Source organism: Solea senegalensis, linkage group LG12, assembly GCF_019176455.1.
Source record: "Solea senegalensis isolate Sse05_10M linkage group LG12, IFAPA_SoseM_1, whole genome shotgun sequence".
NCBI classification, from domain to species: Eukaryota; Metazoa; Chordata; class Actinopteri; order Pleuronectiformes; family Soleidae; genus Solea; species Solea senegalensis.
In genome coordinates, this window is record NC_058032.1 from 12,594,057 (window position 1) to 12,882,414 (window position 288,358).

At 41.2% G+C, this 288,358-nt stretch overlaps 11 protein-coding genes and 2 pseudogenes across 16 annotated transcripts; 3 read left to right on the plus strand and 10 right to left on the minus strand.

The window, feature by feature from the left end:
* Positions 1–26,519: 26,519 nt before the first annotated feature.
* Positions 26,520–29,517, plus strand: LOC122778369. Its single transcript, XM_044040173.1, has 2 exons — positions 26,520–27,652; positions 28,426–29,517. Exons 1-2 carry the CDS (start codon positions 26,670–26,672, stop codon positions 28,661–28,663), a joined length of 1,221 nt encoding a protein of 406 aa, XP_043896108.1. The 5' UTR covers positions 26,520–26,669; the 3' UTR covers positions 28,664–29,517.
* Positions 29,518–31,671: 2,154 nt separating this feature from the next.
* Positions 31,672–41,899, minus strand: mapk9 (mitogen-activated protein kinase 9). The gene is made up of 12 exons (XM_044040172.1): positions 41,677–41,899; positions 38,172–38,318; positions 36,827–36,956; positions 36,665–36,723; positions 36,334–36,472; positions 35,571–35,736; positions 34,271–34,342; positions 33,520–33,702; positions 33,107–33,231; positions 32,946–33,009; positions 32,375–32,446; positions 31,672–32,266 (listed from the first exon to the last, which is right to left on the minus strand). The coding sequence occupies exons 2-12, from the start codon at positions 38,285–38,287 to the stop codon at positions 32,130–32,132; spliced, it is 1,263 nt and encodes a 420-aa protein (XP_043896107.1). The 5' UTR covers positions 38,288–38,318; positions 41,677–41,899; the 3' UTR covers positions 31,672–32,129.
* Positions 41,900–42,324: 425 nt separating this feature from the next.
* On the minus strand, positions 42,325–59,855 carry gfpt2 (glutamine-fructose-6-phosphate transaminase 2). Its single transcript, XM_044040779.1, has 19 exons — positions 59,711–59,855; positions 58,076–58,183; positions 56,460–56,567; positions 56,214–56,339; positions 55,579–55,637; positions 54,300–54,434; positions 53,231–53,292; positions 51,516–51,595; positions 48,853–48,970; positions 48,040–48,203; positions 47,722–47,817; positions 47,197–47,294; positions 46,958–47,078; positions 46,704–46,861; positions 46,442–46,556; positions 46,203–46,330; positions 45,928–46,095; positions 45,169–45,330; positions 42,325–43,891 (listed from the first exon to the last, which is right to left on the minus strand). The coding sequence occupies exons 1-19, from the start codon at positions 59,715–59,717 to the stop codon at positions 43,847–43,849; spliced, it is 2,058 nt and encodes a 685-aa protein (XP_043896714.1). The 5' UTR covers positions 59,718–59,855; the 3' UTR covers positions 42,325–43,846.
* An 8,794-nt stretch (positions 59,856–68,649) lies between these two features.
* Positions 68,650–77,735, minus strand: LOC122778626 (putative monooxygenase p33MONOX). 2 transcript variants are annotated; one of them, XM_044040685.1, is made up of 8 exons: positions 77,497–77,735; positions 76,531–76,640; positions 76,200–76,387; positions 75,508–75,619; positions 75,208–75,326; positions 70,919–71,058; positions 70,598–70,755; positions 68,650–69,775 (listed from the first exon to the last, which is right to left on the minus strand). In XM_044040685.1, the coding sequence occupies exons 2-8, from the start codon at positions 76,556–76,558 to the stop codon at positions 69,576–69,578; spliced, it is 945 nt and encodes a 314-aa protein (XP_043896620.1). In that variant the 5' UTR covers positions 76,559–76,640; positions 77,497–77,735; the 3' UTR covers positions 68,650–69,575. The 2 variants fall into 2 exon arrangements, with proteins under 2 accessions (XP_043896620.1, XP_043896621.1); XM_044040686.1 differs by lacking the exon at positions 77,497–77,735 and having other exon boundaries at positions 76,531–77,225.
* Positions 77,736–78,790: 1,055 nt separating this feature from the next.
* LOC122778669 (C-X-C motif chemokine 11-6-like) lies at positions 78,791–79,903 on the minus strand. The gene is made up of 4 exons (XM_044040739.1): positions 79,701–79,903; positions 79,492–79,612; positions 79,264–79,341; positions 78,791–79,114 (listed from the first exon to the last, which is right to left on the minus strand). Exons 1-4 carry the CDS (start codon positions 79,762–79,764, stop codon positions 79,027–79,029), a joined length of 351 nt encoding a protein of 116 aa, XP_043896674.1. The 5' UTR covers positions 79,765–79,903; the 3' UTR covers positions 78,791–79,026.
* Positions 79,904–81,903: 2,000 nt separating this feature from the next.
* On the minus strand, positions 81,904–82,996 carry LOC122778211 (C-X-C motif chemokine 11-6-like). Its single transcript, XM_044039847.1, has 4 exons — positions 82,795–82,996; positions 82,585–82,705; positions 82,357–82,434; positions 81,904–82,227 (listed from the first exon to the last, which is right to left on the minus strand). The coding sequence occupies exons 1-4, from the start codon at positions 82,856–82,858 to the stop codon at positions 82,140–82,142; spliced, it is 351 nt and encodes a 116-aa protein (XP_043895782.1). The 5' UTR covers positions 82,859–82,996; the 3' UTR covers positions 81,904–82,139.
* A 991-nt stretch (positions 82,997–83,987) lies between these two features.
* LOC122778787 lies at positions 83,988–85,051 on the plus strand (annotated as a pseudogene).
* A 1,750-nt stretch (positions 85,052–86,801) lies between these two features.
* On the minus strand, positions 86,802–95,861 carry LOC122778210 (C-X-C motif chemokine 10-like). Of its 2 annotated transcripts, XM_044039845.1 has the most exons (6): positions 95,696–95,860; positions 87,899–87,961; positions 87,691–87,801; positions 87,482–87,602; positions 87,254–87,331; positions 86,802–87,104 (listed from the first exon to the last, which is right to left on the minus strand). In XM_044039845.1, exons 3-6 carry the CDS (start codon positions 87,752–87,754, stop codon positions 86,975–86,977), a joined length of 393 nt encoding a protein of 130 aa, XP_043895780.1. In that variant the 5' UTR covers positions 87,755–87,801; positions 87,899–87,961; positions 95,696–95,860; the 3' UTR covers positions 86,802–86,974. The 2 variants fall into 2 exon arrangements, with proteins under 2 accessions (XP_043895780.1, XP_043895781.1); XM_044039846.1 differs by lacking the exon at positions 87,899–87,961 and having other exon boundaries at positions 95,696–95,861.
* LOC122778788 lies at positions 89,239–90,302 on the plus strand (annotated as a pseudogene).
* Positions 95,862–97,485: 1,624 nt separating the features above from the next.
* On the minus strand, positions 97,486–99,690 carry si:dkeyp-72g9.4. The gene is made up of 2 exons (XM_044040612.1): positions 99,503–99,690; positions 97,486–98,526 (listed from the first exon to the last, which is right to left on the minus strand). Exon 2 carries the CDS (start codon positions 98,522–98,524, stop codon positions 97,757–97,759), a length of 768 nt encoding a protein of 255 aa, XP_043896547.1. The 5' UTR covers positions 98,525–98,526; positions 99,503–99,690; the 3' UTR covers positions 97,486–97,756.
* Positions 99,691–102,675: 2,985 nt separating this feature from the next.
* LOC122778359 (A disintegrin and metalloproteinase with thrombospondin motifs 2-like) lies at positions 102,676–205,064 on the minus strand. 2 transcript variants are annotated; one of them, XM_044040143.1, is made up of 23 exons: positions 204,805–205,064; positions 202,911–203,335; positions 155,070–155,238; positions 129,472–129,677; positions 120,996–121,079; positions 118,491–118,647; positions 117,596–117,701; positions 117,171–117,314; positions 116,716–116,848; positions 116,046–116,075; positions 114,809–114,922; positions 114,198–114,343; positions 113,636–113,811; positions 111,778–111,911; positions 111,558–111,681; positions 111,096–111,176; positions 110,821–110,984; positions 110,571–110,727; positions 110,345–110,480; positions 109,974–110,181; positions 109,592–109,721; positions 108,995–109,081; positions 102,676–105,778 (listed from the first exon to the last, which is right to left on the minus strand). In XM_044040143.1, exons 1-23 carry the CDS (start codon positions 204,890–204,892, stop codon positions 103,704–103,706), a joined length of 5,274 nt encoding a protein of 1,757 aa, XP_043896078.1. In that variant the 5' UTR covers positions 204,893–205,064; the 3' UTR covers positions 102,676–103,703. The 2 variants fall into 2 exon arrangements, with proteins under 2 accessions (XP_043896078.1, XP_043896079.1); XM_044040144.1 differs by lacking the exon at positions 116,046–116,075.
* A 61,358-nt stretch (positions 205,065–266,422) lies between these two features.
* cnot6a (CCR4-NOT transcription complex, subunit 6a) lies at positions 266,423–281,249 on the minus strand. Of its 2 annotated transcripts, none has more exons than XM_044040243.1 (12): positions 281,150–281,249; positions 279,977–280,098; positions 278,668–278,854; positions 277,089–277,174; positions 276,887–276,991; positions 276,669–276,737; positions 276,240–276,397; positions 275,622–275,776; positions 273,557–273,711; positions 273,092–273,325; positions 271,893–272,095; positions 266,423–271,197 (listed from the first exon to the last, which is right to left on the minus strand). In XM_044040243.1, the coding sequence occupies exons 2-12, from the start codon at positions 280,086–280,088 to the stop codon at positions 270,982–270,984; spliced, it is 1,680 nt and encodes a 559-aa protein (XP_043896178.1). In that variant the 5' UTR covers positions 280,089–280,098; positions 281,150–281,249; the 3' UTR covers positions 266,423–270,981. The 2 variants fall into 2 exon arrangements, with proteins under 2 accessions (XP_043896178.1, XP_043896179.1); XM_044040244.1 differs by having other exon boundaries at positions 281,164–281,238.
* Positions 281,250–281,590: 341 nt separating this feature from the next.
* simc1 (SUMO interacting motifs containing 1) lies at positions 281,591–286,982 on the minus strand. 2 transcript variants are annotated; one of them, XM_044039451.1, is made up of 10 exons: positions 286,566–286,982; positions 285,015–285,530; positions 284,668–284,915; positions 284,497–284,566; positions 283,558–283,718; positions 283,305–283,397; positions 283,044–283,175; positions 282,347–282,503; positions 282,056–282,140; positions 281,591–281,900 (listed from the first exon to the last, which is right to left on the minus strand). In XM_044039451.1, exons 1-10 carry the CDS (start codon positions 286,695–286,697, stop codon positions 281,689–281,691), a joined length of 1,806 nt encoding a protein of 601 aa, XP_043895386.1. In that variant the 5' UTR covers positions 286,698–286,982; the 3' UTR covers positions 281,591–281,688. The 2 variants fall into 2 exon arrangements, with proteins under 2 accessions (XP_043895386.1, XP_043895387.1); XM_044039452.1 differs by lacking the exon at positions 281,591–281,900 and having other exon boundaries at positions 282,072–282,140; positions 282,463–282,503.
* Positions 286,983–288,358: the final 1,376 nt, after the last annotated feature.

Here is a 288,358-nt window from a genome sequence, read left to right on the forward strand (position 1 = left end):
TGGAGTGAATCTATAAAGGACGGTAAAATCTGCAATTGGGAAACCACAGGTCTAATGATGAGGGAGCATCAGACGGAGAGAGAAAGGTAGTCAGATCGCGTGCTTGTGAAAAGAGAGTGAGACGGAGGGAGACAGAAAGTTGTGGCATGGAGACACTAATTGAAAAGATGTATGATGAAGAGACATCTCATCTCATTATGTGTGATAATTAACCCCTCTCCTCACCTCCTGTCCATAATTACTAACACACTGCTCCATTAGTATTGGGACAGATACAAACTGGGCAACAGATAACTCACGTGAGGACATAAAGAGAGAGCCACATGTGTCAGAGCCTAGTCATGGTCTCCTATGACTTTCCTTGCTTCTTTAACCTCGCTCGCTGGCATGGATACATTTACAGTATCGTCAAATAAATCCATATCTATGATGGATTTGATGTCATCTCTTAGCCAACAACACCTTTGCCTACTGTATGAGGAAAGCTACTCATACTATCAGCCCCTGCTCCATCATATTGCCATTGTTTGTTTGTGTGGGTTTTTTTTTCATACGTTTTCACAGGGCTGTTGGGTTTCCTAGCAACAGGTCTGCATGAGGGCTCGCACATGGGGGCCGAGGGTGGCTCTGTGCCCATCCTGATTACCCTCTAATTACTTTAATTGAAGTAAGGTTCTCTGGATACTCACCTCCCACCATCTCATAGATTCTTTAGTTGGACGGCCATAGATTGGCAGCTATCAAAGAGTTCACCCATTAGACTGTGACTCAAAGCTGCAGGAGCCAATTTAAGCTGCTGCTTTTCTCTTTGACTTTCATTGTCAAGTGCAGTTCTACAGTGAAATGATATACTGTTGGACATACACATTGACTAAAGTCCGCTCTGGTAAGTACAGCCCTTTGTCTAAAAGCCATTGAACAATCTCCAATGTACAAAAGTCCAAAGTACACCATTAAGGTTCACAGTAATGTCAATTAAAATAGCAATAACACATCTAACAATAAAGGCCATTGTCAACGCTATTGGAATGGTTGACGTTTGGTCACCTGCAGTGTCCAATGCCTCCTAGTTTATGTGTTTGACCCCTTCCAATCAATAAGGTGACTCATGACTTTCCCTAAAGAGAGACAAGGCTAACTATTAAAAATGGATTTTTATTTTATCTATTTTGTATGGAATGAAGTAGCATTTCAAATTATTTCCCTCACTTTTTTAGTTTAAATTTTGAAGGCAGAGACTGCAAAACCTTCAACAATAATTTGTTAATTTATCTCCTTTAAAATTATAAGAAACACTTTGCAGAAAATATTGATGTTAGCTTATAACAATGTAGTTGGTCGTTAGTCTGCTTTACATGCACACGTGAGTTAGTCTTCTTTGCTAAAATCAGTGTAATTCATCATGTCATAATGTGACGGAAAAACGAGTAAAACATAGATATAAACAAAGAGAAAAGCAAAAATGAGTGTGGAGGAGCCGGGGAGGATGAAAAAATGTTTAGCCTGAAAGACAAGAGATTTTGTGTATTTTTAAATGTGTGGTGTGGCCTTGGATGCGAGTCTTTGTACAGTGAGTGTGTGTGTGTGCTGATGAGCACATGTGTGTCCGATTCAACGTTGCGTGGGTGAAGACGTTGCCCAAGCTGTGCCGTAATAAAAGACGGTCCTTCAGGCAAATCCTTCACCTCACTGTGGCCCCACTTTCTTTTACAACAATAAAACTCATCGTGAATTAAAAGAACCTGACATAATAAAAGCGGCATAATCCATATACATCACACTCACAACTATTAATGATTTCTTTTGTTATCCAGAGCAAAGAAATGAAGAAAATATTTACATTTAAGAAGAGTAAACAATCAGAAATCTTATTTTAATCATGAAAAAAGCTTCAAACCGATTCATCGATCATCAAAATAGTTGGCGATTAACCTAGTAATCGATTAATAATCTATAAATCAATTAATTGTTTCAGCTCTAGGTAGATGTATGCTCAGGAATGGGCAGCATTTCTGATACATGGATGTGAAAAAAAAATCGCGTTTGTTTTGACGGGAGATGGCAGCCCAATAGTTCTGGCTCATATTATGGGCTATTTAAGCTACTCCTCAGATAAGGTTGTGCTATTGACTGTATTGACACATTATTTACAGTGGACAATGTGCACAAGTATTTTTACTATATTGCATTTTAGATTGTGGCTGCTTTATTTTATAGTACATTTATTAGTTGAGTATTTGGTAGGGCTGCAACTGGAGGATTATTTTCATAATCGACATAAACTGTTGATTATTTGCTGGATGAATCGAGTCATCGCTTGGTCCATGAAATCTCTCAAACCTGGAAATGATGATGTTCTCAAATGTTTTGTACCTCTCTTGTTTTGTCCACGAACATAACATGATTCAGTTTAAATGATTTCTTTGTGGAGCAAAGAATCCCAAAAATATTCACATTTAAGAAGCTGAAAAATCAGAAAACGGGTTTGTTGTTGTTGTTTTTTGGTATTTCATTTCTAAATGCATTTTGATGTATTTTTGCCCATGCGTGTGTATGACAATCATACTGTAAAATATACTACTGCATTTAGTCTGCACACTGGCTATTATCTATTATGTAACACTGAAAAGCCCACATCCTGAAGGTAAAAAAAACTGTAAATGAACACAGGCAAAGAAAAGACCACTAAGCTTCTGTCATTTCCACTCAGCCTCCAGCTACAGTCCAACTTCCGACAGAGAGTGGTTTCTATGGTGAAACGCTGAATAACTGTGTTCGCCAGTGTGTCAATACATTCTCATCTACCAGTTTTCCACAGTGCCAGAGATTTACTGAGAGACTTTATAGCTGCATTTAAGTGGCACAGCGCAGATTCCAACAGTCAATTCTGATCTGGTGTTTGGGCCAGCTACATAAATCGTGCGGCAAGAAGAATGTGACACAGTAAACTGCTGTTCACTGACGACAGCCTTGGATCGTCTCTCTCTGTCATAATGTATGACATGTATAAAAATGTAGTTTTACATCGTACTATTTTTTTCTGTTGTCTAGACGTGACGATTCTCCAATGACCAATCAACAGACTGATTTGTACCTTGCTCCGCCCTTTATGGGCTGCACCACTGTTCTAGGTAGAAAATGACACGGTAACGATTTGTTATAGTGGTAAAACTAATTGCGTAATGTTGATGAAAAGTGTATTTCCTTCACTGAAAGTTGAACAAATAAAGTTAAACAATTCTCAGTTAATAATTAACAAACAAAATAGAAACACACCATTTTCTACACAGCACGGCTGCATGAAAATGCCGTGACTTTGTTTACTGAATCATTAGAATCAGTTCATTAAAAAGATATCTTCAGTACTTCCTGCATGACCGAAGCACATGTGGCTTTCAGCAGTGCTGTCATTGTCAAACGTAAATAAACCAGAATCCTCTGTTAAATATTGGGATTTTAGATATTTCCACGCTAAATGTTTGCTAAAGAGATTGATGCACGTTTTTAGGACTTTTAAATCTTTTTAACTGATCTAGAGTTTGGCTTTGTTCACTTTGATTATTGTCTCGGACTTCTTGCTCATTCCAGTCTGACGATGTCACACAGGTACCAGGTCCTATCGCTAATGGAAAAGCAAAATAACCACGTGTCGAGTCGGGCTGGGACCATGTATTGTTTGCCTACTAATTAGGTGCTTTGCTTGATGTCTGGCCTCTTCTGGTGTGAATCTAAATTACAGAGCATGTGAGGTTTTGGAAAAATGACACGCAACCAAAAGGAAACGGACATTGTCAGTTAATTAATATATTCTTCACTGGTTCTTAATTCTCAACGGCAATTAATCAACAAACAGTGAACTATCAACATCCCTAAATGTCCTAAATAAGAAGACTATATCATTTTAGAAGGCCAGCACAGTGAAGTTGTTACTTCAGTTCAGTCTTTAAGACAAGGAGACTCGGCTGGTGAGTCACAATGTGTAGGCCTGGTGCAGGAGGAACAGAAAGAGGCGCCTATGTATAGAATGTTGCTTTGCTTCCAGCTGAAGCCTCCAACAGATCCAACGCACAGCTGATTACATAACAGAATAGCTGTCATAGTTCTATAGAAAACATATATGTACACGGATGAGGCGTACAGGGTTTCAATCCTCGACACAGGGATTTGATTTAGTGCCTACCTCATCACTAAACAATGACTCTTTGAGGATTCTGCGCCTGCTGCTACCCACACCAATCAGTCAGGGAAGCTTATCCAACATACTATTCAAACCCAGTGCTGCTGGCTTGTGTAATAAGCAGATGGGATGATAAGAGGAGGTTCATCTTCTGTGCATGTGCCACTGCGTCTTCTCAGAATCCCCCTTATTTACTCATGTGCGCTACGGAATACTCGCGCACATGATTGTGTTTGTGTGAACATGTGCATCTGCCTATCGCTGTGCCTCAGTCACTGCCAGCCTCCTGCTTGTGCTTTGTCTACACTACATCTCGGAGAGAGTGTGTTCAAAAATCAGCAAGGTGTCACAAATGTTCCAGCCACAGTTATCCAACGTTAGGATGCCTCCTCCACAGATAACTGGGAGCCTGACTGTTTTTGGTGTTCACCAGTGGCTGCTCAACTTGATTTGTGGCAGGGGAAGGACTGAGCGAGGGATTACGAGCAGAACATGTGCGTGTGTGAGCCTGTGTATGACGGAGTGTGTGCATGCATGCGTGACAGCTGTGCAGTGTTTGCGTTAAGCAGAATTCTGTTGCTTCGTCAGCAGAGCTGAGCCTCTGAAATGTCCCTCAGGTGCAAAGAGTGGAGGGAGCATTTAAAAAAGGGCATATCCCCATTCAACATTCCATTTATTGCATAACAACCCAGCCTCCTCCTCTGTGTCATATGTGTTTTTCTGCAGTGACAAGGGGGAGGTCGCTTATCTATCACTGCCTCATTGATATACAAGGGAAACATAAATCAGAACAAACAGCAGCTAAAAATGCTCCTATTGCCATTTCATGGATTACCTTTCCAAACAAAACATCAAAATGTATTTTCTTTTTTTGTCTGACATATAATTTTTCTATGCATTTTGTTTTTGCTGTTGACATCCAGCCATGAAAAGAAATTCATTTAATTTTAAGTTGACTCCTTGATAATATGGAGGACTGTGAATGTGGCATCTGGTGCACCACACATGTACTCAGATGGTGTGTGTGGCTCGTTGCCACGGTGTCTCAGTGCACTGCCACAATCGCATTCATGAATATGGCCACATGACATTTAAAACAACATTGTTTTGTGGCGGTGAACAGGAGTCTGAAAGCATCATCGTCATCATCATCATCAACATCATCAACATAAACCACAATGTCATTTTGTAAAATCACCATTTACTCTGTGGCCTTGTGTTTTGAATGAGGAGGCAGCAGCAGGAAAGACATGGAGTTTGATACACGAAAGACGATGATGACGTCAATCGTCACATCACATTTTGAAACAACACAATTAGCATACCGCAAAGGCCTGCAATTGAATCATTCCATTTCAGACTGTTCCACGTTGAGTGCTGAATAAACTAATTGCACTGGACATAGCATAGAGCTTTGATCTGTCCAGCTTTGCATTGTTGGAATCTGCAAATATAACTGATTGTGTACCCATGATCCTTAAGCGTGTTTCGACTTTGGTACACTGGTCCCTGGTCGACCTACCTAAGAAGAGTTTGCCCGTGTGTTCTTCTCAATTATGACAGCAGCGAAGAGCAGAGTGGCGCAGCGGAAGCGTGCTGGGCCCATAACCCAGAAGTCGATGGATCGAAACCATCCTCTGCTAAGGCAATGCTGTGTAATTTCTCTGCATTAGTTCATTATTCTGTTAGAATTACTGACAGTAATAAGTTTCTTAACTTGCCTATACAGGGATCATGAACATCTGTGTTCATATATGACAAACTGGTCTGTTTTTATATGATAGTTTGCTCGTCTTGATGACCTCCCAAAGTTTACCGTCAGTAAATACCACAGACTAGGCAGAGAAATGACATAACATTGTCTTATCAGAGGATGATTTTGATCCATCGACCTCTGGGTTATGAGCTCTGCAGGCTTCCACTGCACCACTCTGGTCTTGGTCGCCATGGCAAATGAGAACAACACACGGGCAAACTCTTCTTATGAACAACTAATGAGACAAACTAATTATAATGAATTATTTATTTTATTAGCAACGTGGCACTGTAACATCACAACTATGTTTTGGTAACATAATAAATGCCACTTTTATTTGCACTTTTCACTATTTCACTGTCTTTTATCGGAAACAAAATTACACTTTCTAATGTATGAAAGTAGAATGAAAAGTGAAACGAGACTGTACTGATCAAAAATTACTCTGTAATTTGAAGCCAGTGTGCTCAAACAAGAATAAACGATTGCTTTCTTTCAAGGACCTAAACCAGCAGCATTTATTACTGTGAGTATTTCAGGCAATAGGAATAGTCGTCTCTGTCCTCATGGTGTCTCTGCAGGCCCCGGCTGTGCACACAAAAAGCCTGAGGGAAATGGCCTGTGAAAACAGCATGGCTCGCTCCTCTCTATCACTGCTCTCCAGCTGGAGCACACACACACACACACACACACTTTTTCTCTTACACTAGCGAATGAATTCCCGCCCTCACTGATCACAGCCATTCACTATCATCTGTCTTCATTGCAGGGGCTTGGGAGACAGCTGGTGGTGCTGTATTAGGGTGAAAGATTAGTCTCCACAACGTTCGGCTCCCTACACGAGGTCCCACATCAGAGAGGGGATAAATAGAACTTGTTGTTGTCCCTCGCTCTTAGCTCGGTCATGAAACCATTCCCTTTAAGGCATAATACGTCACATTTCTGCATTAAAATATCTATAAATGATGAGAGTGTTTACTCTTTAAACCCAGCCTTTTTTGTGTCTGATACCGATATCATAAACTTGAGTATCTACTGACATAATTCTCTAACTGTGTAACAAATATTGTTCTCATTAAAAGAAGAAATAAACAGCCCAAACATGACTCAGCTTAAATTCTTTTGCTGATTTTGAAGCATGCACTATTCATGGAGCTTTATGGATTGTATCAGATTTCACATTTTTATCCGATCCAGTGATTTTGACCAGTATTAGGCCGATACTCATCCCTAATTTAAACCCATAAGAGACTGTCTTAAAGACGTCACCTGCTGTACATGTCTCAGCAATAACCTCAGAGTTCATTTGTCTTTTCTTTTAAAAAGAACACATATAAATCACAATCTCTGATCTATGAATAGAAACAATGTACAAACTGAACTGAAGTGGACAAGAAAGCATTTAGATTTTCAGCACCAAATGCATGGAACAAGTTTATCTGCCCTCTTGACCAGGTCTCCCTTTCAAAAGAGAGCTTTTCACAATAACACAATGGGACCAAGCTGGCTAAATAAAGGTTAAATAAAATAACTAAATAAATAAATAATGGAAGAAAATTCACTCATGGATTACAACTACTTATTGCAATGTGCTGCACGTTTTGCTCCCGTAGCTCTCACACTTTACTGGAAGAGCTGGCACAAGAACAATTCCCATGAGCCCACGCTGCTTCTCGACATCATCAAACTAGGTCTTTTGTTATCGTTTTGGTGGTAGAAATCCCAGCAGATAGAAACATCCACATTAAAAAAATAAAACTATACAAAATAAATACATACAGATGAAAGGCACGCATGTGTAATATCAGAACACTTGTTGTACGAAAGCTATTCATGGAGGGGAAAATGCAGTAGCTCAAATCTGTGCTAGTACAACATGTCCTTCTTCAACCCCAGTGAGTGAGGATGATGTGTAGGAGGAAGTGTGCAGGCCCACAGGCTGCTCCGTCACTTGGTATGGAGAGGAGAAAGAGCCTGCGCTGTGCCAACTCGTGTGTAAGAGAGAGAGAGAGATTTATATTCTGTACTTTCAGTAGTGTGCTCCTGTGTGATTTATTATATGATCCGGTGTAGCAGAGTATGGGGTTACACACTGACGACAATCTGGCCCTTGAAACAGGGCAAACACGGAAACTAAAAGCTGCTCAGTTCAAAGAGAAAGAAGTTGTGGAGTATATACTGAGATACATTTCACTCCCATTTCTTCTGGACAAATTAAAGATGGAAAATCATATCGCTGCACTTTTCCTTTGCAATCACAGATTAATAATTTCAAACAGTTAATGTACAGCGGTGTCAAATTCAAATGACCTGGAGGCCAACAAGTGTCTCGTCTGGGAAAAAACAATATGAGCTTAAAATTATAGCACACGATTGTGCCATAATATCACAATAATGATACTCATGATTATATGCCACAGAATATCAAAGTAAAAGTGTGTCTTTTGATATGGAACGATGCATACTTTACAATAATAACATGCTTATGATGGTATATGGATCTAGTCATAGCAAAAACAGAGAAATAAATCTAAAACTATATATATACACACATTTATATATGTCATTTAATGTTAATAATGTGATAATTACAACCAAATATCTATTATTACAATTATAAAACTAGTCTGGCAAGTGCTGGGCAACATGTGGCCAGTGGCCAGTTTGACACCACTGGTTTATGAGAAGGAAAAGTTGCATTATGCAGAATTGGTAGGAAATAATTTTGCCAAACATAAAATAAACTATGGCTTTTTTCAGATTCAATTCTGTGTTTGTCCGTGCATTTTAATATAATTCCATTCAAATGGCAACATCCCAGTTTCTGCATACATTTCTGTTAAATATAAAGACCTAAGCATTTGTGAAGCACCAGTAAAGACTTTCTTATTACCTGCAGCAACCTTTTAAATGCGACATCCCCTCTAATGCTTTGCTAACCTCGTTTTGTATTCCTGCTCGTTTTCAATTTGTCATCATCATACTGTAGTTCATTATGTTGACATTTCCGGTGTGTGGTCTCCCTCACAGACATGCAGTGCATGTTACTATATTTGTACAGACCCTCACTGGTATAATTATCCATATTCCTAAACCTTACGGCCCAAAGAGCTCAACTGTACATGACATCATCGTGACAATAATGACCCTGTGGATGATATAGAATTAAATGAACCTAATTTAATTCATTTCTATTACGTCATCTATGACATAACTGAGGGTCTTCGGGTTTGTCTTCTTCTGCCACTGACTCTCTTTTGACTTGCTGGTTGTTTTTCAGTTGCCGCAGATTGGTAAGGGGAACATTCACTGAAGATCTCAGCCTTCATGATCTCATGTCCTATGACGAATGAAACTGATCTGATTATTTATTTAACATAGGAACAAAAACATAGTGACATACCACACACCTTGCAGGGAAACTCCACTGCTTTTCTTGTGAGGGGGGGGATATCATAGCATGTTGTTAAAATAGGCTGACGATATCTTCTGTGGCTTTAGTGGTCCTGGTGATGTCATCAAGATTATTGTGGCTTAGTCTACACAACCACAACCATTTGGCAGAAAGCTCAAACAATGATTCAAACTGGGTGTATGAAGTTTGAAATTGTAGGCGTTCACCACTAAGGGCAGGACTCTGAAAATATGGTATTATCGGAGAAATGTTTAGAGAAACTCAAGATCCAGTGTTTTTGGAGCCTGAACCACAATGCAGCTCCGATTACTGACGTTACACAATTCTCAGTGATCATTTCATATCAGAATAGCTTTAATACAGTATCATGTTTGTTGTGCATGTTTTACTGTGTTGTTTAAGCATTCTTCGTAGTAGAAGGAGAGAAAGTTTCTCAGAAAATGAAGATGTGAGAATACTAAAAGCCTCTCACAAAGTAAGATACAAACACACACAGTTATGTATGTCTCATACTGCAGTAAGGGTACAGGACAATATCCTGTCACTGGCTTTGACATGTCTCTCGGACTGTGGGGGCGCTTGGTGTACAGCCTGCCAGATATCATTAGACGAACAAGGAGGAGGAGGAGGAGGAAGAAGAAGGAGAAGAAGAAGACATCAGTGGTGACTAAAGGGCTAACTGCAGGGGGAGCAATGGAAATTCTACTGTGACAGATGATGAATGAGCCCACACGCTAAAGCTGACATGTGCGTGTAAATAGCTTCAAGTCATTAAGAGCTTTGTCACAGGACTATTTACAAACAGACTACATGCTTATCAGATTCTCAAACAGTGCTGCATTGGGCTTGACACACAGAAGCTGGAAGGATGTTGTGAATGGCAAAGTAAGAGATGTGTGACCACAAAAACCTGAACTGAGGTAGATATTCTATTAGCCTACAGTTATCACAAAAATAAATTAAAAAAATCTAATGTTCTGAACAACAGACAGTTATCAGTGACGCTGCTTTTAAATACCTCCACAAAGTGTTCATAGCGTATGTATCTGAAACATTTTCAGGTTATGATAATATCTCCATATCTCCTGTTGTTACAGTCCACAAAAAAACTATCCACAGGATCAATGTCAAAGTTTAACTATGCACTTATTTCAAATTATCTGCTGACAAAGATATTGGAATGTAAAAAGAAGTAAAAGAACAGACATTGTACAAAAGAGAGTAAAGCCAAAACAAACTTGACTGAGTGACTGATCAGGTACCACACACCCAAGATCCTTCATTTTCTAAACAATTAACCAGGTACTCAAGTAACAAATGAATCAGCCTGCCCACAAACAGTTGCATCATTCATGATACATATGATCATTTAAGCACTGAATTACTTTTCTGAATGCTAATTAATCATACGTAAGAATCCTGCACGGATTTCAATCACAGTATGAGATGATATGTTGATATCAGGTCAGACCTTAAGTGTTGAAGTCCAATGTATACAGAAATTCACACTCTGGCCCTCCAACACCTGTTCTATGTACCCATCTCTTTAACTTCCCCACTGTAAAACAGCATACATTTCAATGACAAATGTGTTACATCACAAAGAAATTGATGATAATATTTGTAGGGATGACAAAGACTCAGTTCTACAGATCTGTGTTCATCTGGAAACTTACGGTTGAAAATAACATTGTTCTGGCAGAGATGTGATGTGGGGGTAGGAGAAGCCTATTGGGAGGAAAGAGAAGGAAAAATGATCAAATGTGGGCGTATGGAAGGACATGTGCACAGGAAAGGCAGATATGTTTGGAGACAAGGAGGAGGCTGAATGAGTACGAATGAAAGTCAGAGGGAGGTGAGAGGATGGATGTAAGATCTTCTTCTGCCTTAGCGAGGCCCTTACAGAGCGGGTCAATATCCCTCAGCTTATCCTTCATATATAGTGTATTACATTTTGATTATGTGGAGGATATACTGTGTGTTGTTGCATGCAAATACACTCATTCTGATAGACGTACACACAAAAGGGCACAAAGAATAACCAAAGGCAAATTCATCTTGGTGTATATTATTTGTTTACTGTACGTGGCCTCCCTGCATTATTTGTTACTGTGAAATGTTTTGCTTCCAGCCCACTGTGATTTACAAAGCGCACCTGAATCTCACATTTGATATGTCTTTATCTTTATCAGGACATAAAGACAAAAACAAATGTCCATTTAAGATTGCAATCCACACACAGCTCTGAGCTACTCAGCAGTCTAACATCCATTAATCTTTTTTGTATGGAAGTCATTCTTTGTGACTTTTTTACCTTGTATCATGTTGCTATAGCAACCGTGTCTGCCAGTAATGGAGTTTGAAGCCGTTGCTTTGGGTTAATATACCCTGTAGCTACACCATCACACATTCATAAATGCAATCAGCCCTTTTTTAAAGTACTGAGCTTCTAATCAAAGTCTACTTATGTGAAAAAGGAGGTAAGATTTTATTTTTCAGATTACAGAAAGGGAGAAAGGGGAAATAAACGAAATCTAAAAGCTTTAACCACAGTCTAAGAGGTTACTGAGGAGGAGGAGGCTGAAAACCGTGGAGGAAACAGAGGCAGACAGCCTGAGTGTGTCTGGAGTCTGAACCCTGATCTGCATCGAGGAGCAGGCTACTCACTGCCATCTGGCTCTGGCTGCACACCAGAAGAGAAGAAATCCCTCCCTTCAAAAATCCAGTAGTAGGGCTGAATGATTTGGAATAAATATCAAATTGTGGGGCCACATGTGCTGGTGTTGGTGTAGTGGTGAGCACTCTTGCATTTGTAGCAAGAAGACCTGGGATTGCGACCCAGTCGGAACAAGGGCCTTTCTGCATGGGGTTTGCGTTTTCTCCCCGAGTGTGCATTGGTTTTTTTCTGGATTCTCCGGTTTTACATTGGACACTCTAAATTGACCATGAGTGTGAGAGTGAATGGTTATTTGTCTCTAAATACGGCCCTGTGAAGGACTGGTGATCTGTCCAGGGTGTACCCTGCCTGTCGCCCTATGTCCGTTGAGATTGGCACAGCGCCCCTGCGACCCTCATGTGGAGGATAAAGTGGTAGAAGATGGATGGATCTAATTGTGATTATTTTGACAGAAATTGTGATAAGATTCGTGATATCAGAGGGAATGGTTATGTTTTACATCATCATGCTCATTTTCATTCAGAAAAACTTGAATGAAAAACAATGATTACTGTGTGATATTTGTGCAGATCTGTGAGAAACAAAGATATTCTCTTCAGCCTGTAGAATTGGTTGTGTATAGATCAAGACAATAATTCATCTAAAGTCATATTTCGACACACATTTTTCAGCTTTAAAAAAAATATTGTGCCTCTTGCGATTTGAAAATTGCAGTAGGCTGTATTGGGATTCAAAAATTCCGATTAATTGTTCAGCCCTAGTCAGTAGTCTATTCAACAGTTTCAAACAGGGAATACAGTACATTTTGTAATGGTGATAGTCTCAGTTCTGGCCTCCACTGGCCACACAGTGTGCGTGTGTGTAAGCGTTCTTGTCTTTAATTAGACAGTATTAGATGTAGAACCTCTGCTCGGTCTCAGAGGGTGACAGCAGACTGAGATTAAAAAAGACACCGGCAGTGTGGTGAGGTGTGCACACGGCCCAGTTTCTGAGGCATGACTGAACTATAAATTCACTCTGCACTGCAGGGACACAGTCAAGTGTTTTATGTTCCTTCACAAGGGCATCATACCTCAACATTTGACATCCAGAACACGCTCACAACAAGACAGAGACACATATATGACATGGGCTATATCGATGGCAACCTTCTCACATGATGAGTCAGAAAAACTTGAACAAGAAGTGAACATAAGTGTGCCAAAAGTCCCTGTGTAACTTTTAAATATGAATTATATTGTGTATAAATATAGTGTTACATTAATTGTCAATAAGTTCACACAAAGCTGATTGGCTTAACCCTGTGCTGATTTGTTTTATGTAGAGCTGTCAAAGTTTGCGTCTGGTGTGCGCTGACCTCAGACATGAAAGCAGGGAATTATCTGCACGTCAGATAGAAGAGACAAAGATGGCGATACAGAGAGGTGAGGGATTGTTGGGCGGAAGGTTTCATTTTAAGAAGCTTTTTGCAACTACCCGAGTGTCACGGCACAATTTATTGACAATGACTGGAAGTGAACTGCGATCCATTGCCTTGACTGTCAAAAAAACACTGATCAAATGCACAATGTCTGATCACTCATTCATTTAGTCATTAGAGGAAAAGCAAACTTTTAATCTCGATTAATCTAGATGAATGAATTTCAAAATGTGAGATTAATTAATTTCTTTTAATCTATTGATAGCCCTAGTTTTATGTCAAGACAGAGCAATATTGTGCTCAAGTGCTTCTTTCTTGCAATATAGCTTTCCTATGCTCTGTCAGATTCATTGAGTTAATGAGTGACCAGCGACTGGGATTGGGATATGGCCAAGAGGAACAAAGTGACTGACATGGCAAAAGTGGGTCACAGTGGTATATTTTCTGCATCACATTTTCACCCATACAGAGTGCCAGCCATCCGCCTCATCCAATCTACCACTTTTGAACCCTTCTCTACATTGTAACCCAGTTCTCCCTCTCTCCATGTCCTTCCATCTTTCAGAAAACTCCTTAAACAGAGTGAGGACCTTTTCCTCTAGTCCTCCAGGCATCTCTTTGGCGGTTAATGGATAGTTGAGAAATGACTGCCTGCAATGGGGGATAAAGTGGGGAGGCAGAGAAAAGAAGAGGAAGAGGAGGAGGAGGAAGACTGCCACAGCTTCTCTTTTGTCTGTATAATACTGTGGACAGCAGACAGGCAAAATCATATCATAGCCTTTTGAAAAAAAGAGCTCAGGACACATTATCATAAAGTGCATACAGTGCTCTATTGAATTTGGTTTCTGGATATAAAAGCTATGAATCTTGGTTTGAGGAGTCAAGCTGTCTGAAATGATGGCTCACTCAAATGAGCTTTACCTCGGAAAGAAGACGCATGACAGAAACCTTTAAAAGGACTTGGCCCACATATTCAGTGCTTTTTCTCTCTCCCTTCTTCTGCTTCCCTCGAGCACTATACAATAGGCCAATTTAGATTTTTCACCCTCTGACAGCAGTCAGTAGTCTTCCTCGCTCTCCTCTTGTCTTCCTCTCTCTCCCATCATTACTCCTGTGGTACTGGAGCTGGCCTGTTGCCTTCTCCACTCCTTGCCTGTCTCAATGTCTATCTAATGGTTAAATAATGACTACACAGCTCATCTTTAACTGCTGTCTGATCAGGGTAAGACATATCTGTCATCTTTCTCTAGGTCCTAATTGATTTCCTGAATGTGAAGCCTAATAAGACCCAAGGGAGTAGTCATTATGGGTGTGTGAGACTGGGTGTTGCCTCTCCTTAAATAAGGCCTCTTATGAAACACAGACAGCAATTACACAAACCAAGGTAAGAGGATCCATGAAACAGAACAAACTGGAAAGAAAGGCAGAATGTGGGACACGAGGAGAAACTGTACTCGAAAGTGTAGAACGTACGCAACGCAATTTATGACTAATACTATTATGGTACTAAAATTGTATTATTAAAATCAATTATTGTGATTAAAGCATACATCACATGTCCATGATTCCATGATACAAAGCCTCCTTTCCATCTTTAATGTTATATACACAGACAATAGTTTTGTAAAATCAAGTTGAGACTTCAAAAAAAACATCCACAGGGAACAATTAGAGCAGAAAATGATGGTGCCAAAAATGTGCCAATAAAACAAAACTAATCCTGACGGTAATAAACATTAATTTTCATTGAAAATACCATTTCATTAAGTCGGAATGCTCATGGATCTCATTAAACACTACGGGTCTAATGGGGCAAGAAACGAGAGCGAGGTGTGAGAAATCGGCTTTTGAAACCTGAGTAACACTGTGATGAAACAGAGGGGAAACACCTCACAGATAAACTCAGAAATCATCCATCTATTCATTACCTATGCCATTTACCCCATCAAATCACAGATGGCCAAAGCAAGCCCAGCCAATCAGAGAACAGGAACTGTATTTACTGTATATGCACTTTTCTAGTCTGGACCACTCAAAGCACTTTAAACTGCAGTTTTGCCGTTCACTTATTCACATTATGAGCAGCACTTTTCTATCACACATCTATCATATCCATTTACACACCGTCTGGCCCGGGAACCCATCAGCACAAAGACCTGCAGGGATCAAACCCCAACCTTCTGGTTGGAAGACAAACCACTCCACTACTGATCCACAGCTGTCTGTAAGAAGAAGGAGATGGGGGAAAAAAGAGAGAGCTACAGCACTACTTGTTAATTCTCACATGTTTTTTCATCAAATCAATCAAGTCCAATTGTAGTCGGACTATGACAATAATTTAGCTTTCTTAAAGTCATGTCAACAAGTTAGGCCGAATAAAATCGAGCTGGTCTTTCATAGTCAAATTACTTCTGCATGTATACGCTTAGTCGGACTGGAGTCGGACTGGAGTCGGACTTCGTGTTCTGCACATGTACCAAAAATTCCTCCCCGGGCCTTGGACTCGGAAGTAGAAGGAGATGACGTATAAATTGCAGTACTGTTGCCAGAAAAGAACAAACAACACAGGACCACAATCCATCTCACCGTCCATCTCGCCGTTTTCTGTATGTTTTTCGGTGACGTAAAGGTCAACAGGAAACTGATTCAATATGCACTAGCTTATAGAGATACAGTGCCACCTACAGAGGCGGGAGTCAGACATACATGGTGAATAAATTGATTTTCTTCTTCGCATGTATACTCAGGGTTGACAACTTGTCTGATTGCCTTGTCTTGGTCGGACATGCTCGATTAAACTGTGCATGTAAACGTACCAACTGCTACAAATCAGTTTGGCTTTCTTGTATTGTGCCCATGCCTGCACTGTGACATTTGTATAAATGTTTGCTGTAAAAAAAAAAGCCCATTGGAGTGGTATTGGAGAAAGAGGAGTGGAGGTTAAGTATGAGAGATACACCAGAACCTCTTGACTGTCCTATAACAAGGACCTGTAATGGCAGAGAACATGATCATTTACAGACAACCCTGTGAATGAGGTGCCCTTCTATCCACAGAGCACGTCATAATACTGTATAAATCATTGTGGAGTAGAGGAATAGTGAACCTATATTAAAATATGAATGGCCTCATGCTTTACTGCTACAACTAGGTCAAAGATAATCACTTCTCTCCTATATATTTTTAATTTTATGCTAAAAGAAAGACTATTTCTATTCTTCTGCCTGAAAAAAATCCCGACAGGAACCGAATCTGATTAAAAAAAACAACCTTGCTCATAAAGAAGAGCGTAGAATTTGGGTGGGACCAGTTGGAAGCGAGAATTGCAAACGAAAGACAGAGTGATGAAGGCAGAGTAGGAGGGGGATGAAAAGCATTATATTCTATAATTTGATCTTAAAGGGATACTCAAAGCATGGATGACCCATTCACTGTCATTGTGTGAGAGGATTTAAAGAGTATCTGATGAATGTGGACCTCTGCAGCAGCAGGTACATTAAAAGCACATTGTCTATTAAATCCCTGCTTTATGGTCTCCCCTCTCACTCATGACCATGTCTTGTAGAAGATAAGTCTCTTTTTATTTATACCTGGATGTGTGCCCACGGAAGGATTGATAATGGTTTTGGAATTATAATGTGACAGATGGGGTATTTTGTCTTGTTTGGAACATAAAATGCTCCAGTATCCTTTACGGTAATTCAAATGACTATCTAGAGGAGGAAGCGAACAACTGTTCTGTGGATCTTTTTATTATCATCATTTGCAGCTCAAGTATCCACAGTGAGATTGAATTAAAGAGCAAGGACTCGTTCTATAGATAGTAAATGTCTGTGCCTGCAGGGCGGTGCAGGATGTGCAGAATAACACACACACACAGGCGTAGACAGTTGACTATGTGATGATCAGCCTTCCCACAGAGGGAGACAGTGGTGTGAAACAGAGACACGCAGCTCTTGCCTCTGGCTCTTCTTGACATTACTTACTAAGCATTACCCATGCTTAAGATTTGCTTTCCAATCTCTGTCTCTACTCTTTTCTTCTCTTCCCCAACACACCGATTACTGTTGCACAGCAGTGAATTAAAAACTGCCATAAATGAAGGAAAACAACTGCCATGGATGACAGCCATCATGAAGCTTATGGAAGTAAAACAACACCTGGTATGGTGTCATCTTTACTGTCACACCAACTATTTAACAGGAAGCTAATAATTTTTTATTTCATTGTCCGGTAGTGAGGGGACTTATATTTAGTGTAATGTGACAGGAACTTCCTCGTAATGTTTCCTGTTAACAGTTGAATCATTAATATTCAGCTCGGTGTTTCAAAAAGAGTGGAGAGAGAGTGAGAGAGAGCGAGAACAAGTTCCCCCTGTAGCCACTGTGCTGCTAACGAGGATCTAGACTCTAATGAGATCATTAAATTGTTGTAGCTTGTACAACAATAGAACCCACAGATGATTGTGTTAAGATTATACTGAGAGACGTGGGTTCCAGAAATTGCCTCATCTATTTCTCCTCATTACAAATATCAGCTTCCTTTTTTTATGAACTTCCCACTTCTGTTCTTTTGTTCACGCTCACACATGAAGTTTTAAAGCTGCCCCCCTTCTTTTCAGTGTTGTTTTAAGTCAATTCTCATTTTCTCACCTCAGTGTTGAAGGGACAGTTCAGGTTTTTTGAAGTGTGGTTGTACTTTGCAACACATTGTCATCTGTGACTTTGCCAAACATGCCCACCGTTTCCATGTACCAGTCTGGAACCTGGACAATAAATAATAAGAATAAGAATTAATCCAAGAAGTTTTAAACTGCTCACTCTCCCACACCAAAGCCCAAAGCAAAAATCAACATTTTTAGCTTAAGGGAGCTGCTGGTCTCCTGCTGCTTTGTTTGGTAAGTTTTTACCACTTAACTAAATCTGAAAACACAGGACTTTAAACACTGATGTCACAAAATTAGACTTTTGAATTTATTGATAGAGGCAGCAGTGAATTAGCAACCCCTGTTCGCCATGGTAGGAAATTGCTGATTTACTATAAAATGGACTTTGGTGCAGATGGGAGAGTCTGAGCAGTTCACAAACTTAAGTTTCCAGCTCTTCTGTTACTAGTAGCTATGCTATCTTACTTTATGAGATATAAGATTACTTTTTTTTTTAGGGAACAACCAGAAAGAGTTGGCTTGCTCCCAGATCTCAGCGAGCCAGAGCTGCTGCAGAAGACGACGAGAGGAGTTCAGCAAGTTGCTATTCACATTTTTGCATTAAGAAAATCTCGGGTTAATACCATGTGTTGCGTGGGTTACGTGTGAGACGGAGCATCAACGGTTTGCCAACAGACACAAAGGTCTGCCACTACAATAATAAAAGCCACTCACAGCTCCTGACCGTTTACAGTGTAAACACCACATAAACGGCCTTCCACTGTTCTCAGAGGGGGATGGGACTCTAGCAGCTCTGGCAACAAAAGCGCACCTATGGTATAAACACACATACACACCATCACAAAAAAAAAGAAAAAAAACATCAATGGAGTGATTATGATCATTTGCTACATTAATAAAAAGCCCTTACAGAATGTAAAAGCAGAACAGAAACACATCAATATCTATTCATAAAACACTGCAGGGCTCATTTTGATGACAGTCCAATGATAAAACCACCTCATGTTAGTCCAAAGCAGTGACAGAGATATATCCAGCCCGTGTCTTGTAATATTTGCTTCCTGTGGTGACATGTGTGGGGACCATGATTGGCAAACGATTAGAATAACAGTCTGCAGTTCTGCTATCTCAATGTGTATCAGTTATATTTATAAATATGAGCTGTGGCCTTCTCTGAGCCTATAAATAGAAAAGGACCCTTACAATCGCTGCATGAAGGCCAAGAATGTGGATCGGGCAAACACACACAGGGAGAGAGATTTGGGGAAAAAGCCAAGAATTAAGTGCTCATAATAAAAGATTGACATTCATGAACATTAAAGACCATGGTGTGTGTATGAAAATGTCCTGGGAGACGGAAGACGGTGACTGGTCTTACATTGAATCCACCCTGCTCATCTTTGACCCTCGTACTGGTTATTCCCATTATCCTATTGTTTATTCTCCCAGACCCATTTGGCCATCCCAGGACCGTCTCCCATGGCGACCGCAGGTCTGGCCAACCAGCCAAGATTTCTGTGCTCTGTGCAAACTGGACACATTTCACAACCACACCCACAGCTATACACACACACACACACACACACACACACACACACACACACACACACACACACACACACACACACACACACACACGCACACACACGCAGTGGGTCTGTGAGCCAACACTGTGATCATCCTGAGAAATTGAGAAACTGTCGAGCCTCTGTTTGCTCATTAGCCACCGGCTAGAGGGTCGAACATGTCCTCGCTCCTCACAAGGGCATGGCAAGACGATGGTCCCCTCAGCTCCTGAGGTGCAATTACATCTGTCCCCAGCATTTATGGATAAGCATTTTTTATGTTGCCTTTTTCCTTTTACCATTTGTTTTTTTTTTTTATTGATTTACACCTACTTTTTTTTTTCATTGCCTGCAGTCCCATGCTTCATCCTTCCCTACTTTTCTCTTTGTTCCATTGCTTCCCTTTGCCTTTTTGCTCACATTAAACATTATCATGCTCTCCTTACATTTATTTTCTGCAATATAACGGCAAACAAAACAAATGATTATCTGCCCCTTTTAAGGTCCATTTTGTAAGAATTATAGAGACTGCAGAGTGCAACAAATGGAAGACACCTCCTCTAACCCCTCCTTTCAAAAGCATGTTAGAGAGTGACATTTGCATACCAGAAAGGATGTAGACACACCTTCTAAACAATCTCCACTCTCTGTTGTTTTATCCTTCTTCTTTTTCATTGATTTATGTGATAAATGAATGCAAGCCATTCTTTTTTGTTTGCCTAAGTTTCCATTTGACTCATTGGTTGCCAATGATGTCTGATGAAAGAAGAGCATCTATTCTTTCTTTTGGTAGTTTCAGTGTTTACATAGTCACTGTTTTGTGGGTGTTGGACAATCAGTCAAAATGCTGTAAAACGCTTGGCAGTTCTGCGGTGAAAATGGCTGGCAGCCAATGAGTTTGGTGAGTTAAAAACACCAAACCCATGTCCCTTCGGGCTGCTATAGAAACATTGTTGTTCCTAACAAGATGGCAGCCTAGAAAAAGCATAGCCATTGCCTAAATGACATATAAAATGCTTATTCGGAGGCTACAAAAAACGTTTTATTTTACTATAAAAACAATTATACACTCTGTACCAGTCCCATTTTGCATTTTTAGCCCTGTCCCTCTTGCCACAAGGAACTGAGAACATATATGACACATTATCAAGTAAGCAGACGCAACACGTTTTTGACGTTGATTCGCCATGCCATTGTAAAAATAAATAAATAAATAAAAATAAAAGCTTGGGAATTCAAGTGGGTCCTTTTATGTTATGTTATGCTATTTGTAGTGGTTGACATAGCATCATAACCCTACTAGCCCGTGTTAGCTGTATCCATCCATTATCTACCACTTTACCCCGATATCCACTCTATTTCCAGCAGTCATTCTCCTTCCTCTTAGCCTTCTCTCCCCCTCACACTCCGCATCTGTGTTTCACTGTGTTCTGCCACCCCCTGCTCCACCTCCCACTGGCACACAGTCTATCTCACATGCAGACACTTCAAACATGCTCCTTCTCAAAGAAATCCTTGAGAGCGCTGCAGAGAAACCCTGAATAAGTCATCAAATCAGTGGCATTTTTCATTTTACCTTCCATCTCCTGGTCTGTGTGAACTTGTTTTCTTTCAACTCACAAAAACATCACCCAAGTTTTAGGTTGGGTTTTTTTCTGTCTCCACATGCGCTATACCGGTCTACCCTCAAATATTCCCCGTCATACATTTATACCCTATGCTTACCCTATTCCAGTGTTTCCCAACCCTGGTTTTCAGGGAACACTGCCCTGCATGTTTTAGATGTCGCCCTGCTCCAACACTCCTGATTTAGATGAACAGCTCGTTATCAGGCTTCTGAAGAGCTTGGTGACCAGCTGACCATTTGAATCAGGAAACACTGCCCTATTCTGTGTATTCTATTTACCCTCTTATCCTCACCCTCTCCCTACCTAGCCAATGTGTCTGTAATAAATGTTTCCTGTCTCGTTTCCTGATTTCTTCCTCTCAAAAAGAAATCTGACAGCAGGACTTCCAGTGAAATTCTTCACCCCCCATTTCATTTTCAGCTCAAGGAATATAAACATCTGTCTCTCTTTGGACAACAGCTGTATGATGCACGCTGTATGTAAATACTGTGCACACATCAGCTGCACACCGGGCTGCAGCGAGACAGACGGACAGGTTGATTGTTAAGGTGTTGAGCAGGGGAGCACTCTTCTCCCTTGTCTACTCTAAAAGAAGTTGTTCCCATGGTTACTCTACAGGCTTTTAATTGACAGTCAAAATGTGTATTGAGATTTTTTTTTTAAAAAGTCTTTCGTCCTCTCACTAAATATATAGTCACACTGAATAGCTGCCTTTAGGGTAGCACACGCCATCTAATCAAAATGTTAATAATATCAGTTAGAGTGTGTGGATGCACACACACACACACATGCGTTAAAATAAGAGTGCATATAGAGGAGAGATGTTTTTTAAAAAAGTGATTTAATCCAATTTAACATGGCAACAGCATAACTACCCACACATGGATACTGGATGACGCACATCTCTAGTGTATGAGAGGGACTGTGTGAGAGGGAGAGCAGCAGTGTGCATGCACGTGAGTGCCATTTGTTGCTCGAGGACACTTTGGTTCGTGCCACCAAATAATCCACTATGGTGAATGAGGCCTTGGCAGAGATACTTGTTTTACATAAATGAGAGTGAGGCATAGACATTGCATAACATGAACACCCACAACTCTATTCAGTGTGGTCTGGATTAATGGAGCAAATAAAGTTAAAGAGCCAACCTTGAGCAATTCAGAGATGAGGTTAAGAAAACCTGATTAACCAGAGTGATGGTTAATCACGGCATATGGGGTCACTGAATGATGAGAACGACAACGACGTGAATCATAAACCAGTTGAACGCCTATGTGAGATTTTGCAGCGATATGTCGAGCAGTGCTCTGAGTAAACAACAGATGAGGGGAATAACAGCAATAGGGAGGATTCATCCCATAGAAGTCCACACATCTGGAGAATCTATCCTGAGTAGCACACTAATCCTCACTGACCACTTAATTAGGTACACCTGTTCTACTGTTTAACACAAATATCTAATCAGCCAATCACATGGCAGCAACTCAGTGCATGTAGACATGGTTAAGAGACAATCTGCTGAAAGGCCCACTGTGCATTACAATGGAGAAAACTTCAAATGTGGCATGCTTTATGGTTGTTGTTGTTACAGTCTTACTCAAATAACAATTAATGTCACTCCAACCACTTCATTAGGTGTCATGTGTACCTAATAAAGTGAGCAGTGAGTGTGCATCACTGAGCTGGTGCAGCAATTTCACACATTAAGTTAAATTTACTCATCATACAGATTCCTATTGGGTTTCAAAGGTTTGCGAAAATAACCATGCTGATTTGGGATTAAGCCAAATATTGATTCAATTTAATTGAATATGCGTAATTCCAAATTAAGAATATAGGGTTTCTTACAGACTAAAGATGTAGCAAGGGTTTAATAAATAAAAAAGAAGAACAAAAAATAAATAGTAAATGAAGGATCCAGGTGGTTTGGAGCTTGGTCCATAAAAAGTACTTAATGTACACCAAGAGAGACATAAACATAAAATAAGTACAATTTGCTATTTAAGCATTTTCTATACATCCTGGTCACATGTCTTTATTTCAAGAAACAGGATTTAAGCGCATTAAAATGACCAGTATATGTGGCTGTTAAGGGCAATTATTATTTTCCCCTTAAAAACCAAGCTACACTCAATTCAACTTTTAAGCTAACAGAGAGAGTCACAAAGCACATTTATATACTTTCTGTTGCGAATATGTTCATGTAATATCTAAGTGGAATTTCCTTCGCTGTGATATTGATATTTATTTTTGCTATATAGTAAAAAATAAATAAAAAATGAGATAATGGTGAAGCAGAAAGAAGTTAGCAACTTACCTGTCAGTTGGCGGCCATCTTGTCTCTGTCAATGTCGTAAAACGTAATATGTGACAACCAGGGCTCATTTTGATGACAGTCCAGTGATAAAACCACCTCATGTTAGTCCACAGCAGTGACAGAGATATATCCAGCCCGTGTCTTGTAATATTTGCTTCCTGTGGTGACATGTGTGGGGACCATGATCAGCTGATTGGCAAACGATTTGACCAATAAGTTCTGCACAGACACACCCAGGAGCAAGACAAGCCAATCAGCATCTCCGTTTCAACTAATTCACTTAGTATTTGTTTGAAAACGCTTCCCAAATGCTTCACAAATGCGGATTTATTTATCTCAATATTTATTTTTAATCAAATATTTAAATTATGGTGATTCTGAAATTTCTCCATGCACAACTGTACCACGTTATATTGTTGTGTTGCCTTTGTGAGAGGCTATTTCTGAAAGGCAAACCATGGTTGTTATAATTCAAAGTGAATGACTGTTAAACAGCACACATACAGGGAGAGGTTGAGAATCAGAGGAAAAACAGTAGGAATGTTCATTTCTCAAAAACACACTTGCATGCAAGAATACACGTCTGCTTTTGCTCTTTGTCCACTTTCACCTGATTTCTTTGTTTTTATGTACATAATGTATTTCAGTGGTCAGCAATTGGTGGCCATGGCCCACCAGCATCAGTATCTGGCCCGGCAGATGATTTTTTTTAAAAATATGAACTTTATTCAAATAAATTCTATTGCTAGAATTGACAGTTAACCTAAACTAAATGTTTGATTTTAAAAAAATACAAATAAAAACACTGTTGTTATCATGTTAACAGCCAGGTTCGGGGAGTAAATGTTCGTAAAATAACTACTTGTATAATGTTAGGCTTAAAGATGAAGCACTAATACTTCAAATCGAAATGATGCACATTAAATTTTAACAGTACGAGTACATATCTCACACTCAATCATTTGTCTTCATAACAAGCTTGTGATTAAAGACAACGTGCACATTAGTGTTAGTTTAAGGCAGCAAATGTGGGTTTTTCTTTGTGACTGAAGATGTTTTAAAGCACTTTAGAGCCTGATAAAGATATTCAATTGCTTAGAGAAGATTTGGCCCTGGGCCACATTTACTTGCTGATCCCTGATGCGTTTGCATATGTAAGCAATATGCATATGTTGTGCCTGTTGTTACATCTCTCTATAACTGCTCAGCTCTTCAGAAAATATACTGCCTCTGTACTGCATGTGGAAGCTTCACTTCTTAAAGCAGTCTCTTTTTAGCAGAGGCCCTCCCCATTACTCTCCATCAAGAGACTTGCTAAAATAGCCACAGAGACCACTCCCCCCGCCCCCCTCATAGAACTCCCCTCCATCCATCCACCTTTACTTTTTAGAGCCATGCAGATCTGTGTTGCCATGGAGTCTGTTGTTATGGCTACAAACAGCTATGCAGATGTACAGGAAGCAGTGATAAAACTCAGGGTATAGAGACAACACGGTTGACCATCATTTGTTCAAAGACAGATGAAGGTCAGGGGCAAACCTTTAAAGAGATATATACACGGGACTAGAGCAAATGTGGGACATTCCAGATGGTGGTTTCTTTCTGGGGGAACAGCTGTCTTATTTCTGAGCATCCCTTTAGAGTGCTACGATAACACTTCAGAAAAACGAAAAAGCAACGCTCTGCCAACATTTAAATCCTGCACACTGTGCGTCTACAAACATGACAAAACACTGTGATTCCTTCTCTATGCAGACTTGGAGCAAGCAGCGATTTACATAGAGCAGATAAGAGTTTTATCGGCGTGGACAGACAACTGACTGTTTGAGAAATTTAGTTTGCAGTGTGTCCCTGGTTTATCTGACATTGCAGAGACACTCTTGGTCTTTTCATGCAGCATAATGTTCTCAGTAATGTAGAGAAAATCTGTGACACTGCCCCCTGAAAATGGCATCAACAGGTGGCTCACGGTTAAAAGACAGGGCTAAACATCCCAAAAAAACAATTAAAAAAAAATGAGACTATTTTCTTAAATAGCACATTAATATGTGTGCATGAATATATCTATACATTGTGTTTGTCGGGATATAAATGCTCTAAAACCTCATCATTGTTTTCAAAATGTCATTTCAAGGGCCGCCACGCATGCGCTTCTCATGACGTTGTCTGCAGCTCCATCTTGTGGCGTAAACACACAGCAACCACTAAAGTGCTGGTGTATTTCTTTCCTTTGATGTTCTCTCCCTTTTATCTCTGCCTATCATCACACAGGGTCTTTCACCTCTACAACCAAAAAAGAATTCCCCAACAGTGTCTTCAGGTTCCCCACCTGTGTCTCCTGAATCTTATTATGACTGCGTGTTCTTGAAAATGTGCAAAACAGTTCCCAGAGGTGATATAAACGCACTGAGTGCACTGCTATAGATTTCCCTCTGTCTGAACAGTGATAATGCAGATGGAATGCATTAAAACAGGGAAAGGAAATCAATGATCCAGCTTAAATGAAAAGGCTCGAGCAATATGTATGATAAAATTCAGAGTAATCCGGCGAAGATCTGTTAAATTGTATACTGTATGCAGGTGTGAGCCTTCATGAAACTGACTGCAGTGATATTGAGTGCAGATTATGTGGTTAATTGCCAGTCTCACTCTTTGTGCTTATGGCCACTGTCTATTTCTGTGGTTGCAGTTATGTGTGACTGTCTTTAGGAATGTAACAGACTGTATTACACCCTGGTCCCTCCCTCAGACGCTGTGCTAAAGTAACAGCTGATGTCAGTCTTGCTTAAAGACACACACACAGAAGGGGAGGTGAGTGAGTCCCCATTGGCTACGCCCACACTACAACCTGTCTACCATGAGGTAGTGGCATCAAGGGCACAGTAGAGAGCCACCCTCTTCCCCTCCTACACCTTCATCTCACCACGATACATCAGCACTTGACACAAGGAGGCTCCATACCACGCCCTGAACCACCATTTACAGCAGCAGGAGGAGGGGAGGGCTGTTATCTAGGGCACCCAGCACCCCCATGCGCTTGTTTGAATTATGGAGCTGCACTGTCTTCCTGCCGAGACCCCAACCACAGCCAGCTCCTGCTCCACGGACCGCTTGTACGACAACTGCCCACCTTTTGCACAGCGTGGGAGGGCCAGGCCAAAGAAAATGGAGAGTAGGGTTGTGTGCCCGGCTGTAACCAGACTCACAGGCCCCTGCGGCCCTCTGTCTGCTCTGTCCCCAGCTGTGGCTGAGGTTCCCACACTAGACGGAGCTCCTGGCTCCTGGCCAGATCACAGCTACTGCAGCTGGGTAGAAGGTCTGGGAAGACGGGGCTGGGTAGCAGGGCTGGGACCCGGCATAAACACAGGAAGAGGAGGAGAGAGAGGTGGAGAACAGAGAGGTGGTGGGGCAGTTGAGGACAGAGCTCATCTCAACCAGAGTCCCAATCCATCACAGAGTGAGCAGCACAGGAGTGCTCTGTCTCTGTATGACAACATCCCTGATGCTGTCACCCCGAACAACCCCCGGGAGATCTTTGAGATAGAAACAAGTTTCCAGGAGCACGCGCAGGAACAGATGTGCCAGGCATGGGCCCCTGAGCAGATCCACGGACAGATGGAGAGTGAGGGTGTGAGTAAAGACAAGAGCCCCTGGTCATCCTGTGAGATCATCCTCACTGAAAGTGGTTTCTGTGAGCAGGACCAGAATCCAGACCAAGAAAAGAAGCAGGAACAGGAGCCAGAGTTGGACTCAAGATCCCAGGGATTTAATCAGCATGACCAAACACATCTCCAGCTCCAAATATCACCTCATGTCCCGACAGAACGCTCACCTCAGCTGTGTCCAGCTGACTGCCAGGGCCTGTGGCCTCCAGCCGAAGCACACAGCCTAGAGCAGCCATCCTGGTCTCCCAGAGTACCTCCTCCCGTACCCTTGGCTGACCCCTCTGCCAGTGCCCTCCGCAGCCTCCTCACCAGCCTCCAGCAGCAGATAGTCCGACAGAGAGAAGAGTACGAGGAAAGAATAAGCAGGTAATTTTAATTTTGCCTTGTCCAACATTTCCCTTTTTACACTTCACGGTGCACATAATTACATTAAGCAGATAAGAGCTACCATGTATGAGAAAAATGGTCCTAAAATGAACATGTTTTTGCTGAAGGCTTCAGTAGTAAACTTTCAGCCCACAGACTGAACTCAAGCGTTTCGCAGTTTTGTGTCGTTTTTCCAGTGAAGGGTCACACAATGTTCCCAGGCTCGGAGAATTGTGTCCAGTCAGCTGTGCTCCTCTGGTCACCAAGTTGACCCTAAGTTTGACCCTATATCCTGTTTGCTTCATGTTGCACAAACAGCTGCTCAGTCAGATCCAAACAAAATCTCTCATGAGAAACACTGTATATTTTTATTTTTAAGTGCTGTTTCAAGGGCTGTTTGCTTTCGCAAATGTATTTTCCATCAGTATAGAAAAAAAATCTACATTTTGAATGGTAAAAGGAGGCGTCTGACCTATAGAAACAGCTCCTGCAGTGGAAAGAGAGCTAATTTAAGAGAGCATGCTGTTGACTCAGACAAAACACATACCTCATTTAGTATCGATATAAATATACATATACGCACAACAAGCCTCAGTGTAAGGTTAGGTCATATCCATAAATCCTATCCAAATCATTTTTTTTATCCCCAACTTAAGTCACCTGTTCTACCTTTACTAACAATATCTGGCTTCAAGTAGCAACAACCAGACAACCAGCTGAACTGTGAGTGTGACGACACATTAGACTGCTGTCTGTCTCTCTCCCTTCATCAGCCTCGAGCAGAGAAACGAGGAGCTGCAGGTGGAGGTTGTGCGTCTGAAAACGAACCTCACACAGCAGCGACACTGGTACCAGGCCATCCAGGCTAAGATTGTGGAGTCTGAAAGAGCCCGTGCTGCCGCCGAACTACGCAACGCAACACTGCAAAGGGAGATGGAGCAGTTCTTTGACACCTTCGGGGAGCTCAACAATGAGGCCAAGAAAACAGAATATATTGTGAATGGCTTTTGAAGAATGTGTTTTGTTTCTTATGCTATGAAAGAGAATGCTAGGTGAAGGAATATAGGTGATACACAGCTGTTGGGTAAAAAAAAAAAAAGAAAGAAAATAAATCACTGATGTCCAATTTATTATAGTTGCGTAAGGGCCAAGTGACAATGTTGTGATCATTGCAATCACAGAGGACATCTTTGAAAACAGAAGGAGAGTCAATCTGAACGAAAATGTGAGATGGACATTGTACAACAAGCCTTTCTTTGATATCATGGTAAACACACAAGACATTCTGATGACGTCGTTGATACTCAGTCCTCATTTGACAGGATGTCAAAGGTAATTTAAGGCATGGCTAAAAAAGGAAAACATGGCGCACCAGTCCTTAGTGACTCCATAGTGTCATATTTCCACATGTCCATCACACTGTGCAATCAGTTCAGCAAAGAAAAAAAAGGCATCTCCTCAGTCCACTTCCAGGTTCATCATTCAAGTTTCATTCTTGAATTGCAAGGGCAAGATTTTGCTTCAGTACACATCATCCGCAGCCTATTCTTTGTTGCTGGGTCAACATCCGCCATAGACACTGCTGACGGGGCGACTGCCGACATTAAGGGCAATTATATGCTTACAAGGAAGAAAGAAAAACATAAACAGGCATGAACAGCTTTTCAGAATCAAGCATCAAGGTGCCGTCAGTAAACCTAAAACTGAACTGGTTTGTCTTGTAACCATTATTTGTGTTCGACTACCTTTGCAGTACACGATGACGGAGCCATGAAATATTTTGAGACTGTCCCTGTACTAATGGAATGGTTTGGAAAAAGGTCCAGCCCATGCGTTGATCTGATAATAAAATGATTTGACATTTATTTTGAATGGGCCTCTCCATATGAAAACTGTGCAACATTTTGCCAAGACATAAAAACTAATAATACTTTTGCAGCCTCTTCACAATCAATAGGACTACATCAGTCTTTTGACATACACATTGATATTTTGTACCTTATATCAAATTGGGATGATTGCAATATATAGTTCGACACATACTGTATTTGAACTTCTTAACAAAATAAGCACACTGTATTTACTGTATTTGAAATAAAGGGGTCAACAGTCACTGTGAGCGTCAGATCTTTACATACAGTACAATATATCAGGAAATAAAATGGTAACACTGCAATCACAATATCCCCCTAACTGAGAGGAGTAAAATCTCAAATCCACATCACTCAAGCCAAAGAATCAAAACCAAAAACACTGCAGCAAGCACCACTATAGAGATCAGCGTTACTGTGAGCGAGCTACAGGATGCATCAAACATCAGATTAGTGTTTGATCATTATACAGACATCGGACGCTTAGTGTGATCGACTTATGGGAAGCTTTTGTTCTTATCGGCGTAACATGCATGAAAGCAGCTGGCACCTGTGGTCTACAGCGGAGAAAATAAGTATTGAACGCGTCAACATTTTTCTCAGTAAATATATTTCTGATGGGGCTATTGGGATGAAATTTTCATCAGATGTCAGTAACAACCCAATTTATCCACACATACAAAGAAATAAGAACATTAATGTCCATGACAAAAGTTATGTGTAAGTAAGTGAAATGACACAGGGAAAAAGTATTGAACACATGAAGAAAAAAAGGTGTAAGAAGCCACAGGAAGCCAGTATTTAGGAAGCAATCCTGCCCCGTATCAGTGCAAATTAATATCAGGTGGATAAGTCCATAATTGGTGGCCTATAAAGGTTTCTCTTTACCAAGGTGACACTCAAGAATCATTTCAAGATGGGTAAAAGCAAAGAGCTGTCCCAAGACCTTCACAAGCTTATTGTAGACAAACATACGGATGGCATTGGTTACAGATGTATATCTAAACTTCTGAATGTTCCAGTGAGCACTGTTGAAGCTATTATTCGGAAGTGGAAAGAACATCTTTACACCATTAACCGACCGCGACCAGGTGCTCCTCGCAAGATTACTGACAGAGGAGTCCATAGAATAATTAGAAGAGTTGTCCAAGAACCAAGGACCACTCGCGGAGATCTTCAGAAAGACCTTGAAGAAGCAGGTACAGTTGTTTCAAAAAAACAATTAGTAATGCACTCCACCGCCATGGCCTCTATGCACGCTCACCACACAAGACACCACTGCTCAAGAAAAGGCATGTGGAAGCTCGCTTAAAGTTTGCTGCACAACATTTAGACAAGCCAATGTTATACTGGGAAAATATAATCTGGTCAGATGAGACCAAAATTGAACTCTGTGGCTGTCATAACATACAATATGTTTGGAGGAGAAATGGCGCTGCACATCAACCTAAAAACACCATACCAACAGTGCAGTTTGGAGGTGGGAGCATCATGGTGTGGGGCTGTTTTTCAGCATCTGGCACTGGCAGACTTCATGTAATTGAAGGAAGGATGAATGGAGAAATGCATCGTGATATTCTTGAGAAGAATCTGCTGCCATCCACCAGGATGCTGAAGATGGTGGACATTTCAGCAAGACAATGATCCCAAACACAAAGCCAAGGAAACAATCAATTGGTTTAAGAGAAAGACAATCAAGCCGTTAGAATGGCACAGTCAATCACCCGACTTGAATCCGATTGAAAACCTCTGGAAAGAACTGAAGATCAGAGTTCATAGAAGATGTCCCCGGAACCTTCAAGATTTGAAGACACTTTGTGTGGAAGAATGGGCAAAAATCACAACTGATCAATGTGTGTGACTAGTTTCTCCATACAGGAGGCGTCTTGAAGCTGTCATTACCAACAAAAGCTTTTCTACTAAGTATTAAATCAATTTCAGCAAGTGTATTCAATACTTTCTCCCTGTGTCATTTCACTTTATTACACACAACTTAATTTGTGGACTCATTTGTTTTTATTTCTTTGTATGTGTGGATAACTTGGGTTGTTACTGACATCTGGTGAAAATTTCATTCCAATAGCCCCATCGGAAATATACTTACTGAGAAAAATGTTGACGCGTTCAATACTTATTTTCTCCGCTGTATGTCCACGAAGTGTCTGCACTAAATTGATGAGGACAACCCCTGGTCTCAACTTAATATTTGCTAAAAAAATAAAACTATTGAAATACAGGCATACAAAACAAACAATAATCCTCCACTTTCTCCTGGTGACCTGAAATTCAGTATGGGTGCATACACCAGTACAACAATATCCACAAAGGGAAGGAAACTTTGACCCACGAATAGTATAGATAGCCTTGACCTCTCACCAGCAGTCCAATTGGAGCGTTCCATTAGAGCATACAGGGAAAGAAAATAGAAAAATAGACCTTTTCATTGAGGTTAAAGAGGAAAGAAGAAACATACTGAGGGGGGGAATAATACAGGAAGGGAAGAAGTAAACAGAATAAAGGAAGGCAGTAAATGATTGATATTTGGACATTGTAAATGGGAGGTGGACTGAGGCAGGCAGACAGGCAGATGTGGCAAAGGATTGTGTTCACTGACTCTCGTCCAGTGGTCCCGTCAGTGTGTCGATGCTGCTGCTGTCTGTGTCTGAGGCCAAGGTGTGCTCCGTGGACATGGACGAGATGTCGTTAGCCGAGGAGGACTGGGACGCTGAGCCTGACACCACGTCTGAAACACACAAAGGAAACACAGTCTTGATCTGAGGCTACACTACTTCTTATAGCGGTCTCATAACCAGTGTGGCTAATAATGAATTCGGATGGCGCATGTACTGACCAGAACAATCTTCTTTCATTAAGCCATTCTTGTTCCTCTCTTCCCAGTCTATCACCTCTTCATAAATTAGTTCTGTGGAGAGAAAAAGTAATAGTATATCATATTCTACTCATACTCTAACAAGTTCTAGCACCCATGTTTCAACCTGAATGTGTCTTCAGATCAGTAAAAACAGACATTTATAGGTGGTTTGAGCATGCATGGAATTTAAAAACATCTCTTCGTTCAGTATGTCATTGAATAAAGAACGGGGAGGACTGACACGATCATATGTGGTGATGCATGCCAGGTGTGAACAGTCATATTACAAGATCAGTGAGGACGGATGTTAACAACAGGTCTGAACAGAGTCTAAGAATGAAAAGACATGTGTTCACATGAACAACTGGACTGAAATGCTCATACCATTCTGACTAGTGAATTCTCACGAGGAAAACTCATAAAGAATGAAGGGGATGTTTAGCCGTGACCTCAAGTACTTGAGACAGTTCCATACTGAACATTCAATTAAAAGGTAAATGAGGTTAAACTGCATTGCTGATATAATGCATTAGAGGGCAGTGCATCCTACCTTTCCACTGCTCAATGGTGTGCTCTCTCTCTTCCAGCTGCTTATCTGAAATCTGGGGTGGAGGCTGTGGAACAAAGCAATTCACTCATATCACACCGAGGACAAACACAACCACTGGTAAAGAGGTAAACCACATGTTTCAAGTGGAGCAATCGCCTCACCGCATCTGCCTCTGCAGGGTCATACCACACGTGGATGTAGGGGTGGTTGAGGGCCTCCTCTACTGAGATCCGGCACTCGGGATCAATAACCAGCATTTTGGACAGCAAGTCCCGTGCTTGACAAGCTGTTATGGCAACAGAGGAAGGGCTATGTAACTATGGAAACAGGCATACATTATCACAACTGAGTACTTCCCACGTGGTATTGAGTAATATCTCTGGGAATGCCAAAATTTCTCTCTTTTCAGTGACGTGACGTCCAGGTTTTAGTGTCACAGATAGCATAAGATACCTAAGATAGCATAAGAACCTCTAACCTGCATGGTCATGGTTGTCTAAAGTAGCTGACATCCAGTCCTGTGAGTACATTTACATTTCTATCACAAGTGTATTTAAATATTCAAAATTCTTACTCTTCAGTTTGTCGTGCTCCGAGTCAGAGGGGAATGCCCAATCGGGGAAAAGCTCGGCAAAGCTGACGCCTGGATATTGTGGCTTGTTCATCACATAGTTCCTCACAGTCTCCATCAGTCTGTTCATAAAGTCCAGACTGGGTGTGCCCAGAACCTCAATGACCTTATTCCACTGGTCAATGTCTGGACATCACGTTTGTTAGGGAAAAACCCTGCTGCATTATATTTAACTGAATATGAAGAACGAAAGGGGACGAATCAAGTGAGAAATACATAAAATGGATGCACTTCGCAATCTATATACTGTATAAAAACATTTCTGAATGACAATTGCAGTGAAATGGTTTCCTCCACAGAAGATGATCTATACCAGAATCCTACTGCACCAGGCAGGACCTGAAGTGAAGGTATAGAAACATTAGAGACTGGAAAACAGCCAACATAAGTGCAAAATATCAAAACCACTGCAGTTTGATTCCCCTTATCAGTTTCGGGAAGATTGTAGATACTGTATTTGGACAACAACTCCACAGATTAATTATCACCAGTTAAACTTAGGTCTGCTGGAAATATTGAGTCATTCCACTCAGCTGCTGATGCTCATTGCTCAGAGGGCGTAACAGGGGAAGCATCTCAACAGATAAGTCTAAGAACAAGAACAAGAAGAATGTCAAGATGAATGAGGTATTCGGTGCCAAATCATGGTCTAATGAAGGGTGAAAAAATGCAGGACAGCGAGAGTGAAGGATACGGTCGGTGCCCTGGAAGATCACGCTGCCCTTAACCATCTCTCCCATGATACACCCCACTGACCAGATGTCCACTGAAAACAGAGAGTACACACGTTAAAAAGGCATGAAGTAGAGCGGAACATATTTACAATGCAAACTAAATACACAGTAAAACAACACACCTGTGTGAAGGCCGCACTGACGAGCAACATTCTCCATGATTATATTTTAAACAAACATCAAAATGTGTAAGAGCGGCTCTCGATATTTTGGTTCATCCTCTGGCTTCATCGTGACTGGATGCTTTCATCACATTCATCTCGAGGCTGGATCTCTGTTCCCTCTCTGGCTTGAGAACTAGACGCAGCCTTCCAGCCTTTTCTCCTCAGCTCAGCTTATCAGTTTGCACAGCTGTTGCTCTCTCTCTCTGTGTGTGAGTTTGTTTGTCTGCTGAGCAGAGTAGGCTCAGTTCACTCGCTACTTCAGAGCATTATCACGTGGCAAATAGCCATTAAGTCCTCTCATCCTTCTGATAATGGCTCCAGATCACGACCAAGCAGATAAAAACTAGTCTTAGCAGACATCGGTCTTAATGAATCATAACTTGGCAAGAGACAGAAAAGAGAACGGTTTGATTACTTGTTTGATATCCTGAACAGACAAACAGATGACGTGAAAAACTAAATAATTTAACTGATCTTAACTGTCCGATTTATCAACACTTTGATTACGACGTGACCTGGATGCCCCTATATATTCAAATTGAGTAGATAAACTATTGCCAATTGTAAAAACCAAACAACAGTTATGTCCACTTAGTGTCTCCTGTTTCCACTCTGAAATGTCAACTGGTGAGTTTGAGATAAATGAGAATGTGGGTAAAGTCCTTTCCAAGAAAGAGGATTTTGTGAGGGGTAATTTCAGCCATTATGCAGCCAACCAACCACTGCAGTGGGGTAGTAGACTATTAAAGACATTCATCAGTGACTGATCAAGCCTGGTTCAAAGGATTCCAACAAGTGAAAACCATCTTAGCAGACTGCAGTGTCTGTTCACATCTGATATGCTCCTTTCTCATTTGAAATGTTGCTGTGTATTGTAAAAGAAAATCAAGTCAAGACAAACTACTTTTTTATCTTCAGCATCATGTTATGTAAAACATGTTTTCCATATTTGCTGATCGTGTATTTATAATGTAATGTCCAATAATGATGGCTTGTTCCACAGCGAACCAGTTACCTGTATCAACATCATTAATGTAAAGAACATCAGCTCCAGAGAATGCTAATTGTATGATTGCTGCTTGGTAACTCTGCTCACCGTTCTCCTTATACTTCATGCCCAGAATGACTTCGGGAGCACGGTAGTATCTGGTCACCACGTAAGGTGTCATCATGAAGTTAGTGCAAGCTGTTCGTGCCAGGCCAAAATCCAAGATCTTCAAAGTGCAATCGGACTTCACCACAATGTTACTGGGCTTAAGGTCCTGAAGGAGACAGAAACTCAATAAATCTAGAGGAACAAACAAAAACATTTGGACACAACTGGTGCCTTGTGAAAGATTACCATGTTATTTTGGAGTCAGGTATTTGACCGACAGACAAAACCAAACTGAGGTTGCTTCCCAACCTCAGTTTCCTTTGAGAAATATCTTCATTCTTTTCTTTGTTACGTGCCCACCAGTGACACTTGTTCCTGTTAGCGTAACTGTTAGCAAAGATGGCAAAGATGTAAAACACTGTTTACATTCTGGGAATGAGGTCCCGTCCGTCTACGAGTGGGTCTAAAAAGTGTGGAATTAGCATGGCAGATTCAAGCCTCGGACCAAGCATCACTGGTGGGCACGTAACAAAAAAATAATAAAGATATTTCCCGACTCAGGGGAAACTGAAGTTGGGAAGCACACTTTTTCAAAAATACTAGCCCTATTCTAGTAATACAAGGCCAAATGCAAATCGGTGAAGTATTCCTTAAAGAGCAAACTGAGCAAACTAGTTTTGGTCACAGGTGCAACACAACAAACCTGAAATTCTCATTAAGACTGACAATAACATGGAGTCATTGTCATTATTTGACAAATTACCCTATGAATGATGCCAACAGAGTGTAAGTGTCTGATGCCACAGAGAATCTGGTAGAGCAGGTAGGACATCCTCTCATGGTCCAAGTCCATGTGGATCACCTGGCATAGGCTGGCATCCATTAGCTCCATCACCAGGTACCTGAGAGCAGAGGAAGTGAAGACACACGACTAGAATAATTAGTAAAGAAAATTAGAAAAAAAATGACAAAAGCCAAGAAGCTTAAAAAACATAGTAGAGAACACATACACTTTAGCTATATCTTAAGTAGAAAAAGAAACTCAAGAGTAGATTGATAGAGCCAAAAAACAACAACACTGCACCACCACTCACAGATCCTGGAATTCCTCCAGGGACTTCTGAGGCGTGAACACATTGATCAGACGGATGATCTGCAGCAAAAAGACAAGCCAACAGAGGTCAGAGTACATAGAGTCTGTGTCTGAATGTCTGGGCAGTAAAGTGCATCAGCAGTGCGATCATCATTAAGCTTACATTTTTGTGGTTGACGCATTTCAGCAGCACCAGCTCCCTGTAGGCGCGCTTCGCATGGGTCTGGTTCTGGAAGGGCCGACACAGCTTTTTCACAGCTACAGGTATACCAAGCACTGTATCTATTGCAGAGCTGGTCACACGCCATGCAGAGGAGGGCACATGAAAAGACATAGTGGAAAAAAATAAAGTGCAGATGTTTTTCTCTCCTTGCTTTACACAAAAAAGGGAAATAACTAGTATGCAAAATGTGCAGGTTATTAAAAAAAAACAAAAATGAGACCCATTAAAAAAAGAGACTTCAGTCTACTGTCCTGCTCACAACATGATTATGCTGAACTGATCATTCAAAAGTGACGTTTTTCTGTAGCCTTACAAGTCGCACACACTTATTTCACTGTAATGTAGTTTGCATCTGATGCTGTCATTTTGGCCTTGGTGTAGAACATAGGAAAAACTCATCAAGTGACCAAAAAAAGGGAAGGTCTCTTATGGAAATGTCATAAAAACAAGGCCATTAGATCCATTTGATAACTTGTCATAGACCACTGTGTTATCTCAGGGGACTATGAATATAAACGTAAGCCCTTGATCCCCATTGTTGGTACAAACAAAAACAAACAAACAAACAAAAAACCAAGTGAAATATAACGTTTTTGAAATTAATATAATGATTGTGGCATAAAAACTAAATAAGCAGAAATATTTCAATCCGTGTATATGTTGTAAAACATTGAAAGAGAACAAGAAAAGGTTCATATACAAACTAAATATGAAATATCTACAGTATTACATGGTTTTACATTACAAACCTTGAAGATACACAGTAGAAAATGAAAGTTATAAGACTATGCCAGACTCAAACTGCTTTTTCAAATGGCCGAAATCATTTGTCTCATTTGTGTCGTAGATTGATTAGATCTGATTACTATATTATAAAGAAAACAAAAAACTCTTGACACACATGAGTCAAACATGAGCCAAAACAAAAAAACGATTTGGGTCACTTAAGTCTGCAGTCTGAAGAAAACCAAATAATTATAAAGTAAGTTATATTAGATCGAAGATTAAGGCAAATAAATACAATTTATAAAATCACATTGTTTTGGCACATCATAATTTGAGTTATAAAGTTTCAAGACAATCAAAAAGAGAACAATTAAATTGCAGTTTTTGCAATATGTAAATTACCGAGTTTCGTGTTGCAATTTTTGATTTGAAATTGACTGAACATTTGACAATATAATCACTTGTTCAGCCCTAAATACATGCAATCAAAATACCCATTGGCTTGGCTGGTGACCCAATGAGCAAAATGCCACTACTATGCTACGGCGCAGTCTCTCACCAGACGATGCCCTGGGCCCCGGAACCAATTGCGCGGAGCTGCTGGTAGCGCTTGAGTACAGTGAAGGTGGAGTCGCCCACCTGAACGCTGTAGAACTGACCCTCTGCCTCACTCATCCTGCTGAACAGTCAGGACTACCAGCACTGTCTGCACACACAAACATACAGATAAAGAAATACAGACAGATGAGCTGTAAACAAACCCCTGCCACCCCCATATTGTAAGACGGGATGGTGAACATTAATAGGTGTACATGAGTGCAATAAGAATATTACAGTTTTTCTTTAATGCCACTGAATCACTCAAATGATATGTCCATGACTCAATCCCTGGTATGTCTCCTGTCATTCTGAGTCTGGTCTGAAACCAAACACTTCATCACTGCTTCCTGTTCTTTCTTCTGTTGTTTTTTGTCGCTGTCCAGTTTGCTCATCTGACAAAGGTAGCAGCGGCTGGAGCCCGAGCAGAGGTCGTAAATGCTTTGGCGAGTGTGTAGTGGAGAAGAGAGGCAGCTGACAGCTTAGAGTTTCCTGATGCTCTCACTGCTATTTCTAAATTCATGCTGACACACGTAAACAGCATTAGACTAGTACTATGGGCATTTGCCAGTTCAAATATGTTAATCAAAGTTAATAACAATAAATATTGTTATTGGATTATACTAGGGCTTCAACGATTATATATCAATAATTAAAACAAGTGCTCTTATTTCTTTTTCCAGCTTCTTAAATGTGAATATTTTCAAATAAATAATTTGTGGACAAAACAAGACATTCAAGAACATAATCATTTCCAAGTTCGGTAAACACTGATCAACCCTTTCAACATTTTATGATATTTTAGGGACCAAACAAATACTTGATTAATCGAGAAAATAATGGACAGATTAATCGATGATAAAAAATAATCCTTGAACTAATGGAAAATTACTTGTAATTTAACTGGCGTTCAATATTATTTACACTATATTACACAGAAAATGTTCTTAGTATCACATTAATTATGGTAATGTTTACAGCAGGAAAAGGTGCAGCCAATTCTTTTTTTATGGAAAAATAAACTTGTAATTTGTATTTTTCCAATTTAATGAGGATTGGTAATCATTAATATTTGTTTAGGAAAAACAATTTAGCATGGAGTGTAATTTAAGTTATTCTTTCAATGTTATGTTCCTGTATGAGAAAATTAAATTAAAACAGTCCCACGTCACCTGTTTGAATAGCTCATTAAATTGACCACATTGTATGTTTAAAGTCATCATTTATTTTCATTACAATTACAGTATTTTCCATCATTTCATTCATCTAATGAAGCATTTCTCTCTGTGCTTATGTCCTCATTTGTTCTAATCCCCAGGATTTCTGCTTCTTGTCTTGTTTGCTTCCTTCTGTTGTTTTTTTTCTGAGTTAGTTTCTTATATAACACAGAGTTTGTATTTTCTCTTCTCTGTATCACTTTGTATATAAGACAAAAGAAACCTTCATATGTAGGAGGTGTGGGTCTGCAACGACACCATTAGTCAGACGCCACAGCAATTGATTCCACCATCTCACCAGCTACTTTCTTCTTGTGTCTTGCCAGTTTCTCTTCTTCTCATCCCACTTGTCTTTGTATTTCTTTTATGATCCTACCATTCCCTCACTCTTGTACCCTTTTCTGTTCTCCTCTCATCTTCCCTGTGGCCTCCTCATCTATTGGAACTCAAGGACAGAGGTCCTGACAATTAGGTTTTTGATGAATATTAAAATTATCACATGCAGGTAGATGCTTACCCTATATGATTACCTCAAATGTTTTAAATGCAGGTGCACAGGAATCATTTGCCTTGACATGCAACACGGTTAATGATGTGAAGGTCCAGTGTGTAACATTTAGGAGGGTTAATTGGCAGATACAAATAATTTGGTGTTCTGGTGCCTTAATATAAACCTTTCATAAGAACTATACCTGAAGGCATTGTTTGATGGAGACGACCATCTTGCACCACTGAGTTTCTTTCTTCACCAGCCAGAGTGTGCTGTGGATTCTTGAAGCAGAGGCATACTGTACATATTTAGAAAAATTGCATCCTCTCTGCAATACGAAGGTCACACAAACTTCACCACCCTCAACTCCACGCACACTGTTGCGACAAGGGGTGGGTCATAATATCGATTTGGTGATACTGTCTTCCTTCCTCGTGCAATATGATAATCAGTTAAGCCAGGGCAAACATTGATGTTTTCATTTTATTTTATTTAATATATAGATTTAAAGTAAACTGCCAGCTGCGTGTTGTTACTTCATGTCCCCTCACGGTGCTGCTGCTCAGGTGAATGAGGGAAATTAGGTGGAAGGTACCTGGCCGAAGAAGAGGGAGTTTACATCAGGATATTGGTGGAGAATGCTACGTTAAGAGATACTCCATCCATGTTCAATATATATACTTTATGCAGCTTGTTCTCTATGTTGTGAATTAATAGAGAATTCTTGCATTTCTAACTTTTCATGCATGTTTTGTCTTCTTCAGTGAGACAGATATTGTGATGTATGGCTGTCTTGCAATATATTGACTATCACAGAATCGTTGTATTGTGATATTATTGGTATCGTGGACCATGTTTTGCCTCGCGTATTGTGACGTCCCCTGTGGTTCCCATCCCTAGTTGTGCCAACTGTCCATTCCAGTCCAGTGCAGCCTTGGGGTCTGGACATCTCCTTATTTATGAATGCTTATTTTTCATTTCCATTTATGAATATGGATCCTTGGTTAATCCTAGGATTTTGTAACATTCATGATCACAAACATGTTTGTTTATGAAACAATAATCTCACCTGTTGCCTCTTTGTATCTGAAGCTGTAAGGAAAAACATTTAAAAGTTTCCAAATACTAAAGCGTTGTAATAAGTAATACCGTCAGAACAATCGTGAGAACCGTCAGAACAATCGTGACAGGATTTTTTCATATCGTCCCGCATGCTTCAGATTCCAGCTATGACAGATGAATCCATACATGGCTCGTGTGACGTGTTCTTGACAGGCACAAACTTGCCTCTCGTGGATGTGGCACGAATCCATCCTAACTGAAATGTGAGTTTGGAAAGCAGAACAAAATATCTGCCTGGCCTTCTGAAATGTCACCTGACAGGCTAAATCCGGGCTAGGTTATATACCCCGACAATTCTATACAACGCAATTGGGACGATTTTGTACAATTATATAATTTCCACAGGCAGTGGCATGTCTGCTCATAGCGGTATGAAGTCATCAGGGTGACTGCAGAGCCGACACAGCCAGAGACCATCACAGGTCCTCACAGCTCCAGTCACACTAACATAAACGCCGGTTACATTCACATTCTATCAAAGTTACCGAGGCCTGCTCTCCCCGTTTTTCCACTGCTGTCGACAGCAATGCGGTACTTGGGCCGGGGGCTCAACTGAGAGCCGGGACGGACCAACGGACGACCGCGGAAGCGAGAGCGATAACAGTAGCAGCAGCGGCGGCGGCGGAGGCGACACTTACCGTCTCCCTTCGCCGTTCCCACGGCATTTAAAACACAGACAACACACTCTCTCCGTCCTCCAGACACAACCGACACTGGAGAAAGGTTTCAGAGAACGGCCGGCAGGGCTGTCACCGGAGAAAAACGCCTCCTACGACTCCTAGTTTCCCTCGAGCAGCAGAGGCAGCGCGGAGCGGAAGAACGGGTGCGGAGGAAGACGACGACGCTACAACAAGCAGAGAGCGAGAGTCGTCATCACGCTCAGTTCGCGACAGCTGCCGTAAACTTTTCTCTTCACCAAGATTTCGTGGTCAAGTTGTAAATTCCGGCCACCGTGTTAAAACAAAGCACAATTATAAAAGAAGCATTTATAATGTGACTTAAAATCTAAACATAATGTCATACAATTTCAATATTTAGACTTTCTGTCTCAAAAAAGACTATCTTAAAATAAGGACTGACCATCTAACAGTTTTGAATATCTTAAAATAATGATTTACTATCAGAAAGTGTCACGATGAGTTACTACTCTAATATTTTGACTTGCTATTTTGAACAAGTGACATACTATTAATAAAATATTTAGATTTGCTTTCTCAAAATGACTCACTGTGTCTGCATTTTGACAAAAAAAATGCATCTATGAGCAAGTAACATCTCCAAATGTGTTTTTATTTTATTTATTTATCCTTTATTTATAGCCAGGGAGGTCCCATTGAGATGCAAGATCTCTTCTTCCAGGGAGTACTGGTCAAGATAGCAGCACAAATACTACAGATAATACATAGACAAAACTATTTAAGATATAAAACTCACAACATAATAAAAAAAAGCTAAAGAGAAGTAGATACAGGAGAGTCAAAAATAAAACAGAGACAAGTGCAGAAGTAAGGCCATACACTATCCTTAACCCGAACCCCTGAAAAAGGCTCTGTATAACAACATGTTTCCTTCATGACGGTGCATGCAACACCTTTGAAGGTGCTCTAGTGACATTTTTATTTTTAACATCCAGGATATTACTAGTCATCAATGAAATCTAATGCTTTTTCTGATGATATTATAACTGGTCATGAAGGGCCCACTTGTTGGCATGCAATGATATGACTGACATACTACAAGTAGAAAAAAAGAATAACTGAACGCAGATAGAGCAGACTGCTTAGCCTTTTTTGTTTATTGATTGATAGTGTCCGTCTATAAAACATACAGTATAAAATACAATCATAGTTATAGATATAAATCAAACCCTCTCTTTAGGCCCTATAAAATAAAATCAGATAAATACAGATTATCATTATGATTAACCCACAGAAATGTCAATACAAAAGTAGTAAAAATCACGGTAAAAGGTTCCAGTTCAACCATGAACTGACTTTGGAAACTGCAATTCTGTTGAACAGCATAGACATTCAATGTGTTTTAAATTAAAATGGAATGTAATAAATGAAGCAGAAACATCTTTTTAAAAAAAGAATGAATGCATAAAAGTTGGAGTAGAAAAAAGACGACTGAAATTAGTGGGTTAAAAACCCACCCGGCACAGTGACTGCAAGAATGTCCAACAAACATATAAAATTTATATATATATGATTACGATAACTATAGATCTAAAACAGAAAGTACTACATTTCCCCTTGTGCAACAAATGTTTAAGATGCTCCGTACGGACATACGATATTCATAAAACAGGAAGAGTATGAATCATCTCATTCATGATTGTGTACATTCATAATGCACATTTGGTCCCAATATTGCACATCTGTAAACACTGCAATATACCTTTTGCATTTTTTTTTTGGCTCAACTCGAGATTTGGAAAAAATAAAGGCATAGCATGTTTCTTTGGATGTTTGTGATTGTTTTCATAGACTGTTCCGCAAGGCCTGAGTGGCACTGACACGTCCTCAGCAGTATATCGGTCAGACTTCACATTTCTCTCTTCTTATTCTTTTTTTTCTTTTTTTTTTGCTACTGTACCATATACCACCCTCTTTACCACCATTCACTCGTTCAGTCACACACACACAAACACAGGCCCTGCTTCACCTCATCCCACACTCACAAGCGTTTGTATGTACACACACGCACACACACGCACTCAGACTCACACATTAAAATTTCAAATGTAAAATTGCACTGTAAACCTATGAGCCTCCTCTCTCATTTTTGGGGTTCTATGAACTGTTTTTATTCCACCGTCACTGACTTGGCCAAGTTCCTGGGACAGTCAACCTGCACAGAGAAAAAGCAGTTTGTTTATGTGGCCACAGAGAGTGGCTGTACTGCAACATCTCGCTGAATTGCCATAGGCGGTTTAACAACAATGTACACTCACACTTACTACTCATTACAATAAAACAAGTTAACAATTTGGAAAAAGTTAAATTCCACTGAATTGAATCCACGGATATTTTTTGTTAAAAACAATGGCAGCCTCTCCTCTCCTCTCTCACTTCAAAAACAACGCAATCTACATATGATCAATGGACTAGACTGTTAAAATGTGGATAAGTGGATTGTTCTGGGAAAATGGGGGCATGCACATGCTCTAAATTGTGTATATAAAGTCAATTTCAATATTTGACTGTGGAGCCTAACATGTGCAAGGGACCTTTGGATGATCAGGCAGTGTGTTGAGTTAAATGTTGTTGTTTTTTGTGTGTGTTGTTGTTTATTTTTTGTTTGTCTGTTTATTTAGTTTTTTTACTTTTTGTTGTAAAAATCTTGTAAAAAACACTACTTTTATGTGTGATATCCAAAACTCATCCTTGTTTTCAGATAGCTACAGTTTGATTAATCTGACCAGTCAACATTGTAGTTCATGTGATCTACTTCACCACCAGGACTGGTTCCGACTTAACGTAGGACTATCATGAGTTGCACATAACTTTGAACTTGAATGACGACGGATCAGAATTAATTGGAGCTACTGCATCTAAAACTGGAGTAGGTTTCCTTCAGGCGAAAAACATCTAATCTCCCAGACTTGTGTAGAAATGTAAACACAATTGTGAATGTTGAAATTAAACAAAATACTTTATACTATAATTAATATGATTGATTTAATTATATTGTAAACATATACACGTATGATGCTAACTGATGCATCAGTTAGAACCGTCCCAACCAATTAAATAATATGACAATATCATCAGGTTTGCTGTAGGCCAATTATAATTAAACATGCACTCAGATTATACAGATTAAATATGTTTGAATAGCAAATTAGATTGATTGTAGAAGATATTTTCCAGTGAATGAACATTTAAATGTGCATTTTTCTTTACTGTTGTTTTGGTTGTTGTGTGCACAGGTTCAGATATTTTGACATGATTGTTCTGATGCACCAGATCCTCATATGGGGATTTTGTTTTATTTTGGTGTTCACAGGAAGTGAAGTGTTACTTTACGTTAACTATTTTATAGCAAAGATTATCTGAAATTAAAAGATGTGTGTACAGTACATCTCAACGGGTTTTAAATAAATAAATACTGTGTTGACTACTTACATCATATCCTCGCAAGACGGCCAAGTGGAAGGACAGCATCTGCAGAGGGATGATACTGAGGATTCCCTGCAGACAGTCCACAGTTTGTGGCAGTTCAATTGTCTGGTAGGCATTCTTAATCACCTCATGGTCGTCCTGGCAACAGAGGATGATGGGCCGACCCTGATGAGAGTAATGTTAACATGAGTTGTGTCAGTGTCATATCATTAGTTATGATGGAGGGTTGTTTTGTGATCAGACCGTGACAATACCATACACCATTTTTAATCATACTGTTTCGTTTTTCCACATCAATCTAAAGAAAGTTACATCATACGTATGCCTCAGGTCATTTTACGTGGAAAGTTGTTATTTGCATAAGAATGGAGTCTGCCAATATCAACAAACTACCGACTCCCAGCACAACACAGGCCAAACAGCAAAATGACCAATGCCGAGCAAAGACTAGGGTGTTGCTTTTGTTAGCTTATCAGCATCTGTGAGAGGAACAGTGCGGTCTGTTCTGTCACTGTTGTGACTGGAGCACAGGATGTGAGGTTGTGGCTGTCGCGAGAACCACACATAATGAAGCTGCAGTTCAGTTAGGGCCAAACATGTCACTAGTAACAACTGTTACTGTGGAAATTAGCCTCTTCAAGAAGATTACTGAAGTAATAATGGGGCTAAATGCTCTTTGTACTTCTAAGGGCTTACTGTTACAGCTTTATGACCTACAAAGTGCACTATAGCGTCCACTACTGTGGTTTTTATGGGACTTACCGATCTAGCAGTGACTTGCTGCAGAGCATTCTGGCACTTCACATAGCAGGAGTCCTTCATGATGACCATGATGACTGGCATGTCTTTGTCTATGAGAGCTAGAGGACCATGTTTCAGCTCCCCGGCCAGGATGCCCTCTGAGTGCATGTATGTGATCTCCTTTATTTTCTGCATAACAATAAAAAACAAAACAAAAAGAATACGTTTATACTCTGTAAAAAAAGCTTTTTTATTTATTTTTTTTAACCAACCACTGTGTGGTGGTCTCAACTTACCAGTGCCCCCTCCAGGCAGGTGGCATAGTTGAAACCCCGGCCCATTACCAGAAGGGACCTTTGCTGATACAGTTCATTGGCAATGGTCTTGATCTTCTCATCCAGAGTCAACACCTTCTTAATCATTTCTAGGAGATTGTAAGAAGACTGAGGTGAGGTGAAGCCATGTGCTCATGCAAGGACCATTATAGACAATTTACAGCATTCAGTGTGATGTGTTTGTGGGTTCGATCACTGACCAGGAAGCACCCGGAGGCCATTGAGGATCTCAGTTCTTCTGTTCTGTAGGGAAAGCCTGTCCTCACTCATCATCAGGCAAAACATGATGAGAGACACAATCTGACTGGTGTAGGCCTGAGTCAAACACAAAGGCAGAAAGTGCTGAACAGGGACACTTTAATAGATTTGGCTTTTTCCCCAAAGTTAACACAATAAGACACCACATAGTAAGTATTTTATTTTGCATTTGAAAACTGTTACGATGTACATTGTGAACTGTACCTTGGTGCTTGCCACTCCAATCTCAGGTCCTGCATTAATGTGGACTCCACAGTCTGTTTCCCTGCAAATGGAGCTGCCCACTGTGTTGGTTATACCAACTGTCAGAGCACCCCGGTTCTTGCAGTAGTGCAGTGCCATCAATGTATCTGCTGTCTCACCTGGGTGAACAGGGGGAATGAAAAGATACATTAAAAATGAAGAATTACAAAAGTGACATGCTTAACGTGAAACATGTAATCTATTATTATTGTCACCTGACTGGCTGATGAAAAAGCAAACGTCGTCTCTGAAAACAGGGGTGTTCCGGTCCAGGAAGTCACTTGCCAGCTCCACCATCACCGGCAACTCTGTCAGCTCCTCCAGGATCTGTCTTGTCTATATTAAAAAAACAACTCACCATGATCACAGCTCTCATAACACAGGGCAATTTTATGACACTTGATAAACAGTGGTCGTCATCAGTCTTATCATAACTCATAACAGATGAACTCACAGCCACTGTAGCATAAAAGCTCGTGCCACAGCCAATCATGATAAGCCGCCTGCAGCGTTTGATTTCTTTCAGGTGATCCTTCAACCCGCCGAGAACCACTGGGAAAACACACAAGTACAATTACATCAGTAAGAAGACTACTTCGCTTCAATGCATGTTGATTTAGTACATGACATTTACTAGTACATTTACTTTACATTCAGTACATGGCCATGTCATGATTCCCTCCGGCGCAGAGGTTGTTTTAAGTCTCTTTGTTTGCTTGTCTGTATATAAGCAGAATAACTCAAAAAGTAAATTGTGTATGTTGATGAAATTTTCTGGGGATGTAGGGAATGGCCAAAGGAAGAAATATGTCGATTTTGGTGGCGATCCAGATATGGGGTGCTTCCCCCCACACATTTAACATGTGCTACATATTAAGGAAGAACACCTGGCACCGACAGCATGACTCCATTCCAATATGTTAGTCACCGCTTCAAGGGATCAGATCAAACAAACACAGAGAAAAGATTACAAATTCACCTTTGTTGGAATCAAAACAAATTCGGCCTCTCATAGTGTTGACGACCGACTCTGGCTGCTCGAAGATTTCCTTCTGCATGAAGGCATCAAAGTTTCCTGTAAAGTGAGGATCGTACATTGACATCAGATTATCTGGTCAATTGAAACATGCTGAAAATGGACAGCAGTGTTGTGTTTTCACGTCTTCAACCAGTAGAGGGCAAGCAAGTGTACGTATATGCTGTGTGCTTTAATTTTCCAGCTTAGCTTAAAAATAAAAGTGAGTTTTCCCGTCATATCTAACAGATAGCACAGTGGTCTCTGTGATAATCCTCTGACCTTTCATGATCTGCTGCATCTCCATCTGCAGGGTCTGGATTGCCCTCACAGGATCCTCACCGGCCTGCCGGCTCATCCTGTGGATGGACAGCTTCCCTCCTGTAACCGCTGCAATGTCATTATCCTCCAGGTACAGCACCTTGTTGGTGTGCTCAATGATGGCACTGTAGTAAGAGAGAAAGGATCCGGGTGTGTGGTGAATTAACAGTGATGTGCACTCGACACCAAAACACATTTCTGTTGAATATTTTTAATAGCTAGAGAGGGAAGAGACCAGTGATTGGAAGTGACTCTTCTGACTTTGTCACCCCACGAGAAAATGCATCACTCTTTGAATGATTAAAAAAGAAATTGTTTAAAATAAGGTTTGAAATCATGTACAGCGCTCCAGTATCAAACCACCCGTTCAAACATGTTGAGAAGCTAGATTTTTATCATTCTGGTCACATTTTAATATCTTACACAAACAAAGTGGTGTCTCTTTCCCTCATTCTCTCTGTCAGCGATACCTGCAGCTTCACAGAGTCTACTCCTCTTTCGGTTCTATTTCTACTTCTACTTCTTCATTCCCTCATCTTTAGGAATGTTAAACAAAGTGGCATGTTTTTGCGCTTGTGGGACAAAGACATCACATCTACCTAAACAAACCCAAGGCAACAGTAGTAATAGTAATAGTTCTTGTTACGCCTAAGAAATCCTGAACAGAATGTTCATTCTTTACTCATTATAAGATGCTCTCAGACACTCTTTTTGATCATCGACTGACAGACATTTTAGATTTCCCACAAAACACAGAGACAAATGGTTTCCAACCTGGCGTCAGAGGCGAAGTAATACTCCACAGCCCTTCCATCCCCCACAGAGTTGATGGAGTCTGAGCAGTCAGGTCGGTTATGGCTGTTCTTCTCGATGACTCCCTCCTTCGAGTGACCTACAAGGTTAAGAGTCAGAAGCCAAGGGTCAGAAGTCACACTGGGACTTTGAGCAACTAAAACAATCAAGATGTGCTCATCACTTGAATTCTTTCGCTTTATAGTCGGGTCCCCGCAGTGAGAAGTGATTAGCCACATCAAACGGTAAGAATCTTACGTAACAAACAAACCAATAAAGTTTAGGAGTTAGTTACAGGCCACTGGGCTTGCTTTATTTAGGTTGTGAACTTACTGAAACCTAACCAAAGCACGCACCAGTTACCTAAGTTTACATTCACAAATTGTGTGCATTCACAGATTATTTACGTGTTTTTTACCAATCTGTCATTGGTCCGTCTGTCTCTCTGCAGTGTGAGAACTCTGTAAGCTGCAGTCACAAAACAACAGGTGTGACGTCACGTTTCAGCATTAAAGCTGCTGTGTTTGAAGATGGGTGTGGTCTGACCCTCAATAACTAGATACTGATCATTTGTGTGCCGTTGCACTGATGGCTGCTCTACATTCGTGGATTGGAAGGTCAATATTTTCTTAAGTTCATTGTCTCTTGCTTTATCCTGCACACGAGGGTGACGGGGAGCTGGAGCCAATCCCAGCTGAGACTGGAGGACTGTTTGGTTCATGGGGTTATCAGCAGTTATCTGCACTTATCTGCAGTGCATGTTTCTGATTCAGAGTCTTGCTTGGTGCTAACAGTTGGGGGCACCAGGGCAAAAAAAAAAGAAAAGGAAGAAATGCATTTAAAAGAAGAGGAAAATCCAAACTACACATAGAGGGCCTTTAAAATCAAATATTATAGAAATCTGCCAGATAAAATAAACAATTAAAGTTTATTTATTGACTACTTCCTTATACGTACATAGAAATAATGCACATTTATTTCCACACAGCTTTCTGTGTTCAAGTTAAAGATAATAGATCAGTTTTAAATAAATGTGGAGCTCAGTATCATTTGTTGTTGTTTTGACGGATGCAAAAAATACCATAATGATGACTGCTGGCTTTCTGCATATGTGGACTGCTCAGTGAAAAACCCATACTGGTCAACCGCTATTTCCTTCCTGGTCACAGACCACTAAAGTATGCCTTGGACTCTGGACTGGAGTCACTATTGCTATTTGTACCATAACATGATAAGACACGAAAGGATTTCTGGAAATAATGACCATATTCTTTTCAGGAAGCATTTGAATTTCCAAAATGTCAGTGCCTTGTAAAACTACACACAGAAGTCCCGGGTAACAATAAAGGAAAACTGCTTTCAAAGTTTGCTTTGAAGAGAATTATTGCACAGTAAAAGGCAGAACCATGGTTAGCCAAGAGACGGATGTCTGTGTGGATTAATGTCAGAGAAACAAAGCAGCTTTACACCACACCACTAAGGCAATGCTTGCCTTTTTAGCAGGTGTATTTAAAATAACTGCACTTTATGGGGTTCAGGGTGTGAAGCCACTGAACATTAAAGTTAATATAGTTGAGCCTTTTGTCCTATGTCAGCTGGGATTAGCTCCAGTGGCCCCCGTGAAGGATAAAGCCGTAGACAATGAATAAATGAATTGATTCTAAAATAGTATTCCCGTATAGTCACAGTAGGAAATATGTCCTGTGGTTATTTACTAGCAATTTTACAAACACTATCCAGCTACTGCCAATACTTAGCATCATTATGAAATAAATGGTCTGTATAGCACTTTGTTATGAAAGTATGAATCCATGGTAAGTGCACTGGATTTTGGTTTTTGTTTCCCAAGACATAATCATCATTGTCTGTTAGTGCAAAGAGTGGCATGCATTCTCCTCACATACTAGTCAAGCTACTTTTATACTTTTGTGCTTTGCTATAACTAAGCAAGCAGTTCATCAGGTTCCTGTGCTTATTTGACCAAGACCGTTGACGTATCTTTGTGCAGCTCACAGACACAGACGCTGCTCGGTGACAATCAGCAGGCGCAAGGCTGATTTTAGCTTTGCATAGCATTTGGATAATGGTCTGGCTGCACCCATTCTACCACAAAAACTGCTCTGAATTGTTTGGATTTCTTAACCGTTTAACGCCTAAGCCTCAGAATGTCCGTCTGGACTTTTAGACTTATTTAGTACATTTCCCCACTGCAGGACAAATAAAGGACTATCTTATCTTATCTTATCTTATCTTTTAACCATAACAGGGCCAGGAAATGTGCCTTGAGTAAGTGCTTTTGCCCATTTTTCCAGAATAACTTTCAATATCTGGCAGCTATTTACAATTAACCAAGTTAAAATGAAGAAAAAATAAAAGTTGTATTTAGAAAAAAACACTGTAGTTGTACACAAACACCTGATTTTGCATGTTCATTTTTTTCTTGAACAGTACAAAACATCAGCGATTCGCTCTGTGTTAAAGGGTTCATTTAATCTGAATTTTCTAGGCAGCACCAGGATGTAATCCCTGACAGTGTGGGTGGTGGTGGTGGTGGAACGTTGGCTCACTGGGAGTTGTGCAGTGCTATAAAAAATCACTTTACGGTGCAGTATAAGCAGATAATGGCAGACAGGAACCCAGCTCACCACTGTTGTACTGGACAGAGATGTTTTCAGTCAGCAGCTCATGCTCGCTTCGCACCCCGATGAGCAACGGACTTCCTCTCCTGATGCAAGAAGAATGAGAAGCAGAGCGAGAGAGAGTGGATTAGACTTTGTAGATACACAGAATGTCAGACCTAGTCATGTGGTCCTTTGTGCAAATATGAAGTATAGACAACCGGACATCCTGTTCAACTCCTGCCACTCCTCATTCATCTCCATCTATTCATATTTACCAATCTATATAGCTGTATATTTGTTGTTCTTAACTATACATTAAATCCAAACTATTCTATCTTGAATTATCTGTCTCTCTAAAGTCCGTTCACAGTTCCTGGACTAAGCCACTGCTTCCGGATTGGCTGCTGATTCTAGGTGGATGTCTCCTATTGGCTATGAAAGTGCCACCAAATTTGACAGCCGGCGAGGCTGAGGTGAGAGGAGACTAATTACACACTCATCCTGTGACGAGGGCTCGACCAGTATGAGACTGTGACTCTTGAGAAAAGTGTGTTTTGCCTCTCCTTATTTATTATCCTTTTCTGTCTGATCCCTTCTTTCTCTCTAGCAGGTCTCTGGGGCACAGCTACACTGACGTAAGAGTCCTGGTTGTTTTAAAGGGTGTGGGGCTTAGAAAGAGAGGTTTGCAAACAGAAACATGTGGTCACTATCCAACACAGTATTTACCCTGAGGGAGGGAGAGACAAGAAACCAAGGGATAAAATAAAAGTCAGAGCAAGTAAGAGAAAGCTCAAGAGGTGGAAAGAAAGAGAAAAGGGAGGACAACAGAATGAGAGTGAAAGGTCCTTGGTGACAAAGAGTGAGTGCTGACAGGCATCACAAACATTACAATTACAAACATTCCTCCATCCTGGAAAACAATGCCGACTATTCAACATATCGACCGCAAAAGTACACTGAGCTGAGCCAAAAGTGTGTGATATTGATATCAGCTCTCAGAACCGTTACTGTAGAAACTAGAAGAACACAAAACACATATGACACTCAATGCCAAAGTGTCCTGACCTTCAAAGCAAGTGTACTACAAAGCAACCTCTCCATAACTGGTACTGCCTGGCAAACTATCAGCATTTCACACCAATTATGGCTCTCTTTATCAGTAGTGCTCTTCCCTTTGTTCTTGCCCGCTCTCTCCCTTACGCGCTCCAAGTCTCTTTCCCTTAATTCGTGACAGCTCCCTGATGAGGTGAAGTTATACAGTTAAATAAAATAATCATAAGTAACTAACTGGGATTACTGGCAGCTGCATTTCTCGGACCTAAAACAGGAAACTCTCCAGTGTCTTCATTAATGAGTCACAGGGAAACCGGTGTAGAGCTGGCAGTCCAGAGGCCAGAGGCCCAGAAGGGAGGGAAAGAACCCGAATTCAATTTCTACTCTACTCATCTCTTTGCCTTGGTCTTAAGACGCAAGCAGGGCTGACACATACGGACTCACACGCGCACAGAAAAAAAAGGGATAATTATCCTTTAACGTAAGCAAAGCCAGAGTCATAACATGTCACATGTAATGGATGCAAGTTAAGAAAAGCCACAATGACTAAATCAAGGAGTCTCCTAAAAAATTGTATTTGGTAGTTTGGTAGTGGTGAAAACGGGGGTGAGTCATAGCACAGATAAGGGTCTCTGTGTGTGTGTGTGTGTGTGTGTGTGTGTGTGTGTGTGTGTGTTCATACTAACCTGGTGCACACAGCATCTGCAGGGAAATGACGGCTTTTAAACACCAGAGCAAAGGCCCCCTCCTGAGACAGAGAAAAGTAGAGGAAACAGAAACACAAGAGTTTACGTTTGCGTGATGAAAGAGAGAAAACATAGCAAGGTTAATGAGGCTGTGAAAGAGGAGTAGGGAAAAAGTGTTTGAAAGAAAAAAAGAAAAGAAAGAAAAGCTGCGTGTGTATTCCTAGAAAGAGTGTGTGTAACCTTTAAGGGGAAAAACATTTTGTGAACACAAGCAAATGTTTCTTTGGGCCTTGTGGGGTCTGGTAGTTGCGGTGTGGGTGTGGGTGAGTGTTGGGAAATAGTGGGGTACGGGGGGCGTGGGGGGGGTGGAGTAAGAGAAATAAGACCTTTATTGTATAACGTCATCTGTATTTCGAAAGCAGCAGTGTTGCCTGTGGTGGTCACTTAAAGCACAACTCTACGTGTGTGTGTGTGTGTGGTGTTAACAGTGGGTGGGGTTAGCATGGGACGCGAGTGGGTGGGGAGGGCGTCATGGTCATGAGTCTGTTCGTGGGTTTAACTCTCTGGTTCCCATTACACCAAATCCAAAATGGCTGCTTTTGCCGACTCTGAAGAGAGACAATGTTTTCCAGATGAGAAGTGTGAAGCTCTGGAGCAAGACACTCACAAACGGGGAGAAACTGTCCTGCTGCGTCTCACCCAAAGTGGTGAGGCGAGTGATGATGTCACCTCTGATGCAATGAGAACGGTTGCCATGGGGGCTGTTGTTGTGATGTGTACTGTGTTTTCTTGCTCACATTGAGTAAGAAAATGTACGTGCGCATGTATGACTGGTCAGTGACACTTTAATGACTTGCTGTTACTCTTCATCGTTACCAGGAAACGGGTTGTAAGACATTCGCATCTAATTATCAACACAGTTGACGCATACAATAAAAACAAGAGAAAACATAACAAACGGGAAAAAAAAAAACACTGTAAAGACCTAAAAAAAACCAGTTTTTCCTTCACTGTCTCTGCTGACATAAAGTGGGTTTGTGTGTGTTGCGAAACTGTGGAAGCGTCTCACCAGCTGCTGAATGACTCTCTCCACCAGCTTGGAAAAGGAGATGTTGTCACTCTCGCGGTTGTCATACACATACTTGATCAGCTTGGGGATCACTTCTGTGTCCGTCTCTGACTCAAACTCGTAGCCTTTGTTGATCTGAGAGAGAGAGGGAGAGACAGTGTGAAACAGTTTATGTAAATAAACACGTATACATAAAGACACCAAGAGCGCACTATACGAAATCCATACAAACACTGGAAAGAGAAAAAGAGAATGAAAATGAACGCAGCCTTACGGTTTGGAAAGTGAAGTCAGTCACCAGTTATCTCCACTAGTTGCAAACAGAACTCAGTTTATGGGAAAATAAGTCTAATTCCACTTAATTTATGACACTTGTGAAGATTTTCCTGAGAAGTGAATGGTCCGTCATTGCATTATGTCAACTTTCATACAATCCAGGGTATTCTGCATTCGAGTTCTATACGGAGACTGGTGTAGGACGTGCATGCCAGGTTTTTATATAAATAGTCTGTCAACTTTTTTTGAATTTAGGGAGCACTGTTTTTAAATCAGCATGGTTAAAGTCCCCTGCAATGATGGGAACAGAACAGCCTTAAGATAAATACTCAGCTGACTGCCAACGATGTCATATGAATGTCCAAGGGGCCGAGCTCGCATTAGCATCCGGTGGAATAAACACAGTGAATTCCCAAGGAAGATTTTGCCTCCTCTCCCTACGCTGCCTTCATCGCCCTCCCATAGGGATGGTAATCCGTGGAGAGCCAGGGGCCGAGGCAAAAATCTACCGGGATGTCGTGAGAGTGGAGAAACTCAGCTGTGACTGTCTGTTTACTGTTTAATGCCGGCTGAAGACGTTGTTCCCCCACTCAGTATGTTCTGTATAACACCTCACACACAAGTAGCCTCTTTTTCTTTGTTACGTGGCCATCAGTGACACTTTGTCCTAACCTTGGTTCGAGGCTTGAAACTGCAACGCTAGTACTGCACTTTTTAGAGCCACTCGGGACCTCATTCCCAGAATGTAAACAGTGTCCGCCATCTTTGCTAACAGTTACACTAACAGGACCAAGTGTCATTGGTGGACACAAAAGAAAAAAAACAAAGAAAAAAAGAATGAAGATATTTCTCAACGCCCTATTCTAGTAATACAAAGCTACATGCAAATCTGTGAAGTATTCCTGTATGACATCTGCAGAGAACACAGCAGAAAGACCAGAGTAGCAGTGAACAGCACTATTGAACTATACAACAGGATTTTCCTGACGATAACGTGACTCACCAGGTAAGCCTTCAGCTCTTTGTAGTTGGTGATGATGCCATTGTGGATGACAACAAACTCTGGAGAAAGGCAGTGACGTGAAAAATAATTAGAATGATTATACAGCCAAGAGCAGTATAGTCATGTGGCAGTAAACATACTATACTAAACCTCATTGAATAATATGTTCAAAAGATAATTGGTGGGACAAGTTTGCAGGCTTTCACACTTTGTACTCATGAGCATATAAATGTCTATTCAAACCAGGGTACACCATTGACACACCTCAACATGAAACGGCTGACAAAGAAATTAGAGTTTATATATAATAGAGAAAATGGAAGGTGTGTGAGGGTGTGTGTAAAAACACTGGTATCTAGCATCTTAACCTTTAACAAGCCCTTTGCACAGCAGTCATTTTGACAGTATGAAAAACATACGTGTCCTCGTTTCCAGGGTGCACACAGTTTCGCTGTCACGCTGTCCTGACTTACACGATCTGATCAGATCCACAGTTCATGTGAAAACCTGTCAAAATGGCTGCTGAGCAAAAGGCCCATTGGAACGATTCTGCGTTACATAGATTCATAGTTGGCTAATCGTGTGTATTTGAACAGTGTGTATATTTAAAGGGCGAGTAAATGGTATTTTTTTACCATTATCCTTGTCGGAGCGATGAGGGTGGCTGTTGACAGCGCTGGGTTCTCCGTGCGTGGCCCAACGAGTGTGAGCGATGCCAAAATGTGTGAACAGCTCTGCGTCCAAGTCCAGTGTGTCTTTTTCTGTCCAGGTCAAAACCAAAAAAGGCCAAATAATGAATGATACTAATATACTATACTGACAACGGGGACAGCAAATGCAGCAATCTATGCAAATGTATGACGAAATGTGTATAAACCCACTGTATAATTCCTCATCCAGAGCCTTGACCTTCCCCGTCTTCTTGATCAAGCAGATGGTGTTGCTGTTGATGTCCGTGCTGGTCTTGTCAGGGCCATCCACAGCAATACCTGCACACACCGGGGAGGAAGTGATTAAAGATAAACCTTTACAGCGTCATAGAGAAAGGCACTAAACACGCATCTGTCACGAAAAAGAAATTGTCACAGTAAAACTACCTGAAAAGGCCATTTTTATTTGTCGATCATTGACATTTGGATTGAACTGATGTGACTGAAAGTTCTCATCAGCAAACTGTCACTGAGTTCAACTCGAACAACGTGTGCATGCAACGCTTGAGTATGTCTTGAATAAACCTGTTTTCAAAGCAGATAGAGATTTCAACCTGAAATAGTAGGACAAACACAGGTTTGCTAAAACAACAAATCAAAAAACACAGCACTGTTTATACTTATTTATAATGTGCAAACTTGTATTTGTTACTTCTTTAGGGGCTTTTCTGGCATAAACATTGACCTTGTCAGGACTATTAGTCTTCATGGAGACCAAAACCTGGTCCTCCTGAGACAGAACCTCATGTCTGAGGTGTAAATGGCTGAATTGCATTAAAGTTCTCCAATGCAGCGATTGCATTTTTTATTAGAGATGACAATGTCATTGTTTTGTTTGTTTACATGCGTAAAACTGTCTGTCAGGCTTAAAAGCAGTATGTATTTCATTCGGAGGAGTCATGTGATACATTGGCCATACATGTGCCGTGAAGGCTTTGGAAGTATACTTACTTTGGTATTTCATTATTAGCCTGTGACAATGATTTGTACTGGGTGTTTAACATGATTTGTGACACTACATAGAAGAAATTAGTATTTCCTCTGTTTATTCTGCAGTTGTCATGCCTTTTGTGGTGCTGGAGAAGAAGAAGGAGCAATCAAAAAGACAGCCGTTTGAAATTCACTGCGTCTTGTATTCAATCCAAGTGGCAGCTACATGAGGAACTGGTTAAGTTTAGGGCTAAGACTTGGATTGTGGTTATAACACTTTATTTAGGCTATCCAAATGAATGGTTACAGTGTTGTGTCCTAAGAAGAATAGCTATGCAAGTGTGTGTGTGTGTGTGTGTGTGTGTGTGTGTGTGCCAGTTGGACACAATGTGTAACATCCATGAAAGGATCCTTTACTTGCTCCTGCTCAAATAGGATAAACAAACAATAGAATAAACAAATACAGAGCGTAAAACAGGAATATCTCCAAGAAACAACGTGGCATGAATGCATGAAGCATGATTCTACCTCTGTGTTTGCAGAGGTGTGTCTTGGCTTCTCCTGTCATACCAGTTTCTCTTCATTTCACTTTAATAGATGGCTGGGCATTTATATATAAGACACATGGGGAGACATCTCAGTGGAACAGCATGTGCTTGTTTTCAATAACACACTGATGTAAAAATTAGATGACAGCATGTACAGAATTTAGATTAATTACGCTGCTTCGACATAGCATTTCAAATTGAATATGGTGCGAGGACACAGGTGCCGCCAAGGAATATTAGCATGTGTGTGTGTGTGTGTGTGTGTCTGAGGGTGTATGTGTGGCAACTCTGTGAAGCTGCGCGTCTCACCTGCTGAATCGTACCCTCTGTACTCCAGTCTCTGCAGTCCCTTCACCAGCGTCTCAAATATCTCCTTTCTGGTGCGAGGCACTTGGTAATTCAGGTAGGCAAAGATTCCTTTTAGAGAGGAAGAGGCAGAGACTTAACTTATTTCCTCGGAAATGCTTAGAAGTCCACAGAAACTGCAAACCACACAGTGGGGTATTTTTTCATTTCAAATACTTTGTTAGTGTAAGTGGTGGTGGGGGGGTGTCACCAGTCACCAGGTGACATTTTAATATTCTCTCTGGTTGTTAACAGGTCATATAATGGCTGTTCATTGAGGTCATCCTCTTCCTTACAGCTGTATTACTTTTATTGCCTATGATTTTCATCTTGTAATTTATCGTGGAAGGACAAGAAGACCCAGGAGGCGAATGTTGCTCGTTTCCCCCTCCTCTCCTTTCTCCCTTTACACCCTGCACATCTGAGTCTCGGTCTGCCAGAGATTTATTCCTGTTGAAAGAGCTTTTTTGTCTCCACTGATGCCATTAGTGTTTGCTCGCTGTGAGACCTATTGGGTTTCTCTGTCCCTCCATATATTGTAATCTCATTGCAGTGCCACAAAGTACAAATACTTTGTAAGTACAAAATTCAAATCGCTGTACTTTACTTTGTTATTTATAACAAAATCAGAAGAAGAAGAGTTGTTAATGGTCTGTATTAATAAATTATAAAGTGTGCATTTTATATAAGACACTTAAGTACAGTAAATGTCATATACTTTTTAAAGACTTTTACTGAAGTAATATTATAAAAAGTGATAAGATACTTGTAATTTACTCAAGTATCCCTTTCATGTACATTATATTTTATACAGTTTACACAGAATACTGTAGTCATCTTCAGGAGTTAGCTGTAGGTGACTGGACTCGATTGAGTTGAGTTTGAAGAGGTGAAACGTATCCAGAGCTCCCTACTGAAGATACACTGTGCGCAGGAATGTTCCGCTCAGCTCGATCTCCCGCAGAGACAGAGCGGCCCATTGACGGATGTACATTGCGCGCACTGTGTTGGAGCAGCCAGGTATATGTTACTCCACGCGCATGCTGCAGCGGACCAAACACGGCCTCTTCCTTGGAGACAGGAGGAGAAGCCGTGGGGACAGTTGGCCAGTTACACGAGTGGTCAGCGTGCCACCTCCAGAGGTGTCAAAAGGTGCGAGATGCACCAACGCGTCCGCAGTAACTGGGGTCGTTGTGAAGGACAGAGTGACTCCGTTTATTCTCTCACTACAATCATCCCTATGTGTGTGTTTGAAAAGTAAAAGCTGCTTCGGTTGCTGTGTCTTCGCCCGTGGCCGAGAACACTGACACGTTGCAGTTGCGCCTCAGTATCCGCACAGATCGGATGACATGGACCCGACTGTTGCGTTTGACGAGTGACAACGCCACTAAAGTTGTAACAATGTCCCAGAAACGCCCAGATAAATGCTCGACATATGATCGTGAAGTCCCCGTTTTATCGGCCAGTTTACACAGAGTCACGTCGGAGAGAAGTCACTTCATTTGTCGTGCGTAAGGCTGACAACTCCTTGCAACAACTCCAGGAAAAAGGATAATAACTCGGTGGAAAAAAAAGAAAAGAAAGAAAAAGGAATCTTACCACACATCGCTCAAGCTGTGGTGTCCTTTCTGTGAGAAAATGGCTTATAAGTTCCTGGCTTGGAGTGATGATTGTGCTTGAGTCGTGTTGAATCCAGAAGAACTGCACACTCTCACTCTGCATTTAAATGGTGTTTCCTGACGAGGCTGCAGCCACACCTCCCTCCTCTGTCTTCACCTCCTTCTCCTCTGTCCTATCAAGGCTGCTGCTGCTCCTCTCTGGTGCTCACCAATTCATGTCAGAGGTGGATGGACACCTTATTGTTTGATAATATACATTTGTTTACTATAGGCAGTGTTGTTTAAAGTGCATAAAATGGATACATGAAAAGTCACTTTTTTAGAATATTACTTGTAGAACTATCCAGCAGGTGAAACTATTACTCTAAATATTATTAGATGTGAATAGATGTTATGATTAATATGACCCCAGTCTGTGTGTATGGAGAATGCTCAGGCCATAATCATTCATCATTATTGTAATAATAATAATAATAATAATAATAATAATAATAATAATAACAATACCAAATGTTTTCATAGAAATGTCATAATATGATTCTCTTGTAGTGGATGACACTTGCTTTTCAGCAGAATCAAGTAGCTCCACCTGACGCAGGTATGCAGTGAGGTTAGGTTCAGTTTGTAAAGTTTTTGTTTTTGGCGATGGTTTGATCTGTGTATCCATGTGTGAACTCTTTCCTCCAGGAACTTTGAAGTTGTGGGTGAAGAAACAGGCTGAGTAGGAAACAGCGCTGTGTTCCTCAGTAGATTCAATGTTGATAGGCTCTAAAATGAAGTCATTACAGTGGAGGTATGACTAGAAATACCTCTGTCACTAATTCTTCTGCTGACTCTGTTCAAAATGTGCTACTCTGTGAAAGTTTAGAAATACCTCATATTAACAGTAACACATCTTCTTTTTATATAAGGGTAAGAATTATGGAAGAATACATCAGTTTTATTTAGTTGTTTCTATACAGTAGTGTTGTTATTGCTGCTGTTCAGTCATATGCAGAGGAATAAATGACACAATTACAGAGTAACAAGGAAGTATTAACAGAACATTGTGTTTTGTGTTTTATTTGGAGCCTGAACAAGACCTGATCATATCTAAAGTTTACAGATTCCTGTAACGACTGAACTGGTTTGTGAACACAGTGCACATCCTTTTATACAAAGAGCATAATTGCCATCCATTGATATTTATTAATAGTTGTCCCAGAATGGAAGGTTCATTTAGTTCCACTGTCTGTGCTGGTGGCAAATCAGGTCATCCACCGTTTGTGATGAACATGTTGGTTTGGCTTCGGTAAATCGGTCACTCTGTATTGACCATAGGTGTGAATGTGAGAGTGAATGATTGTTTGTCTCTATATGTGTCCCTGCGATGGACTGGTGAACTGGCCAAGGTTAACCCACGCCTATCGCCTGATGTCAGCTGAGATTGGCACAGCACCGAGGATGGATGGATGTTGGTTTGGCTTTCAGCAGGCGCTGTTTGTATCCACTGGAAACAGCATAGACATGAAGGTTGGTCATGTGATCAGTGTGTGTTGATTTCTCATTTACCTGATTTATGTCCTAAGTATTCCACATGACAACTGAATCTAACCTTACTGCATACCTGCGTCAGGTGGAGCTAATTGATGCTGCTGAAAAGCAAGTGACGCACACTACAAGAGAATCATATTATGACATTTCTATGAAAACATTTGGTATTATTATTATTACAACAATAAACTCCATTTGAACTGCATTTTCCACACTAAGAACCAGTGTTGTACAAATACTTTGTTACTGTACCTAAGTACAAAATTCATGTATCTCTACTTTACATTATTTATATTTCTAGCAACTTTTACTTTTACTCCACTACATTTCCTCTAAATATCTTTGCTACTCATTATTGCCAAATAAAATCAGAAGAAGAAAAGTTTATAGAGCTTTTCTAGTCTTGATGAGCTGCTTTACACTATAGTTTTGCCTTTCACGCATTTTTCATAAACCATCACACGCTTCAACATGGGGTTAAATGTCTCGCTCAAGGACACATATAGACTATCCGAGCCAGGAATTGAACACACACGCTCACAGTTGAAAGACAACTTGCCCTACCACTGAGCCGCCGTACTTTTACTTCTTAAAACTAAACTTCTTTGTCAGAATGACACTGTAACATGTCTGACTGCCATACAAGACTAAGTGTGGCTCTTATCTCAGTTCCTTCTCTTTGTCTCAGTTGAAAATATTGAAATGGGTACAACTGAATGATCACAAACACAGGGAATTATGAAGTAGATACACGTGTAATCTCTCTGATGACACGCTCTCCGCGTCACTGTGAGTGGAATGTGTCAATGCGTCTCCGGCCAAGTAACACGCCTCACTCCGCTTTGTCCAAACCACCTCAGCCCAAACACAATGACGATAAACAGGGAGGGACTACTTTACCAATGGCCAACAATTAGTGCATGAAAAACTTTAAATCGCAGTGTTTTCACCGAGCCCCACACATCTGCCATAAGACTCTAGTCATCCTAAAGTGTGCTGCTTGTGCTTATACAGTGTGCTTATGTTTACTTATAGTAATAATCGATACACAGATATTTGTGCACACATTGTCATTGCGCACATCCTGGATAATCACTTTTATGGCATCCTCCTGTTCATTTGTTCAGTCGTGGTAAAAAAAAAGTGTGCGTGAGTGAGAATCATTACACGGAGCCAAAGAACTGCATTCCTACCTTGGCTGAGAGGATTATTGTGTGCATCATTACCTTATTAAAATCCACCCCACACATCAAAGTGTCCTTAATTACTATGGTAATCTAAAACGATGAGCAACCGCAGGGCTTTGTCATGGATTGTTAAAGTAATTGAGAGTTTCTACATTTAATGAATTGTCATTTTTTTTTTGTGTTTGAGTCTTCTGTTGCATCCAGTTAGTCAGGACTTCACCTGATGCTACTTGCGTTATTCGTCTTTGTTAACGGTCACATTGTAATTATAAATGAAAACAGGCTTTTGTGTCATGGTGTCAGATCTACGTGAGAAGGAACGACCCAAGGTCACCCACTGGAAATGTCACAAATAGCAGAAACATGTGATGAGTCCTTGATTGGGGGTTATTCAGTGACTGTGTTTATTTCTCGGGAATCTATTTCCTGATAGATTCCCATGAAACCGGAAGCAAACCTCCATGCATATTTGCATCAGGTGGATCCTCTCTATTCTGCTGAAAAGAAAGCAACAGCCATGAGAAGATAATCATATTAGAACAGCTCTAGTAAAACATTTGGTCTTTTTATTTCCTGTAATAACTCTGCAACTTATCACTTGTTTTCCAAGGAACCTGCAGAGGCAGGATGACAAATTTGTCCGTGTTGGTCATGAAATTGTACTTTGTGAGGAATAACAAGCAAACAAATAACACTTTCCTTACAATGAAAGTGATCAGAACAAGAGCAATAAGGCATGATATGATGTAAAAGCTCCTGGCATGAAGCAGTTACACCGCGATGAAATGTAACAACGGTAAATTCAGAAAGTCAGATTTACATTTGTTTTAATTACTCAACCAAAAGTCAGTCACCATTGCACTTTAACTTTTCAACCATATCACTTTGTCACTTTTTGTGGAAGCACGACTGACGAGATGAATTGAATTAGTGATAAAAAATAAAAATAATTTTAAGACAATGCTCTGTGTCCCCCATGTGATCTCTGGCGCCCCCTGAGAGGGGCTTGGACCCCAGGTTGGGAACCATAGACTTAGACAATTAATTGGACAGCTAAGGAGGCTTAGTTCTTGTATGAACTCTGATTTGATAATGTATTAAAGGAATATTTCACCAATTTGCATTTAGCTTTGTATTAGTAGTAAAACAAAGCTAAATGCAAATCCGTAATAAGTATTCCTTTAAAATCCATTTCAACGACAGCTTCCATACTAATAGAACATATGAAAGATATATACGTCTCAGTTAGATTGGTACCAGCAGTAATTATTGAGCGTTGGTATTTTCAAAAACCACATTACTCTTATCATCATTAGTAAGATACATCGCTTATCAACTGACCACAGATAACGACATCATATAAAACTATTAGCGGCTATTTCCATTAACACCCAGCTAAGCGTGTTGGAATGAATGATGAATACATATCGGCTGCCAAGTTTCAGAGATAAATTGCTCGGTGGATTCAGCCAGAAATCTTTTTCATGTGATTCAGATTTAATAACATGAAACACACACACACACACGCTGGGTTTGAATTCTTTGTGTGGACACTCGGGTTAACCCTAACCCTAACCCATAGATATAATGCATTCTAACCTCAAACATCACAACTGAATGCCTAACCCTAACCTTAACCATCACAAGTGCGTGTCGAACTCAAACCCTAAAACCAGGTCTTAACCCTGAAAAAACCTTTCAGAGTTGTGTGGCCCAGACAAAATGTCCTCACAAAGATAGATGTTTAAGTTTTTTTTTTTTTAGACCTCACAAAGATATAAACACAAGTACACACAGAGGCAAACCTCCATCAGCAGCTCTCTGAATGCGTGTGGCTCCTACTTGAATGTTTGGCGAGTTGAGCACCTCCAGCTGACTGCTCCAACCTTGTTGTAGGGTGATCTCCTCTTCCACATCTGCTTCATGTTAGGGCCTGGGGGCCAGTACAGGAGGGCCCAACACCACTCTCTGCCCCCCTCCCTCGGTGGGGGGATGGTGGTAGGATGATGCAGCACAGAGCACAGAGACGGGGACAGAGCCTGGAAACAGGGTTTCACATCTAACAGTTTTAGGTCACACACTTCCAGCTTTTTCAGGTTCTTAAGGTGTTTGAAACACACAAGACGTGACTTTGGTGTATATGAATGTTGGTGTAGTCTTTGCTCTCGTCGTCATTTCTATTTTTAGACTTTTTATAGTTCACACACAAACACACACACGCGACCTCGTAGCACAATCTCGGAAGAATTGCCAGAGTCCAAAAGTCCCCATGGCACTTACTGGCACGAGGAAGTAAGATTCATTTACTTCAAATCAGATTTGATGTTCACTGACACTATATGAGTCTGTGTGTTTTCAATGGTCACGGCTGCAAAAGCAGAATGTAGACGCACACATTTTCTGCAGGAGCGCTTCAAGAATGAACGGGAGACGCTGTGACAGAGGCCCCCGCTTTATGAGGTTCAACATCTTGCTGTTACATAACACTCTCCGATTTGATTTGTGCGTGACCTACATGTGCGTTAACTGCCGTAACACTGTAACTTATCTAGGTAGCGGGTATGATTTAGGTTTACTTACACAGGATTCAGTGCCTCCCCACAGCTGTAAGTTCGACTCAGGTCTCTGTGCAACCCCCTCCTTCGTGGGTTCACCTCTGGGCCATGTCACTGTGAATCAGCACCAGATGTGTTTCTGGAGTCAGTTGGCATCGGATATGACACAGAGGACCCACCCAGCAGTGAAGCGATCCCCCCACACAAAAATAAAAATCTTTTGGTGAGTTTTGTCACCAGCTTTTCGTGTCATGGTGTGAATAATTTCCTCTCACCAATGCTTGAAGATACTTGAAACACAAGCCAATGAAAACCAGAGGTTTCGACTTTTTAAATATGTCCATATGATGATTTTTAAACATGACACAAGACACCATGAAGTAGCCCATAAAAGACTGTTTCATGAGGTTGCTGGGATTAAACAATGTTAGTAGAGGGACTTTAATGGAAAGCTTTATAGCAGAGGTCTCAAAGTCGCGGCCCGGGGACCACATGTGGCCCTCCAATTGATTTCATGTGGCCCTCCAAACAATATAAAGTTTTAACGAGTCATCTCTATATGTTTTTATTTTTAAATTAATATATTATATTATATTATTAAATTAATTTTGTATCATAATTATGTTTTTTTTATTGTTGCATAATAAAACAACCACTTATATTTTGAAATTATCCAATCCAATCCAACTTTATTTGTAAAGCACTTTAAAACAAACACAGTGGACCAAAGACAGAAAAGCTCACACGAGGCAATATAAAAAAAGGAATTAATACGGCATATTGACATGTAATTTTGAGCTCATAACGTCCACCTCAACTGTTGCTTTTCGACTGGCCCCCGACTGACCAGACGAGACAGTCAGTGGCCCACAGGTCATTTGAGTTTGAGACCCCTGCTTTACCACATGGAGGCTACACATGTGATAATAGTCGAGTTCCTTTGGTGTTCTTTAAGTAATCAACCCTAGGTTTCTTTGCAGGTTAGTAAATGCATCCACAGTGGATAGAGAAAACATTAAAATACCACACACTATTCATAGTTTAGTGCCTTTGGAAGTGGTTTTATCTTTGCAGATCAGGTAGCAATCTGTCTTATAATTGGATGTGTGCACTCAGAGTTGGTGAGTGGATTTTTTTTGACATGTTCCTGGAGTCATCCTGACATCGAGTGCTACACTCCTACACTGATCAAAGGGCTTTTATGCATTTTTACGCCGTGTTTTTAGACATAGTATCACAAACACATTTAACCCTGGAGCAATGGCATACGAAGATAATAAAATAAGTCATGGATACTCGAGAACTAGAAATAGTATTGCATCTTTGCAATACCAGTTTGGCCAGACTGAAAAATCTAGGATCTCGGTTGTGTCACATGGGTGTGATGAGTTACAATTCATTCAGCAGAGGGGAATGTTCAGAAAAGAATTTGACAGGACCAGTTCTGAAAAATACAGATGAGTAACATGAACGCGTCACGTCTCACTGCAGATGATCACAGCCACTGTGGCAGGGGGAGGAGCTTCTCACATCTGTGCGAGAGCTGAATGATTTCTGTGGTTGAGGTGGGGAGCAGAAAGGAGGGGGGGGGGTTTCACAAAAACTACGTCATGATGGACCCAGAGAGAGACAGAGACATCTGTATTATGTCATGATTGCCTGTGGACTCCACCCTTTGCTCTCCGCGTCCCTGTTCTTCTGTTTCACTCACTCCCAGACGTTTCAGATTAGCGTTGCTGACACAGTTCTGTCTGTTGTAGGTTGTAAACATGATGCACGCATCAATCAGAAAAGTCAACCAGGACTGAAAAACGTTGTCCGAATACGGAATCCAACTAAACTCATACACCAGATTCATTGTACTAACTTCTGTCAAATGTTCTTTTTTGCCACCGATCATGTGCCCTCCTGTGTGAATGATCTCATTCATCTGGGTCATAGTCATCTTCAGCAGTTAGCTGTAGGCAAGTGGACTTGCTTGAGTTATGTTTGAAGACGTTACACCTCTGATCCAAGAGGCTTCTTCAGTCCCTTTTGGATGAGAGGTGTAAACATCTTCAAACCTCACTCAAGCACATCCAGTTGCCTACAGCCAACTACCTGAAGCTTTTGTCTTTCTTAATGGCAGTTCACGTCCAGCTTTGGACGCGCAGTTCTCTGTCTCCACTTGTCCACCTCATTTGTCGGTCACCTTTGTTCCTGACGCACCATCTGAAAACCAGACATGAACTCTCCAAAGCCTGTAATTAGGTCAAAGGGAGGTTTCCTTCAGAAAGGACCTGTAATTTACGAGTAAATGAAAGTCAAAATTTAAATTCAATGAGAGAAAGAAAGTGAACATTCTAACGACAGTACTGCGCAAATGTCTCAAGGCACCATATCCGCAAACCCTCCATAAGATGAACTCGTACATCATATGTATGTAATGCTCAAGCATGTGTTGAATAAAACTGGTGTAATAGACCTTTTCCACAGCAGATGTTTGACACCATGCAATAGTGCGGGTTGCATATCTATTGTTTAAGTACAAGGGTCGGTCACATAAATACTTGAACTTTTTTTTTTTTTCCCCATAACTCTGGATGCTTTCCAATAGAGTGATTGAAAAACAATTGTACTGTATGGTCATAGTAGCTGAAACAACGGATTGGCCTAAGACTTTTGCACATCACCAAATCCAAAGCTCACACGATGTAAATGTTCCGTGTCTGTATTCTGTTGCAAGAAATTAAACAAGGGCAATCAGCACACCCTGTAAAAGTCCCCCGACTCTCTCTCTCACACACACAAACACAAACCGTAAACAGAGCATCAGACAGTACGTGGTGAGAGCTTCAACAAGGCTGTAAATATCTGCAGGTCATGGCAAGGCTGCAGGCGATTGGACTCTGCTCTCTATTGTCTCTCTCATGGCTCATTGTCTGACGGCTTAAATGTTTTCTTTGATGTAGAGAACGCGGGGGGAGTTATATTATGAAATACAATTCATTCAATCTCACTTGATAATCAGCGGAGAGATACCCTCTTTTTATCTCACTCTGTCCTTCATGTGCGAGAGGATAAATATAATTTCCAGATAATCAATATCACACTTCATTTCAGGGAATATACGATAATAGCTACATAAAGCACAATTTAAACGCAGCATGACTCTCTTACATAACAGTTAAGATATCATATACTGTAATTGAGGAGTCTAAATACCAAACTTGTGACAACCCAGTGTTTTCATGGTGAACTTATTGTGCCATCTGGTGCCCAAAGACGGAAAATGACGTGCTGATGTTGAGCAGTTTCATGAAACATGGAACAACCAGGTGCAGGACATTCTAACCACAAGGTGAGGCCTTTCTCACATAGTGATAAGAACATCTAAGAATTCTCGAGGCATTTAACGTCTTGTTCTAGTTATGATTTTTTTTTAATTAAATTAAGCCATATTTCATGACTCTTTACTGCCAGTACTAATCCGTTTACTGAGCCATAAATATGTAAAGGCATTATGCCTTCTTGTGCAACACCCAAAACTACATTTCTGTTCCAAATACTACGGTCAAAACTGTGTTTCTTAATAATAGAGATTAGGGATGAGACAATCTAACCATAATGTTTCCCTCAACAAATGAATGTAACAATTTTTGGACTTGCTTGTTACCATCAGATTTATTTACAGACGTGAGATGGAGAAAATCTCCCTTGTGCAATTAATCAAGTTTATCTAATAAAACAGAGTAGATTCTTAAACCATCTCTCCGTGTCTCTCTCTCTCACACATACACACAACTGAAAATGACCACTTCAAGCAAGCATTAAACAAAAATCATACAAACCTAACAAATGACCTATTTAGAATGAACAATGTTGAATTAAAGCAGGTCAATATGAATGAAACACTTTCAAATAACAATAATAAAAAAAAAATGATTTCAGGCTATCAGTCATACTGTCGAAGTAAAATTAAACACTCTTGCATATGATACAAAAACAAAAAGCTCAACTTGTACAAGAAAGTCACAAGCAGGTTTAGGCATAATTCAGTCATACCGTGCTATACCCTGCATGCCAACAGACAAAAAGCACTGCACAACTTGTGAACTTATCTAAAATAAAAAAGGTTCAAACGAGGCGACTGAGCTTTTTGAATGAGACGTGATGATTTCAGCAAGGGAATGGCATGATGCTTCCGTGTCTTCAGTCTCATGCCACATCTGACAATAAAATGAGGTTACCAATGCATTTGCATGCTAGTGCACCCATTATATAAGAGTGCAACAACAATAATAATAATAATATCAACAATAATACAGCCTTCTTTACAATGACAAATGAAGGTAATTTGGTGTTTTAGTTGGACCAGTTAGGTAGAAGGTGATGATGTGGACTAATTGCTGCTGGGAGAAGCAAGCGTGTGGTGACGTCTCTGGGGCAGGTGAGCTAATGCTACAGGTGATCCTTCTTATTCCTCTCAGCCTCACTATCTCACAAAGGGGATATAGGAAGCTACCAGACAGAAAGAAAGAAAACTGAGAGATGTGGTAAAGAAGTGGAACTGCACGCAGCTGGTCCAGCTTCAGAAGCCTGACGGTGTTAAGACATTCATGTCCCGAGGTTTTAGTTTGTGTGGCCGTGGAGGCTTGCCCTCGATACCCAATAAATCAATCTTTTGGGTCATGAAGTTGGCAGGGTCCTGCACCTTGAGGTTTATCTGTGTGTTGGTGCCATCCATGGTTGAGGACTTCTGCAGGCCGAAGTAGGATTGTAGTGAAAAGCCTACAGGAGTGAAGAGGTAGATGTTGTCATTACTGACATTTTTGGCTGTTACAGTGAATCATTAGATCGGCTGACACTTTTAAAAGAAAGTCACATTTTATGACTTTCTTTTATATAAAGGCTTTTTAATCACATTTTATTTCTAGGGTTGTTGTTTACATGTTTTTACTATTCTAAACTTTCCTACTATTTGAACTATTATACACATATTTGTGTGAGTTTATGCATGTATGCAAATTGTCATGTTTGACCTTTTAATGTTGTATGTTTGTTTTATCCTATTTGCTTTAAAAACTGCAATGAATCATGATCATTATTATACTTGTAAAGTGCATTGAGGATCTTGAATCTTCTGGTCAGAGGTTGAAAAATGTACTGTGGGACACTATTTCCAATACGTTTGGGTTGTACAAAGGAAAACCTATAAACTAAACCAATAAAATAATGTTAAAGGTTTTTATTAAAAAAAAAAAAAATCAAAACAACTAATCTAATGCAAGATGTGAAGCTGGTGGTGTAACCTTTAAGTTTAGATTTAAATTGCAGCTTGTGGCTTTAGCATATCAGTGGGAATTTATCACCGATTGCTGCGCACAGTTCACTTCTGGCAGTGGAACCACCCTAAAAGATAAGTTTGTCATGGTGCGAGTTGAAAGTACTGCTAAGAAAATGTATTCAGTTTTAGAGTTTCTTTAAATAATTCTTCTTCTTATGTGTGAATGTTTTTTGGTTTAATTGCAAGGAAATCAGTAAAAACTGAACATTTTTGGTTTGTGGACGAAATGAGAGAACATCATCATTTCCGGATAAAAGATCTCTCACCTGTGCTGGTGTCAGAGCCTGGGTCAGTGGGGGACTTCTGTACCACAGACCGAGTTCCAAAGAAACTCCACCTGTCTCCTCCTCCTTCATTTCCTCCCATGTCTGTGCTGAGGTTTGGACTGAGTTCTGGGGTGGCAAGAGATGGCTGGAACCAGCTCCTGTACTCCCGCCAAGCAATGAGCAAGAAAAACAATATGAGCGATGAGCCATATGGCACCTTACATAACAAACTGCCACAATATCGAAACAGTTAGCCGTGCTGGTTAATTAACCACAATATAAAGTTCGGTTCTGCTCATTTGAGATTTTCTCATTTCATACCTGCGAGTAGCAGCCGGTGACGCGTAGGGACTGACGCAGGGGGTGACGTTGGGGGTGACAGAAGGGGTACAACTTGGGGTGGATTGTGCTGATGTTGGAAGCCTGTCCTCTTTGAAGTCCCCACTTGGCATTCTCAACTTCTGCACAGACAGAAAAATAAACAAACCATGAAGAAATACCCTGCAAAGATCTCAAGTCCTCCTCTGAATTAGATAATGACTAGAAAAAAAGGTCTAGTGTGTAACATTTAGGATGGTTTATTGTCAGAAATTGAATATATACACGTTTATATAAATGTACAAGATTTCAGTTTCTGTAGCTTTTGGAATAAAGCAGGACCTTGCTTTACCAAGGCCTTCATACAGTGTAACCCCACCACACTTCATGTTTTTGCATTTTGAATCAGAGGTTTACTGGGCAAACAAAGAGGATTGACTCATCCCACACAAACCCAACACATTAAGTGAAAAAAAGGAGGAGGCAACAGAAGAGGACCCTAACCCTGGACGACTGGAGAGAGTTGTGAAAGACTTTTGTTTACATCCTTTCTGGTATGTGAAGGCCACCGTAGCTCCCTGACACACTTGGACAAGGGAGGAGTGAGCACTAGGGCTGAAATAATTATTCAATTTATCTTTTACTAAACTAATCATCAACGACTTTGATAATCCATTTAGTTGGTTTGACTGTTTTTTTTAAAGAATTAAAACAAGTTCTCAGTTTTTAAGCTTCTTAAAATGTGAATACTTTCTTTTTTGTTTGTGGACAAAACAAGACATTTGAGAACATCATCATTTCCAGGTTTGAAAAACACTGACCAACATTTTCTGAACCAAACTCGATTACTCGAGGAATGAATTGACAAATTATAGATATTTATGGATATCACAAATTCTTGACACCGGGGTTGAGAGGTTGATTACTGCACCCTGCACAAACAGCAGCACACCTCCAAACATCCACATTACACCCTGAGCAGTTTGGCACAGATAAAACAGGCACACAACATTGATCTTATTAGAAGAGCAAACAACCCATGAACACACAATGCAAAAGGTCATCAGTGTTTTTCTGGACCTGCTGATTATAAATGAAAAAAAAAACCACAACATGCGTCATGGACCCACTGAGCCTATCACATGCGACCTTGTGGTGTGGGTGGGGAAAAGGGAGGGAAAGACAAAGGTCTGATCGTACGGTGAAAAACACTGTTACTAACGATCAAACAAGCTGCCATTACATCAGCACTGAGTTTAAGAAGCTTTATTATTTAAAAGGTCATTAATGCAATAAGTTTATCGCTTGCTTCAAACCAACTCCACCTGCAAAACTACTAGCCCATGTGGATACAACAGGGTTTGAGTTTCCTCTTCTAACCACACAATGAAAGTGCCCTTTTAGATCCTGACAACTGGAATGCGCTCAAAACATACTTGCCTTAACTGTTAAATGTATTTCAGCGATGATCTCTGGAAGAATGTTTTCAGTGTTGAATTTCCAATCAATGCAGGCATATTCCCATCCATGAATTGAACAACCTTCCAAACTCATATTGGTCTCGCATATGTGGTCCTGAAGTCTGCTCAGGGTAGTGGTCATTGTGCAAATGAATAACATGGCACACCCCCATGGCCTTTAATACCCAGTGAGTTATTGATGAGGATCTCAGTGCCCCAGTCCTGCTGGACTTCAGTCAGAATACACCATATCCATAAAATATGTCCCATTATTACATGACAAATGCAAGGTGGAGGCAAATAGGCAAGTAGTGTGGAAATGTGTGTGCACAAATGTCATGAAGCAAGTGGAATTTGAATACTACTATCCAATACTACTGTAGTTTCATTGAAGTGGCTGGGGTTATGCAAGGGCACAACGTTAGTTTAAATAGTGTGTGGGGGAAAAAAATAATATACACTCATTAACTCTGTAATGGTTTTCCTGTCTTATTTCCTTTCACATTAATTAATTAAAAATAACAGGCAGAAAATCAAAGCAGTAAACACTTACTGACAACGAAGACGGTGGACATTAAAATCAAAAAGGAGACAAGACTCACAAATATTCCAAGCAAAAATCACAATCGGCTCAATTTGATTCAAAATGATATAACCAGTTTTTAGACAACACAGAAACAATATCTGATTTGTTAACACTGCTGTGGAGCCATTTAACAATAGCATACACTCATTGGCCACTTTATTAGGAACAGTCTTCTGGTTAATGGATTGACATGTTACGCATTCAGAGATGGTCTTATGTAAACCTTGGTTGATACACATAGTTATTATTTGAGTTAGTCCAACCTTTCCTTCTGGTCATTCTCCTCTGACCTCTGGCATCGACAAGGCATTTCAACCCAGAGAACTGCCACCTGCTGGATACTTTCTCAATTTTCAATTACTTTAAAATCCCAGTAGATCAGCAGTTGTGAAATACTCAGACCAGAGGACATCGGACCTTCCATCTGTCACTAATGTCACCCTTTCCTCATCCTATTGCTAGGTTTGAAATTCAACAGGTTGTCTTGACCTTGTCCACACTCATTGAGATGCTATCGTGTGAATGGAGTTGCCATTACATGATTGGCTAACTCATTATTTGCGTTAAACCGTTGAACAGATGTACCTAATAAAGTGGCCGGTTACTGTATATGCTAAGTCATATTTCGGTTCGTCCGGTCTTCCTGAATAACAAGACATCTGCACACTTTCTCCTTTCTCCATTTTAGCCTCAGAGGACATCTTTTGATCTTCTCGACAGAAGATGCTCCCCCTCTAAATGTACATCGGAAAATTAACCGTACCGTTTATCACTAACGCTGGTTAGCGGCGGTGGCTAAGCTAACGGTGTCTGGACTGCTCCTGAATGCCGTATATAGCATCATTCAAATTAGTTAACATTATAACCGGTTACACATAACGTGACTTTATCATGGTTGAGCTATGTGCATCACAGTACTTTAAATTTGACGGCAAATGATAACATCAGTCTGTTAGTTAAATTGAGGAATCAGTTTGTTTACTATGGTCAGCTCAGAGACCAGCTTTAATCGTTAGCCGTCACGACTAAGGCCTTTCCTTCGTAAGTAAAATTAGCTTACTAATAATTTAAAATTTGACAAACCTTTTAATGATTTGTTTTCTTTGGCGCTTGAGTCCGTTGTAATCCTTAATTTGGTCCATAGTTTGCAGTTTTATAACAAGTTTCGGGGTCGCTACTTGAAGAGAACACAGACAGGACACCGTGTACAAACAGCAGCAGCAGGCCCACGTAACGTCTATTTGTAAGGACGGCTGTGATTGGTCCGTTTCACAAAATAAGGGGGCTCGATTCAATCATGGGCGTTGCATAGCAACACACTGCCAGTATGGAACATTACGTAATGATACACTTTTCCAGACGTAGAAAACAAATGTAGCCTGTGTAACATGGAACCAGCATCTCTTGCACATTCATTCATCTATTGTACATACCCACATTCTTTTCAACTGAAAAAATAAAATAAAATAAAATAAAATAAATTAGTTGCAAAAAAATTAATATATAAGTAGAATAAAAAGTTAATCTTGTATGGTAAATTTCATACATAAATGTAGGGTTAAAGGTTTCTTTCTACCTTTCTATACAAGTTTCTCTCTATCATATTCTCTTTGTGAAGGATTAATGTTTTTGTCATTGTTTTTTGTGTTTTTCTTTTGTTGGTTTCTTATTTCACTTCTTTTCTGTTTTGTTTCTCTTTCTTTTCTCAATTTATTGTATGATTTTTTTTTGTATATACAAGGAGTAAGAACAGTCTGCTGTTCTGTATATTTGTTATCAATAAAGTTTGTAAAAAAAAGATGACGTAATTTGTTTATCAAGATTTTGTAGCATGTTCAACCTGAAAAGATTGTGATTGTGTGCAACAATGCAGAGAATGTTTTTTGAAGGTAATATCTTCAGTAAAAGACTATGTGTGTGTGATTTAAATACCAGAAATAATGAAAAGTCATTTCCTCACTCACATTCTCTAGTCTACTGGAATCTAACAACTGCACCTCTACTCCCAAGACTTCAGCAGACCTGGCTTTTTAAACAAGCTTTTAGTTGAACAATTATTTTAAATTATTATCTGTTTTTATGTATTGTAGCGTATGGCATTGATTTTATATCTGTTAAAAATGTATTTACTTACTTAATATCATTATTGTCAAATGTTCATTCTTGGTTGTAGAGAGAAAAAAAAGCCCCACCTGGAGTCATATGCACATATCACATTTCCATAGCTCATATTTTATTATACTCACTGGCACCGTGTGTCGATGAAAGCGTGTCTCCTCAGTGGAGAGGCCTTTGTGGGGGGAATATCCCGTGTCTGTCAGCCCAGCCTGGTGCTCAAACCTCTCAAGATTCTCCTGGCTTTGCTCTAAGTGAAGGTGGGAAGAGAGTAAAATGTTGTCTTTTTTAAATTGTTTTACAGTAATGTAGCCTTACTTCATCACAGCCTGCTGATACTTGAGCTTGTTTACTTTATTATAAATATATAAAGTATATTAACATATTCATCAACATGAAACACACATTTTCTTCACCGTTTTGTTACTTACTTATCATAAACGAGGTCATTAAAGAGGTGGCCTTAGCTTTCACCACCGGCACAGGGGACTTGACTGGTGTTGGTGCCTCAAAAGTCACCAACTTCCCACTCTTCTCTCCCTCCTACAGCCACACAATTATATGTCAGTACTTAAATAAGTAGGAAGAAAACTGTTTCAAATATATAACAACAACAGTTGAGTCCTCACAAAAGAACATAAATGTAGATGAGCAGTAACTATTATGCTGTTAATAATTTAAGAATGATTTAACACAGCAGTATAGTAATGTCTGAGCACACACTGCTACACAATTTGCTATACTCAATCATTTTTACTAGACGTATAAAGCTGGGGCTCTGTGTTTTCCATCCACATTTATTTTTGTTTCATTCTTTATGGGCAAGGTGACATGACGAGTATTAACAAGTGTGTCGATTGAGAAGCAGGAAAGACATAACATATTATTTCGAGGATCCGGGTAAAATTTCATGGTGGGCTAAAGGTGGCCCGCAGGCCTTGAGTTTGACACACATGGATTCATTGGTTAAACACAATGTACCTTCAAGTGAACAGGTTTTACACAGAAGAAGCAAACACATGTTTGGTTTCATAGTGCCATAACAATGTGGGCCAGGCAGTGGCAGTGCAAGCACACAAACAAACAAACAAACAAACAAACAAACAAACAAACAGGAAAGCACCTCTGCTCCATTGCGGAACTTGTGCTGTGGGATGACTGGGTCTTTCCACAAGATGTTAACAGTCAGGTCTGGAGGCGGTGAATGTATGGGGGCGTCCATGAGCGCATCGTAGCTGATGCTACGCCGAGTCATTCCAACGGGAGACGACGAGGCACCAAAGAATGTGGATGACGAACCCAACTCAAGAGCTGCAATATCACGGGGAAAAGGTTCTGCAGCTAAAGATCTGTTCCTCATACCTGCTGTCATTTCACATGCTTTATCATTCAAGTCTCAGTATCTGTTATATATATATATATATGTATATAAAACAAATCAGAATGATGTTTACCTGGAAGGTCTCCTCGTCTGGAGGCCATTTTGACACAGAGAGACACTGACGCTTAAGAGTGGACTGACACTGTGATGGTCAGCAGCTCCGCTTGACTTTGGACTCCAAACCTAATCGCCTCATCACATGATATGACACAGAGGTACAGGATGACATGACAGACAGAAAGGTCCTGCTCCTGTCTGACCACATTATATTAGAGGAACCAACATGTGAGGCTGATCACCACAACACAACAATGCACTCATGGTTTCATGAGCCAAAGCACGTTCATGTCAGAGAATATGTACACAACAGACTCTTGTATTTACTAAGCACAGTGCGCGGTGTTCTTTTTCTGACTTACTCCAAATAGAACCTGAGCTCTGGTTACAACAGCGTCATGAATACTGAGTCAGTCGGTCCTCACGTACCAGCCTCTACTTCTCTACATGGTTCAGCTTTTTGAGAATGAGGAAATGAATGTGTGACTGCAGCCTGTTCCAAAGTGAAGAAAATAGAAATAGAGGTGAACCCGTCCACCTCTATTATCAGGGCTCACTCTTATCTACGCTCACTTTCCACTCACTGGAATTCACCTGCATCTCCAGCATGCAGTAACCTAATCTGAATCTGAATTCAGAGAGTCAACAAATTAATGTTGGGGACATTTCTCGTCTGCTTTGTAGACTGGGGAACACATGCATCTGCTGATGACGTCAGCACCGGGGCAGACTGAGTGACATTGCAGAACAGAAACTGAAGTCACGCCTCAGCTAAATGGCAACATCTAAAAAAAACCCACAGTGAGGTCTCCCGTACTTGTCCTATAATAACAAAAACAACGCTGGTGTGACGAGACATTTTCATGCAAATCCAGTCGGTCACAAAGTATCTGCGTCGCATCGTGCGCTCTTTAAACAAACATTGTTCAGGTGTTTGCGTCACTCAGCAGCAGCAGTCAGTCATGCTCGAATTCACCCTTACCGCAAACTGTCAGAGTTGATTTGCTCGCCTCTCCTGCCGAGATTAGTCCACCGCCGCAGGAATCTGGAGTGTGACTCGACAGCTGCACAGATTGGACGGAGTGGACCCACAAATGCTGCTGTGTTTGATCAGCGGACGTTCCATGCCGGACCTTTGGACGTGCAAAGAGTAAACATTTGGCCAACTGAACTCAGAACTACTGCAGCAGCAGCAGTAAAGCCGCTGAAAGCTCCGGGCGGAAGTGATGATCCGAAACTTCAAAATCCGGCTCTGGCAGACAGTCAGTGAACGCAGAGCAACAGTGTTGTCAAGTGCGTAATTGCAATAAAGTCATCAAGTGGGAAGAAAACAAACAATTCAAACACATTACAATCATGATTACAGACATATTTAAAGTTGATGCTGTTTTAATTACATTATTATTTAAATGTATTGGACCACCTGTCATAGAAACAAGAAAACATAAATATTTTTGATTCTTTATTTGGCAAATAACAATTCACCTTTTTATACCCAAATATGTGCCGGCTCAGTGGGTTTCTTCTCTGAGAAGTCAGAAATTAAACTCACTTTTTTCTGTTCTGGAATCCCAGTAAATAACTATAATTCGACATAATAATCAAGAAATAATAATAATGTGCTTGACTATTTTTTCCTGTTTTTTGTAAAACAGTGCATTTGAACAATAATTATTATATTGTAGCATTAAAAACATCATTTTGGTTTAAAGAGCTTCTAAACACTGCGGCTTTGGGTGGTGGTCTAACACATCTGTTAATCACTGTATGTAAATATAAATATGGCAATGAAAGAGAAAGACAATACAAAAAGAGACACAATCAAAAAATACACAAGTAAAACAAATGAAGTCTTGCATAGCTCTTGTTTGAAACTGAGCAGGGAACAGTTTTCACTAAATAATTCCTGCCCCCTTTTCACCTCCTCAGTACACAAGTGACACGACCATTATCCCATAAACAACCTGATGCTGTAGAAGTGTAAATATTTTTTTATATACAATTCAATACCATACAACATTCCAAAAATAATGGAAAATTAGAGAATTAATTAGTAGTTAGTTTTGGTTAGGATTAGGGACGAGGCTTTATTTCTACTGTCCAAATGAATAGACGTCAATGATGGGTCCTCACAAGTACAGCTGTACAAACGTGTTTCCTCTCCTGTCTGAGTGAGAGCATAGTGTGGGCTGGTTGTTGACTTGGCATGTAATACACACACCTTTGTAAGACCAGTTCAGTTTCAAACATGAAACAGAAAACAAGTGACTCAATCCTCCATTGAATTTGATTTATTTAAAAAGAAAACAACAACCCTGAATTATACAGAAAACCAAGGCTATAGAACAAACTAAACGTCACAAAACAAATACATACATCAAATACAGATGTGATGCAAGTGCAAGATAAATAGACAAAGTGCAAGATAAATAGACAAAAGCTTTCATTCCTTTCACATCTACATTCACTTTATGGGGTTGGAGGTCACATGTTGATGTCCATGCCTGAAGATTCAGTTGTGAGCCGTGCTGGAGCTGTCAGGGTTGGAACTGGGACTGGAAGTGGACTGAGCTCGTCTGACTGTAGGGTTTTTTTTATTTCTAGAAATAACAAATAAGAGCAGAGCAAAACAATTAGACACATTCCAGCCGTGTGAGAAAGGTGTTACCTTATTGCCTCATGTTTTGTGTAACAAAGCTCAGCGTACTCTGACGATAGAGCTCAGACTCAGGTCTGTATGTTCACTCACATCATATCAAGCACGAGGTCTTGCACCGCTTTCTTGTCTGGGTTCAGACAGTAACGCCGGCCATTGCTGGTTGTGACACTGGAGAGAGGAGAAGTTCAGATGAAGGGATTTCATTTCACATAACAAATAAACTGATTATATAAATGAGTCAGACAGGTATAGACTAACTGATATTGTGAGCTGTTGTAGACATAATAGTTTCATTGAACATTGTTAAATGTTTCTTACACAATCTCCACTTTGTTACAGAACATGGTTGCCGGGTAGATCTGGATGTCCCTTTGTCGAGAATTTTTCATAATGGAATCCCTGACGCTCCGACACAGGCAGCTCTGCTTTGATTCTCTGACTATAGAGAAAAACAAGGAAAAAAACAAAGATTTAATTACAATCCATTTTTATTCAAAATGATGAGATCAAAAGAGATAAAAACTTACGTTGTGCTTTAGAGATGCAGATCAGAACAGCCAGGAGCAGAAACACTTTGATGATGCCAGACATTTTTGGTTTCCTCTTTGATCAAGATGACGCCAGTGCTGCAGAACAAACTTGGTGTTTGTGGGTAAGAGGGCAGAAAGAACCTCTGTTAAGGTCAGTAAAGTGTGTTGACAAGAGAACTGTGAGGGGTAGAGGCAGATGGGTCACCTTAAATACGTTCTTTAACCGCATCCTTCATCCTTCCTGTGATCAAGGGAATTTTTTACAAGTGGAAACTGAAACTTCTGAAACCCCCAGAGGAAGAAAAAAAAGCTTACTCACTCCATTAGATTTCACTCGCCTTTCCATCTAGCTGTTATTAATTGTTAGATAGAATTAAGATTTTATAAACTATGTATATTTTATACATTTGTTATATTTATTGGTATTAGTAATTATTAGTATTTTTTTTTTTTTAAGTAGTTAACCTGAATTGATCTTGTAATGACCACTTCTGATTTTGAGGTGATGTGTCATCCCTCTTTGAGTCAGTGAGAGTTCTTGGTCACAGAAAGAGAAGATGCATGTCAAAGGCTTTCTACGTAACGCACGTTTTATGCTTTAAAAGAGAGATTCTTCACTCACTCATTCATCTTCTAGCACTTAATCCTCTACATGAGGGTCACAGGGGACACTGGTGCCCATCCCAACTGACATAAGGCGAAAGCCTGGGTACACTGTGGCCCTTCACTACAGCCTACATATGATGTTTATGTTTACATTGTGGAAAAAGGGTGTAAGAAGGTCCTTGAGGATCAGTCTTTTGGTTTGTGTACCCACTTTAAACATTAGTGTCTTACATAGAGCCCCACAAAATGTTGTTTGTGTTATTTTCATCCGTTTTCAGTATAGTGTTTTAAACTGTGTCTGAATTGGGATTCATTTGGATAATAAACATGTTGAGGTCATTTAGTTCAACTGAATTTGAGTTTTCCCTCATTATGAGGGAAAAAGAATGACAAATGAAACCTCTTTAATTTTGCTTAGTGTGAAATCTTGTCTTGTTTGACATGTCATTGTTCTGCTTCACTTTTTTCAATTTGGTTTGTGTGTGTGTGTGTGTGTGTGTGTGTGTGTGTGTGTGTGTGGGCTATTCCATATTTGACAACACAAAGTGTAGGTGGCCGTGTTTGTGGTTAAAACCTTTCTAGTGTGAAACCTTTCTAGTGTGAATCCGAGAAGGTGTGTGAGTGCATGGAAAATAAAAGAACATTTTACTGTGTTGCTGCTGGTGAAAATGGTTACCTAATATCGGCCTCATCTCACAGATTTGTTTTCATAATCTGACATTAACACCATCTTTAGGTCCGATTACATCACAGGCCTGAAAGCTATGGTGGCCCTCACATACCAGACAGGGAGGTGTTCCTGGTTTGCGTCGTAAGACTTTGCTTCAAAATGTGAAATGCATCCTCTGATTGTTTTGTCTGTTCAGGCTGGTGTAGAAATGTTGGCACACAATGGAGGCCTCTAACAAGCCAGGCCCTTGCCTAAAGTACATATATTATATTATAAATGATCTTTATCTTTACTGTCTTTGCTGCTGTAATGTGGGACAAATAAATGACTATCTTATATTATATTTGCTCTTGTTTGAAACTGAGCAGGGAACAGTTTTCACGATATAATTCCTGCCACCTTTTCACCTCCTCAGTACACAAGTGATATGACCATTATCCCATAAACAACCTGATGCTGTAGAAGTGTAAATCTTTTTTTATATACAATTTAATACCATACAACATTCCAAAAATAATGGAAAATGAAAGGTGAGAATTAATTAATAGTTAGTTATGGTTAAGATTAGGGACGAGGCTTTATTTCTACTGTCCAAATGAATAGACGTCAATGATGGGTCCTCACAAGTACAGCTGTACAAACGTGTTTCCTCTCCTGTCTGAGTGAGAGCATAGTGTGGGCTGGTTGTTGACTTGGCATGTAATACACACACACACACCTTTGTAAGACCAGTTCATTATGTCTGAGAGACCCTTCAGACCACAACGCCCTCCCCTGATATCTCATGCTATTGTAATCTATCAACATGTGTGAGATCACAGGATCTGACTCAAATGCACCGACACCCCCAGACCACAAGATAGCACTGTTGGCATGAGACACAAACAGTTTCAAACATGAGACAGAAAACAAGTGACTCAATCCTCCATTGAATTTGATTTATTTAAAAAGAAAACAACAACCCTGAATTATACAGAAAACCAAGGCTATAGAACAAACTAAACGTCACAAAACAAATACATACATCAAATACAGATGTGATGCAAGTGCAAGATAAATAGACAAAGTGCAAGATAAATAGACAAAAGCTTTCATTCCTTTCACATCTACATTCACTTTATGGGGTTGGAGGTCACATGTTGATGTCCATGCCTGAAGATTCAGTTGTGAGCCGTGCTGGAGCTGTCAGGGTTGGAACTGGGACTGGAAGTGGACTGAGCTCGTCTGACTGTAGGGGTTTTTTTATTTCTAGAAATAACAAATAAGAGCAGAGCAAAACAATTAGACACATTCCAGCCGTGTGAGAAAGGTGTTACCTTATTGCCTCATGTTTTGTGTAACAAAGCTCAGCGTACTCAGGTCTGTATGTTCACTCACATCATATCAAGCACGAGGTCTTGCACCGCTTTCTTGTCTGGGTTCAGACAGTAACGCCGGCCATTGCTGGTTGTGACACTGGAGAGAGGAGAAGTTCAGATGAAGGGATTTCATTTCACATAACAAATAAACTGATTATATAAATGAGTCAGACAGGTATAGACTAACTGATATTGTGAGCTGTTGTAGACATAATAGTTTCATTGAACATTGTTCAATGTTTCTTACACAATCTCCACTTTGTTACAGAACATGGTTGCCGGGTAGATCTGGATGTCCCTTTGTCGAGAATTTTTCATAATGGAATCCCTGACGCTCCGACACAGGCAGCTCTGCTTTGATTCGTTGACTATAGAGAAAAACAAGGAAAAAAAACAAAGATTTAATTACAATCCATTTTTATTCAAAATGATGAGATCAAAAGAGATAAAAACTTACGTTGTGCTTTAGAGATGCAGATCAGAGCAGCCAGGAGCAGAAACACTTTGATGATGCCAGACATTTTTGGTTTCCTCTTTGATCAAGATGACGCCAGTGCTGCAGAACAAACTTGGTGTTTGTGGGTAAGAGGGCAGAAAGAACCTCTGTTAAGGTCAGTAAAGTGTGTTGACAAGAGAACTGTGAGGGGTAGAGGCAGATGGGTCACCTTAAATACGTTCTTTAACCGCATCCTTCATCCTTCCTGTGATCAAGGGAATTTTTTACAAGTGGAAACTGAAACTTCTGAAACCCCCAGAGGAAGAAAAAAAAGCTTACTCACTCCATTAGATTTCACTCGCCTTTCCATCTAGCTGTTATTAATTGTTAGATAGAATTAAGATTTTATAAACTATGTATATTTTATACATTTGTTATATTTATTGGTATTAGTAATTATTAGTATTTTTTTTTTTTTAAGTAGTTAACCTGAATTGATCTTGTAATGACCACTTCTGATTTTGAGGTGATGTGTCATCCCTCTTTGAGTCAGTGAGAGTTCTTGGTCACAAAAAGAGAAGATGCATGTCAAAGGCTTTCTGTGTAATGCACGTTTTATGCTTTAAAAGAGAGATTCTTCACTCACTCATTCATCTTCTAGCACTTAATCCTCTACATGAGGGTCACAGGGGACACTGGTGCCCATCCCAACTGACATAAGGCGAAAGCCTGGGTACACTGTGGCCCTTCACTACAGCCTACATATGATGTTTATGTTTACATTGTGGAAAAAGAGTGTAAGAAGGTCCTTAAGGATCAGTCTTTTGGTTTGTGTACCCACTTTAAACATTAGTGTCTTACATAGAGCCCCACAAAATGTTGTTTGTTTCATTAACACATCTCTATCATCTGGTTGCTTTCCGGACTCTCTTAAAGAGGCCATAGTGACCCCCCTCCTTCAAAAACCCACCCTTGACCCATCTGAAGTAAATAACTACAGACCTGTCTCTCTTCTTCCTTTTCTCTCCAAAACTCTGGAGCGTGCTATCTTTAATCAACTCTCCTCCTACCTTCATCAGAACAACCTTCTTGATCCTCTTCAGTCTGGTTTTAAAGCAGGTCACTCAACCGAAACTGCACTTCTTGCTGTCACTGAGCAACTCCACACTGCCAGGGCTGCCTCTCTCTCCTCTGTGCTCATCCTCTTGGACCTTTCTGCAGCGTTTGACACAGTTAACCACCAGATCCTTACTTCCTCCCTTCAAGAACTAGGTGTCTCAGGCTCTGCACGTACCCTACTCTAGTCCTATCTTCAAAACCGAACATACAGAGTAACCTGGAGAGGATCTGTGTCGAAACCCTGTCCTCTAGCTACTGGGGTCCCTCAGGGTTCTGTCTTGGGCCCTCTCCTCTTCTCTCTATACACCAACTCTCTTGGTTCTGTTATTCTCTCTCATGGTTTTTCCTATCACAGCTACGCCGATGACACCCAACTCATTCTCTCTTTTCCCAGCTCCGACACACATGTAGCAGAACGGATCTCCGCTTGTCTGACCGACTTCTCTCAGTGGATGTCTGACCATCACCTGAAACTCAATCTCGACAAGACTGAGTTTCTTTTTCTCCCAGGAAAGGGCTCTCCCACCACAGATCTAACCATCACCCTCGACAACTCTGTGGTAGCTCCTTCTCATACCGCAAGGAACCTGGGTGCGACACTTGAACACCATTTCTCCCTCACTGCCAGCATTGCTGCAACAGCTCGATCTTGCAGATACATGTTGCACAACATCAGAAGGATTCGGCCTCTTCTAACCCAGAAGGCGGCACAGGTTCTGGTCCAGGCTCTTGTCATCTCACGCTTGGATTACTGCAACTCCTTCCTGGCTGGTCTCCCTGCGTGTGCCATACGACCTCTGCAACTCATCCAGAATGCAGCAGCTCGACTGGTCTTCAACTTACCAAAATTCTCCCACACTACACCGCTCCTCCGCTCCCTTCACTGGCTTCCTGTAGCTGCTCGCATCCGCTTCAAGACCCTAGTGCTTGCGTTCCATGCTACAAACGGATCCGGTCCATGATCAAAACCTACACCCCAGCTCGCCCACTCCGCTCTGCATCGGCAAACCGGCTTGCTCCCCCCTCACTGAGAGGATCCCAGAGGCATTCGCAGAACTCGAGACTGTTCACTGTCCTGGCTCCCAAATGGTGGAACGAGCTCCCCATCAACACCCGGACAGCGGAAAGCCTCAACATCTTCTGCCGCCTTCTACCTTGACTAAGACGACGGCGACAAAAAAAAACAAAAAACCAAAAAAAAAACGTATACATCGCACTTATGACTAGCACTTCATAGTTTGGCTTACTTGAAGCTCTTACTTACTTCTAGCTCTTATTTGTACCCAAATGTTTAAATGCACTTATTGTAAGTCGCTTTGGATAAAAGCGTCTGCTAAATGACATGTAATGTAATGTAATGTAATGTAATGTAATGTTTGTGTTATTTTCATCCGTTTTGCAGTATCGTGTATTAAACTGTGTGTCTGAATTGGGATTCATTTGGATAATAAACATGTTGGGGTCATTTAGTTCAACTGAATTTGAGTTTTCCCTCATTATGAGGGAAAAAGAATGACAAATGAAACCTCTTTGATTTTGCTTATTGTGAAATCTTGTCTTGTTTGACATGTCATTGTTCTGCTTCACTTTTTTCAATTTGGTTTGTAGATGTGTATGTGTATGTGTGTGTGTGTGTGTGGGCTATTCCATATTTGACAACACAAAGTGTAGGTGGTCGTGTTTGTGGTTAAAACCTTTTTAGTGAGAATCCGAGAAGGTGTGTGAGAGCATGGAAAATAAAAGAACACTGTATTTTACTGTGTTGCTGCTGGTGAAAATGGTTACTTAATATCGGCCTCATCTCACAGATTTGTTTTCATAATCTGACATTAACACCATCTTTAGGTCCGAATACATCACAGGCCTGAAAGGAAACTCTTAGTTTGAGCCGAAAGCTTTGTCTGAGTTTGAGTTTCACTTTGATATTCTGTTTCCTTTTTCTGGATGAAGTGAAATCCAACCACATTTTCCCACTGTTATATTTAGGAGTGATTATTTGTGCGTGTTCTGCATTTAAGTAAGAACTCTGGAAAATAAGTTAGAACTGAAAGAAGACTTCTGACTCGAAAGAGCCAGAGGTCTGGCCTGCACCAGTCCATTGATCCTCCAGGTCTGTCTTCATGAAAACACCTTCTAGTAAACATCATTCTGATCATGTGATGTTTGCAACAGGTCCAGTGAGTAAGAATTAGTGGCATCTAATGTGTAGATTGTATTCTTACACATCAGAAAGCTATGGTGGCCCTCACATACCAGACAGGGAGGTGTTCCTGGTTTGCGTCGTAAGATTTTGCTTCAAAATGTGAAATGCATCCTCTGGTTGTTTTGTCTGTTCAGGCTGGTGTAGAAATGTTGGCACACAATGGAGGCCTCCAACCAGCCAAGCCCTTGCCTAAAGTACATATAATATATTTTAAATGCTCTTTATCTTTACTGTCTTTGATGCTGTAATGTGGGACAAATAAATGACTATCTTATATTATATTTGCTCTTGTTTGAAACTGAGCAGGGAACAGTTTTCACTAAATAATTCCTGCCACCTTTTCACCTCCTCAGTACACAAGTGATACGACCATTATCCCATAAACAACCTGATGCTGTAGAAGTGTAAATATTTTTTTATATACAATTGAATACCATACAACATTCCAAAAATAATAGAAAATTAAAGGTGAGAATTAATTAGTAGTTAGTTTTGGTTAGGATTAGGGACGAGGCTTTATTTCTACTGTCCAAATGAATAGACGTCAATGATGGGTCCTCACAAGTACAGCTGTACAAACGTGTTTCCTCTCCTGTCTGAGTGAGAGCATAGTGTGGGCTGGTTGTTGACTTGGCATGTAATACACACACCTTTGTAAGACCAGTTCAGTTTCAAAAAATGAAACAGAAAACAAGTGACTCAATCCTCCATTGAATTTGATTTATTTAAAAAGAAAACAACAACCCTGAATTATACAGAAAACCAAGGCTATAGAACAAACTAAACGTCACAAAACAAATACATACATCAAATACAGATGTCATGCAAGTGCAAGATAAATAGACAAAAGCTTTCATTCCTTTCACATCTACATTCACTTTATGGGTTGGAGGTCACATGTTGATGTCCATGCCAGAAGATACAGTTGTGAGTCGTGCTGGAGCTGTTAGGGTTGGAACCAGGACTGGAAGTGGACTGAGCTCGTCTGACTGTAGGGGTTTTTTTATTTCTAGAAATGACAAATAAGAGCAGAGCAAAACAATTAGACACATTCCAGCCGTGTGAGAAAGGTGTTACCTTATTGCCTCATGTTTTGTGTAACAAAGCTCAGCGTACTCTGACGATAGAGCTCAGACTCAGGTCTGTATGTTCACTCACATCATATCAAGCACGAGGTCTTGCACCGCTTTCTTGTCTGGGTTCAGACAGTAACGCCGGCCATTGTTGGTTGTGACACTGGAGAGAGGAGAAGTTCAGATGAAGGGATTTCATTTCACATAACAAATAAACTGATTATATAAATGAGTCAGACAGGTATAGACTAACTGATATTGTGAGCTGTTGTAGACATAATAGTTTCATTGAACATTGTTAAATGTTTCTTACACAATCTCCACTTTGTTACAGAACATGGTTGCCGGGTAGATCTGGATGTCCCTTTGTCGAGAATTTTTCATAATGGAATCCCTGACGCTCAGACACTGGCAGTTCTGCGCTGATTTACTGACTATAGAGAAAAACAAGGAAAAAAACAGATGTTTAATTACAATTCATTTTTATTCAAAATGATGAGATGAAAAGAGATAAAAACTTACGTTGTGCTTTAGAGATGCAGATCAGAACAGCCAGGAGCAGAAACACGTTGATGATGCCAGACATTTTTGGTTTCCTCTTTGATCAAGATGACGCCGGTGCTGCAGAACAAACTTGGTGTTTGTGGGTAAGAGGGCAGAAAGAACCTCTGTTAAGGTCAGTAAAGTGTGTTGACAAGAGAACTGTGAGGGGTAGAGGCAGATGGATCACCTTAAATACGTTATTCAGCGCAGCCTTCATCCTTCCTGTGATCAAGGGAATCAAGTGAAACTTCTGAAACCACCAGAGGAAGAAAAAAATAAAAGCTTATCCACTCTAGCAGGCAAAGCTATTTATCTTTTATTCTATTTATCTGTTTATTGTTGTAATTGGTATCAAAGCACCGTTGCCTTTAAAGTGCCTTTAAAGTACATTGTCAAAGCCCTTTTTTGTTATATATTACCTTTGTGTGTGCCTTTGCATCTATCGATCATTAGAACCTGTACGATTTGTCAGTTTTACAACCTAACTTCTAACTAATTGTCTACTTACAGACTAGTCTAACTGCTGTTTAACTGCTGTCTAGCTACCGCTAACTGTGTGTGTGAAATAAACCTTCAGAAAGACAGTCGAGTTGTGCCCGCCGTACTTGTTCTGGTTGCCCCTTCCAGAAGAGAATATTGAGCTGAAAGGATCGGCCAGTAAAAATCTGGACACTCGCCTTTCCATCTAGCTGTTATTATTGTTAGATAATATTAAGATTTTAAAAACTATGTATATTTCATACATTTGTTATATTTATTGGTATTAGTAATTATTAGTATTTTTTTTTTTTAAGTAGTTAACCTGAATTGATCTTGTAATGACCACTTCTGATTTTGAGGTGATGTGTCGTCCCTCTTTGAGTCAGTGAGAGTTCTTGGTCACAAAAAGAGAAGATGCATGTCAAAGGCTTTCTGTGTAATGCACGTTTTATGCTTTAAAAGAGAGATTCTTCACTCACTCATTCATCTTCTAGCACTTAATCCTCTACATGAGGGTCACAGGGGACACTGGTGCCCATCCCAACTGACATAAGGCGAAAGCCTGGGTACACTGTGGCCCTTCACTACAGCCTACATATGATGTTTATGTTTACATTGTGGAAAAAGAGTGTAAGAAGGTCCTTAAGGATCAGTCTTTTGGTTTGTGTACCCACTTTAAACATTAGTGTCTTACATAGAGCCCCACAAAATGTTGTTTGTTTCATTAACACATCTCTATCATCTGGTTGCTTTCCGGACTCTCTTAAAGAGGCCATAGTGACCCCCCTCCTTCAAAAACCCACCCTTGACCCATCTGAAGTAAATAACTACAGACCTGTCTCTCTTCTTCCTTTTCTCTCCAAAACTCTGGAGCGTGCTATCTTTAATCAACTCTCCTCCTACCTTCATCAGAACAACCTTCTTGATCCTCTTCAGTCTGGTTTTAAAGCAGGTCACTCAACCGAAACTGCACTTCTTGCTGTCACTGAGCAACTCCACACTGCCAGGGCTGCCTCTCTCTCCTCTGTGCTCATCCTCTTGGACCTTTCTGCAGCGTTTGACACAGTTAACCACCAGATCCTTACTTCCTCCCTTCAAGAACTAGGTGTCTCAGGCTCTGCACGTACCCTACTCTAGTCCTATCTTCAAAACCGAACATACAGAGTAACCTGGAGAGGATCTGTGTCGAAACCCTGTCCTCTAGCTACTGGGGTCCCTCAGGGTTCTGTCTTGGGCCCTCTCCTCTTCTCTCTATACACCAACTCTCTTGGTTCTGTTATTCTCTCTCATGGTTTTTCCTATCACAGCTACGCCGATGACACCCAACTCATTCTCTCTTTTCCCAGCTCCGACACACATGTAGCAGAACGGATCTCCGCTTGTCTGACCGACATCTCTCAGTGGATGTCTGACCATCACCTGAAACTCAATCTCGACAAGACTGAGTTTCTTTTTCTCCCAGGAAAGGGCTCTCCCACCACAGATCTAACCATCACCCTCGACAACTCTGTGGTAGCTCCTTCTCACACCGCAAGGAACCTGGGTGCGACACTTGAACACCATTTCTCCCTCACTGCCAGCATTGTTGCAACAGCTCGATCTTGCAGATACATGTTGCACAACATCAGAAGGATAAGGCCTCTTCTAACCCAGAAGGCGGCACAGATTCTGGTCCAGGCTCTTGTCATCTCACGCTTGGATTACTGCAACTCCTTCCTGGCTGGTCTCCCTGCTTGTGCCATACGACCTCTGCAACTCATCCAGAATGCAGCAGCTCGACTGGTCTTCAACTTACCAAAATTCTCCCACACTACACCGCTCCTCCGCTCCCTTCACTGGCTTCCTGTAGCTGCTCGCATCCGCTTCAAGACCCTAGTGCTTGCGTTCCATGCTACAAACGGATCCGGTCCATGATCAAAACCTACACCCCAGCCCGCCCACTCCGCTCTGCATCGGCAAACCGGCTTGCTCCCCCCTCACTGAGAGGATCCCAGAGGCATTCGCAGAACTCGAGACTGTTCACTGTCCTGGCTCCCAAATGGTGGAACGAGCTCCCCATCAACACCCGGACAGCGGAAAGCCTCAACATCTTCTGCCGCCTTCTACCTTGACTAAGACGACGGCGACAAAAAAAAACAAAAAACCAAAAAAAAAACGTATACATCGCACTTATGACTAGCACTTCATAGTTTGGCTTACTTGAAGCTCTTACTTACTTCTAGCTCTTATTTGTACCCAAATGTTTAAATGCACTTATTGTAAGTCGCTTTGGATAAAAGCGTCTGCTAAATGACATGTAATGTAATGTAATGTAATGTAATGTTTGTGTTATTTTCATCCGTTTTCAGTATAGTGTATTAAACTGTGTGTCTGAATTGGGATTCATTTGGATAATAAACATGTTGGGGTCATTTAGTTCAACTGAATTTGAGTTTTCCCTCATTATGAGGGAAAAAGAATGACAAATGAAACCTCTTTGATTTTGCTTATTGTGAAATCTTGTCTTGTTTGACATGTCATTGTTCTGCTTCACTTTTTTCAATTTGGTTTGTAGATGTGTATGTGTATGTGTGCGTGTGTGTGGGCTATTCCATATTTGACAACACAAAGTGTAGGTGGTCGTGTTTGTGGTTAAAACCTTTTTAGTGAGAATCAGAGAAGGTGTGTGAGAGCATGGAAAATAAAAGAACATTTTACTGTGTTGCTGCTGGTGAAAATGGTTACTTAATATCGGCCTCATCTCACAGATTTGTTTTCATAATCTGACATTAACACCATCTTTAGGTCCGAATACATCACAGGCCTGAAAGGAAACTCTTAGTTTGAGCCGAAAGCTTTGTCTGAATTTGAGTTTCACTTTGATATTCTGTTTCCTTTTTCTGGATGAAGTGAAATCCAACCACATTTTCCCACTGTTATATTTAGGAGTGATTATTTGTGCGTGTTCTGCATTTAAGTAAGAACTCTGGAAAATAAGTTAGAACTGAAAGAAGACTTCTGACTCGAAAGAGCCAGAGGTCTGGCCTGCACCAGTCCATTGATCCTCCAGGTCTGTCTTCATGAAAACACCTTCTAGTAAACATCATTCTGATCATGTGATGTTTGCAACAGGTCCAGTGAGTAAGAATTAGTGGCATCTAATGTGTAGATTGTATTCTTACACATCGGGAAGCTATGGTGGCCCTCACATACCAGACAGGGAGGTGTTCCTGGTTTGCGTCGTAAGACTTTGCTTCAAAATGTGAAATGCAGGCCCTTGCCTAAAGTACATATATTATATTATAAATGATCTTTATCTTTACTGTCTTTGCTGCTGTACTGTGGGATAAATAAATGACTATCTTATATTATAGAACAGGGTCATTTTAAGGCCATTAAAACCAAATGCTTTTTTTATTTTAAACACATTTCTAATCATATTTATGGGTAGTAATATTACATTTCTGCAAATAAACGGCTTTGTGGAGGTGTAGGAGAATATAAGGATTGAGGATTATTTGAAATCATCCTATTTGTAGAAAGATGGATATAAACTTCTTCATTTACTTCTTCTCTTCTCCAAAGAAGAAGTTTTTCTTTGGAGTTTTCTTTTTATTTCTTTGCAGCTTCACTGAACTGATTTCCAAATTCTTTTGAAAGCTCTCGGAAGCCAGACTGTGCTAAATTAAGACCTGGGGGGTTCTTCCGTGAAAATGGAGCAGAGTGACAGGGACTTTCATCACTTGCATCATCATGGCACAGCCAAAACAATGAAGGTCAGCTGATCGCAAGACCACACGTGACGTTTCCAGAGTGGTCATTTTCACACACACACTGCAGCTTATTATTTATATTAAATCCTTTGAGAATTTAGAGAACTCTAAACTCTCATTCTGACTGACGGACTACACTTAGCAAACTTGAATTTTTCACTGTTTTGCTTGACTTGAGGACTCACTCTCCAGCATAAGAACAACAAGTTCATTACATTTATGACCACAAGCAGATTTCATGGAATTTATTTTTTTGTCTTTCTGTTGCCCTATAACTGTTGGGGGGTGTATGTGTGTGTGTGTGTGTGTGTGTGTGTGTGTGTGTGTGTGGGTGGGTGTGGTGGATGTGGGTTTGGGTTTATGTGAGGGGATTACCAGCTCTCTTTATTAATTTAAATTTCCTTTTGTGGGCTCATCTCTCTACAAAAATGGCCAAGTGTGAGAATAAACCCACAGGAACTAATAGCGTCAGCGCCTCTTCCTCTGTAGACTTTAGGTATACACAGCCTGATGTGATTGCACTTCTCCTTTCCTTTTAAAAGTGACTCAAACCATCAGTAGACAGGCTATGGTAAATAATAATAAAGAATAATCACTGGTATGATAACTGTAAAAATATGTTAAACACACAGGGTTTGAGTTTCATAGTAAATGAAACGGCGTGAGGCTGTGATGTACAACAAATATTAAATGTGCATTTTTTTTCCAGCTGTAGTTAAACTATTTTAACTTCAGCCAGACTTTGAGTTACAATCCTCCTCTTACAATAAATCACAATCACAATTTTTAGAGTTTGCTGTTTGCTCATGTGAATCATCTGAAATGTGACCTGACAAACAAAAACCCTGCTTTTGTCACCCCATCTCATTCTTTTACAAATGACAATTAACACTTTAAACATTTCAATTAAAAAGATTGTAAATTCACGTGTCTTAGTAATAACTACAGATTTAAATCTGAAACGTAGTAAAGGAGAAATAAAAAGTTTCATAAAAGGGAAATACACAAGTTAAGTACAAATAGCAACTTAAGTATAGTAAATACTCCTTCTAATACTGTGCTACTTCCTCCACAGAGCCACCATATCTCTCGTTTCTGCTCAAAGCAGGGACAGAAAATGATTGTTTCTTAACTCATAAAGAACTCAACATTGCAGGAGACTTTTCCACACACAAAGATAGATAGAACATTATTGTTTTGTGTTGCATCGTGTTGGTCGTGAGGCCATACCTTAGTTTCACTTGTGTCGCTGTGGTTTTCTTTCTCCCCCACACGATTGAGCTCATACTTTCGTGTTAAATGTTTAGTGTTCAAGTTATTTGCAAATGGAAAAGAAAATAGAAAAAAAGAAGTAGTCAACCAAGTCTAAATAAAGTTATCACTTTTATCTAGCAGTCCTCAACAGTTCAATCAGTTGACAAGTATTTATATCGACTGTTTTTCACTTTAATTAGAACATCCTGAATTTCAGATGTAAGTGTAGTATCACTAGCCTGTTGTATTACATACAGATAATCAACTAAGAATTTATCTTGGGGTGATTTACTTAATTAAAGGTTAAATTTCAAGTGACAGATTAACCAGAATTAGATTAGATTAGAAAGTCTACAGCAAAGTAGTTAAATGATGGTTAATAACATGGCAGAAATAGTTTTTATATTTCTATATTCATATTTTGTATAGTTTTAGGGTTATAGTCGACTGCCACTTATCAGTTGAATGAGTGTCAACAATGGACCTAATCAGTTAATGAACATTTGTGAAAGAACAACTGTCCTGGAAAGTGAACAATATCATTTTAAATGAAATGATATTGTACACAATAATATAAACAAGATATAATAATGTAATATAATATAATGTAATATAATATATGTACAAGATCATCTTATTGCCTTCTCTGTCTCCAGAGGGAACACAAGTCCCTCTGCCTGACCCCAGTGATCTCTGAGCAGACTTTGCCGATGCTATACAGACGGTTCTTATCTTTAATGAATAAAACATTAAACTGATGAAACAGATTTAAAGAGAATGTTGACTTCAAATCCTCTCCCAATCAAGTGAATTCTCTTTTGTTCACACTTCACAATAGACTTAGTGTTGGTGTCCAACTTAAGGTGGACACTGGATTACTAAGACTAAACAGTCTGGACGTTCATGTCTTTGCCACGTGTCACACTAGCTTTGCTGTGACACTGCTGTGTCTAAAATCAGGCGTCATTCATTTTGTTTTTGATGCACTGAGGTTGCGGTAATTATCAGCTCGTGCAGGACTGTGATGAGACCCTGAATCTGTGTCATCAGGAAACTAAAGAAACTGAAGATGTTCTCCGAAGAAGTGCTACATCTGTCTGTGTGTGCAAAACAAACCGAATATGGGGGACAACACGTGGTGAGCTGGGTCTTTCTCAGCGCGGATACACATTATACACAACATTCAGTTTAAACAAATCTATGGCAGAAGATTTTCCATTTATAAAATATATGATAAATCTTTGCGGATGTGATTGTAACTGTTGTTATGGCTATATAGGACTGTATTTGTGACACGTGGAGAAGCCTGGTGAAGACCCCACTGAGCACAACTGAGCTGAGGCAAGTGTGAAAAGGAAGACAGAGGGTCTGTGACACTTGTGTCTTTTCCTGTGACAGAGAAGGTGCTATTTTCTCTTACTGGAATCACTGACGCTCATATTGCCCCTGTTCCAGCACGTGCAGGCTCATTAACAAGCCTCTCATTAGTTGTTTCGCAGGACACCTCTGTTTATGGGTTTCAAAGTCTGTGCCCATGTATGTCTGTTGGTGGGCCAGTGAACCAAAAAAGGAAGAAGTAACAAACAGATTTTGAGGGTGATCTGAACACAGAAAGTGAGCAGCCATTGTGGAGGTTTGTGCGCTCTGTGTGCTTCCTGTAGCCCTGCATTTCTGATCCAAACAATATCTTATCTGTCAAGTGACAGACAGACGGACAAATGTGGGTTGAATTAATAGGGAGATGGTGACATGAGGACAATGAACAGTCAGACAGAGAAAACGCTGTTAAAATGCTGTTAGTAGTCTCTTGTTATGACTTTTGCAGATACTGTGAGTAGGATGACACCTTAGTCATAGCTTATTTGACAGAGATTTCACGGCAGATTAACTTAGTATTCACAAAAAGGAATGTCGGCAAATACTGTATGACAACAAAACCATCAACATCAACCAGTTTATCAAAAAGAAGTAGAGTGATTATTGAGGAGGAGCTCAGTGTCAGTGCTTTTGTGTTACTGAGACTTGGATTTCTCTGATTTGGTTAGCGCTTCATTTTGTCTCATGTCTTATTGTTACTGATGCTGTGTTTTTGTCCTTGTTGGTTTTTGTGGATTTCCTATTTTAGTTTGACACTTCCTGTTTCATGTGGACACGTCATCGATCCCTGTCTGGTCTAATTAGTCTAATTAGTTTCACCTGTGTCTAGTTGCCCCGCCCTTCTGCTAGGAAGGGAGAGGCAACCAGACACAGGTGAAACTAATTGCCTCTCCCTTTCCCTTTGTTGTCTCTGTCTGTTTTGCTTTTGCTTTTCATTTCACAAAAATGAAAGGATTCATTAATGAACTTGTGTGCGCGACGCTGACAATTAAAGTTGGACTTTCCCCACAGACTAAGGATAGACCTGGACTATAGCATTTATGGTCCCACACTGACCCACACTGAGGTTCTGAATATAGTTTTTAATAAATCAGAAAAAAAAACCAAACAAACAAACTCACCCTGCTCTTCACTGTGGTACATGATGGAAGCTGCAGTCGAATGGACGAGATGAAGAGGAACAATGAGAGAGAAACTTGTATATTTTCCTCCTACAAACATCACTGTTGAGTTACATTGTTGCATGACTCTGCAGTGAGAGACATGCAAATGACTCAGTAATATTATGGGTTTGTTATGACTGTGTGTCACTCACACACTCTGGTCTGACTGGTTCATGGAGGTTTTGGTCTCACTCTGTTTAAACAGACCTGACCTTAATTGACCATGTTTTTTTTGTTTTGTTTGACCAATCAGAGACAATGAATGTAATAAGAGTTAACTATGGACTTTATCCACCTGATGGATTTAATGTTTGACTTTTGTAATATTGTTGAGGTTTAATATAGACAATGGAGACAGTGAAAATGCTGAGACATGATTTTAATGAGCTTTATTTATTTTTTTCTATTTCCACCTTTCAGACATTGTCTGAGACAAAGTTTAACAAAGCTTGACAGTTAGCCTGCTCCAGAGCAGACTTGTTCACTCAGCACAAGTTACTATGGTAACTGGGCAGTGATTCATTTAAGCCACGATGATGGAGCGATCCACTCTTTTCACATCGCTGGCCGCAGCCAGTCGTCTCTTTTTAGCACACCATGCAGGTTCAAAGGTCGGTTTGATTCAGAAGTAAACTATGAAAAATTCACAGTGAACATCAGGTAAACACTGTCCACAGCTATACCATCTTTTTGTTGTTACTTATCTATTTAATGTGTACATTTGTATTATTTATCCATTCATTTGTATTTCTTATGTTAAATAATTTGTTCTGTTTTACTTTTTTATTGATTTATTTGTCTATTATTTTTCATAATATTTTGAATATTTTTTATTTTATGTTATTGGACTTTAACCCTTAGGACACAGAGCTTTTAGGCTGCTTTTTTCCATTACTGTGTTTAAACCTACAGTAAATACAGATGCCTTCCTTTTTTTTTAGCAATCTGATGAAAATGTTTTTATGTTGACCAACTATATAACTATAACTATATAAACAAACCATAGGCAAAAAGATCTGTGCCACATGTGCACTTTAGTTTGTGTGAGAGGGATGACCACTTGTATTTACTTATATGTTTTGGATTTTGTATAGGTTTATTTATTTTTTTAGAAAAACTATCAATTTTGTTTATTGTACTTTTTTTTTTTTTTAAATATGATGTTTACATTAAGACCATCAAAATCCTTTCTTTGGGTAGAAATGAGAGGAAATAAGAGCCTACATGTGTTATTTTATTTACGTATTATACTCTTACCAAAGACAGGAGGGGAAGTCCCAAAACATCATAGCTGTGACTAGTTTCAATGAACTGAACCGCTTTTGATTTGAGGTAATAAAATGTATGATGGTGGTGGTTATGCAAAGTATTTTTCATGAATAAAACAGGCGCCTCCTGCCCTCTAGTGAATCACAGTCACAACTACATCCAGGTGTGGCTTTATTTGTTCCATTCAAAACCACGTTTGCAACGTTATAATGATTATTACATTTCACAGAAACGAGCAGGCGAGTCAGAGGAACAGCAGATGCTGTGTGAGCGTCTCGTCTCTGTGCTGCCTGTGTTTCTCCACACTTGCGTGTTTACCAGCACAGGATCCCACGACAGTTACCATAGAAACTCCAGCCGCTGGCACCAGCAGGGCTGAGCGTGGAGTTCCTTTTTCAAGGCTTCACACATGAAAGGAACACAGATTGTATAGCTGGAAGAAAAACACTGATCGCCCAGTTTGATATTCAAAATATTGGTTTATTTGTTTTTCAGATGCAGTTTCACAAAACACAGAAAGGTAGAAAAGAGTTTTGCAGATTTGGTCATTTTGTACAATTTTGTATGATTCCTGCATACACGAAGAGAAAATAATGACACGGATATGTTACAGTTGGACAATCATGACAACACACTCTGCTGTATGTTCTCACACCTGTATTTAATCACTTTCACTTTATAGATCTGCATAATACACGTCCACATAGTGTCCACCAACGTCTAAATGTCTTCCGTCTGTCTGTTTGTACACTACATCTCAGCGATGGCGGGCAGCATGCAGGCACGCGCACGCACCTCCCTCCATGCTGACCTGCAGTCAGAGATCCACTGGGAGATGAAGGACAGCTTGATGGTGGATTTCTGATTCTCTCCCTCTGCTCCTCGTATAACTGGACTCCTCCTCTGGGCCTCTAACCTGGAGAATCTGTGTTTTGGAGAGATATTTGGAACCACAGAGTTAGTGCCAGGTTGCACCTCCGGGCAGCTGCTTTTGCGCTCACGTGGGAGGACTGGACTTGAAGCATGGGGGATGCTGTGTGCTCTGGAGCGAGCCCGGCCCTCCCATACACTCCCACGTTGCCCTATGCATTTTCCCTCCACAAACACCCTCCTCACACCTCCTGAGAGGTTGTTTTCGTGTCCATAAAGAAACTCAAGAGGGTCAGATTTGCCAAACATCAGCTCAACACTCAGTTCCTGCTGATCTCTCTCTCTCTGATCCTCTTCTGTGCAGTTGAATCGGGAGCCGCTTGATGTTTTGCCGCTGTGCTGGGGCGCCCTCAGCCTCTCGTGCACAGCTTCCAGCTGCCTTGTGTGGATGTTATGAGTGGGAGTGTCTCTGGTGGGGAAGGTGGGGTGTGCCAGGTGGCAGATGGAGAGGAGGTAGTCCTCCGAGGACAACGAGTGGCTGTGAAGTGTGTTGGCCTCGTTCATATCCCGCAACGTTTCCTCTGCGCCCTCTCTGATTGTGGGCAGCAGGAGTCTCCTCTTCGACAGCAGTCTGGACCTCGGTCGCATCGCTGAGGCAAAGACAAAGAGGAAAGCAAAGTCATGTTTACATCCAATCGATTATCGGTACACAAGTGTCATGGCAGTCACTTCATATAATATTCCACACAGCCAGAGTCCACGAGCAATCTTTCTAATAATTAGTTGGCTTTTATGTCTTTTCATACTCTTTAAAAAGTAAATTAAGTGCACTTACAGAGCAGATGTTTACAACGCTCTCAGTGGACAGAGGATGATGTTCATTCATATAATAAAAGCAGTTCAAATGAGCACACTTGTGTGATATCCTCCCTAAAAAACACTATTTGATTCAACAGCATTCCCAAGACTTATATTTGAGGCTTGTACCTCGTTGTGTTTGTCGATGAGAGCAGTGTTTGTTCTCGTGAGAGCACACGTTAGTGTTTTTCCAACCACATAATTGAATCACCTCAATTTGACGTCTGGATCTGGAGACACTCCTCTTTATAAATGACAAGTTGCCTGGGGCTTTTTTTTTCAAGCACAGCGATGTTCTATTTTGGTCTTTATTGAATTAAACGCGCTCCTGAATTCACTTTTTTCTCCTGACTCTCCTTTTCAGACGCCGTCTGGTTACTTTGCAGTGTAAACAGCCTAAAATACACACAATCTCTAAAAGGAGCCTACACAGAGGACTATTTTGAAACGTCTCCTCAGTCATGCAAAGCCACAGAATGTGTAAGTCGATATTTTGTATTGTTGTAACCCTGAGTTTAGCCCACAGCACATTTCTGTCTCCACCTCCAAGCCAAAAATAGTGGCAGCCAAACCAGAATACCAGCCTCTCCCTGTTTCTTCCAAGGTGTAACCATTGCTATATTTAGACCACACCTTAGGCACACAGCAGCTAAAAATGTTTCCACGACAGCAGGTCTGAGCAGCAGCACAGAACAGCCACCGCGAGCTCATTTTCACCTCGTGCATTATCATGATCCTCACCACAATTTTGCTTTTTTTCACACTCACCTGCTTTGTGAGTCCTCTCGTCGTTCCTCTTCTCTCTCGCAAGCACAGATTTAAATCTGCAGATCTCCTTCTCCCTTCCTAACTGAGTGTTGTTGTTGTTCTCTGTCTATGGACGATGCTGTGTCTCCAGCCAGTGATGCTGCTTCCTCTGGAGCTCCAACTCTCTGTGACAAGAGGCAGAGTCAGAATGCAGATCTCTCCTCTCCTCACACCCCGCCTCCATCACCAACACCCCTCCCATTCTCTTACTTTTGGCTTGCCCTCCTTCTCTAGTTTCTAAAAATAGATACACCATCCATTTCCTCAGCTCCAACACTCACTGTCATTGGTCGACCATATTGATGGAGAGAGAAAAAAACACAGGCAGGGAAGGAGCGAACAGAGAACTATGAACTGAAAGGAGACAAGGGAAACAGGAGACAAGATGGATGATTATTTTGATATATATATGTATATACTGTATATATATGTATATATATATATATATATATATATGTGTCATTTCTAAAAATGTCACCCCTTGTAATTCAAAATGAATGACACACTGTGGAAACATAGTGTAAATCGTTTTGAGCTCAGTGTGTTAAGCATATAATGGGCATCACGCAGAGAGTCTGATGCACATGTGGGAGCTTTGCACATGTTCACTTGACGGCAGAGTTCAAACAGCTCCAGTTCATTTTGGAGGACAGCCTCGTGCACACCATCAGACCGCGTTTGTTCACAAACCATATTTATCAATGTAATGAGTTCCACGTTGGTTATGTTTTTTCCCCATACACAGATTCTGCCAACGTCCCCAGTGGAATGAAGCAACCAACATCCAGGAGAGGGAGAATCCTCCCAGGACAGATAATGAGTTAAAAAGATAATCCATTAAAGAATTAAGCTGGGGTTTAAGTCTTAAATGCCTCAAAAATGACTCACAGACAAACTCTGGGTAGAGTCTCACAGAGGAGCAGAACCACCCATGATCATAGCTTTTCAAAGCAGGACTGTAATTCGATCATTTGAGAAAGGGTTATTGTCTGCATAAAAGTGGAATTCAATTCATTGTAGAGTTGTAATTTGGACCAAAAGGTGAAACATAAACAGAAGAAGAAGAAATTGGTTTCGGTCAACCAGTGAGGGGAATTATGGAATCAAAGGATGGAGAAAAAAACATTCAGAAACATTCTTGAGGACTGAAGCTGCTGCAATACAGCACTATAGAGATAAGGCTACTAATAGTAATAGTAAATAAATGTACCAAGGTCAATTTGACAACAATTGTGAGATTAAAGGCCAGAGTTCTTCATATTTGACATCAGTTTACAGACTCAGTTATGGGTCTGTAAACTGATGTCAAATATGAATGACAAGAGCGACATTTAATGATAGTTATTTGATCTATTTATAGGAGGTTTTGCAGTAAATGTGCGATTGTCTTAACCAATTAGATGCACACGCTGTGAATATATGCTGTGTATATAGTGTGACATCTTAATGATGAGCATTACACGGTGTGTCTATATTTGTGGTTCATCACAGAAGCAGGATTTATACGCATCCTCCTTCAGACATTCAGTCAACAATCTACTACAGTGACATGTGTGAGTGTGTCCCGGAGGCAGCATGACCTCGATCCCCCTCTGTGAGTCACATGCATGTCCTCTTTGCATCCAACCCATAAAAAGACTGCTGTCTTTTTTTTTTTTTATAAAAAGACTTCTGTCCTTTTGTGATTCTCTAATGGACAAGTTACAACGAGCTAAATTTGCCTCAGATACACACACACACACAGACACACACACACTCTTACATCTGCAGCATGAGTCCGACAGCACAGACGTGACAGACTCTCAGACACCACACTGACTGCATTCAGTGATTGAACAGCAGGGATTGAAGATATGATAAAAAAACAGGTTACAAATGGGTCCATTTGTTTAGTAGAGGCTGAAAAGTAAAACACGGTGTATGCATATGTAACAACTCTTGCCTTGAATCTCTTGTTCTGTCACTTATAGTTTGAGTTTGTGATTGATTTGGGAGGATTCTTGTGTTTTATGATTTGTGTAGACTGAGCTGAACACTTTTAATCAAAGGATGGATAAACGTTAAGGCTCTGATTGTTGAGCCTGCTTATTGATTTTTATCTCTGAGCAGTCAGAGGGTTTCTGAGAAACATCCTTCATATCATTTGAGAGGCAGAGAAAAAGGTGAAAAATCAAATATATTATTAAGTGATACAAATACATGAATAATTAGTGAGTACAAAGCAGAATTAATAAATCAGGAGAGTTGTCATGATTTGTCTTAATGAGTAGTAAACAGTGAAAACCTTTAATATCATAAGACCAATGAATCACAGGGCAGAATAAACATCATCATCGTAATTTGGAGGCTTTAAAGGTTGACGTCACACTGCACTGGGGGGAAAGTAAGTGTGGTCATTTTCATTATAATTAATATAACATAGCAAAGATCACAACGCAAATGTGACACCGTTAGAAACGACCTGTGAGTTCAGAATCCAAAATGGTAACACAATTCACTCTATTGGCCACGCAGACCTCTTTCTTTTTGCTGTACAGTGTTTCCTTCCAAGAATTCATGAGTAATCTAATATTCTGATGCCTTTTCAGCGGCGTAACGAGAGTGGCGTGGTTACAGAGGCCGATTTGAGGCCAGCTTATGAAAAACAATGCAAAAGAAATACTAAAGACTCCAAACCCAAGAGTCTGGTGAATGAGAATGAAAAACAATTAAGAGTTATTGTGATGTGTGATGTTTCTTGTGATGTGTGATCAAGCACAGTGTAATTGTTATGGTTATCGGCTTCCTTAGTTCCTTATCTATCTGTCTGTCTGTCTGTCTGTCTGTCTGTCTCTCTCTCTCTATCAATCTATCAAAAAATACAAGACTGAGTTTATTTGAGTCAGTTTTGTTTTTTAGTCACAGTCCAAATACAGCTGTCCTCTCATCTAAACATGAATATATGAGCTGTGTCTCCCCCTACATGAAAGATATGGCACTACTCTTGTCTTGTATATTTAAATTTAAACAAGTGATTGTTTATGTGGTACAAAGTCTTGTGTCCGGGTTGACCAAATTCTGCGTCCCAAGTGTCAAAGACATAATATCCACGGGTTGATGCGAAGAACAACAAGAAAAGCACACGACAATGGCAATTTGCAAAATTCCACAGGCGCTTAAACTTTAATAAATATTAAACATCACGTTCTTTTTCATATGTACATATATTGTACAGGAAGATCCTTTTGCAGTTGCTGCAAGTTAGAGACGAACCAGTAAAGAAACCTTTATAAAGAAATATACTGACCCTCGAAGCTTCCATGTGGATACAGTTGATACAAACAGGCTTACTTTACTTTTTTGTACATACATACATACATACATACAGGAACACATGATGGAAAAGTGACAAAATATAGAATCGAAAATCCACAGAGCACCAGGTTTTTGGTAACGTCCCTCACCAGACGGCTCTGAAAAAGAGTGTAAATTTCCCCAATGCAATTAAACCAAAATGAAACTAAAGTTCTGATTGTTTTGGTGTGACCGTAGTGATGTCAGGCCTACAAAAGCTTCAGTTTGCAGTGTGTGCGTTTAGTATTCAGATTACACACAGTTTGCAGTGTGTGCGTTTAGTATTCAGATTATACACAGTTTGCAGTGTGTGCGTTTAGTATTCAGATTACTGGCCACTTAACAAGGAAACATTTGCATTTTGTGCTACAGTAGCTGTTCATATGGGTGTGCTGCAGTCCTGGGCTGGAATATGAAATAACATATCACATGGAGATTTGAAATCTAGGTTGTAGATTTTGTGCCAGTCCAGATAATGTCATTTTACATTTTACAAACTGCATTCTATCTTATCTAAATCACCCTTGGAGTGAATCCTCCAACAAGAGTCTAGGTAGCTTACAGGGATTAAAGCTTGGCTTTAGTGCTGGTCAAAGATGGAGGTTTCATTTCTCCTGGTTTGTCATCGTTGTGTTTAAAATCTGCATTCGTCTGTGATCTGTCAACATTTGATCATGGTATTCTCTCTTTGCAGCAGGTCTAATAGTCTGAATGAATGTGATCTGACAGAGTTTGTCTTTGCGGAAAGGCCTGATGAAAAGGTCTCAGAGGGGTTTGGAAACACAAAGTTAATCTCTATAAGAGAAGAGAAATGAGAAGGCTTGGTGTATCATGCAGCGTGGCCTCTCTTCATCCGAAGGAGAAAGTTTCGCTTCTCCTCCAGAAGCTCCTGAATGCGTTTGTTCTTGGTTCTCTCTCGGAGGTTGATCCGGCGCTTTGGGATCAGGTTGCTCTGAGAGATATCGCTGTCCGCAATGATCCTGTTGAGCAAAATGTCGATGGAGTTATTGTCGCTGTTCTCCTCGGCTCTTCCCAGAGGTCCCAGAGTAGAGCCTGTGGTGGTTGTAACGGGTGGTTTTTCTGTCGTCTGTGCGGCGACGGGGTCTGGGGTCGCCGTAGCGACGCTCACAGGGATGTACTCGGACAGGTCAAGCCAGGGTGAGGAGGCAAGATCTACCATATCCTCATTGGCGATGGTCGGGATCACCATGGTGAGGCCGTCATCCAGCAAAATAGTGTCACTGATCGCGGCCACATTACTGTAAGACACTGTGATGTCATCGCCACTGAGGATGGTTCCACTGGTGACTGTGACATCACCAGAGGACAACATGGTTCCACTGGTGACTGTGACATCACCAGGGGACAACATGGTTCCACTAGTGACTGTGACATCACCAGAGGACAACATGGTTCCACTGGTGACTGTGACATCACCAGGGGACAACACGGTTCCACTGGGCACCGTAAGCTCAGACTTCATGGTACCAGTGGACGTTTGGAGACCATCAAATATGGCGGGCGTTACGGCCCCAGTGATGTCATCGTACCAGAGTGGAGTCTCCTCTGTGACTGCTGTGCTGTTACTGATGAAGGTGACATTCACTCTGGAAGTGGGAAAAGGCGATGGATTAAACACAGTTGTGCTGGACGATATCGTTGAAGTAAAGTACTCCGTTGACGGTGCTTGACTTGAATATGGAGAGGGAGTTGGGGTGTAATGAGAAATTTCTTTCACTTTATTTGGTGTTTTCTTTTTTGAATTTGTCTTTTTTACTTTGTCCTTATTCAGATTAACCTTGGTTTCTAAGGCCTTTTTGGGCCCTTGCTTTGGATTATTTTTGTTGGTTGGAAGCTTTGTCACTTTTGTCTTAGGCTGAATGCCTTTTTTGGGAGTTGACTTTTCTAGATGAATCTTTTTCAAAGTCTTTTTGGGTGTAACTTCTTCTAGAGGAGTCTTTTTGGGAGTAGCCTTTTCTGGAGGAGTCTTTTTTGGAGGAGTATTTGATGGAGGAGTCTTTTTTGGAGGAGTATTTGATGGAGGATTCTTTTTGGGAGTAGCCTTTTCTGTAGGAGTCTTTTTTGGAGGAGTATTTGATGGAGGATTGTTTTTGGGAGTAGCTTTTTCTGGAGGAGTCTTTTTTGGTGTTAACGTTTTCTTCTTTGGATTGATCTTTGCTGGGACATCTTTTCTTGTAGTATTTTTTGGTGCCATATTCTTTTTTGGGTTGATCTTTGGTGGAATCACCTTTTTGGAGGTTTCCTTTGGAGGAATATTCTTTTTGGGCTTGGATTTTATTGGGGCATCTGTTTTTGAGCTACATTCTGTTGGATTTGAGTTAGTTGAGCTGGTGGCTGCAGCGAACTCTGTGTTAGTTATCAAACCAGATGTTGTTAGACTATAGTACTCTGTAGTGCTCTGCAACTGTGTATCTGTGCTTTCGTCCATGTCAGGAACAGGCAGAGGCTGTGGACGAGCAGTACTGGGAGAGGTGGTAGAAACCGAGGCGGTTGTTATGGAAAAGGTGACGGATGATAGATGGCTTGCGATCATGTCTGTGGTTCTGAATGAGGTTGGAGTAGAATTAGGAAGAGGAGAGCTGAAGGCAGGAGGGTGGGTGATGGTCCAGGGGCTGGTGGTAGAGGATGAAAGTGTGGTGATGACAGGCGTAGTGGGTTGAATGGTGGTGAAACCAGAGCTGACGGTGCCAGTGGGTGGAGCTCTGATGCTGGGGTGGATAGTGGTGACGTGGATGGATCTGGAGGTGGGGTTTGGTGGAGGCTCTGTGTGGGTGAATCTGCTGCAGGACTTGCAGCACATGCGTTGATAGTCCGGCAGAGAGCAGTGGTGTTTCAGCGACTCCATACGACAGAACATGGAGCGGTCTCCATGACAACGCTGGCCTGTAAAGGAGAGAACAGAGAGCTGAGACTGGGCGTAGCCAGTGGTAGACACTGTAGAGGTGTGTGTGTGTGTGTGATTATAGCATCGAGAGTGTTAAATGAGTATAAAACAACAAGCATACATAGAGTTTGAAGCTGGATCATTAGCAGAGGATGCAGGGAGGAAGAAGAGGAAAAACCTGAAGAGCAGTCACAAGATTAGTCGAGAGCAACTGAAATAGAAAAAGAAGGGTTGCCGGTCATGTGTTGCAAATATAGCTGTCCTTCAGGTGTGACTTTTACACCGACAACATTGCTTCTTCACTACTTTTGACTCCTCCTTGTTCATAAAGCTTTGGGTTGCCTTCAGGTGCCCATCGTTGTTTCAGTTACATTTTCAACCTCTACCACCAACACCAGTGATTTTCTGCCATGCCAATGAATAGCCATGTTCTCCAGGTAATATTTCACCCTGTGACAGATAGTCAATGCATCTAGCCAGGGAACATGTCTAGTGAGAGAAAGATCACACTTTTTAAAACATTTTTATTGATACAACTTTGCTGTTGAGAATGACAGGAACTGAAACAATGAGATGTACGCCCCCCCGCATAATATATATAGATATATTCTTTTCTTAAGAAAAATAATTCAACTGTATCGAAAGTTACAAGTTCACAGTCACTTTGGTAAAACACTTCATTACTTGGAAATCAACCAGTCAATCTGTTTATCGATAGGAAAAAACAAACAAAAAAAACAAACAAACCAAAACATGAAGTACATAAATGACATTTGCTGTTTAAATAAAATACATAATTTCCATGTTGATGTAAAAACTGGAATGGCACATTAAGTGTCATATGAAACATTTACAAAACATTAATAAAATTTCCCTGATAAATCAAAGTGCATATAGACGCAGTGCACGTAGTCCATCTGAATGTTTCTTCAACGTTTGCCAAACGTTAGCCAGCCCCACGCAGCAGGCCAGTGAAGCCACAAAACAGTTACCCATAGTATAGAATATTATAGAAGAAGATAACAGTCATGAACATTATTAAATACAGTCAACACCAATGTTATATACAGTATCGCACTGCTAGGTCTGGCTTGGTCTCATACAGTCCAACTCCAGCAGAAGGAAACCTTGGATAGCTCGCTACATAGTCACAACAGAAATATGTGATCACAATACAATGACAAGTCTGAAGTGTTTTTTTTTTTCTTTTCTTTTCTTTTCTAGATGCCATGTGTGTCCATACCCTTGGCCCTTTGTAAACCCTTTCCAGTAGTCGGACATTTGGTCCAACATCACCTTGGTAGGTTTGATGGTTGGCGGGTGTGAGTTTGTTAAGTTGGTTTGAAGCTGCCTCTATTCCGAGTGAAACTTTGAATGAGTAAAGCCATCTCTTTCACAGATAAATGCCATTACATTCAATCCAAGATAAGGCATTGTTCATGTGATTAATGTTCATCAAACTAAAATGAGATCATCGGACGCTCTCAAATCAAAGTTTATGAGGTATTTCTGTATCTGATTGCGATGTGTAAAAGCCCAAATGATGAAGCACCCTTACACACACACACGCACACACACACGCACACACAAAAATACTCTTTTTTTTGGGGACAACGGACAAAGACGGCGAGTTCTCGTCACTCAAATGTTGATTTACTTACTCATCGGAGATTGCACATGAATGATCTGCTTCCATCGACATACACGGACAAACGGATGCACACACACACACACACACATGCATTCACACACATGCATTCACACAGGAGTGATGGGTGCAAATGCGCATGACAATACATGATCCTATCCTTAAAGAAAACAAGAAGAGACAGTAAACCACTGATCCATCTGAGATAATGGAGAGGCAACTAACTGACCAAGTCCTGCATAATATAGGTCTAACTCCTTCCCCTCGAAACACTTTACCTTTATTAAATATTCATCTGTATTCATGTAAAATCAATAAAAAAATACACATAACAGTCAAGGATCTAAGCGATCAATAGCAGTCCAAAGGTTTTAGGCAAATAAGCTACAGCTTATTCATGGTAAAACATTATTAATATTATTGTTACTCATATAGATTTAGATTTATAGGTATATATAAATACAAATATATCTATAGATGTATTTGTTTAAAGTCTGCAAGCACAAATAAGCTGCATTTATTGAACTTTAGTATAACAGTCAAAGAGAGGATGGCTGATGGTGAGGTGAAATGGGAAGCAACCTCAAGCGGTCAGACTACCCTGTTTTTTTGTGTTCTTTTTTGTTTGTTTTTTTAAATTAGCCTTTACTTCAAGATTCTTCAAGTTCCCTCCCACCGAAATCAAAATGTTTGCCTATGTCACTTCCTGTCCCTGTGCTGAGTTCCTGTCAATCTGAGAATGGAACGTAGAATGAGAAACCGTTCTCATCCAATGGAACCAGGATGTCAGATGAGCACTTTAGCAAAGATGTCCTCATTGTGACAAGATCACATTCACAATAAAGCTTTCATATTTTTTTTTATATATATTTTTTTTCTCTATATGTTTATTTATATACCTTTGATTTATTTTCACACCTGTTCCTCCCTGCAATGACAGTGCGCTGTAAAAAGAAAAAAAGCGCAGCTGCATCTCAGGAGTACGGTAACCCATGACAACACGCAGCTAGCTTGCGCAAACACGGCTGCCAAATGTGGAGGGGGGGGTCCCCTCACACACAAATGGCTCTTTGACACATTTCAGAAGGTGTCACAGAAAAACCTGTTCACTTTGCCACTTGGAATCCTTTTAACATCTAATATTTTGTTGATCTTTTGAGTTTTCAACTGGCCAGCGGTTACAACACAATGCTCCACAAAGGAGAGAAAGAGAGAGAGTGAGAGTGAGAGAGAGAGTGAGAGAGAGAGAGAGAGAGAGCAAGAGAGAACCAACTAGCACACACAGGAGCCAGAGACCTCCCCTCAGTCAGAGCTGTCTCAGACAGAGAGAGAGCGAGAGAGACAACACCCCCCTCCCCCCCCACCACAAGAGAAGCAAAAGCTTTGCCGCTCGCTCACGGGCGTGGGCACAGGCACGGGGCGTGGGGGAGGGCGGGTCAGGGGGCCAGCCGGGGCCAACCCTGCAGAGACAGGAGGACAGAGATAGGCAGGGCCCAGCAGAGGACAGACATGCAGCTGCAGCTGCTGCTGTGGAGGCCAGACTGGGAACTATAGAGGGAGGTTTTACGTAAGGAGGTCTTCGGGAAGCTGGGGTTGGGGCGGGACAGCCACTGGATCAGGATGTTGCCATTCTTGTTGAGGTCCGATGAGCCCTCTGTAGAGAAACAAGGAGTAAAGACGTTCTTAAAGTGAGATGAGAACTATTTGACATGTTCTTTTGGCAGGTAAACTGTGAGTGTGTACGTGTCCCTGCGATGGACTGACGATCTGTCCAGGGTGTGGCCCCGCCTTTCACCCTATGTCAGCTGAGATTGGCACAGTGCCCCGCTGTGACCCTCATGTGGAGGATAAAGTGCTAGAAGATGGACGGATGGATGGATGGTCTTTTGGTTTGATCACCTATCAATAACATATAATTTCTTCTTTTGGTGCTGATTCAAACACATTATGTAACTTTTAAACTTGTCTGGAAACACTGTCTTCAAATAAAACCTGTGTGCAGAACCTCAAGATTTAGACTCTCCTGCTGCCTGACATTACTAGTATCCGTGTGGTCAAGAGGTTAAGGCCTTTGTGTGCAATGAAATAAAATAGTGTGCCGACTTCCACAGAGTATGATTTGTCATGGCAGGCTATGTGTGGGTGGAGGTTGGTCAGCACTCACTGGGACATGGATCCAAGCGACAGACTCTGATGGTGTCTGGCTTACTGTCCAGACAGAGGCCGATGGTGTTGTCCCTGGTGTGGCACAGAGCCTGTCTCTGCTGGGTCCCATTGCCACATGTAACTGAGCACTGAAAATGAAGAAGATTCACACAAACACGTTGTGAATACATCTCCTGGTAAATGTGGCTACTGTGGTTTACTGGAAGTAGAGAGAGGTGAGATATCGAATGATCTGTTGCACAGATGCTTGTCAAAGCTGCCAAGGATACAATTCTGAGGAAGTCTTGAGATATTTAAAACACTGAATATTGGACGAAACAAAATATCACCACAGTCAGATCCAAGGAAAAAAAACTCTTTTCAAATGTTCACTTCCCCACCTGCGACCAGGGGCCGACTCTCCACTGGGTGGGACACTGATGTCTGTTGCAGGACCTGCGAGACTCGGGCCGGTCATCGTTGCAGTGTTTGTTGTGGATGGGGCGGGTGGAGTTGTCATCTGAAGGCTGGACACAGCTGACTGAGCGGATCTGCAAGCCCGTCTTTCCACATGGTTTGCTGCAGTTCTGCCACTCCCCTGTCACCCAGCTGCAGAACAACACAGAGGAGAGACAGGTGGATTTCTGAGGGCTGAGGTGAACATCGGCAGTAGGAGGATAACGGGCTGACTTAATGCTAATGAAGGCACCAATTATCTGTATGTCACTGTTTTCAAATTCCTCCGTTATACTTTAATACTAGAAATGTGTACATGGGTGGAGGGCAGGGCTTCTGGTTGCAGTCTCTGGTGTCTCCTCTCGGCTTCATGTTGGACTTGTTACAGAAGCTCTTGTGGACCATCTTGCTGTCAACTTTCCTTCTGCAACCATATCGCAGGTACTGCTTCCCTACAACGGAGGCGAGAAAGAAACTTTCAACACATAAACGTATACACACATAACGGTTTCAGAGAAGTGTTCAGCTAGCGCTTACTGTACCTCCACCACAGAGCTTGGAGCAGTAGGACCATCTTTTTGGGGCCCACTCGTAGGCACTGTCTTCTACCAGCATGTTGTTCTGAATGGGGGAGTCACTGTCCATGTTCATCATGTACTTATAAGACAAATTCACGTCCTCGTCTCCATGCAACTTCATCTGTCAACGGAGAGCGATCATCATTAAATGACTCGTTCCACATTTACGAGTGTAACTGAGCTCAAATTCGGCGAAATATCGTCATTTATTCACCATGACAAGAATCCCATGTCTGAGAGGGCCAGTTGTCTGAAGGGTCTCTTTGTCATCGTCGTTCTCATATTCCCACTCCACGCCCTTTTCGATGACCGAGTGGGATTCTGGGTATTCATTTTCACCGTTTAAAAATAACAGTCCCGATGCCACGTTCTTCACAGCTGCAGAGGTGTGACAAATACGTGTGGAGGTTTGCATAGTTTACCTCGAACGACGCACAGAGTCAAGGGTGCAGACGTTCACATGCAACGTAGTGTAAAGTGTCCCCTTACCTAAAATGTGTGAAGTCGCTTTCAGCTCCTGGATCAGCAGGTGTCTCGCTCCTCTTGGGATTTCGAGCATTTTCAGGAAGCCTGTAAATGAAAGACACATGAAAGAGTCCGTACTCATTTCAACAAGCATGCCAGCCCACTTACACAGCAGATGTGATCTTCACAAAGATTTATCATCTTGTGCTCTAATGCAAGTCTGTAATCTGAGCATGGGCAGCGCTTGTACTCACATGGAAACACTTACATTTGAACCCAAGTGGGGGTTTGGACATTGTTTTGATATGTCCTCTAGAGGGCGATGTTTAGCTAAACATGAGTAAACAGGAGCCGCTTGTTGACAATCAGCACAGTGTTTACCTTGTGATCACCAGCACAATTAACAGTTGCAGATAAACCGTGTCCAGCCTGTAGTCGATGAAGATGAGGAATGTTGTAACTGTGTGTGTGTGTGTGTGTGTTTACCTTGTTTCTTGGCTGTACGTGTGATAGTGTCTTTGAAGGTTTTGCAGCTGGAGTTGTCGCCGCCACACACGCCGCACTTGTCCTCCTGCTTCGAGGAGCCGACCACATTGTCACAGCCCACTTTCTGTTCACGAGCAAATGGGGGTTAAAAACGATACAGAACTTCTGAACGCACACACACACAAATCTCTTTCTCTCATACAGCACACACACTTATTACCTCACACTCTCCACGCACACACACACTGTACGGGTCCTTGTATGAGCAGCGCGTGCCGTCCAACACGTTCCTCTGCATGAAGACCACATCTCGAGTGTCCTTGGTTTGGCAGTGCAGGTGGCAGCGTTTGTTAGCTGGCAAACAAATAGACATTACTCATCTAAATAACATGACATTCATGATTGACTCATTTTACTATCTTTCCCTGTTCTGAATGAACTCTCCATACGTCTCCTCCCTGTCGCGTTGTCTTATTGTGTTTGTCTGTGTGAGTCATACTACAACTACATGAGGCTCTAGAGACCAAATCTGGCAGTTCATCCCAGTCAGAGTAAATACTTGTACTTCATCACGTTTACTACAGATGGACATAATTCAGAGACCTTTTTTTATTGCAGTTTTTGCACTAACAAACAGGCAGCAGAGGTGCAGTATATAGTTGAAGAACACATTTTTGTCAGGCTAAAACTAAGAATGCAGAAACACAGTCCATTACCCTCCTTATCATTGTTGTAATTGTAGCATATTCAAGCTATTCAATAGGCTCGGCTAATAAAATAATCAGCTAATTTGCAGGTATTTCAATAAAAAAACAACTACAAACAGTAGACAATTTCATGGTTGCACAGTGGTTGCACAAGTGACAGATGAATATCTTTAACTAGTCGGTTGAACGGACACACAGATATTCGGAATAGAGTCAAAAAGAGACAAAAACATCAACCGTGATCAAACAGTGCTAAACAAATGCTCCCATTTCACACAGGGTCTAAGGAGACACTCTTCTCACTCTTCCTTAACTCAGGAGATGACAGACCACAAATGGAATTCAATTTCACCTCCCTGTTCACTTTTTCTCTCTCACACACCGACATACACATCTGTGCTCTCCCTCCCTCTCCCTCTCTCTCTCTGTCAAACACACACACACACACACACACACAGACAGACTTAAGTGATCCGAGACTGAGAAAGTCTTGCAGAGAAATATGGCATTTAGCAGCAATAAGAACAAAGAAAAACAGTTTAGAGAGGCCCCTCTTAACAAAGTGTATGTAGCCTGACCTCTGTTTAGATATGGAGACAGCTCCACACTTTCCTCTATGGCTGCCCTTTAGCTGGATGATAAATGAATACATATCAGGAAGACAGTGACACCTCCACTTAGAGACAAGGGAGGTCTGACACACAAACACAGGGTAACAAACTCCAAATCTCAAAGACCTGAGAAATATTTGGAAACACACAAAAATGATGCCTGTTGGGTTCATTCATTCATTCATTCATTCATCGCCCGCCGCTTCATCCTCCCCACAGGAGGTTTGCGGGGCCTGTTGGGTTCAGGTCAAGCTAAATGTTATCCCATTGGTAATCTGATAGTTTATCAACTGTTAGCAGCTACATGGAGTAAAAGGTAGAGGGAGGGGGGTGGTCTGGTGGGGGGGTGGGGGGTGTTGAGGTTCAAATTACATCAGCAAATGGCTGGAAAAGGAGAAGACACCAAGTTCAAAGATTGTTTTCAAAGAGGATTTTCAAAGGCATGGCGTGTTTTTATGGGAGGGCGTCGACATACCTCACAGCTGTACTCGGGCTCAGCAGGACAGCCAGATGTTAATGACCAGAACTGAACACAGCCTATATATAAAAACCTCGAAAACCAAAACACATCCAAGAATGATGTGTTTGCTATGCCCTTTTTTTTTGTTTTAGCTTTTATCCATACAACTGCTCCAGTGTGGGATCTATTGTGGTTGGTCATTCACAGGTCGGTGTGCGTCTGTTTTGACAGCATCGTTCTATGCCCCGCATTTCTTCACCATAACTCCTCCCCCTGTTCCGTATGTGGGTGAATACTCACAGTCGGGGTGTTCATAAGGCAGCCAGTGGTGCTTGTTGCTGTGGAGTTCAAAGCGAGGGTCTGCAGCGTGGCATTGCTCCTCTCGCAGGTCGCTGTAGAGATCCTCACATTCATTGGAGTTGCATATCTGAAACTGGTAAGTCGCCCCTATACAGGTACGGCCCCCGTTGGCTGGTCTGTGAAAGCGGCAGAGCGGGCAACACACCCAACACGTTTACATGTGTCTAAAATGAGGTTTTATTCCAATAATTAATAGGAGTACTTCACCACTTTGCATCTAGCTTTGTATTACTAGAATATGGGTAGCATTTTTGAAAAATTGTCCCAACCTCAGTTTCCCCTGAGTTGAGAAGTATCTTCATTCTTTTCTTTGTGACGTGCACAATTTTTCCAAAATACTAGCCCTATTCTAGTAATAAAAGGCTTAATGCACATCAGTGAAGTATTCCTTTAATTTAAAACAGAAACATGACACATGTAACATGGAAAAGGAATTCAATCAAGAGTGAGAGAGACTTTTACATGATGAAGCCCAGATAGGAAACATGATATGATCTCCTACCTTGGATTGTCACAGTCACGTGTGCGAAACTGTACTCCTCCCCCACATGTGCGGGAGCACTGGCCGAACTCACTCCAAGAACCCCAGTTTCCATCTTGCTTTATGATGTCAGGGGTCAACCAGATGCAGTGACCCTTAAAGCAGTGCTGCAGAAGGTCAAGAACAAATGACAGACGTTGTTTCAGGTTGGGGGGGTGGGGTCATCAAATGATCCGACATACTGTATGCGACACGCCCTGCTCAGACCTGATATTAACATCTGTCCTCGGGGAACAGTTTGCATGCGGCTGTGTGCACCTGGCATTAAAATCCTCCCGTGACCACATGTGGTCGGACCTGGCCTCCCCACGCCCTTTACTCAAATACACACTAATGTCCAGACTGTTGGAGAGAACGAGAACTGAGGGATGTTTGTAAATGTCATCGTGCTTGTGTTTGCACCTGTGTGCGTGTGTGTGTGTGTGAGAAACATTTGAATCATTAGAAAACAATAAATCACATGGTGATCAGGGTTAATATTGTGGGGGGTGCCTGTGATCAGATCACTTAAGACGTTATTAATATCAGGTCTGAACGGGTTCTTAAAGTACAGCATGAACATGTATTAATACCTTCCCATTTCCACACGTGGTGCCATCAATGGGTGGTCCTTTCTTGGTCTTGCAGAAGAAGGGATTGTCTGGGTGGCTACACCACAGCTGCTTACATGGGTCAAATGTGCGATACTGTGGGTAAAATAAGAGAGACTCTTGCTTAGAATCAAAAGCCTAAACACACAGTATACACACCCAGCACAACATAACTGGCCTTCGTTAATACGAATCAACCATCATGAAATAGCTGGAATGAAAACAGGAAACAAAAGAAGGATATCAGGAAACAAAAAGAGAAATCACAACAACAATAACCACAACTGTGTTGTACGCCACAACAAGAACACTGACCCGCAACTGTGTCACTGCGTTGTACACTACGCTCCAGTGAGAAACACACACTTATTCATGCAAACTCAACCAAAGGATGGACGAGAGAGACAAGACTCTCAGAATGAGACAGCCGTGATTTAAACAGGTCACAAGGGAGGGCAGAGGGCAGAGGGCAAACGGCCAAAAGGTGAGGTCTCAGCGACCTCTAAAATGCCCCTAGACACAGATCAAGTTCCAAATTCTCCTCCTTGTCTTATATGAACCATTGATGAGGATGCCACCATAGTAACCTACAGTCCAGTGTATGAGGGGCCATGCCCTCCTCTCTCTTTTTCACAATTTTCCCTACACGCCAAGACCCTGGGGAACCTTTGCAGGTCAGAGGGTGAGTCGCAGTCAATGGCTCGACTGCGGTAGGTAATCACAGATGACATCAGACTGGAGGATCCTAAAAGCTGAGTCGAAACATGGAAAAACAGCCTCTGTTCTGGCTTTTTCTCCTCGGATGGGAAATATTTCCAAAGTTTTCCACTCGTTTATAGTCAAGAGTGAGCCAATATAATGAGGCTTTTCCTGCCAGTGCTGCAGTGATTTAACACAGACTTGCAGGAAAAGGGTATATGGTACAGCTCAACTGCTGAACTGCACCAAGGCCACTGAACCAGTGAACTCGTGGAGTCAATGTGTTTTCAGGGATTTTAACCATAAGCCTTTTTTATCTTGAAATGTGAGCATTTTAGAATCCTGCAGACAGACGTCCAAAAAAATGACGATGGGTAGAACAAAGAAACAAAGTACAGTAAAAAGAAAAGCAAGGAGCAACATTACAAACAACTACAACTTCAGAGGACAAATAGAAAAATTAAAATCTGAGAAAACAAACGACGGGCCACATGTCTTCCAGAAAGTGGTGTCACCTTACCTGCGTTCCTGACTGGCCCGCCTTTTGTAGCTGAGGGGAATGGGTTTGACAAGAGAATAGAGGGTAATCTAGCAATGTGAGCAAAGCCTCGGAACAAGCCCTTTGTCAATCAAGCAACAGCTTCCCAACAGCGTGCCACAGTGGCTTCACAGTCATAGAGCGGGTGAGGGTGACAGGTGGGAGGTCAAGATGCCTGGCAAGATGCTGAGTGAAGCTCGTCTACTGTGTGATGTTGTGTTTAGAAATATATTGTTTGTATCAAGGCACTGTGGCATCAAGCTAAGTGTGATGTTAAAGTAGATGTTATACTTAACATAAATAACATAACAGAAAAGAAAGAGCTATCAAAACCAATTACCTGCTTTTAAGCAAGATGTCAATCCCACCAGTGGCCGGGAAAGGAAAGCAGAGGACATCAGAGTAATGTGAATAGTTGTGTATGTGTGACTCTCATGACAGTAAATATCATAGGGTTCAGTTACGATAGGAAGCTCAAAATGTAGCTATCCTACAAATTTCAACAGCGGATGATGCTCTTTCAAACGGAAGCACCAGCTGCCTACACCATCTCATTGAATTAAAAACAAAAGGCTGCTTCTCACAGATGTGGTCTTCAGTGTGTCATGGAAAGTGTTCATGTTAGTAAAGTCAGACTATGGGGATCTCTTACCGCGGTGCACATCGTGTAGCCCACGCCGAAGTCAAAGCGGCACTGTTCGTTCATGGAGTAGTGCAGACCGGGGAGCTGAGGCAGTGACGGCCAGTTGTGGTCAAAGGGGTCGTCACGGAGACAGTCATAGGAGCTACAAGAGCAGACGGAAGAGACGGGATGAGATGCTACTTTCATTTACTTTTCCAGGTGCTTGTTTCATTACAAAATTAGAAATGGAACTAGTTACGAGAAAAAAAAAACAACGGAGCCCCTCTGGTGATATGTGATTAAAAAAAGAGATAATAATGCAGATAGGCTCAGTGGATTTATGCTGACCGCACTGCTGTATCACTTCAGCCGGGTCATTTTAATGTCGCCAAAGAAGAGACCCGTACAACCCCGTACACATTAATCAAATACTCATATCAGTGTGGAATCCTCTGTATGTGTGAGAATGTGTGTTTGAGTCTCACTGAAGGTAGCGCCCCAGCTCTTGCATGCTACATCTGGACCAGTGAAAGCGGTGGAAGGCAGCTTGCACCAGTGGAGCCATGATGCTGCCCATGTGCACCTCATCTCCACAGCGGTTCCCCTGGCCATCGTGCTCCATCCCCAGCCTGGACGGACAGAGGGAGGGAGAGAGGGAGGGACAGAGAGAGAGAGAGATGGGAAGAGAAAAGAGATGAATCAGTGGAGACAGTTTGGGAATGTGTGGGAGGAGAAGTAAGAACATAGCACAAAGGAGCGAGGCAGTGGCAGTTCTCTCATCAGACGTTGGTCGAGGTGACCAATGGACCGAAACTGTGATAAATCAATACAGACTTGAACTAACTGCTTTGTTGTCTTTTGCTGCATCATGTAAGGAAGCTTGAAGACATTATAATGGCAGAGCACTTACACGTGTCCAGTCTCGTGTGCCACCACAAAGGCAGAGGAGAAACCGTCCTCGTGGTTCAAAGTGCAGCTTCTCACGGGATGGCACATGCCTGTCACTGGGGCGTAACCTAGATAACCAGGAAGAGACGCTTTAAAAAAAAACCTACAGACATGTTATTCCACTGTACAGAAAGCATGAAACGATTAACTTGAAGAGAAATAGGGATCTCTATGAATTCAAAAAAGTGTTGGAAGCACTTTGGCTATTGTAAGTACACGACTTATATACAAAATATATAGCATTACAATGGTTGTTTATACATATTTTAATGCAGACATTTTGCATATTATATCTTTAACGATAGATATATATATAGATAGATAGATAGATAGATAGATAGATAGATAGATAGATTTACTTACTGTACAAGCTACACTACACTACACATGAGACACATCTTATTAAATACATGTTTATTGCTTTCTTTGTTGGGCAAACCCCTGGATCCTAACCCCAAACCCTAGCCCTCCACTCCCACACATGCCAATCTCCAACTCCCTGTGTGCTTGTCTGTCCTGTACTGCCATTAATTGTGGAGCTGTGGCTGGCCCTGCACTGTCTATTGATTTCCTGCTGCTGAAGGCTGAGCCCAAGGGCAGCTGAAGGGCTTCTGGATAGCACGGCCACTGCCCTCAGAGGCCTCTCCCCTGAGCCTGCCTGTTAGTCTGCACTCTGCTGCACAGCAAACCACCAACAACCAAACCCACAGTGTGCAGTGAAACAGTACAAGGAAAACGAAAAAAAAAGAGGAATTTTGGAGTTTTCATGTGTGTACTCACAAGTTGTATGTCCTTTTTTTTCATGCAACTTGGACACACACGTATGAACACATTATTGTGAATACGGCCTTCATTACCCTGCATTCCCGTGGGGCCAAATTCCTGACGAGTGAGGAAGATGGCGTGGTCATGATACTCAGCATCTCCTGTGTCCTGCTTCTGCTGCAGGAAGGCCCAGCGACACACATTTTCCAGACTCTGAGATGGGTTCCCCAGTTCAATCAGACTCATGGACTGGAAAGAAAGAAACACACACATGCACACGCACACAAACACAGACACACACACACGGAGTGTAAGCACTGGGCAAAAACAGGGAAGTATACCTGCTTATATAATGGCTGGTACAACCCTGTAGAGGGCAGTGTCACAGTGTCATCCAGTATACTGTGAGCATGCAACTGCTGCGGCGTGAAACACACTCACACAAACACTTGCACAGCATTCTTACCCTAACCATAACAATCGTAACTAAATGCCTAACCTACGCATGTCCAAAGTCCAACCCACGGACCAATTGCGGCCGTCGGTCAGATTTTGTACGGCCAGAAGCTTCGGTTTTATAATGTACTATTCATAGTCCGTCCCAGATGAAACAAGTCATGAAAAACATGTCATCCCCATTAGTTCATGTGGTAAAGATTTGCACTTTGAAACCTTGAGTCCTGTGTTCAAAACTCAGCCATGACAGACAGATACATCCATCAATCCTTTATTATGATTTCACTCCTGCGTGGCTTAGATTTGGTTACATTGCCATTTAAAAATGATAATTGTCAGAAGAGTATTTGTATGTAACTTTTAGTGTCTTAAGGGACCATTGCCCACCGGACATCTGCACATTATCAAACCAAACTTTATTTAAAAAGTTAAATAAACCTAATTCCAACCCTTAGACCAAAATTAAACCCTCAACAAGCCCCGACAAGGCCAGTGTTAATACCAGAGAAGGTCCAAAAGAGTACATGAAAAATACATGAACACAAACCAGCACACTGGTTTCCATGACTAACCATAACCTAAACCTAACCTCAGCATTACTTTAAAAAATGACTTCGCCCTAAAATGTAGTAATTTACATTATGGGGACTTGATTTTTGTCCCCATATGGAAGACAAGTTCCCATCATGTGAGTGTGTGCACACACACACGTTTAAATAATGAATATTAAAACTGAAAGCTGAGTCAGTTCATTAATTACCAATAAATTGATGACAGAACATTTACTTCTGATAAACTGTGTAATGTTGACACCCAAACATCTACACAAATACTAGCATTTTCGCATTCACCTTTCATGCTTTTTCCCTTCATTAGGCCGTCCACTCTCCTCCCCTACTCACTCCTCAACATGGTCTGCAGTACACCGTACTCTGTTCCATCTCTCTCCTCCACTGCTTCCCTTTTTCGCCTCATTTCCTATACTTTTCCTGGCTGTTTGCACAGTTCACAGCTGAATCAAACACCAGAGTGTGTGAAGAGAGTGAGCACTGCAGCAAAGACATATGGCCTCATACCTCTGCACATATGACGGATTGTGAAGTCTGAGTCGCAGCACGCACTCACTGTACACTACACACATGTTCATTAAGTGCTTGAGCGCATTTGGTGTATTTTTTTATGATTTTTCTGAAATTTGTAAGGATGAGTACTGTGTGAACATGTTGTGTTGGTGTGTGTGTGCGTGTGTGTGTATGGGTGCGCCCGCATTCAGGGTCACACAGGCAATCTGCAGGCTGTCTGGGTGCAGCTCTGTTGCCACGGTAATTGGGGATGATGGACAGCCAGAGCTTTAGCTGAAGCTGCATAGGGGCTGGTCCAGAATGACCAATGTAGGTGTGTGTGTGTGTGTGCGTGTGTGTACGTGTGTGTGCGTGTGTGTGTGTGCTCCACTGGGACTGCAGACATGCAGAGGAGAGAGGAAGAGATAAGGCTACATCATAAGTGTATCACAAAGCTCCTCTCCAGCAATAAAATCATTTGTACCTTCCTGTGGGGTAATCCCTGCCCTCGTCCATTCCTCCCATCTCTAGCTTTATCTGTTTTTCCTTCTCTCTCACTCTTTCTCTTCCTCTCCTCAGCTCAGACGAGCAGATTATGTTACAGCGAAGAAGAAAATGATGCCACCCCCATCGTCCGGTCTCTCTGTTTATGAATGAGGGAGGGCCATCATTGATTGTTTATCTTTGCCTGGACTTCCCATGATTCTGTGCTGCAGCCTACTGGGAGGAGGGCTGATTGCATAACGGGCAGAGTTTCTGTGTGCTTTGGTGCTGAACTGTGAAGGCGTGTGACTTAAAAACACTCCCCTGGGACGCTGCATGCTTTTAGTTCCTCTTTTGCTCAGTCCACTGAAATAACAGGCTCCGGGCATCAGTGCGCGCTGATGAGGATGTGTGCTTCTGTATGTTTGTTTATGAGTGTGTGTGTACTACTCAGCTCTGCTTTCTCTAGGTACTTAAAGTGATTGTAGCAAAATCCTAGTATCAAAGATGGCGCCAACAGAGAGCGTAAGCCTGCACTTTCCAAGAGCTGCAGCTCAGGACACTTCTCAGTAGAAACTGTGTCTTGTGATGTCTTACCTTGCCGTAGCCCAGCATGATAATCCGCACCAGCACCACGTTGATCTTTGCTCCTAAAGACTGGTCATGGTAGATCTCATTCACCTATGTCAAAGAGAAAAACACGAGTGAAGACAAATATCAGCAGCATGTCAGAGAATAAAGGTTCTTATGAAGCAAACTTTCAAGTTGTGAGGTTGTGATGATGGTGAGCCATTAATTAGTAGACATTGATAATATATTGAATATTAATAAGATCCACCAACAATGGACCTCCACATATCCTTGTCCCCATATATGGTCAAAGCCTGTCTACCCTCCCTCTCATCACTTAAAATGAACATCATTCATTCCTCTCTCATCTCTGGCTGTGTCCCTCCTGTTCTTAAAACTGCCGTTATCACTCCCACACTCAAGAAACCCAGCGTGGAACTCAACATCTTGGACGACTTGTCTAATTTACCATTCATTTCAAAAAAATACGTCTCCAAGTTCACTGCGCCCAAACTCAGTCCATGTACTGTGATCAGATGAGTCAAAATTTCAGGTTGCTTTTGGAAAAGATTTGTCTCCCATTGAAAATGGATGGTGCATAACGAAGAGGAGACTTATTTATGTTTAACAAATCGCATCAGGTTTTTCAGAAAAAATAAAAAAATGTTGTCCTTTTTTCTGTTAAATAAAGGTTCAAGTGATTTAAATAAAACAAAAAACAAAAACAAATCTTAAGATTTTATTGCATTTTCACTAGTGTTGCTGATCTTCAAGAATAAGGCTGACGTGTAGGACTATAGTAACTACAGAGGTATAAAGTTGATCAACCACACCACGGAGACGTGGGAAAGAGTTGTTGAAGCCCAGTTAAGGAGAGTAGTGAAGAGCAGTGAGCAGCAGCATGGGTTCATGCCAAGAAAGAGCGCCACAGATGTGACGTTTGCTTTGAGAGTGCTGATGGAGAAGTGTAGAGAAGAACAGATGGAGTTACACTGTGTTTTGTGGATCTAGAGAAAGCTTATGATCGGGGGCCAAGAGAGGAACTGTGGTATTGTATGAGAAAGTCAGGGGTGATAGAAGCATGTGAGGGTGATGCAGGACATGTATGAGGACAGTGGTGAGGTGTGCCGTTGGGAGTGATGGATGGGTTCAAGGTGAAGGTGGGATTACATCAGGGATCAGCTCTGAGCCCCCGCATGTTTGTAATGGTGATGGACAGGTTGACAGATGAGGTCAGGCAGGAGTCTCACTGGACTATGTAGTTTGTAGATGATATTGTAATCTGTAGTGAGGGAAGGGGGACATGTGGACGTGAGCCTGGAGTGGTGGAGCTATGCACTGGAGAGAAGAGGGATGAAGGTTAGTAGGCGCAAGGCAGAATACCTGCGTGTGAGTGACAGTGAGGCGAGTGGCACGGAGAATAATGGAAGGAGTAGAGGTGGAGAAAGAATTTAAATACTTGGGGTCAGCCGTCCAAAGCAGTGGACAGTGCACAAGAAAGGTGAAGAAGAGAGCACAGACAGGGTGGAGTGGGTGGAGACAAGTGTCAGGGGTGATGTGCGACAGAGGGATAACAGTGAAAACTGGTCGTGAGACCTGCTATGATGTATGGCTTGGAGACAGAGGTACTGTCTAAAAGACGGGAGGTGGCAGAGCTGAAGATGCAGAGATTTTAGATGGGAGTGAGCAGGATGGGACAGGATTAGAAATGATCATAAACGAGGGACAGCTCAGGTTGAACAGTTTGTAGACAGAGGTGAGTGAGTCAAGGTTGAGATGTTTGGTCACGTGCAGAGGAGGGTTAGTGATGAGATGGAGCTGCAGGGCAGGAGGAAAAGAAGAGGACCACACAGAAGGTTCATGGATGATGTGAAGGAGGATATGAGGACAGTTGGTTTAACAGAAGACACAAGGTACAGGGCAAGATGAAGGCAGATGATCCGCTGTGGCTTCCGCCTGAAGGGAGAAACAGATTTTACTGCATTTTTAGAGTGTGTCCCATATTTTCTGAAAATGCAGTTGCAAAAATTATGGGTAAGTAAGTAAAACATGGGCCTAAATAAAGGATTTTCATAATCCTTTATCTGGTTTCTGTGATAAATGAATGTCAAGGAAATAGATATTTATCTCTACAACCTCGTTCACACAATCTTCAGCCAGATAATCCAGTTGAGATTTGCCCTTGCCCTTCTTTGGCACATGATAGTCAGTCAGTCATTGCAAATGTCTGTGTCTATGTCACTTGCAGCCAACCAAACCAATCAGAGACTAGTGTGGGGTGACAGGTAATCCCATCACAAATACAACAGCGGTTCATCAGAGAGAGAAAAAGAAGAAAACATCACACAACATCTAAAAAAACTGACAAACATGTGGACATGAAACTGAGCTGTAGTTTTGTGTGGCGTGGGATGCAGAGTAGTAGCTGATCAGATCAGTGTGTGTCTGTGTCCTACTTTGAAAGAGTTCATTCTTAACCATCTGTTATGACATTTCAAACTTATTTTCCATGGCCTTTGTGACGTGACAAAGTCAGAAAACACACTCATCAAACCCAACAGTAAAACCAGTTGCCTGTTTTAATGATGTGGCTGATTGGTGCGTGTTGTTTGTGTTGTGTTTGTGTGATCTATTCTATACCCAACGAGAAATGTAAAATGTGTCACGGAGTTATTAAGAAAATCTATTTCTTGGTTGGTTCTGGGACTTTGCGGGGTCACTATGCAGAAGTGACCCGATGACAACAGTGCCGTATTAACTGGACAGATATGGAAATTGATCCTCTCGTCTAACTCTCTCTCTGAGATACCAAAATAAGCACAGAGTATTAGAGAAAATGTCAAACAATTCCTGTAAGAGAAAAGTTGGTCGATAGATGCTGGTGTGGTTTTCCCAATTAATTAGACAGGAAGGTGAGGGAAGTGCAAGGAACTCGGTTTCCCATTAACACAGATGGCGAAGACATGAAGGGAAGAGGACGCAAAGAAGGAAGGGAAGAGCGCAATGCAGGGAAACAAGGTCAAAGCAAGAGAGAGTGAGACACAGAGAGAGAGAGAGAGAGAGAGAGAGAGAGTTGGGTAAATTGGCACGGGAGTTGAGGCCTGCTGTCCTCAGTGGCTGTGTGTGGTGCCTAATGAGGCAAAGGGATGTAAAAACAGACAACCATAATGAGATGGCTGATGGACACAATGCAGAGAAAGAGACACACACACACACAGCACAGAGATACAGGGATGAAGAACAGAACAGCAGACACATCCAGTGAGAGCAAGGTACGAAAGAGTCGAGCAAATGCTATGAATAGAGACAGAAAAGCCAGAGAGGAAGAGTGGAGAGAAGGAGCACAGAGGAACAGGAGAGTGAGAGCTTTGAAGGCAAAGGAAACAAATGCAGAAAAGCAAAGTTGGAAATCCCACCATCCTATTAGGATTAACTGAGTGGTCCTTCAAGTCCTGATATATATGTTAACCACTAACTGTCTGAAATAAAATCATTTGGTGGGTGGTTCAATACCTTTACATTGTGTTTAGAGACAGCAAAACCAATACACATGGTTTTAGCCAATGCATTTGTTATTTAAATGATCATGAGTACTAGTAATTAACCCCCAAAGTTTGAGTTTTGAGATAGCCACATAAAACAACATTGGAAGTCTCATGAGAAATGATGCAACTGACACTAACTGGGATGTGTTGATCCTCAACTTTAGGTCAAACCTTCAAATGAATATTTTGTGGGTGAAAGAATAGACTAACGGCTTGTATTATACTCATGAGGCTGTGTGGACCAACACAACTGTATTTAAAGTGCTTTGGCATTGAACCTGAAACAAGTAAACATTTCAGGCTTACTATAAAAAAAATGCCAAAGCTGCAACTGAGTACATTTCTTAACCTTGACAAACTACTCAGTGACTAACTGTAATGAAAAGTTTCACAACATAAACACATTTCTTCTACTGCACCATTTTATATTACTTATAACAATTATATTATTTTTTACTAAAGCATTAAGTAAAAGAAAAGTAGATTTAGCAGTAAAAAACCCACAAAACCAAAATCAGCAAAATGTAAAATTAAATAAAGTTTTATAGTTTTGCTGTATTCATATTTTAAATGTAATGTCCTAATCTGTAATTAGTAACATAGGTGTGAGAATATGAAATGCCATGGAGTTCACGCATCAAATGACTTGCAGCCAACCTTGACTTGTGAACACACAAAATAGTACAGAGACAACAAACTGTGGTTTTCAGTGTGATTCTGGGGCTGGTAACTTTTAATTTCCTGATAATGGACTTCATCGCCTGAACTGACAGGATGAAAAGCAAACTCTGGGACAGGAGAGAACTTTTATTTTTGTGACATTCCGTTCCATGTTTTTGGATGCTCCTTTCACATATTAAAAAAGGCTGTGTTGCTAGGTAACCATCAAACAAAAGCAGGAGGTTCTGTTGTCTTGAGTGTGAGTGTTTAACTGTGTCTGAGACTGTGTGTATGTGTGTGTGTGTGTGTGTAGGAGAGAAAGAGAGACTGTGTGTGTTTGTTTTTATGTTACCTGTCTGTCTCTCTACCTTCTGGTATTTCTGTCTCTAGTTTATTAACATCTGTCTCACTCCCTCGTTACCTTGGCAGGGTAAAGTATATGGGAGGACAAGACACAATCATTTTGTGTGTGTGTGCGCTTGTGTCACCTATTTAGGACTATTTCTGGCAGAACTAAGATTTGTATTGTGATTATGGTTAAGGTTAGAGATAACGCTGTGTTTAGGATGTCAATATGAAGGGAAGTCAAGAGTGTCCTCAGAAGAATAGCTACGCAAACGTGTGTGTGTGTGTGTGAGAGTGAGAGAGAGAGAGAGAGAGAGAGAGAGAGAGAGAGAGAGAAAGGATGTTTATTTGTCAGAGATGACACGGACATGGACACTTGGGAGGGTCAGTGCACACTTGGCCAGATTCAGCCCGTTTCCTTGACAACTGGCCAATTAGGAGAGGTTGACTTCCAGGTGACCCCAACACCACAAGTTCCACTCTAATTAGCCACACACACACACACACACACACACAGAGTCCTTTTTGTCCCAGCTTTAGTTTTATGTGTCTCCATGAACTTAAACACTTCTCACACAGATGGTGGACACCAGAGGACAGATACAGCACAGCAATTTAGAATCCCAAACACACCCACATATTCAATGAGATGAGCTTACACACACACACACACACACACACGCGCGCGCATGCGTGCGCACAGTAACGCTGCTCTCATTAACGCTGCCGCCTGTGCTGTGACACTCTGACAGGTGATGCCAGCTGTCATTACTCACCGCCCAGGCCACATGTACCTAAGGAAGCCAGGATTTGTCCAGTTTGTGTGTGTTTGTGTGAGTCTCTGTGTCTTAAGAAATGTAGGCCTCGATGTCAGCGAGGCACAGAATCGTTACAAAGACAAAGATAATGCAGAAAGGGCCAAACACTAAGCTGTCAAAAACTGGCAATGTGACTTGAAAATTAACTGTGAAGATTAATATTGTTTATGTGCATGCTAATTGGAAAATAAAGAACTGCTTCACACCTGTTAAGAAACGAATATGTGTACATACATATATATATATGTTCCAACGAAGAAAGGGAATAAATGACAGTGCTGTGGATGGGGATGAGCTGCTAATTTTAATCTGTGCTTGATTAACTGCTGGCAGCTCATCAACACATTTACACCTACATGTATTATTACAGTGACACCTCATATGTTAAAACAAATACTTCTAAATAATTCCTCTCGGAATTTGTCAATTCAATCGGCCTAACGAACACAGTGATATTAAGAACACACCGGAATAATGAGCTCATGAAGGCCGCCGATGGTGTAATAACGTGAGTATTTTTCACACGGCTTCAAACACTGAGCGCGTGTGTTTTAACCAAGCGATCGTGGAGTGGCTTCGTTTAATAAGCAACGGGAATGTGATGGAAAACATTTTGAAAACAAGCATTACAAACATGCTCAGCTGGTGATGAGACAGAACTGAGTCATCTGATCAAATTTGGCTGGAATGCGACATAAATTAGAAGACTTTGGACGTCTCTTTTTACATCGTTCTGCCAACACACATGGGGGATATTTAAGAGAGAGAGAGAGAGGGACCCAGAATGTGAGCTCTGTATCTGACAGTGATCCTGACATGTCTCTGAATCTGAACCGCAGGAATAATGCTTCTCACATACAGGACACATAGAGGTGCAGACAGAATACACCTCACTGAACTATTTATATCACTGAGAGTGTGATTAACACTATGGAGCATCTCTCTAAAGGTCTCCATTAATAGGTGAGACAGGCAGGTAGACAGATTAATCACTGTGGGTTACTAACACCACGATGGTCGCCACAGAAGGATCACTGCACCATGGCCTCCATTTACAACTTTTGGCCGCAGATTAAAAACAACAGCGTGCTTCAATAATATTAACACAAAAGTATACTTTATGATAGACTCCACTGCTAAGGTTTTACTTTCTATTCACACACCAGCATGTGCAGCATCCGACTCCACAAGTTGGGGGTGATGGGAAAAATGGGGGCCAGAGGCGAGGTAGAGACAGAAGCAAGAGACCAAACTGCAGTCATTCCAAAGTATGATCATATATTTCTGCCAGCACGCTATCTGCGTAAAATGTCCAGTTTTATCACAGTGCTGCCAATTACTATGTCAACATGGCATATGAATATTTCCACGCAAGAGTGTAAATATGCAAACGGAAATCCAGAAATCATAAATTCTGCCTGGACATGAGCAGGTGGAAGCGAGTAAAGTTTCAGAGAGGCAGAGAGGACACATATGTGTTATAAACCTGATGGTACAGAATGTCTTTCAGTTAGAACACAATAGAAAAAGGGAAGGAAGCGAATGATACCTGTCCTATGTGTCCGATGTGTAAAATACATCTGCGAGGATCACTGACCTTCACTTAAATGGACCCTGTATGTCTTCCCAGAAACATGTTATCACTCAATTCTGATTTAGAAAAGTTTCAACCAACGTTGAGAATTAGTTGCCATCAACGACCACAGTCACAGAGAAGAAGTAACAATGCAACAAACAAGGAAAAAGCTACGTGTAAGGCTACGTGCCGCTGAGCGACTGTGAGGGTGAGAGACGGAGAGGAAAAGAAATGAAATAAAGAGAGAGAGAGAGAGAGAGAGAGAGAGAGAGAGATCCTGAAGTGAGCAAAGCAAACTTTCAAGAAGAAAGTCGCCCAGATGCCATGCGTGGGAGGCAGCTCTTATTTATTTATTTTTGTTTATCTGGCTGTCAGTAATTTATTCTGAATGCACTGTTTAAAATACTCCTATTCCCTCTGTCTCTCCATCTCGTCCCCAGAGATTATAGAGGGGGGTGCGACAGGGCTGCATCTTCTCTTCTTCTGCGTGGTATAACAAATATCTGAAAGGAAGACAGAGAGCAAACTGGCTCTCGTTCTTTGTCTTGCACTGAGCTGAGGCCAAGGATTCGCTGATGTGCGCTTGCACCTGCTCTACAGTTGGATATCGGATTCTTGCACAGTCGTCGCAATACGAGCGAAGAGCCGACAGGTGCACACACACACACACACAAGCAGATGTGCAAAGTGAAAATGCGTGCAAGCAGCACTTTCACCACAGGTTGAATTTGGGAAGATTAAAGTCGGCAATGTGATCAGTGTCACACACACACGTACAGACACGTACAGACACACAAAGACATTGACAGACACACCTGGGAGTGTGAGAGCTTGGCAGAGTGTTGTTGTGGCCTGGAGCACACTGCCTGCTGTGTCTGCATCTCTCTGTCACTCTCACACAAACGCACAGTGAATGATGGCATGACACAAGGCTTGATGAAAAGATATGTGGAAGCCCCTTCAGAGCACAAGGCTCATTACACACACACACACGCACACACACGTAATCTCATCATATTCAGATAGAGATGAAAGGATTACCTGTGGCTGATTGCTGGATGAGAACATGGAGTAAGGGAATTGAATCCTCATTCTGATGGTGTGTGTGTGTGTGTGTGCGCGTGTGTCCTTTACCCTCGTTCTCTGACCTCTCTGTGACTTATTTTCCACTTAACGTCCATGGAGTTCAGTTCAGTAATTGAACTTTTTTAGATAAAGACAGCAAATATCTGCACGAGGTACGCTCATTGTGTGTGACCTCAATGTTGGCATTCTGTAGTTGCACAATTGAGTCATACATCAGTGACACAGTTTGAACTCCAAGTCTACTTTATCTAAAAATAATCCACTTTATCAGCTTAGAATCATTCGCAAAATAAAATGAGCTGTATCTTCGAGAGCTTGTCGCTCTGGATGTTTTTAAATGAACTGGGAATAACTTTTATACCGTACATTTTGTAACTCTGCATTTCATTTATCGTTTAGATTATGATTGTGTGAATTAGATCTGCTAAGACCTTTGATCTCACTGAGGCTTCTGTCGTTAAAGAAACACTTACGATGTTCATGAGCGTGAGCAGGTACTTCTGGACGTGCTCCTTCCCATGAAACTGGACCACTGAGTCGTCAACGCCGAGCAGCACCTCGATGTTGTAGGCCCTGTCCAGGCTCTGTCTGCGTGTCCGCCCGGCTCGCGTGTGGTTGATACTCTGCTCCACACCTCGGTACAGAGACTCCAGCTCCATCAGACCTCCGAGATCAGCACCTACACACGGAAATTAAACAACGTCCATTATGAAACGACCATAAAACTGTCACGAGTGGGGGTCACTACAGTCGGAGGCACGCACATCAGTTTAAAATATGTCAGCGATGACAAGTCCTGGATAATCTGCCAGTGTGTTGTGAATGCTATTGTCATACACGTTCACATATGCACGAGCACTGAGTGGAGCACCGGCACGTCCATGTCAGCGTGTCTGTCTTCTGTTTATATCGATGACACCAGTTGACTGAGTCGAGCATGTGTGTCCCTTGTAAGTGGTGGTAGCGGTGCGGCGATCGTTCGCAGATCCTCTCCTAATCAACCAAATATTTCTGCTCCCATCTGAATAAAAGCAACAGATGGTGCTTGCTAACACATGGATTAAGACAGCTTCCTCACACAGGGGCTGCCCACCCTGCTCTTTTCTTGGCTCGCTATGTGGTGGGAAAAATAATGTAAATAATTCAACGTCCCTTCATCTAAGGTGATTCCATTGAAAAGTGTGCCACCTACATCAGATCACTTATTACATCTCTGGTTTCTGCCTAAGCAAGTATGTCAAAGTGGCTTGTTTGACAATGTTTGGATAAAACTGCACCTTAGCTGCTCCTTGATGATGATGTTAATGTCTAAGCGTCAGCGTGCAGAGAGTTGCAATCAGTGAGGACACAGGAGATGAATTGCACCATCTCCAGAGCCAAGGACATCCTTCCCTCTGTCTCATCCTCCTGGTATGTAGACACAGCATGACCTTGCTTGTATGGAAACCATGCAAGGCCAAGTCATGGAGTCCTGAACATGGGGTCTCGGTGGAATCAACAAGGCCTTACACTCCCAGATTTAAGCCAAGGCCTCCCACAGGCCGGGATCACACACAGCTCAGTTTATGGAGAGTGTGTGTGTTTCAGTGTGTGAGCACCATGAGGACAAACATTTTCAATTGGGCTATAAATCACTGCTCCAACAGAAGCCTCAATTTAGCCGAAGCTTGGGAGCGGGGCTGACTAACTGTAATAGATTTGCTGCTTTAGACCACAAAGCTTTTTTATTGGTGGCGCTGGGAGCCGAGCTGATTCAACACGTGGCATGAGGGGACGGTCGCAGCCCCAGTGTTTTGACACACACAGTTTGAACGAGTGTTGAGTGGAGGGAAATGAACAAGATGCAGGAGGAAGATACAGGGAAGAGAAGGGGGAGAGAAAGAGAGATCTGCCACCTTGTCTCCCAATCAGCAAGGGGCATCCCACTTTCCCACTCCCTCTTATGCAACGTTTCCAAGGCAACGGGCTCATGGGTAAAACAAGGACCGCATGGCTAATATTGGCTCCTGAGTCGCTGGCAGAATAAATCTGAAAGTCTCGATATCTACCCACATTCCAGTGAGTGACAGAGTACCCACACAGACCGAGACAGAAACAGGAGGTGGGGGCAAAGCTAGACACTCGTGTAGCAGAAGACCAGAGATGATGAGAGGAGAATTTAAAGATTATTGCAGAACTATACTTTTGTTCTGTTACACACATATACATACACACACACAGAAAACATTTCTTCTTGTTAGCAGAGGAAGTTGGATATCAGGCAGTGTTCTTCACAACAACCCTTGGCACTTCCTAGTTATTTTGCTGCCTTTAACGAGCCTGATGTCATAACCAGACCATTTGCTTTCAAACCCAGAGCCAGATATTTTTACCTTGTGTTTATGTAATGTCGAGACAAAACACAGAGAAACTAGTGTTCTTAATCTCACAACATTGCAGCGCCTTGAAAACAGTGCAGGGGCCACAGGTGCTATCGAAAACCGGTATTAAATTGATACCAGTTCCTCATGTGCCAGTACAATAGTATTAATAAGCATTTGGACAAACAAGGTCACAAGCTTCCCAACTAACTTGGGACACTGTAAGCAATTATTTTAAGAGTTTCTACATAATCCCATACTCAATCCCAGTCAATAATCAGTTGCAGCAAGTTTTTCACAGAACAACTTGGAGGAATAAGGTGCAAGAAAGACAGAGGGAGGCGGTGAGGGAGGTGAGAGGCAGAGCTGAGGGGTGTGATGGATGAGAGCATGAGACAAGAGGAGCCCAGAAGGACCTTGGGTGTTGCGAGTTCCGCTTGAAGCTCCTTCACTGATGGAGAATAGCATTCTGTTGTAGAGCATCCGAGTCTGTCTGTCTGTCTGTGTGAGGGTGAGACATCAGGGTGTGCTGCTGTGCAATAGCTTACATTAGACTCTGTGACGAAAACGGTTATCACTCAAACCTCAGACAGGGGATTGATCAAAAAAAAAAAAAGTGTTCACTTTCTCTTCCCTCAAGAAGGATCATTTACAGTCTCAAACCTCATCCTCCCACAGATCTTACCTGCATGCACACACAAGCCTTCATGTCTCTTCCCACCTGCGGCTGTCCTTTCCTTCTCACATCCTACCCACTCATTCTCCATCCTCATTTGCATTTTCACACTCCTCTCTGTATACTGTACCTATACACACACTTCGCCCCACAATTTTCACCATGAAACACAAAAAAAAACCACCCTAACCCCGATATGTAAACTTCCACCTGCGCACACAAACACTCCACTGTCACTCCCACAGTATTCTCATTCAGGTGGGTATAGAGCTCAGCCCTATTAGGAGACAAAGGTTCTTTGTCTTTCAACCTTTGCCAAATGTCAAGAATGTCTGGTTGCCCAGTGAATATGAGGTGTGGGAGAGGGGGATGAAAGAGTGTGTGGGGGGGGGAGTCCACAAGCCACAACAACGGAAGAAAGGCAACGAATTAATCCACATCGTCAGATGTAGTACGGTAATGACAGACTTTGACCTTTTAACCTGAGTGCGTGTGAGAGTATATGTTATACACATTCACTATAACATAATAATTACACATAACGACTACACTATATATATATATAAGTGTTTCTTACTTACAATGTATTGAACACACACACACACACACGTCTAACCATGTATCAATACAATGGGGGAAATTTATGGAAGTACTAACCAGTTATGCACTTAAAATGACCTGAACATAGGTATTATGTTTTGTTTAACTGTCTTTGAGAAGGCATGTTGATTCTTTTTCTTTCTTACTATACATATTGACTGTTAATGTCATACAGCTGTGTTCCTCCGCTGTGTTAATGTGATGACGTCATCAAACGACTTGTCGACACACAGATTAAATGAAGTTATTTTTTAGCTGGTAGTGTATTTACTGTACAACCCACTTAACTATAAAATAAACAAAATATCAAACACGGACAATAAACAAGCTCTTTAAGTTAATTGGCATTCTTTATAATACAGAGTAGACCTCCTCATAATCCTATCACCAATTAAGCGTATATTTACTGCCATTTGTTCTCTTAGATGCTGTAAGAATTATATGTATTCCTCACACATTTTGATTAAAAATAATAATTAAACACCAATAGATATTAGCTGTATTTTTTGGGGATTTTAGCAACACAAAATCCTTTGGTTCTTAAAGCAAAGACGTTTCCCATCATAAGACACAAAATCAATGCATTGTGATAACATGGAAATATATGAATCATTTGGAAATCAGCTGCAAACACAGGTGACTTTGTGGGTGTCTGCCCACACACACACACACAGTCCTCCCGCAGGAGTGACTAAAATCTCAAGTATTAAGATGCATCTTGAATTTTTCTTTCCTAACTCACAGCGCTTACGTATGAGTGGCAGCAGGTGGGAGGGGAGACAGTGGACTCACCTGAGTTCAAGGCTGTCTTTGCACTGGGAGGCACAGTTATCCTCACATATGAACTCATTTACTTACACACACACACACACACATATCCTGGTCATATAGCTTGCAGGGCATGGACACTTTGTCTCCCTGGTGACAGCTTTATGGGTTGTCAAGGTGATGAGTGTCTTGGGCAGCGGAGTGTTAATGCTGCTGCTGCTAGCATCGCGGGGCAGGTAGAAACATGCCACACTGTCCCATAGAACGTCCTCCTACTGAATGCTCATTATTTCCTCTCCATGACAGCTGAAAAGGCTACAGAGCCTGGGACACATGAACTATGCTTCCCATAATCATATTGCTGTTAATTATTTAGGTTGGCAGCACTCTAATTTTACATGGACAGCTCCCTGAAGACCATAATAATTATTCAGACATCAAGCACTGAACTTTGCCCATTTATTAATAACCGCTTGAGGTTTGGGCTGTTTATTTTTAGCTGCTGTTGGGGTGTTTTGAGTGGCCGTTCCTCGACTGCGAGTTTGTCCAAAGAGCTATAATATCTAAGACGATGCATTATATTTCTGAAATGAAGAAGAGGATTATTTTACACACTGCATGAAGTTTAATAATCAGCAGGCAGGAGGGGCCACCTATTCTCACAGTGATTGTCTGGGGTGGATTTCTGGTGATTTGGGAGACAAAGCAACCTTTAGCTCTTCACTCTTACATAACTGTCTGTCTGTCAAAGACACACGGGGCTGGTGGCGGCGGGGGGAGGTGACGTGGTGCACACCGATTCCTGCTACCTCGCTTTCGTCTGCTATGATGGATATGAAGTTATACCTACACATTTACAATGCAAAGTCATCCAGTGAAATAAGCGCCGGTGTTTTGGGACTGACAGACTCCGTGCTCAGAGTTGCGTATGGCATCACAAATTAGCCGAAATTAAGTGGCGCTCTTTCTCATAAGCTGCAAGAAGCCGAGGAAATGCCTCTTGTAATATCAATAATTACAGCGTGAAGAACAGCCCATGTAAACATTGCAAACACATCTCAAAACAAGGTAATCTAATCATTGTTATCCACTGCCATAACATAGTTGGCAAAGATCAATCATGTCCCCGAACCCTTTGTCTGTCTTTGCTCTGCGGTTGTATCCACAGAGTCTGATGTAAACGGGAAAGCCTTAGTGTCCAATAAGACAGCAAAGCCGGGCTGATATAGGGCTTATACAGCCAATCTCGTCCAGTCTGAAAATGACCTGTCTGAGTACCTGTCCATCTGTCCTTCCCTGTGTCTGTCTATATCAGTCTCAGACAGCCGGGCCTTTATAATGATCTCTTATGAAATCAAAAAGTAGAAAAACATCTGCAGCTATGACAGGGCAACCAAGACAAAAACATTACATGGCCAGCATGTAGACAACACAATTTGTGAGCAAGTCACATTTATGTACATTTCTTTTACTTTCTTATAATGCTCCACTGCCCACATGTATGTATACAGCCATAGATCAAGGTCATTGAGAAACAGTTTATACATATGATTAAAAAAAGAGAGAGCAGGTGACAGCGAGGTGCAACATCCAGTTCTCCAGAGAGAATCTACACAACTTCACAGAAACAACCACCTGTTTGCTTTAAGGGTTGGTGGCCCCCTTGCCATCTCTCTCCTCTCTCCTTCTATTTCTGTCACTTCTTCCTTTCCTCTGTCTCACAATACAACTCATTTACATGAGCAAATATTCCATTAAAGAAATCATACCAACATGGATAATGTTAAAGAACATGTCAATGCAGTGATCACTGTCCGCATATTGTGTTTCCTACAGATTTTAGAAGGATGTTTTCTGCCTCCACTAAACCTACTTACTGTCTGTAAGTTTGTTTTGAATGTTTGTTGTGATGGAGAGTTTATCACTCAAGTATGTTCCCATTTCATTTGGGTAAGAATCTACCCACTGATGACTGATCACAGACAATGACCAGATCCTCATGTTTGCGCAGCACTCTTTGTGAGGACACTCACACTGGTGCTTTCAGACAGACACAGTTCTGTTCAGGCTCTGGTGCTGTTCTGGTGAACCAGCCCGCTCTCACACCAGGTTAAGAGAAACCAAAGTGGGAGGACGGTTACTCTGCGTTATTCAGGCGGAAGTAAACACAACACCGGCAAAATCTCCACACTTACACACAACACTCCCACTGATCATGTCATGCTCCACGAGCAAGAAGCACTATTTTCTGGTTCCAGCTGAGAACCAATTTTCTTCCGCTTTGAATATGCCGGCTGGTACAAAATTTGGGTTTTTGGAACTGGAACCAGCACAAAGCCCTGCCGGTGTGAAAGGGCTATCAGACTTAATGCATTCGCTAGCCCCTTACCCTATCACCTAACCCTAATCTAAACCCAATTCTAACCCTAATCCACGTCTTAACCCAGCTCTTTTAAGGGGTGACAGAATGTGAGGACCAGCCAAAATGTCCACACTCCCTTAGGTTTTTTTTCCCCCTGCTTATTACCTCTGGTCTCTAAATTGTCAATATACTATGGCACATTAAACTGCAATGTGTGCTCTGAGATATATATTCTCTCGTCTATTACATTCTACTGTATACATACTGAGAAGCTGGCTAAAAGGCCTCATGAAATAACTAATATTATAAGCCTTCTATTCGCTCCGCGATTCTCCTGTCATCGCAATCCTCATTTATCCTTCCTTCACTCGTGCCCCAAGGCAATGTCCTGTCCTGGCTGTGAGGTCCTCAAAGAACAGCCAGCACCAGCCACCTGAGACGTCTAACTCCACAGTTATTATGACAGGCCAACCAGCCAAACATCTGTCAACCTGAGCACAGTGAGGATGGAGGGAGAGGAGGGGGAGCAGGAGAAGAGAGAGAAAAGTAGAGTAGGAGAAACCAGATAAAAAACAACAGCATGAGGTGAGAAAGTGGAGAGAAAATAATGAGAAGGTGGAATTTGGAGCAGGGTTCTTACCAAGCTCTAAACTGTGAGAGACACTTGTATTATAACCGCTGTGTTCAAGGTAGCATGGAAAACTCAGAAGCCACACAGCTAGTGTCTGAAACCGAGACCTGATTAAAAGATTAAACCATTGTGTAATTTGACTGATAAAATAAAAAAAAGATTGCAAATAGATTTCTCCATCAGTATCTGGACGAAAAGTAAGGTAAACACCTGGAGAATTTGATGACAGCCACATAATTCCTACAACAGCTCGTCTGTTACAATGACCAACAAAAGGAACCCCCCCACACCACCATTCACCCTTTTTTCCCTCTCCTCTCCTGCTTCCTTCATTTCCTCTTTTATTCATTAAGTGTATCTTAGATTGCAGTTATGAAATGGCAGGCATGTGGGTAAATGTGGGTGAGAGAAAAAGGAAAGTTGATGTAAAGGTGTGAGGCAATATGTATGCAAATACTCTCCAGTAGAGCAAAGTGTGCCTGCCACAGGGCAGCAGGATGAGGATTTATCATCCAATATCACCCCATCATAGATGGTAATGACAAACACATAAGCAAGACTGGAACATAATTATATCGTATATCTAACCCAACATCCTAAACCGAGTAGCAGATATTATGCTGTAATGACTTAAAAAATTAAGGCATGGACTACACTGACGGCTTGGACACAGGCAGAGGAATAAAAATAAAAGTGTTTTGGCATTTTAAATTCTGGCATGCGCTTACACCAAGAGTTATTACTGTCTAGTCGGCCCACAAATGCACAGACGGCGTTCTCTACAATTGCACAGTGCTTGAGCCAGACGGGAGAGAATTAATAAAGCACTACAGTGTATTGGTGTTACTAAGTTGGCGGTGTTTCATAACAAAGTCTTTGATAGCAGTTATCAATTAGAAACAATTAAAAGAGCCATTCATCATTCTTACAAAGCCGGCTGAGTGCAGGGAGCAGCACTGTCAGAGAAGCAGATAAATTGTAATCAAAACCATAATTTCATATAGCTCTCTTTAACAGAGACTTGCATGGACTAGAGAGTTCACAGCTCAGACTATCTCCAAGATTCATCCATCAAACCCACACACACAAACGGCCACAGATGCAGTATCTGTGTAGAAAAAGTGACCACAGGGGAGAAAACAAGCAAAGAACGGGTCTAATGTCAAGCTGCGAGCAAACTTCAAAACATGGTAGAGAAACAAGTCCACCCTTAGGCCCTTGGCAATCACATACACTACATACATATATATGTATATATATATATATGTATATCTATATATATATATATATATATATATCTATATCTATATATATATATATATATATATATATATACATACATATATATCTAGCGTATTTATATAAAAATGGCATTCTGGTTTGAACGCCATGCATAAGAATCTGAAGTTGGGTTTTGAAGCTAGTTTTGTTGTTGGCAACCAGGTTCCTAGTGTACCAATACCACTGGTGTCCACTGACATTTCCTCTTATTTATATTTTCATTATTTACAAAAATAAACATCAAGTTCTATTGAAGAAGAGGACTAGAGAATGAGACCATTGAAAATTGAAGATGTTTCCTAATGTAACTCAAGTGAGAATTGTGCCATAGACTTCCATTCAAATTGAGCTCTTTTTGCAATTTCTGGTTTCAAAACTGGAAGACTACATCTGTGTTTATATGCCATCTATGGACAATCATAAGTACAACAGGTCTGCCCAAGTATGGCGTCATGAGCTGGTCCATGTGTGTGCATTGTGTTGACAGTTTCCTTCTTTCCTCAAAAGCCCCGACAAAGGCTTCACATATGATTATTGCTGCATTATTGGCAACCAATGCAAATAGGATCTTAATGCAAATATGCACTAAGGGAAAAGAAAGCCCTATCCTATCCCAACAACCCCCCCTAATAACCTCCCAGGCATATGGTTAATCAATGCAGCCTCTTCCGTACAAATGTAACTCTATACTCGAGTGGGGAGGATAGGGGAGCTACTAGCATGACCTCCCCACTCTCTCCATTCTTAATGAAGCTCCAGGTAAACAAATCACTGTACACAGGCAGATGGCCAATAAGGAAACAACCCTCAGGGATTTTTGATGGGATCAAGTTTTTTTTGTTTTTAATTGCAAAAAGATATTTATTCTCTCAGCATCTTAGAAATTAAAACATTTGGCTACGTTTGTTTGAAATGCTCAATAGATGCATGATTCATTTCCAGCTGTCCTCGTCTCTGTAGTGTATACAATACGATGTCTGCATGGGTATCAGCACAGATTTGTATTCACAAGGTTTGATTCAATGAAATAATGATTCAGAGAAGGATATTTTCAAATGCAATGCTAACTTTGCATGGAGATAAAAAAAATATACCAGATAAGTATTTGAAATAAAACAAAACAACTGCCTTTAGGCTTTGTGGTGCCTTCAGAAGAGGAATCCTGGTGGATATCCCATGTTTCAGGTTCAGTATTTTTTCTCAGTCAGATCAGGGAAAGGCATACAATATTATTTTTACTGATTCAATAACATTAACATTTACAATATGGCTGAATATAGATGTATTTTTTTATTATTATTTTCAGTCCAGAACCTTGGAGGAGCTTTTTTGATTCTAATTCATAATTTGTATCAATCAGTGCTTCACACAGAGCAATATTCATGTTAGATGAGCAATTATCCAAAACAAAAAGATGTTATTCAGCAAACAAAAACAAAAAAAGGTGACATTTATAACAAAAGTGTTAAATATTGCTGCAGGTGTGATGCATCCCAGCCATTGTGATGTTCTTAATTTACCAATTACCCTTCAATCAGTGTTAACAACGCCTCAAAATAACGTTGGTATTATCTGAGGGCAACTGTTGAGCTATAGCTGTAGAGACAACTGACTCAGTTGTCCTCCAGGTAGATTTAATAACGATAGTTTATTATTATCATAAAGGAATATTTTCATTGCTATCCCAATCTAGGAACTGGCAGTGAGACTAGTCTCATTCTCCTTGCTCTGCGGAGCAAGTAATACCCACTAATCCTGGACAGAGGAAGAGACTGTGGGGATGAGAGCGGAGAGAAAAAGAAAGGAGAAGAGTGAATGTCATTATTTACAGTTTTTATGCTAAGCTCTGTCTTGGAGCGTGCATAGCATCCACGCCCTTTGACCATTATGTTGGCCTGTGTGTGCGTATACACGTGTGTGCACCATGTCAGCAGCAGTGCATGTCTATTACCGAGGACTAGACACAGACCAAAGAGTCAGAATTCCCCACAGCATTCCTTTAGTGGGTTTCGGAAACGCATGCACATACACACACACACACACACACACACACACACACACACACATACAAACACACACACACACACACACACACACACACACACACACACACACACACACACACACACACACACACACACACACACACACACACACACACACACACACACACAGTCTGATCCACTGTGATGTAATGAGATAGCTGCTGTTTCCCATTTGAGCCGATATCCCATGAAAGAATGGGAAGGAAAAGACAGGGTCAGGGGAATCTGTATTCTCTTCTCCTTTAAGAAACAGATGTATCTGCGTCTCTCTCTATCCTGGTGTAATGAGTGGGTCTCACCACGGCGCTGCATGAGGAAATTGCCTTATAGACCCTGTGACCCTCCTCTATATGTGGACACCGCACACACACGCACGCACACAAATGTAGGTGGCCCCAGTGACACTGTTTAAATATTAATGGCTCGGTTCTCTCTCATTAATAATAGCTACAGCACTGATTACTCTGTGTATGTGTGCATGTGCGTACACTTATGAAAGCGCTCACAGTGCACAAGTCATTCGCTCTGTCACTGGCATATTACAGTGCAGGAGGATTACTGACATTGCATTACGAAGGTATTTTAAATACTATTGTATTACATAATTGTGTGATATTATAAATCCAGTGGCGATGAAGCGTAAGCGAGGATAACATTAACGATAACCAGTTAATGCCAAACCCTAACCTTAACCTAACAACAATTTAAATCTTAACCAGTTCCTCATAAATACGGTTCTGCTAGGTCTTCATGAGTACTGATCCAGACACTGTCAGGTGTGTAAACGCACTGTTTAGTTGGACTAAGACAATACTTTGGTGTTCTTACCGTCATGTCCAATCCAATCCAATTTTATTCATAACACACAGTTACAGTTTAAAACACAACAATAAGAGGACTAAAAAGTGTGACGTGATGGGTCCAGTGTGTCCTTTACTTATGATGAGTCAGCAAGTAACAGTAACGTCTGGTAAAATTGTAAGTCGCTTTGGATAAAAGCGTCTGCTAAATGACATGTAATGTAATGTAATGTAATGTAAAAGGAAAGAAATTCTGATTCGCATTCACCACTGGCCAAAAAGCACTTTAATTGACTGAAAATGTAACATCCGTCATCAGGTTTTCTTTCGTTATATCCTGTGCTATTTTGGTATTCATTCTGTTTTTGGTAGTCTTTTTATGACCATTTCAGGCATAAACACAGTAGTCCTCGAGGAGACCAAAACCTGGTCCTAATGAGCCAGGTAGCCTCATCTCTGAGGAACTGATTATGTTTAGGGCGATTTGAATTGTGCCTATGGTAAAGGTTTGGGATAACCACTTTGTTTCAGCTGTGCAAGTGAATGGAAGTCATTGCAGTGTCCTAAGAGCACAAATGTGTGTATATACATATATATATATGTATACACACACACATATACATATATTTATATATATATATATATAAATATATATATTCCTCTGATGAATTACATGGAACTATGTCGGGACAGGCAGGGGAGGGAGAAGGAATGAATGAAAGGAAGCAAAGGTAATTATTGCTTCTAAGATTGTAATACAGTCACAATTAAATCTGCTTAGTGATTAAAAAAGAGGCAGTTTTCTACGTTTTCTCACACACACACACACAGGCGGTCCTAACTCTGTTGTCCCTGATACACATGCTTCATAATGCTATTTTTTAGGTCGCCCTTTAACGATTCTCCCACCTGACTGACAATCTCATCCCCACTTAGCACTTCTCCATCCCTCAGGCAGAGGCGCAAGTCAGGCTTCAATATCCAAATATCACTATCCTCCCACCCCGGGTCTCTCTCATGGTCCCGGTTGTCACAACTTGCGTTGTCTGCCCGTGGTTGATGGAAATCATCTTATTAGCGCTGTGCTAATGTCTGCTCTGGATTCCTGGGACACTGCAGCTACCACTATTCTAATTGCCTGACTCTATTAATATTTCATTCATTTAAATGCAGCACATCACCTTTACCTTCACTGAGTCTGACCTCACCGCTCAGAATGTCAGACTGGGAATATAGATTGGTGTGTATTTATTTTTTTCACATTGACACATTGCCTTGGATTTATGTTTTTGTTTTTTTGGGGGGTTATTTCAAAGCATGTTTTGTATTATTTAAAATAATGTGTCAACATCTGTTGAATTAAACTTGGATATCTGACGTCATAGAGTCTCAAATCCCAGGCTATATATAGGGAGTGTGAAGCAGAACGCCACACAAGTACAACGCTAATTCATGAGGCGAAAAGAGAACAGTCAAAGTTAAAACTTCATCTAAGTTTGGTTGGTTCTTTCTGCTCAAAGTTTGCATGCACCAGCAATAAAAATGCAGGGGAGATGCTCACACACACACACACGCACACACACACACAGTCACACACACACACACACACACACACACACTCACACACCTGTCAGCCCTAGGGCTACCTCCAGGACAGAATGGATGATGGAGTTGGAGAGAGAGGGAAAGAAAAGACGAGGAGTGTAAAGAGGAATGAGGTAACAGGAGAGGAAGAGATACAACAGATAGTTTGAAATAAATACGATTCATTAACATTAATGTAATCATGAAATGAGTCAAATGGTCATTATTAACTATAACAGCGCAGTTTGTGAGCGACACAAAATGGCGCCGGTTTCTCTCATATAAGCAGCAGTTTCGGTGCCAAGTACTGTATGCTGCAATACTGAAGGTCATAGAGACTTGTTTTTGTGTCATTTATTTGCCCAAAGTAATATTTTTTGCCCCTCTGACTGACATAGACAATCAGAATATGTGTTGACATTGTATACTCAAATAAGAATGTGCATACAGTTTTAACTCCTGAATTCTTCTTTAGCGTTGGTTGTACCCAAGTATCACTTTTCTCTTTTTTATGAAGTACCTACTTACTTTTCAAAGTAACTATCGACAAAAGTAGAACATGCATTTCTGTCTTGAAAAAACAAAACAAAACAAAATTTTTACTACATACAGTATTTGTCAACTACCCACCATTTCTTTCATAAGCATTCAGAGGCTTATGCATCTTTCTGTGTGAGCTAATATGAGATTAGCGAGTAGCGAGGCAGAAATCAGCTTACGCAAATGTAAACCCCACAATTCAGTGTTTATAAAACATCTCACTCTGAGTTTAGGATTGCATTGTTCTCCATATGTTAGCACAACACTATTGAGATTGAGATTCTGCTTTGTACTGTAGCACCGTAAGCAGCCTGGGTATATTATGAGCCTCTAAAGCGAGAAAGCAAACACAGTAGCAATTTAAAACTATTTTCTGCCGGCCCGATTGCTGAAAGTTTGATAGCTGTGGACCTTAAGCACAGCATTTGTGGTCTGCAGTCGATGACAGAGTGATGATATCCTGACTTGACATTGCTCTAGACTTTATTTGGCAGCCCTAAAGGTGAAAATTGGTGCTGGGAGAAATATAACCACAGGTGCAATTGTGATGTGACAGCCTCAGGAGCTACGAGTTTGTCCGCACACATGTGTTATGTGAGTCATGGTTGTACCTGCAGCCTTTAACACCCAGTCATCTGTCATCCAAAGCCTCAGCTCTGCACTGCTGCCATCTCAATCGCCTGACATAATATTGCACACACACTTTCTCCATCTCACTTCTTCTTTCTCAGTTAGACACACACACACACACACACACACACAGTACATGGTGTCACCAGCATTGTGGAGTGTGAGTGGAGCAGAAACACAAGCACTGTGTCTCAACAGTCTTCCCTGATTAATGAGATGGTTTGTTCTCTTCCTCAAGCCTGGACCAATCAGGCACGAGGACACAAATCTCTCCCTGCTGGTGATGCTGAAGGCCACCGGCCACTATTTATTGGCAATCTCAGCCCTAACTACCCAGACAGAGAGAGCAACACGTTTGCCACAGGCAGACACCACCACCATGCCTGTTACGGTGTGTTTTTCCTTTTTGTGTGCTGTAAATGTTATCCAGAGGAAATAAACATGCCTGCTAGTATCATGAAATAATGTTTTGGAAGAGACATGAAACAAATACACTAGATATACTGAGAGATCCTGAGTGTATCTGAGTAGATCCGCCGGCGTGGTTGTGTGTGTGCGTCAAACACATTGAATACAAAAACCCATCAAAGCTGTGATTATGGGAGATTAGAAATTAATCTAAAATAATAATGTCTTCTTATATCTCAGATAATTCCTCTATTTTTGTCCCCCACTCTGAACTTAATTAGCAAGAATGAGCAGACTGGATGTTGTAGCAGCTCTGTAAAGTTACTAATTGCTGTGTTTATCTTCACTTAACACTTCACTTAAAACTTGTCTACATAGAGGTTGCGACAGTGTGGCTGCTTTCATTGAAGCAATACTTCTGTTTTGTTTACTGAAATCTTCATGGCTCATTTTCTTTTTCTGGGAGGCCTCGATGGCAGCTCCGTGGGTGAAACGTTTCCCCCGTGCGCGTTTATTTTAAGAGGACTTTAATTGTTTACAGTGTTCCTCTTTTTAATTGCACTCATATTAACGTTTGAACTGCAAATGGTCCCCGCATGAGCTTCCACCTCAGAGGTTTGAAGTGAAGCGACGAGGAGCTCAACATGAGGGCACTTTCCCTCTCATTCAACCTCAGTTATCTCCTCTCATCTGCTCTCAGCTCATGCTTTACACACAACCCGATATCTGTGGCAACGTATCGCTGATTCGCAAACAGGGTAACAAAGGCATGTGAAACAGACCACGGACACTTATTCTTATTCTCACTCATTGTACTAAACTACACTGAAAAACTGAATTCATTTGGTAACATGAAGTAACTTCATTCATACATAGGGTTAGGGATTAGAGAGTTTCATATAAATTGCTAAATTTAGTTTGAATTAACTTTTGGGGGAGTACTTTTTTCTTCAGAGTAGGTAATGAATTATGACCTGAAGCGACAATTACTACACACTTGCAATGCTGATACAATACCGGACTTCAAATGCAGGGATGTAGTGTGAGGAGGTGTGAAAGAAGTAGCAGTGTATACGACCAGCCCTCTGCCTCTATTCCAAAATCAAGTGAGTCATACTTTGCATAGTCAGACACGCAGCGATCGCAAGCTTGGCCCAAAGTCAGAGCAGCAGGGAGCCTGGAGGTGATTCACGGGCAGGGAAAACGGGAGCGGAAGAAGAAGAATAATAACAATAGCCATACAGTGCAGTTATCCTCCAACTAACTACTGACCTATTGCATTTCAGAGATAAGCAAGTGCTGCAGCTCAGATGTTTCCTTGTGTTGCGTTGTGTAGGTGGACGTCTGCTGCTCGGAATCAATTTGCGCCTACATTTTAGCAAACATCAGAGCAGTCTCACAACATTACGTACAGTGTTAATGACCAGGCCTGAAAGCAACTGTGTGCCATTAGTAAATTATGTGCAGTTCATCATTTTTGCCAAGTATTAATTCAGGTTTTTTCTGCCCTTCAATTACAAGAAAGCGATGGGAGATCGGAGGTAGGAAGAAAGAGCTGAGGAATAGAGGTCATAACGAAAAAGGGAGCGGTTTATGTCCTATATAAGCAAGACACACACAATAAGCCTCACTGGGATCACTTTCAGAAAACTCCCAGAGTTCTGAGAAACGGTAGGAAGCCTGGAGAATCAGACGTATCACAGGGGGGAGTGTGGGTAATATGCCAGGCAAGGGAACTAAGTTTTCTCTGGTGTCAGCACATCTGCTGTGGCGGATGATCCATTTCCCTCTCAGTGCGCCAGGACAATACAGAGACAACACAAACACACACACACACACACACACAGACAGACAATCAAGCCGCTCGGCACAAAGGACGAGCCAGTGTGCTCGGTTAATTGTCTCAGCGTGATTGTGACCGCGGCTGCCGTGCACACATAAAATAAAAGCCAAGGGTTTACACGGTCATTTTCTACTGACTGTGTGAGCTCAACTGTGTTACATTCTCCTGACCCGTGATTGAACAAAAAGCCCTCTTATTTCAAAGTGATGCTGTGTTCATTTTCACACCCATCGTGTTAAATGAAGGTGCAGTCACACATGGGATTATTGCCTGTTACAGTCCAAATGCACCTCTATGATTAATTGAGGCAGTTCAACCTTTTGAGACACGTGAAATCTATTGTTTTTTTCCTTGGTTCATCGAGAACTCTGTCCGAGAATGTTGAAACATGTTGATCAAGTGTTTCTCAAACCTGGAAATGATTGCATGGACATTCATATGGAGGAATGAAACTATGGAATTAGATTAGTGTCAATATTTTTATCACTTGTTCTATGCGCAGGAAGCTGCCCGCTGATTGGCTACTGAGTTTTGGTGCGACAGGTCAATGGACCGGAAGTAGTCACGGGCTTGGAGTCGCTGTCCGTCTGGAACAACGGTGCAAAGACCAAATCAGAGAGCGCAAAAACAAGTGAGGGAGCGCAAACGAAATTCCGATCATTGCAAAGAAAAAGTGTATTTTCAAACAAATAAAATACTTTTATATTTTATTTGCAATTTGTGAATTTTGATTTTGTGGTTCATTTTTGTTTGCCCAATTCAATTCCATATGAAGCCAGAAAAGATTCACATTTGAGAAGCTTAACAGTCAGAGAAAACACTCGTCAACCCAAAATAAACGTCGATTTATTTAGTATTCGGTTAATAATCGATTAATCCTTGCAGTCCTACATTTGAATGTCGCAGCTCGTCCATTAACTGTTGCATTGCAAATTTATATGCAGTTTAATATCAGGTTAAATTTTGATCAGAATAACAAAACAATGCATGTATTTTTCAAACTGTTGACAAAGCTGTCACAGCTGCTCTGAAGGCAAATTATTATGCCAGATTACACCAAGGTTTCCAGTAATCCCTTTCCCTCTTTTCTGTGACTGGCATTTTAATGGTTTATGTTTGAAGCATTTTATTGATGAGAGGAAAAGATGGTGGTCCTGATAATTAAACCCCCAGTAAATACTTCACAGACCAAGTGTGGATCAGTTACAGCTTACAGTACATAAACACATGCAGCATAATGACGAGGACTGCCAGATGTGCAGAAGCAACGCTGAGCTTTACAAATATCATTATTTAATTATTGTTCTTGCATGGCTGAATGTGCTGCATACAATCTTTTTGGTCAAAAAAGTCAATTGGGACTACGGCCTCAACTCAACAGGAAGTCGTCATTTTGAATTTGGCGTCCATCTTGGTGATTTGCACGCAGTGAGGTCAGGGAACTGCTGCACTGCCCCACTTGCGTGTGGAACACTTGTGTGTGTGACAAAGTCTAAGCGAGTGCCATCATCGCGAACACTGCGCCACATCAGGTTGTAATCTCAGTGTATTAATCGCCTCAAACTCAGATTCAATAGTGAAACACTACTTTGTAGTAATATTCACAATCACATGGTGTAACAAAAGAAAGCACGGTTTCATTCAGTGACAGTGCATTACGTTCCGCGGTTCTCTTTGAAGCATATTGCTGTGCTTGGCCTTTCACAAACCCAGGTGGGAGTAAATCATGTTTCTCTGGAGCTGCAATAAAGAGACTGTGATCGGAGCCTGTGAGCCGAAAACAAACGCAATTAAAAAGTATCATTAGATCATTGTAGCTGTGAAAAATGAAGATAAATAACCTCACCTTACAGTCCACTGCCGACCACTGTATAATTGCTCCGCACAAGCAAACACAAGTAAAGGTCAGGAATCAACAATGTACCGACAACCACAACATGACCCACCTGGATTTGACAGTCACTCCAGTTCAGTGGGTACAGTAAACACATGAACAAATATGTATTTCCAGCTCTCCCTTTCTCTCTCCTCCCATCTCACCATACTCTGAGATAAATGTGAACACATGAGACTGATGCCAAGAGAAAAATCAGCCAGTGGGAGACAAGAAGACATATATGGAAATGACTGGGATGTCTCTCCTCCTCATTCAACAATTAATTACATTTAAAGTAATAAGACACAAAAATTCTAATGCTCTTAATGACCTACCTAACTCCTTTTTAACATACTAACTGCGTGAGCCATAAATGAGTGTCCCTGATGCTCATGGCTAGTATTATAGACATCATCAAATAAAGAAGTGCCGGGCTGTCTTTTATTCAATTAAACTTCCCTAGGCGGCGCAGCAGCAAATGAACTGCAGACTAACAAACTCCCACCACCACACATCACTCCGCTAATGAGACAGCGGCTACGAGGTGCACACGCCACTTTGAAAATGTCATTCTCGCTGCACGGAGGTCTGTGCGTAATTTCCACTGTGGAAAAAGGAAATATATCATGACTTTTATTTGACGTAGCGGAGGAAGCGGAGATAGAAGCTGTCCATATTTGGGACAGACTCTGTCGATGTTTCATCAAGCACTAGGTGAACACATAACAAATAATAACACTGAACAGTGAACATTTTACGACTCGGGTGGCTGCATTATAATTATAATCGTACACCAGGTTAGGATTATGTCAAAAAATATTCAATCCTTAATCTGAATGGAGCCAACACAGACAACATGTGCCGAGTGCTATCGATGAATTCATCGCAGCTTCTCAGATCAGATCTTATTATATCACATCTCATTTTCTTCTTTCATGTCTTTGCACTTTGGAGAATATCTTTATATGGAAATACACATTTGACATGAGAATATAGACTCAAAAAAAGACCCTTTCATTTTACCTTTGTTTCTTTCACTGGTTGATTTTCTTTTATTATTATTATTATTATTATTATTATTATTATAATAATTGCTGTTGTTATTACTGTTATTATATTTTAGACACAACCGACAAAAAGCACACACTTCACCGTGACTCTAATAGGAACATGTTTGGAGAGAAACAGAGAGAGACAGAGAGGAAACTGCTGTGGTGTAGAATTATTATAGCGAGTGCCTCACTCACATGAGAGGCTCCATTAACCTCTGAATCTGTTGCTGTAAATTAAATCCTCTTTACACACACATTATGACATTAACATACTTGGTGTTATAGTGAGTGACTATATTCCAATTTACAGGCCCCGCATACCCACATAGGTGTTTCATTATTATTCTTCTAATTATTATTCAAGGCAGTTAGAGCTCAGTTTACTAAGATTGAAAACCTGAGAACATTTGTGTGTGTGTGTGTGGAGTGTGTTTGCGGCACTATGACAGTAGGGGGAGGAAGGAAGTCACATGCCATGAGCTTCTGTCCCTTAGGTGGACTGGTTACATAACTGAGGCTAACACAGTACACTGGGCACCTCTGAGATTCTGCTGCATGTAACTGTAGTCACAGCTGTACCTGCTGTGTGTGTGTGAGTGTGAGAAAGCCAGCATACATAACAATGCATACGATACAATGAAATACATTATAAAATAATATCGTGAAACCAAGACTTTATTTTATAAATATGGACGGTGTCATTCAACTATCTGTATTTCACAGTGCAATCCGTTTTAACTGCTCACATTCCTGCTGCTGCTTGATTTATGTTGCGCTAACTACAGCGATGGAGTAAGATGTAAATGTGTGTAAACACAGGAAAAAAAGGCCAAACTGTACAGTCTCACCTTTAACCTTTTTAACATCGAGCGGATCACTGACGACACAACTGACTTTTTTTGTTTTTTCATTTTAAATTGTTAAAACAGTTATAAAAAAAAATGTATAATTAATTATTAAACTAAGTTATGCTGGAAAAATGGGCAAAAGCACTTTGGGTCCTTTTATGATTAAAATAAGGAAAAAAAGTCCAGATGGACATTTTGAGGCTTAGGTGTTAAAGGGTTAAATTGACGTGTCAGGAATGTGTATTATTTATTGCTCTGTACAAAGTCATCAACATATTGTAGAATGAGCACTGCAGTCGCTTTTCATGGCTCCATAACTGGCACTGAATACTTTTATTCAACTTAAACTGTCACATCTTAACCCCATATCATTCTTTGTAAATATTCAAAGTTAACTTTTACATCAGAAGTCTGATTGTGAAGATTTAAAAACCACGTCAGAGTCAGTGCACAGGCTCAGAAAGATGCTGTTTTGTCAAAAATACTATGATTACCATGATTATAGTGACACTCTCTTTGTCGCTATAATAACATGATTCTTCTCTATCCCTCCAGGCCTTCTTTCTTCTCCAACTGATTCTCTGTTTACTCACTCTCTTTTTGTTTAACAGACAGACGGAGACACACACACACACACACGGCTTGTGTGTGGGTCAGTGCAGCAGTGATGGCTGCAGACAGGAGCAGAGGTCAGCTGCACCCTGCTATTATCCCCCGGAGTGCTGCTCTTTTCAAAGCCAGCGCTGTGGCACACTGAGTGACGGCTCATTGGAGGGCGTGCTGGGAGCTTACGAGCAGGTGAGGAGTCAGAGGAAGAACACACACACACACACACACACACACACACACACACACACACACACACTCACACATACCGCTAGACGCTCAAAATGCTGCCAGTCAGTCATGAGTGCAACAGCCAAGAAATGAAACCTGCAAACGCACGGGGGAGCATACATACATGCATGCATGCAGGTATTCATGACTGCGAGCGCGAGCGCACACACACACGCATACTCAGTGGTGGTAATAAGCCAGCGGTGCTTCTCCAGGGAAAGAGCCAACGGCCATGTAGATGGAGAGAGGAAGCAGCTGGCTGCTGAAATACTTCCCCTCCTAGCACTCTAATTTCCTCCCAGAGGCACACCTGGGCCCGTGCTCATTCACACATATACAATATACTGTATCTGTGTGTGTGTGTGTGTGTGTGTGTGTTTCTGCTTGGCTGCATGTGCATGTGTTTATGTGCCACACTGCTGATTCACGGTGGATCCCTGCTGCCCAATATCACACCCATATTATTGAGCATTACGCATTATTATTATTATTTTTATATACATAAAAACTAGTTCTGTACCAATTGCAAGCTGTGCAACACAGTGTGATTCTTCAGCATTGCACACATGCATAATCAGTGCTTAATGCTTAGATTTTGAAAGATTGACACTTCACTGAACGTTTTCTAACACGGGCGGATGTGTTTTGAAACTTTTCTCAACTGGCACCTTCTCCTGAGCACTAATATACATTCACTCTGGGCTGCTATCTTGAGCTTTAGGACCCATATTTAACATTTAACTGCACTATAATTGCCCTCTGAGGTTAATGCTTTATTTTTCTGAAATTCAGCGGAGCCAAGCTTCAGGTTTTTCCTGCTAAAAATGCTCAGCCTCGGGCAGGCCTTGGCAAGTGTCATTGTTTACATAATCTAAACAGTGAAGAGTTCCCCTTGAAAGCCACTTCTTTTAGAGCTTAATGACCTGCTTGAAGACTTAGGACAGATGGCTCCTGAACCCATTCATATACTGAGGCAGCCATCTTGCTTTAGGGTGAATTAGGAGACATTGTTGGAAGGGGAACATGTTACGTCAGGAACTGGCCTTGATAATGGAGCATGGCACGAATCTGGTACTGTCTAACTGTTTAAAGTGCATGTCAAGCAAATGCAGAGGTTCTCCTCTCCACACTTCATATATGTCAGGAAACAGTGGTCGAGAAGAAAATTACAACTGTGGAGTAAAAGAATTATGGAGTACAGACTGAAAAGGGTTTCTCTCCAGCGCTCTGTTGAGGAAACTGAGATGTCTTTGTCCCACAAATATGTCTTTGCCTGGACGGAAAAGTAAAGCTCTGCCACTTTATTTAAAATTCCTACAGATGAGGAAATGAAGTATAGAGACGAAGAAGAACAGAGAGCGGAGCAGCGTCCTGCTGTGAGGCTGCAGGTAGACAGAGGGAGAAAGGACTGTGGCAAAAAGAGCGACATGTTTGTGTGCAACATGTCGTTAAACTGGTGAAAAAAAGGTGGTTGAAAAAGTGTCTTCTCTTCATGTTTGTTGAACAGGTGCTTTAGTATTCCAACACTGACAAACAGCCACATTCAGCTGCTTTACTCTCCACTAAAGTGTTTATGTGTACGAGTGTGTGGCACAGCAGAATTCAACATAAACACCAATGTGGACAATGCAGGGCCTTAAAACTGCAATATATTGGTCCACAGTATTAAACAGCCACTCACTAAAACACTGAGTATACTTTAATGTGTGTGTGTGTAAAGAGGATATAATTTACAGCAGCAGATTCAGAGGTTAATGGAGCCTCTCATGCGAGTGAGGCTTTCCTCTGCGTTCCAGAGCACAGAATGTTGCTTCTGCCACAGCTACAGAAACAAGACGATTGTTTACACAAAGTAAAACAATAGTTAAAAGTTATTTGTACTTTATTTCATTTTTAATGTATTATGTGTTTGCATTGTATGTAAGGTGACCTTGAGTGTTGAGAAAGACTCTTAAACAGGCATCCCAATCACTTTAGACGAATATGACCCTCTGAGGATCTTCAGAGGGTCTAGTAATGTGTTAGGATGGAGCCTCGTGTGAGTTCTGTTTGTGTGTTTGCTCTCAACTCTAAGGGTTTCAAACTGTCCAGCACACGACTGCTCTTGTGTCACTACAGTGCAGGCGTGTGGTGCGGTGGGGGGGAGGGGGGGAGGGGGTCAGTGAGGAACAGTAAAGAGAGAAAGAGAGGGCGTTCTCAAGGAAGGCCCAAACATTTTCTGGATGTAAGAGGCAGACATGAAGCATTAAAGTCACAAGCACAGCGTGGCCTCAGTCTGACCCTCTTCAAAATCCTCTTATCTCAGACTGAGGCTGATGCATCATTGTATCAGAACTGTGTGACGTGGCCGGCAAAAACCACACGACTTTGACCCGACAACATCACATCAGCCTCGCACAATAAACCACAGAAGAATACAGGACAAGACATATAAGATCGACATGCAGCAGCAGCAGCAGCAGGTTGTGTGTTGCTGCCTCTGTCCTCTGTCCACTGGCAGTGTCACCTCATCAGCTAATTGCGCTCTCTTTGTCCCAGAGGCTACAGCAAACTTTGCTGATTTCAGAACAATAACAAAAAAGCTGAAAGGTCAGTGTAAACAAGTCACTTAAAAATGATTAAAAATAATAATAATTCTATGGTCACAACTGTAACACAGCGGTTCAGGGTAGAGCGTACTGATGCCATGATATTAAAACATAAAAAGGAGCGCTGTGCGATTCTTTACCGTTGAAATATGCTGAAGACGAACGTGACACTTATGTAAAAGTACCAGACTAGGTGAAAAGGATTATGGGTAAAAGCCCTGGAGTACAAGGACACATGTCCATGTGTCTGGACACACACACACACACACACGCACGCACACAGATTGAACGATGGCGTCAAGAAATGAATGGAAATCCTTGGTTTTCTATTGCTGCAGCGATTAATTGACAAATGTGCCACATTAATAATAAAGCTGGCTCTCTCCACTTAGGACATTGATTCACACCTCCTCAGCTTACGGTGTAAGAAACTGATCAATCTTTCTCCGTCTTTGTCTTTCTTTCTCTCCTTCTTGAGCTCCTTTATTACCTTGCTAAATATAACTTCCTCCCCTCTGTCTTAAGCCAGGAAATGAGTCCAGCATTCAATAACTGGCTGTGAATTGAGTGGGCTTGGTAAAGGAGATGCACAGAAATGATTGATTGATTATTAATTAATTTGCTAATTGATCCATGGAGGGAGAGACTGTCTGAGAGAATAAGAGAATATGGGAGGATGTGATCTGATTTTACTTGAGGGTGGAGGGGAGCGTAAAGGCCGGAAGATCTATAATGTGCTTCCTGTATGTGTGTGTGTGTGGCTGTTAAATTTAAGTGATAACGGTGTCACAACTGCAACTTAAACCTCATGTTTACATAATCCTGCGGGCTCGGAATAGCTGACAATAAAGTTGTAAAGATAAAAAAAAAGTGGTGAAACAAAGGGAGAGATACACATCAAATCCTACCGGGAGCAGTATACACGCCTGCTTGTCTGTCTGTCTGTCTACAAAGCCTCGAAAATCCCAGCACTCAAATCCAGACGACCACAGAACTCATGCCCATGCCATACATGCACGCACACACACACACGCACACACACACTTCTATCCCACACTATTGATCTGCACCCCACTCTTCATTAAAAAGAAAGATTCAAAGCAACAAGGAGCAGTGAGACCTACTGTGTGTGTGTGTGTGTGTGTGTGTGTGTGTGTCTGTGTTCATGCAGGGGCATAAATGCATGATCAAGGGAGATGTGTGAGATGCACGTGGTTACATCCTGTATGTGCGAGAATTTCCATATAGATTTTTTTTACTGTGAATATATATATATGTGTGTGTGTGTGTATCAGTAACAGTAGGAGCCGATCTGTGTTACTCTCACACAGTCTGTCCTCACTGGGTGTTCCTATGGAAACTCTCTCTCCCTCTGTATATTATTAGACATTCTTGAATCAGCTGCTGAGAATAGGAAGACACACATCTCATCACATTGTGATACTCTTATTATGGAGCAACCATAACCTGTGCCTGTATTTTTTTTTTCAAACCACGATTGTTAGACGTGCTCTTTTGTCTTAAGGTGTTGCAGCAGATCGTATGTGATGCACTGCATACGACGACATTGCTCTTGTACATTAAAAGGTTCCACTTGGGCTTTAGATGAATAAAAGATGGAAACATGTGTTTCCATGTATTTCTGTATGTGTGTCCTACTGTAGGGAGTTACTGAAGTGCATTAGATGGTGAAACTCAAACTACACTGTGAAATGAACAATTAAATAGACAATGTTTGTACTTATGTTCAGGACTCACTATTAATATTTAACATGTGCCTACATCTTGTGAGGTGAATTTTATTGGGTGCAGTGCAAACAGATAAAGGGATTAATAGAGATAAAAAGAAGTTAATATAAAAAAAATAATATATATATATATATAAATAATATATATTATATATAATATAATATAATTGTGCTTTTGTCATAAAGTCTGGATTTCACGTAATATAATCCATGTGAATATATTGATATTAATCCCAAAACCTCTACTTGTTAATTTACAGTGAAGGCAGTGCATGATTTATTTATTTATTTTTTATATAAAAAAGATACAAAGGGTGTTACTTTACCAGCCAAACACACAGATTCATAGATATTTTGCGGTGCAGTGACAGGATGATGTGTGTGAGTGTGTGTGTGTAGGTGTCATCTGTTCTGACAGCTCAATGTATGCAATAGTTGCATACAATAGTTTGATATGATTATTTAAGGAGGTGTGTATGAGGGAATGCTGTGTTTTACTTGAAGCAGAATGAGGTTTTAGATCAAAACCTAAAGGAGACGTGTCCATGAGGTGCAAGGGCGTAAAGTGCAGCGTGGTGCAAGCCACAGACTGACCTCGGGAGTGGTAGTCTGCTGCCGCACTGTTGACGGGCACTTTCTTTACAGCCGAGGAGCGATAGACAACGTGAGTCCTTCCTCCTCTCTCCTCATCTTCCATCGCGCCGTCTTCCCTCTCCACTGGCTCAATAAAAAACTCCTCTTGGCCCGTCCTGATCATACCAGCCTGAAAGAGAGAGCGTGGAAAATTAAATGGATGACACGAGTGTGAGTAATTGAACATCTGATATCATTTAAACACTTAACGCCCTGCTTTGCTTTCCCTCCTCTCTCGGTTGCCTCTCACTCACTAACCCGTCCATCCTTGGCCTCCACGCTTGCACTCACAGTTTAAAGAGACATGTCACCGCTTGACTGTGTTGAAGCAAGCGGGGAGAAAAGAGCAGAGCTGTGATCTCTCCTGGGCTCCCGATGAGGCCCAGAGTGACACCTGACATCTAAAATGGCCAACACAAGCACAGGAGATGAGACTGTCCCACTCCCATCCTGAACTAACACATTCTGTCAGGTAATTCCCCAAGTCCACTTTATGTACACACACACACAAAAAGGAAGAGTGGACTAAGAAGGAAGGAGAGAAGTAAAGAAAGCATGCATAGAGAGCATAGACACAAAAAGGAGTTGTGTGCACATACACAGGAAAAACAGGCACTGGGAAAATTGCCCTTCACTCTCTCTTATTCCATCTGTCTGTTTAAGACAACTGGTAATTACCAAGGCAACGCATTGCTGTAGAGTGAAGCCATGGGGGAGAACACACAGAGAGGATGGAGAGTCTTTGGAGAGTATTAGTGTGACAAAAAAAAAGATGAAAATAAAAAGAAAAGAAAAGGGAAGAAGAGAGAGAAAACATTGAAATGATCAGTACTCGTCTGTTTCTCTGTCTACTGTGGCAGGAGGAGGATTCTGAAGAGAGAGGTAAGTCAGCTGATGATACGTGATGAAAAGCAGTGTGGACTTTAAAGACCACATCAACATTCAAATCATCTTCTGATTTGAATTTACTTGCATGCAGATCTGTCTGATCCCCCTCTGTCCATCTGCTCTGTTTTTCTATTCAAATGTTCTTTGTATTTTATTTTATTTTTAATATCATTTTTAAGCTGAAGTAAGAAGTCTTATATGCAGGCTGTTAGATACTCATTTTCTGGGGTCTTGGGGCAAAAGTGACACCTGTGACAGATGTGGGCTGTTCCAACTACACATTTTACAAAACAGTACAAAATGTGTTGTGGCCACAACTTTAAACAACACAGTTTCCTGCAGATTTAAAGGCTAATGTTTAATGTATAGCCATATTACAAACAAGTTCACATTGGTTAAAAGTAAAGAAAAACAATATTGCTTAGTCTTTAGTGCTTTCTATAACTTGACAGCGTATCACTGTTTGCTTTATGTTCATTTTTGCATAGTCAAATCTGCTGAATGTGCTTTTTGGAAAGGGTTTTTATTTTTGTGTTTTGTGGAACTGTTGTGGATGCTGAATTGTTTGCCTCTCCCATCTGTTTGCACATGCTCTCTTATGTCCCAGTCAGTGGAGCTCTCTCAGCTCATTTGTACCGTATAAATGGAATTGATTTCACTGTACGTGAATATATCTAAACAGATATAACATATAGTGTATGTCCACATCTGTATCCATAATGTCGCCATTATCTATGCTAGCATACATACATGGAGCTTTAACATAACATAGTAGAACTCCAGCTACTGTTGAGTCACTTTAAGAACTTGCATGTTCTTGAACATCCCAGAGAGGCTCATTTGAAAAAGGCTGGCCAAAAATAAAAAGATTCTCTCTTTTGCCTTGACTCCTTCTCTCATTCCTCCCTCCCTCCCTCCCTCTCTCTTTCTCTCTGTCAGTCTGAGGCTTTAGTCCCAGAAGGATGTCGACAAGCCACTGACCTGTACCCCCCCTCCTCCCTCTCCTCCCCTCCCCTCTTTCTCACTCCACCTCGCTCTCCCCTCCATTTCCCAGAGCTGTGGTGTAGCATTCCGATTGGAGCTGATGGGCCTGCGATGATGCATGCATTCCTACTCCAGAATACCAAGCAGAGAGGAGAGGAGAGCTGTGTCAAAAAAAAAAAAAAAAAAGAAAGAAAATTGACATGTGGGACCGGGAGACATGGTTGGATCGATCCAATCTGATCGTGGGGGTGGAAGGTTAGCGAGAGGGGAAGGTGTGAGGGAGTTGAAGAACTGGACGTGTTCTTTGAAAAAGCCGATGTAAACAGAGCATCAAAGCAGCTGCACACATTTCCAGAGTGAGAACCATTATCCTAGCCATCTCCTCAAAGTGTGTCATTTATCTGCCGCTAGGAGTCGCACAATCGACACACTAACACAAAGACGTAGGTTTGATGACTCCGGGAGGCAGCGTGGGATCATGGGAATTGTCGTCCTGTTTGGTTCCTGTGTGCGTTTGCACTTTACGAGGAGAGCTCCAGGGCGGCAGAATGTGCAGCAAACAGCGAAATCCTGATCCATTAGTGACACGCGCTCACAATGTGATGACAATACAAAACACACTGGACAACCAGCAGTACACTTAATATTTCCTGCCTCGCTCTTTTCATAGGAGGTGAAGAAGCCCTGAATTTACAGCCAAAGTGATTGAAAACACGTCTCTGGGCAGAGCAGTTTGACATTTGAGGCAGTTTTTCCTTGTTTGAGAAAAAATAATGAACATTAAGTTCAGAAGGTGTTAAAATCAGTTTGACCAATTTGTTAAGCTCTAAATAACGTATTCATAATGCTTCTTGGTGAGCAGTGTCAGGTTTAGTTCTGTTTTTCTGAGAAATGCAGAATATGTTAGTTAATTCTCTTGCTCCTTTGGGTGAAAAGATGTTTTATGACGTCTGATGTGTTTAAACCCCTCACGGGAAAGTTAAACCTCAGCTTTTTTTTTTTCACCTGCAGTGATTAGACACACGTTTTATTTTCACTGAGCACTTTCAGCATCTTTCTGATGTTATAATTACTGCATACACTTTATATTGTTCTCATGTGTGGGTGTGCATCACTACGACACAAAAGAGCAAGAAAAATACACATTTGTACACCATTAATTACACGTTTCAACATATGAATCCTTCCCATTCACGCTCGTGGTCACATGCATCATATTTCTGCATTCCAAATTGCCCTACACTCATACTTATATATCTATACTTGTATTTACAGCTCACTGGTTTCAGAATGATACATTTGGAAATCAATTTCCTTCATTGAGAAAAGCTTTAGAATTAAAAACAAAACAAAACAAAAACATTCACACATTCTCAAAAGAGCAATTTTCACCATTCACACATTGTCACAATTAAACATATTAAACTTGAATATGATTGCTTTCATGACCACTGCGATGGCGACACGAACCACAACCCTCCCTCTGAGAGTTGACACCCATCTCCGAGTTCTAAACCAGGGTCCTACACACACACACACACACACACACACACACAGAGAGTGTCCACTTACAGTGGGAGGATCCTCTGTGTTTGAAGGCACAACAAGCTCTATTTGAAGATGTGAAAAGAGTAACATGAGTCTTGGGTAAGTGTCCTGAGGAGCACATGACACAGTAGAAGTAAAAGCAGTGCTGAAGTGGAAGAGCGGATGTTGTGATGATCAAAGTCACACAAGGCCGGGGCCCATGTGTCCAGCCTGTGTGTGTGTGTGTGTGTGTTTGATCTGATTCATAACCCTGTTACTGCTGCCACATCACACACAGTTCATTCTATCAGTCAGTCAGTCAGTCAGTGAGGCAGAGCAGGCACAGTCACACAATCACTGACACACACACACACACACACACACACAAATATAGCTTTGATAGTGAGTCACTCGCGCGGTGTAAACCCTCCGATTCATTCAGCCTTTGAGTCACAAGAAAATTCGGGTTTGTACAACAGCAAAGCTGATTCGAAAAATTAGACACACTTCAGGGGAAGAGATTACACACGTCACCGCAAATAAAAGCTGTGTTTTCTTTAATCAAATCAGCAGCAAATTGAACCTTTTGTGGTCCCCCACCGAGCTCGCAGAAAGCCAGGTTTTGGATTTGGATTAGGAACACGGCTCACGCAAGAAAAAGTGGATTTATAATGAATTTTATGAAGGCAGCATGAAGCAAAGCTATTTAAAACATTCAGGGAAGCTAAATATATAAGACATTTATGACCCTTGGCAAACCTTTTTCTCTCTGCTGTTTAACTCTTGTAGGAGAAAAGGAGGCGAGAAGGAGAGGGAAGTGTGAGAGAACTGCAAGCAAGAGTTGAGTAAGACGGATCCATCGTGTGAATTAAAATATTTGTTGATCCCAACATCTTCATTGGTCTTCAGTTCAATTCTATTGAAATAAATGATCCCCACTTTTCTATATTACTTCACTGTATGAGAACATAAAATATGAGTTTAAACATTGCTAAACAAAGGAAATTGATTGGTTCCAACCACCCAAAAAAACAACTTAACTCAAGCTGCAACAAGCAATGGCAGAATCATCCACATTGGCAACACAGTACATGTTAGAAAGAATTATTTTCAACACTCTAAATCAACGTCAACACGTTTTAGGAAAAGAGGGAATATGCTGACACACACTGTGTGCATGTGAGTAGAAGCCGGATGACGGGACAGAGATGTCGCTCCATCGCTGTCACCCTCATCAACGCATTACATCACATGACACTGAGTGCTCTTTAAAGATCTTCTCTCTGGAAGCACAGACCGACATGACCTCTCCTGCACACGCGTGCATGGGCCCCCTCCTCTGTATCAGCTCCCCCAGCTCATTTGCAAATTTTACATCTTTGACCTACATTTTAATCACAGTATGTCAGCAAAACTACTCACTCACACACACATGCAGTCTCTGGGTCATTTCATGTCTTAACTCTCCACTCATAAAAGAAGGGGATGGTGGGCTGTAAAAATGTAGTAGTCGCAGGGAGAGACGTCAATAAACAGGAAATACTCTCTGTAAGTCCACACTATGCAACCTCCAGTAACATCGTCCGTGCCCAGGGCCGGCTCTACCTAATTTTGTGCCCTAACCCCTTTCTTGCCTTTTCATGTCGTTAATAACAAAAGCTTCACCTGTCTGTGACCTGACCTCTGATCCCGTCATGTGATTCAGCAGCACCACATTTTAGGAACATTATTGTTTATTCATTTGTTAATATTTATTATTTGCAAGAGAGAACACACAAATAAGGGCGACTGGGAATAGAAAATCATTTTTATTTTAAAAAAATAAAAAAATTTTTTGCTGGAGGGGCGCCTCGCAGCGCTCTAGGCGACCGCCTATATCGCCTATGCCAAGAGCCGGCCCTGTCCGTGCCTTTAGTCCAACCCCTTTCTGCCTCCATATTCGCACACGTTCGTTCATCCTCCATCTGATGTGATGTCAAACGATTTGCCTCTCCATCTTTTCCATCGCACATTTTTTGCCTCCCAGTTCCAGTATCCTCCCTCATCTGTTTCGGGTTTTCATAATACTAACTCACAGAGACAGAGGGAGCGGAGACAGGGCCAGGTGTGGAAAAAGAAGACAGACAACAGCGCGGGTCGTATTATTAAAGCAGACAAAGGGTGGCACGGGTCTAAGAATAGCAGTCGTGTGCCAAACCTGGTTTGCCTGACCACGTAAAATGTGTAAATTTCGGTTCAGAGTGAGAGCCTTGACAAAGACAGTATTGCAGTCACTGACAGTCTGGCAGATAGACTGAGAGACATGGTGCCAGCCAGACAGGCAGTTTGCAAAAGGAGGCTGTCTCAATATCCCGATCTCGCTTCTCTCTCTCTCTCTCTCTCTCTCGTTTCCTCTTCCTCTCTCCCAATTCCTGATGGTATTCACCAGGACAGAAGCTTTCTCCCTCTGTTTCCTGCTGATCAAACTGAGAGAATGAATCAGTTACACAAGAAAGGCAAAGGAAGAGGAAGCAGAGACAGAATGAGCAGAGGAGTTCGCGCGGATGAAATGTGTGATGACCAGCGGGGAGGAGATGATGGAGGGGAAAGGAAGCAGCAGACATTTTCAGGGTGGAAGATGAGAAGACGCGTAAGAAAAGAAAAGAAGCGAGAGAGGTGGAAGACTAATTGGAGGACAGAAAGTGCAAATGTTTACAAAATGAAGAATAACATTTACTCCATAATCAGCCCTCTTCCTCCACCCTCACTGTTTGTTTGTTCTCCTCTCTCAGCCAAAGCTCTGGACAACATGAAAGAGTCAGGACAACTGTTTTCCTTTCAGTGCAGAGGGCCTGCACGTTTACAAAGAGGCCCAGAGGATGTATAACATCACACTGGTGCACTGCTGACCAAACTTAGTCCAAGCGACGACACAGTTAATTCCGATCCGAGCTGTTGTTGCCGTTCTTTTGTTATGGTTTTGTCATCCTAACAACAAACTCAAGGAAAGTCATTAAGGAAAGCTCAGACCTCCAAACAGACGCTGGGGCAGCCACCAAAGCCAATCTCAAGGAAATCGCTGTCGAGTGGTTTTTTTAAGCTGTGGAAATTTGTTTTAGCCTTCACTAAAGAAGCAGGATCCTGAGACTATTTGTCCTGCATTCCCTTCACATGTTAATCTCATTTGATGCAGGTTTTTTCTTTTAGAAATCAACTGTGGAAATTTGAATCTATCCCATTTACCTCACAGCCCAACTAGTTTGTAATTGACAACGTTGACAGGAGGTTAATCTTTACAGATCTTTAGCTTTTGTACGCTCCTTTCCTTCACTGTGTTCATGCCAGCACACGCACACACACACACACACACACACACACACACACACACACACACACACACAGCACCAGCCAAGCACCCATCAACCTCTCTTACTGGCACAGCCCAGCCATCGATCAGTGTGCGCGCGAGTGTGCGTGCGTGTGTATTTCTGAGTGTTAACGTTTGTGTGTATGGTCTTTCCGGATTGATAAATGACCCCGATTAGTGGCGACTGACCGCTCTGTGATTGCAATCTAAGTGCAGCAGAGCAGCTGTTCTCAGAGCGATGTTGTCGAGAGCGGTCTGTATTTAATATAACAGCATTTTAATGAATTACAAACCGACCTTAGGCTCGGGATCTGCCCGCCAGTAATGATTACACTGGTACACCTGTGAATTTTTATGCCGTTGCACGAAAAGTACAACATTTCTGTGGAAGCAAACATAACAAAACAGACCACATTCGGTTCATTCCAACTGTTACAACTCTACACAACAACACAGGCGTCCTCGTCCTTGCACGCCGTGAGAACTATTGTAATGAGGGAACACAACACAGGTATTCTGAGACAGAGAAATACCTCGTTGGCCGCTGGTCGTACAGAGAGGTGTGCGAGTCCATAGTCCTTTTAAATGTCTAGATTTTCTGTTTTCTAATTCATCAAAGAGAGACGAAGAAAAACAACCTCAAACTTCTGGGAGCGTTTAGCAATGTTGTGCATCGTGCTTCAGTTAAAGAATGTTGTACGAAAGCCAACACCTGCGAACTTAAGCTCCGTCACACAACAATAAAACAATAGCAAGCAAATAATGAGCCTTTCTTTCTCTCTCTCTCTCTCTCTCTGTAATTAACACACTCAAACACTTGCACTTTCAACAACTGTTTGGATGAGTTGTCAGTTTGGGTTGTTGGAGTTTGGATGAATGTAATGTAAATCTTCCAATCTCTCTTTTAAGAAATCCTTGTTAGGTTAGAGTTCCTCTAACCTAAATATTAATAACCACTTGTGACTTGCCCTTAAGGTAAATTTTACCTTAACCTAACTGTACACTAACCTTAAAATGTAAAATCTTAAATAACTTATTGCTGTCCTCATACAGATGTCAAGTCCCCAGTATGTGACTTTAAGTTTTAGGTTCCCACATGAGTAATAACTGAAGCACACACACACACACACACACACACACAGGGTCAGGTCCACACCACTCCTTATCTCTACTCTATCTCTTTATCTCCACATCTATTGGATATACCTGTAACCTAGCAACAGAGCTGAGCGAAGACCCTCCCCTACCTGCTCACTGCACTGACTGCTGAACCTGACAGCCAATCACATGTTCCCGGAGCAGCAGCAGGAGCCAATCAAATGTTAGGCATAACAGGGAGTTGCCCCCTCTGCACTCCACACTTTTGACCCCACATATGGGCGAATGTAACAAGCACGTCTGTGCACATGGAAGGCATGCTTTTGCACACCGTCCCCTCACTCCATTTGCAAACAAGCACGAGTCTCTTGAGGACACCAGGGGAGATCACAGGATCAGGACGGCTCATAACAAACCAAAACCTTTATTATCAAATTGAAAGAGAAAAAAAAAAAAAAAAAGCGACCTGCGGGAAGCACGCGCGTGAGTGTGTGGTTGAGTCGAGCTGCTGATTAAAAAACTGCCAAACTACACTTTCGACCTGCAGAGAACGCACAACATGGAGCTTGGTGAAGTGTGCAGAAGAACAGATCCGGCAATATTTACTCCCCGTTACAGAGCTGCCAACGTCCCCGTCTGATCAAACATGTCCCCTCTCCCTGACCACTGCTGTCTTTCCGTGTATTGTCTTTCTGCACGTGCGATGATGACTCGTGGCTTCCTGCTGTCAAATTGTGTTACAACAATCAACATGTGCTTGTCATTAGCGACTGATATTACCATTCAAATGTCAAGATTGTGTTGAAATGTTTCCATGCACCTGTCTCCCCGTTCCACATCACATTTGTATTCTCCCTCTCTCCAGAACATGCAATAATGTCAAATTTTATTATTATGCAGATCATATTTACATTTATCCTGCCAAGGCCGGGAGACCTCTTATAATGTAGTTTATACCTCACCGTTATTGAGAGCTTCATGTCTCTCATAAGACCAAATCACAAACAGTTCTCTTGATTCTGCCTCCTATTGATATCAATTTGTGCACATTCTGGTCAAATGTAGGAAGAGCGTTGAAATAAATTGTCCTAATGTAAGCCAAGCCTGTTTCACTGCTTTTACACTGAAACCAAGCAACAGATTTGTCAGTGTGTGGCTTCAGTGCCATGTCCCCTCATTGTTCCTAACTGGGGAAACACAGCAGATGTCATTGTTCTCTAATAGTCCGCTAGACTCGGTAAGATTGGGGGTTGCAACATTCAGCCGGTCCGAGTTTGCTTCCACAGCTCAGACATTTCTCCCGGCTATTGCTCTACACGCGCGTACCCACAATGCACTTGGTTGTAATCCGCTTCCTGCATTTGGTTCCCTTGAAGAAACCGGGGCCCACGTTTCAGGCGGACCAGAGTTCGCTTCTTTGGTGCGGATCAGAGTTTGGTTGCAAATTTTCAAGCAAAAGAACTAGGATTCCATTTAGAAGGAACTGGTTATTCTTACATTTTATTCTTATTCTTTTGCAATATTGATAAATCTTAAGTCAACAAAACAAGACGATGCCTAATCAACACTTCAAAGTGTTCAACTCATTTTCATATAAATTAGAAGTCAAAAATATACATTATTAATTCTAAACGTTGGGACAAGTGAGTGTTGCTATTTTGTTTGGAAAATGTAATTAGTAATTGGTTTGTAAAATAGTTGCAGGCTGATTATGTCTCCAAGGACTGATCTTTTGTGCTCTACATCCATGGTTCCCAACCTGGGGTCCAAGCTCCCCTTAGGGGGGCGCCAGAGATCAAATGGTGGGGCGCAGAGCTTTGACTGCTCTGAGTTTGTGAGGTTAATCATATGTTAATCATATTTGTGCATATAAACTATCATTTTCTTGGTCCACCTTTCAATGTATTAAGCTATTTACCATCATCACCAGATCCCGTTCCTGTTGTGTGAGAAACGTAAAAATACCAAAGACTCACCGGGATCTAAAAAAGAAAACAAGGCAATACCTTGGACTTGATTGAATGGAAGCACAGGATAGTTTTAGTTATACACACTCTGAGAATAGGAACAAAAACTACTACTGCAGTTTATTTTTGCATATGAACATTTCACTTTATTCTTTTTTGTGTGCGTGCCCTGGACAGGGGTTTGGGTCCGGGGCCTGGTTTGTCCTGGACATAAGCAACGGGGGCTTCAAGGACAGGTTGGGAACCACTGCTCTACATGACACACCAATTAGGTTTAATCTGAACATCTTGTCCTCCATCTTGTCTTATTCATGATGGTTGTAGCGGGACAGTATGCATTTTAAGTAGACTTCAACTAAGTTTGAGTTTGACTGACACAATAGTTCATGGGAGGGGAGAGAGCTCCTTTTACAACCTAATTTAAAGAGCTTGCTATGTCAACGGCTCTGACTGTGTTTGGACTCCTTCTGATGGAAAGAAAAACTGAGACAGTTAATTCAGATTCTTGTTGCATAGATGGAAAAGAGACAGAAAGAGAAGGAAAGGGGGGAAAAAAGGAGAGATGTTTCCTGTCGACTCAAATCTACACACATGCTATTTCCAAACTCTCTTTCACAAGGGCCTTGACTTCATCTGCACATGTGGAAACATCATCAGCTTGCTCGTGGATGAAAGTCACAGCAGCATTTAAGTGTAATCAGAGCAGCAAACTTCCCAACTCCAATTTCCACTGTCACAACCATATTATATGCTTACGAAAAACATCTTCATGTTTCAACAACCAAGGCCTCCAAAGTAGTATTCTAAGAATTTCAGGTATGAAGTCCAGAGTAGCAGTGTGCGGTTATATGTATGTGTGTGTGTGTGTGTGTGTGTGTGTGTGTGTGTGTGTGTGTGTGTGGTGGAGCATTGATGAGGTCAGCAGGCAGGATGAAGGCAAACTGGGCAGTTTATAGAGATTTTCCTACTGGAAATGTTGGCTCCAGTATTAACCTCAAAGTTAGTCAATCTATTCAGCAGGATAATATGATGCACTTGTATATTTCTGCAAAAAAAAAACATTGCAAACATTTCTGAATTAAAGTTACTCTTTGTCACATATCTGCCCATCAACATGTTTTTAACCACTTGGATGAAATTAAGGTGATTACGTGAATTAGTTTAGGCGCAAAAGTCACCACGTTAGGGCTAGGAAAAGGAAAAGATTGTGTTTTTAATAACCAACTTATAGACCACGTTCAGACCTAACAAAGGTATATTATATTTCTTAATGTCTGTGGGCAGCAGGCTGCTCCATTAAGCACATTTTAGCTTTTTTCAAGGTAAACAGAAGCTACACAGCTTATTTGTTCTCTGGCCCAAAAAGAATACAAAGCAGCACCATTTTAATCACACATTTTAAGTGTGAATCTGAGTGCATTTCCATCCATATGTCTGGTTGAAAGCAGACTTCTTGTGATAGGCCACAGCTGCTAATGCTACTTCACCTGAAAAGCTTCTGTCACATGTGATAATTGTAGTTTGGCAAAACTAAAAACAACTCAGCGACAGGTTTCCACACACTATTCCTTTGTCCGCCTGTTTTGATTTCACCGCTTCATTCTGATTGGTATTCATAGTTCGACATTGCGCAATGATTTACGGAATTTTCTCAGATTTCCATGAACTGCTGGAAAAAGAAAAGTGACAGTTAATTCATCGAGACAAGCTGTGGGTGGTGCCAAAGTCCACGTCACCACAGAGGGATAACATGGCGCAATATAACTGCTGCTTCTGTTTATTATTGTAGTATTTCATATTTGCTACAGAGCAGAAATTCACTAAGCGTGAGCCGTGGACACCTAGTGAATCGTGGTGGTACTGCAGGTCATTAAATATAAATAAATAAATAAATATGTTTTTTTAATTTTCAGTTTTGTAATTCAGTTTTAAATTGCTGTAAAATATGTATGATACATTTTAAGAAATACCCATAAAGAATAAATATTACTGACTGAGCACAAGCTGTGATTGATTGTGATCCACAATCAATCAATGTCCTTCATGTTATTTTGTTCATTTTAATCCGTAAATTGTTATTTATGTTGCATAATTGTGTTGTGAAGCAGAACCTTTCAAATATTAATCCGCAGTGAATTTCTGTATCCCCATGTTCACATGGAAGCAATAACGTATATATGGGAATTATTGATCGTAATCTTGTGTGTTGATCGCACTCATGATTTCAAAATGGGCCTTGGCACTCTTATGTTTGGCTGTGATAGAGAATAAATTAGGTGTAAAACCACAAACTACTGTAGTTAGCTAATAATGAGACCCTCGGCTCCAGGAGTAGCATCTGATCACTACTATAGACAGATGCTAGTTAGCCTGTAGTGCTAATGATTCCTTATATAAGAGCAGATTTAAAAAAAACAAAAAAAACACTGCTGTGCTTGTAGTTTTGAAATGGCATGAATAAATAATTAAATAAACAAACTTCAATATTGCAACATCACTTGAGTGGCCTGCTGTGCCTGGGAAAAAAACAACAAACAAACAATCTCACATGATGCACTGCAGGACTGAAGGTTTTAAGGAACTTCCTTTAGAAAAAAAAGAAGCTTATTCAGGCATTGTAGGGTTTTTTTTCCCAGTTAAAGAGTGTTTTTATTTTTTTAAAGATTACATTTTCCATTTTTTCAGTAAAATCAAAACTAATACAAAAGCTCAGGTCATATCGAATTGCAGTCAAGATACTTGGTGGGCAGCAGGGTCTGTCTGGTGGTGGTGGGCAGGAGAGAGAAATGTACACACAGACGGGGAGTGTAGAGGGGGGAGGTGGAATGGGTGTGGAGAGAAAAAATAAAACAGACAGAGAGGTGAGACAACTGAGTAGGGGGCCATGAGACCAAGATGTACTCAAAGTGTGTGTGTGTGTGTCTTATGTATGAGATCTTGCATAAGCGCAGGTGTCAGCAGGTGCATGCAAGCACAAATACGACGTGGTGCATCGGCATCTGAGTGTGTGTGTGTGTGTGTGTGTGCGCACGCCTAAGGACAGTACTGCTCCCTCATTACCAAACAGTTTCCTCCAGTGCAGCACTAATGAGGAGCCATGCCATCACCATGGTAATCAAGGTCAAGCCTAGGCCAACACAGAAACACACACACACACACACACAAACAGACCCTATTTTTGCAAAGCCCCCATGTGTTTAGTATGGAATTAGTGACACGTGCATCGCTTTACTTGTAACCCCTCCCAAAACAGAAATACTGAGAAAGACAGCAGCGAAAGCACGAGGAAAATGGGTGGAGTTTTGTGGGATGATACCACATGATTCGAACAGTTTCACAGGAATGATGTGGGTGTGATTGTGTCCCTCTGCCCTCCTCCCTCCTCCCCTCCTCTCTTTGTCAGATGAGGACAGAAAGCATATGAGGGAGAGGATGCATGCATGAAGACAGGTGAAAAAAAAAAGGGACGAGACAAAGACGAATAAAGATGAGACACTGGAGAAGGGGAGGGAGACAGGGTGTGATATACAGGGGAACAAGGCCGGGGGGGGATGTGGGGGTTGGAGAATAATTAAATGAAAAGAGCAAGACTTAGATCCTTAGTCTCATCCCTCAAGACTGGCCTGACACTGCTATATCCCGCTAATGTCATAGCAACAGGGGGATAGAAAGTCTAATGGGTGTGGTGCAGAGAAGAGGAGGGAAACACAGGTACAGGCAAGAAAGAGGAAGTAACAGAGGAAGAATTTGAGGAAGGAGGGATGGAACTATGAACAAGAAAGAAAGAAAGAAAGAGTGAAACTGAGAGAGAAGAACACTGCAGAGTCAAGGACAGAGACATCAGGCTAGGAGTGATGGGAAATATATAAACATGGAGGAAAGGGAATGAAACAGGAGGTGGGTGGCTCTCACACACACACACACACACACACACACACAGAGGGAGAGATAGAGAGAGAGAGAGATCTGGCAAAAAGCCAGAGGAATAAAGGCCACAATGTCCCTGTCCCTCTCCATTTAATTCCCCCCATCTCTCTCTCTCTTCAGCATCATCTCTTGTGCAGCTGTACCTGTGTTTACCATTGTTTCTATATCTAATTATCCACTCTGAATAATTCACTAGACTATCAATAATTAAGCTTTAATTAGCTAAGACACACCAGAAAGAATTGGACCGCACTTAAACACAGGGAAGTTGTCCCACAGAACCAAACACACACACACGGCAGGAGTAGATGAGCTTCAGAGGGGCGGAGTGAGTGACAGCGTTCGATCCATTCTTAAAGATCTCAAAGTTGAGACAAAGTTAACAGCATCATCGGAAAGTTTTCCTGTCAGAATGATGCGACTACACGTGACAAGTGGAGAGGAACATGAATATTTGATTATAAAAAGTTAAGGCATTAAAAAGACAATGTTTTATCAATGCATTGATAACATTTTCATTTTCTTAAATTCTTCTCCGATGACTATACCTCATTTGGTTGGTGGCCTGCATGCACGCCTGATGAAGTGATGAAATTTACAAGGTGTCTTGAATGCATCTTGAAGACACTCCTCTTAACCTCAACATGCTTGTTGAATGATTCCCCAGCGATAGGGGATGTGTGGCCAAGAGGAAAGGAATTGCGCTCCTAACCGGAAGGTCACAAGGCCTGGGTTGCACCTGAGCAAGGCACCCGGGAACAGACAAGTGCTGCCCAGTGCCCACTGCACTCGGCTTGTGTGTGTTCACTACTGGTGTGTAATAACGATGAGTAAAACGCAGAGGACAAATTCTGCACTTTTCTAGTCTTGTTGACCACGCAAGCTTTTTGCCCAATAACACATTGGCATGGACACTAACCGGGAATTGAACCCACAACCTTCCAATTGAGCATGGTAATGACAGCAAAACCATATCACAGTTCAGCCTCACATGAAGACATATAACTGCTGTCACTTTTTATTTACAGTTTCAACTGCTGTTTGTGTGTGGCAGAAAAAAGAATAAACTGAAAAGAATGGTCCTATCAAATTCAAAAATCTCAGTGTGCGTGGTGTTTCCATTACTTTCCCTGCCAGCAGCATGTTTGCTTCTCTTCTGTAAGATACTGTCAAGCTGATCAGATAAGAAGCAATACAAGAAATCACTTTGGATACCTCTCTCTCTCTCACACACACACACACACACACATCTGACACAATCTGACCCCTTATTACTTTGCGATATCTTAAGCTTAACAGGTTGGCAAACAAATGGTAGCTTTCACAATGTCCAGCTGTGCATATAATTGAAATCCTGCAGAACATAATTACAGTACTTAAAACACCGGCGTAGCCCTGCATATGACATCCATCAAAGTCTGACATAACAGCTCCGTGCAGGGATTTGACAGATTCCATGGCCTTCAACATCATCACATCAGAACCTCTGTACTGACCACTGTTTACGTCACATGAAGACAACTGAGCAACTTCCCTTTGCTGAAGAAGACCATGCTGTGTTTCCAGTTGAAGGGAGTCTGGCTAACAAAAGACTTCATCGATTGAGTCAGGAAAAGGGTGTGGTCACCTGCCATTTGCAAGGGGCGTGACCAACGGACGTAGATGAAAAGGCCTCTGTGCGCTAATGGAAAACACTACAACCATTTAGACCAATGATCTGATGCAGAAAAATGCCAACAAACGCACTTGCTTGTATAGTTTTCTAGGAGCAAGTCACTTAAAATGGATTCAAAAGCCGAAATCGAAAGACAGCTGCTATGTTGTATGTATACAAAAGCTTCTCTGTCGTCATAGAGATAGGCCCGCCTCTGGTGTGCCAGGGGATTGTGATTGGTTCCCTTTTTTAAGGAGATTCTGAAATTCTCTAAAATGGAGTCCTTGCTTGATGCGTCTGCAGAGCTGAGAGCAGGGATGTGTCAATCCTCAGCTGTGTTCAAGGAACAGTTGACAGAATTTCTTTGTCATTATTTATCAATGAGTCCAGAATAACCTTGCAGCATAATGTCGTTTCTTTTCACTGCTACAGCACTGACAAAAAAAATCTCCCTATGCTGCAAAGAAACATAAAGAAAGTGGACAATCAACTTAAGTTTCATCACATCAGCTGTTTGTGTATAAAATGCGTGTGATGTACTGTATTTAAAATGATAAACTATTTTTTTATAATTTGTATTTCATGGAGATGACGAAAATGACTTAATATGTTGTATCAAAATATTTCAATGCCATGCATCTTTCACCTTTGTACACTGGAGCGCTGTGACGAAAGAATTTCCCGCAAGGGATTAATAAAGTATATTCTATTCTATCTATTCTATTCTTTAAAATACTGTCAAATAAAATATGATGACATCATACTGTTTGGAAACTGCGGTGACTTTGTTTTACACGCACACAAACAAGTGTAATTACACCAGACTCCTCTGTTAAATATTGAGATTTTAGACATTTCCATGATGGTTATTGGAGATTAACCCTCGTTTTTAGGATTGTTAAGTAGTTTTAACTGTTTCAACTGTTCGGCTTGATTTCCATGTCGGACGTCTCTTCCTGCGACAGCACTCTGACAATCAGTGGCCCGGGAGTCTGGCGACGTCATGCATAGTACCTACTCAGCGCGCTTGGAACCTCGCCAGAGCAGGTACTAAAAACTTCGTCGTTAGTCACTTTCTGTTTGATTTAGTCGGCTGTGTCTGACCAACAAAAAAAATCGCGTTTCAAGCCACTTTATTTTATAGCTTTTGGCTTTTCCTTCTTTAGGGGGTCACCTCAGCAAATGATACGCTGAGATTTTGACACAGAATACCCTTCCTGACCCAACTGGCGGCGATTCTAAATGGCAACCCTCTGGTTACAAGCCCAATTCCCTTCCGCTTGTCCACCACCTGGACTTTTGTACCTTAATGTCATTCACTACTGTGTGCTGTGCTACAAACCCATACAAAAATACAGTATTTCAACTTGATCCATGGTGTGGTAGCTGTATTTTTTTGTAGTTTCTGTTGATACATTACGTATTTTGGTATTTTATTTTAAAATACATTTTAATGTATGTTTGCCCAGGATGACAGGAGCTAGACATATTTCAATAAGTAATAACAAACAACAGTCCTGAGTAAACAGTATTACATCTCTCGAGGTGTGACTTCACGCATGTTTATGATAGCAGTTTTTAAGATTTATCACTTTTTTCGAAACATCAAAACTCCCCACTGTGCCTCGTTCAACTGGATTTATGACATTTGTTTGGCAGCAATACTTCTAGGAAACTCACTGCTGGGTGTGGACAAAAAAACATCAAGAAATCATGATTTGTACCACAAATCAAATCACTTTGAAGTTGTTTGAGTTCCATGGTATTAAAGAGTTTGATGGTCAATCACACTGAGCAAAAAGTCCCTACTACCTCTCCATCTTCTCATGTTCTCAGTCTTTTTATTTCTATTGCTGGCAGGTTAAGTGCAGAACTGTGACTCTTAAAGCTGCTGTTTTATCCCTCCGCGTTTTCCAGAGACACTTCCTTTTTCACTCACACACACACACACACAAAGCATTCCTACAGCAGCATCTACAGTATGTAGTAGAGACAGATTAACAACTAGGACCAAAGCCACAATAAAAGATTCTGACCTAGAGCTTATGACTCATGTCTGTAAAAGTCTGTACAGTGTGTGTGTGTGTGTGTGTATTTGAAAGCCCAAACAGTGTGTACACCAATAAGATCCAGCTCTGGATCGATTGGACTCAGACTGTGCCTCAGTTGACAGGCAGTGTCTGTTGTTGTCTTGATTGATCCACCCTCTGTGTTGTGTGTGTGTGTGTGTGTGTGTGTGTAAGACAGAACAGAAAGCTTTATAAAACAATTCAAACATTGGTTTGTATTCTGTGGGCTGTTAACTCACTCTCTAACAACCATGCCTGTTAAAAGACCATTATAAAAATCCTCCTTTGTGTATCTCTGAACTCTTACTACTTAAACATGATCTACACTTCCCATTAAATCAAACACTACAGTCCTTTTCCTGGAATTGTCTTGCAGCGGTTTACTTTACAACTATGGGACTAAGGCTTAAAGGAATTATTCGCCTTACTTTTAATATGAAAGCCACAAAATGTTCAATTTAATACAAGTGGGATGAGAAAAGCAGTGGCACAACCACTTTGGTAAGAGGGACGTCAAAGAATCAAACAGAATGGCACTTTTAAAACACAGTTACTGTATATAAATATGAATAAAAATAAATGTAATAGTTGAGGTTGCAGCTTTACAGGTAATATTAAAGTAGCAACAATAAAATAACAGGATATTAGTTGCTGAAAATCTCAAATATGCAAAATAGGATATAGGATAATAATGATTTCCAATATCTACTCTTGTGGTTTTTTTTTAATATGATTTAAGTAATTTGTGGAGAAATAGAAAATGCTTCAGCACCAAAGCTGTTGTCTTCATATTGTTTTGTCTTAAAAACATTGATTAAGGAGTAAAGGAAAAGAGATCTTTGTTCTTTGTTTTTCATGGCAACAATTGACCAGGTAGCCATGCAAAAGGTGGAAAATGAAGTTGTGAGAAACACGAGCAGGAGACGATGAAGGTGAGAGGCAGAAGCAGCAGGTTAGCACTAATGGTCAATGACATGTTGGCTCTGTGGCTGGGCTTAGTGCAGGCGCCTGAACCGCTGAAATATTCACAAGGCTTACAGAACAAGAGAGACGTTCACTTCAAATGAGCTGAAGCCGAGCGAGAGAGCGAGAGAGAGACAGAGAGAGAGAGAGAGAGAGCTGCACTGAGGTAACAGCACAGGCAGTTAAAATGGACAGCGTCACATGAATAATGTGCACGTGTGACTTCTGGTTTTACTTATTCATTTTTGCCCCAGCATGTTGGACCTCTGCTTTCGGTTTGTTGTGTGGCGACAAACTCTCATCTTTCCTTTAGCTTGTCGACATGGTCACACACACACGAGGTCCATAAGCATAAGCATTAAGATTGATGTGTCGGGACAGGTGTGCTTTTTATGCTTTTTTTGACCAGAGGCCATATCTTATCTCACTCACCACTTGCACTTCGACTCCTCTTGCTCCCATATCTCACTGCAAGATGAAAAGGACTCTGCTTGTGTACGATGGGGGGTGATGATGTTCTTCAGACTGACAGGCCCTAATCAACTTCGATTTACACTTCCATGCGAGCCCACCCCTGACATACTTAGAATCTGAGATCTGGGTTAGTGCACTGTGTGTGTGTGTGTGTGTCAGATGTCCCTGTGCATGTATTTGAGCCTGTGTGGGTGTGTGAAAGTGAACCATCCAAACTCCTCGCTCTGTTTTTCGAGCGCATGTCAGCTTTAAAGACGAGGGGGTAGGGGGGGTGCGGAGGGTGACGTGTGAAACCAACAGGTACATGACACAAGGTAACTTCACATACTGCTGCCATGACAACAGAAAGCAAACAGAGAATGAAAACAGACTGAATGTTCATCCTGGCAGCTCAGCGTCTCTCTCTCTCTCTCTCTCTCTCTCTCACCTCCTCACTTTCTCAGACTGATCAGATAATGAGGGGACGTGGGAAGACAGACTAATGTTTCGCTCATGTGCTTCACTTCTCTGGAATCTTTCACTCGCTCTCTATTTTTTATTGTTTCACCTGTGACTCAAAATTGATTGAACTTCCTCACCTTCTACTTTAACTTTAATGTTTCCTCTCCCACTTGCCGAGAGCCTCAGGTGGACGTGCCCTGAAGCAAAGTTTGTCCTGAGCAGACCTGACAGTTCCAGCTTAATATTTGATCACGGGACATGTGGACACATATATATTAGTAAGTATGTTTAAACTAACGGTGACAGCGATAACAAAAAGAGGAACTTCCCGTCTTGTGACAGAAAAGCTGCGATGTTTAACATGGCGTTTGCAGAGAACACTGCTGATGAAAAAGTTGCGTTTGCAGAAGAAACTGCATGAGGTTGTCCATTACCTTCCTCCCAACTGTCCTCTTTTCTCCCCTCCCTGTTGTTCTTTATGTCACTTTTCTTTCTAATTACCTAATGTCTCCTCTTGTGGCCCAGATGCCAACAGAGATGTGAGAGGAACCGTCTGCACTGAACTGTCTGTGCACATCTCGATCTCTGATCTTCTCCTCTCTCGACTCGCCGTCTGTGTTTGTCTAAGCGTGCCTATTATTTGTATAACTAGACACATCTTGCTTGTGTTATCCGTCAGTGAGCCGCGTGTCACACCAGCACGCCTGTAAACGTTTTTAGAAATTTCGCATACAAGAGAAAATAAGGATTTATAGGAACTTGTTACACTAAAAAAAAAAAAGGCAGATCAATGTGATGGAGCAGATTTTGGAGCTCATGTAGACAGACTCATCCAACAATGCCCTTATAACATGCATTTCTATTACAGAGTTAATTACAGAATATTTAAAAATAAAGAAAATTTCACAGTTCTTTTTTAATGTATTTTATTATGGTATGGCATTATTTTCAGCTCAGGATCTAATGTCATCAAAACTAACACTTTTATTTTGAAGTTACGTGAGCTATCATCATAAATATTATTATTTTGATGTATTTGTCTTAAAAAGTTTGACTCTTTTTCTTTCTTTTTTTTTGTTTTTCAAACTAGACACTCAAATGACCCCCTGATTCAGATTTACACTACATGAACTAGTTTAAAATTATAAGAAGAGAAGAACTACAAACAAAGTAAGACAGAAGGAGATTAGACACAACACAGTACAAAATCAAACAAAGCGGGGTTTGGAAGGTGATCATATACTAACTGAGCCAACGAGACCGACAGACAGACAGCATTCAGAGGAAATGACATGGATGCTCAAACAGATCTTGGCTCGCTCTCAGTCCCTATCCCATTCTCAAAACACAAAGCACACTCTCTGTGTGTGTGTGTGTGTGTGTGTGTGTGTGAGAGAGAGAGTGCCTTTTTGTGTAGCCATGTTTTTGTAATCTTTTCTGTTTCCTCTGACCCATCTCACTGGGATGCTTCTCTCTCACAACGCCAAGCTTGGGTTCCCCATCTGCGACTTTTAAGAGGACAGAGGCAGCTTGTTGCACTTCAAACATTACTGAGCGGCCTCTGGCAACCTTGGCACTGCAGCAGAGAGGACTGGATACTGAGACAGGAAGTTACCTGCCAATAGAGTCCCCTGTGCGTGTGTGTGTGTGTGTGTTAGTGCATATTTGGCACTAACACAGAGCCTTCATTCCTCTTGTCATTGTTGGCATAAAGAGAGTAACATGAGGAGACTTTTCACATTGTGGCTTCTAAAGGAAAGTACGCCTGTTTACGAGCTGTAAAAGTATTGGACAATGCACACATTACTATCTAGTAGATTTTATGACATCCCATTTTGAATAAATCAGGATTAATATGGTCCTTTGCAGCTATAACAGCTTCCACGCTTCTGGGAAGATTTTGGAGTGTGTCTGTTGTGTATTATCCGGACCCCAACCTATTATCATAAATTACTGATGACTGCATGTTTTGATGGCGCATTTGTATTTTAACTGGGGCATATTTCCCAGCCTTTAACGACACTCAAGGTTGAGTACAAATCAGTATTTAAACATACATTATGGCATTATCAAAGGTAAACCCTGTGTAAGTAAATCCCAGTGTGAACAAAGGAGAGAGGAGGGAGGAAAAACAGAACTTTGCATGGTGTGAACTGAGCAGAACTGTAATCAAAACAAGAATGAAAAGTAAACAGGTGAATGGCTATTAAAGCTGGCTCATCTATTTGGTAGAAATGTGAAATAATATTTCAAGCAAGTGCCGTCTTGGCCGAGAAAGGCAGAAAAATGTCATTTCGTATGTAGATGAACAACTCCCAGAATGCACTGCACAGTCTCAAGTCTCAAGCTTTGACGCAGACAGCGCTAGTTGTGTAAACACACAAATCCCTGTGAGGAATTAAATAGAAGATAAAGATAAAAATACAAAACAAAATACGCGGCCGAGCGCCACCACCGTGGTTATTTCTATAACATATCATTTCAATTTACTAGTTTATGACGACACACAAATGCTGATGTACATATTTAAATCTACAGAATATAATGGACTTAATCCATTGCACTGGACCTGTGCAAGGACCTCAGAAATGTTACGGACGAGCCCAGTATTAGAACATTTGAGAGGTCAGACACTGACGTTGAGATGAGAGCACATGGCTTTCAATCTCCATCCTCCATTGACCTCAGGCGTGTTTGATTGGGTTGAGGTCAGGGCTCTGTGTAGGCCGCTCATGTTCCTCCACACCAAACTCACCCGAGCATGTCTTCATGGAACTTGCTTTGTGCAGCGAGACACAGTCATGCCGGAATAGAAAAAGGAACATCCCCAAACTGCTACTCTTTAAAAAAGGACCCATTCTTTGAAACAGTCAATCTATAATGGCTAAAATTGGTCATTAACAAAACAAAAACATTATCAAATGGATTTTCCTTAAATAGAGACATTTAATCTGACCAAAAGCTGTGTATGTATGAGACAAAATATTCCGATTATAACCACATATAAAAAGGAAAAATTAATCATGAATAGAATAACAACTTCCTCACTCACTCAATAAACCCCATGACAATTTGAAAACATGTATCCCTGAAAACATGCCACACTGAGCCAAGTTTGTTCAGGGAAAATAAAAACACCAGAGCATAAAAGGTGATCAAATCAGATCTCGAGGTCCGAGGGGAGCTTTTGAAACAGACAGAATCAACAGACTCGGGTTTTACAGTGTGGATATAAAATACAACCCTCTCAGGTCCACAAGCTTTAAAACCAAATCTATGAACCACCTTTTTTAAACATTCTGCTTGTGAAATAAATAAAGACACTTATCGACTTCTCAGAGTGAGAATCCTTAACTGGAGAACGAGCACAAAAGTAAATAAAAAAGGAGAAAACTGCAGTAAAGGACGTTAAACGGCAGCCACACACTTTTCAATCCATTTGTGCACTAACCTTACACAGACTGCAGTCATCGCAGTATTTCATTAATCAAATAAAAAGGTGAGGTATACAGAACACACCGATTCTTTGAAGAAAGAAAGAAACAAAAAAAAGCCTTGAATGACTATCATGAACACCTTGTATCCTCCCACTCGTACAAAACACTATAACTCAAATAACATACAATCACAAGATGTTGTGTTCAAGGACTGAACCAAACACAGTGTGATGACTGACGTCCCCGCTGATCAAAATGGAGTGTTCCTGATTAAGTAGAGCATCGGGGAAAATGAGAGACAAGAGTGAAAGAGTGAGTGAGATGCGAGGATAAATGACTCCATTACTGTCAGCACATGCCACATCATGTCAGATTAATGACAGAGAACAGGCCAGCAGAATTGTAGTTAATAAAATTGTTTATTAAAGGGTTATTGATGGGGATTTTAAGCTCTGTGTGGTTAAGGTGATTATACAGCAGACTATGCTGCGTAATAGCTTTGAATGACACCGTTTAATTAAGGTTGTATAGTTTGTTTCAACGTGACTCACGCCAACAGACTTCACCACAGCAACATGATTTGTTTTTTTATAAATCATATAATACTGCAGTAGCTTTAGGCCACAGGATTGCACATTCCAAACAGAACTGTTTTTTAATAAAAATGTGCTATAACATAACATAACCTAACATAACATGATATAATATAATATAATATGATTTAATATGATATAATATAATATAATATAATATAATATACACTACATATAATGCACATTAATATGCTGAGGATGCTATGCAAAACACCCACTTCCTGCCGCAACCTGGCTATATGAGAGCCATCCAATAATATTGATTACATCATTGTAATTCATGGTGATGCTGGGTTGAACATTGACCAACAAGCCCCTTGCTCTATCCTTGGTGACTTAAAGATTTTTACTTGATGATGATCTGTCGCGCGAGCTCATATTTAGTCTCTTGAAGGTAATTTCATTTGCTAAATAGCGCGACCTTGACGACACATTGAAGTGAATCGGGGGGCTTTTTAAAATTACATTTTAAAAAGTAAGATTGACTGGTTGAAACGTAGAGTCGCTTCAGAGAGGCTAAATAACCTTGGACTGCTGTTTGAAGTTAAATACTCAATCATTGGAGTATCTACCTATACAAGAACATAAGTTGTAGCACAGCGGGGGGGAGGCGCATAAAAACAGCTGAATGTCACTTCTGTCTCCGTTTCATATATACGCCGATATACCTCAGTCAGGTTTTCAGATGAAGGATGCAGCATACCAATAACGTTAAATCATCTCTGTTGCCTCAACTGTCAATCACGTACCAACAGAGGCAGAAGAATAACAACAAAAATCACTAAAAGTTCTGCACTGTAGCTTTAAACAGAGTGGGCGGAAAATCCAGTTGAGGCGGCAAAGCCCCGCTGTGCCCCAACCGGCTGAATAACTGTGTTCCTGGTCTCACCTGCAATGACTTTGAAATGAATCAATGGTAGCAGCACAATGTACGTACATGAGCCGCCTTTCCACCAACATTTCCAGGAACTTCTTTACCTGGTTTTGCGTTTCTGTGAGAGTTGGTGATGGCGTTCAGCCAACACGGCAGCAGATTGCTAGACACCCGTTTCTTTTTAATAAACAACAAAAAACTACACAATGATTACAAGATGTGTGGAGGGGGCGTTGTAATGGAGCTTCAGTGGGACGATGTAGGTAAATCGAGCTTCAAAATTGTTGCTCTGAGCTGCTGTGTGTGTATGTGCGACGTGATCTTTTTATCCCTTCGTCCTCAGAATTTCTTTGTATCTGTGTGCAAAGAGCTTTAGAGCTATACGTGCTTCCGCGTCAGTGTCTCCAAAAGTCTCTAATAACATCAGAGAAAGTCACTAGATTTATTGCTAGTCACTTTTTTCTAGTCTGATTACTCGCTAAATATAGCAACACTGAAACCGCTGCAAAATGTGTTTCACCAATTGGCGTTCTCCAGCACACAGCCCCGCCCCTCTACAGTTCCTGGTAATCTGAAAAGTCCCTTGTCGTGAGTAGGTGCTGGGAAAAGTTTGGGACTGGGGGAAGATTTTTCCCTGGGGAATTTTGGTGGAAATGTGCCATGGTTTTTCAGAATCCTGGGTAAAGGATTGAAGCGATTGCTTCTGTTATAAAATCACTATGAATAATAAGAACTTTCACTTCACGTAAGTCCATACTTTTTTAAGGACAGACCATTGTGCTAAATTAACAGTTTGAATACTGTACAACCATCGCTTTACTGCATTTCTGGTTAACCCTACACCCCATGTCTTTCAGTAATCAAACAAACCTGCATACACACACACACACACACACAAACACACTGGAGGTCGGCTCGCCTTTATACTAGAGACCTTGTTGAAGGCCACCCAGTGAATAGCAGCGATAGCAGCTGAGCACAGAAGGCAGGACACTATAGAGGGAAGGGCATGGTGTGAACAGCACAGGTATCCGTCGGCGTTGACGGCCTTTTAAAAAGCATTACAACAACAATTTGTGTGCAACCTCATACAATCTGAGTGGAGGAGATGCCTCAAGACGAGTCAGGGAGAGGACTGTGAGCTGAAGGGTTACAGTGGACTGCTTTCAAAAGAGAGCCGGCCTCTTTGAAAACCTACCGCTATTTTGACATTGAGAAAAGAAACAGAAACAAAGCTGTTTTCATTTAGACGAGTGGCTCCGAGTTAAATGGGAAAGTGCAGATAAATAATAAAAATAGAGGACAGCAACACGTCAAAGGGAAGCATTCCAATAACACACAGAGTTCCAGGATATAAAACCAACATGAGCACACTTGGTGTTTAGTTACTCCTCACTGCGATGGTAATGCAGGGGTCAACAGGTCACAAGTGGATGGTATTTGCAGTTTAGTGATGATTTGGATCGCATGTCTGCATCTACCCATCCAACATGACCTCACACATTAGCAGAATGAAAACTGCCACATTCACTTAAGTTTCCTCTGACTTATTTAACCCTCACTGGGTCAGGAGATGGTAGACAGAGTCGGGTCAGGCCTCAGGGACACTGAAGATGAACAGTGGAAAACTTTACATGTTACAAGAAGAGAACCATATCTGTGTCTATAAATCATCTCTTCACTCACATACACACACACACTTAAAAAGTTATTATGCAGTTCATTTCCTGAACCTGTAAGAAACCCGAGATACTTTTCTTTTCTTATTATTTCTCGGGAAAAAAAAACAACTGTGCAGCGAGTGTTTTCATCCAACAGCTGCACTATCTTAGGCGTGGTCTCCAGGGCTGAACTCTCACTTTTTGTGTTGACACCAACAGAACATAGACGAGTGGTGACTTCTGACTTCATGCTTCAAAGTATATGGGGTGCAAAACAAAATGCAGTGTATCTGCAGACACTAGACACGAGAATAAAAACACACCAGAGTGTGCGTGTGTACATGTCTTTAGTAGTCTGAGTGGAACAGTTGTTTGTCTCTATCTGTGTGTGGCCCTGCGATGGACTGGCGAACTGTCCAGGGTGTACCCTGCCTATCGCCCGATGTAGCTGAGATTGGCACAGCACCCCCCGCGACCCTCTGGTGGAGGATAAAGCGGTAGATAATGACTGACTGACTGACTTCAGTACTTCCTGTATGGCCGGAGCACCGGTGCTGTCCCTCAATACACCAGACTCCTCTATTCAGTGTTGAGATTTTAGACGTTTACTTGCTAAATTTTGGCGATTAACGCATGTTTTCAGGATTTTTGGCACTGGCAGTCGCCGGCGGTCTAATAACGGGACCTATAGTATGGGCTCAGCTTGCTTGGGACCTCGCCAAAGCGGGTACTAAAAAAAGTTCATGGAAAAGCGGCATACAAATTTAACACGTGGGTCCCCTGTACACTTTGCACTTTTAAACCGTCACAAAAAATAGGCCATAAACAAACTCACGTCCGTGCATAGGAACATTTTCTAACTTCAAAGTTCCGAGAAAAACATTTGTGTTTTTAAAAGCCTGTCAGTATCAAACACCTCATGACTCAAGATTTAGTCATTTTCAGTAGTAAACAGCAGCTGAAGAAGGTTGGTAGCAGCTGTTAAAGCTGACAAATAACTCATGTTAACTAACGTCTGCCAACGTCTTTCAATGTGGCCTCATCAAAATCACAAAATCGTTGGGTAGTACAAAATGAGCTGTCATTAAAAAACAGTTGCCGAACCTTAAATGGAGGCGAGACGCTTGTGTCTGATATTTGTCTCTCTTATATCATGTCCTCAATAATAGTTGAGGACAAGTGAGGCTGAGGGTTTAGAGTAAAGACGCTCTTCCCTGTGTAATATTTTCTGGCATCCACCGACGTACAGAATGGATTTAGGAGTAATTTCCACCCCCCACTCCCCTCTGTGTTGTTGCTCTCCTCTGTCTCGCCCCCTCAGGCTCCTGCTCTTCTTCCACTGCGGTGATCCTGTCTGGTTATTAATTTATAGTTAAATCTAAATGGTCTGGACACTCACGTAACCCTTCCACTGCTGTTCATTTTACACTTGGGAGGGCCACCACTGTCTACCTCACACCCACTAATGTCTAGCAAATACATGCATTTGTATACGGTGCATGAAGCAAACCATTAACCATAACCAAAGTACTTTTGTTTGTTCATCCGTCTTTTGTCCGTCTCCACTGAATTACAAACAGTGCCTGGCTATGATCATCATTTTGTCTCAACACTGAACTGAAAGAATGTAAAATAAGGTGACATTAATCTGTCGATTACTTCTTCGATTAATCAAGAACTTATTTGATTCTCAGTGTTCTCAAATGTCTTGTTCTGTCCATAAACCAAACATGATTCAGTTTTAATGATTTCTTTGTTATATGGAGCGAAGAAACCAGGAAATATTCACATGTAAGAAGCTGAAAAAAGCTTGTTTTAATAATTGAAAAAAAACACTCAAACTGATCGATTAGCAAAATCTAAATCTTTGCAGCACTACACTTGTGTAGAACAAGTAGGAGCACACACACACGCAATCACGTGTACACACCTTTGCTGTCAGGATGGTGATAAATTGCAGGGAAAATGAAAAGAGGGAGCAGTAATCTGACACCTCCAGTGCTGGGCAACCAGTAATTAAATCCCTTCATTAGGTCAAATATTTTATTATGAAAATCCTCTGGGGGAATCTAGTAATGACCTCTTTGTCTTAGGAGTAAGGTGGGGAAAAAAGGAAGAGGAGGAGACAATGGACACAGCATAGATAAAACAAAGACAAAATGTTGTCTGTAGTCAGTGAGTATGTTCTTTGCACCTCCTCCCGACTTTCCTCCGTCTCTGGACGGCGTCTGTGTTTTGTTGTAGTGCGTTGAAAACGCTGGCCACAGCATATTGCTAATGTGTTGATGAAGACAGCCCAGGCCAAGGGAGTCTGTCTCTCGTGGAAGACGCACAGTGTGCGTGTTCCACAGACGAGAGAACATCGTTGGCCTCCGCCTCAACCCTCTCTGGGAAGCTTCTAGCTATAGCCTGCGAGTGCATATCCCACCACACACCCCCCCCACCCCCCGATTCTTGTACATTAGCCTGAGATAACACGGAGAGGGATTATGCAGATAAGAAGGCACGTAAGTGTAGGATTATCACAAGAGACGGATCATGTCTACTCATTTCATTATCATTGCTGTCTAACTATATACAGTGTTTCTACTTTTAGTATTGAACTCTATAATGAGGACACAAATGCTGTTTTATTTTTATTTTTTTTACCAAATTAGCCTAACAAACATAAAAACCGATATAAAAGGAGGTTTTAAAGATGCTACCAAATGGGGTAGCGGCATCAAGAGTCACATTATGTTCACACTATGCAGTTGGAAATGCTAATTTTGTTATTGATTAACTCATTAGACTATCCTACTAGCCAAGCAACTAAAGAACTCATGTTCATGGCGGAGGAGGTGTGGCTGTGTTGCTGTAGAGATACAGTTTACAATACTGTTGATGAAGCACAATTATTCGGCCATAAATCACACAGAGAGGAGCTACTTCTGGTGCTCAGGCCTCACAGGACCACACGCGGAGACATGGACGCGCCACAGTTTATTCAAGAGAAGTATATCAACAATAAAAACACTGAAGCCTCCTCCTCCTCTTATGAGCTGCTGGCGTCCACATTTAATTAATACAGTAGGTGTTTATGCAGGAGTGTACCTGAACTTAGATGCTCTTGTTTCATATTTCACAGCTTTCCCTCGATCTCTCCCCCCTTCCTCTCTCTCCCATGTGTGGCTGCTCGAATGCCAATGCCGTCATCAAAGGATACGTCAAAATGAAGGCTCTGGCAGAGGCTGCTATGAGGATCTCTCTCTCTCTCTCTCTCTTTCACATACACACACACACGCGCATGCATGTGTGCATGCATGCACATGCACGTGCACACACACACACACAGCTCCAGCTATGCTTTCATATCACGCCCTGGCAACGCCCACTGACTGCAGCATATCTCCACCGGTATCACCAAGGTTACCAGTGGTAGCCAGGGATACCGTTGGAGCCGCCTGTGAAAATGTAGAAACCGGGTGTGGCCAACGTCTAGTTGGTCGATGTCTACATTTTCATGTCAAAAAAATTCCATCATCAAGGGCACAATTTGTTTACTTACACATCGACTGCTTGTTAAGGTTTCCCTGAGTGATAAACTGTTCGTTCCTATTCTCAATCTTAATCCGTCGTCAGGATGTTTGTTTTGTTGTTGTTTTTTTATGCAGCAAATGAAGTATGTGTCCTTTTCAAAACACTTTACAGCAGGTTGACTTTTCCCGCACAGTCCAGTAACAGTTGTTGTTTCATCAGCTCCTCTTACTCTCCCTGTGAATGCATCATACATACATACACATACACACGTACGTACGTATGTATGTACGTACATGTGCCCAGGAGTGACTCAAATTTCAGATGCATCAGAATAATCAGGGTGCATGAATTAGTCAGTCAGTTAGTTAGCTGATGTGAGAGGCTTGAATTCATTGGCTGAAGGACCCAAGATTAAAAATTGGTGTTTCCATGACAAAGGAGGGCCTCGCCAGCAACCATGCATCCACAGCGCTCACACACAAATTGAGAAAGAATATTCCCAGGCATGCTTCGAGCTTCACTCTCTCTCGCCTGGAGAAGTGAGTGCGTGCGTGTGTGTCAGTGTGTGTGTGTGTGCGCGCGCCTTTGTAAACCTCGGTAGTTTGCTGAAGGCAACTGAGCTAGCAAGTCCAGTTGTCTTTAGCCAACTACTGAAGATGACTATGACCTGGATGACTGAGAACCATCACAGTCATGGACATTTCATGACATTTAATTACATTTAAGTGCATCTACACATCATTAAATAATAAGTGAAGAGTTCATTGTCCTCTAGAAGTTTTTTTTAGCTATCCAGTTCATCAGTGTTAGTGAGGCTTCTCGCTTAAATCGGCCCCACACTCGAGGATTTTCAAACCTGACTGAGACCACAGACACAACGGACTTTGTAACCCATTTTAATCCATTTTAATCCTGAGAAAGCACAGACTGGACAATCCAGTGAAGACGCAGGACCACGCACTTAGCTTTAATCAAACCATTTCACACAAACGCGTGCGATTTAACGTGACTTCAGAATATAAATAGCTGTTCGTACAAGTGGGTTCTAAAGAGAAGTATGCAACAACCGGTCAACTCACACTTATTGATCATTGCAGGGTTTAATACTTTCATACTTGAAAGTATTTGAAATCGGGAAGATCTAATGTGTCTGATGACGTTAAAATAGCGTCTCATAACCCCTCGTGCTACGGAATAATTTGGCCAGATAATCTCTTCAAATCAGCCTAAAATCAGAATGTATCCACGGTTGTCAGAAGCGCCAGATCGCTACTGAAATCTGGCCAATTATCCTCTAGTGTGGGGCAGGCTTTACATACTTTGTTATTCACCATCATTACTAGCATCAATCTTTGTGCAGGCGCACAGTGGCCTTTTCTTCCTCTTTAAACGGTTTGGTGGCGTCTGTGGTGAAAAGTCAGCAGCTGCAGAGCGTAAAATGTTATATTAATATAATTTTTTTTTAAATACGACGTTAAAATCACATATATCAAAACACAGTACATGCATAGCATTCTCTCCAACCCTCTTGAAGGTTTCAGTCGTGACCATTTTTGCAGAATGTCGGTATAAAATGTAGAATATTTCAAAGCAGAGTTAAAGTTGTAAAAAAAAAGAAAAAAATGCCCTTAAGTACCATTTAAAGAAAAACACGCTGTGAGAATGTCAAGAAAGAAATGTGACACTGACTTAGTGAACAAGGACAAATCCTTTCACAGCAAGGCTTGTCCTCTACCGTCTTACCCCGGAGGCACTTCTTAAAAGAACTGTGTGTGGAGAAAAGGAGAAAAAACAACAAAAATATGGATCCATGTGAGGAGATGTTACGTTTGTGCCAGGATGTGAAATGGGAGCATTTTCATTATTATTTTTTTAGCAGAGCTGAAAGTTTGGTTAAACTACAACAACGTGGACAGAGAAGTCACTTTAAAAGAAAAGGTTGGTAGACTAAATATTAGAAATAAAAACCCTTCAGATGGCTCATGCATGCATGCATGGCAATACACCTGTTCATTTGTTCAAATTATTTAATAGTAGGCTGGAAAAGAAATGCCATGATAACGGAACAAGTGATGTGCAACTGACTGAACAACGGTCGCGTGATTCTGGTGCTGAGCTTTTAGAGAACCAACATGTTGGAACTGATGATGTCTCACATGGCACTGAGACCGTGTGCAGGCAAGATGTCGCTGTGTGAGATGAAATACTATCTCCATGTCAACATATTCTCCAGGATGACATTGGGGGGGGGAGAGAAACTAAGCACAGTGAGATTTTAAAGGTTATTTCTCATTGATTCTATGTATTTATTTATTGAAATGGAAGCTCCATCCTTCAACACAAACTAAAAAGCAAATCAAATGCATAATGTACGCAGTGATGTTTGAACCTCCACAAACCTGTTTAAAGCAAGAACATCTTTCTAAATAAAGATTGACTTTAATACCATCCATGCAAATAAGTCATTCTAATTCTCTAAATCTAAATGGTGTGATAACATTAAATGGGAGGGTTTTGCTTTTGAAGATACTGCCTGGAAAGCAAGGACACACGCACACAGGACAAGAAGGCAAGGCTGTGATTTTGCAAAATGTATACACAGTCTGTCTCGCACTCCGTTCACGTGTGGGTGCCAATTTTGCACCTCATTTATTTGTGGGTGCCAATTAATATGTTGACACATCATCACAGCATCAGTGTTCCAACATCTGATCCAAAGGCTCTTGTTAGTGCAACATATCAGGCTGAGAGCAGATACTGTATCTCGAAGACAAGTCCAAACCCCATCCATGCACACATGAAGTCACACCCACCACACACACTCTCACACACACCCACAAAACAAGCTATATACAGAGTTCCCTGGGAGAAAACTCACTGCCAGAATAACAAAAGATGAGGCATGCTACCAAAGTGACAATCACTGGGGAATCCCACCACTCTCAAGTAAGAACTGATTTAATCCTGTAAATATGTGCTTGTGCACACATAAACACCCGCGGACGTGTTCCATGTGCATCCTGGAGGAATACAGTAGACACTGTAATTCACACCCTATATGAGCAACAGCAGAGATTTCATGGGGGGGGGGTGGTTGTAGAGGGGAAACACCAGGCTCCTCCATTGCCCCCAATTACTGGGGCAGAGTCAACAGACGCACTTTTATACAATCACAGTGTCTGGGAGAAAATCAGCCCCTTTTGTGCTTCTCCTGTGAGCCGCGCGTTGCCGGCCAAAGTTCCAGCAAAAGCCACTTAAACTGTCATACTCGGAGAGCAAGAGCAGGAATTACTCCAGCTCCTTGTGGAAAAAGGATTTTACACAATTTTGCAGAGACTCCACATTATTCTTTTTTATGTAATGCTTTGACTGAGATCAAACGGGCACCTTAATCCTGACAGCACATGAGGGCTTGTGCTTGGTAGCTCATATCCGAGAAGGAAAGCCTACAGGTTCAATTTGTGCACAATTTGTTTGCAAATTTCTGTGTGTGTGTGTGTGTTGGCTTTCACGCAGGCCATTCTGCTCTCTACGAGCTCACTCGTATTGCCATTATACATCACGGCGCTGCAGCAGCGAGTGGCTGTGTCAGAAAGCCTGCCTTCCTCCCTCCCATATCTCATAGTTACCTCCCCTAACCAAATTAACCCCCCCCTCCCAACCCCCGTGTCGCCCACCCCCTCTCCTGTAGACACTGAGAGATGAGCTCTGAAGCAACTGCCTCAAAAAGTCAACAGCAATGTCCAGCAGCATGAGAGGAAAAACAAAAGTAAACAAAAACAAAAACACTCAAAGAGCCTCTTTGTCATATTCTGCCAGAATCAAAATAACCAAGCTGCGTCTATTTAATGAAAATCGACTTTTGTCAATTTATTTGTTGATTATTAGTGTGAAATTCAGAGCCGCCTCATCAAACGCGAGCAAAGAGTGAAGTGAAGACAACCGCCGACAAACTCACTCTTCATTTACGAAACAAACAAACAAACACCAGCCTGCACTTTAAGAGGAAAACAGGGGGAGGAGAATTTGCTGGTGCAGGTTTTTCAAGTTACACCACCCACTCCAGAAAGCCATTTTCCAGATCCCAGGTGATCAAAGTGCATAAGTAACAACAACAATATAATTACAGAGCAACATTGAAAAACACATTTTAGAGTCCGCATTGGCCTCAGTCAGTGCCTCCAAAAACTCCTTTTCCATTTATTTTCCTTTAAAATCACTTAGGTCAAACACAAACTCTACGCTACTGGTGGATCAGAATGTAAGAGTCCAAGGCTCAACACGTTCAAAAGATGATTTACTTTATTATTTAATTTTTTTTTTGGTACAAAATGTACTTCTGCACTGGACAATCTGTTTGGGCGCACTAACGCTCATTACCATTTTATCTGAGGGGGTGGAATGCAAAAGCACTGATAACTTAACGCTGAAGATTTCATCAACATAAAACAAGTCAGGATGTCAGATTTTCAATCTAGTGCCAAAATGATAAATGTCAGTCCATGTGCAGTTGTGGCTGTTAAAGGTGTTCGTGTTTTTCATTAAATATCTTATCTCACACATCTATACTCCCAAGATTAAAGCTGTCTGTGTGTGTGTGTGTGTGTGTGTGTGTAAGAGAGATCTTCCTCGAGCAGACCTTGAGAGTAACATGATAAACTGGACTCACTGGTCATATTAGCAGGTAGAATCATCAGTGTGAGGCAACAACAGCTTGTGGCTCAGCCAGGGCTTTGACCTCTATGCACTCCACTGAAAGGGCTGTGTGTGAGTGTGTGAGTGTGTGAGTGTGTTCAAGGTATCAGTCTTGTTGTGGGGACCTAAATCTATTTACACAGTCATATTATGGGGACTTGTCTTCCTTATGGGCCCCAAACGCACGTCCACATAATGTAAATGATTACATTTTAAGGTGATTACATTTGGATAAGGCAGAGGTGGAAAGAGTACTGACATATTATACTCGAGAAAAAGTATTAAAGTATAAGTCAAAAGTAGCAGTCTAAAAATGTACTCAAGGTAAAGTATCTTGTAACTTAGAGTAAAAGTTACTTGGTTACTTTGTTTTTTTAACAAAGTTGGTGTTCTTTCTAGTGTCGTGCAAAAAGGGGACACAAACCTCACACTGATTCAGGCTTTACAAACTAAAGTGCTGACTAAATTAAATATGTAAACACATCATTTATCAGTCAAAATGGGTCAAAGGTCACAAATGCTTTAACTTTCTCACTCACTCAGGGACCTTAATTAACGCCAATCCACCTGCCCACTTTTTTACTCAGTAACAGATGTGATTTAAAATGTAGTGAAGTACAGTACATCTAAAAAAAAAAACATACGTAAGTAAAATTTAACATTTTAAAAATGACATTAAAAAGTACAAAGACACAAAAAAACCTACTCAATACTACAGCAACGCGAGTAAATGTAATTCATTGCTTTCCACCTCTGGGATTACGTTAGGGTTAGGCGTGTGTGTGTGTGTGTGTGTGAGAGTGGAGGAAGGACATGGAGCGCTTTAGTCTAACCTAATCTGAGCAGCTTCTCTCCCTGTGTCTCCTGATGAAGAAAAACTACACCGCTGGAAAAGCCCCCCAAACTCCAGGGAACATGAAAACAAATCCCTTTTGTCGTGCTCCACCCACTCTGACCCTCATGGAAAATCCCCGAAGGCCTCAGCAAAAAAACATTTCCTATAAAAAAATAATTTGGTCACCTTCTGAAGGCATTATTAGCACCACTTTCCTTTCCAACTAGACCAATTTGGCGGGAAACAGTAACACTGCTACAACAGTGATGGTGTGAGTAATTACAGAAACCCACGAAACATTTGGAGGCAATGACAATTTTAGTGCTGATTGTGTTGAGTCATTACGACACTGTGAAACACTTAATTTTAGATTTTGAGTAGCTCACATGACTCAGCAAGTCATTCAGGCAACTGCTTTGCCAGCTTTTACATTTTCACTCCAATTGTGATTGTGGAATAAAACAGCTATTTGATAGGTGAGACCAATATCCATTACAAAAAAACACTGTGATGATGACCACAGTGGACCTGCAGTATAAAACAACAACAATGAACCCCAAGGCTCACTTCACTGCCTCAGGATCACAACACAGACAGAAAAAGATGATATCAGTGATAATTAGAAAGAAAAACAGACGAGGGTTTGGCGAGGTCTTACTGACCTGAACCTAAGAAATTCCTGGACCAGACGGAGCCACAGTTTAGTCCAGAGTGGCTGTGGAAACAGGCCAACAATTTCAGACGTGCTCGTGTGGAGGTCATCCTGCTTTGAAACGTGTGGACAATGTTTTAGGAAAACAGAATAGATGTAAATGACATGCCTGTCTCTGTTGTTCTTTGATTGTGGTTTAGCCACAAATTGAACTGCTACACCGGAAACCCTTCAAACATCCGTACTTTAACCATCACAACAAAATGCCTAAACCTAAGCCTAAAACCAGGTCTTAACCCTTAGCACAAAGAGCCTTATAAACCCGTTTATAAGCTTTTTGATCCTCACATACAAACATATACACACAAACACTGGTGTTGAATTGTCGGACACATGTTTCCAAGGAATCCATTTCAGAACTGTTTCGGCTGCGCACTCCTCCGCCTCGTGCTGACGTCGCGACGTCTGCTAACGGGTGCTCGCAAATTGTCCGAGCGTGCGGAGACAGACTCGAAACCAAAGTGCAAAGTAACTGCTTTCAAAATGAAAAAAAACACCAATTACATACTGTATAGAAAACAATAAAATGCAAGTATCACCGTTATTATTCTATTTATGAAAGCAAGTCATTCCTGTGCTGTGCATCCTCCCACATGAATGCAACAGCTGGAGTTGGCTGTGGGCACCGATTCAAAATATACTAAAATTTTACACCCTACATATTTTTATTATTGCTCCCGAGGAGGAGGCTGTGGCGTCTTGTGCCGAACCACAACAGTGGGACTGAGAGTGAGCTGCACACTGCATGTGCGCGCTGATAAAACTGAGCCAACATGTTTAACCCTTTAACACGAGCGCATCGCAGACGACATGTTTTGCGCATGCGCACTTTGCATCACCGTAATAATGCTACGGTTTGTGAATGCTGAGAAGCTGCAAGTCAAAGCCGACGTGCGGTTATTACGGTAATTTCACTCGCGCTGTTGCAGGAAGCCGGCTTATCAGAGTCTTTGTCACCAGAGAGGAGAGAGTTGGAAAAACGCCTGTACATAACTCAAACATGTTACTTTAAATATGTTATATACTGTTCAAATGTCTAGTGTTCATGTACAATTACAGTGTTTGTTTTTCTTCATTTAATTTGTTAATACACTATTTTAACATGCAGTAAATTGTAACATTGGACATTTTGAGGCTTAGGTGTTAAAGGGTTAATTCTCTGGGCGGGGTCTGTGGTTAGTGACACTGCTAACATGTACTGTATGACAGGATGTCCACAAACGACTTCAAACGAGTGTCCACCGAAGATGGAAAGATCACGGTCTGTGAACAAGTGATGAAACATGCCGGAGGTTCAACAATCGGTGACATTTGTGATCTCAGCGTGATAAAACCGAAAGTGAAAGGTCACCAGAGCATGCAAGAACATTGGAATCCTACTTTTTCTAGAAACACAGCACACTGGCAGAACTAGTGACATGGGAAAGATCTATATCAAACAGCTATTCATACTACACGCAATACCACATTTTAATTACACGTCATTTAAGCACAACAATCTGGTTCGGATCACATTCATTTTGTTATATTCTGTGTTTGAAATGAAGCAGAAGTTGTACTTAAAAAAAGACAGTCAGTTCATTTCCTGGGATTCCTGCGATAAAGTGTCGCAGGACAATCCAAAAAAAAAGTCAAATTTTCAGGGAAATATTTCATCTCTGCGACACGCCAAAGTGCATACACACGGGAGGTTTGAACAGGAGTGTGCACTGAAATAGTTTTTTTTTTATTTCCCCTCCAACCGATGAGAGAAACGAGTAGATGGAACGGGCAAGAGATGGAGGCGGACGGCAGCTCCGTGCTGTCACACACCAGCAAAAAGGATAGAGAGGAGCATACTGTCACATCACATCAGAGTCAGGTGCAGACACACCTGTCCTGCAACCACACGAGAGGAGGAGGAGAGGAGAGGATCTCATTCATCCAGCAGTCTCCCTTCATTCTCACTATGTTGCCGGCGTCCCACACACTGTGGCCAAATCACCATCTAAACGTGTCCCCAAGGCCGGGACAGGTCTGAATGGTGTGATTGTGTAGAATGGAGAGGGAGGACGTGGGGAGACGGCACAGAAAGTGAGAAGGAGGATTTGAAATGAACTGTGGAGATGAAGCACAAACTGACAATAAGTCCCTTCTCCCCAGTGTGTCTGTGTGTCAGTGTGCGTGATAGAGAGGCAAGGATTAGCTCGCGAGGAAAAGAAAAATCCCTTTGTGTTCCGAGTGAAACTGTCAATCATTGCACTGTAAGAGAGGCTGTGTGCGCGCGCCTGTGTGTGTGTGTGTATGTGTGAGAGAGAGGGTGAGGACGGGAGCTACACATGACGATGCATAATTTTGATTATGGCCAAAAAGATAAACAATCAGGCAAAGTCAGATTAAAGCCCCGTTTTTATCTTCTTTTTTTTAATCTTTTAATAACATGAGCACTTAAAGCAATGTGAGGAAACGACACAGCATTCACACACATGCACAAACAGTGCAGTAAGAACATGCATCCTTGTTGATCCCTGCAGGCCTTTTCTTCTTCCTTGTTCTCGCAAGGTCAGAAGTAACCAGCTGATGTCAAGCAGGAGTTTGGAGCTGGCAAGGACCTTTGCTCAAGGACACTTCAGCAGAGCAGAAGTGATATGAGGGCATTGGTCTGATCTTACCCCCCAAAAAACATAATAAGCCACATGGACCTCCATCACTTTTTAGAACTATATGCTGGAATGAGCAGCAAGCCCTCAAACATATATCATCATAAATTTGGGATTTTAACTGTGGGATTGTACCTGTGTTTGAATGACGTGAGAGCCAATGGGAGCTGAGCTAGAAGGTTGTCAAATTGTGCACATTTCGAGATTTTGCTTTACGTATTGTACGTTTCACATAGATTTTCAGTTTGAAGTTCATATAATTCTGGTGGGAACAGGAAACAGGTGAGAACCCCAGGAAATAGAAGACCGTAGACCGTTTAGTTTAAAATGCATGTAATAGTTACATGCAAGTGCACTGTTTTATGTTCATTTTCATTGTCACAATTATCATTTCTAAATGGCAATGTAAACAAATCTTAGCCACACAGGAGTGAACAAATGACACAATTCTGCCTTTCTTTCACATGTGGAGTCAGATTTAATAACATAACAGGAGGTGAATGCATAATATCTGTCCGTCACAGCTATAGTTGCAAACTTACCAGCTGAGCTAATGGGGATGACAGTAACTAGTAACTACTAGTGACAGATACAGAGACATAGTTGCTCGGTCCTGTCTCTGGACTACACGGTAACTCAGTCTCACATGGCGCTATATGGGCAAGGTCATCTCAATGCCTCCATTAGATCTCGGCAAACAGATGATATAATTGTCAGGCAGTATCCACAGCTTTGCACTGGCAGGCAGACGAGCTGTTACAGTGATCAAAGTGCTAGATGTGTTTCTTTGTTTCTGCTGCTTCACTCCAGCCCCCACAGAGTCAGTTATTAGAATATACACCATACTATTATATAATATACGACATACACTGGTGCGCTAACAATTCCCCTGGTCCTATCACACTGGCAAAAATCCCTAAATATAATACACACAGAGAGGAAAAAGTGATTATTTCTCTGTTGCTGAAAACAACAAAAAAAGCTGCCTTAGTACGATGAGCAGGGTGTGAGTTTGTGTTATAAGGTGTGATTCCTGCTGCTTAGCTGCCTGCCGCACTGGGCACAATGATTTTCAACCGTACGCACTGTTTTGTTCTATTAAGGAACATGCAAACAGAATATACAAATCGACCCAGAGGAAGAACAAATGCAAGTTATTAAATCAAGCTAGGGCAAAAATTGCACATGTATTGTTTTAGAAACTAGGGAGTCCAATTAGACACTCAGTCAAAACATGCAGCAATGAAGTGCAATAAACTAATTCTTCATGTTAATCAAGCACATTAAAAACACTGAGCAAATGGTGACGGTTATGATGATGTGTGTTCAGGTTTGGGCACATCAAAATCCCCCCTCCCTCACTCTGCCTGCTTTCCCCCTTTGTGTTTCTCTTGTTTTTCTTCCACGTAACCTTCCTCCCTCCTGACATTCCCTCTTCCTGTCTCTTCCTCTCTGTTTTTCTCTGATGTTGTGTTTTGTTTGTGGGGATTATGTGTGTGTGTGTGTGTGTGTGGGGGGGGGGAGAACTTGCAGACGAGTGGAAGGTTTAAGAACACTGGGAGTGAAAACAGCGTGGTCCACGGCAAACACGGGCTCGGTCAGCCACAGGTAGGAAGGCCGAGGGTTTTGTTAAGGTGCCGCAACAAAAGGAAACGTCCTCATCCCGTTCTGAGGTTTTGCCACAGAGGCTGCTTTGGCCTATTAGCTAGAGAACTGCTGATGTGGCCGGCATCGATTAGTTTCCTGCACGACCCTGTGGCCTGCAGGACTGACAGACATACGGGTGGCAGCTATAGGACATGTCCAATACGGCTCGGTCTATTCTCTATTTTATAACTTATTCTATTTCAGACCGCAGAATAATGTTTTTATACCCTTGTAAGTCATAGAGCTTTTGGTCTGATGGATGTCATATATTTCATGAAATTTTTATCCCTGGTACAGCACAGTGGCTTTCATTGTTAGATGCACTCTTTATGTGCACAATGAAGGACAAAAGACATTTTATCTTGACATGCATTGTCCATTTATCGACAATGCACGTCAAGATAAAATGTCTTTTGTCCTTCATTGTGCACATAAGGAGTGCATCTGACCTGTAGCTGGAGTGTCTCCCTATAATCAGTCTTCACCACTTGTCAAAAAGATCATTTACCTGCCTGTAGAGAGAGAGTCTGCACTCACTTCAACGACTGAAATAGAGGAAGAACACTGTCATCATGTGAACTTCTGACCGGCCCGTGTAGCCACGTAAGCACAGATCATTGTTGTGATAAACACAAAGTCCCATATCCAGAATCCACATCTCATTTAGAGACAGATCGATCAAATCTGCATTGGCTTCCTTCTACTGATTTTGTTCTCAAAAACCTGACAGATAGTTCTAAGTGCACAACAAGTTGATCTGCATATTATGCAAGTTCAGAGCAGTATTTTCAGCTGCTCCCAATTTTGGGGGAGTCACAGTGGATGTTTTTGGCATTACTGATTTAGCACAGCATGTTATTTAAGCCGTATGACGTTCCTCACACAAGCCTCTCCATTTACCCGGGACCAGGACCAGGACCAGGAGTATGCTTACACGCATCCAGTAATTTGGATGCATTAGGCAATTATGGGGTTAAGTGTCTTGCCCAAGGACACATCAACATGCAGACTAGAGGAGCTGGAATCAAACACCAATCTTTAAATTAGTAGATGACCAATCTACGGCTAATCCGCAAAAATGCTTACGTGAAATATTTATTTCAATTTTGTGGATCGTTTGTTATTATCTAACTGTTGTATATATCTGATCATATATCTGCACTTGGCTACAGACATCGTGTATACAGACAAAGCATCGCTCCACCTCTCGTCGCAGTGACACAGCCGAGGCCAGACCAGCGACGCTTCACTACAAAATGCCAGGTATAAACCTTGAGTGTTCATCTCCACAAATCGAATCAGTATAATCTGCTGTTTTCATGACATTAAGTGGTGTTTCCCTATAATCAGTGGAGTTCCACTGCTCTTCTCTTTTTTTCCCAAACATGAACCCTGTTATTACAGCCACTCAAACCAGCCGTGTGCTCTGAGGCAGCACTCTGTGAGTGACAGACAGCGAGAGGAAAGAGAGGCAAGGGAGCTGGTTAAGTGCACTGAGTGAGCGGCAGTAATCACAGCTCTGGTAAAAGCACTCTTTTGCTCCGTGTAGCGTTGCTCAGAATGGGTTAGCCCTGTTTGACTCTCTCCCTCTCCTTCTCCTTTTCTCTCTCTGTCTGATAATAGCTCTAGATTGAGTAATTGTGTGTTTGAGTGGAGCTACACTGCAGGGTGGAACCTGCAATCAGATACCAAGACCACGTTTGTCTCCCTCTCTCATTCTTTCTCACTCACAGTCTGCCGGTCTCTCCATTCATACTATGCCTCAGCAGTCTGGCCTCTCTACCCCCGGCTCTCCCTCCAGCCCTGCAGTCCCTCATCCACTCTCCCCCCTCCACTGTTTTCTTTTCTTTCTTTTCTCTTTTATAAACACAGCCTACACTCTACAGCCAGTGAGGGCTGGGGTCAATAACAGTTGTGTGTCGTGCCGTAATTGATGTCATCATTTCAATTTGAGCTGATTACAGTTGAGAGCTGCTTATCCTGTGACCCGAGGTGGAATAACACGCTGTAGGGTCCACAGAGCTGCCATGCCTGACCAAGCTTAACTGCTGGGCTGGAAGGATGGATGGGTTGGTTCAGTCCAGCGCGGCCTCCTCTATTGACTCCTAATGTGGAGGTAATGACTGAGCGTATTCCAGGGGCAGAGCAGATGCAAGTGTCCATGTCACTGGCATTTAGTGTAGTTCCGGGGCTATTATTGCGATTGGCCTGCGTCTCTATCAACACACTGAAACCCGATTACTCTCTGTGTGTGCATTCTGGTCATATTACAATCACAATATCCTTGTGCTTACTCCAATTATTTATTCTCAGTAAAGAGGAATAAAGAGGAATAAGTATATACAACTCCAGTCAATGCCTTGGCTGTTAAAGCTCCAGCGCGTCACTTCTGATTTTGTTGTCGCTTGTGTTATTATTCTGCCTCTTTTTGGTCTCTGTACAAAACAAACCATGTAAAATGATTTACATGCTGCCTCTTTCAAATGAACACGGGCTCTGTCAATAATACCAGAGCTGACAGTGGGTATACAGTGTGGTGGGCAGGAACAAATAAGCATTTCTACCATCAAACTGCTGAATGACCAGGTTTTTTGAGCAGTAGAATTCTCTTCTGAAACTTCTCATGTGTATTCAGTCACACACCAACCTGCATCTCACTTAACTAGCACATGTTTGACATAAAGCAAACACGGAGAGAGTTATGTTAAGCTGAAGCTGAAGAATGGACATTTGGCATGACTGATTCTTTTTACTGAAAGCAACAAAATAATACTAACTTCTAGGGATGTAAAGGTATTGTCATATTTAATGTTATCATTAGAAGAAAAATGTCTTCAAACCATGCACCCGTGACCAAATGATGGATGATGATGTGTCTGGATCGCCGTCTCAGAGAAATAGCATCACCTGCTTCTTTGTTATGTGCTCCCCATAAAGTGTCCGGGTGTTCGGTTTTCATCTATTTTATGTTATTTAACATTTAAAAAAAAATGATATATGGACATCTGTGAATCGATTTAGAATCGGTCAAATAGTCATCACTTAGTTGTAAGTGATGTCTTAAAAAATTGACACACGTGATCGTAAAAATCCACCCAAAAAAAATTACAATAGGAAAACTACATCAATCTATGTCCTACTCTCGTTATTATTATTAATAGACGGAGAAGCCAATTCTGAAAAGGTGTGACTTGAGTCTGGATTTAAAGGTGTGAAGGGAGTCAATGTTGCAGATGTCGTGTGGGAGAGAGTTCCAGTGGCTGAAAAGCCCTGGACCCCATGGTAACAAGACAGGCAGAGGGTGCAGTGAGTTGGAGGGCAGCTGACGATCCGAGAGAACGACATTCACCCAAGTAAACACAAATGATCCAAAGCGAGTCATCACGATTACCAGCGCTCTCTCCTGTGTTACGCAGCGCCTCAGCAATCACAGTACATCTCACTCACTACAGACAAGTGGACTTCACAAGCTACTCGGAGATACTGCGACTATCACAACATCACAATAAATCCTGTGCCGTGGCCTCGTTACCTTTATATTATCAATTTGTGCGATTTTGATCATTACATCGCTTCGACATGGCTGCATTCCTGCTGTGCACGAACAACACAAGTGAAGCAAAAAGCCATTCATAAAAGTGGCATATCAGAATATACAAAGGGCAACACCTTTACAGGAATCGAGGCTAATTATGTGCCAACAAAAGACAAATATCTCCAGGTTAGTAACTGGCTCTAGCATCCACGCTCTAACAGTGGACAATACCGTTAACACCACTTGTCTGATCAACGTTAGGGAGAAGAGCTGCTGCCATGAAAGTCAAAGAGCGATCACTATCGGAACACCGTCTCTTGCTGTCTCTTTCTTTTTTTTTTTTGCCAGAGCTGAGAATCTGTGGGTGTTTGAGAGTAGAAAAAAAAAGAAAAGCTGTCTGCCACATTCCTTTTCTTTCTCTTTCTCTGTCATTTTCCCGACTCTTTTTAATACCATCATTAGGAGAGCTCTCCGCTGCATGCTGCTGCCGCTGCCGGCCAAGAAACATGAGACAGAGACAAACGAAAAGAGTGAGAGAAAACGAGCGATGGAAACAATAGGGGAAAATGTGTGCGATGGTTTTTGTGATGCAGTGAGGTAAAGACAGACGAGGAGAAGTCTGCCTTTGACTACCATTTTCTCTCCCTGCCTCCCTACCAGGTTTATCATGTGTGTAATGGGGCACATGTTTCCCACACAGCAAAGGTGTGTTTACTACATGCATGCGTGAAGGTGTTTAATGTGCGTCACAGCTGTGGAAACATATGTCTTGTCATCCAGGTGTGTATCCACCTGGATTTTATGAGTGAGCCCATAGATGACAGGTAACAAATTTCCTCTTTTCCACTTCTTTTACCCAGGTGGATCTCGTAACCTGGAGCTGCCCTGCCATTCGTTAGAACCCTATTTTACCCCAGATCCCGTGGTACGGTTTGGGAACAAATGGAAGATTTAGGATGTGAGGACATATGTGTCTCATCCTGCAACAGCATGGCTATTTACGACTGTTCATTTTTAATTTTCCGTTCTCTTTTTTGGGGAATTTTAAATTTTATTAGACACGATATGTGTTTTGCTTTACAAACCTGCCTAAAGCTTTGCTGGTGAACATTTATCTCCATTCCACTAAGTGCTTTTGCTTACTCAAGAGAGGAGACTGAATCTAAGGGTGTAAATATGCACTGATTTCACTCTTAACTGTGGTCAAACATATCATGACCTACGCTGAGTGTTTCTGGGATTTTAGTGCAGCAGTGGGCAACAGTGAGGAAAATGACAAGTTACTGCAGGCGAAACTTGAGTCTGGTGCACCAGCTCCACAGCCACAGGATCAGTTACACATATCTATGGACCACACTCACATAGTAAGTGGCGGCCGTGGAACTACACCATTAATGCCTGTTGCCACTCAACATTAATGGCTACATGGCTTCATTAGCTACAGCGGCCAAAGTGTCAGCATGATATAAACCAACAGCAGCAAGGCAGGAAAACGAGCATCATACCTAACGTTCTCCAAAACAATATGTAATCCACTCCAGGGTAGTGTTGAAAAATAGCAATGCAGCGTACACGGAAAACAGTGAAACCATGGCTTTTCCTATTTTCATTTTCCATAAACGTTGCATTCCTAATTGAATCATGTTGAGGAGTAATAAGTTAGTACAGAGCACAGAATTCTTTGTGTGTATTTATATATAAATACACACAAAGTGAGATAAGTGAGACTACTCTAAAACAAACACTGTGATTAAACAGTGGTCAAATAGAAACCAACCCTCAGTAATTATACAACGCTCTGTCTTCTGTAAATATGTCTCGGGGAAGAGGAAAGATCAGGAAATCTGCTGAAAGGCAAATTCCACAGATGATCTTAAAACAGACAGAATGCACCTGACCTCACACCCACATGTGCACAGAATCAGGCCGGCCTCTACGTCTCTGAACAAACACTGAGGCTGCGGGCGAGAGCACAAGTGAGGTCAGAAATGTCTCCGATTGTGTACCAAAGCTAAAAAAAACAAGAAAAAAAAAAGAAAATACAAATAAACATGAATGCAGTACAAATGTCTCCAAAATAAATTCAGACAAACACACGCAAAGTGGAAACCTCCTGCTAATTTTTGCCTTGTTCTGGTTTCTGTCATGTGGTTCAACATTGTGCACATCTGAGTTTGATTTCATTTTGCCCTGCAACCGTCTCAGACTTCACTAACACACAGCACACTACAGTGCAGTACTACCTCCTCTATAGCATCCGTGCAACTGACGACCTGATCAAAGCTTCTGCTCGAAAGCCAGTTCCCTCCAGAACTTAATTTGTCCATTTGTCCCTCTTCACACTTGACGAGCTCTGTTTCCTTTTAGTTTGGTCATTTATTAGAGCTTTCCCTCATGACACACCCTGGATCCCAGCCAGCAAGATGTTCTTGGCTCTAAAGGACAACACGAGGCATGAGAGACGCTAACCAGGTGCCTGGGTCACTGAGGAAGTGGTCAGATCAGGGGCAGAGGTGGACCACACAGCTCTGATAAGTTTAAAGAGGCAGATGTGGCCAGAGCCAAGAAGAGCCTCACAGAACTTGGCTGTATTTCCCGTCTTGTCTAAGGATGTAGTAAGAATTGATTAGCGATGACATGAGCTGTTCAAGGGCGGAGAGAAACGCATTAAATGTAAGTGGACATAATTAATGCGCTGACTACATTTTTTTTTCTTTTTTTTGTTTCAACTATTTGACCCAGGTTTTACAGCACTGATATCAGTAAGCTTTTAGCAGGCACAACTATAGTGTCTTGTGTCATAAAACGACATTGGAAAAGAGTTTGGTTTGGATAGTTTCCTCGGTCAACGACGTTTGAACTGGACTCTCAGGGAAACATGCGAATGTTTAAAAAAAAAACATGGAATGAGTGCAGTCAGCTACTGAACAAACGGGTGTTGAACTTTTATCTAGAACCAGTTACACTTTAACAGTTACTTCCTTGGTTGGGGAGAGAAATGACCGGTGGCGGCGGCGGCAGCAGCAGCAGCAGCAGCAGCAGCAGAGTTGCCTCTGACTGATGTCAGGCTAAGTGGGCATGTCAGGCCTGTGCTGTCCTGGCTCCCTGCCTGCTCTCTCAGCTGCTCACTCGGTCCCCAGTGTCCTCAACCCTAAACGGATCCAGTTGCTGCTGCTCAGCTTCAGTGGTGGGCTGATGTGGCTGACTAATGAACACTTTTCCTAATGAGAAATACTCCTCCCACTAATTTTATCATTCGCGATACACTTTTTTCTTCACTTGCTTGTTTGCCTCTGCCCCGTAGGCTCAGTAACTCTCACATACCTCCATCCTTCCTAAGAGGAAAAGTCAGAGGTTTCATCTCTAACTCCACCCGCCTGCATGCAAAAGCATGTTGTAAATGCATTTTTTTCCCCATCTTTTCCTTTCCCTCAGTTCATCAGCAGCAGCAGCAGCGGACACCAACACCAGACCTCTTTTTCAAAAATATTATCACTGTTATTATTATCGATTTTGGCTGGTAATTGTATGACAATTTAAATGTCAATTAAAATTGACTTGCAAACAAACAGGTGAAGAGGTTCAAATTGCTACGTACCAATTACTATAGCAATCTTCATGATTTATCAGGATACGTTCAAGATTTAAGGGATTTGTCTTTGGGTTAAACCCCTGACCTAAACAAAATCTATGGAAATTGTTCCGTAGTATTTGAGTGATGCTGCTGACAGACAGACAAACAAATGACAATAAAATCCTAGGCGTACCTAACTAATTAATTAGTTGATTGATTCATTCATTGATTGATTTTTGGCAATATGCCTTAAGGTCGTAAAATGACATGTATATAATTTAAACATTTGGAATTTGGTTTGGCAAATGTATCAGTGAAATCACATCATTGACATCCGTCATGATGCTAAATGTAATTATGTGTAGAGAGACCAAACGCACCAACCAAATATCATTTTAAAAGCATTGTGATCTGTCAAACAAACTCTTCTCCTATTTGCATGACTTAACTAAAAGGGCAGAGGACAGAGGGATTAAAACATGACTCAGGTTTTTCTCCAGGTGACTGCAGCCAGTTCACAGATACAGACAGAAAACTGCAGGCAACCTCTGAGCTGCAGGGTCAGTCAGGAGGACTCAGCAGGGACACAGACAAGGGTCAAGGGCCAAACATTTCTGCTATTTCTAGCACAGAGTTCACCTGCAAACCTCAAGAGCTTCGTCATCTGCTCCCGTCCCGGTTTTTCACCCTTTTGCAACACTATCATTATACAGGAGCACGGGTAACATAGCAGGTCCACTCACCAGGCCGTTACAGTTGCTGATGGCCACAGTGGCTCCTGGCGTGTCTGTGATGTCACCCACGTACACGCATTCATCTTGCAGTGGCTCAGTGTGCCGAGTGCTGTCGCTGTCATCACGCCACTCTATCTTGGCTCCGGGGGCCACCAGCCTGGCATTGTGGCGCAGGCGCAGGTGGAACTCCCGGCCGAAGATGGTGACATTGTAGTAAAGTCTTTCCCGACGGGCCTTGGGATCTTGGTCCTCCTCGACTCCCCTTGGTCCTTCCCACTCACCATCGCCTACTCCTACCTCCCTCCTCCAGCGCCTACGGGACTGCCCTCCTGCCATATGGTCAGCCGAAACTGCGTGTGACAGGAAGCGGCCCTCTGCATCCACACTGATTGGCCTCACCAGTCCATACTCCCCCAGTACATGCTGCAGGGAGTCTGCGTACAGGAAAGTTTGGGGGAGAGAGAGGGGGGAAGGTTGTTGAGTAAGATGTGAAAATATAGGCAATGACAAGAGGGAAAGATAAGAAAAAGAAACCAAAGGAATGAGAGACGTCATGAGAGAAGTATGGGGAGAAGAGTGGAGAATCATGGGTAGAAGAAGAGGAGGAGGAGGATGGAAAAAATAAGTGGGAGGAAAAATAGGGGATTAGAAAAATGTCAAACATGCAATGGAGTTATTTATTCCATATTCTAAATTGCGTCAATTGCGCATTACAGTCATACAATAAGGGAATTAAAACAGTAACATTTTGCACGTGCACGCGCACAAACATTCACAGCCCCACCCATGAGCCCAGAGGCGACCCTGGTGCTCGGCACCGCGCGTTTGGAAACGGCAGCCTCAGCAGTGCGCGCTGCGCTCCTGACACCTTCTGTGCCCTTCCACCGTCAACAGGAAAGCCAACACAAGAGCAAAGTGATAATTGCGGCGTTCTCGCGCTGTTTTCTCACTATCAGGAAAAAATGATTTCCATAACCTCGACAGCTACTGAATTCGGGGGGAGGGAAAAAAAAAAACTGACTACTACAAATCCGTCAAGCAACGCTTTAAATTAAAATGACAACATCTAAATGTTTTTTTAACAACATGTTTTAAAAGTGATTCCATTAAATAGCAGCTCGTGCATTCAGTAATGTGTGCGCGTGTGTGCATATATGTGACAGTGGAAACACATGTGCATGATGGAGGCGACCTGCAGATGCTTCACACAGACACACAACTAAGTGCACTGAGTGCAGCGCAATTAACGCAATCACCTTGTATTTGGTCTACAGGTGCACTTGCAATTATTATAATAACTGTTTATTTAATGACACAGGCCTATCATATTTAATCTATAAAGTTTGCTGACAGATTAAAAAAAAACACACACACACACACTGCTCATAAATCCAGCGCTCCCATGTTGGAGGAGTGATTTGATAACGTGTGAGATCAATACTCCGACATCTGACTCCAGCGTCTTGTGACAGATCGATAGATGCGACAGCGGCCGATTTAGGTGTTTGTCTGCCTCCGTGTAAATAAGCCGACAGTAAACCTGAGTATCTGATGCCCTTTCACACCACAGCCGACAAACATCTCTCATGCACGGCGCAGCAAAAGCATCACAACAGTCACAAAGTCCCCGTCACCTGCACAGCGGGACACACAGAAGTTACAACAACTGCAAAAGCAGAGCAGGGTTTTTTGTTTTTTTGTTTAAAAAAAACAGAAAAACAAAAAAAAAAAAACCACAGTCATAGACCGGACAGAGCTCTGCTGCTGTGCTCTGCTGCACTTCTCAGTGCGCTCCTGTAGTGGGATGAGGAGGATCCTCTGCTCTGTTCTGCTGCTGCTGCTGCTGCTGCTGATGAGAGATAACAACATAAACACTGACCACGTTTAACTGGACTGTACCTACCAACGCTACTGGCGATGTAGAGGCCGCTTGTGTGCAGCAGAAAGGCCGGCAGAATTATTAGGACAGTAAATCCAGGCGAGAGACCCATGGCAGCTCCGAACTGCGCAGGTGAGAGAGTGGGACTCCGGGCTCCAGTGTGGTGAAGTTCCCCGCCTGGCGCGACCAGCCACGCCACGACAGCAACAGCACAGCAGCCCGCAACTAGACTGCCAAGTGCACCAGGAGAGACGGAGCTCTCTCTCTCTCTCTCTCTCTCTCTCTGACACACACACACACAAACTCTCTCTCTCTCCCACTCACACTCTCACTCAACTCTCCTCCTCTCTCTTTCCTCCTCAGTGTGTCTCTCTCTCTTTCTCTCAACTCCCCTCTCTCTCATTGTGCGTGCTCTCCCACTCTTTGCCTTAGTGCTCCGACAACTCTTCCGACTACACACACACACACACACAGGCAGGTACGTACGCGCGCGCACGAGAGAGAGGATGGGCTGGACTGACTGACAGCACTCAAACACCACAAATGCAGTACAGTTAATAATCAAGCTGCGTCGCCACACGTTCACTGTGTGTGTGACTTTTGCTTTTTCGGGATCATTAACACACACACACTGTTCCACAGCTCCGTGTTCCTCTGCTCCCGCATATCCTCGCATAAACTTTGTACATCTCGTCAAGCGTCCCGAGGTGGGCCTGCAGATGGCCGAGCAGCAGCGCCCCTTGTGGCTCAATGGCGCAGACGCACTCAGTTTTTTTTGTAGGGCCCATGGGCCCAATTTTAAGCCAGGAGGAAAAGAGAAAAAAAAACCAGAGAGAAATCTTTAAGAGCCCTAACCTGCACTGTTCTGTTCTGTTTAAAGCATCATTTACTCCTCTGAACCACTAACCTCATATTGTTATTGCTGCGTTTAATCAGTGGCATTAAGAAAAATAGGGATTTGAACCAAACCAAAATGCTCGCAGTGCATACTTCATTTTCAGATTTAGTCATCATAACACAATAACAGCAGCAGGTACAAGACAGCTGATAAACAACTACTCAACACTGTGTCAGACGTAACAACATCAACTATAGCGCTGAAACGACTACTCGCCCTGTGTTGTATTTTACAGTTTTGTTTTATTTCAAAGTTAAAATAAGGTTTTTACTTTTTGACTTTAAACTTTTCCTTTGCATTTCACCCTGTGTTGTGTTCTATTGTTGCTTTTTAAATTGGATTTCCCTTTTATTGTGAAACACTTTGAGCTGCAATCCTTGCATGAAAGGTGCTTTGCAAATTAAGTGTATTATTACTCAATTAATCGATTCCTATATTATCATGATTAATCTAGATAGATATATACACAGTATATACAGTAGGTAGTTAAAAAACGTGTTTTTTGCACAATCAAAGCAAACACCCTCATTGAGCAGCAGTGTCATGGAAACCAGCAGCCTGGAAGTCATTCAAACGGAATCATTTTGGTCTGTGGACAAAATAAGTTGAGAACATCATAATTTCCCAGTAAATTTGTTATCAAGGTTTTTTTTAAAATCTAGTTTTTATTTTTATTTCAGTTAACAGAAATGTTTTTCCACTTTTAGTTTTTGTTATTTCGCTAGTTTTCGTTAACTTTAATAACCTTGCCACAGATCAGGGTTTGGGAGTTGCAGTTTAATTTTGACTATAATTACATGTATTTAAAGAGGTGAAAAGGTTAAAGCACTAATAAATTAGCTATTAAATGTGTTTTTGGAGTTAAACAAATATAACATTAATTCTTAGTACACACCTTACACAAATTGAATGATAATTTGTTTGTTCTCTTATATATTATTTGATGAATTCAAGTTTAACTTATCAATTAATTTCCAGCATTGTTAAATGTCTTGTTTTGCCCTATGATACGATGCAATACACTTCATTATCCAATAGTAATCTTGGGCTCTGTGGCTCTGCATGCATGACAGGTAATAAATAAAAGCGACACAGATCACTGTTAATAATTAAATAAACAGAGTAAGAAAGATTTCAGACACCTTGGATTCACAATGGATACCGAATTCACTCTTGATCATCACACTACATATATCCAGAAAAAAGGCAATCAAAGAATTTCAGCAATACGTAAACTGAAAGGACCCCAAGTTGACCCCCACCTACTTCAGTTATTATAGACAAGTATCATCTTGCTATACTTCTCCACCTGTTTCTTTAACATGCTCACTGTAAAAAAACACACACAACAAACTCAGATAACCAACACAAAAATAAGTGGTCTACAAACTCCATATGACGTACTGTATGTTATATGTTTTTCTTTTGTGTCTGATCCTATCACGTCCTGTATGTTTTTTCTGCAGTGACTTTCACAAACAGAAACTGTGAAAATTAAACAAACTAACTAACTATTATGGCTGCGGTATTGCACAGACCCCCACATTGACCAGATACCCACATATTGTACAACAAATAAGTCCATTTAAAATCTACTTTTAAAATTCTACTCCTGTTTTAGAGGCCAAGCAGTTTAACCGACTGTACATTTCTGCCCACACTTACTTGTGGCTCCCACGATATTTTAAATTCTTGTACGATATAAAACACACAACACATGAAGTGAGTGGTTGTTTGCTTTTAGTGGAGACTTTCAGTTAATATTGGGAGTAAACAATCAAATCATCCCTTCATACTTCAGTGACATCTCAGACAGCATGTTCATGTATCACATTGTAGTGATACCACACACACACACACACACAGACTCATCTGTGACGACCATGCCCTAAAGTTTGTATCTTCCTCAACTTGTTCCATCATCTCTGGGCTTTTACGAGACACTGAGCAGCATCGTACCGTTCACACTTCAGGACAGAAACATCGTAGGAGTAACTCCATTCCGCAGGTAATTTGTTCTTCCTTAGTTCATTTAATTAGCGCCAGTTTAATGCCGCTGCGCTAACTTAGTTGCTGCTCAAATGTAAACTAGGTGATATTAAAATGTGACTGTTAACCAGCTATAATTAATTAATAATTAATAAATACATTACATTGTAATTTCAAGAGGTGAAGCGGCCGGCGCCTGAGCACGGGCAGAAGACGCTGCGACTACCACCGTACATTCAGCGGTAGAGGGGAAGTCAGGAGTCATGTAAACTCCTTTGCAAATATTTACATCTCGACAATAACGTTAAGTAGTGAAATGGATTTCATTCTCTTCAAAATATCAGAAAACGTGCAAAATATTTGACGGATTTTGTTTCTTCTTCCAAAATGTCCACTAGACGAATCAATGTGATTCATCAAAGGTCCGGTTTGTATTGTTTAAGATAGTTTATTGACAGAAATTGAATAAGGGTAAAAAACACTTAATATCATGTTTTAATAAATACTTTCAAACTAGAATGAATACATTCTGCCAGTGAGGTGACAGAATATAGACATAATATAATAATAAATGTATTTGCTAGCAATTGTTTTTATACTAGTAATAATAAGACATACAGTTAAATACATAACATTCAACATTAAAGTACATACATATCAGCTTGTTTGGTGTTTTAATTACAGTTGTCCATGTTATTAGAGTTATTTCTCTGTTTTTGATGACTCCTTTTGCGTCATAAATGTGTTATTATTGTGAAGTATATGTCATTCCTTATCAAAACAAGCCCTTTCACTTCTAACATCGTCTAAATTCTGAAAAAATATCATGAATATCTTTATCGCCAACATTTCTAGAGCAGCCGAAACAGGCCAACGAGCCCGAGTGTTTTAGGGGATAAGTCTTATTTCACAAATGAAGAAAAACAACATACTCTTTGCTTTGGAAATGCCACTGTAGTTACCTAACATGTGGTTACGGAAGGAGTGAGAGGAAGAGTCTTCCGTTTGTTCCAATTTGCAGTCTCACCTTTGGATATCACCATTTCGAACACACCTTAAGGTTAAATAATACTACAGACGAGCTAATGATGACATGACATGCACCCAATAATGAGGTCACAGTCATCCTTTACCCTGAACTCCACAGTTTTACTTCCCACTGCTCCTCCTCCACAGCACCTCCTGCTCTAATACTAAACTTTAAAAAAAAATATATCACAGCCCGGGGTTTACCGTCCACCACATCTGGCAACAAGTCCAAGCTGTAAATGTTCTGTACAAACCCTGTTGATGTTTAATCCCCCCCTACTGTTAAAATGATGTCGAGATTTATTTTTATTGCTGATTCTGACTACGACACCTATAGCTACCACATGTACCAGCACCTCCATCTGTTTCACAGTCTCCTAAATAAGATGCTAAAACTGTATGTGGAAGGGGCAGAAGGAAACAAGGAGCTATAAACAGGAAAAAAACAAAAGTGCAAACACGCTTCATAGAAAAGGCTGATCTTAGACAAAGATGGAGAGAAAAGCAAAAGTAAATAGAAGAGGTCAAAAGAAAGAAAGAGAGGGAAAGATAATGTAGAGTTTAACACATCTAGAGCAGAAATTGCACGTGTAAACACAGTCCAATTAAGGCCATAGCTACACAAACACAGACCCTGACCCTTCAGTGAGACGAACGTGCACGTGTGCTGTACAGTGTTCACCAAGCATTGTGATCACATCTGGACTCTATCCATAGATATCTACAAGGCTGTTTGGGCAAAAACACACACACAAGAAATCACTACAGACACACACGGACACATGCAGGAAGAAACACCCCGTTTGCCCTCCGTTAAACAACACACAAAAGTACCACAATGTTCCAGTGTCTGCACTGCACTGTTCTATCTATGACCAGAGAACGTCTTCATCACACATCAACATCGCCCCCCCACCCCTTCGCCCCCCTCTCTCTCTCTCTCTCTCTCTCCCCCCTTTCCCCAGACTCCATCCTACCACCCGCCACCTCCTTCCTCCTACGGCTCCTGGTCGCTTTGCTGTTTCCATGGTGATACCAAGCCCTGTACCTTGAAAAGTGCACTTAGAAGGAGCAGGGGAGAGGCAGACAGTAATATCCCTCTTCCCAGACGAACACACACGCACACACACAGGCACCAGTTTTTGTGTGTTTGTCTGGGAGGTGGGTGTTCAGATGTCTGTTGCCTATGCATGTGCAAACAGATTGTGAGAGGAGAAATAGAGCTGCATGGTCCAAAGAGACAAGTGAGCAAAAGCTGTTGTGTTCTCAATTTATTGTGCTGTTAAAAGTGTTAAAATAAATTGTGTGTGTGGTGGTTAATGCAGTTGTCATGTTTGCGGAAAACACGGCAGTGTAGTGTGTAGTGTAGGAAGTGCATATCCTACAGTTTACTGAACAATCAACAATGTGCAGTGCTGTTCAAACTCACTCTTTAAAATAGGTTTGCTCCGTAGTTTAGGAGCAAATTGCAATTCAGAGTGTGTGTAATTATTTCCTCTGTGTGTAGCAAGTTAATATCTTGGAAAGCTTTAGGATCTTGAGGGTGTGGTTTTCTGATCAGTCACACAATTATGTGTGTTAAAATAAGTAAACACTTGTACTGTCAGTGGTCCATGTTTTTGGACTGTAGGAGGAAACCGGAGAACCCTGAGGAAAAACCACACACACACACACACACACACACACACACGCACGCAGTTACTATATTAATGAATTATTTACTCCTGTTTCCAACAGCAAAGGTACCGTCACAATGTCCGCGTGTGTTCAGATCTATACGGAGTGAGCATATGCTACACTGTGTCGCACGCGTGGGTGCGGTGGCCCGTCTCTCCGATGATTCCTGCTGTCCTTATCAAGGTCAAGCCGCCATGTGTCTGCATGTATTAGCATGCCTTATGAGTGCGAGGACAGGTGTTCCAAGTGTCTCGGAGAGGTTACATGATGAGGCATCAGGGTCTCGTGACAGAGCCATGACGCTCGACACAGGTGGCTGCTGAATGTCAGTTCACACAACTCCACACGGGCTGCACAAAAAAACAAAACACGGAGTTCTAGGTGTCCACCGATGGCCACACTTTCTCACTGATCACTTTCTGATGTTATATATCAACTATATGGTTGCACAGATAAATATTAAGTCTAACCACAGAGCCAGTTGGACAGGGAGTCCTCTTTCATTTTCATTTGTCTTTATTTGTGTTTGAAAAAAAACTGTTGCCTGTGATTAGTCTTTATTCTGCAGTCCTCCACTTATGTTGTTTACAAATGTACTATTCATTTAGCAGAACATAGGGAAAGAAAGTATGGTTCTGTCATGGGTTTGAACTTCTACACTTAGTGAGAAATGACTTAATATAAGCAGGAGATTTGTTCTAAGTGGTTAGGTCACTCTCAGCTTGGGAGAAGCAGCCAAAGCTATTGTTGAAATCCTTCCAAGAATTAGATAATGAAAAAGCAGATCATGGAGCGAGGAAAAACTATTGAAAAAATGCCTGAAACAACAATAAAGCATACATTTTACTAGGTCAATATTCCTAACAATAGGGGCAGCCATAGCCTTCTGTTTAAAGTTTGAAAGCTGCATGTCATGCCATGCCCAGCATGTTCCAAGTCCACTGCTCAATAACATACGTGGGTTTTCAAAAGGGGAAGGCTACATGAGCGCGGAGCTGCTTTTGGTTGTGTAAAATACTTTTGGAATGGGTGATTTAATACCTTGACATTCCAGGTGATGAGACAGAAATGACTCTGTATGCAGAACAATTAAAGAATGAGAGATTAGAAAGCGTAGCTTTGATAGCGGGAGGAAATAATCTGAAAAATGCATTCTTCTTCTTAACTACAAACCACAAATTTGATGGGAACTTGTAAAGGCCACTTCAGGCCTTGTCTCAAACGTTCCAAGAATTCAGTTCTTATCTGTTTTGACAAGAATCAAATACTTTTCACTCATTGGCTCATTAGCAAATTGTTGACAAATTGTATATTTCCCTTAAATTAGGCAAACCTTTCACTATTAATTTAATTTCTGTGTCCAGACATAACCAACCAATCTGGAAGGGGTGCTTTGGTAATGACGTAGGCGGACCCACATTTGTGACACAGCTTTCAAACATGGACCAATCTAGATTACATATGATGTGCAAAAAAAATTTCTGGTAGTCTGGCAAGACCAACAAAATAACATATGGATATCATGTGAAACAACTCGATTTGTCCCCCTCAACATTTCCCAAAGCTAAGGTTGTTTTCACACCTAAGAGGTCCGGATAGACCGTGGACTCGGGTAGGATTGGGGACTCGATTTGATTCTGTTCGAGTTTGCTTTTACGCTGCAATTTAGTGAAACAAACCAAACCTTTTGAATAACGTATTCCCCTCCGAGCCAGAGGTGGCGCTGCATCAAGGATTACTGAAGGAGATCCTGCTAATCCACTAATCGGTTAAAAAACCTTGTTGTTCTTGTGTGTGCTTAGCTAGCAGTTGATATATTTTCGTCTGACAATATTTGTATCAGAGCTTTTACCTCATTCTCACTCCATGTCTGACCACGAGTCCTTTCTCTCGGCTATAGTTCTACACGCACGTATGTTCTGGTTGTGTTTACCCACAATGCCCTGCGTTGTAGTCCACTTTACGCACTTGGTTCACTTGAAGCGACCTACGTTTAAGTTCGCTTCTTTGATGCGCATCAGCGGTTGGTTGTGCATTCACACCTCCCCAAACGAACCAGACTTTCCAAGCAAACAAATTAGGGTTTGATTAAGAAGGGCTGGTGTGAATGCACCCTAAGGCTGTTCACAAGACGGAGAAAAAAAAACAATAACATAAGCTGCGTTGTTTCATGACCTTTCATGAACTTCTGTCTAATTTAACTGGTTGAAAAAATACAACAGCTAATTCACATGACATGCAAAGATATAAATTAACAAGAGGAAAATGGAATATAGATATAATGACGTTCATATTTTCTCCATCTTCTCTAATTCCATCTCCGCGAGGCTAGAATGTCACTGGTCACGCGCCATTGCTTAGTAAATTAAGATGGAGAGTGCCGGCTCCCCCCAAAGTTGTGGATGAAGTTTAGAAACAGAGAGTGGACACTTCTTCTCATCACTATGGACTGTGACACGTAGGTTTACTAGGAAAAAGGAGAGAAGGTCAAAGCACTCCTTCATGAAGTTCAGCTATGACATCCTTAAAATTAGACCACTGTTTCAGAAGATCTGAACCGTCTGCCCTCATGAAATTTCAACTTGTTGGCAACGAATGTCAGATCAGTTGTAATGCCTCTAAAAATACAAAGGGTTGGTGGTGGGATCTGTCCAGCTGTGAGAGAGAAGGGACGTACTTGATCCCCAAAGACATTAACAAGAAGCTAGGACAGGGTGGTAGTGGCGCATGTGCCCTCAAATGGCTCCACCAATACAAATACAGTATAATGACACCTACTCCATCCGACTACATTACAACTTAAAATCAGCCTTGTTTTCTTCCCTTAGCAAGACGTATGCTCTCATTTATGCTACATAAAAGATGTATGGAAACATACTGATTTTGTACTTGTGGATAACTTCAGAAAGATAACGGATACAGATGAAAAAGATGATGCAATAGATGAAACAGCACAGGGCCACTGGAAAACAACATGGCCAGAAAGAAATCCATTAGTTCTCGCAAGACAACTGTAGGACATGGAGAAGAAATTCCAACAATAGAAACATTTTTAAAGAAAGACTTGGGTAAGAAACTCAATAACAATAAAAATTTCTGCTGATGCATTGACCTCTTGTATATTAGATGTATTGCACATTACATTGCTTGAAAAAGATGCATCTCTTTTCATGGGTAAGTCAACATAAATGAGCTTTAAAAATTGCTCCAGGCATTTGCAGACACTTCCCCTGCATTAGACTCAAGATCCATCAAATGCCATTCTCTGACCTATGACACCTGCCTGGATCTTGTCCAACTTTGTGTCCCCTCCAAATGAATACTTTATGATCAATTAAAGGTGCAGGCTGAGCAGATCTGTGATGTGTGCTGTTGTGGTGCTAGCAATGCTGCTAGTGCGAGCTGGGGTGCTCTCTGATGCTGGGTCATCTTTAACTTGTTTCTGTGATGTTTTGATATCGCATTGGTGCTGGTGTCAGTAAAGACTTTGCTAGTCAATGTCGCAAAAGGAGTAATAGGGTTGGAAATGATATGAGCAGAAAAGTCCAGATCTCAGAAAACCAAAAGTATAACAGCACACGCTAACTTTACCTCCAAGTCATCGTCTCTTCAGTGTTTAAAACCATATCCAAACATCCAAATGTCAAAGACCATATCAACAATCACAAAGAGGGTCTGCACCTTCAACAAGCATTTTGATCAAGAACCAGTAAAAAAACAATGGGAGAAACAACAATGCAGTATTGATTTATGACACAGTCACAAAAACAATAGATCCCATAGACAGTTAGACCTCCATCTTACACCTGAGTCAATGTAAAAATTAACCTATCCAATGTATTTAGTTAACAATTTATATAATACTATCACACTAAAGAAAGATGGCGAGGCATACAGCATGCTGAGAAACAGTGGCAGCAATTCTTTTCACAATGGTATGCTTTCAATATCAATAGATTTCACTTTTGTCTGGGTGGAGTACTGTGAAAGCCCATGGAGCTCAAACCTCAGGTCAATAGTGCCTTTACATATTCACTGACATTGTCAATATGCCGCCGTCCACTGCAGGACCACCTTCAGGTATGAGGTTTTTTTTTTAGTTCATCTCTCACACCCACCCACACACACACACACACACAGAGCTTTTGCTATTGACTGCTTGTCTTACGTTATCTAAGCTCACAGTAGGTGCCTGTGGCCTATTTCCCTTTATGCCCTTAACTGATCTGATTGGCTCAAGTGCCCTTTATGGAAGGTGATCATCGTGGATCTAGAGCATGGAGGCGTGCTAGTCTCTGCATTACAGATATCTAACGCAGCGCTGCTCAAACAACAAACACTCAAGGGCTGTTTATTACAGCATGATTACATAAAAAAGGCAATAAACTTGAAAAACACTCCACAAAAACTCTCCCAACAGCTGTTGACAATGTAAGCTATCATTTTTTTTTCCTTGAACAAAAACAAAACTCAGCTCGCAGGAACACACACAGAGATGGACAACTATCCATGCCTATGGCCAATTTAGAGGGTCCAATTAACCTCTGCATGTTTTTGGACTGTGGAAAGAGGAGTACCTGAAGAAAATCTGTGAGGCAACAGTGCCAGCCACTACACTGTCAGCTAAACTTTATTATTATCTTCCACTCTCTTAAAAGAATGCCATTTGTTCCCTGCATTTAATTTATGGAAGTGACCAGGGCAATGGACAAGTGGACTTTCCCAGGCTGCCTCAAGTCAGAAAGTTGTACCTGTAATTATAACAGTGCTTCATTCCACTGAGATGCAGCCATGCCAACTGAGACAGATGCTGCCTTAGTTCTGTGGCACAGTGACCACTGCATTTAACCACCTGACCACAGGAAGTGCAGGGTCCCACCCAGGAATAAGTACTATTGTTGTACTGTAATTATCTGTGGGAAAGTATGTGAGTGAGAGAGAGAAAAAGAGAAAGAAAGAAACTCATGTCACCCTGTTAGGTCAGAGAGTGCACAGCGTGGGCAAACTGCCAACAGACAACTTCTGAATTTGGGTGCTGACCAGTGGCTAAGACTGGCCCTGAATGGGTCCAGCCAACCAAACATTTGCAAATACTATGACTTGAAACTACTGCAGTCAAATGCCTATTAGCTCCTCATGACTATCTATATTTCTCAGGATAGTAGTGTTTGGACCTTGCATTCTGTGCATGCTCTAAAATTTCCTCCCCTGTCTTTGTCCTGGAAGGAGACAATATATAAACTGCAATTTGCAGGAAAACAACATGATAGCGAAAGCTGTGGAGAAGACCCACTTTTGTGCAACATACAGAACCAGAGCACGGTCCATCTCACCGTTTGTTTTTTCTGTGACATAAAGGTCAACGGCAAACAGATTCAATAAGCACTAGCTTATAGAGAGCGCCACCTGTCTCCACCATGGAGGTGGAGACAGACATACATGGCCACTAAATCTATTTTCTCCTCCGTATGTATACTCTCACTCAGCAAGTTGTCCGGTTTGCTGTATTAGTCAGACTACGGCCTTAGCTCGATTAAACTGGAGTATGACTGAAAACAAAGACGCACCCACAAAAAGTTTCAGAGGTGAATTCTACTGCTCCAAAAAAAAACAATCATTCAGCTTCAGTGACAAATGCTTCTTGCAAGACATGCTTGAGTTACATTTGAAGACATTAATCTCTTAATCTCTGTCCATTTATTGTATGTACTTATTATATTTTGAATTCACTAGAGTTCACGCACCACCACCACCATTATGGGGAGGGGCACTAATGAATGCAGTCAAACTGCACAACACACAGACCTGCAGCGTCAGCTTAGGCATCCTCTGTTTGTAATTGAGGTTTACTAATAAAACATTTAAAAGAACAGCAATATAACAAGGGAAAACAGCTGAATAGACACGTGCATGTGTGACGTTTGCAACCTACATCAATCTACATTTAAACACTTTTCTTTCCCAGATGAGAAAAAAAAATTTTGAAACGCCTGAGGGCAAACAGAGGTAGAGCCTCCGTACTTACTCCATGCCACAAACACTAAAGCATTGCAAACTTGTTTTATTGCGCTCACTGTGCCATTGTCCAGGAGAGTTAAATTTTTGTGTGCCCTGCATTTAAATAAAAACAAAAATCCATCTCCACTCACACTGGATTGACCGTTGTGTCCTCAAATAAAGTGTGCGGGCTGTACGTCCTTTTTACTCAGAGACTTACTGGTAAATCACCAGGTGAACCTTCAAATCAAAAAGACCTACTTTAGTATCACACGAAGCCAAGATTCAAAGTGTATATGCATTGCTCCATAACTGTGAATGTATTGCCTGCAGGAACAAATGGACACATGACTAACATTTCTAAAGAGACTTTTAGTCACAGCGTTGCTCACGAGGTGGGACAACCCCTCAGAGGCATGTCCAGCTCTCAGAAGAATGAGCGGTAAGATATGTTCTGTAGGTGCATTATCAGCTCTGCAGAGTGCAAGGGGCCAGCGAATTGAATGGAAATCCTGTGTTCTCCTCTCCTGCTCGAGGCTGGAGGCTAACACAGCCACACGTGGACCATTCAGTTCTGTAGAGATTGGTGTCACATTGGGTGACACAATGATTGGAAGGGCTTTCATAGACGCAGCACTAATGTATTTGCACGAGTCTTCGGTGAATGTTATCCCTGGTGTGCTGGACTTAATTCTTTGCTTATTAAGCGGACACAGATTTGATATCAACATACAAGATGTCAGCCAGTCATAATTATTATGAAGCCAATGTGTGTGTGTGTGTGTGATGATAGCAACTAATGAGGTGCAGCAGGTGTCATATGATTGCGACGACAACTGCATCATAATATGTTAGCGCTTACTTAAATGTTTCAGATTAAAATGAGATAAGAACCCATTGCAATCTACATTCTAACTAGGGTCAGGTATCACAAGATCCTGATTCAATTCATTTTCTAATTCAATATTGACTGATTAACATATTTAGAAATATTTAAATATTTATACACATGTTGCTTGGTTATGAAAGATTTTCACAGAACTAATGCTGCAAATTATACAAACGATTGATCACTCAAACCTGGTGCATCATGAAAAATGTATTTAACTGACCCGAAAGTACTTTATATCAATGCACTTTATTAAATATGCCCACACAGTGCAACTCAACAATAAAGTCAATGGTAATAATTCAAACTCCAAAATAAACAACGTAGAAGTGCATCCGTTTGCAGTAATTACCAAGTTGTCCCGAAGAGGGCTCTGTGAGCATTGATGTAAGCAAATATGGACAAAAAAGTATGTGACACCAAAGTATCTGAAAAGCTATTGATATCGGATTGTTCAAATGACGATCAATATGGATCAGAAAATCGCTTTTTTGAACGCAGCGATAAAAAAATTGTCACTGCAAATAGTGTTCGCAAAATTGTACCGTTAGGGGCATAGGGCTATATCTTCAGCTTGATATTTTCAAATCTCATTTAAATCACTCATTTGTTTATATACAAGCATCAGACATTTGGCTGTTTGTAAAACCAGGAGAACTGATGGGTGTTTTTGGAGGTCTGTTTCCTGTGTGGCATGTTCGGTGGGGTCAGGTGTCTGAGGCCAAAGGGTAAATGAGTGAGTGTGTCAGGGTGAGCGAGGAAGTTGTTAGTTGACAAATTAGGGAATCAATGAGGAGAGAGAATGATGAATGGAGATCCAGACAGAGGGAAAGGTGAAGACATGACCAAGATATATAATGACACAGAGGGCATGAAAGGTGGAGCGAGGAGAGAAGACAACAAAGCAAAGATAGAAAAAAATATTGACTAAATAAGGACTTGTAGAAAGTTAAAAGTCAGGGATTATTTAAGATTTATCAGCGCGAACCAAAAGTGCATCTACGTGAAGCTGGCAAATTTTCAAATGATCCTTTCTAACGTTTTTGTCCTTCTGTTCAAACTAATGGTTTTATTACCCAAAACCAGGACCTTTTTGAAAGCAGTCCCCTGAGTGGATACATCTTAAAACACCAGCTGTGCATTTTTGTGGGAAGCTCTGACATGAGCCAACCAAGAGGTTAGATGCTGCAAAGTTTAAAAAAGAAAGAGCAACTTTGCTGCCTGGCTTTGAAAATGAGTGATCACAGAGGACACTAGAGGCACCATAGAGGTGCTGCGATAAAGCCGTATTTATGTTAATTGCTTTTATGATCCATCATCAAATGTGTGTAATTCTTCAGGTTTATCACAACATCTGCAAACAAATATTTAAATTATGAGTCCAGGTGTGTTAAAACACCGAAGAGGTGATCGTAGAATGCAGAACCAAACAGCTTTAGACTTTCAATCATCCAGCTATTGACAAGCAAAGTAAATTATATCACAAAGCTAAAAAGTTTGCCAAAGAAAAAAGTAGCATATGTGGAGAAGAACACAACATGTTCCAAGACGGATAGATCTCTGTATTATAAATAACAAAGCTAAATGTAAATTAATAAAACATGAGCAATCCTCTAATCCTAATTAAGTGTACACCGTGTTTTGGTATCACTTTAAAACAGTGGAACGGTCACACAGCATACTGAGCCATATTTTGAATACCACTATTGTTGAAAGTGAAGCTAAGAGAGAAGTGTACAGGCCCAGCAAACAAAACAACTTGGAGGAGATGAAAATATATTATGATTTAGGTCGAAGGATTTAAAAAGTCTTAATCATCTGCGTTTATATGAGACATGTGTACATGAAGTCAATGCAAATATGTGAACATTAAATAAATGAGTGAACACAAACTCCCATGAGTAACCTGACATTTCAGCTTTGGTGTAAGCACAGTATAAGGCAGGAAAAGAAAAGGTGTGGCGGTAAAGGCATCCGAGTCTTTTTACTTCCCATTCCTTTCACTCACATCTAATCTAATAGTGGTTTTAAGTGCAATTAATTAAACCATTTAATTAAACTTTTCCAAACTTTTTTAACTGAGACGTTGTTGTTGTTGCCCTTCCTTAAAGACACAATATTCAGTATTGTAATGGAAATCTTTTAAAATGAAGTTTGTGCAAGCAAAGATTGGTAAAAATGAAAACTGTGGTTTTGTGGGGAAGCATGCTTCCTTTGTATGTGAGCATGAATGTGTGCATATCCTCTGCAGCAGAGAATCGTTTTATGCACCCCAACACAATTTAATTTAGTTTAATCTCAGCCCTTCCACTGGGAATGCAACATATAATTAAACTTTATGGAACTGCCCTGCAGCTCATGTGGAGACGCAGATTGTCTCACACACACACACACAAAGACAGAGGACCCAAAGTAATTTCTGCCGGTGCATGATCAGATTGTTACATAACTTATGATTTAAAATTCCACACCTAAAAATAAATATTGATAAATCCTGAGAACATGGCAGTGTGTAATTGAAAGAAAAGCCATAATAAGCGTGTAAGACGGCAATGTATCTTTTTGTATTACATGAAAGTGTGGGGATTTCATTGATTTGATGCTGCGCTTCATTATTTCTCCACCTAAAGATGAGCAAATACTGTGGATGCAATAACACCACTTATTAGGAATGATACACGGAAATTGGTTCTGAATAGATTTTATCAAACACTGCTGCTGTCTGCTCAGAGCTGCTGAATGTTCTTGAGCACTTTTATTAGGTTACTAATGACAACACGGCCATCCATCTCTCTGGATGGGGCTTACTCTGGTGGATTGTTATTGGAGTTCCCATGGAAAAGGAGTGGTCAGGACAGTAATGCCACTGTAATACTGGACTCGGGGTCTACTAGCATCCCTTTGAAGACAGTGGAAGATCTAATATGCCTAGATGTGTGGCTCAGATGCGCGCGTGTTGCACAGAGCGCACTGCCAAACATGTGAAACAAATGATGAGTCTACATGTGCTCATGCATCACATACAGACTCATAAAGGGTACCTGTACCTGATGTGTTTCCTGCACCTTAGAGAAAGGCCAGCGGCATTTTGTTGATGCATCTCTCTGTATCTACCTATGTGGAACAAAGGCCTGCTCCTCTGAGACCTCCTGCATCTCCCACTCTCTTCTCCTCCCCTGACCTAGTTTACCTGATTGATTTCTACCCAGCTGGCCACTTGTATAACACCAAACAATCATTGCGTGTGTGTGTGTGATGTGCACAAGTGTGTGATCAAAGCATGCATGGAGTATGCATGAACCAATCTAGGTTAGGGTTTTACTTGTTTCTTGAGCATTCATTGGGCGGAGATTTGCCTCCACTGGATCCCTGACGAATGTGAAGCAAACATGAGCTCAAGGTAGGAAACAACGGTCCGTGGTGTTCTGTAACTTTCCTTTGGCCTTCCCTTTCCCTTCCCTCCCTCTCAGATTGCCGCATTGTCCCTCTGTCTCTCCGTCTGTCTCTTTTTTTCTTTTGAGACTGCTTTCACTGTCTATTCTTTTCTTCCTCATTCCTCGTTTGACAGTGGACAATGCAGTACAATGACATCCCATGCACAAGTGCTTCTCTGGAAGCATGTAGCAACAGTTTTTCTTTTTTTCTCTCTTTTTTTTTCCCTTTTTAGGCAAGTCCATTTCCCAGGCAACTAAACGACTCTTTTCTTCTTTCCAAGTAACCTCAGTACAGTCCATCTGGGTCCCACACACACACACACACACACACAATAACAGAGTGTACTGCCAGTACTGCTCCTCACACCCTCTTCATGTCCCTTTGGCCTTGAAAAGTCTGTTTCTCACACGAACACGCTATTTTTATATCCATGTTTTCTTGCCTCTTTCTCTCTCCCTCTTCCTCTTTTTCACGAGATTCACCCTTGAATGCCACACGATTACAAATAACGATACACTCCTAATATATAATGATTAATTGAGTGCTGTTGTATGGGGAGTCACATGTTCAGGACATCTCCAAAGGAAGGCAGGGTTCAAACTGGCTGAGCTTGCCTACTTTTACCGTTACAGTTGAGGAAATGACCAGGATGACTTGTGACATCAGCAAGGCAAGTTGAAATGTCGACGCACACCTACTAGTTTGGGAGTTGAAGATGTTGCTGTGATTTTAGATAAAATCAAAAGAAGCACTTGTCAAAAAGGGATGTCGGTTGGTTGTCAATGTCAGGAGGTTGTTAAAAGATGAAAGAGCCATTGAGTCATCACTCAAGCTACCATAGACAGTGTGTGTCCATGAGAAGCACAGTGGGACACCTCACCACAAACGTGACACCACACCTTGAGATAATTGAGGGGAGGAAGAAAACATAAATCACATCAAAGATCCTACAGAATTAACTAAATAGATGGTGGCAACAAGGGCACACATGCACATGGTTTAGTCTCAGGATCACCACATGGACTTGGTACTTTTAAGCCTGTGTTTCCATCATGGTACAGTTCCGGTTGGTACAGTACGGTACAGTTTGGAACAGTAAAGCCCTCGGTCAGGCTTGCATTTCGACTGAGAACAGTGCCTTTATTTGGTAGGAGGGTTGTGAGCTGTGCTCGAGGGCTGCGTCAGTGAGATACGTAGCGGGGCGCTGTACCGGTGCACTGACAATGAACAACGACAATGAACTTGACACAACAGACAACAACGGACGACATCCAGCAGCTCGTTTTTTTCTGCTCGGTTTGTGGTTGTTTGTCTCATCCAGATGTCAAACTTTGTATGAGAATAGACTGTGGGCGTTGAAGAAACACTGGTCACAAGGGAGTAGTGACGCACACTGTCAGCTGACTGTCGTGGGTCTAGCTCCACCCGCACCATACTGTACCATTACCACGGGAAGGGTACCAAAACATTGGAACAGTTGGGGTTGGTTATTTTGGTACAATTCCTAAATATACATACCATACCAAACTGAACTGGCATGGCTTTACAAATAATTTTTAGTCTGACTAAAACTGGATTAGTCCGACTGGAATTGTACTAAATCAAATGTCCTATCTTAAACATCAGACTAACACATACATAAACAAGGCAATCCTAAAAAAACAATATGATTCCAATATGAGTGGAATTACTACTGCATAAGACTTATTTAGGACCAGTCTTATGTCTGTCAGTCTTGTCAGTCAGACGAGCTGGCCAGGGCACTTTGTGCATGCTCCCCAGTTCCAACGCCTGGTTTTAACCCAGAATTAATCAAAGAAGACCCTACCCTACTCTCGTCCTATCTTCAAAACCGAACATACAGAGTAACCTGGAGAGGATCCGTGTCGGAACCCTGTCCTCTAGCTACTGGGGTCCCTCAGGGTTCTGTCTTGAGCCCTCTCCTCTTCTCTCTATACACCAACTGTCTTGGTTCGGTTATCCGCTCTCATGGTATTTCCTATCACAGCTACGCCGATGACACCCAACTCATTCTCTCTTTTCCCAGCTCCGACACACAGGTAGCAGAACGGATCACCGCTTGTCTGACTGACATCTCTCAGTGGATGTCTGACCATCACCTGAAACTCAATCTCGACAAGACTGAATTTCTTTTTCTCCCAGGAAAGGGCTCTCCCACCACAGATCAAACCATCACCCTCGACAACTCTGTGGTAACTCCTTCTCACACCGCAAGGAACCTGGGTGTGACACTTGACGACCATCTCTCCCTCACTGCCAACATTGCTGCAACAGCTAGATCTTGCAGATACATGTTGCACAACATCCGAAGGATTCGGCCTCTTCTAACCCAGAAGGCGGCACAGGTTCTGGTCCAGGCTCTTGTCATCTCACGCTTGGATTACTGCAACTCCCTCCTGGCTGGTCTTCCTGCATGCGCCATACGACCTCTGCAACTCATCCAGAATGCAGCAGCTCGACTGGTCTTCAACTTACCAAAATTCTCCCACACTACACCGCTCCTCCGCTCCCTTCACTGGCTTCCTGTAGCTGCTCGCATCCGCTTCAAGACTCTAGTGCTTGCGTTCCATGCTACAAACGGATCCGGTCCAGCCTACATCCAGGACATGATCAAAACCTACACCCCAGCCCGCCCACTCCGCTCTGCATCGACAAACCGGCTCGCTGCCCCCTCACTGAGAGGATCGCAGAGGCACTCGCAGAACTCGAGACTGTTCACTGTCCTCGCTCCCAAATGGTGGAACGATCTCCCCATCGACATCCGGACAGCTGAAAGCCTCCACATCTTCCGACACCGACTAAAAACACATTTCTTCCGACTGTACCTCGACTAAGACGACAAAAAAAAAAACAAAAAAAAAAAAACTTGTACATCGCACTTATGACTAGCACTTCATAGTTTGTTCTACTTGAAGCTCTTACTTACTTCTAGCTCTTATATGTACCCAAATGTTTAAATGCACTTTTGTAAGTCGCTTTGGATAAAAGCGTCTGCTAAATGACATGTAATGTAATGTAATGTAAAGAAGACAAAATCCAGGCCTGTACATTTTTGGACAGATAAGGAGACCTGCAAGCTTAATGGAAGTTCATGGAAGGTAGCCAGCTAAGATGAAATCCGCCCATTGCTAACAAGCAGAAACAGGGCGTATCGGTGTGGCGGAGGCAGACATCTCAGCTGGTGCTTGTACTCTGGGACATTGACAGTAGTCTGATTAAACAGCATGGTTGTAGCTCAACTTAACTGTGCACAGAAACATACTGACTTACAAGAGAGTGAAGCAGAGAGAGAAAGAACCGCATTGCATGCCACTTTCTATACACAAAGCCGCATCTAATACTATGAGTCTGACTATCTGCATCAAGATAATTTGTGCTGTCATGAGGTGAATAACACGCAGTGAAAATATCACTACACATACATCTACTATGCATTAGAGCTTCTCTTTTGGCTTATTAAGGTACTGTGGCAGGACAAATTAGAAAATAGCAGGCTACCACAGTCTAGATATTTGATGGGAAACACAGCAAAGACACCATAAACAAGTCAACAGTTTAGCCACTAATCCACTTTGTGGCTATACAAAAAGCTCCAGTAGCTGCGGTCACACAATTCTATCATTCAACAGCTGGAATCAAAACAGCATGTATAATTATATTCATAATAATTATAATTATATTTAGTCTGTCAAATTCTGTGATATATTAATCGATCTGCTTGGATGTTAAGTGTGCAGTGAACAAGGCTTGAAAACAGCATAAGTGACATTCATGTCTGCAGGAGCTTTTCCTGCAGACATGGTGTAAAAAGCTCTGTAAACTTCAAGTGAAGAGTCAGTAATAACATTCGAATGCAGAGGGTGCGAGTGAGTGTGTACGCGCGTGTGTCCACTCATCTACAACAAGTCATGTTTACACTGGACAATTTTGTTCTCTCATATTAATTCCTAATCATTGTTCTCTTCCACTGACCTGGATATTTGTTCAAAACCTGTGAACATCTGCTTCCACATTTGTCTTACACCATAACACTTCTTTTTTCAGTAAAATCTGTTTCCACATCTCATCAACTAACTTAACAAGTTAAAACTTTAATAATCAGCTGATGTGTCATCATGTGCAGTTAGATACATCTCGATCTCATCTCTGATTTGAGCAGCACAGTTTGAGCCTGAACTGACTGAAGACTGAACGCACGTTGAAAGCGATTAAACAGTAGTGGCGATGTGGTCTCGGGCCTGCATGCACCAGATTAGTGTTTTCTGGGCACGGAAATGCTGCCTAAGCCACAGGCTGTGAGTCAGTGGATCGGGAGGAAGAATTCACAGCTAAACAAACGTAGGCCACCAGCCAGGCCAACCCACTCTACTGGCAGCCATGCATGGACATGAGATCACAGAAAGATGCATGGATGCACATGAGCATGCTCTCGCACACAGAGCTTCACACATGGTGCAGCGCATGCAGATACCTATCACAGGCAACATGCCCATGTGCTCCTGCAGCACACATCAATGTTTCTCTTCGCAGTAAAAACTGTTTTTCCTTCATTCTCCATCTTTGTGATGGGGCCCTTGACAACTTGTTACTGTTGTTATCTCTTCCACCGGCTTTTTATCCAACTGCTGCACCAATATATCAACGAAATAATCTGTAGTATCTCTCAAGCCTGCACTGATAAAGTCTTCTTTATAGTGTGTGAACATAGTGCTGTAAGTCATAAGTGGCTCACAAGAAGAACAAATAGTAGTGTGGCATCATAGTCTATCATTTCAGCACCTCTGCCACCATCCACAAAGAAGGGCAAAGAGTGCATTTATCTCGTACACTCTATGATATATCTCCTACCTCTGTCCTTTTTATTTCAGTGTACTGACAACATAAATGCAGGCCATTTATTTAACCGGATTAAGAGATAAGACTGCTTTGCACTTGACCAGGGCACAAGCACCACAAAGAAATCCTCCCTTGTCCCACAGCTTGAGGCTAATACTAGTGCTAACCACTAACACCCTCATCCAGCAGAAGGAGAGGGGAGGGCTGTACAGATCGAGATGATCCCAGCCAGTGAGCCTCCAGGCTGGGTGATTTATCTCATCCTCTGCCCACTGCACTGCCTTGGGAATGTGGGAAAGGAGCAAGTGGCGAAGGCCTGAACATGGCAAAAGTACTTTAACGGATCATAGTTCTCACCTCAGAGCAATTGAAGGAATTGAAAAATGGACATTTTATTACAAGCACACAAAATCTATGGTATTTCCAGCTGCACATAGTGAGATTATAAATATGTATATATATATATATGTGTATATATATATATATATATATACACACACATATATATATACATATATATACTTTATATTCATAAAGTCTTTTGATAAGAGATTGAATTCTGGCGCCGCTGCTGGTTACAACATGAAAACCTGCAGCTTACATTCAAGTGCGGCCTATATATGTACAAAAAGTATTTTCTTTTAAAATTTAGCTGGTGCGGCTTGTAGTCAGGTGCGCTCAATAGGCCGAAATTTACGGTATATATGAATATATGAAAGTCTAACAAGGTGGTTCAAGACCACATGAGATCAGTGGCACATCTAAGGCGAACAGACTATTTCCACCATGGAGGCAAACTAAATATAGCCAGTGAAAAATAACTATGCACCTTATTAATTTGCAGTTCTTTACATTTCCATGTGGTGGCGTGGCATGGGGCATAGACCTCGGGCAGAAAAGAACAAGACGCTCCATCCCTGACATTATAAAAGATCAGAGTGCTCTAAAAGGTCGCCGTTGCCATATTCTCATTCTCGGCAGTATTGACACTTGGTATTTCTCTGATCTTTTACTCTAATTAAAAACAGAGAGGAAAACAGTTGCCACGGCTGCAATTCAAGGATGTTGGTGAGACGTTTTAGAACATGTGCTTGTGTGCGTTGGTGTGAGTATTTAATAACAAAGGCATCACATGTATATATGACAATGTGTATATGACCAAAAAGACAACCACTCTTTTGTTGGTGCTGAACCAAAGATCTTTCCAGGATGTTAAAAACTCTTGATTAACACTTGAAGAACTCATATCCACAGCAGCAGCCTTGTGTTGATCTGCAGTGTTGTGTAATGAAATTACATGTCTCGCCGTTTCAAATTTCATTGACAGAGATTAAGACAAGATGTGGTTCTTAAAAGGAGTCAAGCTCGTCAGCTGCAGAATCACAAACTGTCTTATTCTCTTTGTTAGTCTACCCCTTAGTGTTATAATAGTCAATTGTGTCAGTGTTTAAGTCCACAGTAAATCAAATATGTCTGATAGCGATGAACAACAGACATACAATATCTTAGTCAGCACACAGTCTGTGTGTGTTTGTCAGAATTCTAGGTTCATATTGTGTGTCCAGACTTCTACGTTTCTAAGGTATCAAATTATTCAGATAACGTGGCTGTAGATCAACATTTATAAGCCTGTAAAGTGCATCTGCATGAACATTTAAGTATGTACATGTGTACAGTGTGTTTGTGGGGAGAAAATTGGACATGTGAATAAAATGTGCGTCAGTGCTGAGGTTAGACAAAATTCTCAAAGCTCTCACACCACGTGATATGGAGTGAATTTTAGCTCCTGTGTGACAGCACCATTTTCTGCTTTGTATCTGTTCACACATCTGTTCTTACTCCACTGTGCCACCTCACTACTGATGTCATTTTTTTTTCTATGATAAGAGTAAGCAATGATGCTGCTTTCCCAGACTTTATGAGTTATCACTGCAAACTGTATCAGCAAGCCTTGGTTGGGACTGGTATAGTCTAATTGACCAACTTGATTGAAGCTCAAGCTCTTCAACACCACTTATTCAAGGCATTAATGGATGAGCTTGATGCCACAAATGGAGACCTAATTCTTCATGCTGGTGTTTGCTTGCTGAGTCGTGGCAAAGTGCTACAGCAATTTGTTGACTTGCTGCCAGAGATGAAGACTTTTCTGTCAACTTAGAGCACAAAGAATTGTCCCGCGATACATGGCTACTTGACGGATTTAACTTTAACTTAACTTTGGATCCACTTAACCTCTGTGAAATAATATATTGACAGATGAAAATAATCAAATCAAAGTATAAGAGCTGCCTCACTGACAGACACATCGCATACTGCCTCAGACTGGCTGTCTGGAGCTATGAGCCAAACTACAAAGAACTCATAGACAGTCTTCAGACTTGGTCAAAGCCTCCCGCGCTACAGATTTAGTTGTAAAACTAACAACAGAGCCCAGAGGAGGTGCAGAAGTGTCTTGATGCACTTGATTTACATTTTATAATTATATTGTACGGTAGTTGTAATGGAAGTGATGCCTATGGGTGAGTTGTGAGTACCAGCATGTCCTGGCACAACAATTCAGGACAAGTATTGGATTAAAAGGCCAATGAATCACATTGGACCAATGTTTGGTACACAGCAAGTTTGGGCAGAGTGAAGTGAAGACAAGCTGATGAGAGGGGAAAAACGCATGCAGGAGCTATGGGTTCAGTCAGCCTTTCATGAATACTTGAAAACGGACCAACATGCATCATCTAATCTCCCCACGCTCTCTCTTTCACCTCCTGAGTCCTTAACAATATCCGCCTTTCATTCTGTTTAGAGTCAAGTCCAATTCCGCACAATCACTTAACCCCAGCACGCATCAACAACACGTTCCCCATAAGTGACGCACTTGACAGGTGGAAGACCGTCATCCTTGAGCCAATCCAGACTTCTAGAGATCATGTATTTCAAGAGAGAAATGGAGCAAATCGGACAAACGTGGAAGAAGGCCCACTGTACATTTCAACGTCTGCCTCAACAAACAGCACATACTGTAGACAGCTGCATCGTCTCTATGCTGCTAGAACTGTTTTGTCTAAATGCCGCTCTAAAGAAAACAGAAATTTCCTGCAGGTCATGCCCTCAGCTATGTATCCTCCTCTCATTCACATAGACTATTACAGCCAATTTACCTTTTAATCTGTACAAAGTGTAACTACCACACACATACACCGTAATATTTACCATCTAAATTATTCTCACTTTGATTTTGATGTGTTTTTACAACAATAAAACATGCACATTTTGTACATTTCAGAATAATCCCATAAACCTGACTGTTAAATGCTTCTTTGATTTGAACTGTTTGACCACTTCATCAGATCCTTGCTTATTTTGCTGTGATTGCAGAAACTGGACCATTTCATAACAATAAGAGAAGATAACTTGCTGATGGACTTTTGTGTTCAATAAGCAAATGGCAAACAAAAAAACTTTACACATCTGTTTTCAATATATAATATCAAATATTTTAATGAGAAACTCACCAGTTCTCTGCATGAAAGTCATGGCGCTGTAATCGTCAGGTTAGATTTGCATCAGCTGATGTCCTGCAGGAGAAAATAATTAAAAAATGTTTCCAGAATTTTTTCCAACTATATCTATTCTCTTCTATGTCAAAACGTGGCTTGAAACTCCCGTGGCCCAAAGAATTAGTGAACTAATAGCTTCTGAAAGCTTTCTGAAATAATTGGTAGCTGCATTCATGTCATACCTTTCAGACAATATAAGCAGCTGAGCAGGGAGAAAACAACATTCACCGCAGAAGATACAGGGTTCCTGACCACGACTCGAGCGTCCTCTCTGTGAAAAAGCAAATCACCATATTTGTGACTCTCATTAGATCCATTTGTATCTGATTTCCTTTGTAAACCAAACACACAATTACGTCAATAAAACAGCCTAAAAGCGTAACTGAAACCTGCCAACTATGCCCTTTTTTAGCAGCAGACATTTTTGACTTGTGCTGGTGGGTAAAGGTCCAGGTGTTCCTGGTGACACTAACGATGCCTCTGGTCTGTTCAAGACACCCAATCATACTCGATTATTTACACCTGTAATTTTCCTCCTGTGTCAACATGTCTTATTTCTTATGTCTTATAAGAAAGAGTCAAGTGGTGTGTTTTGCCAGGACAAAGCTATTAGTCATTGGCACTAACGCACCCAAATAATACTTCACTGCTAATGTAGCAAGGGTAGAGCAGGTGGTTAGTACTGTCACCTCACAGCAGAAGGGTTATGGGACAAGACACCTATGTAGTGTTGTAAGCCTGTGTGCCATCACAATACCAACAGTAATATAAACAAGCGCATCCATACTGCTGTTGCCATAGCAGCAGCCTTCTGACCCCTTGAACACCAAACATGCCGTGTATGCGATGGGGGCGGGTCAAAATATCGATAATCAAAGTCCTTTGTGCGCTCGAAAGTAAACAGTCCATGCCAGTTTCACACTTTGCCACTTCACGTCTCCCCAACTTTGTAACCTCTAGCTAATAAATTGAATTTGAAGGCAGCAAATTGTCATTAGATTAAGTGTAACATCACTGAGTAAAATGTCCACACCAGTGGCTGCTCCCAAAAAAAGACTTCAGGCCAAAATCCTTCTTCAGAATGCCTGAAGCGTCGCCTGGTCAGTGATTAACAGTTTTTCCAAGAGCAAAGCTGGTGTTTGGACAGGTTTTTACTACGTGCTGTAAACTGAAGTGTGATGTGATTGCCTGTGTACACTTTTTATATCATTATTTGACTGATCAACACCAAATGTGGTTTGAAATAAAACTGAAAATGTTAACAGATAAATTAAAAGTTAAGCAAAGTTAAATTAAGTCTAATGTCAAAATACAGGCACATTTTTTAAACAATAAAAAAGCATAAACAATTGGTGTTAATCTGATATATAAATAACAAAGAGCAGGTTATTACTGCAGAGTTGGCATCATGGAACTCATGTGTTGTGCTCAACATCTCACAGCAAACAGTTGCATGGGGAGTTTATGGGCGCTCATTTCACTCAGGGATTTGCTGACCAAGTGAAACGCACTTACATTAAATCTCATTATTTCAGGCACAGGAGCTAATTCTAAACACTGGGATTTAATCACAAATCACCCGTTCTCTCCAGCTTACCACTGTGCTGTCGCAAATGAAAATGTGGGTAATAAAAGCTACTATTCCAGAGCTGATATTGTTGTGTCAGTGGCTGTAATATCCAGAGCGTGAGGCACTAAGTATTAAGTTAGCGTTATTGGCTCATATCCATATGCCAGTAACAGACTGGGATTTAGAATTGAATTCGAGACATGGTTTGTCCCACTGAGGAGCAGGGTGTTTAACACTACTGCCTGATAACCTGTGGCCACGCAGTAGGGGCGAGGCTTTGGTCTCCATGAGGACTGGTCCTGACATGGTCGAGTTAGCACACACACACACACACACACACAAAGACAAGACTGGTCTCAGTGGATTAATTCCCAGAAGTAATACTAGTGTTGGTCATTGCCTCGTACATGCATGCATACATGAGCATGAGTAAATTGAAACAAACACTCTTTGTACAGTATGGAATTTATGGTATCTATTTGTATAATGAAGACAAACTAGGGTTGGGTGATTCTGTAAACACGCCTCATTCCTTAAACACATTCCAGCTGTAAAAACACGAGATCAGTCCTGATGCTTATTCATCATGGTTCAACTGCTGCCAAGACACACAGAACACATCTACAAGCACATCAAGACAAATAATTCTGAGCGACACACGCACTAGGACATAATCCTCACAGTTTAAGTAGTGTTTTGTTAATTGTTTTTTCAAAACACACACAAAAGTTAGATGTTGCACGGTTGTCGAGTTTGAAGATGTTGTCATGTGCCGTCTCTGCACCAGACGTAGTACAGTTATGTCAAAAAAGGAAACTTTGTAATGACGATCATTACTGTAATTGCAGTGACTGTCACAAAACTGCTACTAACAAAAATACTTACTTACAACAGAAGGACAACAGCAAGACCGTTGACATGACCCGACCAATGTGAAAGTGTTCAACTATTGCTGATTGAAAACAATCTTGCCAGTTTAATGACCAGTAACATCAATGGACGAGTGGTGACACAGACAGGATTTAAAGATAAACTTGAGCATTTCAGTTTCAGTAAACTCTTGGTAGGCTGAAGCAAAATCTCAAAAGATCCCGCTCTCACTTTGTTCAAACATCACGCATTATAGGTAATTATAGGTAATCTGAATTCCCAGTGTGAAGTCTCAAGATTTGAGACTTTTGACCAGTGTCAATGTTGAAGTTTTGCAACCAAAAATTCACAGACATCACACGTGCACCAGGCGTGATTATCAGGCGAGAAGACCAATGATGGAACCTCAAGATCGGATTTTAGACGTTTCAGATCCAAGGAGAACTGAGACAATGCCTGACATCTGAACAGTGAGGCATCATCGCAGATGAGCCTTGAGATTACCCAATCCAGAAGCCTGGCACCTTGGTGTCTAGGGAGGGAACCTTGAAAGGCGCCTATGTTTGCGCCTTATCCTAAGTTATGGCTGTTTGTATTGAACACCGGGTCTGGTTATAAGAACATGAGTAATTAAACTTAAAGTTGGCTGAAGATTAGAATTTTCTCTCACACAAGAATTACTAAAAACTACTAATACTAGTGAATGAGATCATTATTGAAAATCAAATCATACTCCCTTTGTGTGTCACTCTGTGTGTAAATGGAAGCCTTTAACAGCTTCAGTAAACATTAATAATGATTTTGTATTTCTCCTGTGAGAGTCTGTGTATTAATACACCTACATCAAACAAGGACTCATAGGTTTGAAATCCAGGACCTTTACATAGAACACGAGGAACATTTCTCTGGAGAAATTCACTTTGCATCTAAAGGCAGCGTTCAATTAAAATCCTTAAAGCCCTCTCTGCAGGCAGGGGATAGGTGACAATTGCACGTACGATCATGTACACACACACACACACACACACAAACACACACACACGCGCGCGCGAACAAACACACAAGCACACTGAGAGGGGATTTAGAGAGGAAGCTCGAGAGTGTGACATCGATAAACTCAATTCAAATCTTCAGCTTATATTCTGCCACACAGCTGATTTCTACTAACACTCAGGACTACACCAAGACCATGTTCTGTATTGATCCTTATACAAATGTGCATACACACCAAGGATGAATTATCCACACAAACACAATGTGTACACAAATACTCCTACAGTACGATTATGTGCAAACCCTCGCCTTCTCACACACAGAGAGCAAATGGAATCTTTCTGTCTTTGCTGTGCAGTAATATATTCGGCTGCACACCTTCAATATTTACCAAGCTTACCGTGTCTAGCATCTGCTTAAAGGTGAAAACACCTCAAAATGTCCCTGGAGAAGAGCAGCTGGACTCGCTTGCCTTGACACTACAGACGTCTAATGAAGGGAATATCCCTTCATTAGATCGGCATATCGGCATATCCTCATAAAAAAATAAAAAGCCTGATGAGACTGAAATGGATTTAAAGTGACGTGAAAATGGGTGTTGAAGGGGAGAACCACTTTTTCCTATCTGTGCAGATAAAACACACATTGTATGTTAAGCAAAAACAAAATGAATCAAACTACAGAAAACAGCTGAGCCAGTTTCTGTGGCCCCCTCTCAGCAAGGATAAACCCTTCTGATGTGCATCGCCCTCAACTATGAAGGACTAGAACAACACTGGTGACGGAGGACGACGACACAGAAACACCTGAACCTCTCTGTTCATCAGGGTGTGGGATTTGATAATCATATTATCGATTATCACAATGCTTTAGTAGCTGTTTAATAACAAATATAACCATTTAATGATTCAAATGCAAATTCAATATACATGCAAAACAAAAACAAGACCTGATATTAATTCGTTTAAATCCCAGTTTATTTGATAATTGCAGAAACACAACATATGTTTTGTCAAGATTTCAAGGCATTTCATATGAGGGAAAGACCTTGCTATATGTAGAAATATATATATATATATATATATATTTATATATATAGAGTATATATATATATATTTTATGGAAGCAGACCCCTGTTGAGATAAGAGGAGAAACGGGTGGAACAGGGTGGGGAGTGGTGGGGGTCGGGAACAGTTGTGTAACTGTCTCCAAGCGCTGTCAGGTTGTTGGTTGTTGTTTAATGATAGTGATATAAAGTGAATAATAACAGTGTATAATAAATAATAGTACTAATTATACAAATAATGATTCTAATAAAATCAGTAGTGTTAGATCTGGAGCGTGCAGCTCTACAGACAAAAGTCTGTCCGTGGTTATCGTCGCAAATCTTGACTATTATGACCATTTCATGTTTTATGGGAATCGTAACTATGTCAAGAACCCATCTGCTGGAGGAACTGTACCAGCCTTTACAGATGTGATCCTATTAAAATCAGAAACGAAAGCCCGTGCCAAATTATGCACTACGTCCATCTGTGAAGTTCCTCTAAGACCCAAGCATGCCAGGAATTTAAAGTTTTGGTCTTCCCACCTTTCAGTTGTTTATTTGTAGCTGCTAATTAAATACCAGTGAAGAGAACAGCTCATGCGTGCATGGGGTAGCAGTGTGGGGTGGTCAGCGTTAACTGGGCCGTGTGATCAGTGATTGGCTGGCCTTCCTCTCAGATGAAGAAGCAGCACCTCAGAGGAGAGAGCAAAAAGCAGTTAGGTAAGTGTCTGACCAAAAGTTATGCAACTCCCATCGATTGAGGAGTGTAAACATACAACAGAAGCCACTTACCCAGTCTGTGTTCCGTCAGTTTGCTGTCCCAGTCTGAGGAACCGTGTCTCCAGACACGTCTGATGATTTAGGGAGTAAATCATCCGTGATGCAGTTGATTTACATGGTTAAACTTGGCTCCTGCCTGACGCATCTGCGACAGTAGGAAAAAACTACCGTTGCTTAAATTACTGACTTCAACAAGGACTTTCCTAACCAAGTTGTCTTTTAAGTGGGGTGAAGTACTTCAGCCAGCGATGGCAGGTCAACCGCTTCTTCCACGCAAACAGTACTGCAGTGTAATTAACTCTGATGTGTTTCTAATCATTATTTTTGTTTTATCAAATATGAAAAACATTCAGAATCTTTCAGCTCACACTTGACAGGGCAATGAGATGTTTTTCATCCAAGAAGCACATTAGTCACTGAAAAGAAAATGTTGCTGGCTTTACTCCACTGGAAATTTGGAGCAATCCACAGGCGCGTCTGAACACTAGATCCCTGACCTAGTCTGGGAAAAATGATCCTTACATCCCAACAGAGGAATGCCATCATTGTGCAATCTTAGGTCAGGAAATTAACAAGCAGTAAATGTTTTCTCTGTTTTATCCTGACGTGTAATAACAGTCATTCACAATAAACAATCATTTATACTGTTTAAACAGAAGACACCACACACGTCTGTGGGAGTGAACTTGGGGGGCATGTATACAGACACACACACACACACTTTCCTTATATGAACAGCAAAACTCCTGGTCATTTCTGATGTTTATGTTTTAGCAAACAATTGAAGAAAAGCAGCCTGTGTAACATAAACGCCACATACTGCAGCAGCTGTGTTATAATGTTGCACTGCTCCCGATTGTCCTAAGAGGCAGTCTCACTCGTCTTCTGGCCGTTCATGCTCCTTCTGTCATGCAATAGTGCAGTTGATATTGAGGACAAAGCCAAAGAAAATGTTGCTTTGTCTCGCTTTCCCATCTCTGGGTTTACAGAAAGAATCCATAAAGTGTTCAAAATTCTGTGCTTGCCTTCAAGTCTGCAGTTGTAGACTATTGACAGTTAAATGCAAATGCAGGCACTAAGGCAGCCACTTTTTTAATAACAAACAAGCTCCCCGCCCCCAGTGCTGCCAAAGCCACTCCCATATTACATCCCAGTTTTCATTAATTTATCAACAACTTTTATTTTCCCTGTCACACACACTCTTACAAAGAGCTTGATGAACCCTGTTTCTCTACACCAAACCCTCAGGATGCTATTTGCAGAAAGAGGAGCCTCCCTCATCTAGGTTAGCATCTCCAAGGTGCTGACGCTGCTGCAGCTGCGTTTGCCAAAGTCACTTGGTTTTGTACAGGTCCCCAAACAGTGGCGATTGCTCCAAGACAGCAAGGGAAGTTCAACTTCCTCTAAAATGTTGTCAAATACGTACTATGTTGTTTTTACATTTCAATACTGAAACGTGCACTAGAACGAGATTAGAACGTGTCACTAGTCGATGATTGGAGATTTGTGAGGTCAGTCTGTGGACAGATTGCTGGTCAGTGTGTTATTTGCTCGTCAATATAAACGCTTCAAATAAAAACACTATTATAGCATTTCCATTTTGTATAATTATTGCGTTTCCTTGTTCCAGTTGTTCGCTTGACGAATTTATGTAAGAATTTATAGAAAATAACTAGGCCTGAAATGAGCTTCCCTTGTTTCAAAGACCAACAACCGCCACTGTCCCCAAACAAGATCAAGACTACGTAAACGTCTATGAAACTGCAGTATGCATACGTTTCGAGCAGGTCATTAATTCTCGAAAGTGAAGTTTACATGCAACATTCAAAATAATATCATATATCAAATAAAAAGTGACAGCCCTAACAGGCACAGGTATGAATGCACATGCACAGTCGGGGAAATGTGAAGAGTATATACACAATCCCCTCCAGGTTTTTATCTGAGGCAGGACCAAGCAAGGGTCTCAGGGGGTTATTGGAATGTCTTTTCATTCTTTTTTTGGAGGCGGATCAGATATCCACTTCCTCATGACCTCACTCCTCCCTGCTTCCCCTTGGGCTCAACAGCAAATGAACAGGGTCGCCATGGTAAAGCAAGGCCCCACAAAATGGTTGATCTGCCGCAGGCAACCTAGTGGCAGAGCTGATCTGATCTACTGTACGTGGAACGCAAAATGCAATAAACAGCACATCACACTGTGATTAGTTTTATGTCCGTCACCATAAAATAACAGCAAAGACATAAAGGATTTTGTCACACACTGGAACATTTTCAGGGACATTTGGAGAGTGGTGTTGCTTCATTTGAGGTTCTGGGTGAGAGAAAAGGAGACATGGGATTTTTGTAAATGGAGAGTTTCTCGCCTTCATGTTTTGTGTGAAACAGTCTTTGTTTTTTTAGCACTCTCTCATAACACCTCCATTCACGCATTGACCCCTTTTTTCAAACCACTGCTGACAACCACATAACCTTGTAACAGAGGGTGTCAGGAGCAGTCTGGAAACACTGCTCTATGGGAGCCCCCCCTCAGATATGAGTCCAATATATCTCACTCAGGACAAACACTGTTTCAGACAGTCAGTAAGAACTTGCTGTCCCTGTCTGTACCTCTTGTTCCTACATTCATCTTTTTCTGTCTGTCTCTTTCCCTCTCTGTCTCACACACACACAAATTCACCCATTTCAATTTAATAATTATACCTGTACCCGACATGAACCATACATGATCTTTCAGTTCAAGTTCACTTACACAATTAATCGTTTCCAAACCAAAATCACAATTTCAAACGACACAACAAGCAAATTGTAAAGGCAGCAATTTAGGATTTACTCTACATGTTGTGCGGAACATCTGACCATGGATTTGTACTCGACTGTCAAGGGTTGATGTTTTTTTTTCACATCTTTGTTCTGTACTGTTGTTAATGTTTGGATGTTATCTAATGTTATAATGTTCCCATCATAACTTGAATCAATGAAATCGCTCTATTTAGAGAAGACGCAACTTAATATTTCCCCTCCAAATTCTTCAGGCCTACCTGCACTGCAGTTACAGTGTGGATCAATGTATTATTCTTTATTGGTTGGACAGGTTTTCTTCCAAAATTAAGTTTTACTGCAAAGATTCCCTTCCAACATCTACAAGTTGTGGGGATTATCTTGGGGTCAGATCTGGGAACAATTATGTCTGATATATTGATGTTACCTTCGGGCCATGTATTACATAAATCATATGTGTGCAGTTTTGTTGTTGCGACAATATCTGGCTCTATGTGCTATATTCACACGTAAATGCGCGCTCTTACAAATTCAAAGCTACACAGCACAATTTACAAACCGATGCGAATAAATTACGGATTTTCTTTTTGCAGCCAACTTGATCAATGACCTCAGAATGTAGTTAAGCACAGGGGAAACATTGCTGTTGACAATCTGGTGTTAAAGTGCAGACCAGCATGTAAAACAGCAATGTGGTCATACACATCTTTTAAGTCGGGAGCATTGTAACAATTCCCTGTTAATAACATTAAACACGTTATTCATGCATTCATCACATCCGTCTAGACTCTTGTAATGATCTTGGATTTGGCAACAAATCCCTGGCTCTTTTCCAGCTTGTTTCATAAGCAGCAGCTTGACTCTAATGTGAAACATAGAAAACAATAAGAAAACATGCTTCCAAGAAACTGCATCCAATCACCGAGTTGTTTAAGGGATACAATTATTAGGACATTTTGTTAGTAACTCAGACACTAATTGGTTAGTCATAATGACTGTTGTAAAATCTACAATATTGTGATAAGAACCTACTACTTTGGAATAACCATAACTTGTTTAGTTGTTACCTTTTAAAAGTAGAAAATAATGATTACACAATGAAATTGGAACATTAAACAATTTAATCATCAACTATTAATCAACAAAAGGATAGTTCCCACGTTCTACGGTAAATGAAAACTATCTAGTTCTACTCAATATAAACATTGTTTTACGGCAGATTTAAAACGGTTATGTGTAGCCGTTAAATATAAACAAATATCTATTCCATTCAGATGAGTTCACACAATGCTGATCAAAATGTAATTTTTGATCATGCCGCCCCAGCGAAATCACAGTGCTGCACTCAGGAAATGATTTGTTTTATGTCAAGACAGACAGGCAACAGCACTGCTGCATCAGTAAAGTGATACAGCTGCATCAGGTTGGAGGATGACTGAAAGATTGAATAAGTGCCCACAAAAAGTTTCAGAAGTGAATGTTACTGTTCATAAAATATGGTCATTCAGCAGTTTGGGACGTCAAGGGACGACAGGAGGGACATCTCTTGCCTCTGCCCAGGCCTGTGCTGCTGCTGTATACACACAGCACCGTCCTTCAGTCAGTCACAAAAGTAGGAACTGTAACAGCCTCGCTACAAAAATCAGCATCTAATGATTGATAAATATCAACACGCATGAATGAAATCAACAGTACAAAAGACAAAGAACCAGACAGACAGTAGTTTAGCTCCCCCATAAATCTCTCTTATGAACATTTCATAGTGGTTAATCTACCTATGGCCCACTAAGAGGATAAATGTAGGTATTAGAGAGGAGCAGAGAGACGCCTGGGAGGACCAGGTCACTGGAACAACAGCGTTCATATTGGTAAAAGGAATACCTCATTCAAGCGAATGAGGATGGACTTAAATAGTCCCAGCTGCCTCAGTGTGAGTGAGCAAGGGTCAAAGCATGTGCGCACAGAAAACACACCTCTACATGTTTTTCTCAATTTTTGCAATGCAAGTGGAAAATGTTTCTGCAAACACAACGGATCTGCAGGTGTGTATGCCATTCATCTGAACCCCTCCCTCTCACTCCTGCTCATTTGAACCCAATTCAAGTCAATGAATAGTGACTGACATGACAGTCTGATTGAAAAAAGATGTTACACATAAAAAGAAGTGTACATACTAGCATCTGTTCGTGGTACTGTAACTGGCCTGAGGGTGGACTTATCTCTAATGTGGTGAGACATCAGAACTCGCCACATCCCTCATCTTTCAATACACCGAAAGTTCCTTTGATCGCCATTCCCAAACCTGAAATATTCCTGCCTCTGACTATGATGCCAAGATTCCTCATATTTTTCTGTACCTGGAGCATAGCCTTTGGATGGAGACACAGTGATTGCCCTGATTACCAGCAGAAGTATTTAGAATCAGCAATTTAAGTGAAAGACTATTTAACTATTTGCTCATTTTAGATTTAGTCAATATGTTAACCTACGTTTTATTTATTTTGTTATTTATTTTTTTATTTGTTTGTTTATTAATTTCAACCATGACCCACCCCCAATTCATCCAAATATTTTTGGATGAATTGTCGGTCGTTTTGTCAAAAATATAAATTGGTCCCTTTCAGTGTGATCACACCCACAAGGAACGTCTTGTGTTTGTGCTTGTGATTGACAGCAGCTATCACTACAAGATGTCCGCAAGAGAGGAATCGGGTAAGTGAATGTTAGCCTGAAGCACAGAATTTTTTAACGTTCATACAATGGCTCAGACTCCAAATAAACAATTGTTCGACAGGAGCTCACATTAAAGCATATATTTGATGTTAGTTTTATGTTTGATGTTAGTTTTATTTAAGTAACATTGCACCATGTTAATGCGTGCAATAATATTTGCTCATGTGCACGTTTTACTGCTCTCATGACTTTTGACATAAATGTGATGCCACAGAAAAGTTATATCTCGATATTTTTTAGCTGGATGTTAATATACGATATACATTTCAATACTGTTTTCAATTAATTAATAACAAAAATAATGTTCTAAGTCAAAGCCACACTGCTTTATAATTAATTATGTAAATAATGTTCAGGCGTTTCTCAGACACAGCATGCTACAAGACTCTCTCATCACAACCAGGGATTTTACTGCGAGGCGCCGCATCCACCTCCGCAAGAATCCAGCTCATGACTTCATAGAAAGCAATATATTGTTACGAGCACTAAACTCAGTCAGTTTGATGTTTGTAAGTGAAACTGTGACTCTGGCTACTGCTGCTCAACAAGAGTGAGAGAGTGCTATATGTGAATCAGACATTAAACACATTTAATATGATCGGTCCACAGTGGTTAGGATGTAAAAAGGTAAACACAGACATGAAGTGAGACAAGTACATCTTCTGCTCACTTCTGTGAGTGAGTCTCCATCTCTAACTGAAGCTTCCTCAATGTCCATCTCCAAATAATTGAGCCTCCATTTTTTGTTTTACCAAGCAGCTCCTCAGCGGAATCTGTGTCCGTCACTACATGCTGGACTTGGGCAGTGAGCGGGGGAAGGACGGGCTGAGCTCACTCTAACAAATCGATATAACAATATTGTCTTGTTCTGTATGAAAATATATATATATCGATGTTTCTTGAAAACTCTAAAGATGGCTCAGTCCCACAACAGGCAAACAAACGGCTTATTAGATCAAATTAGATCAAAGACAGTGACAGAGATATTGACCAATCACATGGCCTTTCAGAGAGTAACAGCGGGCACTTCTATAGAGCCCCAGACATCACATGACTCAGTTTGTTTAAACCACCATGGTTCACTTCAAATCCATGGCGATCGAGCAATATATCACAGAAGTTGGCGGGCTGAGTATAAATGACCATATATGCGCCCTTGTGTGCTTTTCACGAGTATGAAAACAGCCAGAGGAGACGTTATTCCAGACTTGCATCTTCAACTTTCTGATTAACTTTCCCTCATCCTACTTCTGAGAAAGTTTGATGGCAGTGATCCATCAGCCAACTCTGTTGTCTCCCTGGATTTTGGGGGATCCAGTAAAAGGCTCTCCCTTTTCCTGTATCTGAATTTTCTGGCATCCCAAGAAGAGATGAGTTGCCTGACAAATGTTCTGGTATGTCTGCTGAAGGTTACACACGTCTATGGACTCCAGCCAGAATGATTAGCTGTTCCACTACTGCACCTCCTCTGCACACAGGGCCCTTCTGGTGCGAGGTTACACCAAAACCCTCCTATGCAACAAAGAAACCTTAAAGTAGAATAAGAGAAAAAGAAAAGAGAGCTGGATACTGAATGCAGTAAAACATGAGGAGTATTAATCGTTTGCATCTGTGCAAAGCTTATCTGATGAGAGGCACTCACGATAGAGAGCGGCCATCTCAAATGTCTTTGAATAAACTGGATGAAACTCAACATTAAACTATTTATCTAGTGATCTTTTCAAGATTTTATGTCCAAGTAACATCACATGGGTTATTATCCCACCCACAACTTTACTCACTGATACATGCATCATATACTGTATTGTTTCCAAAAACAAAACAATTTTTTGGTGGGACATGCTGCAAATCCTGTAGTGTAGTAGTGATTTGATCGTGCTTTAAAAGGGTTATTAGTAAAAATCTTCCAGAAAATACATTTGTGATTTAATTTGATTCAATTTAGTTGTGTTTTAATGGTGTAACCAAATTCAGTAAATCACTGGTTTATACTTCAAGATCCAGCATACACATGCACACACATGCTCACAGTAAAAAGCTTACAGCAAAAAGTGAAAAACAAGGTAACTGCCTGCCAACACATATGCACCCACATTTTTCCCTCCCACATCTCAGCATCATGTGGCATGGTGGTGAATTAAAGAGGGGAGCAGCAAGTCTGTTTCCCCCCTTTAATTAATAACTGTCTCTGTTATTATCAAAGCCGCACTTATCTTTAGCTGGGTGGAGAGAAGGGAAGTCCTCCCTCTATACCTCATAAAAAAAACAGAGATGGTGGCGAAAGAGAAGTTTAACATTTGCAAAAGACGAGTAAAATATAGGACGTATGGACTGTAATAGCAGTCAGCACACAAGTTTGTGTGTTACTTTTTCCGTCACTAATACATATGATGAGGGGGTGGATGCTTCTGTTTGCAGTTACTTTATGGCAACAGCAGCAGTGCATATTTCTAGCATGTTTCCACGTGTTGTATTTGTGTGTACGTTGGACTGCACAAACACTGTGTGTGTTTGCATGTGTGCGTCTGCGCGTGTCATGGGGGTAATCGGGACTCGGGTCTAATAACAACCTTGATACTGTTCTCACAGAGGAACCTCTGAAGTTGCCTCCACTTCATCAAGTCAGTGTGTGGTTGCCCAGCAACCAAGGGTCCGGTGTTCCCAAGCGGCGCTGTTTGTTACCTACGAATGATCCGCCGGAGAGAGGGAAGATGGGCGGAGGTGAGGATGAGAGAAAGAAAGACACAAATTGGTAAATGGAAGACGCAGCCTCGAGGGGCCCTGAATCAATGCCTGAGCAAGCAATCTCTGTCTGTCTCTCTCTGCTGCCATCTTTCTCTCTGCTGGATAGCGCTACTGCTTCACTGTAATATCTTGCTCACTACATTATAAGAGTGGTTTAACTGTAAAATAATGAGGGTTTTACGATCTGTCTGATATTCTGTTGTTTCAGCCATCAGTTTAAGTTGCTGAGTCAGTTTTACAAACCAGCATGAGCAGTGCTGCTGTGTGTTGGCAGCAAAGGAGGCGTGGATGCATCTGGGTGGTACATAGTCATAGAGGAGCTGAAAAATGGGGTAAACTGATTAAGTAAGTTATGAAGTTAAGAAATTAGAGGTCAGTGGCCATCGTGGATCAAAAAGATATTAACCCTTTAACACCTAAGCCTCAAAATGTCAGTCTGTAGTTTTTTGTTTTGGCCCATTTTTCCAGAATAACTTTCAGCATCTGGCAGTTGTTTACAATTTACTGCATGTTGAAATAGTGTTTTAACAATTTGAAATGAAGAAAAACACTGTAGTTTTATAAGTGTGTTAAATTTGAAATTTGAAGAGTATAAAACATAATTAATATAACATATGTGTTTGAGAAAAAATGGAAATCATGTACAGGTGCTTTTCCAACTCTTTCTCTGGTGACAAAGACGCTGATTGGGCGGCTTCCTGCAACAGCGTGATACACTCGGTGTTAACGGGTTAAACTTCAGTCACGTGTAGACTGTGGGCACTTTGCTTTACAAATACTGAGTTCTGAGGATGTTTTAGCTCATCTACTTTTCAGTGTTTTTTCCTTCTCCAAGGTGTATATTTCTGACAGTCTAGGTATAGGATTATATTCACAGTATAACTGCACAGAGCACATTCAAAATCAGATAAGTACACTATAGAGACAAGTGTATATCTCATTATCTGCCTCTACAGAACACAACAAAACACAAAACAATCTGTGAAATGACTTCATTTGAGAAATATTTCTCTTAAAGTGTGTAATGCTCAGAGTCTAAAAATTTAGACTCTGCTAACTTTCAACAGCCTAACCAAAATAATTTTAGCTAAACCAATTCATTATACGGCCAGTCAAAACAGCAACCACCAAAACAGATTGAAACGCTTTAAACCATTATATGGAAAATAAGGAGAATGAGTGTTTGTTTTCATTTTTAGGTCTGTGTGACCTCAGTGCATGTCTCCACGACTCGCTGCATTCGCCGTTTAGCAAGCTGTAGTGCAAGGAAATGTTATTAAAGTATCTTATTAAACTAAGAACTCTTTTCTTACAACAGCTGGTTAGTGGACCCTGACAGATCTTGTTACGTAAAGGTTCAGAGAAAATCAATTTGTTAAAGTTGGTCCCGGCAGAGTCAGGTTCAAAGCAGACACTGAATGCACACTGAAGTAAGAGAGTGTACCTGGCCTTTCTGCCAAGTTCACCTTACAACAGTGTTGAGACCTAACCAGCTAGGGGCCAGAATACACACAAACACGCCGAGCTCCAGAAAGGACACAATGTACTCAGCACCATTGTTTGTTCTTTTTCTCCTTTTCACCCTTTCCCCCCATCCTTAACCTAATTATATCTGTCCTTATCCTTCCTTCTCCTCCCTTGCACTGCAGTGCTGGCGTTCTCACAGCCACTAATGACACGGTGTGATCTCCACAGAGTCCCCAGCCTGCGAGCGTGGGTCGCATATGTTCTATATCATCTCCTGAACACTTCCATATGGAAGTGTGCCACCCATGCCAAGACCTGACACAAACATAGTGCAGGAAGATGGTGTAGAGAAACAAAGACGGACAGAAATATTTCAGTGTGCAACAGAGGAATATACACTAAGAGAAACAGAGGAATGCAGAGAGAGAGAGAGAGAGAACGAGAGAGGAACAGCTAATTAAAACCAAAACAGGCAGTGTGTGAGTATGAAGGAAAAAAGAACGCATACCAGGTCCACTTTTTCCCCTGTCTGGCTGTTGACTTAGGCAGACAGAAGCAGTCATAAACAGGAAAGCTCAAAATGATGAAGCACCACACTGCTATTGAATGTTTCTCTTCACTTCTGTCTTTTAAGAATGAGTGGGGCTTTGTATATGTATGTGTGTATGTATGTATGTGTGTATGTAAGAAATCCTATAGCTTGACGATACAGTTCTGGAAAGTGAAGGCACTGAAATACCTGAAAACTGCATTCTCTTAAATGACCATCAGGGGGCAGCTGTTTGCAAAAAAATGAGAAAATGACAATCTTTCTGAACATGATTTATAACATCAGTAACCAAGGTTATGGTTACAATCACTACCCCAGCTCCACCCTCTCTAGTGCTGGCCAACAGAACGCAAGGCTTCAAACCGATAATGACCAAATCTAATTTGTCAACCAACGTGATTTGACACATGGTCCCGATACTGTCTATCAGGTTGTATAATCTCATTATACATTGGCGACAAGAGCAAACAGCAAATCTACATCTACTAAGAGCAATAATTAATTTGTCACCACAAGTAAACTCTTAAATTTGCATTCTTTTACCAGAAAATGTCCTAAAAACTAAAAGATATCAACTAAGCTTCATACAGTATGTCTAACAACCTAATATTTTATTATTAATGGGGTAAAAAAAAGATTAAATCTGTCCTTTAATTAAACAAGGACACTTCATCTTTTGTCATAAAACGTGGATTTCAGTAAACCTCAGTAAATCACGATGCATCTCCATTACATAACACGCGCACACAAGTGACAACCCTCCTTCTGCCAGAGCCTTAATAATATTCCACGACCCTGAGTTCAGAAAAAGATGATTGAAGGAGACAAACAAGATGGTTGCCATGCAGATGCATGTGGAGGCTGTGAGAACGCGGCTCTGCCACTAATCAGCCCATCACCCTAACAAACCTACACCGTCGATGAGACGGGTGATGAAATCTCACGTTGGCACAGAGCCAAGCACGAAAAGGAGGAGACGCGCAGCGACGGAACACAGATCTATGAAAACAAACTTCACAAGTCTCGCGAATTAGTGCACATGCTAAGACACACGGCAGAAATAAACACATGTGATGATGATGATGATGATGATGATGTCTGGAGCACGATGCACTTACTTTATATAGCAACAGCCTGAGTTAGCGTTTCCATCAGGGGTGACATATGGTGTGGAGTGCTTTAGGGGCATAACAGTCTGTCCATACATGTGCATGTGACTGAGGGAATGCCCTTTAGTACAGCCTGTGTCACACAGGACATACATTAGTGATGCAACACGCAAAATATAGGCTGCAAAATAAAGTGTAAAAAGGAGAAAACTAAAACAAAACGTGTTTCTTGAAATATCAATATATACTATCACCAGGGTGTGCAGTGTTTCTTTGGTCACTCACTGGCCTTATTAGCACATAAATGTATTTCAAATGGAGAGCATTAGCAATAAATGCCAAAATAATATAAGTTCAAGTCAGTACTTATTTTATTTTAGTTCCTTTTTGACTCTCCCACGTCCCTTGTGGGGAAAACTCTGACTTGTTATCCAATAAAAGCCCCTCTTTGCTCACCAGTTAGTCATTAACCTTGACAGTCAGTGGTGAAGCTAGAGATAATGACGTTATCATGACTTTTTGTTTTGTTTTGCTGAGAAAACTATTCCCCGCTGTTTATGGGGAATGGCGAGATGGGGGGTAATCAATAAAGTTTTTTAGTTTAAAATCAAAACAATTAGATGGGAAATGCAAAATCAGGTGATGCATCTCAGTAGAGCTGCACAAATAACATACTGTGATATTTTCAGCACATGCGATAGCTATGTGATTTATGCCAGTGGTGCAGGTTTAACGAAACTCGAGAGAAAATTTTGAACAATCTAAATTTGAAGATAAGTAACACACACCTTTATGTATGTATATTTCATCTTGATGTAAACTTCCACACTCTGGACACGGGTGTGAGTACAGGACGGGTTTCTTTTCTGATGCATTAAATGTCTGTGACGGTGAGTGAATGATCAGAGATGTGATCCTCCCTGTGCAGTGCAAGATAAACACGGCACAGTCACAGAGCTAAAAGAGAGATATTGTTTTCCCATTACCCACTGATAAAGTGATGAGGACACACTGTGAGCAACTAAAAGTATACAAACGGTGTCCTTAACGTGCCTGTTCCAATTCTTGCGCTGTTGAAGTGTGATTTTTTATTTTTTTTCCCCACCAGCTCTATCATCTTTTTACTCTTGTTGTTCAGAGTAGACAGTCGTTTATGCTTTGCAGAGGAAGCAAAGTCAGGACAGTCTGCTCTCCTAATCGGGGACCATATTGGACTATGTCTGTGTTTGTATCTGCTCTTGTTTTGCGAGGGAGCCAAACAAACACGCATGCGAGTGAGCAAACCTACAAACACAGCATGTTCTGCAGATGTACCCAACTCAAAGCAGGCAAGCATGCAAACAGCGTCACGTGTCATCGCGTTTAATCTAATGTGCTTCAAATGTCTCCATAATAGAACTCAAGTGCTGGCGCAGCGCCCTGTTGGTGCCCGAGAACGAGAGTGTGTGATGGAAGATGACATGTGCTGATGCAACGCTGGATCGGTGGACATATGATATTAGGAACTCTCATTTGCAAACATACCTGTCCTTGAATTCTCTGTTCCCTCGCCACAGGTTTCCATGGAAACCGGGGAAAGCAGCAAGGTTCTGTGTGTGCGTGCATGTGTGTGTGTGTGTGTGTGTGTGTGTGTGTGTGTGTGTGTCAGGGTGGGAGAGTTTGCAGTTAAATGCATGCTTACACCTCACAGAACTCACTTCGGTTTTAACACCTGGTTTTTCCCTCATTAAAAATGAGCACAGAGTGAATTTTAGTAATAAAGCATCTGTGGCGAATGGCTCAAACTGACTGATGTTAAACTCAAGCTGAAATAGATATGAGGATGGCTAAGTGACTGCTTTGCTCGCACGTCTGGAGAAGAACTTGTGTGAACCTAGTCTATGACTTTGCCCTTGACACCAAAGTCAAAGATCAAGCACATAAGCAGTGGGCTCATTCCGAGGCAGCCCTCATCAGCCACAGCAATACCAATGATGTATTTACAAGCGACAGACTGAGAGGTCCCAGTGAATTTTTAATGAAAGTTCTGTTTGAAATTTTGAACAAGCACAAATTGATTCATGATTTTTTAATGGCGCCGATGGAAGCTTCCAGAATTGCTGATTGTTTCTCCCACGATGAGCAAACAAGCACAGCGGGGGGGAAGAGAGTAAAACAGGAGATGAGACTCAGACAAATTTCTTCAATTTTCTTCCCCACACAAATCTTAAGAGGCCAATAAGTCTTGGTGTTAATGCTTGTAACTCGATGATACTCAGAGTTAACCACTTTGTCGACGTGTCATCCTGAAGAGCTTCTCCTCACTCATTTAAAACGGTTTAGCTAAATTCCACGTGCCTGGATTTGACTTTGGACATGGAGGTCGTTTTCAAAGCTCACAATAAAAATAAAAATCTCCCAAAAAATGAACTTACAATTTTAGACAGCAAATTAAAACATAATAAAACAGACAACAAGGTCCTACAGTGCCGTGAGCTAGTGCACTCACACTAGAGGAATAGTTCAACATTTTGAAAAATAGAATTATTCTTTCAGAAATACTCATTTTTAGCTGTTTCACACCAGGCCAAATACTTGGGTATGTTGCTTCATACTCAACTTCCATATACAACGATGCACAAACAAGACTCCACATTAATCAGTGACTTTCAGAAATGTGTAGTTTTGGTTAAGGTGCTTTCTAATTTTATTTAAAAGTTGATGTATTGCTGAAAAGATGTTTTCTGTCACTAAATGACCTCATTGGTAGAGTATTGGAGGTTCTGTTTTAGGGCTATTTGATTAATAGATGACTAAATTAATTGGCAACTATTTTGTTAATCGATTAATTGGTTTCAGTGATTTCTCAAAGAAGTAAAACAAGTGTTCTGATTTTTCAGCTTCTTAAATGTGAATATTGTCTGGTTTCTCGCTCAATATAGCAAAGAAACAAACATTGAAACTAAATTATTTTGGTTTGTGGACAAAACAAAACATTTGAGATCATCATCATCATTTCCAGTTTTGAAAAACATTTTTCAATATTTAAATGACCAAATAACTGATTGACCGATTATGAAAATGATTGTTAGTTGCAGCACTATTCTGTTTCAACGTGATCAGCAATCTAGAGTTTTGAAAGGACATTTTCAGTTTCATGTGAAGCACAAAGCATAATTTGAAGGCTCACATTTGTGCCGTGTCCTGGTTTTGAGAGGCAGTTTTCATTTTGACACAGCATTTTTATTTTATTTTGTTACAGCACTAGCTCAGGAAACAGTGAGTAGGCAAAATTATAAAACACTTTATTTTCTACTTGGCCTGATTGTATCTTTTAATATGTATCATCATCATTATTATTATTATTATTATTACTATTATTATTATTATTATTACTATTGTTATCATCATCACTAGCAGGGGCAGCTAAACAAAGCAGACAAATGATTGTGTTGAATAGGTTAGGTACCACTGTCCAATTCAGTTTAGAGAAATGTCAGAAACAAAAGCATATCATCCCAGCACAGTTATTAAACTGATTAATCTGGCCCACTCATCACCATGTTAAGAAAACAGAGTAATTTCCCTTTTGTCTCCATAAACAGTGAAAAACAAATACAAAGCTGTTCATGCAGAGCAAGGTCTGGAAGTTTGTCCAGTATGTCAAATTGTGTCCACATGTAAGAGCTATATGCTACTTTGTTAAAAACAGGAAGACACTCCACTAAATAAATTCACACTTTCACCGGAAACAAACACGACCCCAACAACAAGCAACCCGTGAATTAACGGAACCACCGAGTTAAAACAAACAAACTGTCCACGTGCGCACACCTGCAGAGGCTGTGCTACGTTAGCCTCATGCTAATAAGAAAAACTACAGTCCCCATGAAGGACAAAGACCATACAAACTTCCGCTACATATGTTGTCTTTCACTGACCAAACCCCACTGAACACGCGGCTGAACACGCTACATATGTTGTCTTTCACTGACCAAACCCCACTGAACACGCGGCTGAACACGAACCAAAACAACATACACTTCAAACAGCAGAGAACATGAATCACGTCTTACCTTTGCTAACTCTGTCACTTCACACAGCAGCCATTTTGACAGAAACATCACAGGTGTAAACTTAATGTGCTTAATGAGCTACTGTTCAGACTTTATATTATATTGTATTGTATTATATTATGTTATGTTATGTTATGTTATGTTATATTATATTATGTTATATCATATTATATTATATTATGTTATATAATATTATATTATATTATATTATATTATATTATATTATATTATGTTATATAATATTATATTATATTATATTATAGTATAGTATATTATATTGACAGTGTTGCATAGAAGTGTTCTAGTAAAAACTCTCTCCAAAGCCATCTTTTGATTTCATTTCCAAATCTCCACATGGACAGTGGAAAAGGGGCTTTTGAATATTCTGTACCTGAGGTGTGGAATGAGCCAGAAGGTTTAAAGCTTAGAGACTTCATCTCACTACATGTATTTGAACTCAGATAAGTTTTTAGATGAACTAGTCATAAAGTTGTTTTTGTTTTGTTGTGAGTGCTCCCTTCTTGGCCAGGTCTCCTTTAAAATGAACAGGTTAATCTCTATCTCTCTTTCCCATAATAATATATAATATTTCTACTTGCTACTCTTTCTTACAATTCTTAATAGGAAAAATAGGATTTCTCCCCCCCTGCTTAAAGGTTAAATATGAAAATAAAATTATATTATATTATTTATGTTTTTCCCTGGAAATATGGCAGTTAACAAGAGGGGAAATATTTTTTTTCCAGATTATGCATGAACATTTCTGACACATCACGTTCCTGTGACAGTTTCCATCATTATGCATGTGTGTTTTGCAGCTAAACTTCTTGCCAGTAAGCCAGCACAACAATCTGTTCGTCCAGGACGAACACACTTGTGAGCAGAAGGAAACTTTCACAACAAGCCCTTCTGGTTTGTGTCCCATAATAGAGAATTTCTGCTGTTCTCCCAAGTGCTCTGCTTATGTTGTTGAAAGACCCAGATTCAATTGATCTGGAAAGAAAATCAACAATAGTTAAGCATCGAAAGGACACAATTATAAAACTTTGCGTAGACTCTCAGTTTTTGTCAACACAGGATGATTGAGACATATTGGGGAGAAATTAAAATTTAAATATAATCTATAAAGATAATCTTCTGTCAACCTCATCATCTTGTTTAAATATTTGAGCTCCTCTGTAAATCGCACATTTCAAACAGTGATGTAAGATCTGCTGCAGTCAAAACTTCAGGCAAAATGAAGTTTGGATCTGTGGTGGGGCCAGCCACATATTATTTGATGGTCCCACTTTGTCTTAAACTGAAGCTTTGCTTGTTTAAAAAATGTCCATAAGGTCACCAGAGGAGGACTTTAGGATTCAAAACTTAGCCTTGCTCCAACCTGTGGTAATAAATCATGAAGCCAGAAACATAAGGTTGCAGCTATTGCTTTGTGGAAGAGATTCAGGTGTCCATCCTCTCTCCCTCCCCTGCCTGCACTTAATTTATACTACAGGTTTAAAGCAATCGCTGTTCAGCTAAAGGTCTCTTTGAAAACCCTCAGGGCCACAGCTCACCCTGGCATGCAATAATTTATGGACAAAGTTGCCAGGCTTTATGAGACTGGGGTGCCAAGTGTGTGATAGTTTTATCTATTCCGGACAAGGGCTTTGATTGTCTAAAATAGATTGTCAAATGCCGCTTTTCCACTACATGGTCCCACCACGCCACGCCTCGGCTTGGCACGGCTCGACTGTACACGGCTTGGTTGGTTTTCCATTACGATATAGTACCTGTGGGCGGAGTCATCACTGCACGGCTGCATGAAACTGCCGTGACTTCGTTTTACACGTGACACACACAAACTAGTGACTAGTGACTTGTAAAGCAGTTGTTTTCGGTGTACTGAATCATTAGAATCACTTCCTGCATGACCGAAGCACAGACTCGGCTTTCAGCAGTGCTGTCGCTAAATACACCAGACTCTTCTGTTAAATGATGAGATTTAAGACATTTCCTTGGAGGTTAACTACCAGGTACTATCGCCAATGGAAAAGCAAAAACAAACGTGCCGAGGCGAGTCAAGTCATGCCGGGACCATGTAGTGGAAAAGCGGCATAAGATTGGCGTGTATAGATTAAGACAAGGTAGCTTTTACAAATAACATAGAGTTGACTATATTTCAACTGTATCCACATATTTTTGTACTTACAATGACACACTGGTGTCATTATAATGTGACATTTAGGGGGAAATGACCTGTTTTCATGTGACATGGTGAAGGAGACATCAGGCCTGTTGGATGATCATTAGACCAGAAATGACCATGGACCATCTCTCTTCACTGTGTGAAGACAGGCAGCCTGACACTGCTGAGCTCTCTTCTCCAGCTTCCTCTCAATGTCACTCTAACCCTCCTCCGTCACAGGTGCATTTGCTTTTCGTCCAATCTCGTTCTCCCGCATGCTATCTGTCCACATGGCTCTCTCTTTCGCTGTCTTTAAAGTACATTGGGAGGAAAGCCACATGAGAGCCCCTGGCACAGCGTATGATGGGAGCAGGCCACACACATCATTCAGCTCTGGCAGATATTTGTTCTCGTTCTATAAAGAAGGGCAACCCTGTTAGACTGCTTAGAGACATCCATCATCCTCCGCTCTCACTCTACACAAGGTAGCATCTCTCTTTCAACTTTTTAGAGGTCAAAGGGACAGAGTGAGCCGTCTCAGCGTTCCCTGTTATTTCAGTTTCACACCGGTGGCGAGTTGCTGCAGAGACTGAGCGACGAAAGAGAAGGAAAAGGCTGTCATTTATGTGAAAACAGGCATGGGGTCAAACTAATAGACCGGTTGCTGACAACAAACACTCAGGTGTCACCAGGCATGGGTTAAAGAGATGGCAGGGCGGGGAGTACAGGTGCCCCGACTGGTTGTGTAACAGGAGGAGGTGGTTCAAAGGATCCTGCTGCTTACACAACAGACATTTATCACCTCTCTGCTGTCTGTCACTGTGTTACACAGATTTTCTTTCTACCAGCCTCTCAAGGACTACTTTGCAGAAATTCTACCCTCTATATCCAGGGTTCCCAACCTGGGGTCCAAGGTCACGGGGGTGCCAGATGGGGAAAATGGGATTTTCAAAAATCCCAATCACTCACTATATTCGATTATCAGAACTCTGTATCACCTAAATTAAAACCTACATTTTGGTTCACCTTTAAATTTATTAAGCTATTTATTACCAACACCTATGACCTCTGAACTTACTGCATAAAATATCAGGTCTGAGAAACGCACCAAAGTACCAAAGACTCACCGCTATCAAAAAAGAAAACAAGGCCATATCTCAAGCGTTAGCTTGGCGTTGGTTTTATGGAACCACATGACAGTTTTTATCCATATACACTGTTTGTTTTTGCATATAAACGTTTGTAATTATTGGAAACAACTGCTCTGCAGTATCTATAATTTGCCTAAAAGGAACTTTTTTGCATAGAAACTTGATGCTTTTCTCCAGCTGATGTGACACATGACACAAGCTAACTGTAGTGGGGAAGTCAGAAGACTGACATCAGTACAGCCATAAAGTGTCCGTCTGTGTGTGTGCGCTGGATTTCAAAGAATTCCAGACATGTAAATGCACGCGCACAGACGCTCTCACAGACAGCTGCATAACACTCACCATGGACTCAACGAACACACGAGAGACAAACAGGCTGACAGACAGGCTGAGAGTTCACTCCACAAAATGTGGGATAATAAACAAAGCGGGACGTCGTCAGAACCACTCATCAGTCCCAAAACTAACACAGCCATTGTATGAGATCTGCCACAGGACATTTAAGTGCTCCACCCCTCATCTTTTTCACCTCATGAAAACAGTCACCTCTCTCAGCACATTACCTGAGAATCCCTTCTTTGCAAAGTCCGTTTAAGGCAGTGATAATACCCTTCACTTGGCCCTGTGTGATGAAGAGTAGCAGAGGGAGGCCAAACTTTCTTTGCCTTTCTGACAGCAGAGATCAGCCGCAACTGTATCTTGTGTACTCATCTCTTTAATGCTGAATCTCCAGAGTCAGGCTTGGCTGTGTTTAAATTCTGCAGCACAGCTTCACAGTGATTGGCAGTGCCCTGGGTGGAATGTGGGAACCTTATTTGGCAGAGTCCTTTGCTGGCGTACCACACATGTCTCTTCAGACCGAACACTGTCAGTGGTATCCAGGTTGGATGCTCAGGGCTTGTCAAGTAGCACTGAAGCAGAAGCTGATGCCTCGCCAGAGACATGGAAACTTGTCTCATTTGAAAAAGTGTGATGGTCAGAATAATAAGTTATAATCAGTAAAGGGTGATCTCTGCTCTGGAGCACTATTATAACAAGTTCACTGTGTGATGGTGTGATGATTAGCATGTGTTCTTGTACACACTTGTACACATGTTCAGAATATGAACGCCTGTTTGAAGCCTCAAGATTTGCTCTATGGGCTGGTGTCACATTGAGGTTTTGAAACCTGAAGTTTCCAGATGTCACCTGTTGTCAATCACATTGTTGTCCACTCCTGTATGTGCTGTACATTATCATTGACATAGTGTTATATTGAAGACACACTGAATCTAGTGATTCTATTTACTCCTGAAAAAAAGGTTACTGGTGTAATAATCAAGTGAGGCTCATTTTCCCTTTTTCAACCGGCGTAGTTGCCCCCTGTTGGTCGTTCTGTATACTCTTACTTACTGATTAGCTTCCACCTTTCCAGCGTTTGGTGAGAAGAACAGCACAGTAAAGCAACAGAGACAGTGTCATAAAATAAAGACGTAAAAGCAGCGGCGGCTTCCTCTGCTCACAGGTGTTGCACTGATCAATATTTAGAGACAAATGTGTTTTGACCACACACACACACACACACACCACAGTATTGTTTATATCACAATCGTGAGTTCTGAAACTTTATACCAAATGGGAATTTATGCCATTTCCTTCAAAGATCTTAGTGCAATTAAATGAGGGCAACATGAAATTTATCCCAAACCCTTTAATAATGTATGTGCAACACAATAATCACCTTAGCACCTTAAAACGTGTGGTCCATACTAGGGATTCACCGATATGACTATTTCCGCCGATACTGATATCCGATATTAATATTGCTGCTATGGCCGATAACCGATATCTACCGATATCGATATATGTTTTAAAAAAAAAAGTTTCTGAGATGATAAAAGTTTGTACAGAATGAAAATCATGCAAGCTGAATTTTTGAATGTCTTCCTTTATTTTCAAAACATGTTTTACCTCCAAATAACAAGGTCACATAAGACACAAGTAACCAACTACAAGTAAAGGTTTTTAGAAACCTTTACCACTTGTAGCAAGTGTGTAACTAAATTAAAGTACAGTTTAACTCCCTCAACTCACTAAACTCCTGTGAGAAAGTTTGGATCATAAATTACAAACATGAACATAAATAAAAATAATACCCTGCCAAAGTTACTGTAACCGAGATAAGGGCGTCTATACTGGGTATGTAAATAAAGTCAACAACCCTTCCTCCCGGCAACAACAACCGCGCCACTTCCCTTCACAATAAAACTACACAACAGATATGAGAAACAATACATGACAAGCTCTACTAAGATGTTAAAATACTTTAACAAACTTGCCAGTATTCATGGCAACCAGATATTTATTCAATTGCAAAACATCGGAAAAGTAGCGCCGACTTGGCAGGTTGTTGCGGGGTTCAATATGCGCTATCAACCGTCGGAACCCTCGGCTGGTCGTCAAGAGCAATCATTTCCATTACCTTTATCGTTATTGCCCTGGCCAATGTCTTCCTTTGGTCGAGTCCCAGCTGCGCTGCTTTCTTTTTTGTCTGCTGCCTAATGTTACTAGCGTTAGCTTCCTGCTGTTGTTTGTGTACTTCTGGGTGGCGGTTTTTCAAATTACATAATCAAATTTGTGGTATTGAATGACTTGACGCGGAACCCTCCTCGCATTACCTCGACTTTGCAAGTGTTGCATAATGCTTTTTGCGTATCTTCAATTGACACCCTGAAAAATCGCCCACACCGCTGACATTATCTCTCCTCAACACACACACACACACACATCTTGTGCTGCGCTTGCGTCACTTACGCTGTCATATGCCCAAACAAATGCCGCATGGTCTCCCCTTCCCGACACACATACACAAACAGCAATTAGACGGGTCTAAACATCGGTTGTTAAAATCGGCGCAGTTTTACTCATTGGACCGATGCCGATATGTTAAAAAATGACGAACATCGGCCGAAACCAATATTAATGCCGATATATCGTGCATCCCTAGTCTATACTTCATGGTTTGCCTTGTTACGTCCTATATTTTATCTTGTTAGTGTGTCTTCATTAACTAGAACACAGCCACGGTTGCTTCTCCTAAATTGCTGATATTGTTGTTATTGTCATGTTTATATATTTTCGTGTTTTGTGTCAGTTTCTTTTACCTTTAAGCAGATGTTGTTTTGTCCTTTTCCATCAACCTGCCGAGAGACTACTGTTGTAAATTAGCCCGATGGCTATGATCTGGCATATTTACATGTTGTTGTTCCTTATGCGCAATGTCCCAACACAAACAAAAAATATAAATGAATAAACACACACACACTCACACACAGAGAAGGATGAGAGCCTCGTGAAACCCAACTAATTCATTTGTCTCTTTACTCTTATTTCTTGTCCAAGCTGTCATCACATTACACTCCCTGATGTGCCTCTCTTTGTTTCACACACACACTCATCCGTCAGCTGCAGTGCAGCCAGTGAACTGACGAGGCAGTTATGACTGTATCTAGTTAAACTTCATCACAGGCAGAAACAAAAAAAAAAGAATCTGCTAAGTTATGAGTGAACGACACCCGGAGATCACCGTTCAGTCCCAGTTAGGGCAGACATCTTTCTGTGTGGCGTTTGCGTGTCCCCCCCAGCGTTTGTGTGGGTTTTCCCTGTAAACTCAGGCTTCCGCTCATTGTCCGTAAAAATGCACGTTAAGGTTACGTGGAAACCAAACTGACCACAGGTTTGAGTGTGGTGTGAATGGTTGTTCTGCTTTCTTTATAGTCACCATGATTCTTGTCACGTCAACATTGTGTGCTTCCTCCGTCTTAAAGATGGTAGTCTACCGTTGCACACACACACACACACACACTGACACAACCACATTTACATTGTTCTGTCCAAACTAGCGCAGACATTTAGGTAAAAACCTGTCAGAGTTCAAATAGAAATATTACTTCTCTACAGTGGCAACTCATTACTACAAAGTATGCCGTCTTTCCTGTTGGAGGTATTCGTGTACAGACATGAAGCCTCTTGAGGCTGTGCATTTGTGAACAGTCAGATAAGATGAGCTGTGCGTCTTCAGCTCCCGGCAGACTGTTTTTCTCCTGTCAAACCTCACTGACCCATCCAGCACACTTTCAACCCAGCGTGCAGTGTTTTTGAAAATGTGTCAGCCTTGCTTCCAAACTATGCTGATGACATTTGCGCTCCACATGTGCGTGTGTTCGACTGGACCTGGGCTAAATTATCTCGCTGCTTTTCCTGAATGAGCTCTCTGGATTTCCTTTTAATGGGACCAGATCAGAGCTTTCTGTCGTTTACATGCAAGTGTGCGACAGACAGGTGTGCAACAGTTGGCAGCTCCTGCAGTGCAAATTCAGCGTAGCTGCCCGTCTCTGTCTGCATTCTTCTGATGTAGCTGCACATAAAACATTAAAGTAACTGACGGGAAGACTAGAGTTTTATTTGTCGCTCTGAAACACTCAGATATCAATGCAGAGAGGAGGCGTCTCACAGATCGGCATGGTTCATCATTAACATTAGAACTGTGCAGCACTGAGATGTGATGATGAATGTAGGTTGCATTGGTCAGTATTTGGCCCCTTCTCTGTGTTAACAAACGACACTCTGAACTTTTGAACCAGAAGCCTGGATTACCAGCTGACCTGGGAGCAGCAGAGTCTGGGAAACTATAATTAAGGCTGATTAAAGAACATTCCTGGGGTCTGTTTCTGAATGTTAAGTGAGCGGCGGAGGTTGCAGGAGACCAGTGCTTCCATCAGAGAAGCGAAAGATTCTCAGCAATGAAAATGCCACAGTGCACCATCTGCGCGCAGTCACAGTCGTGCATTGTTGTGGTTGTTTTAATACACACGTGGAAACACGTGGTACACAAAATGAACATAACAATGCTGAATGCTTAAGAAAAAAAGCCAACCAGTCATTACTGCGATGATCCCTATGGTGTTTACAGTATAATTAGCTGAACTAAGCAGTTCTGTACCTATAAATACCAGAGACTAAACAACAGTAAGCAAAGGCACGACCACAGCCAGCGACCTCTCACATTAGGCCTCACTTCTTCCCCCACAAGCCCTGACAGCAGCAGCAACAGCAACAGCAGCAGCAGCAGCATCAACAACAACTGTGGCAGCTGCGACAGCGGCAGCAGCATAACTCAGGGATCGGACGCTAACAATTATTCTCCACTCACGTTATTTATTGCAAAAGCAGCGACAGACAAACACTTGCTTTGTTGAGGTCATTGTTCTGTGCTGCAGTGTCATCTCAAGCATCTTTCCCTCTGGCAGCTCCTCATCCTTTTCCTGTTGATGCTTTCCTCCTTGTCCAGCTCCTCCCCAACTTCAGACAATTGCATACCATTATTTTTGCAGTCTGGTTTGGCAAAAGTGTGTGAAGACAAGTTCACAAGTTAAACCATCCCTTCACTTCAGAGACTATTGGTATGACTGTTGGGAATCAGGCCCAGAGGACAAACTGGGTCATACAACCATATGGGAAGTACCAGGTCTGCAGCGCAGGTGTTTATTTAGTCTGGTCGTCATTCTGTTGTCATTAGCAAGAGGAATGACTTCACAAAGACAAAAAAAAGTTGAAATGTCAACAGCGTAAACTACAGCACAATCTATATAATAAATTAAAAAGTGTTTTCTGGCAAACATAGTAGCTGGAGTCGGGCTGACATTTTGCCCAGAATCTTTTTTTTCTTTGTCTCAACGTGACCGATTGTTCAAGCTATTCCAATCCAATTTATATATGAAACACATTTTAAAAACAACAGTTGAACAATGTGACGTACAGTAATACAATAATCAAACACAAACATAAAAGAAATAATGTAACTGCAGCCCATTCCACAATTTAAAGCTTCAGCTGTGATTTAGTGAGAGCAGCTGATCTTAGAGACCTGCAAAGGTACATGTGTGCAAGTCAGAGAGGTAAGAAAGAGCAAGAGCACAAATATAGATGTTAAACATGCCTTTTATATATTTATTTATATATATTTTATTTATTGTACGTGCGAAGAGGTCAGCTCAGGTCAGCCCAAGGTTCGGCAAAAGTCAACAGTCAGTGCAGCGCAGCACCGCATCGGTTGTCGTGATAAACAGTTAAAATAAAATCAATTCTGCAAAGAACTTAATGAATGTGTTTCCTTTAGATGAACTATTTCCTGTCTGAACTGATCTAACCTGCTGCTTTAACTGTGTGAGTGTGGCATCAATCTTCTCATCTAGTCTGAAGTGAAGTGTGAAAAAACGTTGCCGACTGTCAAAGTATAGTGCAAACATCGCACTGGGATCTGCACACATACACTTATATTTCAATGCTGGCAACTTGCTGTGTGGAACTAAAGGGAAACAAAAGTCAATCTTTATCCTTCAACAGAAAGCATAAAAAAACAACAACAAACCCACTCTTAATTACAATAAAAATACACAAATTTAAACATCTGAATTGCTAAAACTATTTCCTGACAGCATTCAAACTTTGTTTCAACCAAGTGACAAACTGATCAGAGAGGAACATGAATAAACAGTTTCAAATGGCTCAGAAACAACAAACTGAATGAATACAGTACGATGGAAGTGGTTGTGTTGATCATCTCCCTCTGAATCTTTGTGTTGCTTGATTATGTTTATATGTTTTAAGCCTAGCTAGTCTTCAATGGCGACTTTAGGCGCTGAAGACTAGGCTTTGTCAACAACAACACTCTGACGCGTGTCCCCCACTCAGGATTACCACCAAAAATAAAAAAAGTGGTAAGGTTGTGACACCTCAAAATACATCTACAACACTAACACAGTCAAATAAAAAGCCACGAAACAAACACATTAAACACACTTAATTCACCTCATGGACGCTCAGATCTGGATGGAGTCCCAAATTGTTACGACCAGGCATAGAGGAAAAACCTGATCGCAACATGAGTAATGAGTCTCTCTCTTCCCAACTCCCAAGAAACCACCAGCAACAGGACAAACAAAAGTCAAACATACACACCTGTAACCCATCTCACACTCACATGCAGAGCAGTCACGACCCTGGGGTCGTAACAATGAGTATGGTCACTGAAGTGGAAGAGCTTCAAAGGTTTGTTTAATGAGAAGTGATGAGTTCCTACCTCTTTTTCGGACACAGAACACAGAAACTCTCTTTTCTTTTCATTTGTCGTTCATTCATTCTGAAATTCGTGCCAATAAAGCACATTTTGAATTTATATGAGAGAGAGAAAAATAGAAAAGAGGGCTCGTGACTCTACTCCAGCGTTCTGTGTTCCGTCTTCAGACGCTTCACACTCTGTGGACAATTACTGACGAGGACAGCGACAGTTTGACCGGGAAAAGTGAATCCAAATCGCACCTTTGATTTCCCCCGACCCCTGTGGAAAAGAGCCATGTCACAGATCGCTCTTAATTTCAGGAAGTGTCTGGGACGCTGCCGGTTCAAGCCGCGGATCATTACGCACACAGAGCGAGGCCCTAACCATGAATAATTGCAACATTATCACAATACACAATGCATCAAAGCGCGGACACAAATAAACTCAGGAAATGCTGCACTGTCGTGAGAAAAGTCAGAGCATGCATTTTTGTCACCACTGTGGATGAGACGTGTTTGTGGGTGTTCCACACAGTTTGTCCCCTAACATGCAATCATTTACTTCATTTTTTGGCATTTCTGTAATTCATTTGAAGATGTTTTGTGTGATTTATTGCCCTCATATTGAGTTAATTAATGGGATAATAACTTCAAGGAGGAGTCACATTAGGATTAGTGCCATTAGCAGCGCAGCATCGTTAATGTCGAAGCTAACTGCTAAAATCATTAGCTTGGCGCACACTGTGCACTGAAGCAGGTCTGCAGAAAACATGCCTCACTTAAGTGTGCGTCTGGCTTGCGCAGACATTTTATGATCTTCTTTTATGACCTATGACAAACAGCGCACAACATCTTAAAATATGTTGAAGTGTTTGCCCAAACTGAGCGATGGGAAACAGCCGCTGAATGACTCAAAAAACACAGACAGAAAAAACAAAGTCTGTGTCTTTACATATGAACTCAGCAGCGCATCACAGAAGATGTCCAGACCAACTGCTACAGTGCAGTGAACGTCTCTGGTTCGGTCGCTGTTAGCCGATCACACCTGCACGACAGGTGACGCCAGTTTATGTGTTTAAGGTTTTATTTCACATCTGGTCAGGATGTAACCTGACCTTACACACACACACACACACACACACACACAGTCTGGTGTCCATGACTTTAGAGGACATTACACGGACTTACATTCATTTCCCTCTAACTTAAACCACCACTTTTAAAGGAATACTTCACCGATTTGCATGTAGCTTTGTATTGCTAGAATAGGGCTAGTATTTTTGAAAAGTTGTGCTTCCCAAACTCAGTTGAGAAATATCTTCATTCTTTTCTTTGTTACGTTCCCACCAGTGACACTTGGTCCTGTTAGCGTAACTGTTAGCAAAGATGGCGGACACGTTTACATTCTGGGAATGTCTAAGTCTAAAAAGTTTCAAACCTCGGACCAAGTGTCACTGGTGGGCACTTAACAAAAAAACAACGGTTGGAAAGCACAATTTTCCTCTATTCTAAATGCAAATCGGTGAAGTATTCCTTTAATGGCCTAATCCTAACTTTAATCTAACCTCATCCTAACCATACAATATGTAATCATTTATGTTGTGTCCCCACAATGTGCCAAAACTCTGGCAAAAATAACCAGAGGAATAAATAAACTGTGGAAGTGACACATCAAATAAATCAAATATAACTATTTGCAGAAAGTTTTATTATTGTCTCGATGACGAGTAGAATGGCGGAGTGTTTTGCCGTCCCTGGAGTCGTGCTTGTTTCTGTGGATGGTGATTAAAAGAGCGCCTAACCACGATGTCAGTCACAACTATGTCATTCCTAAATGAAGGAGCACGGATGTGTTTTGTCTGCCTGCCATGGAGACTGCGACTCCAGCGTCGACACTGACATGAAAAATGGTCCTGCAAAACAAAAGTGAACTTTTATATCTTGTGTTACATCACCAAACGTTTCCATTTTCTGTGTCCACAAAAACAATACATGCTCAAGTCACACGAACATGCCCACAGTTCCATTCGCACTAAAACCAGGGTCCACATTGGTTTTGACGCTCCACACATGCTCTCCTGATCCAACTTTTGGTTTACGTCTGTGGCCCTGTGGCCCTCAGCGGACGCTGATTAGTGGATGATAAACTCAATCCATCTTCTACTGCTTTATCCTCCACAAGAGGAGGCGCTGTGCCAGTCTCAGCTGACACAGGGTGAAAGACAGTCCATCACAGGGCGTCATAGAGACAAACAACGCTCCACTCTCACACTAATAAAAATATAAATAAATAAACAATTAAGCGTGCAGCTCACAGTGTTTTACAGTGCACATCCTCGTTTCAAAGCTGCTGTTGGCTAAAACACATAACTCTCAGGTTTCTCTAACAGGACAAAGCCACACCCCTTGGTTTAACAAGGGTAATAAAACGCGCTCGCACACACACACACGCGCACAAACACCAGCATCTGTTCTTCAGAGCAGCACATGCTCAGGTGTCATTCTCTCCACAATAAAAGCTTCTCTCTTTTTTTTTCATCATTGTGCCTGAAATGATTCCCCGGTTTTGGGTCCTGTTGAGTGACTGAAGTGATTTCCACTCAGCTGCAACTGTTGACCTGGCCTCACTCACTCACTCACTCACTCACTCACTCACTCACTCACGTAATCCTGTGCACAGCCTCGTCCAGCAGAAACACACAGTGATATTTCACGTGTGCATTTCGGAAAAGTGCATACAACTCAGATCCACAAGCGCCGAGCCAAAAGAAAGTCTGCTGTGAGCGTGTCAGAAGGAGCTGGCGGAACATCACACAGGAAGCTGGCCTAACATCATGCACACAAACGCACACACGAGTGGGAATTTGAGGGGAAAAGTTGTTCTTTTTCCCTTTCATTTAAAAAAAAAGAAGGGATGATTGAGTGTGTGTGTGTGTGTGTGTGTGTGGGAGGGGGGGTAAAGGCTGATATAGAGAATGAAGAAAACAAGCATGAGCAGGAGAGGGGAGAGATAGAGCGTCTGCATCTGTAAAGGACTTTACAGGCTTTGCAGACATGCTGCTGCCACGTCAACACGAGACAGATTGCCCGGCTACATTGGGGTGAAGAAAAGTGGAATCTGTCCTGTTTCTCTCCCTCTCTTCAACTCTGTAAACAACAACCTCACACACACACACACACACGCACGCACACACGCACACATTGGAACCACAGCTCCGGCAAGAATATTCCACTGAAAGCAGGAAATAGTTCACAACCTCAACAGGGAAAATCGCCACTTGGACGGCCTTTGATATTCTCTTCCACCGTCCCAACTCTAATTTTAAACACATTAACTGGAATTGAGGCAGCATGTTTTTTTGTTTTTTTTTAAAGCTCATGGCCTCCACATGAGGACAATCAGGTGAGAATTATATTTACTGTCACAGCCCATTTGAGTGAAATAATATAAAGCTTTGTCCAACACTTTTCACACAGCCTCTGCTGCTTTATGAGAGGTTACTGCCTGTATCTACACAAACATCCAGTCCACATAACATTAGGCTGAGGTCAGGGTTAGGTTAAGGTCAGGGTTAGGATTAGGCCAGTGGTAATTATGGTTTAGGTTAGAGTAAGTCTCCAGGAAATGAACGCACGGGTGCTACAGTCATTTCACGGACGCAGCTGCTGTCCTTTTGTTTCCCAGTACCAGCCCAATCAGTTTGCACAGTCAGCAAAAACACACCGAATAGAAGGGACTGACTTGATAGCAGCTGTTTGTGTTTACACGGCGGGTCGATCGTGATGAACACAGGCGAGTTAAACTGTTGAACTGCTGAGGCAAACTCTGCGCTGTAACTCAGATCTGCAGCTGCGAGTGCTGATCACTTCCACTGCCGTTGTCTTAATATATGAGCTGTTTGTGGGTTTAATAACATTTTTAACAGCGCAAAACTGGAAAAGAAGCAGCCGCATCAGCAGGGCACACAGGCTGTATTTTAACGTATTTAACATACAATGATTTCCATGAATGTATTACTGGTGTTATAAGGTTTATAGCAACTATAAAGTATAGAAAAGAACACACACACACACACACACGCACATGCACCTGTGTGTCTGTCTATAGTTATGAGGACACTCATGGGTAAAATGCAAATCCAGAGGCCTTTAGCACAACCGTAACTATCTTGACTAAATGTCCAACCCTTATCTGCAACTAACTGACAACCTATAACTAAGCTTTAACCCTTAAAAGGCTGTCTGAAGTTGTGAAACTGAGTCCTAATAATAATGACCACAAACACTACACACACACATTTATTATTATTATTATTATTATTATTATTGTTATAACAAAAAATGTGTCTTGTATGTTGAATAAATACTTTTTGTACTGTTGAGCTTCAGTCTGATCAACTGTTGTCAGTGATGTATTAACCATGACACTTGTTTGATGGAAGCAATAATAGAGAAGTGTCAACACTGTTTGACTGTAAACAGAGATCATATTTGTATGTAGTTCATTAAAAAACAGATTTATTTACACAGCTCCTGTAAAATCGTTTGATGAGGTCTTGGAGCGTCATTTTAGTTTTCCCATGTGATAGTGACCTAACTTCACTTCTGTGTTCGGCTTCGTGGCTCGCGCCCGCCGTCTCTGTTCAGGCCTGCCAGCATGTCAAGATCAGGTTTCACTGGTTTGTCCATGAGGTGATCTTTTGGCTCCACCGTGTGCCCACAAATGACAGCACACTGTCTGCTGTCCCCAGGCTGTTTAAGGTATTAAATGTTAATGCTAAACTTTATTGATCCCCAATGGGAAATTCTCTTTTCATTTGCCACGCTGCAGGAAAATCTCAGGTCAGGCCTGGGCCACAATAGAGCACCTGTGGAGTCGGTAATGTCTCAGTGTCTCACTGAAGGACACTTCGGGGTGGGTCGGGTGTATTCACTGACACAGGTGTTTCAACCAGGATGGCCTCTCTCTTGACTCAGTGGTTTGGAAATGGTTGTCACGGTGGAGGAGTTTTTAGCTTCACATACACACCCACAAGAAAAGCTCAGCAGCTGTTCGACACACACACACACGCACACGCACACAAGCTCAACATCCACCATTGTCCCTGAATAAACAAAAATAAATTGATGAAAACCTGCCAGAAAATAAAACCTGAAATTATTGTCTGCTTTTACTTTACTTGTATTGTAGGGGCGTGAATCACGCGGCACATGGTCCACTACGATACCGACAATATCACGATACAACGATTCTGTGGTAATCAATATATCACAAGACAGTCACATAATAATGACACATGACGATATCCGTCTGACTGAAGAAAACTAGAATATCCATGAAAAGTTAACCCTTTAACACCGAGCGCATCGCAGACGACACGTTAGCGCATTTACGCGGCGGTTTGTGCGATCTGAAAAATGAGAAGTTGCACATTAAACATGTAGTTACTACGGTCATTTCACTTGTGCTGACTCAAACAAATGTTATTGTAAATATATTCTATACTGTTCAAATTTCTTGAAAAACGTTTTCTTTTTCTTCATTTTAAATTGTTAATACACTACTTTAACATGTAGTCAATTGTAAATAACTGCCAGATATTCTGGAACAATGGGCAAAAGCACATTTTCTGGCCCACTTATGGTAAAAATAAGCAAAAAAGTCCCGATTGACATTTTGAGGCTCAGGTGTTAAAGGGTTAAAAGTGCAGGATTGCTATTGTTTATTCACAACATAGAGAACAAGGCAATCAGAGATGGCAGACGTCACCCCATTCACGCAACAGGGCTCTGGTGGCCTCCGCTGGTCATATTGGCAAGTGCAAGTGAGGAAACACAAACAGACACACGGAGCCACTAAAAACTTATACTTCACTTCCACTCCGTGGGGTGAGGTAACAAAGTGCATAAAATCTATGTATTGAACATAGATGGGGCATCTCTAAATGTAGCTTTCTCCACCATTATCCCTAATCTTCCCTCATTCATGTGAGCAGCGCCACCGTGAGGAGACATGAAGTAGCGACACCCGCCTTTGAAAATATCAATGTTTGCCCTGGCGTAGTATTAAATCAAGTCAGAGGAAGAGCACAGCAAACCAAGACTGACAGAAGAAAAGAAGCAAAAGAAGCCAAGACAAGGAGAGCAGATATAGAATTTATTTTTCAACATCCACCGCAAAGAATAAGAGGTGACACAGCTTGAAACAGATAATATAGAATTTATTTTCAACCAGAAGTAGGAAAATACATAGGTAGGTGTAAAGGAAACGAGCAGAACCTGTTGTCAAACAGAAACAAATAAAAGAACAAAACTACTCCAAAAGGAATCAAGAGGACGGCTAAGAGGGTACAAGAGAAAGCATTGTTTACCATTCAGTTTCTTTTTAAAACAGTATGTGTTGATTTGAAAACAGCTGCCTTGATTTCTCATCTGGGTTAATGGACATTCTACAACATTGTGCAATTGTTTCATCTTTTTTTTTTTTTTGCTGGTATTTCATGAATGGTAAACAATAGTTGGTCCAGTGCATAAACACAGTGACACAGATCAATATATGTACTCAGCTGACTACAGATAGACAATCCTGATCATTGAACAACTACCACTAGATCAGCAGGGAGAAGGATATGAGCAAATATACAAGATGACTGACACAAGGAAGTATTCTTTTTTTAAAAAAAGAAGAAGCTTATAACAGTTTTTAGATCATGAAATCGTCTGAGGTGGTAAATGTCGAGTTATTAAGCAAAAAAGAAAAGAGAGACCACAGTTTGAAAGATGACAAAGCTACATTTTCCAGATAAAATGTTTTAAAAACCCATTCTGAAGGCGTCTAGTTATTATTGCCAAGTTGTTGGAAAAAGGATGCGTTTAAATTGAGTTGAAGGGTTGAGTTGCTGAGGTACATCCACACAATGGCGAGAACGACGAGAGATGTGTGTGAGGAAAAAGGACCAAGTACCTTGCTTTCCTTACAGCCCTACATTTAATGAAGACTACGACACGTGAGAGTGAGAGAAAAGAACACATGGTCACTGGTTGGTGAGACAAGCTGTACGACAGGAAACTGAACTACAAGCAGCTTTGGTGCGCACCGTTACAGAGATGCAGCCTGGGAAAATCACTCTACACCTAGAAAAGCCCAACTATGAAACACAATGCAACAGTGAGAAAAGTACAACGCCAACAATGTCATCACTGGCTGAAACTAAAGGGGCTTAATTATTCACTCAGCCCTGTGGTTTTACCAGATTTTTCAGAAAAGGGAGAGTCGACAACAGAAGATACTCAAGTGTCAAATTAGTGACTACTGATAGTAACCTACTAGTATAACTGACTTTACCACTGTGATGCACGAGCACAGAGTGAGATGGACTAGCGGTACTTCAAACAATAATATCACAGGACCAGTCTTGTGACCAGCGGCACAACATTACCTTAGTCTTCAACACAAGTTTAACACCAGTGAGAACAGTGTTCTATTATACTGAAGTGTGACCAGTGGTAAGAAAGCTCTGCTGCCCTAACCTACAGGCACTAGCACTCTCCACAGCTAGCGCCATGCAACATCCAAAATAAAGCTGAGAGTTTTCTAAAGGTAAAAAAAGAAAAGATTGAATATCCCTGTGCTGAAAGTTCAGACACCAACGACGCAGCTACTCCAAGTGCCTTCAACAAGCAGTAACCCCCGCGGTACGAAGCGTCATCAAGAACATTCAACTTCTCCAAGACAACGTCTCATGATTTCTACAGAGGATTTGGTTCGTGGCGGGTTAAGAGAAAAATCGTGGGAGCGGGGAGTAAAATCAAGGACAATGCAGCGAACAGATCATCATAAAATTCATGATTTACACATCAACAACACAATTCAATATCTTTTTCTTAGAAAGGAAACATGAGATACATCTTTTATTCACACTTTACAAAAAAAGCTAGCCTTTAAATCTACTACAATACTAATGCCATTCAGGAAAAAAAAAGAAGCAAACTGGACACATTGGTTTCCACTGGAAAACAAAGAGTTAAAAAAAACAAACATGAAGGGGGGCAAACAAATGGGACAAGATCTGAAGACTAAATTTATACTTCCTATTTACTTGCTTCCCTCTTGCTTTTAAAAATGTCTTTTTAAAGATATACATTGTAGTAATAAGATCTTTCCTCACTACTGTGATGGGACAGGGAGCGAGGGCAGCGTCATCTGTGTCCGCTAAGTGCTCAATCATCAGTTGTGCCCGCATAAAAGCATGGCTGTTTTGAGTAGTTGTCTCACCAGTGATCACCGATTTCTCTCGTGGATCTGGGATGTGACAAACTTGAATCGCAGCGACACATGTTGTGCCTGGCCTTCAGAGAAAAGCAGCCCATTTCTGACGCCCCTCATTCATAAGCAGCCTTCCACCTTTTCCCAACACAGAGGTGGGGGTCTGAAGATGGCACTATATAGCTGCAGTGACAAGGGTAGGAGAACTATACAAAGTGGTTGCGCAAAGGGGTTTAAACGACACAGCTTGAGTAATACAGTGGGGTAAGTAAAGTCTTTGTTTGGGCAATTTAGGGTGGCAGGGTATTAGGGTGATGGACAAGCTTGTTGAGATTTAAAACTCATGGCCAGGGAAGGAGCTAAGGGCTCAGTATTTTGAGGGTCTGGGCACAGAAAAACAATCAAGAGTGGATTTAGTAATAAGTCTCATATTCATAAGTCGTGGAGAACGGGTGGGTGGGAAAAGCATACCTGATTACTAGAGCTCAATGAATAGGAAGAATATTATACACATCATCATAACATTGTCACAGCTCATAAAAAAAAAAAAGGAAATTAACATTAACAAAAAAAAAGAAAAGACATAAAATCTTCACAAATGTCTCAACAGTATTTAAAAATAAAAGGAGAAAAGGTTGTTCAGGCGTTCGTAAAATGTTAATAGTGCAAGACAACTGCTACAGTGAGGCACGATGTTCTGTGTTTATGTGATGTTTGGGATTCATATAGGTTTGTATCAGTTACGCATCACTGGTGAGAGTGGGTGAGAGATGAACAAATGAACAGATGTGGAGTCACTGGTGAGCCGCTGACTCGTTCTTGCGCGTCTTCTTCTGAACTGAATGGCAGCAGTGTGGATCGATGGCTTTGTTAATGGGCAAGAAGCAACAGGCAGAGTTTAATAAGTGTCTATTTACAATCGCAGCAATGTGCTGGCAAATCAAAATGACAGCGGGGGGGAAGGGGGGGACAAAAATAAAAACAATACGGACACATTTATTACAGTTAATCTCTAGGGAGTGCAAAATAGTGACAGTGAACGCCTTGAACAACCTCTTCTTACGTCTTTTGTACAAGCTGGTAATATCAATTCATCATACATTAACTGGATAAAAATTTAGCCATAGTTTACAATACAATCTTTTTTTTCCCAAATCGGATCATAATTTACTCTTCGTACAAAAAACGCCAGAAAACAGGTCTTTTGTGGTTCATATACAATCATGTAAAGACTGAGTCGAGATTTCTATTCTGTACAAACACTTGTGAAAAAAACCCACTGCTTTTGTGTATGTCATTTATGGCTGGGGAAAGTCACTACTGGCCTCAGAGATAGTGCTACAGATCTGCCTTCAAATTACCTGTGTGTGTGTGTGTATGCAAGTGTCTGTGTGTAAGCCTGCATGTGCGGAGTTGGATGGCAACTCCCGACAGTGAGAGGAATGCTGGTTTTACTCCTGGTATCAGCCATTACTCACTCTCTCTGCCTAAAAGCAATCGAGATAAAGGAAAGATTTGCAATAGTCCCTCCATCACTTTTTCCATCAGCCTAAAACCCCCTTGCCCCCCCCAAAAAAGGTGATTTGTGGGCCACATGAGCTCCTAAGCACAAGATTAGCCTAGCCAACTAAACAAGCTGGGGTAAAGTAGTCTGCAAAAAAGGATGGTAGCTGCTCTCAGTTGCTCTCAACACCCTCCCTTGTCAAAGGAACACTACATACTGCTTATGCCTAATCAGGTGGATGTAATTCTCGAACGCCTGGTTCTTGAGGCATTTGTGCGTTTGGGAACTAATGCACCAGGGCCAGAGTCAGAGGTGGAGACTATCTTGTAGCACCATGGGAGGCCACGAGCACACATAGGCCTCAGCACCACAGAATGACAGCAGAAAATCTCACCTCATGCGAGCTGCACTCCATCCACCTCGTGCGACGCACATCGATCAGCTAAAAGCTGCTCCGACTGACCACACCTGGGTCTGAGAGTTACGAGTCTGCTGTCTTTGCTGGTTTTAGATTTATACAGGACAGACAGACAAGCAGACCATCAGCTATGGAGATTTTTCAGGTGAACGTCATTCTCAAGTCCAACCCCCCCACCCCCCCGGCTCTGAAACCAAACAACGACCAGTGTGACAAATCTGTGAGAGCTACCATCCCCTCAAGTTTGGATGACAAAGTGGGTGAGTGGATTTGGAGGAGGTGGGGGAAGGAGTCCAAAACACAAAATATGATGCACGAAAAGGACTGAATCAAGCTGTTAAAAAAACAAAGAGAAAGAAAAAAAAACAAAGAAAAATATAGAATATCTTTAACATTATACGAAATCCCTGTTGGCCAGACCTCACTGCACTGTATGATTATTTTACAGGTTGTGTTTTTTTTGTCTTCCTCCTCCGTTGTGGTGGAGGGAAGAGCTGGTAGTGGGAAGAGGGAGGACGAAAGGGAGAGGCTGTGGTTTGCAGTTCCCCCCTGGTGGTGTGGCAGGGACTCACTACCTGCGAGCAGGCAAATGGAGCCCGTTGACCTGGGAGGGCAAGTTGGGCAGGAGCAGCTCCAGCTGAGCAAAGAGGGAGAAGTGGTCGGAGGGGATGTGGGGATGTGGGCAGCCGCTGACATTGTTCTCTACGAGCCAGTGTGGGTCCAGTGGGCCTAAGATACCCAGCACGTTCAGGTTAGGCTTGGAGTAGAAAATATAGTCAATGACGCCCTGTGGGGAGAAAAAGAGAAGGTCACATGTCCTGAAATCTTTTTGAGACTAACCTGCTGGGGCAGTCAGTCTCTCCACAAGTGCTGTACATGTTTTTACCTGTCCTGACACTCATTAAATTCAGTTTCAGTTCTGTAAAGCCTCCATTGTGTTGTCACAATAGTGGTGACAGGTAATCTGATGAAGTCATTAAAAAGGCAACCAGAACGCGTCACCATGTGGTTGTTGTACGTTCTGCCCACTAGAGGGCAGACTTGCATACAACATGAGGCCAGCAACACCTCTGGAGTTTCCAGGGCTCATAGCTGCTGCTGCGCTTCTGCACTTCTGCACTTCTGCCTCCTCTTCACCTCCAGCAGTAAACTGCTCTACTGCTGCTGCTTCCGCTGAGAGACCAACACACAGCAAAGTGTCTGACACATTAAGTGCCAACGATGTGTGTGGTTTTGATTTTGACACAACACTTATTGGTTTCTAGGCTGCACATCATGTGAGACTGTGCACACCTAACACATCTCATCAGCTCCTGGCACTTATTCCAAGCTGGGAACTAAAAAATATTCAGATTATTTCTGAGTGGAATTTCCATCTACTGCCAAAAAAAATACTTACCATTTCTCATGTCTCACCCTTTGTGTATTTATGTTTAAGTTAAGCATCTTTCTTTCTCTGCACATGTTAGAAACCTTAATTACCTTGAAGTCAAAGGTGTAGTTGGTGTAAGGCATCAGGCCGTTCTCGTAAGCGGTCTTCAGCTTGAAGCCATGGGTGATCCTGCCGTTGGCCGTGCTGTTCTTGCCGTTGCAGTTAAATTTGGTCAGGCAGTCGCTGTAACGTAGCTCCTTGAAGTCCTTGTGTGTGCAGTCCACTCCGCCAGTACTCAGGTACTCCACTACGCCTGAACAGAGGGGGGAGAGGAAATCGTCCTAATCAGGTAAAAGCCAAGACTGTCCATGTTCCTACCATTCAGTGTTTTTTTGAGATTTTATTCTGTCACTCCTAACTTGCAAGCAATGCTACTGTGGTTTGTGTACAGACATAGTTTAATGTGCTTTACCCATCTGCTATGGACACACACCAATATCAATCAGTGCAGTACCAACAAGTGCGTGCAAAACTGCAAGCCCTGGATTTTAATCCAACTAACCAAGTTAAAAATCCAGAGTATGTCCCTTTGTTTCACAAACCAGTGCAGAGACTTTTTTCTGATGTCACCTGTAGAAATTTTTGCATAATGTGTGATGAAATGATGGCCACCATAACTGCTGATTCATTTTCCATCACATGCTAACTGACTAAATTAAAAAAAAGTTTCAACGTTTCACTCAAATCAGATTTGATGATTTGTAAAGGGGATCAACAGTGTTTTTTATTTCATAAAATTAACAGAGCAGCAATAGAGCTGCTCACTAGAGCTGCAACTAACGATTATTTTCATAGTCGATTATTTTCTTGATTAATCGTATGGCCCATAAAATATCAGAAAAACTTTAAAAAATGTTGATCTGTGTTCGTCAAACCTGGAAATGATGATGTTCTCATCTTGTTTTGGCCACAAACCAAAATGATTAACTTTTAATGATCTTCGTTTTCCAGCGCAAAGAATTTAAGAAAATACTCACATTTAAGAAGCTTAAACAACCAGAGATCTGGTTTTAATCATGAAAGAGGCTTCAAACTATTTAATCGATTATCAAAATAGTTGTCAATTAATTTAGCAATTGATAAATAATCAATTCATTGTTTCAGCTCTACTGCTCACCCAGAGATGTTTGCGTTTTATATTTGCTCAACGGCAGATCACATCCATGAAATACTGGGAAACACTCGCAGCCTAACCTAACGCAGCAAAACAAACAGATACAGCACGGCTCGATTCATCTTGCTCACTTACCAGAGTCAGGCAGAGAGTTGAGGTCAGCGCACAGCACCAGTGGAATGGCATTAGTTTCACCAGACACAGAGGACAACTTCAGGCTGCGTGTAGCCTTGTCCACTATGCTCTTCACTTCCGACAGGAACATCATGGTCTGGACGAGCTTTACATCAGAGTACTCTGGGTCCCAGTGCATGTGGGCATTAGCTACCAGAAGGAGCTGCTTCTCCATGCCGTGGAGTGACTTTCCAGCTGAAAGGAGGAACACGATTAGCAGGGAAAAGGGACCAGGAATTAGGAGTTTCCAAGAAATTAAACTATACTATCCATCTATACAACCACCTATGATCCCTTTGTACTCAAACTTCAGTCTCATACAAATGTCTATTTAAAAAGGAGCAGCACAAGCTATTTGTAAAAAACAAAAACAAATGGACCATCCAAATAAGACGTTCCAAAGATCATGAACAGGTGTTAACTTACAGGAGAGCTCCATCATCTCTTTGCGGACCTCAAGCAGTACAGCTACTCCGATGTTGTCCTTGGTCATCACCCTGTTCAGCATAGCCTCTGAGCCCTCGGAGTTAGCCATGGCCAGCTGGTTAAACTCCACTGTGTGTTTCTGTACTACACTGAACCTGGAAATAAACACGGAGAGACAAGGAATAGACTCAACTTCTTCAAGCGTGCCTTGACTCACACACGGCTCTCCAGACTGAATTCAATTAAACAGAGCAAATGGGACATCACTTTCATGTTTACTGAAAAAATAAAAATGCCTTGGCTAATAGGTCTGCGACGATTAGTGGACATAAATCGATGATAAAATTAGTCGCCGACAAATGTAATTGTTGGTTATGTCATCACACAGCCTTTTATTTAATACAGAGCGAGATATGTCGCTTTCTATCCATCTCTGCTGGGAGTCAAACGTGCAGATCTAACACCCTCTTGCTCAGGGCAAATATCAAAGGAATAGGAGCATTTCACTCTGGACGAACCAAGGAAAGTAATTGTGTGTAAATTTTGTTGACGATGTTCACATATCACAGGAGGACTTTGGTCTGACATGTCACCAAGTAGTGGGAACACTCAGCACAAAACACATGGCCAATGCACTTTTACGTTCTTTTTATTTCTTTTGTAGAGGTATCCTAAACAGCGGCTGTGTTTATTAAACCAATATCAATTAATCCCATATGTTTAATTGTACTGCCCTAAACAACCTCAAGGTAAACTGAAAAGCTTGTAGCTAAAAAAGACTGATTTATTATCCGACTAATCAAAGAATCGATTAACTAATCGGCGACTGGTCCTCAAAATAGTCATTAGTTGCAGTGACAGTGTTATTTGTGTTTATTATACTGTTATACATTTAATGAGTGAGGAGAAAATCCGTCTCATCTGTTACAGCAAAAATAAATAACTGTACAGGATGTTTCAAGCATTTTTTTAAGGCAAAAACATGCTTGACTAAATATTTGCTAAAGGCTAATGGTAGTCACATGAACGTCATCTTGTTGCTTTCCTTAAAATTCAACCACCACTTGAAATTGGTTTAATTGGATTTGGAGTTTGCCACTAAAAAAAAGCCTGCAATCAAAGCCACACAAAATAGATTTGTACGTGTTGCAGTTATATCACAGTCACATCACAACAGCAGTCCTATGTGACGAGAGAGGAGTCAACCATCGAGGCGGCAGATTTAGTGTCAAAGGACAGTAAAACATTATGGATGCTTTGGTCGTCTGCTGGCCCTCGTGTGAAAGAGAGAGTATGTGGGTGGCAGCGGGACAGAGTGCTTCACATGGTCCACAATGAAGCAATGACGCAAACAGACAAGTTGTACATCTTTTATGAAATGTGTGACAAAAACACCATTATCTCCAACGTTAACATACAGTGGTGTAATAGGGCGAGCAAAGTCAGCTTCGGACTTTTCACAGAAGGCAGATTTCTTCCCAATAAGATAATTTGCTCTCTCATCATCCTCCTTTTCCTCACATCATATATTTCAGACACTGATCTAGTGAAATCAGATTAAGATGGAGCGCGAGATATGGTGGCTATTATTATTTAAATTATTGTTATGTTATTTGTTGCCATTTTATCCACCACAACCTTACCGCTACCATCATAGCCAACCCGAAATTCCAAAATGCTCTCACACAAGAGAACGAAAACATGCTGCTTGTGTGTCTTTTAACTCCGGCCGTCTCCTGTGTCTGCTCTGGCCATTTATACAACTAACTTGCAGCACTCAACGCCTCCACCTTGGCTCGTATCAAATGAAAAAAACAAAACAAAAAACCCTTCCCTGCTTACTGGCACAAGGCCCATTTATACTGGTCACCCGACGTGACGATAACGTTATTTGAAAGCTTACACACTAATTGAGCAGTTGAATCCTAACACTGCTTAAATAAACGTCTATCTTAAAAGATTTATTAGTTTCCGACTCTGGGAACACTTTATCTTTAAAACTTCAAACACACACACAAGACAACAATAATAACTGTATAATAACTATAAAGCTGTAGATACATACTTTTCCGTCCTGTAGAAAATTGCACATCCATCTACGTGTTTACGATCCGACTCAGACATCGTCCTGGCTCGTGACTTTGGACTGAAGAACCCATCATATCCCTGCTCCTTCAGCTCAGGCAAGAAGAAATTGTAGTACTGCTCGGTCTCAACTTCCTATAATACAGACAGTGGGAGAATGTACATCAAAATGACTGGCAGTTTCAGGATGACAAAAAACAGCTTTCCAAGGTGAGTAAGTTGAGAACAAAGAAGTAAGACACGAAATATGAAACCCCTTTCTTTTAGTGAGAAACAAAAACTGACTATCAAAACAAAACGTAAGAAAGTAATCAAACGGTATGTGTGATTATAAGTTCACAATGAAAGCTGCAAACATTTTATCTATCCCAGGAAAATGACCACCCATTGTAAACATAGTGTTTTTCAAAGTGAGCATTTTCTTTCCAGTGTTATTGGAATGCATGACAATTTACAGGGATTTCTTTCATGGTGTAATGTCAAGCTAGCAATCTTGTAGCCAACACCAATTGCTTTTAATCTAATTTGACCTGCATTCATAATCAAAACAAATTGTGTTAAATCTACATTAAAGCCACACTCGTGTTTCACCCCTCACCTGTAAACTCATGACGTCCGCATTGCAGCCCATAATCTCCTGCATGATTGATTTCTTCCTGTATTCCCAGTTTAGAGCCCAGGAGGGACAGTAACCATACAGTTGTCGTGTGGCGTACTTATCACACAGCACATTGTAGCACATCACAGAGAACAGCGCTGAGAGGAGAAATGGACAGAGGGTTATGTTACTAAAACAAAATGACATATTACAAAACAACATTTATTTAATTAGGTGACCAAAACACAATCTTCTTCCACGCTTTAGACTTTCTTTTCTACACATTCTATAATAAGCAATGCTTTTGTTGACAGCAAGGCTTGGAATTCTGGGCAATTTCATATTCAATTCATAAAACCAAGCCATCCAAAATGGATACAATTTTTAAGATTGCTAGTTTGCAACTATATCCTGCCCTGCTGGCCTTACCTGAGCCCCGGGAACGATCTGGTTCCTGGAGTGAGATCCATGAGCGAGCTGGGGGCTGCTCTGTTGGTACTGAGTAGAAGACAAAACAGGATGACTACATATTAGATTACATCTATTGTATATATAATAATGAACCCATGCATTGTGGAAATAAGGAAAACCTTCTGCATGCAATTCTTTTCCCAGCGTCAAAACTGCAAGACATAGAGGGTACTTACAGCGTTTGATAGCCCCTGCCAGATTGTCTAACAAGTAATTGAGCAGTCTCCGCGTGCCATCGGGTTCCTGGTAGAGGCTCATAATTTCTTGTGCAAGTGGGTTTCCTGGTGAAGGAAAAGCAAACCAGATTGAATCATTGCCAAGAGACCAATGGGATTTCAAGGCAGGAATGGCTACAAGACACATATATAAGCCACTCACCTTTCAACCCCAGTGTTTGTAACTGAAACAGTTTCCCCAATTCAAATGGCAGAACCCGCAACTGGTTGTTATTTAAAAGCAGTTCCCTGTGGTAGACATAAGGGAATTTGATCATTAGAAACCAGCACTGACAAAACCCGTCTGTGTTACCTCTTAAAAGCTTTGGTTGCCACCAAATGAATACATTTACAACATTGAATAAAAGCTACAAAATGATGACGTTTGCAATTTCAGTTGATAAAGCCCCTAATTCTACACACTGCAACATGCAGGTGTTCATTTGTTTTTAACTTGCATAAAACTACAGCCCTTGTAAATACTGTGAAAGTATAAGATGACGTGTGATTAGCCACAGAGAGGGCAGGAGTTCCATCTACATGCACCACTGTGGATATAGTGAAATTTGCAGTAGACACTACTTGTGTTATGCCATGGTAAAAACTTTATGGAATTTTTGATGGTTGACACAAAGAAAAGTGTGTGTGTGTTGCAACAATTAATTGATTCATCAATTGATAGCGTATCTTTAACTGTTTCAAAAATCGATTAATTCATTCAAGCGCTTTTTAAATAATTACAACAACCTGCCTGACTTTTCAAATTCTCAAATGTGAATATTTGCTTTGCTCCCTATAATCAAATTGATTAATTATGGCTTGTGGACAAAACAAGACATTTAAAAATATAATTTAGAGGTTTTAGGACCAAACAAATACTTGATTCATTGTGAACTGCTTTATCCTCCACATGAGGCTGCTAGAGCCAATCACAGGCACACAGGGCATACAGGAGCACAAGCTACCAATTTGAGTGCCCAATTAACCTCTGCATATTTTGGACTGCGGGAGGATTCCGGAGCAAACCCAAACCCACACAGGTTAAACATGCAAAAAAACTCTACACCGGGATGCAAACCAGCAATCTTGTGTTAGCCATACACGCCACCATGTGGCCCCAAATACTTAAGTAACTGACAAAATAATGTTAATATTAATTGATTATAAAAATAATCATTAGTTGTAGCCCTCATGTGTATTTTAAAATGAGACTTCACAGCTCTATCGTGAAGAAATTGAATGAAATACTTAAAACTGTTTAATATTGATTGTTTTGAATAATTCTGCATATTGCAGTCCAGCAGTCAAGTACACTGCAGGATACTGTACCAGTCTGATAAAGAGTATAGGAAATGTTCAGTGTGGGCTGAGGGCAATTACAGCCCTTTTAAGACTGGACAGACACCACAATACCGCCACACGATTTACGTGTTTGAACCACAACTAGGACTAAGGCACTGTTGAACTCAACATCAAAGCCAGTTGGAGAATCTCACTGCAACTCTCGATTTTGCTAATTTCCACAGTTATTATGTGAACTGCTCACTTTCACCACGCTATATTAAAAGGTGGTAGCCCAGTGCCTGTTAGGACTGGCTATGCAACACTTAACTCCTTGATATGAAAACTCATATTACCATTGTGAGTGACACCATAAATCAAAATCAAAATGAAACCTGCTGCTCTTTTATATCTTCGCCTCACTAAATTGTTTTTTTTACACATCGCCTGACACACCTTACCTGAGAGACACCATGTTGCCAAGCTCTGACGGCAGACTCCTGATCTTATTGGATGACAGATCCAGGTACACCAAGTTGTGTAATTTGGCAATGTCTGGTGGGATGCGTGACAATGAGTTGTCACTTAGATGCAGGGCAGTGAGGTGGGTGAGAGACCACAGGGCTGTGCTGAGACTCCTTACACGGCCTTACAGGGAGAGAACAAACAAACAAAAGATTTGGGTTTAAGGATCAAACTTATACGTCCTGTATTCATTGGTAGCACAATGATAAATATGATTGGGAATAATTTCACAAAACACCTAAGGCTAAAAGGAAAACATATCTGAAGTAATAGATTTTCAATTATGGTGTCCAATATACTTAGATAAGACATTTCAACAGAGATTAATTTCAACATACAGTGAGTTTAGTGAATAACAAGATTAATATAACCAACAAAATACAACTGTGTGAACAAAAAGTATTGAAACCAAAAGTTTGTTTTTCAGATTTACTTGTGGGTTACATAATGTTGGTTTTGCTCTGCTGTGAGATTTAATCTTTGGGTTTTGAAATACTGTTTAAAATGTATTTGAAGATATCTCACTGAACTAAAAACTTACTAACAAAACATTTAATCAAGAAGATAGTTGGCAGGTTATTGTAAAAAAAAAAAAAAAAATTCATAGCTACTGGTCTGTATGGGTCCATGTATGCTGCACCAAAGCAAATAAATACAAAAAGAGAAATATCTGATTATTCTAAATAAAAAACACATTTCTACTGGGATTTTCACATACAGCCATCTTTAGGTTTTAAAAAGAATGGTTGGAAAGAGAGAAACTATCCAGTGAGTGGCAGTTCTCAGAGAGAAAATGTCTTGTTAATGCCAATGAAGAGAATGTTCACAGGGTTTCAAAATTGTAGAAAGGCAACAACAACTCAAATAACACATGTGACATGGTATGCAGAAGATCAAGTCTACTTGCACATTGCACCACCAAATACGTGAAGTGGATGGGCTACAACATCAGAAAACCACACCAGGTGTAACCCCTGTGATTTCTGAGGCTTCATGTGTAGCTAGTAAAGTGGCCAGTGAGTGTATGTCAGATATAGTGCCACGGAAACTTTTTTTGATTTAAAAATAGGAATTGACAATTCAGTTTGTTTCCACACAGTCTCCACATTGATGGAGTCGCATCAATAGACTAAATGAGTCATTTAACTGTGAACGTGGTCTAGTGCCGTGTCAAATGTGTGCATTTACTGTCACTTCATTACCACTACTTCACCTACATAAGTGGAGCACTCTTTCAATACTTACCACTGATTTCCAGCTCAGCCCAGTATGACTTCTTCCCGTTGGCTGCTTCCTCGCTAGACATGATTGTATACATCCGCCTGGGATCCGGCGGGTCATATTTTTCCTTGGGCATTCCTATAACACTACAAACATAATTTGGATTTTAAACGTTACATAAGCTGACAACATGTGCCAATTGTCAGAAATCAATTCAGTAATTTTCGGCCTGACAATCGCAGTTGGAAAACCTTGATAATTAAGTGACGGATGTGGCTAAATAGATAATCACATTTGAATGTAAGTTAAGTTAAGCTAAAACATAAAATATCCCCGTTGTACTAGAAAGAACGTTTTGATCAACTATGCTTTAAAAGTAGTGGATCATTACGATGGTTTCAAAGTCTGTACAATTAAGTGACAGTTAAACGTCTTCCTGAGAAGGCTGGATTTAATAGTTACATAATAATCACCTTTAAAATGAGCTGAAGTAGCACGATACTGTAACACTTTACTTAATAATCAGAGCTGTTCACGACTGTGTAAAACGCCACTTTAAAAAAAACGACTAAAATTGTTTTTTAATTAGAAAAACAGCAACAGCTAGCTGGGGTTAGCCGAATTTTTCCTCGTTGTCGCTAGCGATTAGCATGGCTTAGCTGAGCCTAAGTAGATAGCTGTTATGTACACAACCAACGCTAAATGGCTAACGCTAGCTACATTGCTACCTAGCAAGGTGGTAACTGACAAGCAAAGTTAGTAAAATGACACAAATAGCCGACCAGCGCACCGTGTCCACGTTAGTTAGCGAAACTAATTAAATCTGGTAAAAGAATATAAAGGTACAATTGTTGTTTACAAATAGCAAAAGCGCTGACACTAGGCCGCGACACGGCGCATTGGTTAGCTGCAACTAGCTACCCTCAAAGCAGCAAAAACCACAACCGTGGAGATAAACAGAAAGTAAACGAGCTCACAGCGCTACACAATGCTGGGTCTGCGAGTGTCCGCGAGCTACCTAGCTTAGCTTCACAGTTAGCTTGCTGGCTAAACCCTAACAGATAAAAGCGATACGGGACTGACCCGACTTCCGTGTACAATAAGCTCTACTTCCGAAATTTACCACGGAGCTTTCATCGTGTAGACAAGATTGTTCTGAAGCTAGTCCAGCCTTCCAATTTAAAATCGCACTTTTACCTGCAAGAGCATACCAAATCGCGAGGACTGCGTGTTCTCTTTTGTTTTCTAGCTACTTCTCAGCCGTTTCCGCTGCTGTATCATGGCGACTGTAAGGATTTTTTTTCCCTCTGCCGATAACAGCGCTCGATCCTATTGGTCAGCGTGTAGACGATCCAACCAGCTGTTGAACCAGAGTAAATAAAATCCCTGAGAGATCAGTGATGGACTGTGAGACAAATGACTACGGCACTATAATTAAGTGTATTGTGGCTAATCAAATTAGACACTGTTTGCAGAAAGAGCAGTTTATAATAGACTGTAATAGCGAATATGTTATGGTTTGATCCCTTGAAGACAAATTCCATGTAATGGATGTGATCTTTGTTCACTGGAGAACAATATAACACAAAACAAACTGATAACGAAGACTCAACATTTATTAAAAACACAAACATGTACAATATAATTAAATAATAAACGAACAACACAAAAACAAACAATTCAATGCTTTATAGGTCTTCCAAGAGAAAATGCACATACATGTTAGATTTTTATATTCAGCACTGACAGATATCTAGCAGGTGATCCTGTAGATAGGTGAGGGATTCCTCCACATGGGGAGGTAACGAATTACCAATGTCAGCCTGGGATCTGGACTGGAAGGCATTTACAGCTTCATGAATGGCTGACTTGGATACCTTATCATGTGGCCTGTAGACCATCTTGTCACGACTACCTCTTTGTTCACTGACTGAGCCGCACAGGTAGCCTAGGTATAAAAGATGAAAGAAGTAAGGAATACATCAGTCGTGTTACATTTATTTACATCCCCACCACCATATCCCAAATATGCCATAACTCAAAAATGCTGTGAAACGTACTGTCATGTATGTATGTGTGTTTAGGTATGAGGAAACACGTCACCTCTCATTGCTTTGTTGTAGCTGAGTAGCAACATCCACAGAAGATGGACCAACTCTTCCCACCTTTGCCACCTTTCAGTACCATCCTGAATAAAATCAGCTCTATTACATTATTATAGTTTCTTGCTGCAAACTACCAATACATTTAAGTTCACACAAATAAAGTATCTTAAATGCCTTATTTATACATTTCTCAGAATAGTATCACTACACGTGAGAAGGCTAAGGATAAGGTTAAAAAAAGAAAAGGTTAAGATGTGAAAATGAGAAATTAAACAAGTCTTATATTCACCACCGGATCTGGTGCCAGAGTGCAGTTCTTCATAAAGTGAAGCAGCAGACTAAGTGACATGGGCAGAAAAATTTTCTGTGGGCATGAATAGTCCAACAGTAGTTCCAGCAGCTTACTTCTCAGCTGGTTGACCTGCAGACTCTCCAGCAACAACATCCTGGGAGGTGGAAAGACATCAGTCAACGATGGCTTGGAAAACAGCACATTGTGCCACTGGAGTAATAATAGTATTTTAAACTGGTATATGAAAAGCAAAATAATGGTACATCTGCATTTTAACAATCACATTTCATGGACTGGTGTAGCCCTTTATAATTCATAGTATAACGTAATATGGTCTGTTTTAATCTAGCTTTTTGTTTTCATTCTCTCTTGATTTTTCTGTATTTTCTGTTCTTATTAGAGCACATTGAGTTCCCCTGTGTATGAAATGTGCTATACAAATCAAGCTGCCTTACCTATTGGGCTACTGTAAGAATAACTGAGTTATCTTGCAATCTAGCAATAGCTAATAATCAGGGTGAATTCATGCAATAAAATCTAAAAAGTAAGTAATGTGAAGCATCCACATAAAGGTGTATGGTTTTTCAAACAAGCAACATCAAAAAAATATATATAACCATATTGAATAAAAGAAAATATGTCAGACTTTCCCCTGTGAATATTGAAACCTGGAAAGCTTTTCATCTGTCCTCACCTGTAGGCCCGCAAAGGCACATTGCTGATGACCACATGGAAGAGCTCCTGAGACAGCTTCAAAGAGCTTAGAGTTGGAGAGCAGTCAACCTCCACAGCCAGAGACAGCATCCTCTGAAAGATGGACACCATTCTGTGGGAGAGAAAGGCCCCAAAACAGGGTTTGTGCACATGGACAGACATGTTGCATGTACAAATGTACATAATAAAAAAAAGGCTAAATACATACACTAGATTATCACATTACATTATAATTATTCACCTGGTTTGTTCATCTCTCTCTTGGGTTGTTTCTTTACTTTCTCCAAACTTCACAGAATTCATAATAGCAGAAAAAAGCCACTTGGTGACATTCCTGAAAAACAAACACCCCATTTATACATATTAGGGTAAAGTAAAAATTAGAAACAAGAATGACAACAATAACAATCATTTTCACTCGGTGTAGTAGGCATGGTATTGTAAAATTAAACAGTATACTGTGTCCAAAGTTATTTCCTGCTTAACTAACTCACCTGACTTGAGGAAACTGCTGATCACATGACAATACACATTTGGTCATTGACTGAGGGAGAGCAGACATTGAGAGTTTGGCATGAAAGTCATCCTCCAATGTTTGTACAACGTAGTCCAGAAACATGCGCACGACTTCCCACCGACGTCTCTTTGTGGAGTCCTAACAAAACAGGTCGGTCATCATATATAAGTTGATTGAACCTATGTCTGCATAGTAAGGCAGACCACAGTGAAAAAACAAATACCTTTTATATACTTTTCAAAAAGTGGCCTTATATTGTAAATAATGCAACTCTCTTTTGGGGAGGACTTTTGTTGCTTACACACTTGCAGATAATCTTATTATATCTTATTTTAACATTTGTTATTCATATTGTGGGAACAGAACAGTTAACACATAAACTACTCTGCCCAAAAAAGTCTAACATTTTTAGCTGGATTGTGGCATGCATTTGCAATGGCACAGTTTTGATAAGCTTATGCAATGACACAATTTTATTTCAATCCAAGGTCAATTTTCACCAAGATCTTGTATTTATGACAGAAGATTTAAACTGCTGTGTTAAGTCTTCTCCATCTTTCTTTCACAATTAGAGCCCAATGAATTCTAGCATCACCATTTTGTAAAGTTGTCCAAAAACATTAATAAATGTATTTAAGTAGTCAGCTGACCTCATATTTTGGGCATATTACGTTGCTGCACCGAGACCTGACCAAGTACAGGCTTGTACAGTAAGCACTAAGCGAAATATTAGAGCATGTGAGCAAAAAAGTGAAAAACACAGCACACGGAAACGACTTATTGACTTTATTCACAAGTTAACACCTTTTGCTTGAGGCTAGCGTATACAGTGTTATTTAACTGTTAATCCTGTTTGAACCTTATCATTACCTATCTTTCCTCTACATTCTCATATTTTGCTGGCTGGGGGAAGTACCTGATTGGCCATGACTGTGGTCACCATCTCCCAGTCCCATGGAACTGTGTTTTTATCAGCCATGTGGTGTCTGAAGATGTGAGGACAGAACAGAAAATGTAAAAGAGAGATTAAAATTCACATGAAAAGCTATAAATAATACATTATTATTCATTTTGATGGTTCCGTCACCTCTGTGTCCTCATCAACAAGTTGAATGCTTGCACGCACAGTTGATGGGGATACTGTGGGTTGAGCAGAATGTTGTGTAGGAGATGGGTCGTGATATCTCTAGGTGGATAATAACCAGGCTGGAGGAGATCAGACAAGAGCTGCAAAGTGCCTTCTGGGTAGTTTTCTTCCATAGCAATGTAAACCAAGCTCAGGTTTTGACGACACAACACTTGAGGAGGTCCAAAACTGTCGTCTTCCACACCAGTCTTAAAAAAAAGATAATCATAAGCGTACTTGTCATGTCTCTTTTGTAATGCATGCTACAAAGAACTACAAATATAAAGAAATGGAGAATAACCTCTTACCAGAGCTCGGCATGGTCCAGACATTATTTTCCTCAGTGTAACAGGGCACACAAAATGTCTGTCCTCTTGACTGGCTGCCCTGAAGTCCAAATCAAATCTGCTCCCTTCATTACCATCATCATTCTCATCATGCCAGACCGAAGATGGTGGACTGTTCATTTCTATAAACTCACAATATGCCTCATCCCTGTTCTCACTGTTCAACACTATTGTAGGAGATTGACCACGGACGCTGCAGCATGATAAGCCAGGACTTTTTGAGGCCCTTTCACCCTTTAACGTATCCAACTCACAGTCAAATATGTTTTCAGCTGGTTTATCTCTGGATGTGGGTGTTCGATGGACTTGGCTCTTGAGGTCATGGGATACAGGGCATTTGTGTGGCACTGGTTTAAGGTCAGAGGGGTTCAGTCTTGTGGAGGATGAGTGGCATGATGACCATTCTGATGTTTGAGTTTTTTTATGTATTTTCACATGAGGAGAAGTCCTTCTTGAATCTGGGTGGTGAATAAAACACTAGAAGAAGGAAAAGAATAAAACAGGTCATTAAATAATATGGCTGCTTTTCTAAAATTATCAAACATGCGAATAATAAAGAGGCAGAGGAATGACTCAAATATTCAAACGTCAGTAAACATATTTATCTTCAGGGACTGTAAGAGACAAACACGCATCAGTGTTTGTTTTTGTAATACTCATTTCCGTCACCAGAGGCTGAAATGCACCACTACTGCAGTCTATGAGCATCATGTTTTCCTCCAGGTAAATTTAAACATGTCCACACAAACACCCTAAACTCAAGATACCCAATGAATTATCAATGTGAAATTACTGTCATGTTTTTCTTCTGGGCAGCAGTGTATTTTCATCAGCAAAACATTTCTGTCAGAAAGCAAATCAGAATCAGTCATGGGTTACTTTTACCAAGGAGACTGCTGCTTAATTTTTTTTAGGGTTGCCATTCGCCAAAATGATATTGATATAAGTACATTTTTTTTATGATTTATATAGTAATTTGGGTCACAAACCTTGTCTGTCATCTTTACTAAGTGAGTGCCACTGGAGTCTTCTATGTTATGTTTGTTTGTATGATTAATTTACAAACTCAATACATGTACTGACTGACTTTGAAAACCGTGTGTCCTCTCGTTGTGTGTCTGTCTGTGTAGTTCACTGATGTGTGCATGTTTTGCTTTGAACAAAACAAAGCAAAAAAAGAGGAAAACATGTGCAGAAAAAGAAAAACTAAAAAGAATCCAGAGAATCTCCCTAAACCCGAGGTTTTACTGTATGAATTGTTGAAATTGGTTGACAATGTCAGCTAGACAGTGACCAAAGAATTGTGAACAAGAACAACAACAACAATAATAATAATAATAATAATAATGATAATATATTCCGTCACAAGAATTCCAGCTTGTCCCTTTGATCTATAGGAACATTTCCCGGTGTCTTTGCAGTTGCAGAAGCTCATTTATCTCACTTTCACGGCAGCCTTATGAGAGGATTTCAGAGATTAAGAGTTAAGCACAAGTTTATTTGTTATCTCACCGGTGGGAAACGGACGCTCGCAGCATCGACGTCAACCCGTAAAGACGTGAGGAGCAGCGGCTCAGTCTCCGTCGACGACTCGACGATTTCCACATCAGATTCGCCAGAGCTGAGGCAGATCACATCATCCATTTCTCCTCCTTAAACTCCAGATGACAAAAACTTTCTGCGGCTAATCTTTGCAACCAGTTCACTAGCAGGCCCATGACAGTCAACCTTAGCATTTCCTTGTTGATATCTTCTCTTACATGGACCTGCTGCCGCCGAGAAGTTGGAGTTCGGGAGTATTTTTTTCTCAAGTTAACGTGACACAGCTGCTTTAATTCAATAAATCCAAAAGGCACATGTTTTAAGTCAACAATGCTAGAAACCGAATGACAGGAACGTATGACGCGTTGTGTGACGTCTAGCGCTTCCTGTTTCTTTCTTCTTCTGTGGCCAGATTACACAGCACAAGCGACCAAACATCGCCACCTGCTGGACTGTCTTCTTCTTCTCGGCTGTGGAAAAATATAGCTTTGTTTATAAATTCAACAAAGCTTTATAATGTTCAATGATCTTGATATGTATTACACTCAGTGGGTCAGTGCTGATAGAAATCTATGGAAACAGGTATAGAACATGTAGAAAATCCATTGTTCCAATTAATTTGCCAGTCTTTTATTGATTTTTCCCCACACACATTGATTCAAACTCTGATCTGCTTAATGGAAATTAAACATAGATGCTGTCTGTGTATTTATTGCTTGTTTTGCTACTTTGTCCGTCTCCTCATTCCAAACAACAAATTAACTCGGGCTTAATGTACACAATCATCTCATACATCACACACAATACACACTGTGCATACAACACAGCTGACCATTTAAAACCAGAAATTAATCCAAATGACATAAGGCTTTTATTTTGAAGTCATATAAACAGTCCAGTGATCAGAAAAAAAGCTGTACAGTTGTATTTGGGATTAGGTGGTAACACAACTTCCTATTTGTTTTCAGGTGTTATAGCTTTATCTGGGCTCCCTTCTGCCAAACTGGTACATAATAGAACACAATTGTAGATTTACAATGAGTTAGAAAATACTTTTTTCAAACAAGTGTGCACTGGTGTGATACTATTATTCTGCTATGTTCTTTGTATAGATCAGAGTCGCCATTAATATAATTACTTGAGTGTTATCACGATTTTGAGTTTAGACAGATAACGGCATACTGATATGAATATTGTATAATTATACATTGAATATTGAAACTCTTTATGACTAAATATTAATCCTATGTCAGCTGGGATTGGCACCAGCAGCCCTGCAACCCTCATTGGGATGATGAAGTGTTGGATGGCTGGCCTGAACGTTTGAAATCATTTTTCCTTTCAAATTTATTCAGTTTTTTTATGCCTCATTGTTTATATTAAGCCCTAAAACTCACCCCTGACATACCAAACAGATAATGTAAAGTAAGTGAGTGTGATTGAATGTTTTGGAGTTCTAGTTAGTAACAGTCATGCCCACTCAACCAATTTAAAACAGATGATTTTGATACTTATTGTTTTGTAAACACACAAAGAGAACAAGATGCACATGTCTTTACTGTGTGTCCATTAGCTTAGCTATCCCACATGTAAAAACAAAAACAAAGAAAAACATGTTTTTTGTGACAGTGTGTTATATCAACTATCACCACTAGGATGCACTCATGTTGTGTATATTGTAGACATTTCTGTGAGAGCACATCCGCGTGTGCTTCATAGAAAGCTCCCAGACAGTGAAGTGTGAAGAGAAGAGGAGGAGACAT

What these genes read in the sequence shown, in the direction of transcription:
- LOC122778211 (XM_044039847.1), bottom strand. Translation starts at nt 82,858, where the DNA reads ATGTCTGGCATCATCAAAGTGTTTCTGCTCCTGGCTGCTCTGATCTGC. An exon ending in TGTAACAAAGTGGAGATTGT is followed by an intron (nt 82,435 to 82,584) that starts GTAAGAAACATT and finishes TCCTCTCTCCAG; the next exon opens with TGTCACAACCAGCAATGGCC. An exon ending in GACCTCGTGCTTGATATGAT is followed by an intron (nt 82,228 to 82,356) that starts GTGAGTGAACAT and finishes TGTTATTTCTAG; the next exon opens with AAATAAAAAAACCCCTACAG.
- simc1 (XM_044039451.1), bottom strand. Translation starts at nt 286,697, where the DNA reads ATGGATGATGTGATCTGCCTCAGCTCTGGCGAATCTGATGTGGAAATC. An exon ending in CAGCAGTTTCCTCAAGTCAG is followed by an intron (nt 283,398 to 283,557) that starts GTGAGTTAGTTA and finishes TTTGTTTTTCAG; the next exon opens with GAATGTCACCAAGTGGCTTT. An exon ending in GTGCCTTTGCGGGCCTACAG is followed by an intron (nt 282,504 to 283,043) that starts GTGAGGACAGAT and finishes TCCACCTCCCAG; the next exon opens with GATGTTGTTGCTGGAGAGTC.
- LOC122778669 (XM_044040739.1), bottom strand. Translation starts at nt 79,764, where the DNA reads ATGTCTGGCATCATCAAAGTGTTTCTGCTCCTGGCTGTTCTGATCTGC. An exon ending in TGTAACAAAGTGGAGATTGT is followed by an intron (nt 79,342 to 79,491) that starts GTAAGAAACATT and finishes TCCTCTCTCCAG; the next exon opens with TGTCACAACCAGCAATGGCC. An exon ending in GACCTCGTGCTTGATATGAT is followed by an intron (nt 79,115 to 79,263) that starts GTGAGTGAACAT and finishes TGTTATTTCTAG; the next exon opens with AAATAAAAAAAACCCTACAG.
- gfpt2 (XM_044040779.1), bottom strand. An exon ending in TACTTCGCCTCTGACGCCAG is followed by an intron (nt 48,204 to 48,852) that starts GTTGGAAACCAT and finishes CTCTTACTACAG; the next exon opens with TGCCATCATTGAGCACACCA. An exon ending in AGCAAGTCACTGCTAGATCG is followed by an intron (nt 45,331 to 45,927) that starts GTAAGTCCCATA and finishes TACTCTCATCAG; the next exon opens with GGTCGGCCCATCATCCTCTG.
- LOC122778359 (XM_044040143.1), bottom strand. Translation starts at nt 204,892, where the DNA reads ATGGGTCTCTCGCCTGGATTTACTGTCCTAATAATTCTGCCGGCCTTT. An exon ending in TCAGCAACTGTAACGGCCTG is followed by an intron (nt 155,239 to 202,910) that starts GTGAGTGGACCT and finishes TCTCTCTTTCAG; the next exon opens with GCTGGTATGATCAGGACGGG. An exon ending in AGCGACTTCACACATTTTAG is followed by an intron (nt 110,985 to 111,095) that starts GTAAGGGGACAC and finishes ACACCTCTGCAG; the next exon opens with CTGTGAAGAACGTGGCATCG.
- LOC122778210 (XM_044039846.1), bottom strand. Translation starts at nt 87,754, where the DNA reads ATGTCTGGCATCATCAACGTGTTTCTGCTCCTGGCTGTTCTGATCTGC. An exon ending in CTGCATCTCTAAAGCACAAC is followed by an intron (nt 87,603 to 87,690) that starts GTAAGTTTTTAT and finishes TTTTCTCTATAG; the next exon opens with TCAGTAAATCAGCGCAGAAC. An exon ending in TGTAACAAAGTGGAGATTGT is followed by an intron (nt 87,332 to 87,481) that starts GTAAGAAACATT and finishes TCCTCTCTCCAG; the next exon opens with TGTCACAACCAACAATGGCC.
- cnot6a (XM_044040243.1), bottom strand. Translation starts at nt 280,088, where the DNA reads ATGCCCAAGGAAAAATATGACCCGCCGGATCCCAGGCGGATGTATACA. An exon ending in GGCAACATGGTGTCTCTCAG is followed by an intron (nt 277,175 to 278,667) that starts GTAAGGTGTGTC and finishes TGTCTACCACAG; the next exon opens with GGAACTGCTTTTAAATAACA. An exon ending in AGAGATGATGGAGCTCTCCT is followed by an intron (nt 273,326 to 273,556) that starts GTAAGTTAACAC and finishes TCCTCCTTTCAG; the next exon opens with CTGGAAAGTCACTCCACGGC.
- LOC122778626 (XM_044040685.1), bottom strand. Translation starts at nt 76,558, where the DNA reads ATGGCCTCCAGACGAGGAGACCTTCCAG. An exon ending in TTCATCGACACACGGTGCCA is followed by an intron (nt 71,059 to 75,207) that starts GTGAGTATAATA and finishes CTGTCTGTGCAG; the next exon opens with AAGTTGAGAATGCCAAGTGG. An exon ending in TCACCGGCTGCTACTCGCAG is followed by an intron (nt 70,756 to 70,918) that starts GTATGAAATGAG and finishes GCGGGAGTACAG; the next exon opens with GAGCTGGTTCCAGCCATCTC.
- si:dkeyp-72g9.4 (XM_044040612.1), bottom strand. Translation starts at nt 98,524, where the DNA reads ATGCGACCGAGGTCCAGACTGCTGTCGAAGAGGAGACTCCTGCTGCCC.
- LOC122778369 (XM_044040173.1), top strand. Translation starts at nt 26,670, where the DNA reads ATGGAGCTGCACTGTCTTCCTGCCGAGACCCCAACCACAGCCAGCTCC. An exon ending in TACGAGGAAAGAATAAGCAG is followed by an intron (nt 27,653 to 28,425) that starts GTAATTTTAATT and finishes TCCCTTCATCAG; the next exon opens with CCTCGAGCAGAGAAACGAGG.
- mapk9 (XM_044040172.1), bottom strand. Translation starts at nt 38,287, where the DNA reads ATGAGTGAGGCAGAGGGTCAGTTCTACAGCGTTCAGGTGGGCGACTCC. An exon ending in CTGGAGGAATTCCAGGATCT is followed by an intron (nt 36,473 to 36,664) that starts GTGAGTGGTGGT and finishes CTCTGCTCTCAG; the next exon opens with GTACCTGGTGATGGAGCTAA. An exon ending in AATGAAAGAAGATTGTTCTG is followed by an intron (nt 32,267 to 32,374) that starts GTCAGTACATGC and finishes TGTGTGTTTCAG; the next exon opens with ACGTGGTGTCAGGCTCAGCG.